At 29.6% G+C, this 288,358-nt stretch overlaps 1 protein-coding gene and 1 pseudogene across 1 annotated transcript; one reads left to right on the forward strand and one right to left on the reverse strand.

The window, feature by feature from the left end:
* Nucleotides 1-1,536: 1,536 nt before the first annotated feature.
* On the reverse strand, nucleotides 1,537-2,313 carry LOC113375867 (annotated as a pseudogene).
* A 36,180-nt stretch (nucleotides 2,314-38,493) lies between these two features.
* Nucleotides 38,494-235,224, forward strand: LOC113375869. Its single transcript, XM_026615817.1, has 4 exons — nucleotides 38,494-38,582; nucleotides 169,097-169,449; nucleotides 234,723-234,753; nucleotides 235,133-235,224. Exons 2-4 carry the CDS (start codon nucleotides 169,201-169,203, stop codon nucleotides 235,222-235,224), a joined length of 372 nt encoding a protein of 123 aa, XP_026471602.1. The 5' UTR covers nucleotides 38,494-38,582; nucleotides 169,097-169,200.
* The last annotated feature ends 53,134 nt before the right edge of the window (nucleotides 235,225-288,358 follow it).

Raw genomic sequence — 288,358 nt, forward strand, 5'->3', positions numbered from 1 at the left:
TATTTTTCCAACAATCGAAAGTTGCAGTTATTGTACGACGGATATTTGTAACGAGGCAATAGCTTTATAAACTGTCGAGAATAATATATTTTTATAAATCATTTTATAAAAGTATAACTGAAATTTCTGTTCAGGTATCATAAATTAATTACAAGAGCTCAAAACCAAAAACAACAAAAGAAAGTGTTATCCTTCAAATTTTCTTACAAGATTGTTTATTGATAGCGACGTCGCTCGATTAAAGGCGATGACTGTGGTTATATATATTTTACCAATGACTTTAAAATAGTGTCTTTAAAATTGATAATTAACTCGTTTTGAAGATAAGCGACTTTAAACTATTGTTCGAGCCTCACAAATTTTATTTATCCATCTCCCTCTACCTATATACTGAACTTCCTCTAATCTGTAATAAAATAATTTTCTACCCTACTCTAGGTACTAAGATAGTTATAAGAAATTATCCATTCTGTACGCATAACTTGAACCGTGAACATCAAACAAATAAATACTATTAATAACTAACTAACTTATTTAACTTACATATTTTTAAAGGTCTGATATAGCCATTCTAATGATAAATTATATCTGGTCCTTCGAGGTAATTAAGTGTCTGTGCGTAGTGATTTTTAATTGACTTTTATAATAAACATTGCGCCGGGCGCTTACAACTATAATTTATATGATGAACATTTTTACTTTGTCAAAACTAATGTCATTGTTGAAAAAGTTTCTTAAATATAATTGTCAATTATTTCGTTATTTCTGTAATATTCAAAATTACAATCAACATACGATCACTATATATAATTAATATTAGTTGTACAGTTCATAAAATTTGCTTATAGATTACTTTTCAAATTTTATGTCACTTCAGTTTACGAATCCAATCTCACTTTCATCTCTATCTGCAACATATGTCCTATATACCATGTCAAATTCCCTAAAACAGTGTAGGTTTACGAAAAGTAGTTTATTTGTAAACTACTATCAAGGTTTGAAATAATAGGATGTGAAAATTGTAAAAGTTGCAAGTTATCAATTTTTATATTGATTAATTAAATTATTTCATATACAAATATCGGGAAACTTTCCTCAAGGCAAAGTGTGACTCGCAACTAGTTTCAATTTCATTTTTCATAATTTTCTTGAAAATCGTGTAAAATTCAACACAGTTGGCACAAATATTAAAAAAAAGTTGGATTGAATTAAAAAAAATTGATATAGTTCTACACAAAATTTAAAGATATAGTTGTAAGGACAACAGCACAAGCCGCCCTTCTCTAATCCGGCCACATTTGTATTTATATTGCCTTTATAATTATTAGTAATTTATAGTTTAGTATTTTTTTTATTATAAATTGACAAATTTTATTGCAACTACTGTCTATGAAATGAATCTAATTTGATAATGAAAAAGTATAAATTAAAATACATAATCTAAATGAGATATACCATTGTATTCAAAGTTATACGTGCACAATTAATTTAAGATGAAGTTCTAAATAAAAACAATACAAAAATAGACAAATACCATTATTTTTTTTTCTTTGATAAGAAACTTTTACGAGGCTTATTGTCTTTCTTCGGCTCTTTTTTTAATTCCTTCTTTGTATCTTTTACTACTTCACTTTTAATAAGAGGTTTTGGGGACTCATCCTCCCCCTCCATCTCCCTCACCCTTTCATTTTTTCGGAAAATTTTCTTGCGCTTATCCTTGGAACCCTTTGCAGTTTCAGGATTATGCGAAGCTTCTTCGTCATCGTCATCGTCATCGTCATCGTCTGTATCCTGAGAGTTATTTGACGTAGAATCTGAAGTTGAATCAGACCGCCTTGGCCATGGCTTCGGTTCATTTTCAATCTTGACAGCAGCCGCCTCATTGGTAGACATGTCATCAAAATTACAAACCAAGTTTGGTAAATCATCGAATTCAGCATTAGCAGCAGCTTCTTTCTCCTCGTTCATACGTTTCAAAAGAAGCAAGCTTTCGGTTCCAAGTTGGTTTATAATATCAGGCACCATGTCAGTTAGCTTCTTATGCTCACCCCGTCCAGTAATGGCAAATGTGTTTGCAGCTAGTGAAGCTTGCACCTTCGGGTTCGTAAAATGGATAACGGACCCATCTTCTCCGATCATGTTAACTTCCTCAATGCCCGGTATTGTGGTCACCGATATCTTCCTCAGACATGATTGAAGTTTCTTATCATCGGCTCCTGTAGTTATATGAACTACCTTCTTCTTCCGCCGTGGAGTACCTTTTCCACCAATACGGACCTCAGCTTGCATTTTTTTAAGCTTCTCAGGATTCATCGTAAAGGTTTGCAATAATTAATTCGATAGTGATGAATTAATGTTTCAAAAAATTGAAATTATGGAAAGATACAAATACTCAAAACCGTATCCGGACAAAATTTGATTTTGCTAGGCAATTGTTTTTGAAATCATGTGACATATAGATGATTTGAGAAATTTTGTTTTGTTTTTGAAAACAGTCAAGTCAAATATTACAAAAATGTTATATTTTTCATATTGTCTTTTACTGTTTAATAATAATAATAATATACACACACAAATATATATATATATATATATATATATATACAGATATTCTGTGTATCTACATTGATTAATAAAATTAATTTCAAAATTAGATTTAAATTTTATCCAATTACTTCAGAATTCATTAAAATTTTAAAATTTTTCGACAAGTTATTATATCAGAAGTAAATAAGGTTATTTCACAAGAATAGAAATGTGATAACATTACACTAAAGATAATTTATAATTAATTTTCATTAGCAAATGTATTGAGCCTTTTATGTTAAATTGATGTTAACAACCATTCCATAATTTTATTTGTGACATTGCGTACTTTATCTACGTTTTGCAAAGAATAATGGTTTTATTTATAACGACTGACTTGCAACAAGAGGTAAGTTATTTATTATGTTTTTTTTATTATATTGAGTATAACGTTTAATGTACTATAATGGGTTTGATGTGTAATGAGCAAGTTTTTCAGTATGTTTATTCCGTTTTCTGAAACGTATCGAACGAATTAGAATAAGTCAAGTAAAACACTTTTAAAAAATGAATACCATAATTACCCTAAATATATGGCAGGTAGTTTGAGTACAGAACAATGTACAAATATTTATGGTAGTTAGTATACATAACAAATGCACAAGTATATCAATTTTAATTTCAAAAATTTTATTTTGTATTAAAAATGTAAATTTGTATTAATAGAAAGTGGAATGGGCCTTGATATAATGATTTTATAATTTTGTATTGGATTTAACAAACAGATATAAATATATACTTATATATATTATATTTCATAAAATATTTGTTTAAAATTTACAAAAATGGTATCAACACATACACTGAATTGAAATGATATTTTACATTAAAGAGCCATTCGAGGCAACTTGGTACACCGATCTGGCGACACTTGTGCTGCAGTGGAAAATTTTAACAGAAAAAGGACCAAGTAACCAACCTCGAAAAACCCGATAAAGTATCTATTTCAAATTAACCAGAATGTTCGCAAAATGGTCACATTTGCAGCAACGTTGCAGTTAAAAGCTTATTTTCAAACAACGCGATTATTTTTATTCATTGTTGTAAATTGAAAATGAATATAAAGGAAAACGAAGAGAATTAAATAAATGAATAAATAATAAGTAAATCATAATAATTATAATTAACTTGTATGAATTTTTTTTCCGTGCTTAACAGAAAAGTTGATGTGAACTGTTGCAGATCACTAGGCCATTTTCTCTTTAGTCGCCTTAAATTTTTGGCTGACTGGACAAATTGTATTTCAGGATTTGCATGTGCATCCAACCAGATGGTCATGATTAACCAGATCTTTTTTCATTTATTCCTCTTCGGGGTAGGGAGCATAAATGCACGCATATAAATAACTGTCCTTATAATAACAGAGAAACTAGTTCACTACTTTTGCTAGTATCTCATTTACAAGCTACTTGTATTTATTTGCTGGTTATATACAAATATACCTCCTACCCAGTTTCTCTGGCTGGCACATCCCCATAGTGACTATCACAAAGGTCCTTATTGGAATTATCATCACTTTGTATAACAGAAGCATATTTTTGGGATTGGAGGAATGGGATTTTGAACGATCTTTCTATGTGCCAGTCCAGTTCCTTCAGTTTTAAATCTATTTGTTTTTTTTTCATTGTTAGGTGCATGTTCGAAATTAGTTCTCTATCATTTTTTTAACAAACATATTATTGATATTGGTATGCCAAGCATGATAAATCGGTTTGTAATAAATTGGAGATAGCACAAGTATCATTTACGTATGTTCGAATTATGAGTGTTTCGACAGAATCAATAATGTATAATAAACCATCTACAGAATTTTAGATATTACCCATGCCAGTACATAAGGCAGGAAGTATCGGGTTCCATTAAACCGTTCAACACACTCAATAATCGATTTGCAAATTCGATTTTCGACTTCATACCAAGTTTCAGAGTACAGTTTCACACATTTCAATTTCAAATAAAAATACTATGCTGGTTGTAGATATATATCTTTAATAAATAGAATATATCAAATCAGTTCAAATACTTCTGAAATTGCTCTGAAAATCTGAAATTTTATAAGTTTATTGTTACCTTCTCATTTTCTCCGAAATCTGGATTAACGTCTTGAATTTACTTAAATTATGCATGACGCTACATAAATATAAAAACAAATTCGCATTATTGCATAAGCTCTTCTATTCATATTATTACATTGTTGAGTAGAATTTTTTGAGATTTTGTGCATTCAAGAAAATCCTATTTCTTTATCGAGCGAGTAAAATAGGTACTTTGCGATAAATTCTATTTTTCATTGCATGACTATAATCTCTTTTGCAAATTAAAAGCTAATTAAATAACAAGTCAGCTTTATAATCCAACTTAATTGTTAACTTTGATGAAAGTTTCAAACTGATTAAATAGTAGTACGATAAAATTTATACTCGTAAGTAAATATTGTTTAAAGCTTTTTCCTATTCCCATAGAGGATGTCCTATGGGAAGTCCTTTAAGTCCCGTTTTAGCAGACTTAGTGCTACAAGATTTAGAGAACAGTGTGTTGAATTCTACAATTTGCAAACCACTACTATATTTTCGATATGTCGATGACACGCTTCTATTAATTAACAAAAATGATATAGAGAACATATTTCAAAAATTTAATAATTATAATTCTCATTTACAATTTACACAAGAATCAGAAAAAGATAACTCTATACATTTTCTTGATGTTCAGCTCATTAACGACGGCGGTATTTGCATTACCAATTGGTTCAGAAAAGATAGCTGGTCAGGCAGGTATATTAATTTTAATTCTTTTACACCTCTCAATATAAAGATATCCACAGTTCTCAGTTTAGTAGACCATGCAATTCTTTTATCTAACCCAAAATTTCATAATCACAATATTAAATTAGTCATTAACACATTACTCATGAATAGTTTCCCTTACAAAATAATCAGTCCAATAATTAAAAATAGAGTTAAATTTTTATTAGACAAACAATCAATAACCACACATTGCTCAAATCACTTGTCTGTATCAGAAAATAAATGTTTTGTGAATTTTCCATATATAGACAAAGATTTACACCTTTTATCTAAAAGGCTTTTTAATAAACATAATATTAACATATCCGTGTCACCCTTACTACAACTGCAAGACATATACACAAACATTAAAGACAATACACCTATTAAAAAAAGAAAAGAGGTGGTATACAAAATAAACTGTTTGAACTGTGAATCATCTTATATTGGGCAAACATGCCAAAATTTAGAAAAAAGATTAAGACAGCACGAATTACAAAGCAAACAAAGTAAGAATAATAACATTCAACAAAAAAGTACACTTGTAGACCACGCTATCTCTAACAGCCATAGTTTCGATTTCAATAATCCGCACATTTTATATTATGAACAAGATTTATTTAAAAGAAGTATTGCAGAATCGATGTTAATAGCCCATACAAGTAACACAGTAAATTTACGGACAGATACCAATATATTACATGATACATACCTGAATCTCATTCATACTTTGTAGCTTATATATAGATGTACATACACTTTTAATTATAACAATGTATAACAAATCTTATAAACAAACCATCTCATCATAGAATATTTTTTCTCCTAACGACATCTATTTTTCAACTGGACCCTAATCCTTTCTTTCCTATCTGATTGAGTGACTTTACAATTTCAAGTGGTTTTCAAGTAGGAGAGAATACGAATACCGAAGACAGTGGTATTAAAAGAGCAGCGTGCAGTGAACGACTTGTAATGAAAAACACAACATGCTAATTTAGATTTCCATATTTTAAAATTTTTTTAATTATAACACACTGATGATGAGACAAACCTAGTCTCGAAACGTTTGTGAAAATTATTATTTAATAAATTAGTGCAAAAAGAGTGTTGTTTGTTCATATTTCCAAATTAATATCTATTATCCACTCAGAATACATTTGTAATATATATATATATATATATATATATATATATATATATATATAGCAGCAATGCTCCAAGAGGCTAGTTACACTTGGAATCATATATTAGATCACAACTGCTTGATATCAAGCTGGCAAAGTGGGTTCTCGACCTGGAGGCTTCTGTTGCTGAACAAGCTCTTAGAACAATGCCACGTCAAGATTCACGATTACAATAATGGTGAGTTTTACAAATGTATATCTCAATTTATATTATATAAACTCATACTTCAACTTGAACTAGCTGTAAGTGGAATTTTGTCTTAAGGCATCGTGCCTTATGGCAAGTTGCTTGAACTTCCCGTACCACAATTCAAAATTCGAGTAATTAAAAATAATGAATAATAATCAATAAGAGTTGATCAATGATTTGAAACTTTTATTAGAATTTCGAACCATATTAAATCATTCTATCTTAAATCATTTATTTTGTAGTATTTTGGAAATTCTGAACTTTTTTTCAAAGCAATGAAAGCTCTGCTCCAACAAACACTAAAATGACAGCGCGACCGCGCTTTGTACCTGTTCTAGAGACAAAATATCAATACGCGATAGCGCGCGTAGCACTAAAATATTATAATATTTGTATTTATTATTAAAATTTATATAAAATATCTGATACTCTGATGTGCATATGTCTAATGTTCATTTTTGACCGCCAAATGGCTCATTTTTTTACATTTTCCTCCATATCTCCAAAGTCGTTGGACCTGCATTTTCAACAGTTCTTCGTTTAGTCAATACAAATAAAATATTTTTTGAATTATTCAAATCGGACGCTCCGTTCTCTTAAAAACGGAGTTACCGTTTTTGGCACTTTTTGCCCCATATTTTCGGAACGGTTAGACCTGCCTTTGCCTAAAGCTAATCAGCACGTCTCCCTATCAATACGAATCGAATGTTTTTTGAGATATTCAAATCGCTTCATCCGTGTTCCCGAAATCGTCGACGAAAATTTGTATCCGTACACACACACACGCACACACACGCGCACACACACACACACATACATCCATTTTTTCTAAGGTATGCCAAAATATTCAGAAACTTCTGAAACGTAAAGATATATACAAATTTTCATTATCTATTTTTTGCGATTATTATAACTTGCCATACGGGAAGTTCAAAATCTAAACTGCACGATGCATAAATTCCCATGGAGCAAACGAAACACCAAATAAAATTGCGTCGTTCTATTTACGAACACTTATACATCGATGAACCGAATCGAAATCGAAACATAATCTGACAAATGGAAAACTCCGTTTTACTATCATCTGCAACATGCCCATCGTCGGGAGGACCTTCAAACAGGGATTGCTATTATCCAAACAGAGGAGCCCCCATATGTACCGTCCAGTTCCATATTCAAACACGATCCTAAAACACAATGGCCATGAATCCAATACAAACGGTCGACTCTGAAAGAATGTTCGGTCGGTCAGGTTGAGCTTTTCCGCTGTCAGACGTAATAAGCGACTGTCCCTTGTACGAAATCATTCTTTGGAAAAGTAAAGAAGAAAGCTCTATGCAGACGAGACGACTCTTCTCTCTGCTCGAATGATACATGGAACCGGAGACATTTTTTTCATGACAAATACATAACGAGAAAAATATCAAGACAAGAAAATAAGAGATGGAAAATGACAACTATGCGAAGATATAAATTTCGCAAATGTCTTGTAATGTACTATACATATAAAGGACTTGAAATAAATAGCAAAAATTTATCTCTAGTTCCCAAAAATGAAACATAGATATACACACATGTATTTATACATAAGCATACACACAGAAATATATATATATACGAGTATATATATATATATATATGTGTGTGTGTGTGTGTGTGTATGTATATATATATATATATATATATATATATATATATATATATATATAAAGTGATCCTTAATATGGATATTTTCGAATTTCTTTGCTCCCAGAAGCTCAAATGACTCCAAGTTTATAAAAATATCCCTGAAATTTTTGACTTGCAATATTAACTTTACGATAGTCCGCACTTCAACCAATGTTTCTTATGGAAATAACATGAGTAAAATTCCATTTGTTTTGAAGTAAAACTTCTTTAGGCGCGACTAGGGTGTAAATCCGTACAAATGCAACGGAAGTGCGATATCAACTAGGAAATCGGCATAGATAAATAAACATTTTAAAGTTACATCGTAGTACAAATGTGCCTGCCTGAATCAGAAGAATATTTTACCCTGTTCCTTAGAAACTATTTCTATATTATTCGTAGTTTCTATAAATCTTTTAAGTTATTGAAATGGAAAATATTTTTAAGCAAAACAGATATTACAGCTGTTCAAATAATGAGTCAATAAATGTATGTTAATTTTAATTACATGAAGTTCTTCAAACACAATTACATGATGAGTGAAGTTGCGAAAACAATATTTGTTCAGGCGTTGTATAACATAATCCACTCTGTGAACGAATATTATAGAAGTAATTAATCAGCAATTACTTCATTTCTCTAATGGAGGTTCATTTCTAAATGCTTATTACAATGACAAACCGATAATTTCATATTTGAAGTATGACTTGAATTACATTTTTGTTTTTAAAAATTATAATTTTTTTAATGATATTATAAATATATAATTTATAATTTATCATTATATAAATGTGTATAATGGTTGACGCTAATAAATATGTGCATCACGAGTGTTACCATATTACTAATAAACATTATTCAAAATTGCTATATGATGTATTTATTTTGACTTAAATGCCATTTTGTACAGTACCAAATAAGTTTTACTTCAATCGCGTGTGAACCTCACACGTACTGTTGTTTAGAATTTTATAATTTGGCGACAAGTGAACCGTTTGATATATCTCATAAAATATATAATATATGTATATGTATTTACATAGGAAGAAGAACAAAGTAACTTTGTTTAGAGTGCGGACTAAGAGCTAAAACTTTCAGAGAATCTTTTTTTTTTATCAATTTGAAAGCAATTGAGCCCTTGGGAGCTAAAAAGATCGAAATATCCATATTAAGGACCACTCTAATATATACGTATATATTAACATATAACAGTCACAATGAAAGAACAGATCCGATCAGATCATATTCTTGATGATTCATATCTAAATCTACTAAATTCAGGGGCTGATTATGCCGTCAAATAGACCAATGTTACGTAATGAGTATGTTGGGTTGTGTTTTTCCTAAAAATAGTACTAAATACTGCCAAAATACCATATATTTGCTGTGCAAACAGATGTTTTAACATAAAATGCAACTTCAATCATGTGTTATTGTACCACATCAAAAAATATGCCATTAAGATAACATTGTTCTTGACATTATGATTTTGCTATTTGTTAGTATTTAGTACCATTCTGTATGAGAAGCGGTACGCAACCTAGCCTCTCTGTAAAATCGGTTTATTTTAGAGAAGAATCGACACCTAAATTAAAAACAATTAAAATGTGAACAATTGACACATACTAATGCAAAAGGCTTTTTATACTCAAACTAAACTAATCTGAAACATCCCTCTTTTTATCCATCCATCATTTTAGTCTCTTTTTGTCCTGTTTTTTCGGAAGAGCTAGACCTGCCTTTATCAAAAACTAATCAGCACGTCTCCTTATCAATACAAATCAAATGATTTTTTGAATCAATAAGATCGATTGAACCGTGTTCCTGAAATCGTCGATGAAAATTTGTATTCGAACACAAACACACACACACATACATCCATTTTTTCTAAGGTATGCCAAAATGTTCAGAGGGTTTTGAAACGTAAAAGTATATGAAAAATTTTATTTTCGATTTTTTTGCGTAAAAATTTATGAAAAATTTTATTTTCGATTTTTTGCAATTATAATAATTTACCCTACGGGAAGTTGATAATATTTCTATGCAATAAATGTCAATAATTAAGGTTTTATTCACAATATCACATAGTGTGTAGACGTCTCACATTATATGGTTACAATGGATCTATTATTGTGGTTTCATTTATTATAAATATAAAAATGTTATATAAAAATACATAATACCACATTTTCTGATGCACATATATGTATTCAACACACGTGCAGAAAATATAATCAAATAATTTGTTTGAGAACGAAAACAGTACAAAATACTGTTGCTCAGTCGAGAGAAAATCATACCGTTGATGAAAGCCACAATGTAAATAAATGCGTTGTGCAATCTGACCGAACAAACGACACATACACACACACGCATATATATATATATATATATATATATATCCAGTTATATATATATATATATATATATATATATATATATATATATATATATATATATATATATATAACCTGAAGCCGCAATCTAACAAAATGTAATAATGATATGAATTAATAGAAATAAATAAAAACTGTTATAATGACTGCGAAATATGTTTGTTGATGAACAGGATAAATAATGTTGCAGAGAAATGTGTAACAAACTGCTCTAACTAATTTCTTTGAAGGTATATCTTGACAGTAAGTATTAATGGTAAAAAGGTTATTATAAGGCAGGATAAATAGTTATGAAAGCAATTTTACATTATATATATATATATATATATATATATATATATGTATATATATATCTATATCTATATATACCACATGATTTCAATCAAAATATTCGAAACCCTGTCCGGGGATATACTATCCCAAACTTTCATGCCGATTTGATATATATAGTTTTTAAATGCATTACAACAATTAGGGTTTATACAAAAACCGACATTTCAGAAAACCGGTTTTCTAATTTTAATTTTACCAGAAAACCGGTTTTAGCCGGTTTTCGAATTTTATATAGAAAATAAATTTTTGCTCGAATATTATGTAATAACAAAACTTTATCCGCAAATTTAACGCGATTTAAATCAGTATTTGACTGAATTTATTCATTGTTCAATTAAATAGATTTGAAACAAAATTATTTTAATTATTTAATTCTAATTAGTAGAACAAAAAAATAATAGTTTACCTGGATTAAATAACTTTGAATATAATTATTCGTTATTCATGCATTATTTTTCTATATAAGAATGATTTTATTTGTCACAGTGAAAGAACAGTTTTCGAATAAATAAAAATAATACATTTTTAAATCAAAAACATTTATTAAATTAAAAAAAGATAAAAAATATTAGGTACATGTTGATACATACTTGTTACTATCAATTTTAGTTGTGAAAACAATTGAGCTAAACTCCGAGTATTTTCTATTTCGAGCAATTTTAATTAATTAATTTAAAAAAAAATAGTTATTTTTTTTTTGGTTAATAAAATATGATTTCTAAAAATTGAGAATGTCTATCGATTTGTGACTTAGACGTGTCCTTGATTACCTACAATATTTCCCAAAATAAAAAATACTCTCTTACTTGCGACCGAACTTAATTGTTTTTAAAGCCTGATATACTAATACTAAGTTTTTTGTTTTTTTATTTGTGGCTCCTGGGGCTTAAAACTCATTTTTTTTTTAAGATTGAGTAGAGGGAGTTACTTCTTCAAGAAGAAGTCACACTGATTTAAATTCATATATACACTGGTATAAAAATCTAAATTAATATATACATTAGACAAAAAAATGACAAAACCCTTCTGGGAACCATAGCAGACTGATAAGATTCAAAATGCTATTGAACCGATATGATTCCAAGAATCAAAACGCTTGCTACTATCTTTTATATTTGGCTATATTCGTCATTTTCTATTTATACAGTGAAAACCGGCTTTTTCTACTGAAAAACCGGTTTTCGAATTCCATAATTTTTGTCAAAAAAAAACGGTTTTTGAAAACCGACAAACCCTAATAACAATTACACACACAGACTTACTTTTATTTTTATATGTATATAGATATACATGTCAATTTGAACAAAGACGATGTTATAATTGTAAAATTACTATAGTCATATTTTCAATTCAAGAATAATTAGTTTAAGAACAAAAACAGCAGAAAATACCTAGCTGTGTCGTGGGAAAATTATACCGTAGATGAAAGCCACATTGTAAATAAACGGGTCGTGTCATCTAGCCGAACACACGACAATTCTAAATAAATTACAACGCGCTTAGTTACAACTATCTGTTAATGCGCCGTTCGTCCTACGAGTATTTCGTAGCGACGAAACGCAAATGTTTAATGTAAATACGCGTACTCATTTCTTTGCATGTTATTTACATTAGCACAACTGCAAAAAACACACTCGACATCAACGGAAAAAATAGAAGACACATAAAGCCATGCACTACCTATTTAGCATTGTGTATTTGCTGAAGTAGAGCTTTTTTTTAACAAAGAGAGCAATTTGATGCTCTCGTGGAGATTATTAAAGTACGGGCGAAAATATTGGAGTGCATTGCAAAATGTGTATGAATTTATAAGTGTATGTTAAATGTTCTTGCTTATCAGCTAATTGCTTTTGTATTCCTAGAACACTTGTATTATATTTAAAATGCTATTGTTTGTGATATATTTATTTGTTTTCCAATGTATATATATTAGAGATGGGGTTATCATATCCGAAGCCGGATCGGTTAGGATTTGACTCCGCTCCAAAGAGGAGCTATATCCACGTAACAACTCCACAACTCCGACAACTTTGAAACATAATACTTGACACATATGTGTTCTCTAATGTGTTAACATATTTAAGGATTTATTAAGACTTTGGAAATAGTTTACAAATAGTAAAAACATTTTTGTTCATTTTATTATAATGATTACTATTTTATGAGTTTCAATATGCATACAAATCTCAAATTGACAGAAAAACTTGGAAAACAAAATCATTTTTGTAATTATTTTTGAAGAGAAAATAAAGAATTATTTGAATATGTTCATTTGTATATAAAAATAACGCAGTGAACCTTATATATGAAATAAAAACAAAGCTCTGTTTATAATATTTTTCACAAAATAATAATACCTCAACAAATAAAACAATATCTTATACAGAATATAGATTACAAAATAGCATTACATTGAGACATTATATACTTGGAAATTATAAAACTGGCTGTGAGACGAGAAAAAGACCACTTTTTTGACCCAAATCTTTGTATTAGTAAAATATCTCAAGCAAATATCTGCACATGTTAACAGATTTAGTACCAGTTAAGGGAAGTCGGATATGACAAATCCTGTGAGACAACTCCACTCGTATTCACTCCGAGTGGAGAGTTGTATCGGAATTATAACTCCGGAGTGAGTTACCCATCTATATATATATATATATATATATATACATATATATATATATATATATATATATATAAATTTCAAATATACTGTACTTCAGAATACAGAAAAAAAGGAGAGTGAACGTCTTAGTTAACGGTTTCATGAAAACAATAAAATAGATTTTTTTATCGTATTTTTAAAAACGACTAAAACGTAGCGTAAGTAAGTAATTTTTTATATAAATTTACACGTTTCAGTACTTTTTGAATATTTTGGCACGCTCATAGATAAACAAGTATAAACCTTTGAAATATTTAAAAAAATACGTATGTGTGTGTGATATAATATTTTGTCCATAATTTTGACAACACAGATCAACCGATTTGAATTATTCAAAAAACATTCGATTGCTATTGATGGAGGGAGTGTAGTGCTGAGTTTTAGCAATGGCAGTTTCAGCCGTTTGAATGATGAGATGAAAAGTTTCAAAAATGGCATTTTTGCAAGATCCACTGACAAAGAAATTAAAAAAATGCCATTTGGCGGTCAAAAATAATCATTAGAGATGTGCTCAATTATCAGATATTAAATAAAGATTTTAAGGATACATAATTAGTTAACATTTCTATGGGTTTCGTATCATGCTTTTGATATTTGGTCTCTAAAACAGCTATGCAGCGCAGCGCAAAAAAAGATCAAACTTTAAAAAACAAATCAAGTATTTAAAAACTTTGATCGCAAAGTTCCAGCGGTTTGCTGCAAGGTACGATGACATTACTAGTTTAGTGTAATATTTTTTTTATTTATATTTTTGAACAGAAATCAGAACCTTACGTCCTATGAGCTGTTGGGCTGAAACTTATCCTTACCTCGTATTTATTTTAGATGGTAACCCAATGGTTAATTCATCCATATTTGATGATTTAGTTATTAGAATTAATCTAATAAGGCTGACTTTTTATTGGTGCAACAATGCCGGGCAAAGGCTATTTTCACTTGGAAACATATTGCTATCTATATTTTCAAGTGAAAATCGTTGTCACTGCTTCCTGACAACAGGCTGCTCGAAGTGGGTATCGAACCCGAGACCTCTGAAACAAGTCCCGTCGCTCTTAACCGCTGACCTACGGGCGGGCCCAGTTTAGTGTAATATAAGATTATTTCAAATACATATGTATTTATGCTTGATTTTGGGTGATAGTCGTAAGTTCATAACAAACTGTGTTTGTTCAATACATTGTAATAATCAGCCACAATAATAATAGTCCTTAGAGAGCGTACAACGCATAATGATTTGTCATAATATTTGCGCACCTCGTAATACTAACTAACTGTTTGCTTTATTCAAATACTTCAGCGCGCCACGCCAAGGACGTACAAACAAAGATATTGCAATTTAGAAGTTTCCCGACAAGAACTGTGCCACATCTGAATTTCCATCCGAATATTATTTGTTCGTAAGTTTATATGTATTTGAACTGCACGGAGATGGAGATGGAGATGGAGAACGCTTTCATTTGCGGCGACTAGAGGGTTGCCAACGCGCCCGGATTATCCCGCCGAAGTGCTTCGCACGTTCCGCGTTCGAGTTCGCGTTCGCATTCAATGTCGTGCCCGGGGTTTACAGCATCCGAGAGATTGTTGCATGTACTACGAACTACGAATATTCGCGCATTTGCATAATATGTAATAGATGAATTAACATCACTTAAATCTTAATGAATACATTATACACCAACACACATCGCACGGAATATATATAAACATATACATATACATATACATACCTCACCAAGAATGTAATGTATTCCTGGTGCGGTATATATCAATTTTTTACAATGTTTATTATATATTTCAATCTATGTTATATTTTGAATTTAATCTTTTTTAAACTTTGTAAAAATTCTTTGATGTACTGTATAAATATTAGAAAAATGGCTGAATGATGACACACAACCGTGTCGAAACGTATAAATAAATAAAACGATTGGCTGTAAAGATAACTTTCAAGAATATATTGACATATGTATTAACAAGGTCTAGTAATCGGGCATAACATCAATAAAAAACGAATTTCTTTCAAATCCATTTTAAATCCATACGTTTCGGCTATAATCCTAGTAAATAGTACTTACAATTAGTTAATCATAGTGTTAAATTGGAAAATTTTAATAATTCATGGTATCAGGATATGGCACAATGCACTATGTAAATTAAATTTACAATTAAACAATATTTTCACAAAATACTATTCACAAAACACAAATAGATAGTGTGTAATATATGTGTTGTTCGCAGGCTGGTTGAAGATATAATGAAAAAAAAACATGTGTAGAATCTTGGTAAAAATATTTTAAAATGTCTTTTCCTAAAAGTGTTACTTATGGTTACGGTTCAAAACTTTAAATGAACAAAATTACTAAAATTTAATCACAATATATCAAAAATGATCATAATTTCAGAAAGCTCTAGGTCGCACTTAAAAGCTCCTAATTTCCAAACAAAGTAAGATAATTTGTGTTTATAATTTATTTTTTCAGGACGGTTAAGGTCAATACTATCACCCCGTTTTGGCTTGACGTCAAGGTCTGAAACGCCATATATATATATATATATATATATATATATATATATATATATATATATATATATATATATATATATATATATATACATATATATATATATACATATATATATATACATATATATACATATATATATACACACACACACATATATATATATATATATATATATATATATATATATACACCCGTTGCTGTGAATATACATTGAAGCATTTTACTAATATTCTGTTACAATCAAGTTAATTTTTTTCTTAAAAATATTTAAATTAAAAAAATAAGTTTTCTAAAAGAATATAATTGAAAATAATTTAGTAAGTTTGATGCTAAACCAACTATTAGGATATTTTTCTATTATTAGGAATTTATAGGAGACATGGAATAACATTTAATTTGCAATAACAAGTATTGAGATCATCAATTAAGACAAATACTTTTCTATCTTCGTTGGACCATATTATGAAGGATTACATACCTACATACGTAACAATCATTTTTAGCTAGAGTTATGTAAACGCTCTTAGTAAAAACCGCCAAAATGCTAGAAAACGCATGAACATCGAAAAAGAATGTTATCGTAACTGCATAACTAAGTTACGTTTCATGTGTGAAACGCTTGATTGCACAGCAAATACAATGCATTTCGACAGTATATATATTGTATCATTTTATATGAAGAAAATTGACCCCTTAACGTGAATAAGATAAAATGCATACATGAGAAATATGTCCAGAAATCGTATTTATTAATTTTTGCTATAATTAAATATATTTAGTTTACAATTATCAAGTGAGCTTTGTTCGAATATATCTATAAATGTAAATATCGATCATATATCTGCCAACTCATGTGCACTAATAGGCGTCACATCAAGTCAATATTTTCGGTTCAGTATTAAACCGCCCTTTCGTCGGAAAACAATGTAAGGGTCAAAGTTTATTTTATTGAATTATTTATAACGATATACTCGTATGTTTATACAGTACACAAACCAAAATTAATTCAGACGCACGCGACCGACCTGTCGAAAAACACGCGTATGGGAAACATTTCATGCAAAGGTAAATGTTTACGGTTGATGGTGTTTTTGAGACTCCATAATTGTCTGTTTGAAAAACTTCACTTTTTAATTCAGTAAAGTGTATCTAGCATTTTTTTCAATTGTCTGAATTAATCGAGTTGATTTACAAGCATTAACTTATATTTGCATTTTGAAATTGACAAATTTATTTTATAACTTTTCATAAAATAATATAAATAATGATCTTAAAATGTTTTTATTAGAAGTAATATCTTTCTACCTAGGAATTATCTGGGAACATGTTCAAACAGAACAAAAAGGATTATTTTTTATGCCATATGAAATATTCTCTTAGGAGAAATAACATGGTGTTTTGTTGTTTAATAATATTTATTCATTTATTGATATTATAATCAGACCCAATAGTTTTTACTTACAATAGATTCATTGACTACCAGTGAGATGGTCATTTATTAAGTAGGAACTATAATAACTTTTTAAGAAAAAATGAACCTATTCTAAAAGCCATGTTGTTCATATAGCCTGGACAAAACGACATATATAGTAGGTAAAGATATTCTGAGATATTATATTTTAAGAAAGCAGTGCGCAAATATTAGGTTGTCAAATATCTCCCTTCCGCTTTTTTGCTCTTGGTTTATAATACAAAAAGGCGGAAGGGAGATATTTGACAACCTTATAAATTGGTTGGATCTATTTGGGACATCATCACATAATGCATGAGCTACAAGGGAACAAATCATACATCGTAACTAGGGAATGCAATATCGATGGAAAATTTCAATACCGGTTTTTCGGTAATTTTTCATTTTAAAAACGGTAAATTACCGGTATTTTTATTATCTTAAATGTAAACAAAATTGAAAGTTACTAGTACAAATATGAAAAAATGTATATACAACTACAACTATATTCAACTAAACAATAAATTAAAACAATAAGTTTATTTTTTTAAATAATAATTTAACAAAAGTATATGCAATTTATTTAATTCATTATCACTATCGAGCATATTGAGTACTTTTCACCAAAAACAAACTTATGAGTAAGAAAGACCAAAAACTCATAAAAGATTATATTAGATTATTATAATAAACTGTATTGTCTGTATCCGATGTGTTAAATTAGCATAATCTCCAATATTTTAAAAAAATAATCTTTTTACACTAATTTAAGATCGGATTCTTTGTCGAGATAAATAATAAGTTACTATAATTGTTGAGTTATGTTATTTAAAACAATGTGACGCTTCAATACCATTTTCAAACTTCGAAACGTTTTCGAAAAATAATATTTTATAATTGTAATAAGAAGCAGAAATATTTAGTAGTTATCATAATTATTATGTATAAAGTTAGAAAAAAAAGATTACGCAGGGGTAATCTGTACGATATAAAATATTTTGGCGCAAATATCAGTTAAAAAACCGTTACATTTTTACAAAAGATGAAACAAACATCATTATCTATCAGTCCAATTCTATTTACTGTAACACGATATGAAGCCCTTTGGAAAGCAATAAATATTCAGTTTAATGACGAGTTGATATAATATTTGACATTTGTTTATTTTATAGAATCACTTGAAGATTAATTTAGAGATAAATTTGTTCCGAGAAATTTAAACTTCAGGGTATGTATCAGATAGCGATATCAGAATGCAAGTTTTTTTTTACTGGTGGACTTTTTGACCTTTTTTCTTGAAGTAGTATGAGTACAAGTTACTTTTGACAGGTTTCAATTTTCTATTTTGGCCTCAAGTGAATCGATGCACCTAAAGCACCTAAAGTGCTTGCAAAATAATACTATGTTTTTGTCCATTGTAAAAGTATGTCATTTTGTCCGTCCGCTAGTGAACAATAATGAACAAATAATCAAGACTTCACCAAAAACCTAATAATTTCAATAAAATCACTAGTACTGACATTAGTTCATTATTTTAATAGAAATAATTACAATTAACTAAAAAACACGAATAAACCACAGTTAAAATAAACTTAATTGCGCGATACGCGTTTAAACTGATAACTGAGAAAAGGCCGTCACAATGACGCTTACTTAACATCTGACAAGATTGTGATTATGGCTTTCTTTACATTATACAGAAGCGAATACGATACTAACGCTAGCCAATTTTTAAAACGACACCACTGTGTCATTTTGTCCATTATACCATTTTTTCTGCATTTTCCGTACATGATAATTACGGAGATAACAGTTTTGCTGATAATCAGATAGGATCGGAAAATTTCAATTTAAACCTACTGAGTGTTTTTATGTTTGATATATTCGTAAATTAATTTCAAAAAACGTGTGACCGACCTTGATCAAAAAATCATCAGCTCGAATTCCAACTAACGTTTTTTGAAGGATTAGAGTTCTTAAAATTATTTCATAAACTTTTGCTAAATATCATCGAATATTTATTTTATTACACTACTCATTACAGAGAAATGATTCCACTGACCATGAAACAAATCCGCCCCTATATTTTATTAATTCATGTTGGACGAAATTACTTAATATACATATTTTATACTGTAGAAATTATGGTAAAAATAAATTTGTTGTTTATAAAGAAACTTAACATGGCTATTGAGTTCATAATCTGATCGAATATTCTAAAATATTTATCCTAAAATATAAATAAATAGAGGCCTACAAAAAGTGGTTGGATTATATAAGTTCATCAGAGTTTATAATAATGGGCTGCGTTTTTAATACATATAATTGCAGATATAAGTATGTTTGAAAAATATCGGTTCAAAATCGCAATAATTAGTTTTAGGTGATAGCAAAAACAATTTTCAAAATAAACTAAACATTTTAAATATTAAAATAATTCTATCGCACTTCTCATTAAGTCGATTATTAACGGGCGTCGGAAAGTTCATGCAACTTGTCCTAAGGTAAACACTTGTAATAGGTGTTCTACAAGTGCATTAATAATGGCTTTTATTCAAGAAATATTTGTATCAAAATCAATCTTATCCAATTACTATGACTACATTGTATCTATATCCTCTAAAGTTGTACAAACTGCGCAGCTCTACCATTTTGTGTAGTATTTCCTATTTTCCAACATACACCATTCGTTCAGTACTAATAACGTAAACGCAATCAGTTCTACCGCGAAACAGTCCGAATTGATACACGGTTCATATTCCAATCCGTTCAATGTCAAAAATAATTGAAACATTTTAATTTCGCGCCAATTGCGGAAACGACGGGCTGCAATTCAAGCAAAATTCTCAATCCAAAGGGATGTGATATTCTATTGAATTCATCGTGTTTTGATGATAACCTATACAATGGAAAGTTGAGAAATAATGATTCTATGAATTTTATGAAAATAATGAGAGTAATAGCATAATTTCATTACATATTTTTTCAATTTTGTAAAAATTATATTCAGTAGCTGTGGCTGCTCTGCATGTTCAGTTTTAACTAATATATTTGTTTTGCTACCCATGGTATGAAATGTTCAATGATGACACTTATTAAGTGTCGAAACGAACCAAAAATAATTTAATTTTTTTTTTAACTTTTATTAGTGGTGACTTTGTATCTACTGTTGAACTAAAACTATTTAAAAATGTTTAATCATTATTAATCATTGTTTTTTATTTATTTTATTTAATTATTATGTTAAATAATTATTATTTTTTGTAATAATAATTAGGCTGTGACTGTGTATACTTTCCAACTAAACTATATAAAAATGTCATAACACAAATAAGCAGATTGAATAAACCATTAAAAATATAACAAAAAGCTTAAAAACATTCTTGAAAATTGAGGATATGTTACTACCAGAAAGCATGTGACCAACTAAGCAACTAGTAAACATAACTTCAATTTTCAAGAATGTTTTTAGGCTTTTTGTTATATAAACAATGTTTTTTTAACTTCTCGTAAATTAAGTTATAGTAATCGCAAAAAACCGAAAATTGAATGCAATTTTTTGTACACGATTTCAATTGTTTAAGAAACAGTCTATTTCTATTAAGAGGAGGCGAGCTGATTAGTTTTTCGAATCTCCATTTCGATGATACGCGGTCAAAAGTGCAAAAGATAGCATTACTGTTTTTGAGGGGGTCCGTTGTATTTTTTTTGAACTCACTCACACAGTAAACATACTCACACACATAAATAATTTGGCTGAATTTTAAAAATTACAATAGGAGCCACTCCATTGAGTGGTCAACTGATCTCACTGAGGTAAATATTAAGAGCCATGTCTAGTCTTTATCGAAATTGTTCAGCCTCCTAGATCGAGGTTCTTGAAGAAGATGTTTAACTATTTCATTGGGGTGGGATTCCAACTTCTCAAAATGGCGATGACTGGTACTGGTAATTACATCTTTCACAAATGGTATGCTCAAGTCATCATGAATAATTTTGTTACTGACACACCATGGAGCGTTTACGATCTGCCTCAGAATTTTTGATTGAGCTCGTTGAATTGAATCAATGTGAGATTTTCTTGCACATCCCCAAAATTCCACACCGTAGGTCCATATCGGCTTTATTATTGTTTTATATATTAGTAGCTTGCTTTCAATAGGTAATTTTGATTTGTTACCTATGAGCCAGTAGACTTTCTTAGCTCTATTTTTTACTAGAGCTATTTTTGAAAGTTAGTGTTGCTTTCAGGTTAGTTTGCTATCTAATATCATCCCGAGATATTTTGTTCAGTATTTAACTGGAATTGTCTTATGAAATTGTTGTAAACAATTGGAAACGTAGGTTCAGCAGTTTGGGATCTATTTAAGATTGTATATGGTCACTTAAATACATCAAACAAGAGATTGTCTATATTATGATATTATATTTAATAAAAAAAATCTAAGCCTTGATTTTTGTGGTATCTATATATTAGAAAGATTATATAGTATATGATTTAAAGGAGATTAAACAATACCTTTATATTAGATTTAGAATTAGTGTAAAATGTAAATTAATTTATATTAGAATTTTTATTATACATATATTAAAATGATTACAATATTTATATTTTGTCCAAACAAATAAACTTTCGCTTAGAGTTCCGCTCCAATATGCACAAAATAAAAATCTACTAAAATCGAATTTAAAACAGAATCAAATTTCTACAAGTTTAAAAGTATTTAAAATTAAAAAAAAAATCTTTTTTAAGATGGTTGTAAAAATATTTTTTTCAAATACACAAGAAAATTGCCATGCCTTCCATTGCCATCCATTCGAAGTTTGATTGAATTGCGCACTATCTAAAAGTTAATATTAAGAGCTAAAACTTTCTGAGAATTGTTTTTTATCAATTTGGAACCATTTGAGCCCTTGGGAGCAAGGAAATTCGAAAATATCCATATTAAGAACCACCCTAATATATATATATATATATATATATATATATATATATACAAAAATATAAATCAAACATTTATTCCGCAACAAAGTTGTGCTGTAACGGGACCAAGAAAATATAAAATTCCTTTGGTATTGAGTAGACATAATCACATCATAAATCTAAGTTATTCGAGAGCAAAAATAGATCAGTATATCAAAGGTGAATGTATATTTTCTCGGCAAGAGAAATAATCAAGTATTAAAAATCTGATGGAATACATATGAGTCGATCGAAAATCTAAAACGAATTGTACGAAATATGAGAGTTTGTTCGAGTTGTTCTGAACACTGTTCCGATTCCGTTTCCGCTCGAATGGTTCACGTGATTGGCTAAATCGTGATAACTTCCTGTTACATACGATTCGACTAAATCTCGGTTACGTCCACGATCGCGCGAAAACGGCTTACGTGTCAAAATGCTATTTTTTCATATAATGATAATATGAATATTATTTTTTAGGTTCATTAAAATATAAATCTAAATAAAATGGAATTTCGCTTAACAATCATAACTTGTTCTGACACAGTTTTTATGCGGACAAACCAATTGTTAAGGATTTTTATTTTTGGAATATTTTTATTATTATTTTTAACTTTACGTGGGGTAATTTACAGAAATCACAAAATAATCGAAAATAAAAAAAATCATATCTTTGCGTTTCAAAGTTTTCTGAACATTGTGGCATACCTTAGAAAAAAATGATGTATGTGTGTGGGTGCGATACAAATTTTTTTCGACGATTTCTAAAACACGGATCAACCGATTTTAATAATTCAGAAAATAATCGATTCGTATTGATAAAGAGACGTGCATAATTTTTGTCAAAGACAGGTTTGGCCATTTCAAAGATACAGAGCAAAATGTTTATTCAGTTTTTGAGGTAACTGAACGCCCGCTTTGAATGATTCAAAAAACAGCTTACTTGTATTGACGACATGAAGAATTTATTTTTTGGGAAGGCAGGTTTAGCGGTTTCGGAGATAAAGAAAGAAATGTAAAACAAAATATAATTCGAGGTATAAAATGATCAACTGACATATGCACATCAAATTAACAGGTATTTTACAGTAATTTTGAACAGGAGTACTAATTTTATTGGGTTTTGTACCAAAATTTTTAATTTTTAAAGATTATTCATACTGTTTAATACAAAGTTTTATACTTTAATTATAAATTGTAAATTTACAGTTCAGTTTAAAAATCTATATATTTCATTTGCGTTATTGTAATTGTAAAAAATATATCCCCAGGTGGATTCTTGCGGCATCCTCTTCTTAATGTAAACATTTTTAAGTGAGTTGAGCAATAAGATCATCACTGTATTTTATATGAACGATCGAATATATAGTAGTTATAATTATCTTTTAGAAAATATTTAAAACAATTGTTATTAATCATTGATTAATATTCATTGATTATTAATTTTTTAATATTTAATTGTGGTACGGAAAGTACCAGCAATTTGCCTGAAGGCACGATTCCATGCACCAGTATAGTTTAGGAATTCGTTTTACGGTTAAGGTTACTAAATCAATTGTAATTTCTTTACTAATAATTTAGAATATAACCGTTATATACATATCACATAAGTGTGTTTTTAAAGCGTAATAAATGTAACGGAAATACAAACTTCGAGGACACAATTAAGGAAATCAACGCCTTAATACTAATAGCGGTTCTTTTTCACTTTTTAGATTCCACATCGCTACTTGGTATGCGCAACCAACACAATAAATTCACAATAAATAAAACTTATTTTTATGATTCATTTTGTTCATTATGCAAAGTGTTTGTTAAGCTATCCTCTGTTTTTCTATTGTTTTAATCACTATTATGCTATATATACAGTTTTAAATGTGGACTGCAAATCATGTTCTTATTTATATTATTTTATATTATTGCTTGAGCTGTTGATATTTATAATATTCATGCTGTCAACTAAGTATCAAAAATTTTCATATAACTCAAAATATTTGCTAAACATTATAATTTTGATTTATTTCGCCTTTAAAATGAACGCCATTGAAAGTAATGAATACATGACAGCAATTAATCCAATTGCCAAAACACCTTTTAAAAGCCCATATAAAATCGTCCTCAGCTCCTTTTTTTCGGTGGCATCTTATCAAATTATAGTTTTAGGAACAGAAGTATATTACAGAAAAATAAATTTGGTAAATACGGTGGTTGTTCCACAATATTTTACGAGTTTTTGGTCAAAAAAGCTTTCACGCGAGATCCATTAGTGTGTTTTCCACAAATTACAACTTTTCCGACCCACAATCTCTGTCAAATGCCGCGTAACTTTGCAATAGTGTCTTTTATTTACCTTGGAGGCTAAATGACGATATACCATATCCTTTTTTTATTTTGGCAACGTTTGCATTTATTAAAGACGCACGATCAGATCTTTTGTGACTTCTCGACCCTCTGCAAACGCCAGAAAAAATACTGTACCGGCATACTTTTTTTTAAAAATTAGCAGTTCCCGGTCATTTGTTGACATTATATAATTCAGAGCTAATTAATATTAACTATGCATTTTTTAATTAATATTAACTATGATTAGTTTTTGGCGAAAGCAGGTCTAGCCGTTCCGAAGATACGGGGCAAAAAATGCCCAAAACGGTAACTCAGTTTTTAAGAGAACGGAACGTCCGATTTGAATAATTCAAAAAACATTTCACTTGTATTGACAAAATGAAGAATCAATAAAATTTTCATGAAAGTAGGTCTAGCGGTTTCGGAGATATGGAGGAAAAAGTAAAAAAATGCGCCATTTGGCGGTCAAAAATGATCATTAGACACATGCACATTAAATTATCAGATATTTTATAGAGATTTTAACAATAAGTATACATTTTGTTAACATTTCAATGGGTTCCGTACCAATGCTTATGCGTTAGACAGCTAAGCGGCGCTTACGCGCTTTATATTTTGTCCCTATGCAGTTAAAGCAGTACGATTGCTTTGAAAAAAAAGTTCAGATATTCCACAATATGTCAAAATAAAGAAAAAAATTTTTTTCAATTGCAAATTACCCGTTTTTCTTTATTGAAGGACATATTTTTCAAATATGGTGAGCTTTAGTCAATTACCTATATTTTTACAGTTTAACATTTTTTATATTTGAGAAAAATCATGGTCTAATGCTTAATAAAAGCATATAGTTTAAGAAAAAATATTCATAAATAGAAATTTTTATGATTATAAAATTTATCAAAATATATTATTTCCAAATTATAAAAATGTCATGACATAATCATTGTTTTTTTATCGACCACTCATGACCTCTTGATTCCCCATATATTTCCTGCCCCGTGTTGACTTCACACTAGTTTAAATTTGCACGTCAACACGTTATATTTATTTGGTGGGAAGGCAGATTGCAGTAGAGGTTTGAATTTAACATCTTACATGACATGAAATTTTTTTCTCAAATTCATGAAGGTATGAACCAATCGTAGTCCACCACACCTGGATGAGAGTCCTCTGGCATAATCATCAAAGTTAGTAAAACATATTACAAACTTTTCGATGGTGTATCTCGGACAGTTGGGTCGACGTTGTCAGTTGATTCAATAGTGCAGGATTGAATTGCCCGAATCTTCATAAGAGCTTACTGTGTGATTGACTGGAGATGAAGTATCTAAATCCAGTTATGAAAACAATATACAATCCAGATCCAGTTTCAAAGCCTTGAGCATGACGACTTGGTGAGTTAACGGACAAGGATAGGTTGAATTGCAATTCCAATAAACTAGTTGGTAAGGAATTCAATTCATGACCTAAAGTCTAGGCTCAGAATTCATTTCTGTGTCAGCAATAACACTGAGATCTGGGTATACAAAATGGATATACCAACGGTAGTCCGGTGTCAGGGCTAGAGTAAATGCTTAACTCGCGATGATCCGAGGACTGGGCGTACCCTTTAAGTAGCCAACGGAAGACCAGTGATTATGGTGCTGCACCAAAGTCACTATTTTTTATTCCCGATTCATGCTCCTTTTCTGGCTTCATCACAAATGCCGTAGGCCACCAGTATGGATGGTATAAATTCATAAATAGAAATTTATATGATTATAAAATTTATTAAAATATGATTTCTAAATTATAAAAATGTCATGACATAATCATTGTTTTTTATCGACCACTCATGGCCTCTTTCGATTCCCCACATACAGTTTCAAATATAATAACATAAACATAGTACTCGTTATAGATTCTGCACAAGCACTTTGGGTACCGAACTTGAAAATCTAATAAGTAGGAGAAGCATACTAATTTATTAAAACAATCTGAATTCTAATTTTTTGTTTTCTCAATGTTGAAGGGAAGTTTTGGTTTTGTAGTTTATGCGATTTTGAAAGGCTATAAAAAGAGCTAACAATATGTTTATTAACAAAAGAGCAAACTATGTTTTTTACAAAATATTAATGTTTTCATAATATAAAAAAAATATAAAAATAGAAAATAGTTAAAGTTAAAATTCTAGAAAGTGATAAGGTGAAGAAGTCAAATAATTGGCAACTGATTATACCCATGATTTTAGCCTTCAAATAATTTGTAAGAAAATAAAGAATAATGTTCTAATGGTATGAAGTATGAACAAGTGAAAATATTTTTATCATAAAATATCAACTGTGTGAAAATTTTGACAAATCCTCTTGTAAACATTCTTGAATAGTAAAACTTTAAAAAAAAAATTCTAAGTCGCAATACACTCTTAAAGTATTTCTGCATCGATTGACATAAACAAACTGAGAAACTTTTCAATCTTATTACTATACTTAAGACTATTTCAAGACCATCAGTTTATTTTTTACAGTTATAATATTGTCAAAATACAAATAAATGTCATCGGATCCAAACTGTGTTTTTAACATAACGCTATATTTAAAACCAGTTGTAACAAGTTAGATATGAGAAGTGTACAGATGCATTTAGAAAATTAAATGTTTATACAATTCAGCATCCGGTACAATGGGTTTGGAATATTCTGTTCAAAGCAAATATAAATCAATATATCCAATATACTATATTTGAGTTTACTTGAGCGAATTGAACAATTTTCTAAAGGTATCAGCGATTCTCCTTACCTAAATGCAATATTTCACTGTTGCAGTTGGATGCATGTTTTATCATTGTCACAGGTCTAATGTCGGCTTGGCGATGTTGGAGAAAATCTCTAGTAGGAAACGTTAATACAATTTGCAAGAAGAAAGCATCACGATTTATTTCGAGGGCATATTCAGTAGCTACCACTTCTACCATGATTATAAGTGGTATTGAGAGAAACTGACTAAGCTTACATTAGATTTGTTTGATTTGGAGCAGTCACAAATCGCATTTGTTATTGCTTTGGTTGATGCACATTTGCGTGTGCATTTTAGAGTTGATTCTGAATAGACTTTGTTAATAATATTTGTAATCATTTCGATTAAAATCAATTAATCGGTGCCAATAATTCTGACTTCAATCAATTTTATTGCAATTATTTGTATTTAATAGAATTTTGATTTTCTATTTTGGTCATGACATACCTATACAATGCACAAAATGACAGTACTATTTTGTGAGCACTATAAGCATAGACATCACACTACATGGACTTGTATATAGTGCTCAAACAAGAAAGACTATCACACATAATATTTGAATTAAGTTAATTAATATGATACATATTATTAAATATATAAAACTATCAGTCATCACGATTTACATTATATTATCAAAACAAAACATATGGAATATGGCATATGACATTCAATCAATCGGGAGAGTTCCGCAATTGTCGGCAAAGTTCGTTCAGCAAATGACATTACAGTCCCTTCCAAGTTAGACGACTTACTTTGCGCTCGACTAGCAGTCCATGTAGTACAAGGTCTAGTCTATGACTACAGGCGATTTAAACCTGTCAAAAGTTATTGGCTTTTATGTTCTAATCTAACTATTTCTTAAAATAAGCCAAAGGATCCATTGGTAAAAAAAGAGACTTGCAATTAATGCAAAAATCTTTCAATGATCAAATAATTCTAATTGTGTAACAATATAAGTTTAATTATGGTATAGTAAAGTATATAATTATGTATAGTATAGTTTAATTATGATATAGTATAGTATATAATTTATAACTAATTTGTATAACTGTATTTGATAAACTGCGTAGAACATTTAGAAAACATGTTGAAAATATTTCCGATGTTGTAAATTGACCCGACATAAATTTTGGTGTAATTTTCAGTTTTGTTTACGAGATAAAACAAAGATAAAACAAAGACAGCCAAAAATAAACTTGAATGGTATTTAAATAACATTTGTTTTTCAGTGTCACGAACTATGCTCATCATCACATCGGCTCAAACAATAAAACAAAATTATTTGAATTAATAATCTCTAAATTACAAAGTTTTATATAGTCCAAAAATGTCTATTTGTTTATAATTATTAACTTTATTATGAAACATGTCTATAATGTTTGAATTTTATCTAGAATTTAACGTATCAAAGGAATTATTAGCAGATAATCAATCGATAGAGGAGGAGGTTGACACTCTGAACGAAAGGATGAAACTGGATAACTACAGGTAAAAATAATTCAAAATTCATAAAAAATATTAAATTGAAACTGACAACTTTAATACGATGTGATGATCAATGATACTTTGAAATAGATTACCGTTCCTTTTGTCATAAACAATTTTTACTGATGTGGAATTTTTCAATAAAATATTTTATATCCACCTAGCTGTGCCTGCAATTTTATTCGCGTAAAATTTAACTAAAAAGTTTAAAGTTTTTACATTTCTATTTCTGTGAATGACAGCGTTTTCTATTAGTTTTACAGATTTTTGTTTAATGTTCAAATGCAATGTTTAGTATTCGATTTTGTTGGGCTTATACAATAACACTTTTCGTTTTTTTTTGTTGCCAAATTCGATCTAGCCATTTCGGAGATTATAAACGGACAGACAGATTTTTTTTAACGATAACTTAGTATTTTTGGAAATACTAACGCCTAAAAAAGCATAGTATTAATAATCAAAATACAAAATATTCAATTAAAATCTTAGTATATTGGCATCTTGCAATTTTCAGTGCTCATTTTCATTTATCGAATGAACTTATAGTTATTTAGATTTTCGGTGCTTTATGTGTTTTTATTTAGTATGATAAAATAGATTTTCCTGAGAAAACGTAGATAAAACAAAAATGTCTTAATTGATATCAGAATGTATTTGAAGTCAAGAAAATATGAAATAATTTTTATTTTCGAACGAAATCAAATCACTTCTGAAATGGCTTTCATGACTAGGACAAGACGTAAGTAGTATTCTGATTTTTACCTAAATCTAATAAGTACAATTCTAAATATATTTCAATTTTCAAAATGTTAAGTTTTTATAGAGATTCGACTTTTTTCGAATACAACTAGTGGGTATAAAAGAGGGTTTGAAGGTTTGCAGGTAATAAGGTCCACCCACCATCATTAACTCAAAAACTAGTGGTGCATGGCATTGAACCATAAGGCAAATTGCTGGAACTTTCCGTACCATAGTTAAGTTTTTAAAGGCTTTACAATTTTTTCGAAACTAAAAAAAATTGAGTTTTGAGATTTTTGAAATTTTTGAAAAAGTTGGATTTTTTGAAAAATCTGTTTTTTTATGTTTTGAAATTATTTGAAAAAAATTGAATTGTTTTTCGAAGATATCGAGCTGCAAAGCCGTTTTAGAGAAAACATATCGAAGCGCGTAAACGCCGCGCTCTAGTTATCGGTTAAACGTTATAAAAGAAATGCAAACAAAATTTGTACTTTTTATTAAAAGCTACATAAAATATCTGAAAATTTGATGAACATATATATAATAATCAATTTTGACAGGCATTTTTTAACTAAATTGAGTTAAATTTCACGCGTACAAAATCTCGGATACAGCTAGATAAGATGAAATAAGATAATTTTTTTAATGAGCGTAGCCTAATAATCAGTTGCGCTTAATTTTATCAGTTATATGTCCAAACTTTAAAGTCAATCAAGACTGCAGTTCAAGAAGAAACCTTGACCAAAATGCCGCTGTCGAAGTGAAAATCTGGAAGATCCAGATCTATATACAAATTTAGATCCAAGTCAAGGCCAAAAAGGAGGTCAATCTTGTGCGAGTAAGGGCTAAGAGCGGATGAAGGAAGGAGAAGGACTATTACCTGATATGACTAACGGTTAGTAATTCTGATGTATATTGTTCGGAATAACTTGAATTTTGGTATTTGTTTTACATACATTTAACAAATTCAATAATTTTGATGTATTTATTTAGACGTTGTATCAATCACTTTTCAAGAAACAATGGTCTTGATATCGCAGGAAAGAAATGCTTGTTAAACTTTTACTAGTAGCCATTTTTATTGTCTTTACAAAATAATTAATATTTTTGCTTAATATGATTGCCTAATAATAAGTTGCCAATAAAAAAATAACAAAGAATATACACTTCATAATGTGCTCGAATAAAAAAACTTAATAATTTTATTGTATATTTTTAATGCAAATTGTTTTTTTAGGAGAATTTTTCTGGTAATAGATAAGTTTTCTTTATTGCCTTCATTTGCTGCAAGAGAACACGCTCATGGTCGTTCATTTTGCCTTGCTTGATCTAGACCACCTTTTTTGGCCTTGATTTGGATCTAGATTTGGAGCTAGATCTGGTTCTTCCAGATTTCACTTCAACAGCGCCTATTTGGGCAAGTCTTCTTCCATGATTTAGATTTAGATTCAAATATTCTTCGAGATAAATTGAATTTTGGTATTTATTTAGCATATGTTTGAATTTATTTAGACATGATATAAATAACTTTTCCTGAAACAATTGTCGTGATGGATGATATGACAGAAAGGAAATGCTGGTGAAATTCATTTAACTAACAAGAACAACTTATAAGAAGGATCAGACCACTATTATTAAATTGGAACATTCAATTCACAATTAAGCAAAAAAATTATCACAATGTAATACTGTGTAATACATATTGGACTAACCCGAATAATGTTTTTAAAAAGACAAGAAGAACGTATTTTTATAAAATTATCATCAAAGAAAATGTTATTTTATTTGAAAAATATTATATTTAGTTATTTATTATTTAGAAAATGTACGAATGTTTAAAATACACATTTAACTTATTCATTTTAGAGTGTTGTTTTTGAGCAGCAATGTTTCACAAAACAAATTTTGCAAATGTATGAATGTAATTTAAATGTACTTTTTGTATATTTTTAGTCTTTTTTTTTCATTTTTATAAAAATGGAATTTAACTTTACAAAATTAAGTTATAAAATTATAATAATTATATTTTTATTCAAACTAGGAAAATATTCATTCTTCAATATAGCAATAAAAAAATTAAGAATGAATATACACTCTATAAATACCTCAATGCGATAAACTGCGATTGACGAATATACTCATTTGCTATTTTAATTGATTTTTCTTTTAAAGCTAAATATATTCTGATGTGTCTAGTTTTATTTTGGTACGATTGTAAAAATCAGACTGTAGTAGTTTTAAGTGACAGTTCGCCACAAGACAAGTTGCAAGAACTTCGCAAAATGAGAAAATAATACCTAATCAAAAACAATTAATTAAGCTCTAAATGAACAGTAGAAAATGTTAATCTACTATTTATTCTGAAAATAGTTTGTTTTTCATCAAAAACTATTCTTACGTTTACACATATAATATTTCACTGAATTTAATCCGTTTTTTGCGTAGAATTAACAACCGCACAAGTTATATATTTGTATAACACTCATAATATATAAAAAACTGTTATATAATATTAATTTTTAAATATAATTATTATAAATATTTATAATAGTTGTGCATGGCACTGTGCTTTAGGGCAATTTGCTGGAACTTCCCGTACATAAACTAAAGATTCGAGAAATAAAAATAAATAATAACTAGTGGTGCAAGCTCATAATAGCTGGAACTTCCCGCACCAACAATTATTATTTTTTAAAAAAAGATTTTGGTGCATGGCATCGTGCCTTAAGGCGTATTTCTGGAACTTCAAACCAAAAAATGAAAATTTTTAAAAATGCTTTAAAACTTTCACAACATTCGAAAAATATTTTTGAAAATTTAGATTTTTTTTTTTCAAAGCAATTGCAATGTCTGACCGTTTTAGAGACGAAATATAAAAGCGCCACACACACACAAACAAATTTTTTCTAATGTGTTCCAAAATGTTCAGGAAACTTCGAAATGTAAAGATTTATAAAAAATTTCATTTTCTATGTTTTGGCGATTACTATTCTTTTTACCTTACAGAAAGTTAATAATAATATTCTATCAAATATAAATATGGATTTGTTACTTAATTTAAAACTATTGATATAGATATAAAGTTATATACTTGCTTATTCGTATTCATAGCTTGTCCAAGATTATAAAAAACTTATTTTCATATACTTTTTTATAAGAAACTCGATCCATTTCCCTTTTGAATATGTTTTGAGCATTAATGACAAATATAAATCATATTACGGTTGATTGCTTATAAAGATGCTCATAATAGCCGTAAGTTTCAAACTTTTTCTCAGATATCCATTAACGAAATGGAACCATTAATCTAATTGGAATGCAAGAAAAGTTTTTTGGTGGTACTTTAAAGGTCTTTCTCCCATCTATTACAACTCATAATTAATTATTATACCTCGTAATCGAGAAATATAATAAATTTTACAATTTCTCACGCACACGTATGCACAACTTTTTATTACATATACATTGTATATCTAATAGGGCATATTCTAACCATACATGCTTTAAATAATTTGTTTTGTTTATTTTTGTTCGGCGTTGAAATGTATTCTTAAAAAATATGAAAAGTTTAATAGAAATTGAATTGTTGATTAGAAAATGTATAGAAATAGAATTGAGAAGAATTAGAAAATAGTTCATTTGAAAAAAAAATAGAAATAAAAAGAAATCGAGAAAATATTAGAATTGGAAAAGATTAGAATTAAGTTGAGTTGAATTTAAATAAAAAATTACAAGTAAGGAGAATTTAAACAAGATTAAATTTCAAGAACATACGATTTAGAAAAAAAAAGAATGGAGAAAACTGTTAGAAAAACATTAAAATAGAATAGGATATAAATAAAAATAGAATCAATAGAAGCAATAAAACAAAAATTGCAAACTTTAAATTGAAATAAAATTATATAATAATGTAAAATAAATAAAATTCAAGTAATTTAATGATTGTTTTTTATATATTTTTAACAGCAATCAGAACCTTACGTTCTATGAGCTGTTGGGCTGAAACTTCTCCTTACTTCGTATTTTTTTAGATGGTAACGCAATGGTTAATCCATCCATATTTGATGATTTTTGCTATTAGAATTAATCTAATAGGGTTGACTTTTTATTGGTGCAGCAATGCCGGGCAAGGGCTATTTTAACTTGGAAACATATTGCTACCTATATTTCCAAGTGAAAATCGTTGTCACTTCTGCCTGACAACAGGCTGCTCGAAGTGGGTATGGAACCCGGGACCTCTGATTCAGGTCCCTTCGCTCTAAACCGCTTACCTACGCGCGAGCCCCTAATGTAAATTTATTAGAGCTTAATTTAAATAAATATAAATGTTGAAAATTAAATGACAAATACAAATATAATAAATAGAATTTAATAATAAGGGCAAGTATTCCTTTCGGCAGGTTACATGAATATATGAACAAGGGCTCGAGACTAAACGCGGAGTAAGTCCTAAGGGCCAGTATGTCCTCCTAATGTTTGCTCAGAAATAAGACTTGTTTTGCCTAATATTATTCTAAATGGCTTTTAAATTTTATACCGTTGCGTAAATTATTCACCCATAATACAAATTGTAATAATATTGTTAACCACTTTTGGAAGCGGGCAAAAATCGGCGCTTTACTAATTGGCATGATTCTCATCTGATATTTATCAAGTAGTGCTTAAATTATTTTTTTGCACTTGTCTGCTTAATTATTAGTTAAAACGGTTAGTCTGATCATCGAGCAAATCACGGTGAGTAAACAATTCAAGATTTAAAAAAAACTTTTACATATATGATATCTTCTTTTACGAAAACACAAAATTAAGGTCAAATTTTGGATTATATATAATCACAAACTTTTTGCTAATTTTGGTGTCAAGCTATTCAGAATAACTTGAAAACACAAAATAAGCAAAATCGACTTTCTTGCGAGAACATATTTCTATATGTTCTATATGGTTTTGGACGACTGTCAGAACTTTAGAATCCTATGACCTGTTGGACTAATTTGATCTAATGCTTGGTTTTACAGATGACGACGCAAACAGTAGCCTCCATTTTATTATTACAATTTCTGTAAAAGGGCGAGTATTTTATTGGTGAAGCAATGTCGGACGAGTGCTGTATACACTTGGAATACACAACAAACATATTGCTATCTATATCCAAGTGAAAATGAATATCACTAATGTTCGACATCAGGCTGCTCGAAACGTGGATCGAACCCGGGACCTCTGACGCAGGTCCAGTCTTTCTAGCCACTTAACTTCAAATAAGCGTTGCGAGAAGCTAAATATTATCTTTGAAAAGTTTCAGATTTAATTTTAACCCCTTAATTTACAATGACGAGCGTAGCCCGCGTATGATGGTTGGGCTAAATGTAAATATTACGGGCATAGACCGCGTACATTGATCGAGCCAGAAGCAAATATTACGCATTACGAAAATGGCCAAGTACGGTGATCGCAATTATTACATAATATTTAATTATACAAAACTGTAAAATATAAAATTATTCTTATTTTTGCGATAAACTGTACACCGTTTGAAAAAATAGTTCGAAAACATTTTCGAATCTCAATCGTAAGTTAAGGCTAAACCGTGAAATATTTATGGTATACCTCATGTTAGTCTAGTATTATTCTACAAAGTCTCAATAGTTCGGCACGATTGATTTGCCTTTGTCCATATTATGTGAACTATTAAACGCAAACAACGCCGACAAGACTGTTTTCAGTACAAATATGTTTTTTTTTGCATCAAAAAATACAATACACCACACAATATATTGCAACAATTATCGAATATAATAATTAACTTACCATTTTATATGAAAATTTTTTCGATAAAATCACACACGAAACACTACCGTCGATTCGGGCCAAATAAACGACGACCGACGACGCGACCCGACCCGATCCGCACATTTCGAGTGCATCCCGATGACTGATTTTGGAATATTTTCAAATAAATGTTGTCCCTATCTAGGTGTTGCCACATTTCATAACAAATCTAATGCGGTCATAGAAGATACAATTTATGGATCAATGCAAACGAGTCAAAAATGCACCGATTTTAGAAATGCTCATGTAAATCATTTGAGAGTTAGAACCTTTTAAGATCCATTTAGAATTTTATAAGATAGGTTATAGAAGTATTTTATAGTTTTACATATCTAAGCAAACATGTTAGCAAATTGCTTTAGGAACGCTGATTAATACTTATGTAAAAGTATAAATGCTGTTTGAACATCTAAAGGCGTTTTTAATTAAAACTGCTTAATACAAATTCACCTAATTAATTTTATAAATAAAAATATTAACTGTTTTTTTATTCCCTTTCTTTAATTAATAACCAATGTTTAAAAACTATCTAAAACCTAGTAAAAATATCGTATAGTGTTTTTTACGAATGCCCTACTTTTTGCCGCTACTTTAATCCCGCAAAAACTTTTTCTAAATTACACGAACGTTTTGCGTTTTCCAAAAGATCTTCATCACATTACGTAAACATTAAACTTTGAATTATATTCCATTCTTTCACACTTTGTCAAACTGAAATTAAATGCATAGCGAGAAAGTTTAAATTGTTTCTTGGCATAATGCATATGAATATGCGCCTCAGAACATTCCAGTCCTGGCACTATATGTCAGCAGATCTTTATTTCAATTTTCCAGGATCAACTTTATTCACATGCTCTAAAACTGGCGCTGAATTTCCATAATTTATTTTCAAATACGATAATTCATGAAACATACCAGAAGGAATAATTAATAGCGCTCGCTCATACGGTTTCAATACGCAAGAACTTGTGCCATTTACTAATTAAATAATTTTACTGCGATAAATAATTTTAATTTACGTTTGAATTCTGCATATATAATACGGTTATAAAATATATTTCAAGTTTTTCCTTGTTCAAGCGCTTTTATACTGTATTCATTAACTGTAATATGAATTTTTCTAACTTGTAAAACTATTTTTGCATATTTATTGTGAGCATGATTAATGACTATCTTAACTTTATTATAATTAAAATAGATTTATGTATTATTTACTTATGAACTTTTGATTATTATCATTTATTGAATCTATAATACAGTAAACAAAAAAATATATAAAGAATCACAAACAAATTTTGCTATCTCTAAACTATAAATTTGGTTAAAAAATGCTACATATTTTTAAATGATAAGTAGATGATTTAAACTACTTGTGCATGACATCGTGCATTAAAGCAAATTGCAGAAATTTCATGTACCGTAATTTCAATTTTTTATAAGTTTAGAAAAGAAAAATTCGATTTTTCGATATAATTCATATAAGGTAAAATAATTTACTAAATATCTGTTTTTCAAATGCCAAATCGTATTTTTTTTTTTTTTTTGATGGATTTCCGAAACTGATGAGCCAGTCTTTGCTAAAAATTAATCAATTCTATATTACGTCAATACAAGTGGTACGTTTTTTAAATCATTCAATCGGATGCCCAAATTTCAATCGGAAACTTAATTGACATTTTCCGTACCGTATGTATGTGTATCCGTATGTACGTAACGGCTAGACCAACTTATGCCGAAAACTAATTAGTATGACTCCTTATCAATAGAAATAGAATGTTTTTTGAATAATTCAAATCGGTTGAGCGGTGCCCAAACAACGCTGGCAAAAAATTGCATCAATACATACATACATACTATATACACACATCCACACATCTATTTTTTCTTCAGCTTCAGAAACTTCTGAAACATAAAGATATGCAAAAATTATTATTTTCGATTTTTAGACGATTACTGTAACTTTGCAAAGACTTTAAAATTTATGTCAAAATAAAATATATTTGTTAATAAATATTAATTATCATAGTATAGAATTTTTTCTTGAAATTCTGTTTTACAATATTTTGTAAATAAAAATATTTACGAACAAATAATTCACAAACTACAAACAAACAGTTTTTATGATGAATGTTAAGATTTATTTAGTATTATTTTTTCCTTGATTTCATTGTTGTATTAATATGTATCACCTTTTTTTTAATTGTGGTTGCAATATCTTAGTATTAAAATAAGTTATAAACCATTTCTCAAAAAATTTACCATGACTGAAATAGTATCTGAAATGATTTCTTACATCATAACTTTCTACAGCAACAAACAACGTTGAAATGTTTGCTTAGATAGGTATAACTATAAGATACTTTACCTTTCTTATAAGATTCTAAATGTATGTTATATGATTCTGACCCTCATACCGTTGCACAAATGATTGACTAGGACTAGAGCATCGTTTGCATTTGATCCATAAATTGTATTTTCTATGACCTCATGCATTGAATTTATTATGAAATGTGGCAACACCTAGATAGGGACAATAGATATTTGAAAATATTGCAAAATCAGTCATCGGGATGCACTCGTTCGGTCGTCGTTCATTTGGCCCGAATCGACGGTAGTGCGTCGTGTGTGAATTTATCGAAAACGTTTGCATATAAAATGGTAAGTTAATTATTATATTCGATAGTTGTTGCAACATATTGTGGTATTGTATTTTGATGCAAAATATCATATTTTCATACCAGTCCTGTCGGCGTTGTTTGATGTTAGTATTTTATCAATACGTACACATATCAATCGTGTTTTTCGAGACTTCTAAATTGTACAAATATAAGGCAAGCCCTAAAAATATTTAAAGTTACACCATTAACTCTCCTAATAAAATATATCAGCTTAAAATATAAATATGTTACGTAGTTTTTTTCATATAAAGTGGTACTAAAAACTGTCAAAATGCTATGTATTTGCTGTTCAGTCACGCGTTTTACACATAGTGTAACTACACTCATATGTTATTATGCCACATCACAAAGATGCACTTATGACAAGATTCTTTTTTTGACGTTTTTGCGTTCATTATCTTATGTTTTCTATCTAAAAAGTCTAACAATTTTATATGAAAAAAGCTGCGTAACATAACCTTTCCATATCATTGGTATATGTTACGGCAGAATCGGCCCATAAGTATGATAGTTTAGAAGGCTTACTTTTGGGTAACATTTCAGAATTTGTTTGATAATTTGTATGCATCTTCTAAATGTCCTCTTTTATGTAAAAATAGTTTTTATTTTAAACCTTTGCCCTCCTAACATAAGTTAGCCTGTGCCCTTATCCGTCTCTTCCGAGGCGCTCGGTTGTATATACAAAAACTCTTTATTGAAGGTCGAATAGAATAAATCAAGGACGAGCAAAACGCGGCCCGCGGGCTTCATGCGGCCCTTCAATTTTATTTATTTAATCAACTATCTTCCAACACTATTTGGTATCTTTTATGTTGCATTATTTTATAAAATATTCATTATTTTAATTATTGAGTATTTTTATATTAAACGCTTTATTTATCAAGCGTTGTAAATCATTGGCCCATGATTTGAAAAATTGCCTATTTTTAAAATAAAAATCTGAGGTGATAAGACAGTGTTCTTTCCAAAACTTACTCTTAGTTGTTTCAAAGTATTTTTTACCCATATTCATTATATTTTATTTCTTAATAAGATGAAACAATTGATCAAATGGTAAAAATTCTATCAATTGCTTTAATTTTTAGCATTCCGCAGAAAATAAATTTTTAAATTTAATGTGAATGTATGTTTTTCAATGTCTATAAATACGTATCCAACAAATTGCATAACAAACACAAAAATGTCAAATTTACAGCAGGTACGTTTTTGTCAGAATGCGATACCGAGTCGCTAGTAAATTGTTTTTAAATCAGCGCTGTATGGTAAGATTTAATGTCATAACAAATATTTTTTTTAAAGCGAAGCTTGCGTCTTTGCAAAAAATTCCTGTCGGCTAATTTTATGTCTTCAAGTTATTCTGTATGCTTTGATATTAATTCTGAATGGTTTTTGCGTATAATTAGCAGATAAGTTCTATTTTTGTATAAAGTTTGGATCGTGAACCGATTTCAATAATTCGTGCAATGTTTGAAAAATATTTTGGAATCATGCTTAGTAATTATTTAGTAAATATTGGTCATGCTATTTTATGACCATTTTCAAAAAATGACCTATATATACACCGTGTAGGTCCTAAGTGCGCGTTTGTATATCATTTGCTGTAGTGTTGCCCATTAATTCGAGTTTAAAATTTAAAAAAAAAAAAAATTTAATCTAGAGCTGCAAATAACTCTTTCAATTTAAACTAGGTATTTTAATTCAAATTATTTTAATAAACTATATCATTTTTTTAATTAACGCAATCGAATCATTCATATGTGTTTTATTTTATCCAAATTATTTTTATTTGATATATTTTATTTTTATGCAATATATTTTAGAATAATCTATTTAATTTTAATTTATTTTGTTTTCATTTAATTTATTTTTAATTTGCATTGATGTATGTCCTGAATTTAATTTTCTACAATATTGTGTACATTATTTAAATTTTATAATAAGCGCTCATAGTATGTTTACTGAGGATTCAGTAAACTAATTTCTACTAGTACACAAAGTAAACTTGCTATTCGCCAGAAGGAATTTAGCCAGTAAAACAACAAAATAGGGCAAGGGTCGAATATTAACATTTCTCGAGTCAATTATGCATAAACTGTATGTAATTAAATAGTTTAGCTTCTGAAATTTATGAAATTGCATTTTAAATATTTTTTTAATAATTTTGCGCTTTTCCATAATTATTTGAAGTTCTATAGAATTGAAAGTAAACATTTCGTCTTCTCTAATTTGCAAAGTAAATAATTCTTTATCATAATGTAAGAAGAGCGTTCGCAATTTGTGTCTGAAATTACATTGAGATATTTTATTTGAATTTCATCAAATTGCTTGTTCAAGGAATGCAGATAAATCTATAATAACAGAACATCTAAATAAATTAAAAAGGTAATAAATGTTTTATGATTAATAAATTAAACTTTCAAATTTTTGCATATACAGGGTGTCCCAGAATTTTTGCCAAAACAAGGCGATAGTGTGGAACTTAACTGACCTGAAAAAATGTAGAAAAAAATTATTTTACGTTGTTTGGAAATTATGAGCTTTTTTAACGCAATTGAGTGCTGTGGTGACAATGCGAACATATTTTGGTTATTGTGATTAATTTTTATTATTATTTATTTGAACTTTGTGCCGTAACCGTGAATGACATTTATAGGACCGCAATAAAAAATAACACAATTACCCCAAGTTTTCAAGAATTCAGACATTTTTTTGAACTGTAAATTGAAATTTTTATAATTGGTCGACTTTAAGAGACCTCTCTTTGAGGCGGATTTGATCAGGATAGTAAAATGCTAAAATATTTGATAATTATTTTATTAAAAAAGAGAAAAAATAAATTTAAATGGTCAACACTATCACCCATAAATGTTTATATATACAAATATTTTAAATTTGTAAAAACATCACGTGGTGCACTAATATTTTTCAACAATTTTTATTATAACTTTATCACTGTAATAATGCTCGTCGGTTTCTTTGTCATAGTGATTGTCCTCTTAACTTATTCAAAAAAAAGTTGTTTTAATAAAGTTATATAAAAAATTTTTGCTATGAAAACTTACTTTAAACTCCACTGTTTTTAATGTAGTAAAAGAGGTTACGTTTTAGCGAGTCAACTATGATTGACAACTATTTTCGTCATAAAGAAGTGGCAGAATTGTGGGTATTGATGAATATGCTCGTCATTAACTAGCTGTAAGTGGAATATTGTCTTAAGGCAATTAAGGCATCGTGCCTTAAGGCAAATTGCTGGAACTTCCCGTACCAAAAATTATTATTTTTTTTAAAACGATTAACATTTTTGAAAAAAAATTATTTCGAAAAAATGAGATTTTTGACAAACAATTAGACAAAAAATTACTTTTTTTTGAAAAAAAAATTTTTTTTTAATTTTTTTTTTGAAAAAAAAAAATGTTTTCTTTATTTTGACATATTTTGAAAGATCTAAACTTTTTTTCAAAGCAAACGTACTGCTTTAACTGCATAAAGACGAAATATCAAACCGCGTAAGCGCCGCGTCGACGTCTAACGCGTAAACATTGGTACGGAACGCATAGGAATGTAAACCAAAATTATACTTATTGTTAAAATCTCTATAAAATATCTGATAATTTGATACTTATGTCTAATGATCATTTTTGACCGCCAAATGGCATTTTTTTTTACTTTTTTTATTAGATCTCCGAAACCGCTAGACCTACCTTCATGAAAATTTGATCGGTTGTCAATACAAGTAAAATGTTTTTTGAATTATTAAAATCGGACGCTCCGTTCTCTTAAAAACTGAGTTACCGTTTTCGGCACTTTTTGCCCCGTATCTTCGGAACGGCTAGACTTGACTTCGCCAAAAACTAATCAGCACGTCTCCTTATCAATACGAATCGAATGTTTTTTGAATTATTCAAATCGGTTGATCGGTGTTCCCGAAATCGTCGACGAAAATTTGTATCCGCGCATACATACACACACGCACACACACACACACACAAACACACACACACACACATACATCCATTTTTTCTAAGGTATGCCAAAATATTCAGAAACTTTTGAAACGTCAAGAAAGGCAAAAATTTTCATTTTCGATTTTTTTGCGATTACTATAACTTGCCCTACGGGAAGTTAATAATTAACTTCCCGTAGGGTAAGTTATAGTAATCGCAAAAAAATCGAAAATGAAAATTTTTGCATTTCTCGACGTTTCAAAACCTTCTGAACATTTTGGCATACCTTAGAAAAAATGGATGTATGTGTGTGTGTGGTGTGTGTGTGTGTGTGTGTGTGTATGTATGTATGTATGTATGTATGTATGTATGTATGTATGTGTGTGTGTATGTATGTGTGTGTATGTATGTGCGGATACAAATTTTCGTCGACGATTTCGGGAACACGGATCAACCGATTTGAATAATTCAAAAAACATTCGATTCGTATTGATAAGGAGACGTGCTGATTAGTTTTTGGCAAAGGCAGGTCTAGCCGTTCCGAAGATACGGGGCAAAAAGTGACAAGAACGGTACCTCCGTTTTTAAGAGAACGGAGCGTCCGATTTGAATAATTCAAAAAACATTTTACTTGTATTGACAAGATGTAGAATTGATCAAATTTTCATGGAGGTAGGTCTAGCGGTTTCGGAGATCTAATGAAAAAAGTAAAAAATAATGCCGTTCGGCGGTTAAAAATTATCATTAGACATATGCACATCAAATTATCAGATATTTTATAGAGATTTTAACAATAAGTATATTTTTTTTACATTTTTATGGGTTCCGTACCAATGCTTATGCGTTAGACGGCGGCGCGGCACATGCGCGCTTTGACATTTCGTCTCTATGCAGTTCAAGCAGTGCGATTGCTTTGAAAAAAAGTTCAGAATTTCCAAAATATGTCAAAATGAAGAAAACATTTTTTTCAAAAAAATTTTTTGTATCAAAAAAAAAAAAATTTTTCAAAAAAAAATATTTTTTTTCATATAATTTTTTTTTTTCAAAAAAAAAGTAATTTTTTGTCAAATTTGTAGTTTCTCAAATCTATTTTTTTTTAATTAAATTTTTTTCAAAAATGTTAATCGTTTTTAAAAAAATAATAATTTTTGGTACGGGAAGTTCCAGCAATTTGCCTTAAGGCACGATGCCCTAATTGCCTTAAGACAGAATTCCACTTACAGCTAGTTAATCATTTTCTGGTAAAATTGCAGTTTTTGATCAGAAAAAAACAGAACATAAGAAAAAAATTAAATGAATATTTAATTAATATTTTTTTCTTTCAAGAAAGTAAATAACCTTTTAAGATGTTATACTTTGATTTTGAGATCGTAAAAAACATAACTAGCTGTAAGTGGAATTCTGTCTTAAGGCAATTAAGGCATCGTGCCTTAAGGCAAATTGCTGGAACTTCCCGTACCAAAAATTATTATTTTTTTAAAAACGATTAATATTTTTGAAAAAAAATTACTTTGAAAAAATAAGATTTTTGAGAAACTATAAATTAGACAAAAAATTACTTTTTAAAAAAAAAAAATTTAATTTTTTTTTTTTCAAAAATTTTTTTTTTTTATTTTGACATATTGTGGAAGATCCGAACTTTTTTTGCAAAGCAATCGTACTGCTTTAACTGCATATGGACAAAATATAAAGCGCGTAAGCGCCACGTCGCTGTCTAACGCATAAGCATTGGTACGGAACCCATAGGAATGTTAACAAAATGTATACTTATTGTTAAAATCTCTATAAAATATCTGATAATTTGATGTGCATATGTCTAATGATCATTTTTGACCGCCAAATGGCTCATTTTTTTACTTTTTCCTCCATATCTCCGAAACCGCTAGACCTACCTTCATGAAAATTTCATCGATTCTTCAAATCGGACGCTCTGTTCTCTTAAAAACTGAGTTACCGTTTTCGGCACTTTTTGCCCCGTATCTTTGGAACGGCTAGACCTGCCTTTGCCAAAAACTAATCAGCACGTCTCCTTATCAATACGAATCGAATGTTTTTTGAATTATTCAAATCGGTTGATCCGTGTTCCCGAAATCGTCGACGAAAGTTTGTATCCGCACATACATACACACACGTACATACATACATACATACATACATACATACATACATACATACATACATACATACATACATACACACACACACACACACACACATACATCCATTTTTTCTAAGCTATGCCAAAATGTTTAGAAACCTCTGAAACGTAAAGATATATAAAAATTTTCATTTTTGATTTTTTTGCGATTACTATAACTTGCCCTACGGGAAGTTAAAAAGGTTTGCGGGATGTTTAATTATAGAGCTCTATTAGTACATTATATCACAATGCACGGCTATTTGTTTCCTAATTTTTTGAAAGTACATACCCAAAATATAAATTACTTAATTTTTTTTATGAACTCATTTTGAATTTGTTTTTTAATAGTTACAAAAGTGTTGTTGCGTTCTAAAATTTTGTCAATATTAAATGCATTAAATAATATTGTTTATAATAAAAAAGTTTTATGTAAATTATGTTATTACTGATACAAAGCTCTTTAAAATCCAGTTTATTATGATATAAAAAGATTTTGAATAAAATTTTAGATACGCATCTAACGTAAGTGCATATATTTGTACTGACGCCTTAAACGCGCGAAAAATATCGTATGGAAATTTATTCACCTGCGAATCGAATTTTTTGCCTGAAGCGTTGATTTCTTGTCAAAGCAAAAAGCTTGTTTTTTATAAAGCTTCTTCCATTGGCGATAATGTAGCAATACGATCGTCTCGGCGTCGGACGGAATGTCACAATGTCGTGGGTGAAAGGAATATGTCAAAAGCATTATAATGGAAGAATGACTTACAGTAATGGAACCCCCAAGGGGGCCAATAATTGATATATAGGCCCGAACACTTGAATACATGATCACTTTAATACTTGAATACTTGAATGCTAACCTAACGTAATCAGACCGAAATTCGAATGATTGCGAATGCGAAAAGCGTGACCATTCAATGAGTTCTCGAAACATTTTATCAATCATTTTATCCGGTATTATACAATGTTATGTCGGCTAGAAAGTTACGCGAAAATATTGAAGTGATTTTGATTGCCATAAAATCCATATGAATTTTGATTACATACATGAGACCAACAAACGGAGAAATACTGCAAATAGTGGAAAAAAAAATTGCTGTATATGATGGTGAAAAAAAACTATCAAATATATATATGGAAGAGAAACTTTCTGTACAATCTCACAAAAAATGGTAGGACTAGTTCGTAGAAAAATGCAAATATTGAAAATCATACGCGAGGGAGGAAAATACGGGAATTTGAAGCCGAGGATACTATGTAATGGAAGCTTAAATGTTTGAAGTGCAAAGTGAAATTTATACAATTTTCTTAAACCATACATTTTCTGTAAACACCAATAATAACTTGCAAAAATATAAAATCACCTCAGCGACTTACGAAAAAACAGTAGTTTGAGTACAGTTGAGTAACTGTGATTCTCGGAGTATATTGCACACGTATTGCTGGTATATTCTCATTATTTCAAAAAATTATATATACAGTAGAACTCCAATTATCCGAATTAATGGGGACCGGGACCGATTCGGATAATCAAATATTTGGATAATCAAATATTCGGAGTTTTTTTTTTTAAAAAATTGGCATTGGAGAGAAAAAAAGTTACGTTTTGATATTGCACTATTTTTTTATTGAATTAAATGAAAGAAACATGGCATTTTCACATGTTTTAAATATAAATAAAATGTACTTATGTGCAAGTTTAGAAATAAAAATCATTGTTTTGTAAACATCTTCGTCAAATCAAAACAATGTGCCTACACTGGCTTTGCTGGCGGAAGAATAATAGCGCACTTAGACTTTTTTTGGACAATCTTTTTTTCTGAAAGTGATTCGGATAATCGGCGATTCGGATAGTCGGAGTTCGGATAATTGGAATTCGGATGATTGGAGTTCGGATGATTGGAGTTCTAATGTAGTACTCGATTTTACGAACACGCTAATATACGAGGAAATAAAATTTGTAAAAAATATAATTGTTACAGAATCAAATTAATATAATTATAACACTGAGTGGCATTTTTGTACAAACTCATTTTTGAGTAAACTAGAGATATTTAGTTCAACTTATTTTATAAATCTGATACGATACCAAGCATATAAAAATTACAAATTATATATAAAAGTTGTTTCCACACTAAATATTGGTATGCCTCACCAATATATTTTGGGTAATATAGTCAAAGACAATATCATATTGACACATTTTGTATAACAAAAACTAAGGATACTATACCAATATAGTTGGCAAGTGATTTTATCAAACTGCTGATCTGATTTTTTATGATATTATGTTATTATACGATTTTACAGGATTTAGTGTTACAAAAATTAATCGAATATAATATATTTTTATTGCTAGAATATGAAAGTGTCATTTTTTTTCTTTTTTTATTGTTTTGAACAGCTATTAGAACTCTTATGTTCTATAATCTGCTTGCGTGACATATTACTTTTACAAATTTACGGCAAAACAGTACCTACTAAACAATTTATTCTGAATATTTTTGTCCTTAAACATTATTGTATTATGCTCTTTCGAAATAATTCACCAATCTACCTCATTTTACTTTACATACAACTAGGTGTTATTTTAATAAAATTTTGATTTTCATTAAAATTATCTGAGCCTTATGCATATTCATACAAAATTATACGACCAAATATAAAATAAAAAACGATAATAATGTTCATTGTTCAAGTTAATCCTGAACAGATCTAGTTCTGAATGTGTATAATTATAATATCACACTATGAATATAATATTATTTTTCATATAATTTTATTTAAAATTTATTGAATTATAGACTATTCATGAAAATGAAACTATCAAACACTTTAGTACGTTTTTTTTTAAAGAACGGCTACTCACAGTCGACTGATTTAAAAAAGAGTGCGTGTAAGTTTCACACGCAATTGAAGTAAAACTTATTTGCTACTGTACAAGATGGCATTTAAGTAAAAATAAATACGTCATGTAACAATTTTAAATAATGTTCATTAGTCATATGGTAACACTAGTGATGCACACATTTATTTAGTGTCAAACATTTATACATACTTATATAATAATAAGTTATGAATTATATATTTATAATGGAATTAAAAATATGTATAATATTTAGAAACAAAAACGTAATTAAAGCCATACTTCAAATATGACATGATCGGTTTGTCATTGTAATTAGCACTTATAAATGAACCTTTGTTAGAGAAATGAAGTAATTGCTGATTAAACTTTTCTATAATATTCGTTCACACAGTGGATTATATTGAACAACGCCTAAACAAACTTCACTCATCATGTACGCATCATGTGCGCAAACAACGACAGATCTCTATTCACATACTCGACGATTAATCACAATCGACCCGTATAGAAATGATATCGTCGAGAGCGAATGACGAATCATTCGCACTCGACTCTTATCTTATCTAATCTGCTGTAACGCACTTCCGTTGCATTTGTACGGATTAACACGCTAGTCGCGTAAAGAAGTTTTACTTTGAAAAAACTACTATAGCTTACCCTACGGAAAGTTAATAATTTGTATTTCAACAAAAAGTCTTAATTTTTGAAAAGTTGGGGCAATTGTGTAATTATTTTTTACTGTGGTTCTGGAAATGTTATTCATGGTTACAATTCCAAAGTTTAAATAAACAAAAGTAATAACATTAACTACAATAACTGAAAAATTTACAAAATTTTACCAAAACTCTTGATTGCACTTAAAATCTCAAAATTTTCAAACAGCGTGATTTTTTTCAGAACAGTTTCGGTCAATACTATCATGGCGTTTCGGCTTGAAGTTTTGGTTCTGCATCACCATCTCAAAAAATCTAATAAAATCAGACTATCATATTTCTTGCTAAAATCTTTACATTCTGCCAATGAATGCTGATGAATAAAATCCTCGTTTCGTAATTTTGCATATTATCAGCCCATCCTTATTATTGTCGAAGACGTCAACTAGAATGTAGGATATTGAAGTTCAATTGTCAGTTTATAGGTAATACAAAGTTAGTACCAGCGCTGCGGGATTAAGGTATAATAGCATCTTATCATTTCATCGTATTACAAGGCTCCAGGAACTAATCCTGTTCAGGTTGTGAAATGGAACCAGCGATCGAGTTATGAGCATGACGGTCTGGTCTCGCTAATGGACGACATAATAGGTCTGATTGAAATATTTGCCCTATCAAATGTAAATTGTAGTTAACGAGTCGAATTAGTGTATCGTGTTTACGCCAAAGCCCATTGTGGACATGGCTGATGAGCTGACCATTATTAATATATTTCGAAACGTGTTTGATGGATATAATAGATCAAAGCAAGTAATGATGTGTTGTATAATAATTATTTACTTCTAGTAAATAAATATTGCACTTATTTATTTTTAATAGCTTTCTCAAGAAAAAGTTTTCTGGAAAATTCAATTTGCTAAGTTAATTTTAAATTCCTGAAGGAGAAGTTCATGTTTTCATCAACAAATCCGATTCGCTAATTTTATGTTTTCTCGACGTTTCGAACCGAATCGAATTTTTGCCGTAAATCGTCGTAGTCTCAAAAACGACTGGACCGATTTCAAACATTTAAAAGCCATTTGATGCATATCGATGAGGACTAGCGTTTATCAATTTTGCGCGACGATCAGCCGAGTCATCTCTTTTTAAATAGCAGAAAAGTGAAAAATTTTTAGTCCACGTTTTAGCCCGCAATTCTGAATTGATTTCGGAAATTCAAAAACTGTTCGAAAGATATTGAATGGAAATTGTGTTGATTAGTTCTTGGTAGAGATCGGCCGGGCCGTTTTCTTGTGATAAAGTGTAAATTTTTCTTCGAGAATTTTTGTTTTTTTTTACGGTAGATACCATAGTCATATAGATCATATTAAAATATTACGGTTATACGACAACTCGTTTAACTCTAAAAGTTCGTCAAAGTTTGCAAAAATTAGTATAGTTTTTTTTTGCATTTGTCAAAATTAGACCTTTCATCGACGTTTTCTCCGAAACGACTGAACCGATTTCAGAAATTTAAATCCATTTGATGCATCACGATAAGGATTATCGTTTCTCAGTTTTGTGCTACGATCTGCCGAACCGTTTCTTTGTAATTTGGAAAAAAAGTGTTGAGTTTTTCGTCCGCATTTAAGCTCATACTACCGAAACGATTTTAAAAAATCAAAAACTGTTTGAAAGATATTAGTTGGGAATGATATTGATTAATTTTAGGTGAAAATCTACCGAGCCGTTTTCTTGTAATTAACTGTTAAAAAAGAAATTTAAGCCGATTTTCATGGAACTTTTTTTTGCGATATATATCATGGTCTTATAGAACTCACTGAAATATTACGGCCATACGGCAAGTAGTTTAATTTTAAAAAATCATCAAAGTTTAAGTAGTGAGTAGATTTCTTGACGTTTGTTAAAATTAAAATTAGACGATTTACTTGGTATAACGATAGGGTACTTGATGTCTTAAAGGACATCTTAAACCATTGAAATCCTACGGAAACGGGTTCAATTCTAAAAATTTATTTTTGAAAATTTTTTTTTAGAAAATACTGCGAGTGTTCATTCATTTTCAATTATGTGTAATAAATCCACTCGGAATACTTCTAATCACTCACAAATTAATTTAGTTTTAATAGGTTAGGTCGATTATTTACACATATCGGGAAGTTCATATAACTTGCCTCAAAACGAAATACAAATACCAAGTCTTACAAGTGTTCTCTTAGAAGGATTAGGTTGTCAAATATCACCCTTCCGCTTTTTTGCTCTTGGTTTATAATACAAAAAGGCGGAAGGGAGATATTTGACAACCTAATTATTTCCATGTCCGTCAATTTTTGGCCCTTCATTAACGTCTCCTCAAAAGCGGCCGATTTCAACATTTTAAAAACTGTTTGATGATTTTCATGTAATACAATGAAGCTTTTCGAGTTATTTGCTCAAGTCGTTTCTTTATAGTTAGCAGATTATTGCTAAATGCACAATAATTCTGAACCGATTTTGAAAATGTCAAAAGTATTTCTGAAGATATCAGTTGTTGGCAAAGATAATTCGGGCCGTTTCTTTGTAATTGAGTGATAAACGCAAATTATTTGACCATTTTAAAATGAAATTGAAAGATAAAACTTAATATTTGGATAAAATGGATTGTCTAATCTAAACCAACGCTTCAAATATTATGAGGCATCAAGAGGAAGTTAACTTAGAAAAATTCAAAAAGTTTGGAATCGCGCTTTGAGAAAATACACTGCGTATGTATTAGACGTGGTTTCGCTCTTGTTTTGTGGAATAGTGTATTTATGTAATTTATAAACTATTTGTCGAAAATAACAAACATGTTTGTCAAATTTGTACCAACTTGAACAACCTGCAATAGTGCCTGATATTGTTCAGCCATTATCCTTACAGCACTTCGGTTACTTAGAAATCATTCCGAGATAAATATAATATACTCTTCATTAGGTAGATGTCGCTATATAAGAACACACACTCACACACACAGATATATATATATATATATATATATATATATATATATATATATATATGTAAACAATCTTCTGCAATTAACAAATAACAATAATACTTCTCTTGTGTATATATTTGATGGATATAAAAATCAAACAGAAGCTAATGAAACTTCGCACCTTCATTAATTATTTGCAAATCAAATATCAAATGTTTTTAATATGTGTGAAGATTGAAAGAATGTGCATAAATGGTAACCAACGTTCGGAAATTTCATTCCAATTATTTGAATTGTTCACCATAATTAGAATAATTTTAATAATTGCAAAATTAATATTTGTTATATATTGTGAATCATATATAACGATGACATCATGTAATCATTAATTATCGTTATCGTAATTAATATAATATTATGTTCGTAGTAATAATTACAAATATGTAGAGTTTTGTTTGATGTAGTTGATATATCGTAAATTAAACGTTATATAAATAGGCTTTGTTTATCAAAGAGTAAAATATTTATATATATATTTACATATATATATATATATATATATATATATATATATATATATATATAATGTGTGTGTGCGGTTTTTACACTGGAGCATTTGCTATAAACATTTTTTCAGTACCTCTAATAATAAAACATATGCTTATCACCTGTATAATATGCGTAAATTTCTAATTTGATTAAGTAAACTGTATTACATTAAATCATGTATGTTGCTGACATTTCTTTGTTAGTCTTTGTTAGAAGAATATTATGATAAAAGTTAATTTGTCGAAAATAAAGAAACAAGTATCAATACATTCGATATACGAACTATAAAAAAACAGGTTTAAGTGCCAATTTGCCTGAAAGCAAATTTGAAGAAATGTCCCAAGTGTAAACAACCGACTTGAACAATAAGAAATCAATATATTAATTTTTGAGTTTTTTAATAGGAGAGCTAAGGACTGGTTGCAATAGTTTTTTTTATAAACCAATATATCTCGAGATCGACTGATTATATTTGTACAAAATAAAAATGGATAGTAGCTGTAAATATTCGCCTACCAAATAGTTAAAATAATTCCACAACTATTGTTCATTATTTTCTAAAAACAATTAAATGAACATCTTACCCCGTGTTTGGGGCTAATTTTAACGACTACTAAGGCAAATAGTAACAACAAAATAATGATAATAATAGCCCTGATAATTTATTAACTTCCCGTAGGGCAAGTTATAGTAATCGCAAAAAAATCGAAAATGAAAATTTTTATATATCTTTACGTTTCAAAGGTTTCTGAACATTTTGGGATACCTTAGAATAAATAGATGTATGTGTGTGTGTGTGTGTGTGTGTATGTGTGTGTATGTATGTACGTGTGTGTATGTATGTGCGGATACAAATTTTCGTCGACGATTTCGGGAACACGGATCAACCGATTTGAATAATTCAAAAAACACTCGATTCGTATTGATAAGGAGACGTGCTGATTAGTTTTTGGCGAAGGCAGGTCTAGCCGTTCCAAAGATACGGGGCAAAAAGTGCCGAAAACGGTAACTCAGTTTTTAAGAGAACGGAGCGTCCGATTTAAATAATTCAAAAAACATTTCACTTGTATTGACAAGATGAATAATCGATACAATTTTCATAAAGGTTGGTCTAGCGGTTTCGGAGATATGGAGAAAAAAGTAAAAAAATTAGCCATTTGGCGGTCAAAAATGATCATTAGACATACGAGGTCTGTTCAAAAAGTACCCGGAATTTTCGTTTTTTCAAAAAAATATTTATTTATTCGTCTACATTAATGTGGTCCCCTTCAAAGTAGTCCCCCCCAGATATAATACACTTATGCCAGCGTTTTTTCCAATTTTCGAAGCACCCTTGATATTCACTTTTTGATATGTCCTTGAGCACTCTCAGCGATTTTCTTCAATCGAGGAAAACCGCCGTCCTTTCATGGGTCTCTTCAACTTTGGGAATAGGAAAAAGTCACACGGAGCCATATCTGGTGAATTTTTGCACTTTGCAACACTTTATTTCATTTTTTACGCAAAATTTAATACAAATTCTTTGACTTTTCAATTCTTCCATTGTAAAAATCGCCGAGCTCAGAAAAACACGTCGAACCTTAGCGACTACCACAGACAAAGTAAACAGTGAATATAGCTGAAAATTTCATCATACTTTAGGGGCATGTATACCAACACAATAAAAAAAAATTTTGACAATCAGACACTCCAGACCCGCGAAATTTAATTATTAGTAATTCCGGGTACTTTTTGAACACACCTCGTATGCACATCAAATTATTAGATATTTTATAGAGATTTTAACAATAAGTATACATTTTGTTAACATTCCTATGGGTTCCGTACCAATGCTTATGCGTTAGACAGCGACGCGGCGCTTACGCGCTTTATATTTTGTCCTTATGCAGTTACATCAGTACGATTGCTTTGAAAAAAAAGTTCAGATCTTCCACAATATGTCAAAATAAAGAAAATTTTTTTTTTGACCGGCTTTTTTTTTACTTTTTTAGTTAGATCTCCGAAACCGCTAGATCAATTGTTTATCTTGTCAATACAAGTAAAATGTTTTTTGAATTATTAAAATGAGACGCTCCGTTCTCTTAAAAACTGAGGTACCGTTTTTGGCACTTTTTGCCCCATATCTTCGGAACGGCTAGACCTACCCTCGCCAAAAACTAATCAGCACGTCTCCTTATCAATATCCCGAAATCGTCGACGAAAATTTGTATTCGCACACACATACATACACGCACACACATACATACACGCACACACACACACACACACATACATCCATTTTTTCTAAGGTATGCCAAAATATTCAGAAACCTCTAAAACGTAAAGATATATAAAAATTTTCATTTTCGATTTTTTTGCGATTACTATAACTTACCCTACGGGAAGTTAAAAAATTGTCAAAGCAAATGTAATTTATTATTTTTAATACTTTAATGTATGGCCTATATTAATTTGCTTTTTGCGATTAATAATTTTTAAAGTACATTTTTAATGCATTTAGGTTTATTTTATTCAGTTATCATTTAAGTTCAAATTTTAAGTGAGTTGACATTTTGACAGTTCTCATAATATTTTATTCAAATCTCCCACTTTTTTCTTCATGATTACTATAATTTTTTTTAGATCACAATCACAATTGCGTATGTGTTGACACACACTAAAATAATTTATCAATTTTCAAATAGCTGTTCAGTAGCAGTTGTGACAACACACGTATGGTAGATTAATATAATTAATATATATATATATATATATATATATATATATATATATATATATATATATATATATATATATATGAGTGAGTTCTTGAGGGCGATACATCAAACAAAGAAAAGCCAAAGATTTATAAAATAATCTTTATTTCCAAACGTTTCGACATTCAATTTAATGTCATCATCAGTGGATCTAAAAACAGTATGAAAATTAGCATATCTAGGTAATTATAATATATGTGGATTGGTAAAGTAACTATACAATAAGAGAAAAATTAACAAACAGCAACACTTAACAACAAACCAAATATAAAAGATAGGAAAGGTAGTAGAGACTAGAATTAAATAAATAATTAAAAAGTATAGGCAAAAATATTTAAGTACACTCATATAAACCTACGCATATATACATATATATACATACACATATACACACATATACATATATATATATACATATATATATGAGTGAGTTCTTGAGGGCGATACATCAAACAAAGAAGAACTCACTCATATATTTCAACATCAAAATTAACTACTAAATCACATATATATATATATATATATATATATATACATGCATATATCCATATACACACACATACAAACATATAATACATATATACATATACAGATACAATATATACCTATATATGTACACATATACATGTAAGACTATACACATATAAATATACGTATATACATACATGCAACGTGCATGCATATTCACAACGACGTACATGTGCATGTATGAACCATACATATACTCATACCTATCTATGTAACTATAGCTATACACGTATACACATACATATACGCATAAACATGTATATACACAAGGAGAAAAATTTTTCTCCTAATTCTAACCATACAAACCTAGCCTAACATTACTAGTTTCAACTTCCGACTATTTTCTACCTACCCGCCCATAACAATCCTTAAAATCCTTATCCTTAAAAATCTCTCAAAACATGTGGTGACTTTCATACATGCCTCGGTACTAGCAAAGTACAGAAGTCGTGGCAGAAATTACATAATTCTACTTACATTTTTGTTCAATAAAACTATCATTTTTCTGTTTACATCATACAAAAAAATTATATAAAAAATGCATAGTGCTGACAAGTTAGTTGTATAAATGTTAGTGCCAAACCTCTAGTGCTGTGTACACTTCTCTATATGTAACTAACCAACGTAATGTAAGTCCATTTGTATTTTATATGTATTATCCATCTTCATAAATAATTTGTTTGCTTTACATATATACGAGTTTACATATATTGTATATATATATATATATATATATATATATGTATTTGTATGTATGTATGTATATATATGTATATTACTTATTTACATGTATGTTTGTATGTATGTGCATATGTATATGTGTATACATATAATTGTATATACGTATATATGCATGTATGTATATGTATGTATGTATATATATATATATATATATATATGTGTATATGTATATATATATATATATATATTTGTGAGCATTTATGTACATATGTATATATATATGCATTGTGTGTATATATATATATGTATGTATGTATTTGTATATATATATGTGTGTATATATATGTGTATATACATGTTTATGCGTATATGTATGTGTATACGTGTATAGCTATAGTTACATAGATAGGTATATGTATGGTTCATACATGCACATGTACGTCGTTGTGAATATGCATGCACGTTGCATGTATGTATATACGTATATTTATATGTGTATAGTCTTACATGTATATGTGTACATATATAGGTATATATTGTTGTATCTGTATATGTATATATGTATCATATGTTTGTATGTGTGTGTATATGGATATATGCATGTATATATATATATATATATATATATATATATATATATATGTGATTTAGTAGTTAATTTTGATGTTGAAATATATGAGTGAGTTCTTCTTTGTTTGATGTATCGCCCTCAAGAACTCACTCATATATATATGTATATATATATGTATATGTGTGTATATGTGTATGTATATATATGTATATATGCGTAGGTTTATATGAGTGTACTTAAATATTTTTGCCTATACTTTTTAATTATTTATTTAATTCTAGTCTCTACTACCTTTCCTATCTTTTATATTTGGTTTGTTGTTAAGTGTTGCTGTTTGTTAATTTTTCTCTTATTGTATAGTTACTTTACCAATCCACATATATTATAATTACCTAGATATGCTAATTTTCATACTGTTTTTAGATCCACTGATGATGACATTAAATTGAATGTCGAAACGTTTGGAAATAAAGATTATTTTATAAATCTTTGGCTTTTCTTTGTTTGATGTATCGCCCTCAATAACTCACTCATATATTTCAACATCAAAATTAACTACTAAATCATATATATATATATATATATATATATATATATATATATATATATATATATGAGTAAGTTCTTCAAGGGCATACATCAAATAAAAGGCAAAGATTTAGAAGTTAATCTTTAATTTTTCCAAACGTTTCGACATAGTATTTTATGTCATCATCAGTGGATCTACAGAATGAATATTGAAAAATTAATATAAACTAGGAAAAAGTGACAGAAATTGGAAAAAGAACTATAGATATAAGTAATATAATTATAACAATAACAATTATACTTAACAGATAGATAAACAAGAGAAATGAAAAGTAAAAAGAAATATATACAAACATACAAAAACGTAATATATATACATAAATATACACACAAACAAACATGTATATATGATATACATGTAAAAACACGTACACATATGCATATATACATGCACATGTGTATGTATACACATATATACATACATACACATACACATATACATATATACATACATACACATATACATATATACATATACATATATGTATACATATATATATATATATATATACATATGCAATACAGACACATACACATATATAGACAATGAAGGTAACTTACATAAATATGGTCTTACATCAGTAGCTAGCGCAAGGAACATAATTTTGCACTATCATATATACATTAACTTGTCTTTTTTATATTATTTTGTTGAACAGAGTATAGCAAAATATTTGTGAAATATATATTTTGCACAGAGAACGTAGTTTATGTGACAGAGCCCGAGGCTGTAGTAACATGTGTTTAAAAATTATTTGAAGAGACCGTTTGAGGGAATAGTTGGCGGGTATATATATATATATATATATATATATATATATATATATATATGCACAAATTTCTAATATAATGGTTACTCATCTCTACAGATTTTTGGTATTCTGTACGTTCTACGTACTACACTATAAGTAGATCGTAGAACAGTGCATACAAGTTCTCAAACAAATATTCTTCACAAAACCTATATTCAATTACTATTCTCGGACGTTTTCGAGAGTGATAGATTGAAATAGGAATCCCCTATTGAATGTAATAAAAGTGATAGTTACCTCAGGCTGCCGAGCGGCGGCGTAGCGTACGGTACGCCGAGATAGGCCTCGACCGGCGGATGTGCGCGCAGCTCAAGGCCGCGCAGGCTACCGTACTTGGATCTTATGACGCGCGTACTGTACTTGTGTTGGGCGTGCGGCTCGCCGGCGAGCTGCTGCTGCTGATGCGTGTCCCCGAAAAGAGCGGCAAACGCGAGTAAGGACAGCAGGACGCCCAGCGGCGTCGCGGTCCGTGCGCCCCTCGAACGGGGCGGCATATTCTGATACCGGGACGCGGGGGGCGCATGCGGTCATCGCTCCGTCGTCACAGACGCCGCGACGCCGCCACTGCTGCTGTTGCTGTTGCCGATGCTGTTGCCGATGCTGTCGCTACTTTTGTTGCAGTTTTTATTGTCACTACTGATGCACGACGGACGACGCGACGCAAAAACGGTCCACTGAACAACGCCCGATTGCATCTCGGCCGGACGCCGAACACTCTGAAAAGTCAAAACATACAGATTAATATTGTACATAATATACTGTGAATTATCTAAATATAAAATATAAAAATTAAAATGCTGTAAATCTTATTTTTTCAAAGTAAATTTTTTTCAAAAATGTTAATCGTTTTTAAAAAAATAATTTTTGGTACGGGAAGTTCCAGCAATTTGCCTTAAGGCACAATGCCCTAATTGCCTTAAGACAGAATTCCACTTACAGCTAGTATTTTTATATCATTAATTAGTAATATTACACATTTTATAAGTTTTAGCATACAGTACAACAAAGTTGGTAACTTTTTACAGTAGAAAATAACCACTACTCTAAAATTATTACGGTAATGATAATAGACTTTCTGCATAAACTTCGATAGGTTATTAGTATAAATAAATTTTAACGTATAATTACTAAGTAATTGCAAAATTTTGTTGAAACATCAGACAATTTTTCGTGATAAATAGCTTTATTTTGTCATGTATTGTCCATTTAAATGAAAGACCTTTTGTCACCTTTCAAGCAGCATCGTCATCTCACTTTCAAAAAACTTAGTTCTTATCAGCAAAAAACTTAATCAGGTGCTATTTAGCACAATCGTAATCATTGAATTGTTTACCATTCAAGATTGTAAAAAGGGCAATCAGAAGATTGAAGGCCAGAATAGTATGGTGTACATGGCAAAACATCCCAAACAAACTCTAATAATTTTGGAGTAGCCAAAGATATGTGATGTCAATAATGGAACAAATTACCATGTTAAATTGCCAATTCAAACTGTTTTGTCACTATGTTATCAGTTGTTTAATATAGACGTTAGAATTGATCATTTGGTTGGTAATAACAGTTAAAGTAGACAATTTCTTTTAGTCAACTTCAGAGGACGACCAGGGCGTTTTTCATCTTAGGGCGAAAAATTATTAGAATGAATTTTTTTTTTGTTTTTTATAATTTTATTTGAACAGCAATCAGAACTAACGGGTTCTATGAGCTGTTGTAATTAATATCTACGTTTGTTTTTATTACAGATGGCAACCCAAACGGTTGTCACATCTCTGTATGATAAATTTTTATTACAATCTCTGTAATAGGGCAAGTATGGTGCAACAATGCCGGGTGAGGGCTATTTTCACTTGGAAACATATTGCTATCTATATTTCCAAGTGAAAATGGTTGTCAATGTTGCCTGACAACAGGCTGCTCGCAGTGGGTATCGAACCCGGAACCTCTAAAACAAGTCCCGTCGCTCTTAACCGCTTATCTACGGGCGAGCAGAATGAAATTTGACACACCAATTTTTATACCGTCTATAAGGCTTTGCAACCATAAACAGCTCATGAATTTTGTGAGCTGTGAGATACCTCTTATGTGCTGTAATAACAACGCAAAATATGATTTTTCATCTTTCAATGAATTCCAACGAAAACTATGCAATGGATAAAAAAAACTCTTGGTGATGGGCATCTAATCTGCCTACTAGCCAGCAAATTATAGGATGAAAACCGCACTTACTTAGTTTCCAACCTTATCTAATGGCTATTTGCTGGCTTATAGTAATCTTACTGTAAATTATAACACCAATATAATTCAATTAGATATCATTTTCTGTCAATATAGAAATGTAGATCTAAAATATATTTCCAAGTGAAAATAGCCCTACACGGGCGTTGCTAAATTAATCTCTAAATAAAATAATCAAATATGAATGCATTAACTGTTGTATTACTATCTAAAAATACGACGTAAGAAGTTCGAGCACATCAGCTCATAAAATAGAAGTTACGGTTGCTGTAAAAATGAGTATATAAAAAAAGTTACATTTGTTTGATGTTCCCTCAGTAATTGTAAGTCAACTAATTCAGATCTATTAATAGTGTTAATCTTGCAAAAAGTATTTATTATCATAAGAATATTTATGATTATAGCAATTGCTTTAATCATAATTGCTGGTTACATCATATTTTCATATAATGATTACACGAATGTTATCCTGTAAAACCTCGAAGATTTTTTTAAACATGTTACATTCACTTTATCCGAGTAAAGAAATAAATAAAAGTACACTCAAGCAAAAGTCTTTTGAAATTAAACGAGATCGCAAACAATTACACAAAAGCCAAACGCAATAAATTGTAAATCACAGAGCAGTGCCCGTTGCAAGAAAACCAAACCGTATGTTATAATTATTTCTGTCGGCGCCGCGCTTCTAATTATAAATAATAGATCATGCAATAAAAGTATATCTAGTGTTCATGAAATTAAATTTGATTAACGATTCAACTAAAATTAATTACTTTATCGTTTTTTTATTAATTAATCATATCACTAGACCGCATATTATGTTAAGAGGCATTAATCATCGGGAGTTGTGCGCAACAATTAGAATTCTCTTTGTTTTAGAAACAATAGCTAAATTAACAACGCGAAATACAAATCATGGCGCCATATAAATCATACAATAAAACTTGACAACAATACTGAAGCAACTAACAAACGAAACGTTGATTGTAATATTAAATAATTAATTTAGTTTTATTCGTTTATTAATATATATGTAGAGACAATATTTAAAATTATGTAATTATACTTCATTTTATTTTATACTGATCTTAAACTTTGTTCGAACCGTACTTATACTAGTATTTTTCTATATTTATGTTCTATAATCATATATTTTACATACTGGGTCTCTGAACTTGACGTCAAACAGAAACGGGGTATTGACCTAACTGTCCTGATGAAAATTAGACAGAAATTATCTCATGTTGTTTGAAAATTATAAGCTTTCAAGTGCAACCTAAGGCTTTGGTGCAATTTAGTTCAAATTTTTCTTTTCGCACGTTGAAGGTTGCGACGTCGAAGATCGACGTCATTTTGCGTATGAAACTAGTAGGGCGCATGGCATCGTGCCTTAAGGCAAATTGCTATTGCTATGAAATTATTATTTTTTTAAAAACGATTAACATTTTTGAAAAAGATTTACTTTATTTTAATTTTAGATTTTTGAGAAACTATAAATTTGACAAAAATTACTTTTTTTTGAAAAAAAAAAATTATCGACAAAAATGTTTTCTTTGTATTGACATATTTTGGAAATTCTGAACTTTTTTTCAAAGCGTACTGCTTTAACTGCACAGAGACGAAATGTCAAAGCGCGTAAGCGCCGCGTCGTCGTCTAACTGATGAACATTGATACGGAACCCATAGAAATGTAAACAAAATTTATACTTATTGTTAAAATCTCTATAAAATATCTGATAATTTAATGTGCATATATTAGGGTTTATACAAAAACCGACATTTCAGAAAACCGGTTTTCGAATTTTAATTTTACTCAAAAACCGGTTTTAACCGGTTTTCGAATTTTATATAGAAAATAAATTTCTGATATAATAATTCTAAGTTTTTTGTTCTTTAATATGTAGCTTCTAGGGTTAAAAACTCTTCTTTTAAGTTTGAATAGAGGAAGTTAGTTCTTCAAGAAGAAGTCACACTGATTTAAATTAATATATACAATGGTATAAAAATCAAAATGAGTATAATATATTCAAAACCTTTCTGGGAACCATTGCAGACTGATAATATATCAAATGCTATTGAAACGATATGATTTTAACAATCAAAACGCTTTCATCTAATTTTCATATTTGGCTATATTTGTCATTTTCCATTTATACAGTGAAAACCGACTTATTTCCACTAAAAAACCGGTTTCGAATTCCATAATTTTCGCTAAAAAACCGGTTTTAAAACCGGTTTTTGAAAACCGACAAACCCTAGCATATATCTAATGATCATTCTTGAGCGCAAAATGGCATTTTTTTTACTAGATCTCCGAAACCGCTAGTCCTGCCTTCATAAAAATTTGATCATTTCTTCATCTTGCCAATACAAGTAGAACGTTTTTTGAATTACTAAAATCGGACGCTCCGTTCTCTAAAAAACTGAGTTACCATTTTTGGCACTTTTTGCCCCGTATCTTTGAAACGGCTAGACCTGCCTTCGCCAAAAACTGATCAGCACGTCTACTTATCAATACTATTCAAATGTTTTTTGAATTATTCAAATCGGTTGATCGTGGTTCCCCAAATCGTCGACGAAAATTTGTATCCGCACACACACGCACATACACTCACACACTCACTCACACACACATACACACACACACATAAATCCATTTTTTCTAAGGTAGGCCAAAATACTCAGAAATCTTTGAAATGTAAAGATATATAAAAATATTCATTTTCGATTTTTTTGCGATTACTATAACTTACCCTACGGGAAGTTAGCAAGCGTTGTGTGTACAGGGCTTTAAATTATTACTTGCTGTGTAGTAAAAATATTATTAATTAAATATTATAATGCTACTTATTAGTATTTTATATATTTAGTTATCATTTAAGTGTGGTTTGATAAAAATTAAGTTGTTAATATTTCAATGAAGAATTCATATTTTAATGATGACTGCCTATAGAGTAAAATTTGATGAAACAATGAAATAGATTTATTGTACGATGGTTTCCGTTCTGTGTCATTTTGCCAATGGGTACGATATGGTAATAGTGTCGATACGCTTTAGAATTTATTTCGTGTTCTTGTCGATTTGTAATAGTATTCAGTATCCCCAAGCTCCTCCGTACGAAGCGACAGTGCTATGCGCGCGTTATATACAAAACGTGAGTGTGCCGCGACGTCCCAGCAGCGCGTTGCGTCTCACGCCAAATTTAATATTCACTAGGATAGCATGTGAACTGAACGGAATACTTGACATTGTGTTACCGCATGCATTACGGTTACTTGTAGATTTTCTAGCGAACATATCGCCTGATACGGTGAGACGACGGGCCTCCAAGACGAAGATTCACCCAGATTATTAAAAAAAGAAGGTTCTCATCTTTTCATGAATTAATTGTATGTCTGGGTTATTATTTGATTTGTATGTATTATTGAAGCAAAACTTCTTTAGGCGCGACTAGGAAGTAACTCAGCAAAAATCGGACGAAAATGCGTTACGCCACAAATACTGATTTGTCATAGGCTATCGATGTGATCATTCCAAGCGAGTGATATCTTCAATTCATTACTCCCGATCACGAGATAAACGACCACATTTTAGTTTTTTTTTTTTTGAAGTATAACTTCTTTAGGCGCGACTAGGATGTAAATCCGTACAAATGCAACGGAAGTGAGTTACGGCAAGGTCGAGTGCCAATGATTCGTCATTCGCTCTCGATGATACATTTCTATACGGGTCTATTCTGATTGGTCGTCGTATTTGTGCGAGGCTCCTTTGTATGCGTGACTTTATACGTGCGTACGTCACCGAAATCGTGAAGCTTATTGTTCAATTTTCGGTGTTTCATGTTATTACATTTTAAGATTGAATATTACTACATATCTTGAGTTAATAAAAAATGTTTGGATCGGAAAAATATTTTATCCCGTCCCTTTAAATACTTATAGTGCAAATAACAAAGCAAATGAAAAATCTGTGCTGTGTAAGAAACGTAAGTTTATTGAAGTAATTTGTATTATTCGTGGTTACTATATATTTTTGAGGTTATTAAAATGAAAATTATTTTTATGTGCAAGACTGATACAACTGTTCAAAGAATGAAACTGTATCGCCAGAAAAAAACCTAAAAAAAAACAAGCAATCAATGATTGTATGTTAATTTTAATTACATGAAGTTCTTCAAACACAATTACATGACAAGTGAAATTGTGTAAACGATATTTATTTTCGCGTTGTTTAATATAATAATTCTCTGCATTTTTATATATATTAAGAATATTAAAGCGGTACAGCTTTTAAGTAGTAGTATTCTAACATGCCGAAGATTTCATATTTGAAGTATGTCTTTAATTACATTATTGTTTCAAATATTATAAATATTTTTACTGCTATTATAAATTTATAATTTATTAGTATATAAATGTAATAGTTGACATTAAAAAATGTGTGCATCACAAGTGTTACCATATTACTGATGAACATTATTCAAAATTGTTATATGATGCATTTATTTTTAACTAAATGCCATCTCGTGCAATAGCAAAAAAGTTTTACTTCAATCGCGTGCGAACCTTACGCGCACTCTTTTTTTTGTTGGTCTTTTTTGTATTCTACTGTGTTGTTTTATATCTCAATATAATTTTTAAGTATACGTTATTTAATTGTTTCATAATATGTATAGTTATTTTTAAGTTTGATTCATCAGTTTTCTATGATTAACTTCTAGAATATCTTACTTTACTCTGGCATAGGTATAAGCAATGAAAAGTAGTAGGTAAATAAAAAAAGTTAATTAAGTGTAAAAAAGCAATTTTACTAAAAGAGCCACCCAAACTTTTATACTGACGAGGAATTTACAATAAGAAACTAATAAATAAATATGTAAAATAACTTTAAAAAAAGCTAGTATATTGGTGGTTTTAAGGAGCGTGATTAAATAATGGAGCTATTAATTCATAAAACCTCTTCAAAATGGAAAATAAAATGAATTGTTTTGACTCCTGGCTGTCCCTTTTTACCCCATGACAATTTCTTAGTGACAGATCATTAGCTGGGAATTTTACTGAACATAGTTAAAAAGTAGTTTGTTTGATATGTGTTATTTGTTATGACGTGGTAGTTTTGGTTTTCACAGTTGAATTGTTGAAATTCAAATTGGATCTTTATTCCCCACCCTACTCTTTACAAAACTTGTATCAACATTTACACAGCATATGCAGTTATGTTCCAAAATATGTGAATAGATCTGTGACACATTTTGTACGAAATGCTCAAAATCGCAAATTCTATGTAACAATGTATTTTACGCCATTATGCTTCAGTTCTGCATTTAGATTTTCTTCACATTTCGCTAGACACAGAAATCATGCTTTATTCTAGTCTGGTATTTGCGTAGTCTAGTTTTGCGTTGCCTTGCAGATTTTAAATTCTTTGTGCATTTTCAAGATATATAGGATTTTGCGTGTTGGAATAAGACGAAATATTCAAAAGAAAAGAACAAAACCAGATTATTGGTACTTTGTCAAACCAAATTATTCTGATTAAGTTATCTTTAAATAATGCTTAATTTTAATAGATCATATTTTTTATTCTAATATTTTAAATCTAACAAAATTCTTTACTATGAGTTAATATTTACATTAAAACAGACTGCTTAAAATTATGTGCTTGAATTAAATCAGATGTTATATATTTTTTTTGTTTTGATGTAAAACTTCTTTAGGCGCGACTAAGGAGCAAATTTGTAAATGCAACAGAAAGCCGTTACGCGCGAACTGTTCGTCGTGGATTATTTCTATATAGGTCGAATGTGATTGGTCGTCGTGTTACGTGCGAGGGATCTTTGATTGTATACGTACAACGGACGTCACCGTAAAGCGTGTTGTTCGGAATATCATTAGATTTCAAGGTTACATCGAAGTACAAATCTTGATTCAATAAAAAATGCCTGGATTAGAAATATTTTACCCCGTCTCCCGTAAATAAATACAGTGAAAATAATTAAATAAATGAAACATTTGTTCTTCAAGTTCTAAATGCTAATTACAATGACAAACCAATCATGTCTGAAGTATGACTTTATTTACATTGTTTTCAAATATTATGAATATTTTTAATGTTATTATGAATATATCATTTATATTTTATCATTATATAAATATGTGTAATGTTTGGCAATAAAAATGTATGCATCACGAATGTTACCATATTACCAAAAAATATTATTCCAAATTGTTATATGATGTATTTATTTTTACTTAAGTGCCAAAAAAATTTTCCTTCAATCGCGTGTGAACCCTACGCTCACTCTTTTTGCAGTATTTATTGCATATTAACAATATTAAAGAAAAATTGGTTTTATTAACTTCCTGAAGGAGTTTATTTTTTTAACAGAAAATTAAATTTGCTACGTTAATATTTTTTTGACGTTTAAAGTCATTCTAAATTATTTGACAGTATGTGAGCCAATATTCAACCTTTCGTCGACTTCTCTTAAAACGGTTGCACCGATTTTAAAAATTCTAAATCGCTTTGATGAAACTCGGTGAATAGCCTCGGTTTTAGCAAAGCCATTTTTTATAATAGACAGAAAAATGCAAAATTGTTCACTCATGTCTTCGCAAAAAATTGCTATTTGAAAATTTGAAAACCTTTAGTAAAATATCATTTGCAAATCGTGCTGATCAATTTTTAGTAAAAAATCGGTTTGACCAATTTGATAATTTTGATATGATGACAAGGTTCATGCTCTTGAAAAACATCCTAATTATTATCGGCCCTCGAAAACTAGTTTTGGCAATATTTCTGTGGTTAAAATTTAAAAAATAGCTAAATCTCAATTCTTTTTGATTGAGTCGGTTATATATATACATATCAAAAAGTTTTTGCAAAATGCCTTTTGCACTTAGTTTTTATACTATTTTCTTCAACATTGAAATAACTATATAATAAAAATTTAATATCAAGCGATATAAAATGCTTTAATTAGAATAATCTTTTGAAAAGCTAATAAGATATTTTATCCAGTATCTCACGTTTCAATTTATCACTCAAAAATAGATAAATCTACAAGTGATATTCTATGTAAATTATACATGTTTTAAATTAATCATTAATAGACTTCTCAGACTTAATTACAAACGTTATTAAAAATTATAAGTTCAAAAAAGCATTCTTCATTCGAAATACTCGGGTTCAGAAGAAAAAGGTGTAAGTGAGATCAAGTGAAAATATTTTGTCGACGAAGTACTCAGCGCATTCTTTAAAAGTGATGAAAAGAATTCCAAACTGGGAAAGAATGATTTAATAAAAACGTAATTTCTTTGTAATGGCAAAGCACAACTCATATTAAAATTGTTGGCAATATAAATTAAAGTATGAGAATACGATGTTGCTACCCAAATATTTTTATTGTTCATATTGTCTATATTCCAGAAATTAATTATAATTTATTGTTAGCTTATGCCCTAAATACTGACATATTTAAATTATACTTTGATTAATCAAGATTTTAAGTGTGGGATATAAAAATTATGTTTTCAATATAGTTTGGATGCATTAATATTTGTTTTAATTATGAGATATTCGAATATTTATTGAATTTTGAAACAGTTCTATCAAGTTTCTGCAAAAAACCTAAAAAAGTATCTAAAACATACACTGGGGGTAATAATTTATATAAAATAAACGTCAAACATGGATTTTTAATTTACCGTAGGGCAAGTTATAGTAATCGCAAAAAAATCGAATAAAAATTTTTTATATATCTTTACGTTTCAAAACCTTCTGAACATTAGTTTGACACCGAAAACTGCATACACATTGAGCAATGGAGGGAACAAATTGTTTTTTTTTTCTATATCAAAATAACATCTGCGTTTTGAAAGCAAACGAATATTAAAAAAATTAGCTGGCTTGAAGATCACTTTCTAGGTTTGTTTTTTTCGGAATTTGATTTTGAAATGACCAGAATTGTAAAATGTCCGCATACCCATGAAGAACCGTCCTAACATATAATATATGAAAAACTGACCACATGAGTGTTGAACTAAACATAAAATAAAACTTAGAAAATGACTACAACGTATGTAAAAAGAGTAATAAAAAGGAATTGCGAAAGTTTCCGAATTTCAATTTCTAAAATGTGATAAAAAGCTTAATTTAGTTTATTCCAGAATAGTTCTATCAGAAATGGAATAGATTAATCTATAATCTGCACAGTGCTAAGTTAAAATTTTTTTGTTCTTTTATATCCAAATATTATTATACGAACTTCTTCACTTCCATGCAATGTTGATAATTTGTACTATATTCTTTCTTCTATTAGACTCTATATAACGCGTTAAAATGATCCGAATTGTATGAACTCTATAGCGCGGTTTCTATATAACACACTCACCACGTTGTAGGAGGTTTTGAAATGTTTGAGGTTGTGTGCTTTTGAATGATAACATTGGTATCATAATCTTATCTTACAATATTGTTACACTGGTGGAATACAGTTTATTTTTTTACATAACCATTTTATCCATATGAAAAGAAATCTAATCCTACAGAAGATACTATGCAAATTTCAACTACTAGACAAATTTAAAATGATCCTTGCAATAACTACATCGGTTACCCTAATTACATAAGTTAGTACACCTAATGTCTTATATCATTACTTAAACACGTTATTATCAGTACACGAAGCCCTTGCCGATAATTTTATACGGCCCCTAATGAGAAAATGATTGCATGCAAAGCTCCGAGGGACTTGAAACTAATACACCAAACTCTAATTAACTGATGTTAAACTACATCTTGCCAATATAGGAATCCTGCCGATAATTTCTGCTAGATTTGTTAATGACATATTGATACCATCAAAGGAGCATCTTGTATGACAATCGACTATGTTAGATGTCATTTCTATGTGGCGCTTAGCAAATATGGATGCTGGGTAATGAGTGATTTGACTGACTTGCTTGAAGGCAGAGTAATTGTTCTGCGTTCTGCGATGAAACATATATTTGATTTGATTTGATGACAAAGTAAGTTACATACAATACAACAAGAAACTAAATTACACCCAACAATACTGAAACAGTTCTGCAAGAAGAATAAATGTCTCAAATAAATATAATAATAAACTAGTTGGTATTGATATTTTGCCTTGAGGCAGGTTACATGAACTTCCCGATATGTGTAAATAATTGATTTAATCAATAAAAAATACATTAATTTGAGTGATTATAAGTATTCCGAGTGGATTTATTACATTATTAAATTTTCAAAAATCAATAATTTTTCAGCTTAAATGTGGACGAAAAGTTTAACTTTTTCTTTTAATTACAAAGAAACGGGTAGGCAGATCATCGAACAAAACTGACAAACGATAGTCCTCATTGAGATACATCAAATGGCTTTTAAATTTCTGAAATCGGTTCTTGAAAAAACGTCGATCAAAGGTTTAATTTTGACAAATGCCAAAAAACGATACTAATTTTTGCGAACTTTGACGAATTTTTAAAGTTGAACGAGTTGTCGTAGGGCCGTAATATTTCAGTATGACCTATAAGACTATAATATCGACCGTCAAAAAAAATTACAAAAACTTGTTGCAAACATTTTTTTAACACTTTATTACAAGAAATAATAATAAAATCGCGCTGCGTAGCTGTTCTAGAGACGAAATATGGAACGCGTAAGCGCCGCGTCGTAGTCTAACGGTTCAACATTTTAAATATAGGTGCGGAATCCATAGAAATGTGTACAAAACTTGTACTTATTATTAAAATCTTTATGACAAATATGATAATTTGGTGCGCATATGGCTAATGGTCATTTTCGACAGCAAAATGGCATTTTTTTAGCTTTTTTATTGGATCTCCAAAACTTGGACTCGCCTTTCCAAAAAATTAACCAGTTCCTCATTTTGTCAATGCAAATAAATTACGGTACGAGAAGTTGCAGAAATTTACCAGTTTTAAAAATTTATTCAAAATTTTTGTACGATTTAATAAATGAAAGCATTGTAATAAATCAGTTCAACGTTTTAAATATAGGTACTAAACTTGTACTTATTATTAAAATCTTAATGAAATATCTGATAATTAGGTGCGCATATGTCTAATGGTCATTTTCGACAGCCAAATGGCATTTCTTTACCTTTTTTGTTGGATTTCTAAAACCTGGACTCGCCTTTCCAAAAAATTAACCAGTTCTTCATTTTGTCAATGCAAATAAATTACGTTACGAGAAGTTCCAGCAATTTACCAGTTTTGAAAATTTATTCAGAATTTTTGTACGACTTAAAAAATGAAAGCATTGTAATAAATCAGTTCAACATTTTAAATATAGGTACGGAATCCATAGAAATGTATACAAAACTTGTACTTATTATTAAAATCTTAATGAAATATCTGATAATTTGGTGCGCATATGTCTAATGGTCATTTTCGACAGCCAAATGGCATTTTTTTAGCTTTTTTATTGGATTTCCAAAACTTGGATTCGCCTTTCCAAAAAATTAACCAGTTCTTCATTTTGTCAATGCAAATAAATTACGATGCGAGAAGTTCCAGCAATTTACCAGTTTTGAAAATTTATTCAGAATTTTTGTACGATTTAAAAAATAAAAGCATTGTAATAAATCTGTATCAATAGTATATTTTTGTGGTTTATACATATATGCATGCTTAATTGAAAACCTTTATATGTAAATCTAATTGTTACAATCGCATGGTTTAAAGTTCTAATATGTGAATTATTCACGAGCTAGCAATTCCACATTTAACTGCAAATGTATTTAACTTTAAATATAGAAGTACGCAAAGCATTATATGCGGACATATTTCTCCACAGACAAATTTTGCATAACACACAAGGAACTTGTAAGTTTTAAACCTCTTGATCCCAGTTAACAAACTACCCTAATGCTAAAGGAACTAACTTTACATCAACAATTTCGTACCACGAACGATGTATCTTATTTACATTCCCGGATCAAATTATAATAAGTTAGCGACCGGCACGAGTTCGGATTCCGGCGCGTTATGTTAGGCGGTCACGGCGACATAAATCGCTCCTACTTGCATTAAATATTAAAGAAAACGGTAAATATATATATACTCCAGCCGCATAAAACTCTAATCTCCTGGCTAACAACTCCTCAGACGGATTTTTGAAATCGTAAACACGTCGTTTATTACTGAAACGGATGCGCCTTCAGGCAAGCAGTTCCACGTGTCAAGATTTATCACGATTCAAGCCTTGGAGATCCTCTGGCAGCCGCCAAGGAGAACGGAGCAACGCGCGACATTTGTACACGTTTCTGCGATTTTTATTTTCGATAAATGAAACTCTGATACGTTCCATTGCAACATTTCAAGTTTTTATGTCAAAACGGACGTTTTATTTCTATGCCATATTTTTATTGGCTAATGAACATATAACATGAGCTTGATATAGTAATCGAAATAATAGACATCGAAGGATTTACGAACTTTTCCAGCACGTCTCTTGTTAAAAAATAATATAATACGTTTTGTATTACACATTTTGTTCTTATTTTTATTTGAATAGCGATCGTTACATAAGGGTCCTGAATGAGCTGTTGTAATGAATTACTCGTACCTACAATCAACGTATGTGTTTTTTTTTTACAGATGCCAAACAGTTGTCCCATTTCTATGTAATAAATTTGATCATCTTATTAATAGTGATGACTTATTATAAGTACAGAAATGCTCGGAGAGGACTATTTTAACTTGGAAATATGCTGATAGCTATATTTCCAATTGTGTTTCAAATGTTATTAATGGCATAACATAAGCGCGCATCTTTGTGTCGATAGATAGACATCGTGCAATAGCGATATTTATTTTCACTTAAAGATGTAGATCAACAATGTTTCCAATTGAAAATAGCCTATTTCAGTCTCTGCGGTGTGAAATGGCAATAAAAAATCTCGCACACCATTCTTCCCTGAATTGAGTTTAACTCAGCTTACTAACCCTGCCCTAGAGCAGTTTCCCTATTGTTTATTTTATTATTATATTTCCAATTGAAAACCAAAATTTTTCAATAATAAAATTATCAAGAATTTTATCATTTTAGAACTGATTAATAAATGGGCCAACTTTTTATGAAACTTTCCAACATACTTCAGTACATTTTCTTAAAGAAAGTCCAATAAAAATCGCCCGAATTTAAGTTTTATATTCATGGATCAAAAAAAAGTCTTAATTCTTGAAAACTTTGAGCAATTGTATTATTATTTTTTACAGTAGTCCTGGAAATATTATTCACGGTTATGATTAGATGGACAAAATTATTAAAAATCCTTGTATCGTTAAAAAATGTCAAAACTACACAGAAGTTTTAGATTGCGCTCAGAGCTCAAAATTTCCAAACAACGTGAGACATTTTTTTTTAATTTTCCGTAGGGTAGTTATAGTAATGGGCCAAAAATCGAAAATGAAAATTTTTGCATTTCTCCACGTTTTGAAGGTTTCTGAACATTTTGGCATACCTCAGAAAAATTGAATGAGTGAGAGAGTGTGAGTGTGTATGTATGTATGTGTGGATACAATTTTTAACTTCCCGAAGGAGAAGTATGTTTTCATAAAAAAATCCGATTCGCTAGTTTTGTTTTCTCGACGTATCAAACCATTCTGAATCGAATGAGGGGAAAAAGTATCTCTCAAAAACGGCTGGACCGATTTCAAAACTTTAAAAGCAATTCGATGTATCTCGATGAGAACTAGCGTTTATCAAGTTTGCGCGACGATCAGCCAAGCCGTTTTTTTGTAAATATCAGAAAAGTGAAATAAATTTCGTCCACGTTTTAGCCCGAAATTCTGAATCCATTTTGAAAATTCAAAAACCGTTTGAAAGATATTAGTTGGAAATCGTGCTGATTAGTTTTTGGTAAAGGTCGGACGGACCGTTTTCTTGTAATAAAGTGCTAAAAAAAATTCGACGATTTTTATGATTTTTTTTTTGACGGTAGATACCATAGTCTTGTAGATCATACTAAAATATTACGGACCTATAAGTCGCTCAATTTAGAAATTTAAAAACATTTAATATTCCTAAAATATTTCATTAAGGTACGAGAAGTTCTTGCAATTTGCCTTAAGGCACGATGCCATACACCACTGGATTTTATCAAAGTGTAAAAGGTTGTTACAATTTGTGAGGTTGAACGTAACAATTGCCATTTACACTTGCAATATAATATTGCATATTTGCCTCTTGCTAATACCTTGATGCTTGATAACATGATGCTTACATCTGAGATCAATGTTGTTATTTTATTTAGGCGACTAATAAAACAAACAAAACTCGGACCATATAGTTTCAACTTTATTGCAATTATGCGTATAGTAGATGTGCTATAATGTATAAATGTATTTAAACGAATGTAGAAACTTACCTTCCTAATACAAGCTTTATAAAACATGAAGAAGCAGTAATTCAGTGGCGTTCTTTATTTTTCGAACCCTTCTTTTATAAGTAGGGATGACAAACTAGTTACTTTTTGTACGCTGATAATGCAGGAATAGATTTATACTCGTCTAATCACAAAATTCTGCCACATTTTCATGACGGCTATATTCCTCAATCACAGATCACTGGTTAACAATTAAATTGCATACTATCTTCAGAATAAAGCGCAAAGTGTTTTAATATACTCGAAACACGATACATGAGTCGCTAAAAAGACAGCAATAAATTTCAATCTCGCATTGTTATCATATTTTCCGACTGAGAGAAACAAAAGTAGAATTCGGGTACACCTTTTGCTACTTTCCAACTTCGGGGTTCCAGATTCCCTTCCTTTTCCTTGTTCGGTACGTTTGTCTATGTTATTTATTTCGTTCACTGTATGATTTATATCGTCGTGGTGATAGCTTTTCTTATCCTAGGCCGATAAACACTCGGAAAATATCACCATTCATGAAAAATTTATGCGATACTTGATTTTTTTTAAAAAAAGCTGCATATGAAAGATATGATTTATAACAGAAGCATATGAATACAACACGGTTGATATATTACACATATGCATTTTGTGTACCATATGTAGGAACTTGTATGTTGTAATAGAAGACAAGAAAATTAAATTTTCAAGCATTATTCAAAATAAAGTTTAAGTATATATTAATTGTTTTTTATGTTGATAGAACTGTAGAACAATTCATTCTTGTCTATGAATATCACATACATTTTCTTTTACTGTGAATTTATAAAGTATTTTACCAATTTACAATCCTGATTAATTGCGCCAAATTTTGATGAAACTTGCCAACAAACTTTAAATGCATTTTTATAAAGAAGGGCTTCTCAGTTGACCAGGTTTAAACATTTTAAATTCATAGTTAACGCTGAAGTTACAGTCTTCATTCTAAAAAGCTTTGGGCTATTTTGTCATAATTTTTTACTCTGGTGCTCCAATTATTATTTATGATAACGGATCCAAAGCTTAAATAAACAAAATTAGTAAAAATTAACCACAATAATCCAAAAATGGTCATAGTTTGACCACAGCTCAGGGTTACACATAAAAGCTCATAATTTTCAAATTGATATTTGTTGGTTATGAATTATTTTACTTTTCAAAGTATATAGATAAACATTGGTACGGAACGTATAGAAAAAAAAACAAAATTTGTTATTATTAAAATATCTATGAAATATGTGAATTTGATGTGTATATGTCTAATGATCAGTTTTGTCCGCCAAATGGCATTTTATTTCACTTTTTTATTGAATCTCCGAAACCGCTAGACTTGCCCAAAAATTTCGTCAGTCCTCCATTTCGTCAATACAAATAAAATGTTACTTAAGTCATACAAATCAAACGCTTCGTTCTCTAAAAATCTATTACCATTTTTGGCACTTTCTGCCCCGTATCATCAAAACGGCTAGACCTGGCTTTGCCAAAAACTAATCAGCACTCAGATCAGATCAATACAAATCGAATGTTTTTTGAAATATCCAAAACGGTTGATCCGTGTTCCCGAAATCGTCGATGAAAATTTGTATCCACACACATACAGTCTAACGCCGGTTTCGTGGGAAGCATCCATACACACATATATACACACATACACACACGTACATACATACATTTTTCCTAAGGTATGCCAAAATGTTCAGAAGACCTTAAAACGTAAAGATATACAATTTTTTTTATTTTAGAATTTTTGCGATTACTATAACTTACCCTACGGGACGTTAAAAATATTATACATTGATTGTACGACATTATTTCAATTTTAGTATATTATGCTCTTGTGTTTCAATTATCGACACTTATCAATTATCACTTTCAATTATCACTGAAAATAATATTCTCTATTCTGTGACAAAAGTATAAACAGAGTGCATTTGAAATCAGCTACAAAAATATCTAAAATATATTCTATATTAGTACCATTGATATCATGTACCGTTAATTTACAAAGTATTTAAATATTACATATTACATTCAATGAAGAATTGTGTACACCAGAGGTCGGCAACGCGGCGCCCGCGGGCGCCATGGCGCCCCCGATCAACTTTAGATGCGCCCTCGGTTAATGTAAATCAAGGATGACAACCCGCGGCCCGCCAAGCATTTCTCAACAACCGATTATTTTCTAGATATTTTATCAAATACGGCCGTAAAAGCTAATTTTGTCGTCAGTCAAATTCTGGTAAAAACTGTTGTTCGAAGAATTTCCTGATAAAATAAATATTAATTTATTTAAATATTGTTTAACAAGCTTCAATATTGCAAAAAAAAAATTGAGAATTTGTCCGAGAACATAGCAATAACGCATTTCTAAATTTAAAATAATTAAATCTTATAATACGCGAGGGTTAAATCATCGTAAATTTAAAGACATCCTGGCAATTAAGTTTGTGAATATGTCGATTTTTAATACTGTGATGCAATGCTTCAAGGAGTAGACGACTCAAATAGCGAATTACAATTGTTTTTGGATATGAAATAATAATTATAGTTCTTTTGTCATTTTGGTAATAAAGAATAATATCTTTTGCAGAATCTTGTGTTTCACTTTTCATATTGAAAAAAAAGAAAATGTGAGCAAATTTTAATTGTGATTCCAAAAGTTCAAAGCTAACAAGACAGCTGTTTTCATGTAAATATTTTCTTCGCCATTTAACATGCAAAATAATACAGATTTAAAAAATGCATTTTTTCAGTAAACATTGAATTTTTTTATAAATCTTATGTAAGCCCTGACAAATTTTCGCTTTTGAAAAAAAAACGCAAATCAAATTTTGATTCATTTTTTTTTTTTGGAATATTGATCAGCTTATATAAAAAATGCAGTGTCCATTTTTTTATTAAAATTTTCAAGCAAAATGGTTTTTCTTTTAAATATTATTTGTTTTCGTTTTATATTAATATTTATAAACACTTATTATATAAAACATATACTTCGTTCAATTTTATATTTTTGTTCTTTTCTTGTGGCAATTTTATAATTTTGTTGCAATTACATTACTCCCGCACTCAGTCAATAAATCTTTTTATTTAATTTTAGATCAGACTTTTATCAGAGTTTATGAAAAAGCTTCAATTTTATTAGAAAAAGCAATTCATTTTCATCATGGCTTGTACAATAACAATTTTTTGAAATTTTGTTTTTTATTTTATTTTTTTTATGCGAAAACAACTCCAAATTTTCATGATTTTATAATAGTCATTTTAGTAGTCCAATCATTTTTATATAGCTCGGTAATCGATCAATTAACTATTATCGCCTTTTTTGTGAACGTTTTTAATTAAAATTCGATCAAGACTTTTCTGAGCTTATAAAAAAGCTTAAATTTATACTAATTATTTTCTAAAAATATTTTTTGTAGCTAAACGTTCGCCGGGTTAGCTAGTATATATATAAATTACGTGCGGCCCGCAATAAAATTTGAAAATTTAAATTGGTCCGTCGGTTAAAAAGGTTGCTCGCTCTTGATGTAAATGTATGATAACCTTAGCATAAATCAATTTCACATTTTCCAAATATAAGGCATATTGTTGAAAGTCTAAAAATAAATATAGAAAATTTTACTACTACATCATATTTAGAAGTTATAGACAAATTGGCAGAAGAGTTTTGTTCAAGATTTCAAGATTTCGCAGCACTAGAACCCGTTCTAGGATCTTTAATTCAAAGTTGCCGAGATGATCTTCTGCAAAGTGTATCAGTGTATTTCGAAATTAGTAATATCGAAGACGTGGAGTTAGAAATAATAAACTTGCAAAATGATATTATTTTAAAAGCACATAGTAATATTAAAATGTTTTGGAATTTAGTCGATGAAAATAAGTATTCTATTTTAAGGAAATGTGCGCTAAAAATTTTCTCATTTTGCGCAACAACATACTATTGCGAGTCTTTGTTTTCAAATATGAAATTATTTTAGATAACTGTTTGCGGACAGGGAACTCTAATTATATTCTCGATTATAAAAAAATAGCTGAAAATAAGGACACACAAGTTTCACACTAAATTATATGTCTATAATTAGGTATTATTAAATCATACTCTTCTTTTATCGATGTCCTGAATGCTCGTAATGTATATGTTATACTATACTATACTAATAGAATAAAGTTATGAAAAATCTTTTTTTTTTCATACCGATGCGCCCTCGGTAATTTTCAGATTTAGTTTTGCGCCCTTAATGGGAATCAGGTTGCCGACCCCTGGTGTACACCGTACAACTTGAAAGAGGAACATTTTATCATTTTCAATTTGAATCGTAAATTAAAGCGTAATTCACGGAAAATGAATTAGCTCTCTTTTTTTCTTTTTACAAATTATGAACGAGCAATGGAAAAAGTGTGAGGTTTTAATACAGTTCAAAATTATACATAAAGCCCCGGAGAATCTCACTTCAAATGAAACTCTTTTGTGTTCGACTTAGTGCTCGGATTTAGTTATTACAACCATTATTTTTCACCATATGTGGAATTCAAATTTAGTATGAATTAGACAAATTATACGTTTTGATTAATGATTGCATTATTTATTACTCCCATATCTATAAAATGTTTCATTAAAATATTTGTGACTAATAAAAATGATTTTTTTTATTATTATTATTTCTTATACCGAAGATGCCATATTATTTATTTTATATTTCTGTGCTAAAAGTTCGACAAAAATTTCTTTATCAAAATAAAAAATATATTTAGCTATAATATAATTGTAAATATTCACTAGAATAATAACACATCTTTTGACAGCGTAAATATTAATTTTCACACTGAATGTCTGATTAAAAAATAAAATAATTCATATTTTACGGCTGTACAAATATTGTAATACTAATATAATTGAACTTTTAATAATATTCAAAATAATATAAATCAAACTTATAATATTATTCAGTAACATTGTTTCATAACCTTATTGTTGTTTGAATTCAGTATAATTCAAATTTGAAAGCCATTCGATGCACCACGATGAGGACTATTGTTTGTCAGTTTTGTGCGACAATCGGCCAAATCGTTTTTTTATAAACAGAATAAAAGTGAAAAAATTGTCTACGTTTTATCCCGCAATTCTGAAACGATTATGAAAATTCAAAATCTGTTCGAAAGATATTGGTTGGGAATCGTGCTGATTAGTTCTTGGTAGAGATTGGCTGGGCCGTTTTCTTGTAAAAACGATAGAGTATCTGACCTTATTGAACATACTAAACCATTAAAGTCTTACGGAAACTGGTTCAATTGTAAAAATGGTTGTTTTTTGAAAATTTGCTTTTAGAAAATACTCCGAGTCAACATGTTCGTTCGTTTTAAATTATGTGTAATAAATCCACTCGGTATACTTTTAATCACTCATAATTTAATTTATTTTTTATTGATTAAGTCGATTATTTACACATATCGGGGAGTTCATGTAACTTTCTTCAAGGCAAAATAGCAGTACCAACTTTATCATTTCATTCACTGAAAACTCAGTTTAAATATGTATATATTTACTAAAATGATTATTTCATTTATAAGGCAATTATATTTTCTACTATTTAGCTATTTGGAATTGTATTATATTATCATTTTTTATTATATATTTTTATTTATTTTTCTGCTTTTTATATTCTCAAAACAGATGCTATGTTGAGTAACACTGAAAATAAAAATAAAAATTGTCACAATAAAATATCCAATTAAATCGTTGAAAACTGAATTGGTGAACTGGAAGTATTATTTACCCAAAAGACTAATTAGTTTCAGAGCGCATCGTTATAAAAACGAAGTTCTTGATAGCGTAATTGAAACCGCCATTTTAAATTGCTAAAAAAATAGAGGTATTTATTTAAGAAATAAATAGTGAAAAATTTCTTTGATAAATGATATTCCATTGACTAATTAATGCTTCTTCGAAAATAGCTTTGTTAAAAATAAATAGCACAAAAAGCTAAGGGGGCGTCCATTAATCACGTGAGGTTTTCAGGGGGAGGGGAGGTTTGACAAAAAATCCAAAAAAAAAATCTTAGTTGCCAAACCTTACCATATGGTTTCAATCAAAATATGCAAAAACCTATCCGGTTTTTTTTTTCAAAAATATTTTATAGAGAGAGAGAGAGAGAGAGAGAGAGAGAGAGAGAGAGAAATTAGATATATAAATATAAAGATTTTGTTCTTATATATGAATTTGATAATTTTCAATGAATGGTATACTTACAATAACGAAACGTTGACTTGTTGAATACTACTATTTTTACATTCATTTTACAATTTAAAATATATATATTTTATTGAAGCTTATATTTAATGGTTTTTGAGTAAGCAATATGATTAATAACAAAAATGTATGAATTGTGTTGAAGATTTTCATATTGATCTATATAATAGGGAAAAATAATTCAAAAGTTACGGCCAACATAAATTGTCGACAGTATCCTTGTCAATAATTTTTATTCAAAAAAACATTTAACACTAGCAAGTTGGATTTGCAAATACCTCGATCAATTCATGCTGATTGGTGTTATCGTTAACTCAATCTGACAGCTGTCAAATTTCTCAACAAATCTGCCCCATATCATACAAACCCTTTTATAGTAAACTTAACAAGTAGTGAAACTTGTTTTACTAAATCGAACAGGGAAGTAATAAGTTTTTGTATGATATATCGACAGGGCGTTTCCGATGACGAGAAATCAATGTGTTGAAGGAATTTAATATTGTTTATTTATATCAGATTTGTTCAAACTGTTTTCAAAGATATCGGTTGGGAATTGTGCTAGTTAATCACTAGAAATAAAAATCGGACAGGCCCATTATGCGTAATCAAGTTTTTTGTAATTTTTTTTTACCATCAGCGTAAAATATTGTCAGTACAGTTGATAGTGTGACGATCCTGAATTATCATAAGCCTTTTACAAAAGGTATAAATAAAAAAATGCATTAATATAGAATAATTAGTCGCAATTTCAGGACACACGATTCTATTGCACCAATACAATGTAGGGGTAAGTCCCCGAGTGCCGGACACCTAAGGTTATTTATAAATAAATCAAAAAATATTTTACGAAATGTTTATTAAATTATGACTTATATTAGATAACAAAGTTAGAAATCAAACTAAATTAACAAAAACGCAATCTTTGCTAAAAAATAATTAATACTATCAATCAAACTTTGGTAACACATATGTAGCTATCTTCACACTCAGGAATGTCTGCACATGTATGTTTGACGAATATTCTTAGATATTGCAAAAAAAAACACTATTTATCCACCCTTTCGGCTGGGCCAAAAGAACACCCATGCTCTCAGCTGAAGCATTCATTGTAAGATTTTCATTCTTTGACTAGGAAATACGAAAAATGGGGGTATGTATTGACTGTTAGCACTCATACAGAACAAAATTAAATAATTAGAATAAATTACGTCAATTCTTACAAAAAGTATTAATATGGTTACTGTCCGGCGCTAAGGGACGACTTAGTACCCGGAGCAAAGGGACAGATATGTTCGTTCACTTGGTGGTACCTACTAAATTTTTTTAAGATATCTAATAATATTCTACAATTTTACGGATGACAATCAAGTACTACTTTTATCTTTGAATGCCACTCAAATGTAAATGCATAAATATGCTAGAATTACTTCAATTGATATTTAGGTGACGCCGTGATTTTGCGTCTAAAACAGCAAAGGATTACTTCCGCCGTGGCCGTGTGCGTCACATGTGATTCTTGGCGCGTGATCCTGCACCTGTGTGCCCCCCGCACCCCTTTCACTTGTATTTTGAAATAAAAAGATTTATATTTGCTTAAATTATACGTGTTAAATAGAGTGTCCGGCGTTAGGTGCCGTCCGGCGTTACGGGACTTTCCCCTATTACATTAAAAATACTTCTACTACAAATAGATTACTTCAAAGTTATCAGTTAAGAATTACATTATTTTTTAATGGAATATTCTTAACTTCCCGTAGGGCAATAATAATTTGAAATACATTCGATTTGTATTGATAAGGAAACGTGCTTATTAGTTTTTGGCATAGACGGCAGGTCTAGCCATTTCTCCAAGATATGGGACAAAAAAAAACAAAAATGGTAATTCAGTTTTTGATAAAGCGAAGCGTCCGATTTGAATAATTCAAAAAACATTTTACTTGTATTGACGAAACTAGTAAAATTTTTTTCAAAGTTTTGCGAAGTTTTTTTTATTAATTTAGTTTTCGGTACGGTAAGACACAGCAATTTGCTTTAAGACACGATTCCATGCACCGCTAGTATGAAATTCACATTTATTCATAGAATGTTACTTAGAACTTTTCTAAAAGCAGGCCAAAAAAATATATTTAGTTTATTATCTACCTCTCCTTGCAGAAATTTGAATAATTTTGTATAAGCTTAGTAGTATTATTTACAATTATACACAAAATTCAGAATTCAATAAGAATCTGAAAAACTTGAAACGTAAACAGTATTCGATTAATTGGAGTTTGTAATGACTATATGAGCCAAAATACCATAAAAGACTTGGATTTAATTATTTGTTTTCCATAGAAAGTGTATAAAACTTCCGGTTTGATTGTATTAACAAAATATGGACAAACAAATATTGTTAATATAAATGATATAATATTGAACCAGTAGACTTTAGGATTTATTGTTTTCATAATACCTATATACAATATAGCATTCAGAAAACACATCCTTACACACTTTAAATGAAGTATTAATTTTTTTGATTTTCTAGAAATTGTTTAAAAATCCTTCACTTAGCAAAACAACATTTGCCGGGTCAGCTCTATTATATAGACACAAAATAGAGAGGCTCTAAATTTTATTTACATTATATATTGACAATATGTTCAATAATTCTACAATTGAATTTTGTAGAATTATTGTTCTATTTTACGGCAGAATCGGTCTAAGTCTTCAACAAACAGCATATAAGGTTAAGTAGTTCTGATTGCAGTTGAAACAATAAATATAAAAAAATTGTAAAACTACTTAAGAATAGTGAAGAGAAACTTCCGCTATAATTAACTTCCCGAAGGAGAAGTTTATGTTTTCATAAAAAAATACGATTCGCTAATTTTATGTTTTCTAGGCGTTTCAAGCCATTCTGAATCGAATGAGCCCAAATTTGGAAAAAGTATGTGTGTTTGTGTGAGCGTGTATGTGAACAGATTTTTAGAAATTTAAAAGCCATTTGATGTATCTCGATGAGGACTAGCGTTTCTGAGTTTTGTGCGACGATCGTTCAAGCCGTTTCATTATTAATAGCAGAAAAGTGAAAAATTTTTCGTCCACGTTTTAGCCCGCAATTCTGAATCGATTCTGAAAATTCAAAAACCGTTCGAAAGATATCGGTTGGGAATCGTGCTGATTAGTTTTTGGTAAAGATCGGCCGGGCCGTTTTCTTGTAATGTAGTTAAAAAAAATTCGATTTTTATGATTTTTTTGGCGGTAGATATCATATTTTATTATTTTATGAAACTTTCTTTGGTAATGTATATCACGGTCTTATAGAACCTACTGAAATATTACGGCCTTCCGACAAGTAGTTTAATTTTAAAAATTCATCAAAGTTTGAGAAAATGAGTAGTTTTGTTGACGTTTGTTGAAATTAAAATTAGATGATTTACTTGGTATAACGATTGATTGCTTGGTCTTAATGAACATATACTGAACCATTAACGTCCTACGAAAACTGGTTCAATTATAAAAAATATTGATTTGTGAAAATTTGCTTTTAGAAAACACTCAGAGTTAACGTGTTTGTTCGTTTTCAATTATGTGTAATAAATTCTTTCGGAATACTTCTAATCACTCATAAATTAATTTGTTTATTATTAATTAAGTCGATTACTTACACATATCGGGAAGTTCATGTAACTTGCCTCAAGGCTAAATACCAATACCAACTAGTTTTGCATTCAACTCTCAGAATTTATAGAGTCTAATTCAAAGCTCTATATACTTTTTTTTATCCAAAATCGAGTACCCTGCACGCGTCATTCGTAAATTCTGTTTCCATTCCCTCAAAGTATTATCACGACGTCCGGTGTGTATAAAGATAACTATAATGTATGCGATCACTATTCCGGAGGTGCGATTTATTTGCTAAGAACAAAGGTGCCCTTATGTTGTGTTGTTTTGATATTTCCCCGCCCTTTTTTTCACGTGGCGACGGAGGTCGAAGGGTTCGGGAGTTTCGGGCGGGAATGACTTGCCACATATCACGCCGAATTGGCTGCCGCTACCTGCGATCCGCGGAACGAAATTTATATCGATGTGCGCGCGTATAGCAGAAAATTTCATTGCGTAGAAGGAATGTTGAATCGTTCGTTTGATTAAAAATCGATACTTCTATGCGGGTGAATGAGGTGATACGTATTATTATTTATGTAATTTATACATCGAGTTTCCCTTAGGTCAAAAGCTAAAAGTTTGGCTAAAAGGATTTTGTGATAGTTACGACAAATCTCCACCATGACTTTTCGTTGAGATAGGGTAAAGCGGGGTTTGTTGAACATAGAGACAAGTTGAGCAATCGAAATATCTCAAATTATTCACCGTCCGTTTAGACATCATATGGCGGAAACATAAAGATTTCTCACGGTTTAATAATTCCCATGGTTTTTATAAACTCACTTTTAGTTTGAAACTTCGAGTTGAGGTTAGTTGAGCGTAGTTGCGAAACTTATTCTGTCATTAAGACAATTACCATTAACGTCCAAAAATCAATTATTTTTAAGATTTACGCTAAGTCTATGAGTAATTATATAAAAAAAAATTACACAAAAAGACCAAATATAATGATAAAATTATTCCAAAGATACGGTATTGTTATGTTGATACTGCTTTTGGTTAATTATTCAAAGAAAATTATTACAAGTTTTGTTTTCTCTCTCAATAAAGACTATAAATATAGAACTGGTTATTAAAAACTTATTTTATTTCATTACTAATCGACATTGAACCTATAGTTTTATTATACTTTCTTAGTGCTCAACTTGCTCCACCTATGGGGGTACATTGAGCATTCTTGACTTTTGTGCATTAAAATAGCTGTATCTTCTAAATTCTACTTGTTGCAAAAATATTACTATTGACACTTTTGTTAAGCGATATACAACAAATCCATCAAGTCGCATAACAATTTATTGAGACTTATCATTGAGGAGCTACCCTATTACAATTGATTATAGGTTTTCATTGTACTTAAATTCTATCTAATGCATTTTTATTTTTTGTAGTTCTATATTATATTTATTATAATATTATAATATTTTTCCAGATTTACCCAGACAAGATGTGCATGGCATCGTACCTTAAGGCAAATTTTTGGAACTTCGCGTATTGTAATTTTAAATTTTATGAAACTTTAAATTTTTCAAAAAAAAAAAAAAATTATTCAAATTGCTCTGTAGCTGTTTTAAAAATATAATATCGAAGCGTGTAAGCGTTGCTTTGCAATTTTTGGTTAAATATTATAAATCTTGGTACTAAACCCATAGAAATGTAAATGAAATCTGTACTTATTATTAGAACCTTTATAAAATACCTGATAATTTGATGGGCATAAGACATGTTGATTTCTGACCGCCAAATAGCTTTTTTTAAAACGTTTTTTTAATGAAACCACTGGTCCTGCGTTCCCAAAAATTATTTTTTCATGTTGTCAATACAAGTGCAGTGTTTTTTGAATCATTCAAATTGGTTGCTCAGTTCTATCAAAAACTTGATTGGCATTTCTGCAATGTTTACCCAGTATCTCCGAAATGCCTGAAACTGCCTTTGCAAAAAACAGTCAGCACGTCTTCCTATCTTTAGGAATCGAACGTTTTTTGAATCATTTAAATAGGTTGATAAGTGCTCCCTAAAATTGTATCCAAAATAATAGGCTGTCAAATATCTCCCTTCCGCTTTTTTGCTCTTGGTTTATAATACAAAAAGGCGGAAGGGAGATATTTGACAACCTAATACATACACACGCATCCATTTTTCTAAAGTATGCCAAAATGTACGCTTCGACAACTTTGAAACATGAAGATATGCAAAAAACTTCATTTTCGATTTTTGAAAGATTACTATAACTTGCCCTATGGTAAGTTATTTATTAATACATATATTTTGCGAACAAAAAATTATATGTTGAAAACTAATCAGTCAATTTACTAATACCTAAAATGTGATGGAATTCATTTTATTTATTACAGTACTTTCATTTTATTTTATTAGAGTAATTTAAGGTACGTATGAATTTTGATTACAATACATTTGTATTCCAATCAAATTAATATTGTCAAAATTCCATATCCTAAAGTTTTGTTTACGGTTCCAAAACAAATATTTGCCTTGTTTTCCAGGTTGAGTAAAGTTCAGTCTCAAACAAAACTTATAAAAGGTAATTTTAAATATGATTGTTGTACAGTTTTCTTTGGAAAGAACTCGAATTCAGCGTCCATATGGTGACGAAAATTCAGTGTAATGCGATTCACTTCAAGGAACTTCATCAATAAAAAGCGAAACGATATTGAAAGTTGTCGAAGCGAAGTGGAACTTGCGTTCGCATACACTGAAATTGTTTCAGACGCGCAACAGAGGAATAGATAACCATTCGAAACTGGAATGGAAAAGAATAAATATAATCTATTGTGTTATTCTGTTTTAGAACAAGAGATGTAAAAACGCATTTACATAAATATAACCGGAAGAAGAAACCATCAGTAATTTAAATCTTCAGATCCAGCACATTTCATAAGTAATTTTTTTTTTTAATTTATTTTCAATAGCAATCAGAATACCTGACAATTCTATGAGTTATTTGGCTTATGTCATCGCACACATACACACACTTTTAAACACACATATAAATTGTGATAAAAATTATATTGTTAGAGAATCACTTCAATAAGTGATTCTACTATTCTGTTCATATAAGGTTGTGGTAGTTCTAAGGTTCCTTCATATTATCTTTGAGCAGCTTCTTCTTCAGTCTTTTTGAAGTTGGTGTCTCAAAAAGCTGAGTGACTATATAATTTGTATGATGTTTTAGTTTTTGAAAATGTTTTATACTGTTGATTTGTATTATTCTGTTTATAAATTCAATATGAAAATCATTGTGCAAGGTTTTATTGCTAACAAACCACGGAGCATCGGTAATCTGCCTCGATATGTTTCATTGGGCACGTTGCATCAGCACTATGTTGGATTTGCTCGCACAGCCCCACAATTCTATGCCATAAGTCCATATTGGTTCTATTACTACCTTGTAAATTAGAAGTTTATTGTCAATAGATAGAATTGACTTGCGTCCCAGTAGCCAGTATAGTTCAGCGGTTCTAATTTTTATAGTATTAATTTGGCGCGAATATGGTATCATGTTTTGTTTCACAATTTAGTTTGGTCAATAGTATAAATATGAATAAATAATCGTTTGCGACTAGAGTAGAGAAGAATAAATATAATTTATCGTTCTTCGCTGTTTCAGCAGAAGTATGAATAATATAATCATCAATACTATCAACTATCCAAATTTTCTAAACCAGGACATTTCATTGGGCAATAGGACAAGATAAGACGATGTAATATATTTTGAAATTCATCTTACATCATTGGCAATAATTTTAAAAATTCACTAAAATTATTATCACGGCCTGAAGGTCCGTGGGTAAAAAGATCAACCACCATTATCTTATAAAGTTTTAACGATGCTATTTTAAAGTAAAGGGCAAAAGATGAGTAACCAGCCAACACTTACATTCCTACAAAGTCGCTATTAGGAGTTAATCGGCCAGGTATCAATATTAACAACAAAAGTAATTTTTTGCGTTGGTATTTTTTACTTTAGGCCTTTATTATTAAGTTCATCATACCTGAAAGCAATGTTTAAATATAACCTATTTAATTGTTTTATAATATGTACTATAACTTTCAAGTTAGACTCGATAGTTTTTTAAATAACATCTGTAAAAATTGACATGTAGTTAGTATAAAAAGGAGCAGCTGAGATGGAAAAGAATAAATAATATATTATGTAATTGAGTTTCAGAACCAGGCGCAAAAACGCATCAGTTTATTTTATGTCAATATTAGGATTAATTAAAATATAGAGTAAACAAATATAATATAATATTTCAGTAAATTGTGGTTCAGAAGTATGGTTATTCATACTTTATTCACATTCGGATCAACACGAATAAATATAATGTATTTTAGAACAAATTATATTTTTTGAAAATATTAGAAAAAAATATATAAAATCAAAAATACATCAACACAAATGTTACCAATGAATTTTAAATTTTTTATACATTGCGTTGTTGTAAAACAACTACAGATTTGTAATTAATATATTCATAATTAGTCCTTCTCCGTTGTAGTATAAATCTCTATATACTTTCTTAAAACCAGCAAAGAGAAAAACAAAATAATAAATATGAAGAGAAAATAATTTTAAAAATTAATTAATGCATTTTTTTACTTGTATCTACTTTTTTATTTCTTTCGGGTTAAAGTAATTCAAGGCAATTCAAAAATTAATAAACAATTGGTTTTTAAATTATAGAAAGATAAATCGATAGCCAATTTAGAATATTAAAATTATTATTAAATTCAATCATCTGTGGGCAGCGAGCAAATGTTTAAACATATGTTACATATGTACAATAAATGTAAAAAATATATTAATTAAAAATAATAATTGAAACAGAGCGTGGTGTGTTTAAATTGGCAAAATTATATATATATATATATATATATATATATATATATATAAATTGAATTCATTCGCGTAGGTGTAAAAGTTCAGGTATATTTGAAGCTGTAAGAAAAACCTTTCAATGGAAAGTAAAAGGTCGTGTTCTCTAATCTTCTACCAAGAATTGAAAACTTTGAACCAAGTTTGACAAAAAGTTTATACAAAACATGGTACGCTCATATGAATATATATATATATATATATATATATATATATATATATATATATATTAGGGTGGTCCTTAAAATGGTCATTTTCGAATTTCCTTGCTCCCAGGGGCTCAAATGGTTTCAAATTGATAAAAAACAATTCTCTGAAAGTTTTAGCTCTTACAATTAATATTAACTTTTAGATAGAGCGCAATTCAATCAAAGTTTTGTATGTAAATAGCATGGAAAAATTTTCAAAAATTTAAAAAATGTTTTTAGATGTAATTTAGCGAACAAATGAATGAATAAAACTTATTCATTTGTCGCTAAGTTATACTTAAAACATTTTTTTTAAATTTTCAAAATTTTTTTCATGCTCTTTACATACAAAGTTTGATTGAATTGCGCTCTATCTAAACGTTAATATTAAGAGCTAAAACTTTCAGAGAATTGTTTTTTATCAATTTAGAACCATTTGAGCCCCTGGGAGCAAGGAAATTCGAAAATGACCATTTTAAGGACCATCCTAATATATATACATATATTTATATAATATTTTTATAAATTGTATACCACAATCCAACTAAAAACACTATTGAAATCATTTTTACAATTTTTGAAAATTTTTCCATGCTATTTCCATACAAAACTTTGATTAAATTGCGCTCTAGCTAAACGTTAATATTAAGAGCTAAAACTTTCAGAGAATTGTTTATCTATTTGGAACCATTTGAGCCCCTGGGAGCGAATTTTACCACCCTATATATATATATATATATATATATATATATATTATTTAAATAAAACAAATTCAATATTTTTATTATATTTGTTACAAGTTAAACCATATCAATATACTATGTATATGGGTTAGATTTATTTTGAATATTAGGATGACAAATTTTAATTTCATTCTTCTTAATGACTTTAATTTATTGTATATTTCAATTTTAAATATTTTTTTATTTAGAATATTGTGTCAAAATTATAATTCTACACAGAACATTAGAGAAAATTTTTTTTAAATTGTTTCACCTTATTTGTTTGTATCAACAATAAAAAAGTTTTCTCGTCAACATTAAGTATTTGGATTTGATTGAAATATGCTTAGCAATTGAATTAAGTTAATACAAAATATGTATGAAAACATAGTTACAATAAAACAAATTAATTTGAGTTTGAATTGATATATTTTGAGCCATTGGTATCAAATAAAATACTGAGAAATATACTTTGATTTTATGTGGTAGTATTAGTAATATTTTATTTCATTATATGTAAATTCATAAAAAAATCTTACAGAAAAAAATATATTCCATGAGTTCAATTTAATTACATACAATGCCTAAAATAAAGTTCTCAATTATGACGCGAACACCATCATGCCACTTTTTTTTCATAAACTAACAAATAAATGTATTTTCAAATACTTTCAATCATAACCATTTAAAAGTTTGCCATGAATATCCACTTAGTATTACATAAGACCAACCAATTTCTGAAAGCGATTTGTTTTTATATTCCGCCACTTTTCTTATTTGCAAAATCATTCTCATCTCGGAACATAATCAAAAGACAATGACAATTCTAAACATATAAAAAGGGATACAAAAAGTTATAATGTTCCCATACATAAAAAAGTCGAAATGAAAGCAACTTTGTCGAAGTAATCTCTCGGATGCTGGTACGTGATCATAATAAAATATACACCGGGTATTATGTCTTTGACAAGTACAAAAAATATATGGGCAAAGTTCATTATTGCGGCGCGGTTTTCTTCTTTTTGAGATTTTTAAATCGCTATACTGGGGAAAACAAAACAAACAGAATTGATTTTTTAATATACAGAGTGCTGTAGAGGACGCCAAAATAAATGTTGATCAATATGTTACAGAGAATAAAATCACGCTTCAACTATCGTATTAGCATTATAGTTTGTTGTTGGTATTTTACAAAATAACTTAATTTGACTTGTATATACCAATTAGATACTTCAAATTTTTTTTTGAATAGTGTAGAGCGTAGTCTGAAGGTTTGCGGGTAAAAAAGTCCACTACCATATCTCAAAAACAAGTTAGGATTTTTTTTACCAATATTTCATATATCAAATAGAGGATAAAATATGTATAAGGAGCCACCGTCTCAAATCAAGCAATGTTGCTATCAGGAGATAAACGGTAATGTTTGAAAATCCGTAACAAAAAGTATTTTTGTTGTTTTTTTTTGGTTGTGAGCACTGTTATCTAGTTTACGAGACCTTAATATAATTTTTAAATATATTTTATTTGTATTATTAGACGTATTGTTATATTTTAGTTAAATTCACAGTTTATGATACAAATTACATACAACCTTCATAAAAGCTTACATGCAAGTTGGGTTAAAAGGACGAACTGAACTTTTACTGTATGCAATTTTGATAAGTCCTATTTCCTGAAATACTTCCTTTTTGATGATCGTAATTATCATGCAATTTATCTAATTGCAGCCATCGTGAAATAAAAATTAATTTAAATTAAGTGGCCAAGATTTTATTGCATCTAGAATTAATGGTGTAAATTCATTAAACTGAACTAATTAAATTAAATATTTACTTAATTGCCTTGAACAAGATTTGTAAAAATAGACGTAAAACTGAAAAATTTTCTGAACTTCTGAGTATAGCACATTAGCATTCTTCATAACGAGTGGTTCATCTAGTGGTCCTAGTGATCTAGAGATCTTACGGTTTAGATATTTCTGTAAAGAAAACATATAAACTATTATACTTTGTTAGAAAGGTCTCAAAATTTTTTGGTTGCTATCGATAAATTCCAATTTTTGAACGGACCAAATGTAATATATATTCATTTATTTGAATAGTCAGTATGTAGCAAATTTATTGTGGCATATGTATTAACAGAGGATAATAATCGTGTATAACATCAATAAAAATTATAATTTTTATTTACCATAAAAACCTTTATTTAAAAATATTTTATTAAATATTTAAACACTTGTAGTGTTCAATAACTTAGCGTCAACAAATAAAAACGAATTTAAATAAGATAAAATAATTTAACCAAATACGATACTTTTTTTACTAATCTAACATAAATAGTATATAACATAGAAATAGAAAGAATTCAAAATACAAAATTTTAAAAACAATAAACTTTAGAAATCCTATTAAGCAATCAATGTCTGAACTTGTTTCTATTCCAATTTTTCAATATTTCAATTTAAAACTTCTCTCTAAATTTGTTGCTTTTTATCAAAAAACTATTCAAAAAATCTTAGGTAGTTACAGGCTATCTCTGTTTTTTCCAGTACTGTACTTAGCAACATCATATATGATTCATGTTAATAATCTATTTTTTAATTACAATTACCTCCGATGAAATTTTTATTATTACATAGTTTTGCATAGTGAAAAATGTAATAATGCAACTCATATCACAATTGGCAAACAAATGTTTTGTTTCAATTCGTGTAAATTCGAACGTTACATTTTTCCAGTAAATACTAATCATCTATTTATTTCGCAAATAGTGGTTTCCGAACATTTACAATGCATTTGATATTTGAATGATTTTACATGCTCTAATAATGCATTAGAGTTTGCAGAAACACAGTTGAAAACAATACGAACTCGTAACCATAAAATAAATTTCCGATAACTTCGACAATTGTGTTATACTCATTGTTGCACACTTAGTCAAATTCGATTCTGCCCAAACAGATTTCCAATTACACGAAACGAGTACACATTATTGTAAATAATTAATTAGATATACTCGTTGTTTAACAAGCGAACAATTGCCTAATAAAATATCGCAAAGTACAGCGATGATGGTTATTCAACAGTTTTACTTTTAATACAGAATGACACCGGGTATAATATCCACAAAGCTAATTTTGTCCTTAACGGACGTTTAAAAGTAAGGACAGCGTAATAAGAATTAAAATTGATGAGACTTGAAATTTAATTAAAGTCATTTTTACGGTTGAATCCTTTGCCGTGGGTGCATTATTATAGCGAGGGTATGGTTAACTTTACCATCTTCGCCGCAGTAAAAGAAAGCAAACTTTACACTTCGAATAAAGTCATTTCGAATCTTTGTCAAAGATGATTTGATTCATTTCAGATTTTTTACTCAAATATAATGTTACGAACGATTTTTATATACACTATCAAAACCAATGGCTCTGCATACACAAATGTCTTTAATATACAAAAAAACTATTCGCCAACTAAATAACTTTCACAAGTAGGTGAAAGTAGTTGCAAATGGCTTCCAGTCATAAATAAATAGTTTTACAAAAACCAGACGAATAAAATTTATTCATTGTAATACGATAAAGTAGAGCGGAGCATAAAAGCCCAGTTTGACTTTAAATGATCATTCTACGAATAATTATCGAACTATGTTTAGTAAAAAGTTTCCAATTAACTTCTAATGATACAAATGTGTTTTTTACTATTTTTATAAATTTGTGTTTCTTTTTACCCCATTATGAGGCAGTTGAAGGGCAAACAGTTCCAATGTCTTATTTTTAATTTCAAAGGGATTTTACGAAATAATAGCTAGGGGGAAGTCCCCGAGTGCCGGACACCTAAGGTTATTTATAAATATATCGAAAAATATTTTACGAAATGTTTATTAAATTATGACTTATGTTAGATAACAAAGTTAGAAATCAAACTAAATTAAGAAAACCGCAACTTTTGCTAACAAATAATTAATACTATCAATCAAACTTTTGTAACAAGAAATATGATTTTACAAAGTGGCACCTAGTACCGGACATTTCAAAATAACCAGTATTTAACTCATAGGTAGCCATATCCACACTCTGGAGCGTCTGCACATGTGTGTTTGACGAATATTCTTAGATATTAGATAGATATTGCAAAAAAATCACTATTTATCCACCCTTATGGCTCGGCCAAACAGATGCTCTCAGCTGGAGCATTCATCATAAGATTTTCATTCTTTGACTAGAAAATACGAAAAATGGGAGTATTTAAACAGTTAGCATTCATACAGAACAAAATTAAATAATTAAAATAAATTACGTCAATTCTCTCAAGAAATACCAATATGTTTACTGTCCGGCGCAAAGGGACGACTTAGTGTCCTGTACTAAGGGATAGGCATATTCGTTCATTTGGTGGTACCTACTAAAATTGTTCAGAATATCTAATAATATTCTACAATTTTACGGATAACAATCAAGTACTTTTTTATCATTAAATGCCACTCAAATGTAAATGCGTAAATATACTAGAATTACTTTCATTGATATTTAGGTGACACCGCTATTTTGCGCCTAAAACAACAAAGAGTTGCTCCCGCCGTAACCGTGTGCGTCACAGATGGGTCTTGGCGCGTGATCCTGCACCTGTGTGTCCCCGCGTCCCTTTCACTTGTATTTTGATATAAAAAGATTTATACTCGCTTAAATAATACGTGTTAAATAGAGTGTTCGGCATTAGGTGCTGTCCGGCGTTACGGGACTTCCCCCTACAATATTCAACAATAGCAAAATATAAATTTTATGTGCTCATTTTTTTACATAGATAAAACTGTATATAACCTTGATCTAGTATTTCGTCAGAAATATTCGCCAGCAGAGTTTGAATAGTTATTAATTTATTTCTTGTAAAATTGCATTTTTAAACTAAATTCACATTTTTATTTACTATTTTTTATTGTTCACGTCTTCGTCAGAGTTCATTGTCAGGGTCAGCTATTATGAAGGTAATATGGAAACATCTGTTGAGTATAACTTCAAATTAACAATACATCTTATAAAACAATTGAATAACGTATACTTAAAAATTATATTAGGGTTTCCTAAACAGTGCTTATAACCAAAAAACTAACGACAAAAGTAAATACTGTTGTTATAGATTCTCAATCATGCCTGTTTAATTTCTAATAGCGACGTTGCTTAATTTCAAGCAATGGCTGATAACACATCTTTTTCCCTCTATTTTTAAATATTGTTGTTGAAAATTTCTAACATTTCTTGTTTTTGAGGTATTGGTTGTAGTGGACCTTAATACCCGCGGGACTTCGTCTGCTCAACGCTATAATTATTATAGTGTGAGAGCACTTGATATAGCTAAGAGTCTTTATTCAATACACTTTGCCATGCGTAAGTCGTCAATCAACTGTAGCCCTTTCAGTCCTTTTATTTTATATTTAACAACATCCAATCTATTTTCTTATACTTCTCGTTTTTTTTTAAATTCTGCATTGTTATCCAGCACCACAACTAGATACTCTACTGTCCATATCGCTAATCCTTAGAGAGCCATACTGCAAATGTAGCATTTTAACCATTTCTTTCCTAAGTAGGAACTTGGTTTTCTCGTCAGTATCGTCCTCATTTTAGTGCGGGTCTCTCGGGTGCAGAAGATTCCCGTCTTGAATTTTCTCTTGCACTACCCGTCTCTGTTTAAGATGCTTTCTAAGTACCTGAAGTGATCCACATCTTCTTGCATTTCCTAATTTCCCACCGATATCCTCAGATTCTCTATGCATCGAATGTTCTTTGAATCGAATCGTATTATTCGTTCTTCTAAAACCACGACAGATCCAAACTTATATACATCTATACGCAAATGCTGCATACATACTTATCCAGACTTTTCTAAGGTTTGCTAAATTGATCAAAGGAATTCGAAATTCTGCAAACTCTCGAGATATTAATTGCATTTTTCTTATATCAGCCACTATATTAATAATACCACCCTGAAGTAGAATATAATCATATAGTTATGTTATATTTTGATTGATATGTGCCAGATTTATTTATGCATTTTAAACAATTGAAAAATTGAAAATCTTTATGGACTATGGAAATTAATTACAATTTAAATATTTTTCCTTCACATATGTTCTTTTTTTTAATTTAAACATAAATCTTATTCATTATGGTATAAAAAAAAATTCTTCACATTACCTATTACGACTATATTTTATCATACATTATGACCAAAATAGTGTTCAAATACATTTATAATTTTTCTAGAAAGTAATTTATAAATAATTAGAAAAACATAAACTACTTGTATTTATTAGAAGTCGTATTTTGTCTTATGGCAAGTTGCATGAACTTCCCGAAATGCGTTATGCCTAATTTTAATTGATTTATAAAATTCAATCAATTTTTGTATGACTGTTTAGTGCCTAAACTTTTATCGCATGCTAAATTTCATAAAAAACATATTTTTAAAGTAAAACTTCTTTAGGCGCGGCTAGGGTGTAAATCCGTACGAATGTAACGGAAGTCTGTTACGCCCGAACCGTTCGTCATTCGCTCTCGATGAGATCATTTCTATACGGGTCGATTGTGATTAGTCGTCGTAGATAAATTAACATTTCAAAGTTACATCGTAGTACAAATCTTAGTACAAAATCTTGATTTAATAAAAAATACCTGAATCAGAAGAATATTTTACCGTGTTTCTTGAAAATATTGATTAATAAGATTAATGATTAGTAAGTTTATTGATTAAAAATTATTTCTATATTATTAGTAGTTTCTATAAATCTTTGAAGCTATTAAAATGGAAAATATTTTTTAGGCATGACATGATATCACAGCTGTTCAAAGAATGAGATTATATCGCCAGCAAAAAAGTGAAAAAATACAAGCGGTCAATGAATGTATATTAATTTTAATTGCATGAAGTTCTTCAAACACAATTACATAAGTGTAGTTGCGAGAACAATATTAGTTTAGGCTTTTTTTTTTTTTTTTTTTTATTCATTTATTATTTTACAGCAATCAGAACAGTACTTATATTCTATGAGCTGCATTGCTTATATATATATAAACTAAAAAGAATAAACTAAATAAGAATAAATAAAAATAATAACATAAAAATAGTAACTAATAATAATAGTAATATATAATAATAGTAAATAATAAAATAATATAATAATACTACAAAAAAAAAAAAAAAAATTAAATTAACTTAACTAACATATTTCGATGATTACTCTAAAAATTATAGAAATTGTTCCATTAAACAATTTGCTAGATTAGGATATTATCCATTGGTGATTTACGCTTGAGCCTCCTGGAATGTGGCATCTCAAGCAGTTGTGCAACTATTTTATTTGGATGGGCTTCTAGTTTTTGAAAGTGGTGGACACTGAAGTTTCTTATTACTTCCTCGATATATAAAATATTCAGATCGTCATGTATGGTCTTGTTACTGACGAACCACGGGGCATCAACTATCTGTCTGAGTATTTTTGATTGGGCACACTGCATTAATGCTATATGAGACTTGCTGGCACATCCCCATAATTCAATACCGTAAGTCCATATAGGTTTTATCACTGTTTTATAAATTAATAATTTATTTTCAAGGGATAATTTTGACTTGCGTCCTAATAGCCAATATATTTCTGCAGTTCTAATTTTATCGCTTTTACTTTTGAGCAAATGTGATCTCTCCAGGTCAGTCTACGATCAAGATGCATACCCAAGTATTTGACACAATTATTACTTGGTATTTTTCGTCCATAAAAGTAAACACTTGGGCATGTTGACTTGTTGAGAGTAAACGAAATATGACTCGATTTACTTTCGTTAATTTTTATTCGCCATTTCCTTGTCCATTCCTCAATAATATTAAGATGGCTTTGCAGATTGCTTGATGCAACAGATGCATCGATGTGTGTTGAAAGTACTGCAATATCATCAGCGAAAGTTGCTGTTATGGTCGATTGTAATGTTGGAAAGTCACTTGTAAATAGAATATACAGTAAAGGGCCCAAAACACTTCCCTGTGGAACACCTGCTTCGATTTGATGAGATGCTGAAGTATTTGAGTTAACGCGGACTCTAAATTTCCTACCATCAAGGTAGGATTCTAGAATATTGTAATACCTACTTGGAAGTAGAGAGCCAATCTTGAATAAAAGGCCTTTATGCCACACCTTGTCAAAAGCTTGGCTCACATCTAGAAAAATCGCGGAGCAGAATTTCTTAGCCTCAAAGGTATTATTGATAACGCTTACAATTCTATGGCACTGTTGAACTGTAGAATGTTGGTTCCGAAAGCCGAATTGATGGTCTGGAAAAATATTTGTATTAGCTAAGATGTTTTGGAGTAGCAGTTTTTCAAGCACTTTCGAGACGATAGGCAAAAGGCTGATCGGTCTATATGAAGAAACCATGTTTGGATCTTTCCCACTTTTATGTATCATTTTTACTATAGTATCTTAAATACAGGATTACAGACGTTCATAATAGAAGAAGAAATAGTGGCAATAATCGGGGAGTGATCTGATGAAAGATCATAGCTTGGATTAACATCAGTATACTTGGAATTTAAACCTTTTATTATAAAAAAATCCAGTAAATCCGGCTTCTTTCTTATGTCAGTAGGCCAGTAGGTTGGAGTTCCTGTGGAAAGAGTAGAATAGCATTGTTGATCAAGAACTTCATAAAGTGTTCTTCCCTTTGGATTGATCAGTCTTGATCCCCAAAACGTGTGCTTGCTATTAAAGTCTCCGCCGACAATAAATTTACTTCCAAGCGACCCAAAAAAATCAGAGAATTGTGAAGCGCTAATCTTATGCCGGGGAGGACAATATACTGCAGAAATAGTTAATGGAAAAGAAGAAAGTTGAACTTGGATTGTTGTTGCTTGAAGGAATTCTTTGTCATACTTTTGGAGTTCATAATGAGAAATGTTGGACTTGATCAATACGCTGAGCCACCGTGTGCTGTACCATCTGGATGACATGTATGATAAATATAGTACTGAGGAATAAATAAGTTGGAGTATTTAGTGAAGAGTGCATACCAAGTAGTTTGACACAATTATTACTTGGTATTTTTCGTCCAAAAGTAAACACTTGGGCATGTTGACTTGTTGAGAGTAAACGAAATATGACTCGATTTACTTTCGTTAATTTTATTCGCCATTTCCTTGTCCATTCCTCAATAATATTAAGATGGCTTTGCAGATTGCTTGATGCAACAGATGCATCGATGTGTGTTGAAAGTACTGCAATATCATCAGCGAAAGTTGTGTTATGGTCGATTGTAATGTTGGAAAGTCCACTTGTAAATAGAATATACAGTAAAGGGCCCAAAACACTTCCCTGTGGAACACCTGCTTCGATTTGATGAGATGCTGAAGTATTTGAGTTAACGCGGACTCTAAATTTCCTACCATCAAGGTAGGATTCTAGAATATTGTAATACCTACTTGGAAGTAGAGAGCCAATCTTGAATAAAAGGCCTTTATGCCACACCTTGTCAAAAGCTTGGCTCACATCTAGAAAATCGCGGAGCAGAATTTCTTAGCCTCAAAGGTATTATTGATAACGCTTACAATTCTATGGCACTGTTGAACTGTAGAATGTTGGTTCCGAAAGCCGAATGTGATGGTCGTGGAAAAATATTTGTATTAGCTAAGATGTTTTGGAGTAGCAGTTTTTCAAGCACTTTCGAGACGATAGGCAAAAGGCTGATCGGTCTATATGAAGAAACCATGTTTGGATCTTTCCCACTTTTATGTATCATTTTTACTATAGTATCTTAAATACAGGATTACAGACGTTCATAATAGAAGAAGAAATAGTGGCAATAATCGGGGAGTGATCTGATGAAAGATCATAGCTTGGATTAACATCAGTATACTTGGAATTTAAACCTTTTATTATAAAAAATCCAGTAAAATCCGGCTTCTTTCTTATGTCAGTAGGCCAGTAGGTTGGAGTTCCTGTGAAAAGAGAGAATAGCATTGTTGATCAAGAACTTCATAAAGTGTTCTTCCCTTTGGATTGATCAGTCTTGATCCCCAAAACGTGTGCTTGTTGCTAAAGTCTCCGCCGACAATAAATTTACTTCCAAGCGACCCAAAAAAATCAGAGAATTGTGAAGCGCTAATCTTATGCCGGGGAGGACAATATACTGCAGAAATAGTTAATGGAAAAGAAGAAAGTTGAACTTGGATTGTGTTGCTTGAAGGAATTCTTTGTCATACTTTTGGAGTTCATAATGAGAAATGTTGGACTTGATCAATACGGCTGAGCCACCGTGTGCTGTACCATCTGGATGACATGTATGATAAATATAGTACTGAGGAATAATAATAGTTGGAGTATTTAGTGAAGTGGGTTTCACTTACTAGTAATATATCAATTTATTTTCATTAAGGAACACTATCAATTCATTTTTATGCTGTAAAAGCCCATTTGCATTCCATAATCCTAATCTTAGAAATTTGAACATTATTTAGGTTTATTTATAAGCGTGGATAACATGTTTATCATCATTGTGTTTTGCTGCATGAGCTGATTGAACATACTTTTGAACTAATTCAAAAAATGGAAGAGACTTGAATTAATACTTTCTGAAATTTCTGATTTACTAGATTTGATTGCTTGAGCATATGACATATGTTCTGAATTAAAAAGATTTTTATTACGATGATTAAAAGTAGAATGCTTTGCATAATTTGGATGATTATTCGAATAATTTTGATTAGTCGCACTATTGCTATTGGTGTTTATTTTAGGTTTACTGTTCAAGAGGTTTTATAAGTTAGGCAACCCTATAATTTGCAGTATGGGACTCTTCACAATTAGTGCAAAATGCAGGTAATTCTTTTGATTTTGTACATTTTTTACTCTCATGTTGATCACCACATTTTACACACCTAAATGGCCGGTTGCAGTAAGATTTTGTATGACCATACATTTGGCATCTACTGCACTGTGCTATTTCTGATGATCTCATTGGAGGTTCAAAATGCACAATTTGATTTAGGATTTTATTTAATTTGAAGATATCGGAGTTATTGCTGCTTGGCTCTAAATCAACATAAAACATGTTGAGTGGTAATTTACTTCTAAAGTGAATAACATTTGTTATATTCCTAACTTTATGCCCAAAAGTTTCAATTGCTGTTTTTAGTTCTGTAATATCGGTTGAGTAATGCATATATTTCATGACCACTCTGTATGCTCTTTCGCTGCTAATCTGATAGGTATGAAAAACTGCTTTACGACCTCGGAGATATTTAACGAGGTTTTTATAATCATCAGCAGAAGAAACAATAAATTTGATTATATCATTAGGAAATGTTTTAGTGGTAAAATTTTTGATATTTAGAATAGTTTTGATTTCATCAACCATACCTCGGAAATCAACCACACCGTAAATAAAAACTGGTGGTGGCAAATTTTTTTTTGATATTTCTGAAACAGCAATAGGCTCTTTGTTTGTTAACACGTTGAATCTATTTGTTAGTTGAATTGGCTGATCTACTTGTCGGTTTGGACGTTTCCTTTTAGGACTATCAACAACTTGCCAAGGAATGGAATTATAATAAGTTGAGGGCTCGTTGCAGGATTCCATTTGTTCTTCATTTATGTTGTTGTTGCATATTGTAGGATTTACGAAATTACTTGCTGGCTGTGACTCATGTAAAAGATGTTCACTTTCGGGACTGCAGTTAAGCACTTTATCAACTTCAACTAACGGAATTGGTGGATTATATGGTTCATTTTGCATAATTATTAATTATGCCTTAATTAACAGTTTTTTAAATTATATATTCAATGAACGAAAATAAATGTACCCTTACGGGTACATTTATTTGATTATTATATAACACTTCACTATTAAATTCAATTTATATTTCACTTTGGATGATAACAATGTTTGTTTACACTAACGTGAGGCACAGTATACCTGGCCGAAGGTTCGAAGCGAACTGAGGTCAACTGATAAGAAATAAATATTGAATATTTATTGATCCGATGCTACCTGTACGGCAGTTGGTTTCGAACTGTTTAGGCTTTGTTTATCATAATCTAATGTGAGAACGAATATTATATAATTTATTAATCAGCAATTTCTACATTTCTCTAATGAAGGTTCATTTCTAAATGCTAATATCAATGATCATGATATATTTGAAGTATGACTTTAATTACATTATTGTTTTTAAATATTATACATATTTTTAATGCTATTATAAATATATAATTCATAACTTATTATTATATAATTATGTATAAATGTTTGACACTAAATAAATGTGTGCATCACAAGTGTTACCATATTACTAATAAACATTATTCAAAATTCTCATATGATGCATTTATTTTTACTTGAATGCCATCTTGTACAGTAGCAAATAAGTTTTACTTCAATCGCCTGTGAACCCTCACGCGCACTCTTTTTTTTAAATTAATTATCTTAATTTGTAAAGATAAAGCGTTATTCCGATTGCTTTTAATTTTGTGAAATTTAAATTGACTCTTCACATCACAAAAGCTTCACTTTTGATACAAATTTTGTCCAACATATTTTTTCAAACTTTGATAAATTTTTAAAATTAAATGATTATTGCTGGTTTTCGGTATATCGGTATACCGAGATTACAATTCCTATTTGCGATTATAATTTCTGTAATACTGATTTTATTGCAGCAATGCTTTGTAAGGGCCGTTTTCACTTGAAATCATATTGATATCTAAAAGATTTTATTATAATAAATTCAAGTAAAATAACATTAAATAAATTAAACAAATATAACAAAGTTTGTTACTAAAATAACAATAACAACAATTGATAGAACTACTATTCTAAATACTAAAATTATCATATTAAATTCAACGTAGTATTTTCGAACTTTTCCAAATTATATAACAAAGTTTTCTCATGAATTAAAAGCATCAACTTACATTTCATATATCAACACTCAGATAACTTTCTAGGTCTTAATACTATTTTAAAGTTGTGAATACTCTAATTAAATGAAACCACACAAAACCTCATCAGTCACTACTTGTTTCAACGTAGAAAGTAACTTTTTTCAGTTTTGAGGGATTTCTACGCGTATATTTATTTTACATATACGCGCGGCAATTCTCTAGATTACATGGTATGAAAGCGTTCAGCTTCAACAACAATCTACAGACTTTGTGCGTATATGCAAAGATACAAATGAGTAAAAATAAATATAAAGCGACATCATATCCCGACGATTTATTCATGAAGGAACACACTGCACACACGCACAAAGGCAGAAGTTTTCTTTGTTAATGGTACCGCTATGAGAAAAAATTCTATTTTGTTAATTTGAAAAATGTGAAAGCTCATCAATGAAGCTAAAATTCAGAATGATGGATCTAGTTTGACTTTTTAACTAGTGGGTCTTTTGCGCTCTTACAGAAGCTCCCAAATTTTTATATTTAGAACAAAAGTCAAAGCAATTGAAAATTGTCATAAATTACTCCGATACTGATTTGTACGCTTTAAATATATAATTATTGGTATGTTCTTGAATATGCTACACAATTTTTAAAAGTATATTATTCTGAACATCTCGAATATACAGTCCTATTTATGTATTTGAATGTTTCAATATATAAGAGTGTTATGAAATGTGGAAGATTAATATAATAATATATGCAGGAATAGAATTATAATTTTTTTAGTATAATTTTATAATTAGTCATATATAAAAATAAAAAAATCCAAATATATTATAGTATATTATAGTGTATTTATATTATCAAGTATTCTAATCCTAATAAAATGCGCCAAGCTTCGATTAAACTTGCCAACACATTGTAGTACTTTTTTAATGATGACCAATCAAAGTTGAGCAATATTTTAAATTTTAATTTCATAGTTTAAAAAAAGTCTGAATTATTGAAAACTTAGATTGCCATTCTAAAGTTTAAATAACTAAAAAAATCTTCACAATTTTACCAAAGCTGTAGGTTGCACATATTGCAAATTTTCTAATGTGAGTATTTTTTTTCCTAATATTTTTTCGGGGCGGCTACTATCAGTACTATTACCCCGTAATTGACAATGAGTTTAAAAGTGAAATAGAATTTTTAATACATTTTCGCTGACAGTAAAAGTTTCAACAAGGTACTTGACAGAGTTTATAAGGATAGTCAGCTTAGACAATATTACATAATATTCTTATCAGATAGTCATATTTTAGTCAGATTATCATATTTCAATCGTTATACACGATGTAAGCAATTAGCATTCACGTCATTTTGGATTACAATGAAAAAGAATGCTATGACATTCACGTCTTAATTATAAATAACTATAAATTGTCAGGTATTCAGCATTCAGCAATTGTAAAATATTGCTGCAAGTATTTTTCATTATTTTTTCTGCGACTTAATTTTTGGCTCCTTTAGTCTTATTATTAGTCTAACTAACTTCTCGTTGGGTAAGCTATAGTAATCTAAGAAAAATTGAAACTGATTTTTTATATATCTTTAAGTTTTAAAGGTTTCTAAACATTATGACATAGCTTGGAAAAAATGCTTGTTTGTATGTGTGTGTGCGTGTGTTTGTATATGTGTGCGGATACAAATTTTCGTCATTGATTTCAGAAACACGGTTCAACCAATTTGAAGGATTTAAAAAAATCAATTCGATTCCTATTGATAAGAAGACGTGCTGATTAGTTTTTGGCCAAGGCAGGTCCAGCTGTTCCGAAAATACGGGGCAAATAAGCCCAAAAATAGTAATTAAGTTTCTGAGATAACGTAACGTCCGACTTCAACAACTCAAAAAAACATTTTACTAAAGTGAAGAGCTGATTAAATTTTTGGTAAGGTATATCTAGGAGATCGATTAAAAATTGTAAAAAAGAATGCCATTTGGTGGTCAAAATTCATGATCATTAGACATATGCATATGTTACGCAGTTCAATATTTTTTCTTTAAAATTCAACATTTTTAAAAAGTTTCAAATTTCTCAAAAATCTCATTTGTTCAAAATTAAAAAAAAATATATTTTTTTAAACTAATATTTTGGACACAAGAAGTTCTAGCAATTTTCTTTAAGGCACGATGCCATGCACCTTTGTTTAATTATTTATATTTCAATAGTGAGATGGATGACCAATGGGTAACCTCAAAAACCTTCAAAACGTCGAGAAATGTAAAAATTTTGATTTCGATTTTTGGACGATTACTATAAATTATAAAAAGAATGCCATTTGGTGGCATATGTTACGCAGTTCAATATTTTTTCTTTAAATTCAACATTTTTAAAAAGTTTCAAATTTCTCAAAAATCTCATTTGTTCAAAATTAAAAAAAAATATATTTTTTTAAACTAATATTTTGGACACAAGAAGTTCTAGCAATTTTCTTTAAGGCACGATGCCATGCACCTTTGTTTAATTATTTATATTTCAATAGTGAGATGGATGACCAATGGGTAACCTTTCAAATTCTTTTTCTTTTTACATGTGTTCCTCAAAATTACTGAATTGTTTTTGATCAATAATGACCGATTTTAATTTGTTGAAAGTAGAAAAAAAAGTATTTATATTAATTTATTAAGCTTATCATTTTCTAGTATACAGATGATTTATAAAATATCGGTTGAATTTATATACAATTTAATTTTAAATTTTCCAATTAATTTTTGTATCCAAACGCCCTGTCTACGAATTTAGCGTTTGAGATGAGAAAATATGATATATTATTCCTCCTCACTCAAGTCTTTGTACTGCGTCGCGTCCCAACATCGTCATTGAGATGGAAAAATGCATGAAGTCTCTTGTATAAATAATTCTCGGCGATGATAACAAATGAGCTTTGTGTTTGTTCTTTCTAATATTTATGAAAATATTCCGGCACGCGTTTCGGCATTTTTGGATTACATCGCCCGATTGTTAAACGTCAGTCTTTGCAGTTCGGTTGTATCGTCCATCACCTTTTGCTATCATTCGTCATCCTAAGTTGTTTCTCCGTCGCGAAGAAAATTAAAATTACATACGTAAACAATATTAGCATAAATCGCTCTCAGAATTACGAAGGCCTTATTCTTGATTTTACAGCCCTGATGAAAATGCGAGACCTAATTAGGGACAATCTCAATATAATTTACATTACATTAATACAGTACATAATTATGCTTATTTTCAGTCAGGGCAAAATTTGATGCAGGGTAAGGTGGGGCACGAAGGTCCACTTTGACTTTAATTATTTTGTCTAAGGTGAATGAACTTCGTCACAACACATAAACGTATTAAACAAAGAACTATCGTACTATTAATGTGAACTTATTTTTTTATATCAAAACCGGGACGATAACTTTGGGGTGGGTATTTTAAAGTGGCAAAAACTGATTTAAGGATAAAGTAACATAACTATTTAACCATACAATAAAAATCATTCCTTTTAAATAATTTTTTAAAATGTAGAATTATAGACTTTCGGTAAGAACTTGATTATTTGATTGTGTTATATAAAACTATTTGCCGATCAATATTTTTCCGCTTTTAAGTCTTGTATAAAATTCTATTTAATTTTTTTCATAATTTACTCAACAAAAATGTGCACTTGTGCCAGACAGTCAAAAAGTTAATTTTCCTAACATACTATATTTAACTTTGATTAAAAAGATTAACATTTTTGAAAAAAAATTACTCTGAAAAAATTAAATTTTTGAAAAGCTATAAATTTTTGACAAAAATTTACTTTTTTGGGAAAAAAACGACTTTTTGAATAAAAATTTATTTTGAAATATTTTGGAAATTCTGAACTTCTTTTTAAAGCAACCGTACTGCTTTAACTGTATAGAGATGAAATATCGAAACGCGTAAGCGCCGCGTCGCAGTCTAACGGATAAACATTGGCACGGAACCCATAGGAATGTAAACAAAATTCATACTTATTATTACGATCTCTATAAAATATCTGATAATTTGATGTGCATATGTCCAATGATCATTGTTGACCGCCAAATGGCTTTTTTTTTACTGTTTTTTTTACTAGATTTCCGAAACCGCTAGACCTGCCTTTATGAAAATTTGATTAGTTCTTCATCTTCTAAATACAAGTTCTTTTAAAAACTGAGTTACTGTTTCTGGCACTTTTTGCCTCATATCTTTGGAACGGCTAGACCTGCCTTCGCCAAAAACTAATCAGCACGTTTCCTTATCAATATGAATCGAATGTTTTTTGAATTATTCAAAGCGCTTCATCTGTGTTACCGAATTCGTCGACAAAAAATTGTATCCGCACACACATACATACACGCAAACACACATACATCCATTCATTCTATGGTATGCAAAAATGTTTAGGTTTTGAAACGTAAAAATATATAAAAATTTTCATTTTCGATTGTTTTGCGATTACTATAACTTGCCCTTCGGGAAGTTAAAAAAAAGTTTGAAATGTGAGAAGATATTTTATAAGGAACGAATCGTCACCTTAGTACCATGTTCAGTAAAATTCCCAATCAATTCATAATTACAGAAATGTGTTTTTACTGTTTTTTTCTAAAACTTGTCATCCGTCTTATCAAATAGACGGGGACCATTAGTGAACAAACAGTTCCAAAGTCTTATTTTCAATTTTAAAGAAATTTTACGGAAACATAGCTACAGTATTCGACTGATGCAGAATATAAACTCCATGGGCCCATTTTTTTTGTAAAGATGCCACTGTATATAACATTGACTTGCTATTTCGTCAGAAATATTTATCAGCAAAATTGGAATAATTATTAATTCCATTTTTTTTTTACAAAAAGGAGATTTTTAGCTAAATTTATTTTAATTTTTATGTACTGTATTTTAATGTTTACACCTTAGCCAGAATATAAAATCAGCTAGTCCATTATATTCCAACTGCATATAAGCTATTATTAAAGTTATACAAAATCATCTTTATAATAAAAATAAAACATAACTTAAAATTAACAATACATCTTATAAAGCAAATGAATAAATTAATCATAAAATTATATTAAGGTCTCATAAACTAATAACAGTGCTTACAAAAAAAAACTAGCAACGAAAGAAAATACTTTTATTAAAGATTTTTAATCATGGTCGTTCACCTCCTGAAAGTGACGTTGCTTCATTTAAGGCGATGGCTTAAACTACCCAGACTATGGATTGAAAACCAAACAGATGACAAATTGAAACAATGTAAGAAAACACTTTTCTATTATTAGGAATTAACTGGGAATATAAAATTTCATACGTGTGTGTTGTAATGTCATTCATTTGGTTTAGACAGTATAATTACTTAGTCACATTAGACCGTTGTGCCCTGCTATACTCTAATAAAATAATTGTTTACACGTGTCAAAATTTCAAATTTCAGTTAATTTACAACATTTACCCTTCCGTTGTAGCTTCAATATCATATAATTGCTTTGAACGCAGATTCTACCCAGCTCCAGCTATAATTGCCTTATACAAATCAGATCAAAGAGCCTGTAATCAAAATCATCTAGTTTGGTCTAAAATTTAAATTATGTATTCTATCGTTCGATTATGTATTGTTTATTAAAGGCCTATTAATAGGCGCATAAACAAACTATCAGTGAGGAACGTGTTCGGTAACTCATAGAATATGAGCCAGTATATTGTTTATTAATTAAACGGAATACTATATATATATATATATATATATATATATATATATATATATATATATATATATATATATATATATATATATATATAAAGATGGACATTAATATGGTTATATTAGAATTTCCTTGTTCCTAGGGGCTCAAATGCTTCCAAATTGATAAAAAACATTTTCTGAAAGTTTATTATTTTCTGAAATAATATCAAAGTTTTGTAGTATTTTTTTTATTTATGATCAAATAAAGCAACTAATATTTCTCAAAATTTTGATTCATTTGTCGCTAAGTTATGAAATCAAATAAACAAATGGAATTTTACACATGTTACATTCATTAGAAACTTTGGTGGGAGTGCTGACTACCTTAAAGTTCATATTAAGACTTAAAGCTTTCAAAGAATTTTTTTTATTAATTTGGGAGCATTTGAGTCCCTGGTAGCAAAGAAATTCTTAAATATCCATATTTAGGAACACCCTTTGATATAAATACAAGAAGGCTGTGCAAGTTTTGGAGAAACATTCAAGTTAGAAAACCTAACTAAAGTACACAATTAAATTAATAATATTTTTCAAATTACAATTTTTGTATACACAGAATCAACCTAAATACAAATAGATAAGATTCGTATTTATGAAAGTTGAATAAAATTCTAGATTTAGCTATGAAGATGTAAAATATATATGCAAAATTTTCTTCTGTAGGTATATTTTGGAAATTATGTTTTTGTTTTAAAAAAATCTAATAAATCCATTTCCATTCATTTGGAACCGTATAAATTCAATTTAATTTATTTGACACATTTCATGTCACTTCGATTTCTAAAAATTTATCTCAATTAATTGACGACGTCAATGGTAATCAATAGACACAAAATACAATACGCACGTAGATTCTGAGCGATAAAAATTTGATAATTTTTCCTATAGTAGGCCTATATAATAATATTTCAGTATGTTGGTTTGCGCTCTCGTGTACTTTAATTAATATAATAACTATTTTAGATATGTTTGAAAGATATAAAATCAAAATCCAAACGATTAGTTTTTAGCAAAACCGAAAAACAATTTGAACTAAACAGTTAAAACATTATTGAATTAGTCAATTCTGACATAAAGTTCAGACTTATTAACTATGTGCTTTCTTTAATAAAATTGGAATACTTGAAATTTAAGTTTCAATGCATGGAATACAGTTTATTTTAAAACTTAACATTTTATAGTATCCCCAAATTTTTTGATTCGGAGTTTCGGAGAATTACTCTGTAGATTATTGGAAAAGCAATTTTTTCTATCGAAGTACATTTTTAATTTTAGGCGCTCTAATGAAGGCCTATTACATAATATACTCAATTTCATTACACAACTAGTGGGACGCATGGCATCGCGCCTTAAGGCATATTGCTGGAACTTCCAGTACCGTAATTAAACATTCGAGGAATGAAAAAATAATCAATAATTGTTTTGAAGATTTTGAAATAGATTATTTATTATAAATACATACTGTAAATTTATAAGTGCGTTTGAAATTGGGTGATCAGCGTATTTCATAAACAACTTATGTGTACGTTTACAAGAGTCCATTTTTTTTAAATCAGATTTTTTTGATAATTTAGATTTTTTTTCGAAACTTTTTTTTGAAGTTTCAATAAACATTTTTGACCGCCAATTTTTCAACTTATTTTTATTGAGAGTCCATAACCGCTAGACCTGCCTTCCCCACAATTTTGCCAGTTGTTCATTTTGTAAATACAGTAGTACCCAGTAAAATGTTTTTTGAATTATTAAAATCGGACGCTCCGTTCTCTTAAAAACTGAGTTACCGTTTTTGGCACTTTTTGCCCTGTATCTTCGGAATGGCTAGATCTGCCTTTGCCAAAAACTCATCAGCACGTCTCCTTATCAGTACGAATCGAATGTTTTTTGAATTATTCAAATCGCTTCATCCGTGTTCCCGAAATCGTCGACGAAAATTTGTATCCGCACACACATGTACACGCACACAAACACACATACACATACACACACATACATCCATTTTTTCTAAGGTATGCCAAAATGTTTAGAAGGTTTTGAAATGTAAATATATAAAAAAAATTTCATTTTCGATTTTTTTGTGATTACTAAAACTTGCCCTACGGGAAGTTAAACATGTGTACAAGAAAAAATGATATAATATAAAAATCGTTTGCCTCTTTGTAGTATGATTAAGTAGTGATGGCTTGTTAAAATAACTAAATCGTGCGTGTAGTCAATCATAGTCAAAACCCGTGGCAATAAACACGTGTCTTACTGTGTAAATAACAGGTATCATTTAGGTGAACCGCGGCATCATACCTCAGTAATAGCAAAAACCTCTAAGAGAGACTTAGAATCACGACGTCCATAGGTTTGGAGACACTATTACCGCCTGTCGTCCGGCGGCGCTCTAAGCAAAAACGGCCCTGGCAAATGAACGTCTTACTCCGGTCGAAAGATCTCGCCTTCATTGTCAGTGAGCGCCCTCAGAACACCCGGACTTATTTCTCATAGCGTGTATTTTCACAACGCATTCTTCCTTTATAACAATGACTTCGTTCTATATTCGTTTTTCATGTTCGAGAGAGAGAAAACTGCGCAAGCAAGAAAACGATGGTTTTAAATTTCACTCGCGTATTTCACATGCGATGGCAAACAGAAAAAGGATGTTGGGGTTTTGAAACTAGAACGCGAAGGTTATTGCTAGGCACTAGATGATATTACGCTAAGTTCTGAAAAAAGCAACTGTGTTCTTGCCATATTTACTGCAGCAAAAATTGAACTGTATTTTATATAGATTTAAAATTTATTAACAGATTGACTATTTTATAAAAACAGGCCAATTGTGTAAAAATAAACTACCTTCGATAATTCATCTCTAAAACCGCCCTTTCCCCTGTCATTTGAGTACAAAAACAACTGGTAGACAATAATTTGGGTATATGGTACTTAAGTCTAGTTTATTAACTTCCCGTAGGGTAAGTTATAGTGTGTATGTGCGTGTGTGTGTGGGTGCGAATACAAATTTTCGTCGACAATCTCGAGAACACCGATCAACTAATTTAAATAAATAAAAAAAAACATTCGATTCGTATTGATAAGTAGAAGTGCTGATTAGTTTTTGGCAAAGGCAAGTCTAGCCGTTTCAAAGATACGGGGCAAAAAGAGCCAAAAATAGTAATTCAGTTTTTGAGAGAACGGGGCGTCCGATTTGAATAATTAAAAAAACATTTTATTCATATTGTCTAAAACGAAGAACTGTTTAAATTTTTGGAAAGACAGATTCTTACAAAAACTTGAGAATATTTCCAGATTTTCAAAAAAAATCCTATATTTTCAAACATTTCCAAGAGCTTCAAAAAATTAAAAAAAAAATTTTCTCAAATTCTAAAAAAATTCGAACTTTCAATTTTTTAAACTTCAAAAAATTTCAAAATTGTCAAAAAAAAATTAACAAATTTCTTATATACACATAAGTTGTTTGTAGAATACGCTTGTCGCCCAATTTAATAAGCACTTATAAATTTACAGTATGTATTTATAATAAATCATTTATTTGAAATTACTTAAAACAATTATTGGTTATTTTCATTCCTCGAATTTTTAATTACGGTACGGAAAGTTTCAGCAATTTGCCTTTAGGCTCGATGCCATGCACCACTAGTTTGTTTTCAAAAGTTGTATGCAATTATTTACAAAATGTTTAAAGGAATATGTAAATCGATGTATTATTACAAAAAACAGTAACACATTTTCCTGCATATTATCTGTTTATTTTGAAATTAAAAATGTATTTTCAGTTTTGGGCTGGACTTATATTCTGCATTGTTATCAAATAGATTTTTTCATAATAAATAAAAACAAAAATCTGAGACTTTTAATCTTGACGCTTTATATTTTACGCCCATTTATCAAGTGTACTATATCGTATTACAATATAATAACTCGAACGACTTGAACATAATTCTTATCCAAAGAACATACTTTTATAACATTTTTCCAATAACTTCGGTAACAATAGTGTATTTAGGAAGCGTACTCAGCCCAACAAGTAACTAATTTTTCAATAATATCTTTATATACGATAGAATTTTACAATTGTATTTTACTTTCATCGGGTTCTAATAAAATGGAACTATGAGCAAGAAACTACATATTATATTTTATATTAAAGAATGTATTTCTTGGTTATAATATTCTTATAGTATTTTCAAAAACTTTATTGGACTATAATAATAAATACTTAAATTCAAAAATCACAAAGTACACGGCGTCTCCACCGTAAATTATAATGTAACACAGATTTTCTAACTCACCAGTGTTCAAACTTATAGAGAGTGAGGATGTGCTTACCTGAAACATAAATAATGTAAATTAATTATGTGTAGTAAAATAATATAATGACATATATGTAAATATATCCACGCCAATGCCTGTTATTTACAATACAATTTGCTACAGCTAACTATACTGTAATGATTCAAATGAACGGATAGTAATATTGCATAAATTATTATAAAATCACTTTCAAAATATATTATTTGCTTATTGCTGAATGTCTGAAGTGCAAGTGGCTTCAGAATGCAATAACAGAAGTAATAAATATGTAAGTGAGGTATTTTCTATATTTATCATAACTATCAATATGATTAAATAACCCGCATAAATATTTTTATCATTATTGAAAATATCAATTTCAAATTCATTTCGTCATTTGAAGAAGTAGATAATAAAATGATAATACAATCATATATAATCATCGTATACAAAAATAATAAATATATTTGCATTACTACTTTCATATATTTGCAAGTTTTCATAAATCGCGGATGAAATTTATTTTTCAATTGTAACACGTCGAGATAAATATCTATCCGATACAATAAAAATTTAAAACTCAGTACGTTAAAATCGCGAAAGAAGTCGCGAAAAGCGGCCGACCCCACAATAATTTAATTTAACTTTTTCTTTATCTCGCTGAACGGGACACGAACACGATTTTGTGGAGCACACAAAGCAAATTCAATTCATTTCGTTCTATCTCGTACAAATTATGTTTTTCTTTGTGTTAGCCAAACAGAAGAACAAGTTTAATATTACAAAAACATGTGGTCGGTAAGTCGAAACACGATTCGCAAAGTTACATCTGATTGCTGAGAGGAATAACAGAGTAACTTAAATAAAAGTCTGTTTACAGTTAAAATGATTATATTTTTTGCGATAAGGATGAAGTTATTGCTTCAAAATTTATTTTAAATTTTGAATTAAATGATTAGACATGATGGTGACTTACTCATCTGTACTAATATTTTAAAATATAATAAATAATTTATGTCACTTGACTGTCAAATTATACAAGAAAGTTTTTAAAGAAAAATTTTTTTCTTCAGAAATATATATATATATATATATATATATATATATATACCAAAGGGCGAGGTATGAAGCACCAATTTGACTTTCAATAATTGTTGTGACCAAACCAAGTAAACTACATCACAACGCATAACACGTGTCAAAAAAACAACTATAGAACAATGTTCAGTAAAAATTTCAGTTAATTTTTAATTATAAAAACATGTTTTTTAAATAAACAATAATTTCTAATATTTGCAATCTGGACTTTTTTGCCCCATAGGTAAAGAAATATTACTAAATAATAGCTTCATTAATGTATTAATGCAAAATACAAATCTGTATATAACTTTGATTCTGTATTTTATCAGAAATATTCATGACCACAGGTGGAATGACTATTTATTTAATTTATATCTCGATAAATTGTTAAATAAGATTTTACTTGTTAAAATTTTTTTTTATTATTTCATTGTTCACTATATGTTTACATTCTAGTATTTACTCATTGTAAAGGTTTGGTTGGTCTTTTTTTACCTCACCTACATGTAAACTTTTAAAGGGGCTATATAAAAAGAAAGTGTTGAACCTAACGTAAAAATAACAATACATGTTATACATATATTAAAAAATTATATTCTGGTGTCATAATAAAAAAAGCTCAAAACCAAAAAACTATCAACGGAAAATATACAATTGTTATGAATATTGATACATTACATAGCCATCATAAGTATTAAGGTGATGGATGGTTAAAAATCTTTTGCCTTCTAGTTTTAAATAGAATAATTAAAAAACACAATATTTTACTTATTTTTGAGATAATGATAGTGGACTTTTAGGCCCCGCTCTTCACTATATATATGTATATTATAATAAGTTTACTTGAAATTGCATTAGTATTAGGAAATTTAAAATAACATTTAAAAATGACAGTTCAAGTAAAAGTACCTTATATGAACCTCGAAACAGCTTATATAAACTAACTGCTTTGAAATAAGATTTTAATTAAGCCTTATCAAAGTAATATGAATGATGTGTACTTGAATAAAAGTGATATATATGAGAAGACATAAAACTTTCATGCATTGTATTCATAAGAATTGGAATTCAAGGAGTATAAAATTACATGTTGACCTAATAACCGAAATGTTATAAAATTATTGCAATGATAGAACAAAAAGTATATAGTTCAGAAAATATTAAAGTAATCGATATACTCCATCAATCGATTTCATCTCCAATTAACTAAACTATTTCGCGTAGTAAGTAAGACTCAATGTATAAAACTGCAAAATTAGACTGAGCGCGAAATCGAGAAAACTAATTAAATGGCGATAAAACTTTTAATAAAAGCTTCTGGTTGTTCTTCAATTAATTCTTTTCAATTGCACTTTCTGTTGTGAATTTCCAACAATTGTTATATTATTAATGCGATTTAAAATTAAAAGTTTTATTCAGTGCGAACTCGTTGTAAGAAACATTATAGTTACTCAAGAACTAAAACCATAATAAAGAATATAATATTGTGCGTGATGTTCTTGAAAAAAATGTATTGAAAAACATTTTTCAAAACTTTTTCAACTATTTGGCTCTAATAAAAAATAGCTCTACAATATACTGCATATTTAAAATTAAATTTAATTGACGATATTATGTACCGTCGATGTTTTTATATTTGTCTACAAAATTCTCTGCTTATTCTCTTTTATATTTTGCAAAAACATAATAAAATTATTAAATATTGTGTTTCATTTCAATTCAAATCATATGAATGAGAATTGTGCATGAATAGTTATATTAATAAATATATTGAGAAAATAACAAATATAATATATATAAAATGCTAAAGTAATAAGTGAACAAATTGAATTATAAGTTAATATCAATAATACTTCAAAAACCGTAGTATCTTATTTCTGTAAAGCAATTTGTCTACATTAATATCTGTTGATTCTATTGGATATGGATTCTATTTTAAAATCTTATTGAATAGATAATGCAGCCTTTCCAAATGAAATCTTATGAATCAAACTTGCATGAAGAGTTTTATTACAAAACATTTTCTGAATAAGCGATCCATACATTGTGAGACGAAATAAATACTGCAGAAATTTTTCTATAATGTCGTTAGCTTTTCATTTCAAAGAATATAAACGATCGTATAGCAATTCCATTATCCTTGATCAAGAACTATAGTTGACATAAACTCCAATACTCGACGTACACATTTAATAAAAGTTCGCGGCCAGACGCGCGGTATTGTTCGGGTCACATCTTAGTTCTGAGATGAACACACGTACGGCAAACAATTTTGCTGCCGATATAATATTATCATTATTAGAAGATAAGAAAACGCGAGGAATAATATGCGCACTAAGGGCACTGAAGCTTCTAACAGTTATTAAACATCGTTTCAAACCGCATGTGTTCAGCCGAAGATAATTCCACCCGAAACACCATTGCGTTAGTGGATAAATATGAGTTTAATATATGTATATATATATATATATATATAAATATATGTATATATATATATATATATATATATATAAAGTTCGTTATAGACGCCTAAACTAATGAACCAGTTTTAAATTCGATTTGTTTACCGTGTGCATTTATATCCAACTTAGCTTATAGGCAATATTAAAAATTACGTTTCTTATTCGAAATATTTAAATTTTAAAAATATTAATTTTAACAGTTTTGAATGAACAAAAAAGACAAAGCACTGAGAAATGACAGTTGTCAATATTTCTAGAAACTTAGAGACATTGATTTATGATTTAGATTTGATTTGCTCATCATGTTAATTCGAATACAACAATGCCATCAAAATATTATAAATCACAATGTAAAAGCAAAATATCATATTATAATAATATGACAATATTATGGCAATCAGAAACTAGAAAAAATACAAAAATAGTGCCAAAAATCAGTCATTTGATATAAATTGGCCCTCAAATTTGAAAAAATTAAAATGAAACTAGTGGTGTATGGCATCGTGCCTTAAGAACAATTGCTGGAACTTTCCGTATCGCAACGAAATGTTCGAGGAATAATAAATGTTTTGAAATAGATTATTATAAATATTGTAACATTGTCTAATATTTATAAGATTTATATAAACTGAATTGTAAAGTTGAAAATATTTGCTTAAAGTATATTAGAACTTAAGTCAGAATTATAATTGAAATCATAAATATTTTCGATATACAAATAAAAATATTTTTCGAAAAAAAAAAATTGAAGCAAAATTTTTTCTCCAAAAGCATTTATTTTGTTCAAACAAGCAAAAAGTTTTTTGAATCATTTAAATCTCACTTAGTTCTCTCAAAAACTGCCATTTTTTGCACATTTAGCTCTGTATCTCCGAAACCGCTGGACCTGCCTTTGCCAAAAACTAATCGCCTCTTCTCCCCGTCATTACGAATTGAATGCTTTTTGGATTATTCAAATCCGATGCTCCGATCTCTCAAAAACTCGTAACGGTTGGACCTGCTTCTGCCAAAAACTAATCATCTCCCTATCAATAGGAATCGAATGTTTTTTGAACCATTCAAATCGGTTGATCCGTGCGCACGAAAACCTGAACGAAAAAATGCGGACAAAAACACACACACACATCCATTTTTTCTGAGATATGCCAAAATGTCCAGAAATCTTCAAAACGTCGAGAAATGCAAAAAAATTTATTTTTGATTTTCGGCCCATTACTATAACTACCCTACGGAAAGTTAAATATTTCGGGGTCTATAAAATAAAAATGGATTTCAAACAGATAACAAAATATGTAAAACCAAATGTGAGATTTTTTATCAAGAGATATTAAAAATCCAGAAATATAATAATTATTTACAGTAAATTCAAAAATTATTGTAAAATATAAACAAAATATGCCATTGTTTAATTAAAAATTTCACATAATTTATATATTGTTCAATATACTTCAGAGAGCCTAAATATAATGAATAAAAGTACGTAAGTAAGTAAAGCAAGTTACAAATAATAAAAGTACACGTTATAAATAATTATTAGCACGTTATTAGCACACGTTATAATTAATTATTAACAATATAAAGAAAATATTCAGAATTTTGCATTGTTTGAATCTTATAGTATGTTTTACATTTATTTCTCTTGTATTGTTCATCAAAACTAACAGTACAAATGCACACAGCATACCGTAATTCGATTGCAGCAAAATTTACTTTATGATCTATATGGAATACATTCTAGAACCGACATAGAAAACCTCGAACTGCGCAGAACCTCCAATTTATTTTATAATATATCTATGTAAATATTGAAAATGTAAAATGCGAATCGATGTCGTAATAACGAATGTAATTTAGATCTGTCTCATAAAAAAGCTGATTTATGCAGCACTTGATTGAAACTGAAATTATATGCATTCGGCTTCTATGCAAATTTGTTTCCGCTATTGCACGTTCGTGAACTGAATCAATTGAGGGATTATTTTGTTACGTTTAAAATTTTAAATTATGGTCGTTCAGAATAGAATGATAAATTTGTCTGTGGCTAGAGCAATGATTTTCAACGCTTGTGTCTACGGTCAATAGATTCCAATGTATTGTGCCAAATTGAGTATTGACAATAATATACTTTTTGGTTTTTTTTACATTTAGCAAAAGTAATTTATAATATAGTTGTATCTACAATCAAAGAACAATTGGCCATTAAGTGATGTTTGATTTTGTTTCATTTTTTATTTTTGTCTCTACAAGTACATATATTGTATATAAAACTAATGCGTTAAATTTTGTTCATAATTTCATTAAACAGCTATTTTATTTGAACATATTTATATAAACATTTAAGTAAAGCTTCTAATCGATAATTAAAAATTGCGCTGTGAAATTGGCCATATCAAACAATCTGAATCTAAACTATCTTTTACAATCATTACAATCTAACTATCTAAACTATCTCAATACGTTCAGTAACAGTCCGACCTAATTTATCTTTTTTTTTTAATTTTAAAAAAGTTTAACGGATAATAGCTACACTATTTAATCCATGCAATCCAGATTATTAGGTTGAAGAACAATATTACATAATTACTACTATTATGAATCTTGCTTTCGTACGTATTTCTGTTCCATTTATTATATTCATATAATCGTTGTTCCTTGAAATACAATTATTATAATTAAGGTAAATACAACTTCTATTTGAAATACATATTTCATGAGCAAATTTTTTATAATGATCATAAACAAACAACACTCCGTACAACCTTCGTATTAAACTTTGTCAGAAGATTTTATTATTAGAGTCGGAATAACTGTAAATAATATTGTATCTATCTCTTGCAATTTTTTTCTAACTTGTTTTTTTTTCATATTTACTTCTTCTCATTATTTACACTTTACTAGTGCAAAAGTTTAGAAGTTCATCCAACTTAAAAATAACAACACTTGTGATAATAGTATTAAACTAGTGGGGTGCATGGCATCGTGCCTTAAGTAAGGGGCACAACTAGTGTAACCGCCTAAAAAAGGGTGATTTTTGGGAATTTATATTAAAAAAACTACTTTATCAATCAATTTCCAAATTTTAGGAATATATTTATACATGTTTTAAGAATACATAATAAAATTTTTTAAGAAAACATTCGATTCTTATTGATAAGGAGACGTGCTGATTAGTTTTTGGCAAAGGCAGGTCTAGCCGTTCCGAAGATATGGGGAAAAAAGTGCCAAAAACGGTTAATTCCGATTTTCAGTCCGATTTCAATAATTCAAAAAACATTTTACTTGTATTAACAAGATGAAGAACTGATCAAATTGTCATGAAAGCAGGTCTAGCAGTTTTGAAGATCTAGCGAAAAAAGTAAAAAAATGCCATCTGGCGGTCAAAAATGATCATTAGACATATGCACATCAAATTATCAGTAATTTTATAGAGATTTTAACAATAAGTATAAACTTTGTTTACATTCCTGTGAGTTCCGTACCAATGCTTATCCGTTAGACGGCGGCGCGGCGCTACGCGCTTCGATATTTCGTCTCTATGTAGTTAAAGCAGTACGATTGTTTTGAAAAAAAAGTTCAGAATTTCTTCTTCAAAAAGTCTTTTTTTCAAAAAAAAGTACATTTTTGTCAAAAATTTATAGTTTCTCAAAAATCCAATTTTTAAGAGTAAATTTTTTTCAAAAATGTTAATCTTTAAAAAAAAAAAATTTTTGGTACGGGAAGTTCCAGCAATTTGCCTTAAGGCACGATGCCATGCGCCCCACTAGTTAACTTATCTCTAATGAGAGTCCATAACCGCTTGACTTGCCTTCCCAAAAATTTGATCAGTTTTTCAATCAATGCGAGTAAAATGTTCTTTGAATTACTAAAATCGGACGCTTCGTTCTCTTAAAACTTAAAACTTTTTGCCCCGTATCTTAAAAACGGCTAGACCGGCTAGACAAGGAAACTACTCATTTTCTTAAACTTCGATGAATTTTTAAAATTAAACTACTTGTCGCAAGGCCGTAATATTTCAGTAAGTTCTATAAGACCATGATATATATCGCCAAAAAAAGTTCCATAAAAATCGGCTTAATTTTTTTTTCAACAGTTAATTACAAGAAAACGATTCGGTAGATTTTCACCTAAAACTAATCAGTATCCTTCCCAATTAATGTTTTTTTCTGAAGTATGCCAAATATTCAGAAACCTCTGAAACGTAAAGAAATGCAAAACTTTTCTTTTTCGATTTTCTTCTTGAATAAAATTATCAAGTATATTGCCATTTTACAATGGCCTAAGCTAACTTCTGGCGAAACTTGCCAATTGACAATTTCAATAATAAACATTACATTTGTCGTACTCCATACATATTAAAATAACAAACAATAAAAACAATGACATATTTTTAATTAATTTATAATTAAAACTGAAAAAATTAAAACGTATCCATCTTGAATTATTTCACAGCAATTCGTCGGTGGAGAGCACAGTGAACAGTGAGAACAAACTGCGTTGATATAAATTTATTGTATCGTCTTTGTCGTTTAATAATGCATTTACGGCATGGCGCAGGACGCAGAATAATTGCTCCAGTTGAATGATATATCGAGGCGTTCCTGCTCCAAACACAACGGCGACGATAACTGCAGTTGCGTGTAAAATATTGCGCCGATGCAAAGCTTCGAAATGTTGTTTATGGCTGCTTGTTATTACGCGAATAACCATAAATGTCCAATATAGATTATTTTATAATATAGAGAATTTATTTCGTGCAGTGAAAAGTTAATCTTTTGATATTCTCTATCAGTAGTTCGTAAATTTATTAAGATGCGGATATAAAAATTTTATTCGGCGATTTATTGGCGTAATGAAATTGACACCCTATAGAGTAGAAATATTTTTGAAGTAAAACTTCTTTAAGCGCGATTAGGGTGCAAATCCGTACAAATGCAACGGAAATGCGTTGTGCCAGAACTGTATGTCATTCGCTTTCGATGAAATCATTTCTATACTGGTCGATTGTGATTAGTCGTCGTGTATGTGAATAGAGATCTGTCGTTGTATGCGTATAGCATCAACGTTATATGCGTAACTATATCAACAAGGATTATTGAAAATTGTTATATAATGTATCTATTTTTACTTAAATGCCATCGCGTACAGTAGCAAATAGGTTTTACTTCGACCACGTGTGAACCTTACGCGCACTCCTTTTTTATAGTAAGGCAGGAGATACATTCAAATGGTATCTATCGGATATTAAGGCGTTCATCATAATAATCGTATAAATAAATTATATACGAATTACTTATGTAATGCAAACTATAAATTGAATCCTAATATTATTATTATCTCAAAAATGATAAAAATTCAAAAACACTATTACTAACTACCCGTATGGTAAGTTATTCTAATCGTCAAAAAATCGAAACTGAAAGTGTTTGCATATCTTTACGTTTCAGCAGTTACTAAGCATTTCGGCATACCAAAAAAAATAGATTTGTGCGTGTATATGTATGTATATATGTGCGGATACAATTTTTTGTCGACGTTTTCAGGACCATCGCTCAGCCTATTTGAATGATTCAAAAAGCATACGATTTTTATTTGCCGATTTACGCTGATAAGTTTTTGGGAAAAAGTGCAGAAAATGAAAATTAGGTTTTTGAGAGAACATAATATTCGATTTGAAGGATTCAAAAATCATTCAATTCTTAATGATGAGAAGACGTCGTGGTTAGTTTTTCGTAAAAGGCAGGCCTGTTCGTTTCAGAGAATAAGCTAAATAATAATAAGAAAAAAAAGTTTTTGAGAAAACAAAACATCCGATTGCAATTATTCAAAAAACATTTTACTTGTGAAGAAACTATTAATTTTTGGGGAAGACATTATTTTTATTTTAATATTTTATTTTATTCTTCCAAAATTATTTTTTCAGTAATCGAATTACTTTATTAAGTTTTGTTTAAGTTTTCATGTAGGCGTATAGAAACGTCGTCGTCGAATTTATAAGCTCCTATATTTTGTCTATAAAATGCCAATAATGAAAGTTACAGTATTTATAATAATTTATTTGAGAACATTTGATATTCGAATATTTTATTATGATCCGGGAAGTTTCAGCAATTTACCTTAAGGCACGATGCCATGCACCACTAGCCTTACGTAAATATAATCATATAGAGAGAATAGAAAAAAATATTATTTGGAATTAAATCTATTCATTTTTATATTTTGTTATTTATCAATTATTAAAATGTAGTATCAATTAATTAATAATAACCAGATTTTTTATTTTTTTCGCCAAATTACCAATATGGACCAGTAATATTTTTTAATATATGTAATATATGTAATATATTTTATATGTAACAAATTTTTGCTATTTCGCCAAATAATAAAGTTTTATAGCACGTCTTCTATACAATAACAACTTTTTTCATAATTATTAATACAGATCAATGTTTTGAAAGCCTAAATTCAAATTAAGCTTAAATACAAATTAATTGCCTTTGGTTCAAGTCCCAAAAGCTTATACGTCGAATTAGACTTTGTAACTGGAACAAATAAATTACCGGTAATGTACTGCATATATACATACATATACACACTCATATATATAAATATATATTATATCATAGTGTATAAATTTTATGTCTGCAAGCGCCCGTCGCAAGCTCTATAAACTAAAGCTCTATAAAATATTATATGAAGTTTAAACTGCAATTGACAAATAATTTATAAATTTAAATCATAATAAAAATGTAGATTATGTGTATTTTAATACATCGTTTTATATTCTTTTAAATCTATTAAAATCAATAATTTTTTTCTGGCTTTGAGTTGAAAGTTAATTTATAACTTTTTTGTATATTGAACATATGTATATTAACTCTTATGCCAACAAAGTTGGTTAATAAAAAGCTGATCATCCTTTTTACATGTAATTAGCAAGCATACCAAACGTAATTTTCTTGGTGTATAAAATTTCATATCAATTTATAAAATTGAATGAAAAACTACAATTTACACCTAACGATCAAATGTCGATCGCAGAATACCAAAAGTTACGCATCAATATTAATTTTTGTTTGATCATAAAAAGTTTTCCCCGTAAAAATCTATCGAACCATAATTCATTATTTCGATAATCAGCTTCGATAATGCAAAAAGATTGATATTAAAACTTTCGTCTCGAACGCGGAACGGTTAAAAAACAACGCCGCGCCATCAAACATAAGTCTATAGCCGTCATAGATAAAGTTTTTCGTTTATTACCCGGAGCGACTCCCGGAAAATTAAAAATTAATGGAGCATATCTATAAGGAAAAGTTTGAAAAACTAGTGATTTCGCAGATACGTAATTATTAGGGTTTTATAGAATCATTATAGGATAAGAAGATCGAGATGCCAACTACTGATTGTTAGAGTCAAGAAATTTTTTTTTTCTAGTTTAACAATCGAATGTAATTCTACGCTCAATTCTATTTATCTCACTCTATATATTTGTTTTTAGATATTTTATTGTTATTTGGCTTGCTTTATAATACTAGATATTTTATTGTTATTTGGCTTGCTTTAGTGCTAAAATAATACGGTCTCAAGTAGAAATTAAATTCCAAATTCATGCATACAATTATTTTTTAGATATTTCCTGGCTAAAATCGATAATCAGTTCAATTATTTCAAGTGTATTAAAAACAAATTTATAATCCTTTATTATAAAACTTATCATAAGATAGTATGCAACTATGATATTTGAAAGAAAAAACATATATAAAAATCATTTTTTTTATATACTTGTTGTAGCAGAGACTGGATTATGCCATTTTTCTTGGATCAGCAATAAGTTTGTTAAATTACTAGTTAGCGGGTAATTTAAACTTTTTTTTATATGGAAATAATGAAATGCTGTCCCTAAATACGATGGTCATACAGAAAAGGGAGAGTGTCATAACCGTCCACACCGAAATCTATTTTTTTCTTATATTGCATTTTTTCTCGTTTTTTTGTTTTTTTCTTAGTTAAGTTAGTTTTTTCTTTCTGTTTAATCTGAGTCTAAACCGTACACAGCGCACACTTTTGAAAACAAATTATCATTATGACAAAACTAAATTATCCAAGTTCTAAAACCAATTACTGGTAATTAACTACTGAAGTTTAACTTAAAGAAAAATTACAAACAATATGATCTATCTGTATTGATAAATAACAGATATTATTGAAAAATCGAACATGAAACCTTACTTTCAATTCTTTAAAAGCAATGCCTTGTAGGGCGCTGACTGAATGTGATAATGGAAACTTGTTCAAACAAACATACCGTATTTTTTTCCCCTTGGACCATATACCGTAATTGGTCTAGATTTGTTTTTATGACGACTGTCACTACCGTACCCACTCTCCCCTACAGTTATTAGTAACTTCAGTTATTGGTGACCACGACTCTGGTTTTTATTTCAGACAGTTCTCGTGATTATTCAAAAATGTAAGCCAAAGTAAAAATATCTCGTATCTTTAAAACGTCTAAAAATATATAATTTTGTTAAATTTCGTACATTGTATTTACATAAATATTTTTAATTTAAGTCTGCGCTATAAAGTTTAATCATTTTTAATCATAAGAAATTACAACTAATATAGTTGAATTATTCATCTGTTTTGAAGTTAATTATAATTATTAAAGAAAATGCGAAGTAATGTTTATAATGGAAAACTAAGTTTTAAAAGAGGTCGATCAAAAATTACCTCATAAATATCATTACCAAACATTATTTGAAGTAGCTGCTTTGAGAGTAAGTCGTGCGATATAAAATAAATTTATAAAAATATTTGAAAAATTATAAATACAAAGTATAGTGTTCAGCTAAGTAATATCTTTATGGAAATATATGCTATATAAATTAATAAATAATAAAGAATATTTTTACATAATTTCCAGAAAATACAAAAATTAATTCATTCAAATGTTTCACTAAAGTAACAGCGCATAATGAAGATATGAAATGAAAACGTTTCAGATTACATCTTGGCTTATGGTTAACTGAGAGATAGTGCCTTTAGTAATATCCACAGACCATACCTCTGCAAGTTTTTATAGAAAAAGTAATTAAGAATATTGCATGTACTATTTAAGTTTGGATTGTGTAATGAGACTTTCTATTTTATTCTTTTGAAAACGTACGCTAATTGCTGTCTCGCTTTTCTTGATATTACAATTTACTCCAGAACCAGTTTAAGGAAATATATAGTAATACATAATCTAAAACAAGTTTCTACGAATTAATGAATCACTCATAATGATTGATATAATGTTGTTGAATGGATTGTTTATTTAAAGCTTCATCTTTGTCTTTACGTTTCTAAAGACAACAGATATTTTAATAAAGGCGTTTTGTGAAACTAAATTTAACATATTTTTAATAAAATCTATTTATTTAAAATATATTAATAAAAAAGTCATTTATAATAGGGTAGAATGGAGCTTGCAGGTCTACTGGTAGAAAAACCCAACACCATTATCTTAAAATTAAGGAAAATATAGAAATTAGTTACTATTCCAAAGTATGTGGTTAAGTAGAAATTTTAATATTAGCAATTAAACCTATCTCAATATCACGAGATGAACATTATCAATATTTGAACGAATTTTATATTTTTTGTTATTGGGTTTTTGGTTTTAAGTACTCGAACTAGAGTCTTATTGTGATAAGTATTTATCAATAAGATTTTAAACTATATTAAAATAATTTTTGAGCCATGTCATTGTTACTGTTCCGCAGACCAATTGATTCATTCATTGCATTAATAAAACTAGTTGTGTATGGCATCGTGCTTTAAGGCAAACTGCTGGAACTTCCCGTACCGTATCGAAGTATGTTCGAGAAATATTTAATGTTTTCATATAGATTTTTATAAATACTGTAACATTGTCTAATATTTATAAGCGTTATATAAACTGAATTACAAAGTTAAAATTATTTATTTAAAGTTGTAAGTGAGTTTTAGAACTTTAGCCAGAATTAAAATTAAAATCTGGATTATTTTCAATATACAAATAAAAAAAAATTGAGAAAAAAAACTTTGAAATTTTTTCTTCCAAAAGCAATTATTTTGTCAAAACCTGTGGAAAGTTTTTTGAATCATTTAAATCAGATGCTTAGTTCTCTTGAAAATTGCCACTTTCTGCACATTAAGTTCTGTATCTTCAAAACCGCTGGACCTGCTTTTGCTAAAAACTAATCACTACTTCTCCCCGTCATTACGAATTGAATATTTTTGGATCATTCAAATCGGATGCTTCGATCTTTCAAAAACTCGATTTCTATTTTCTACACTATTTGCTCTATATCTCCGAAACGGCTGAACATGCCTTCGAAAAAAACTAATCAGCACAACTACCTATCAATAAGAATCGAATGATTATTGAACCACCCACATCGGTTGATCCTGAAAACATGGGCAAAAAATTGTATCCATACATATATACACACACATCAATTTTTTCTGAGATATGCCAAAATGTTCAGAAACCTTCAAAACGTGAAGAAATGTAAAAATTTTCAATTCAATTTTCAATTTCTACGGGAAGTTAATAGGTTCTAAAATACGACTTCCACTCCGCATGTAGGCCGAAAGGATCAAATGACAAATTTTACAGAAATTTGTCTGGGAACTTTATTGGATGTAGTTAAATAGTTAATTGTTTGTTTAATATGTGTTACTTGTAGTGTAATATATTTGGTTTGGTTTTCATAGTACAATTTCTGAAAGTCAAATTGGATCTTAGTGCCCGCCATACCCTATAGAGCAAAATTTTAAAATAAAAATTGAATGTAGAGCTTTCTATAGAAGATACGATAGCAAAAAGAACACAAATGAATTTTCCGTAACGCAATTTCTATTACGGTGAAGGCGCGGAAAACTTTTTTATCTGCACTTTACTTTAAACCCGTACTGTTAAAAACGACGCAGCTTGAAGTATCAATAAAAATTCTGCGTAACATATATACACATATCTACACGCATACACACACACACACACACACACATATATATATATATATATATATATATATATATATAATAGGAGAGACTGGGAAAATGGGTTAAAAACTATAGCTAAAAACACCAAAATGGTTTATAAATCTTATATAATCAGAAAAATGTAACACAACACAACATAATCATTTAAACAAAGTTTATAAATATTACATGGCGGGATTAGCTCGTGTGTAGCGTTTCCGATACACACGCCGGAGGTTCGGAGTTCGAATCCCCGGCATAATATAAAAATACTGTTAAAATACATGTAGTTTGAAATGAAGTTAAAAATAGTTTGAAATAGTATTAAAAATAGTTCAATCGTGTATAAAAAGGTTTGAGAATAAAAATGAAATTGAATAGAAGTGATGAAGAAAGTATTGGAAGTAAGAATAGAAGTATTGAAGACGTAAGAATAAAGAAGATATAATGATAGATAATAAAAAAAGAAGAATTAAGTTACGTTTAAGAGTACATAGAAGTTGATAGAATATATAAAATAGGAATAAGAATAGGATTTATATAAGGAAAATAGTATGAACATGAAGATTGTATTGTAATTGAAATATTGTAATAAAATTAAATTATGTTGTAGGTGGCTAAATGCTCGAGTAAGCGAGGTCAATAAAAATAATAAAAAAAAAAAATCACATGAACAATATCTAACAAAACATATTTTTTTAAAGAAAATTAATAAAGTTTTTTTTTTAAATCTTTTTAACTTTCCGTAGGGCAAGTTATAGTAATCGCAAAATAATCGAAAATGAGAATTTTTATATATCTTTACGTTTCAAAGGTTTTTGAATGTTTTGGCGTACCTTAGAAAAAATGTATGTATGTGTGTGTGTGCGTGTATGTATGTGTGTGCGGATACAAATTATTGTCGACGATTTCGGGAACACCTATCAACCGATTTGAATAATTCAAAAAACATTCGATTCGTATTGATAAGTAGACGTGCTGATTAGTTTTTGGCAAAGGCAGGTCTAGCCGTTCCGAAGATACGGGACAAAAAATGACAAAAATGGTAACTCAGTTTTTAAGAGAACGGAGCGTCCGATTTCAATAATTCAAAAAACATTTTACTTGTAACAAGATACAAAATTGATCAAATTTTCATGAAGGCAGGTCTAGCGGTTTCGGAGATCTAATGAAAAAAGTTTAAAAAAAATGCCATTTGGCGGTCAAAAATGGTCATTAGACATATGCACATCAAATTATCAGATATTTTAGAGATTTTAACAATAAGTATATTTTTTTTTACATTTCTATAGGTTCCGTACCAATGCTTATCCTTTAGACGGCGGCGCGGCACTTACGCGCTTTGACATTTCGTCACTCAGAATTTCCAAAATATGTCAAAATGAAGAAAACATTTTTTTTTTCAAAAAAATTTTTTTTCAAAAAAATATTTTTTTTTCAAAAGAAAGTAATTTTTTGTCAAATTTATAGTTTCTCAAAAATCAAATTTTTTTTCAAAAATGTTAATCGTTTTTAAAAAAATATTAACTTTTGGTACGGAAAGTTCCAGCAATTTGCCTTAAGGCACGATGCCATGCGCCCCACTAGTTTTTTCTTATATCGAATTTTCCTTCACATTTTTCTTACGTATTTTGTCATATGTTAGTTAAATTTTGTTTATCTGTTTAATCTTCACCCGGAAGGACAAGAAATACCTATTCATGTTTAACTTACAGCAAAATAACAAACAGTGATCTATCTATATACAATTACCAGTTATTATTAAAACAATTCGAACAAAAAAACTTACTTTCGGCTCTTTAAAAGTTATGCGCTACAGATATCATGTTAATGGCACGGACCTAATGGAATGAAGGAAACTTGTTCGAACAAACATATTTTATCTTTTCACCTTTGGATCCTATCTCCAAATCAGTATAGTTTTATTGTTATCACGCCTGTTACTACTGTACCCAGTCTTCCCTACTGCAAATATTTAATCTAAATTAATTATGTAATGAGTCAATGAGTTGAAATTATAACTTCGTTATATATATATATATATATATATATATATATATAAATTAGATGAGTGCTTGCTAAACAAATGTATATACATATGTTTAATAACTTAAAATAAATTAACTTCTAGTGTATGGCATTGTGCCTTAAGACAAATTCCTGGAACTTCCCGTAATTGAATATTCGAAGAATACTAAATGTTTTAAATATATATAGAAATAATAATAAAAATAGATATTCTTAAATATTAATGTCACTTGTATATGTTTACAGAAAAGTAAATAAACAAAACCTAATCAATCGGATTGAAAATGAAAGACATTGTCTAATATTTATAAGAACTATATAAATTGAATTGCAAAGTTAGAATTATTTATTTGAAGTATATCAGTGAGCTTTAGAACTGTAGCTAGAAAAAAATTAAAATTCGAATTATTTTCGATTTTCAAAAAAATTTTTTTTTTGGAAATTAAAAAAACAAATCCAAAAGCAATCGTTTTGTCAACACAAGCAGAATCATTCAAATCGGATGCTTAGTTCTTTTAAAAGCTGCCATTTTGTACACATTTAGCTCGGTATCTCCGAAACGGCTGGACCTGCCTTTGCTAAAAATTAATTCTCCGTCACTACGAATTGAATGAAATCGGATGCTCCGTCAATTCAAAAACTCCATTTCTATTTTCTGCACTCTTTGCTTCGTATCTCGGTTGGACCTGCCATTGCCAAAAACTATTCAGCTCATCTCTCCTTTAATAGAAATCGAATGTTTTTTCAACCACTCAAATCGGTTGATCCGCGCGCCCGAAAACTTGGACGAAAAATTGTATTCATACATACATACACACACACATCTATTTTTCTGAGGTATGCCAAAATGTTCAGAAACCTTAAAAACGTGAAGAAATGCAAAAATTTTCAATTTCGATTTTTGGACAATTACAATAACTCACCTTATTAACTTTGTTAATAATAAAGTAACAGCAATTAATTGGGGTTGTAAACTCTCATTTAATAAAATTTAAAAAAAAACAAGGATGTGTAAAAGATTATCACTGATCTTTTCAAATATTTATAAGAGTGAGAGGTCTATAAAAAGTTATGTATAAAACTATCTTGCAACTTCATCCGAGAAAGCATTCATTTTAGAACCACGTAAGGATATAATAACCCAGAATGATATATTATACCATATATAATGCACTTATAACTATACTCATGCTACTGTCACACACACACACATATATATATATATATATATATATATATATATATCTATATCTATCTTACTGTAAGTATTTAGATGATCAATCTTGGAGCTAGACACTTTGAAATCATTATTATAGAAATGCGATACGTTTGGCAGAAAATTAATGTTATATGACAACACTGGTGGTCTCGTGTCAGTTGACATATTAACAAACAGGCTTATATTTCATTGAAAAAGTTCATGAATCATGGAAAATGAAACCTAAAAATACACCATGGATGCGTAAATAACTTCATGTTTACTTCCTCGCTATACACACCAACATATATATATATATATATATATATATATATATATATATACATATACACATATATATATACACACATATATATATATATATATATATATATATATACATATGTAAATATAATATGTATGTATATGTATAAAATGTTTGAAAACTTAAGAAATAAACAGCGTAGAAAAACGTAGGGAATAATTATGGCAAAATGATTTTCTGAAAATATTTTCTTTTTTAATTCGATGTACACTCATAAGTTGATAATTACGACTACTTGTTAGGTTACATTTTTTATAAATGTTATATTACTTATAATATAATATTTATAAAAAATGTAAAAATGTAATATGAAAATGATATAAATTTGAAATTAATGTATCATCTATTATTCTTCATTCCGTGAATTTTCCGCAACCTCTTTCCCTTTCCCTTTCAAAAAAGGAGTGCCAATTTCATCACTTTTTACCCCGTATCTTCGAAATGATTAGACCTGCCATTCGAACAAATCAGCACGTCTCCCCATCAATGAATTTATGAGGATTTGAAACGTGAAGACGTACAAAAACGTACATTAATTAAAAAATAAAAATCTATATTCATCAATCAATAGAAACATTAGATAATTAGAACTAGATTCCGATTTATTACTACGAATTTTTCTTTCATAAAGTAAATTAATATTTAAGCTTGATCGAAATGAATTCTATGTTACAAAAAATGCCTTTGAATTGATTTAAATTCTTAGAATTACCAATATCTTGATTCCTTGCATATTTTATTGCTTAAATTTGTGACAGTTTACCTTATGAAATTTATTTCTAATTCGATTATAAGGACATCAAAACTTCATCGATATGAATATTATCTTTTTTTATTTTGTATAATATTTTTATGATTTCGCATATATATTTTATTTAAATGAGCAATATTTAATTAATATTTAACAACTTATTGATAATACTAATTTGGTATCGAAGCGTATAATAATATAAATTATTATACTATCGCCAAATTGATTGGTTTATGTAAATATATGTGTGTGTACATTTACATAGCTCTGATATTAAATCCATTGCCCATTACCAACTGTTCTTGTTCTTTGATGTTTAATTAATTTATCATTATAACAATCGCGGTATAATTTATTTACAATCTTCTAAATCAAAACCGTTGTCGGGCAGAGCAATTTTAAATGAAATTATTCATGTGTTAATTAGACACGAGCTTCCATAAAGCTTTATAAAAGATATACTGGAGATATTGTTGGGCTTAATTACGTTGTTCATAAAACAAACTTTTATCCTTTGTTCCTTCAGAAGCTCATCTGCTTCGCGTGAGCCATGAATGCCGGCGATCTAAAAACGTCACGAATTGATAATTAAGGGGAAAAATCAAACGGATCATCTCGGAAGCGAATTATGGAATATTTTCGACATAGTATTATACGTAATACAAGGCAATTTAATTCATATTTGATGATCTAGGGCAAGAGAATCCATATAAACCCCGATTCGATTTGTTCATACTTTTATATTTATTTATCTCTCACAGTACAATTAAACAATTAAAGCACTTCTAATAGACCTATAATATTCTGCAATGTTCGGTTTGACTATCAACTCTATCACCATGCGAAGTTTCATCAAAATCCCAGACAAGTAAACCTGAGGGTTCCCTTGTCAGATAACACAGACTTCCTATTACACGGTTTTTGTTCAACAGCCTATAAGTTCTTTGCATAAAATATGAATAACTCTAGTAACTAAATATTAAAAGAATATTAACTTACATTTTGTTTTCAGCCCTTTTATATTTTAAAGTGTGTTTATATACACATATACTAAATAATAACGTGGCTGAGCACGAAATTGGTTTTAATTGTGTCAGAAAACGTTCCACAACTTATTTTGTTCAAGTATTACTAAAAAAAACTAGTGGTGCATTGCTTTGTGCCTTGAAATTGCCGGAACTTTCCGTACCGAAAACTATTTTTTTTTTTAAAAAATTTTAGTCTTTTCAAAACTTTGAACAAAATAGATTTTTGAGAATTTTGAACTTTTCCTCGAAATCGTCGACAAAAAATTGTATCCGCACATACATATACACAAATACATCCATTTTTCCTAAGGTAGGTCAAAATGTTCAGATATCTCTAAAACGTAAAGATATATTGAAAATTTTATTTTCGATTTTTTGCGATTACTATAACTTACCCTAATGGAAGTTAAAACAAAAAATCAATCGTCATCTAATCCTCGATGAAATTGAAAGATAATTATTAATATAAATTATCGTATATTGCAAAATCAATGTATTTTAATAAATCTTCAATTCAAATTCAATTTATTTAATTAAAATAATTACAAAAAACAATGTCATTTCGTATATACATGTCATTTTATCCGTATTACTCTTACCCCTAAGTTGTATTCATCGGTTCTCCATATAATACGAAAAAATTATGCAATTTGTACTAATTCTTAGTTCTTCATACAAAGCGATAACAAAGTTTTCATTAGCCTGGAGTGTACGTTAAGTTTTTTATTAACAACTTAGTATTGTAATATAATTTTAAATTTTCAAATAATCTGCATTTAGTGATATTTTTGAATTTTAATTTTTATAATATTACTAATAATCTTACCACATTGTTAATCTTTATGAATGTTGCTAGTAACTAAATATTAAGAGGGTATTAACGTATTACGAGTTCCTGCATAGATATATTTCTCTCATTCTGATCTATTAATACATATGACTTTTTGTTTCCTAAATTATTTTTTCAAAAGTCTATATCAATGAAAACTTTAACCTTGCAGATAAAATAAACATTTGCTTGGATAACAGAAATTAATGATGTTTTTAACTTCCCGTAGGGCAAGTTATAGTAATCGCAAAAAATCGAAAATGAAAATAATTATATATCTTTACGTTTCAAAGGTTATTTTGGCATACCTTAGAAAAAATGGATGTATGTGTATGTGCGTGTGTGTGTGTGTGCGGATACAAATTTTCGTCGACGATTTCGGGAACATCTATCAACCGATTTGAATAATTCAAAAAACATCCGATTCGTATTGATACGGGCAAAAAGTGGCAAAAACGGTAACTCAGTTTTTAAGAGAACGGAGCGCCCGATTTTAGTAATTCAAAAAACATTTTGCTTGAGTAGATGGTGTGCAAAAAATGCATTCACAGAAAATTTAGTGATTTTGGAAATTAAAAAAGAAATCAAAATTTTCAAAAATAAATCAAAATTTCGAAATTTTTCATCCTTTTCAAAAAAAAAAACTAAATTTCGAAAAATTAAAAAAAAAGATTTCTTACAAAAATCTGAGAATTTATCGTAAATTAAAAAAAAAAATCGAATATTTTCAAAAATTTTCAAATTCTCAAAATATTTAAAAATCGTTTTTTTAGATTCCAGAAAATTTAAAACTTCGAAAAAAATTTCAATAAATCTAAATTATCGCAAAATTTCTAAATTATCATAAAAACCTATTTTAAAAAAATAGACTCTTGTAAAAGTACACATAAGTTGTTTATAAAATACGCTCATCACGCAATTTAAAATACACTTATAAATTTACAGTATGTATTTATAATATATAATTTATTTGAAAATCTTCAAAACAATTATTATTTTTTCATTCCTCGAATGTTTAATTGCGGTACGGGAAGTTACAGCAATTTGCCATAAGGCACGATGCCATATGCCCCACTAGTTTTTACTTTAAACCTTTCCAGAATTCAATCATCTTTGATAATCTGCTAATAAAAATAGCACAAAATAATCTTACTCTGGTTACTGATTACTGATATAAAATTGATTAAAGGAAATATTGATGATTCTGAAATAACGGGAATATTATTGATTACGGTTTTCTTATGAATAAAGAAATAATTCGAGATATTTTTAATATATCGAATATCTGTTACTAATAGTTCAAGAACCCGGAACTTCCTGATAAGTTCCAACCATAGCCAAGACGTTGCGATACGGATCAAATTATTAATTATTCCGCGTGCCTTGGTCCTGTGGCATAAATGGTTTATGCACCTTTGAAGATTTACCGATTCTAAGGAGATCTATAATCAAATTAAAGCTGCTCTTGCGGGGTTCCGTGCACAAATCTTCCCAGGGCGAACTCTAAAGTTTAATGTCTTCAAAGCGATTATTACATTTAGTTTGCGCGGGATTATACTCGTGGTAAGAGGAACGTGATGTACATAATGTGCTACTCTATTTGTCTTGTTTAAAGTTGAAATCAGTGATGGAGGTTGCACCGTGTCTGAAGTGTAGTGCGAGACCAGGGCAATGTTTATATGCAAAAGTGTGAAAGTTTTCAAATCCAGTCAAGCGCGAAGTTGTAATGCCAAACCTAAAAAGTACTCTTATGCTGAAGTACATGCGAAAACTTCTAACGTACAAAAAATTTGATAAGTGTTTCAAGTTTTATGGACAACATACCAGCGAATACAGATTTTGTATTTTGTGTCGGTACACATTATCCAATATGTGTTACTCTGAAATAGTTATTTTTTATAACATTTGTAAATAAAACGATAATAATAATAATAATTCCTAAATTTTCTAATTTTCATAACCTAACCTAACCTTACACTCACAACGGTTTACAATTTTTTAAAATAAACCGTTTCCTATCAAAAAATATTATTTTATCTTCTAGCGACATCTATTTTTCAATTAAGCCCTATTCCTGTTTATTATTTCATGACTCATCAAGTTGACCTTGTACAGAGGTTTCATTCGCCTACAATTCGTTTGGCACGTGCACCAGTAAGCCGAACAAATTGGAAGAGTTAACACATAGTGCTATTTTAGATTTTCATGTTTTAGATCTTAAATTATAATACACTGAGACAAACTTAGTCTTAAAAAGTTTGTAAAATTAATATTATTTAATAATTAGTACAACAATAAAATAAAAATATTATATATTATATATAATATTAAAATAATCTCACCACCTAGGATACATTTTTTATATATATGTATATATATATATATATATATATATATATATATATATATATATATATGTATATGTATGTATGTAGGTGTGTGTATTTATCACTACTTAAACAATTTTTCTATCGAGTTTATTTTTTAGATTTTAGATCAATAAGTTCAAGTAAAAACTGGTATCACTCTGGAAATGTTGGTTGCAAGTTTAGTGCTATATAAAAATGGTTAAACCATCTAAAAAAAAGTTCGTGTAGCTGTAGAGTATAGACAAAAACAATACTATTGAATGTATATTTTATATGACATATTGAACTAAGAAAGTTTCATTCAGTGGTAGTTTTCAGTTTTTATTTATCATTTATTATTGCTAAGATTGCTTCTACATTTGCTACAATATTTTTTGCACTAAACTAGATAAAACATTTAAAATTTCAAAATGTTATATTTTATTTTCAAATGTTAAGTTTTTTTAAATTCAGTTATTGCCAAAATGATCTAACATATAAAATACATTTAGTTTCTTCAATATTTTAAAAATATATTAAATATTTTGAAAAAGATTATTCAACTATAGAATTTAGCAATGATTTTCAATATTTTCTTTTAATTTGTTGTTGTCTTAAAATCATTACATTATTGATTAATGTTTTTTTTTATAAATAAAGTAGGTTAAAATACTTCAATAATACATTTACATTTTTAAAATAATTTAATTTTTCAAAGGCTTAAAGGTGTTAATTAAAAAAAGTAAATAAATTATTAAATTAATAATTATAAAAGTTATAAAAAACAGTTTTATAGATGATCAATTCAATTAAGTTATTCCAACTCTGACAAAAGTTCTATACGAAGGTTGGTATAATTCAAAAAGCATTTGTATTTGCTTTATTTGTAATAATTATATTAAAAAAAAACAGTGTAGTGAGAGTAACAGTGAGTCTGATTATGATGAATTACACAAAAGTTTCTGGCAAATCAAGATTTATGATAGTATTGCAAATTTATAAAGATTTTAGTTTATTATGTTGAATAATTTAAATGTAGATTAAAATTTTTACAGTTTAACCTGATAATAAACTACATAAAATTGATGAAGTTTGACGTTTTTTTCCTGTCTGTCTCTTTTCAACTCGCCTATGTGGTGAAAAAAACAATTAACAAACTTCAGAGAAGTCTTGTAGTTGTATGTTTGATAAGTGTTTTTTTGTGATGTGGTGTATTTCACTCTAAAATTAGTAAAAGTCAAGATGGGTTAATGTTCCCCATCCTGCAATATTTTGAACAAATGCGATTTTGGATTTTTAAAATTCGCAAATATCTGAAATGTTCTAAAATTTTGAAATTTCACACACAATTTGCAATATTAATTTCGAAATGATTTCGAAATGCATCTATTAATATTATTCATGGTTATTAAATCGAAATTTATATCAATTCGCCTAAAGCTTAATACCACATATTGCTAGTTATTGTTCAGTAATGATACTTTAAAGCTTCTACACCTCAAGTATATGCTTCCATAGTACAGTACTTTGGCTATCGTATATTCCCCATCACATACCACAAGCTCGTACATGTATAAATAATAAGTTGAAATGTTCATCCTCGTTAGGTTTGGAAGTAGCACACTATCAGATTTCAAGATGAAATTTAGCTGTATCAAATTTAATGAAAACGTTCACATCGGAGCCAATTAGCAACATTAGCTAGTTAAGAAGTTTGATTATGTTCTCATGCGATTTAGTTTCATATTCGTAGATGATAAGTTCGTTGCACTTTTAGGTCGTAGACACAAGCGCACTTAGCTTATTATGAAAATACATGGATAAATTTTGATAAAACTAGGGGTGCATGGCATCGTGCCGTTTTGAGAATGTACTTATCATTAGAATCTCTATAAAATTTTTGATTACTTGATGTGCATATATGTTTATTGATCATTTTTGACCACCAAATGGCGTTTTATTACTTGTTTTATTGGATTTCCGAAACCGCTGGACTAGCTTTCCCATTTAATTTAACCGGTTATTTGTTTGGCCAATACAAATAAAATCTTTTTTGAATAATTCATATCGGACGCTCCGTTATATCAAAAACTGATTTGCCATTTTTGGCACTTTTTGAAGCAGCTAGACCTGCCAAAAACTAATCAGCACGTCTCCCCAATAATATGACTCAAATACCTTTTGAAATATTCAAATCGGTTGATCGGTGTTCCCGAAATTGTCGACAAAATTTGTATCCACACACACACACACACTTATACATACATACATACATATATAAACATACACATACATTTATTCTAAGGCATGCTAAAGTGTTCGGAAGGTTTTGAAACGTAAAACTATATAACAAAATATTTTTGAAAAAAATACGATATAATTTACTATACATTATTTAAATGTACTTGGCCAATTCTGTAATTAACAAAGTTTACTAAACGATATAATGTTATACAATGGCAAATACTCATGGAAATAAATCTAACTAAGTAAATATATTAGACACTAATATTTTGAAGTAAATTTTATAAAGAAATATATAATTTTTATACAGTATTATAGTGTAATCTTGTAGAACTAACTACTTACCGAAATATACATGTAAAACTATCACTGTCACTAAACTATAATGGGTGTCCATTAGTGGCGTAACGGTTAAGCGCCTTGCTTTGTGTAGGTCGTAAGTTCTGGATAACCTGATATCATGCAGTATTGATCTCAACTTTTATATGAAAATATAAATCAAAAATATGTCACCAATTAAAAACAACCCAGTTCGGGCACTGCGGTGTGAAATGGCAATGAAAAATCGCTCACAGTACTCTTCCGTGAATCGAATTGAAATTCAACTCATGGACCTACTCTAGGGCGCTTCTACGATATCATTAACCTGATAATACAGTCCAAGCAATAATTAATTGAAACATTCGAACTAGAAATGAAAATTACATATATATGTAAATAACATATTAGTTGAACTTGAATATAAAGTAAGAATTATTTGAATAAAAATTTCATGTTATTAAAATTTGGAAATGGAATGAAAAGTTTTTACCAAATGTTAGTAAAAAAAGATGATGGTAACAAAATGAAATTATTCTGCTTTCATTCTGTTTTAATATAACATTTAAAAAAAAAATCTGGAATTATAATTGGAGATTTTTTTATCAATATTTAATTATGTCAAATTCACAATTATGCTTTATACGCTTTCATTATTTTTTTACTTCAATTTGGTTTCGCTAATTATGCGGATTTAATTAAAATCTAAAATTCAACACATCAATAATAATTTCATTAGACATTAGTTTATAACAAAAATTCATTGCACACTTAGCCTATGTTAGAGTTAATTCGCTCCAATAATTATATAAATTTATACTATACATCTACAAAAATTAAATTTGTCAGTGGTTTTCAATTTCAACAGTTTATTGACATCAAAATTATTAAATAAATATAGTCTATTTGTGAGTATACCATAATGTTTGTGATTTTCTGTTCTATTTTTAAAATCCCATACAATGAATTTAATGTGAAACTATAGGTATCACATCTACAGCAAATGCTAGAATTAAAGTAATAATTTATTAAGTTCTGATTAAATTCGAATCAAATATCATCACTTTCTATTTCTCTCGAAATAGTTCAAGCAGCTTTTTGTTCTTGTACCCTCGCCATGGAGTAGTTTTGCGTTGTTTGACACTCAATGCTCATTTAATATTTACTTGATTAAGTGTTTTCCACACGGTTGGTCGTAAAATGTTGATACTAAAACGTTTTGCTATTATTTTACTTTTTGCTTCGTTTGTGATGCTTTTGTCATCAATTGAACTGATACTTAAGAAAATATGATTTTGAGTAAAAATAATTTGTTAGTAATCGAATAACAAATTAAAACTTTTTTACGTTGAAAGTAGATATTACAATACTAAAAATCTAGTTTTGATAAAAAAAGTTGGTATATCTAACTTTATTTTCCTCGTGCATCATAAACTTAAAATAATAGAAAATTATTATAATATATCTTACACATATTTACACACACGTAAACATACATATATACACAGAGATAATATTTATTCACATAAATATATATATATATATATATATATATATATATATATATATATATATAGATATATATCTTTTACTAATCTTTGGTCAATATTTTTAAAACAACAATCTTATATACTACTTACGATATCAATTATTAGAAGTTGAAAATGCAATTTTGAATGATATTTTAAATAATAAAAAAAATTATTTGAATAAACCAACACAAAGTACCATGTTATGTTTATTAATGAAAGACTATAATTTTTTTGCTCTCTATGGTTTGCTCATGGATTAATTAATGTTTCAAAGCCCAAATATTAATATTACACATGCATTAGGAATAATTGAAAATTTAAAAATATTTTTGCAAGAAATAATGAACATACTGAAAATTGTGAATGTTTTAAGCAATTTTTGAATTGAAAATTAGAAAAGTTTGGATAGAGGATACAACAATTTGATTATGAGCCCTCGCCTCAATCTCCTGAATAAATCTAAAATCAATTTAGATAATTTAATCAAAATTTGGGTACTAAATCGAGAATTATTGAAAAGTATTTTAAAAAACTAACGTCAATGTGTTCTAATTTTAATAATAATTAATTTTAATGATAAACTGTTAAAACACTTAAAATAATAGGGGAAGGGGATTGGTTGCTAGAAAAAAATGGCATGCGGGCGCTGAGAACCCGAGGACCTGCCCTGTATATATATAATGGGTGCTACCCTATGGCAAGTCCGTGAGCTGAGTTAAACTCCAATTCGATTCAGGGAAGAATATTGTGCGGGATTTCTCATTGCCATTTCACACCGCAGTACGCGATATAGGCTATTTTTAATTGAATACATATCTTCGATTTATATTTCAAAAGAAAATTGATCGTACTACTGCATGATATTAGATTATTCAAAGTGAGGGTTCTAACTACCGACACTACCCACAATAGGCAGTACGCTTAATGATTTTTAAATCATTGGTTCTCTCAACATTGTTATCTTTGACACTTTTTACCCCGTATTTTTGAAACGGCTGGACCTGTTTTTACCAAAACTAATTAGCATGTCTCCACATCAATAGCAATCAAATGTTTTTTGAATTATTTACGTCGGTTGATCCGTGCTCTCGAAATCGTGGACAAAATATTGTATCCAAATATACACACATACATTTTTTCTGAAGTATTCTAAAATGTTCAGAAGGTCTTGAAACGTAAACAATTATACAAATTTTTATTTTCAATTTTTTTGCCATTGCTATAGCTTACCCTAATGTAACTTAACAAATAAGATGTTTCAATTAATCGCCAGTTAATTTACATGCACCAACTTAATTAGAAAACAATAAATAATTAATAAAATAATATTTTTTTGAACTCTCAACAGAATATTATTAAATTCGAGCTCGCAATTATTATTCGTAAGTGATGACGGCCCGCGGTTATGTGTTCAGTATCGTGCAATGCTTATCTTGGCCCTTTGTTCGGGTGATGTATCTTGTTCGTAGTACATCACATTGTTCTATAGGGTCATTTGTTTAGTGTTAAGTGAGTTCTAACTATCGTTCGTGTAAATATAGTTCAACACAATAGAACGATCAGCCTGAGAACCTGCTGCAGCAGTACTTTGCTTGTTCAGTTCTATTATATATTGTTATGCACAGGTGCATTGTTGTATACTTCTTCGGTAGGAGCAATTACGCAGGTGCCATTTTCTGAAGGAAAACGCGATTTTTGATAATAAGCAAATTATACACCTCTCTGAATTTCTATATTGTAACTTTTTTTTTATCAAAAGTGGCAATATGTTTATAATATATAAGGTAGGGCGGGGCACAAGGGTCCAATTTGACTTTCATTAATTATATTGTCTAAACTAAATGCACTTTATGGCAACAAACATCATCAAACAAACAACTATTTCCCAGTAACTCCTAATTATAACTAGTTGAAATTGGTATTTTGCCTTAAGGCAAGTTACATGAACTCCTCTATATGTATAATTAATAGAACTTGTCAATAACAAATCAATATATTTATTTATGAGTGAATTATAAGTATTTCGAGTTGATTTATTTCACGTTAATGAAAATCGAACACGTGTTTAATACAACTCTAAGTATTTTCTAGGAGCAAATTTTAGAAAATTAGTTTAGCTTTAGTATATTAGACCAGGTACCCTGTCATCATACTCAGGAACACGTCTAATTTTAACAATTTTCTTTTTCAAATTTTCATGATTTTTTTAAATTAAACTACCTGACGTCGGTATATAGGACCTTGATACCTATATTCAAAAACCGTTTCATGACAACGAAATTTTTTTCACAACAGTTAATCATAAGAAAACGGCCCGGTCGATCTTCACCAAAAACTAATGAGCACGATTTCCAACCAATATGTTTTGAATTTTCAAGATAGATTTAAGATCGTGAGTTAAAACGCGCAAAACTGATCAGCGCTTTTCGATTTTTTTTGCGATTAGTATAACTTACCCTACGGAAAGTTAAAAATAAAAATGCTTTGTGACATAAATATTCAGAACAAAGCAAATATTAAATTAAATTAGAAACTTATATATGTAACATATGTTTTACAATATCTTAAAGGTGCAAAAATTGAAATACAGAAAATCTGCATGAATACTATTCAAGTTCTGTTTTTATTTTAATTTTTTGAAAGTTATTTAATCGACGATTGTTAGCCAATGTTTGTTTTCTACTTCATAAATATGCCTACAACGTTTCAAATTCTAGATTTTTTTTTCATTTTTTGTTATATTCTAAATTATAACACACCAAGGTTCGTAAATTTTTTTTAGAACGTTTGAACAAAAGCACGGAACTTATCTCCTAGTCATCGACTATTTTTAAAATGAATTTACAAATATACTTAATCATTTTTGCCAATAATCTTGAACCGATTGGGAATATTCAAAACATGTTAGAAATTAAGAGTTTTTTAAAGATCGACCAGAACGTTTCTTCATGCAAATAAAATTAAATTTTTTGATGATAAAGAATCTTTGGTAGCGTTAATACATGGTCTTAGAAAACAACCTGAAATATTTTTGGCGTACGAATAGCAGTTTAATTTTGAAATTAACTAGTTTCGGAATAATATTATTGCAAATGTGTTATAATGTCGGAAATGCAACCGCAGTATATGTATGGATATATATATATATATATATATATATATATATATATATATATATAGTTGTAATTTATGTACATTAATATTAAATATTATATTCTGCGAGTTGAATATTATCTGACCAAAGCGAAATGTAATAATAATTATTAATAGTACAGAGTTACACTAAAATATTGCCTCATTATACAATTTAAACTAAAACTATCATGCAAAATTCAACTGGGCAAATAAACTGAAATTTAATCAGGTCCAACACAAACAATTGGGTGTGGCATAACATCAATTAGAGAGTTACTACTACTGTGGTTCATTCAAAAATCATTGTTTTCATTAGTATCATCGTGTTTGGTGTTTCACTATTATAACATAGATTAAACAAAACTAAACACCACTTCAACAGTCAACCGAAGAGGATTTTAGCTCTATTCTAATTTCGACACCAGTACAATATGATAATCAGTCTGTTGGCCAGTCACTCGAATTATAATTATATATTAATCCGTGCGATTAAAATTTCGAACGGACTAATTTTAACGTCGTTAGGATACCAAAAGGCAATAAAACAGATATATGGGATATATTCATACAAATAAATTCAAATCACGTAGAATGATATACTATTTAGCAATATATTTCCATTAGTCCCGACCAACTCCAATTTTGCACCTAATCGAAATCGGAATAAATCAAGGTATCGAATCATTCTGCAGGGTAATAAAAATTTTCACGTACTACCGGGATCTTTTTTATGAATTTATTTCGCATAATTTTGTTTTATTGCCGTTGTTTTGCATGGGGTCTTCAGTCTTGATTCGGATATTAAATTTTTGTATATTATTTTTCATAATAAACAATTTATTTTAAACAAACATAAACTTAAATTATTTGAAGGTGTCTTTCTCAAACAAATTTTAGATAAGGTAAGACGGAGTACAAAATTCCAATTTGGCTTTAAGTAATTATACCGTCTAAACCAAATGAACTATATTCAGTAAAATTTGTTATATATCTCTTTTTACCCCAAAGGCGGGGAGGCATTGAAAACTATTGTATCATTTTTAGTTTTAAAGGGATTTTTCGAAACAATAGCTACTTTATTCAACCAATGCAAAATACAATTTTACGGATACATTTTTTACAGAGAGAACACTTTATATAACCTTGATCTGGTATTTCGTCAGGAATATTCATCCGCAGAATGGGAATAATTATTTATTTAATTTATCTCTTGTAAAATAGTTTTTTTAACGTTATTCACTTGGTAAATGACAGTTGGTCTTTTTTCCCTACCCACATGTAAGATTTTATAAGGGTTATGTAAAAGAAAGTATTGTATCTAAGTTAAAATTTACAATATATGTTATAAAACAATTAAATAACGCATACATAAAAATTATATTAAGGTCTCCTAAGGTAAACTAAATAACAGTGCTCAACCAAAAAAGCAAACAAAAAGGCGAGAGAAATTTGTCTTGCTATAGATTTTCAAACTTGACTGTTTATCCCTCGATAGCGACGTTGTAAGAATCAAGGTGATAGCTTCTAATATATCTAGTGACATCAACTTGCAAAAATTGTTAAATAATTCCTAACTCTACTTATTTTTGATTTTGAGATATCGTTAGATCTTTTTACCCGTAGACCTTTAAGTCCCGCTCTACCTAAATATTGGTAGCTTAACAGCAAGAGCTAAAGTAAAACGATTTGTCTAATTAAACATTTACAGCGCTACACAATGCAATAAATAATTGCAAATCAAATATTTGAAAAGTTATTTAAAAAAAGTATTTGCTAAAAAGTCCATATTGAGGAACTTAACGATTTCAAATAAAATATTAGCGCGAATAAAGCAGTGTCGGGCGGTGACGCTCTAATGGCACTCAACCGAGGCGATTGAGAAAGAAAAGTATTGGAAAACTAGCTGTAAGTGGAATTCTGTCTTAAGGCAATTAAGGCATCGTGCCTTAAGGCAAATTGCTGGAACTTCCCGTACCAAAAATTATTATTTTTTTAAAACAATTAACATTTTTGAAAAAAAATTACTTTGAAAGAATAAGATTTTTGAGAAACTATAAATTGGACAAAAAATAACTTTTCTTTGAAAAAAAAAATTTTTTTTTAAAAAAACATTTTTTTTTTTGAAAAAATTTTTTTTTTCTGTATTTTGACATATTGTAGAAGATCTGAAATTTTTTTGAAAGCAATCGTACTGCTTTAACTGCATAGGGACAAAATATAAAGCGCGTAAGCGCCGCGTCGCTGTCTAACGCATAAGCATTGGTACGGAACCCATAGAAATGTTAACAAAATGTATACTTATTGTTAAAATCTCTATAAAATATCTGATAATTTGATGTGCATATGTCTAATGATCATTTTTGACCGCCAAATGGCTCATTTTTTTACTTTTTCCTCCATATCTCCGAAACCGCTAGACCTACCTTCATGAAAATTTTATCGATTCTTCACCTTGTCAATACAAGTGAAATGTTTTTTGAATTATTCAAATCGGACGCTCCGTTCTCTTAAAAACTGAGTTACCGTTTTCGGCACATTTTGCCCCGTATCTTCGGAACGGCTAGACCTGCCTTCGCCAAAAACTAATCAGCACGTCTCCTTATCAATACGAATCGAATGTTTTTTGAATTATTCAAATCGGTTGATCCGTGTTCCCGAAATCGTCGACGAAAATTTGTATCCGCACATACATACACACACGCACATACATACATACATACATACATACATACATACATACATACACACACACACACACACACACACACACATACATCCATTTTTTCTAAGGTATGCCAAAATGTTCAGAAACCTTTGAAACGTAAAGATATATAAAAATTTTCATTTTCGATTTTTTTGCGATTACTATAACTTGCCCTACGGGAAGTTAATAAAGAAAATATAAAGAATGGTTCGATTGGCGTTTCGTGATGGCTCTTCACATCGTATGACATCTTACGTCGATAAATTCTGTATAAATATTAAATGGTCGAGAAAGTACCTCGCATTCGATGCAGAAGAGATATAGAGAGCAGAAAAATCCGGTTAGAAAACTCGATTTTATTACATGTTTGCGAATGTACAGATTTGAAAAAATACACTTGGGTGCCAATTCTTGGATAAAATAATTATGTTATGTTACCGGTCTCTTCTATTGAATTAATAGTCGCAAACTGTTAAACAATCTCTCTGCTGTTTGATCAAGCATTTTACACTTAGCAACTTCTAACCTCTAAAAGCCACAAACGTCAAAATTCGACTTCAGGCCTGTATTATTATAAATGACAAGAATTCGTTAAAAGTGCTTAGAAATTTGTTCTAATTGAAAATATACTAAAACTTTAGCGAACATTACCTAACGTTTTCTGAAGCATAATTGGGGTACGGCGGGGAACAAAGGTCTAATTTGAATTTTGGAAATTATACTGTGAAAATCGAACCAACTATATCAAAACAAATTGCTTATATCGAACAAGCATTTATCTATGTTCAGCAAAATTAAAATTTATCATTGTAGAAATATATTTTTTCCGTATTTTTCAAGAAGTTGTCAATTAGTCCTTTTTTTCTCATAGTCGGGCTAAGATCTTATAGCCAGGGGGCAAAGGTATTATTTTTAATTTTAAAGCTATTTCACGAAATAATAGCTACATTATTTATCATATGCAAAATATAAATTGCATGAGCACATTTTTACAATACTGTATTAGAACCTAATTATGTATTTTGTCAGCAAATACTCATCTTGCAAAATTGCTTTTTTAATTTAATTTACTTCTCTATTTACTATTTTTTATTGTCTTTGCCAGAGTAAAGGTTTAGTTTACCCCTTTGACAGAGTAATGGTTCGGTTGATCCTTCTTACCCCACCCACATGTAAGCTTTTATAAAGGATATATAAAAACATCTGTTGGATCTAACTCAAAAATAAAAATACATGTACAATTAAATTACATATACTTAAAAATTATATTAAGGTTCCTTAAACTAAACAACAGTACGCACAACCAAAGAAACAAACAATGAAATGAAATACCTTCATTATGGCTTTTCAAATATTGCCATTTATCTCTTGATAGCGAAGTTAAGAATCAACGTGATGACTGGCTATACGTCTTTTACCCTCTACTTTCAAATATGTTGTTTAAAAATTCCTAAGCTTTTTGTTTTTGGCATATCGGAGGTGGACTTTTTTATTTGCGAACCTTTAAACCCCGCACTACCCCTACTTATGAATTTAACACAAATGTTTCTGAAATTTTCAATAGTACTAACCAAACATTACTGCATATGGTCAGTGTTTCTCATACACCAATGGTAAATATTTGATTAGGAAACTTAAGTCAAAAGATTTAGTAAGGAATATACAATTAAATTTTCTACGAGAAGAAAGAATATTTCTTTTTCAACTATATTATGTATGTTCGCTTAAATGTTATAATTTTTTTTTACTTATTTTCTTTAGACCGTTAATAAGGTACAAATTAAGGATATTATTTTGGTTCCAAAATCGGATTTGTGCACTGAAATACATACAAATATTTTATGAATTTTACTAAATAACTGAATTTAAAATATTCATAAAGAAACAAATGGTAATAAAATATGTTATCGCCAAAACGATGTATTTGACAAATAATTCAATTAAAAAGTGTTCGCTGTGAAAAACCGCAACATTTTTTTAACAATGAAAGCTTGCTTCATATACATACGAGTATATATATATATATATATATATATATGTATATACAGTCGGTCAAGTAAGAGCGTGGTCGACTTTAACGACAGTTAATGAAAGATTTCGGTCTAATTCTTTCGTGAGCCAATAAAGTGAAGCTTTGTCCTTGATGCATTGTCAAAAAAGGTTTAGTTGCAGTTGATCTTTTGAGAAAAAATTACGTTAAACGCCATGGGTGCTAAGTTACGCGTCGCGCTACGAGGCTGCGCCCTTTTGCATGCACCTAAAAGGTACCCAAATGTAGCAATCAGCTGCTGCTAAATATATGAGAAAGTTGAAGGCATTTGTACAGAATTCGATACACTTATATAAAGTTGCTAAAAAAGTCGATGATTTATCAGAACGTGATTCAAATAAAAAAGAAGAAAAAAGAACAGTGAATGGGTATTTGCGGAATCCTGCTTCAACACTGCAGCAAGGACGAGCAAAATTAATGGCAAAATGTTTAGAAATATCTACAAAACTATCTGAACCTTTCTTCGTATTCATGACCTGAAATGGCGCAACACAACGGGGAAGCCTCTGACGACTGAAAAACATGTGCTTCTTTTCCGCTTGAGCACATGAAAATATTGTTAGAGATTTTGAAAATGTCATTTTCACTGATGAAAGTTCTATATGAGCACGTACTGCCCTCATCGAGCCGTTAAATTAAAATACGAGCCGTCGGACTAAAATAATCCGTTAAATTAGTAAAAAGCAGGCGTCGGAGATGCCAGGCAATTGTCGACTCCGGTGGTGACTGGACACATATTGACTAAAATTGCATCCTTGCTTTTAACGTATACAATGCATATATAAATATTAAAGTTTCATAAAATAATTATTTTAATAAATTAACCCGACCACGCTCTTACTTGACCGACTGTATATATATATATATATATATATATATATATATATATATATATGTATATATATATAAAAAGTTAGTTTTGATGTTGAGAAATATGAGTAAGTTCTTCAAGGGCATACATCAAATAAAAGGCAAAGATTTAGAAGTTAATCTTGAAGAGACCGTTTGAGGAATAGTTGGCGAGTTTTTTACAATTTCTGTCATTTTTTCCTAGTTTATATTAATTTTTCAATGTTCATTCTGTACATCCACTGATGATGACATAAAATCCTATGTCGAAACGTTTGGAAAAATTAAAGATTAATTTCTAAATCTTTGCCTTCTATTTGATGTATGCCCTTGAAGAACTTACTCATATATATATATATTATAGATTTAAAACTACCAATATACAAAACATTTATTTTATCTAGGAAATGTGTTTCGTAGATAACAGAACTCATTTAATAAAAAAAATTAAGCATAGACTTTTATAAGATGGTTTATTAAATCACTTATGATAAATTGATTTATTATCAAAATATATGATTATTATTGATTCTATCATGCAAAAAGTCTTGGCGTATATAGCAACTTAAAATATAATAGATCATACTGCAAATTTTATACGTAATAATGAAATATATATTTAAAAAAGTGCTACGATTGGGATTACCCCATTGCCATCATTGTAACTGACTTCAACTATAACAGAATTATATACTAAAACCAGAACTTGAAATAAATTCTGTTAATAGTAATTTAAAAAATAACGAGTAAGTAGTATAATGTATTGAACAAACATGCAGAGCGTACTCTAAATTCCTAAAGCCTTTTATGTCCCGTTAACATATTAAAAGCTGAGTTATTTGAAACCATTTTTTTTAAATATACAAAAAATATGTGCAGTTCTAGTGTACATTGGGAACGTTTATATATAAATACGTATGCGTTAAATTCTCGGCTAGAATTCCATTTTAACAGCAAAGTATTTAAATTTGAGATTTGTTTTTATTTATGGTATTTGTATAGAGAATTGAAAATACTCGATGAAAAATATAAAAAATACACTTGATATAAAAAATGCATAATCTGAATTGGTTAACGCTGTTGACATTGTTTGTATTTTTGTGTTGCTTCAATGACATTCGAAATATAAAATGACTGTGAGTGGTTACATTTTCAAAAATGCAAATCAATCTGTTCAAAAACTATTCCATTGTTTCGATAAAAGTGAAAAAAAATTTGGAAACCGTTAACCATTTACTTCAGCACATTTGCCACGAATATTATTTCAAAAATAAAAAATCAAATATAAAAAACAATTATCTGATTAACGACTAATTGAAAATTCTGAAATCCATCGAATTGTTAATTTAATCGAATTATTAATTTTTAATTTATATATGAAAGTATTTTTATTTATAGAGATTTTATAAAGTGTACAATCTTCAATATACCTATTCCAACCCGGAACTTGAATATTTAATTCGGGCTGTATTGATCATCAAAATGTAATGTTACACAATTTAGTGACATGCGTAAAATAACTTGAAATTCATCCCGACGGCAGCTGGCGTGAATAGATAATGATGTAATGACATGTGATTAATCAGCACCAAATGCCCAAACAATATATATACATATATATGTATATAATATATATATATATATATATATATATATATGTATATGTATATATATATGTATATATATATATATATATATATATAAATATATATACAATATATTTGTTTGTAAGTATGTATATATTATAGAGAATGGGTTGCGAATTTAATTTGTTGAAGCACAATAAGGATCACATGAATGGACTATTTTCGTTAGAAAACAATTGAAATTTTTTTTATTCTTAACTTAATAAATTATTTTCAATATAATCTTTTTCTCGTGCCTTAAGGCTGAACCTGGCTTTGCCAAAAACTAATCAACACATCTCCCTATAAATAGGAATCGAATGTTTTTTTATTTATTCAAATCAGTTGATCCGTGCGCCCGAAAACGTAGACGAAAAAATGCGGACACACAAAACACACACACATACATTTTTTCTAAGGTATGCCAAAATGTTCAGATATCTTCAAAACGTGAAGATATGCTAAAATTTTTATTTTAGATTTTATAAAGTAACTTCAGTATTTTCGAATTTGAAATCTATGGCGAGACAGTTAATTGTTAGATTTACACTAAACCGAATCCTACAGTATCTATAGTTCCAGTCAAATTGACAGTAATAAACTAGCTAATTGTGCATGGCATAGTGCTTTAAGGCAAATTGCTGAAACTTTCCGTACCAAAAATTATCTTTTTTTTTAAAAAAAGATTCAAACTTTGAGTTTTGGGAATTTTGAAATTTTTGAACAAATTGACTGAAATGAATGTAAATATGTTTTTGTTATTTTATTAATTATTTGAAAAATATTGAACTTTTTAACTTCCCGTATTTTTTAAAGCAATCGCGCTGCTTTTGCTGTGTAGAGAGGACATATCAAAGCGCGTAAGCGCCGCGTTGCAGTGTAACGGATAAACAATGATACGATACTCATAGAAACGTGAACAAAATTTATACTTATTATTAAAATATCTATAAAATATCTGGTAATTTGATGTGCAAATATCTAATGATCATTTTTGACCGACAAATGGCATTTATTTTTAGTTTTTTTCTTTCTAATAGTTCTTCGTTTAGTACAAATAAAATGTTTTTTGAACTTACTACGAGAAGTTAATTACATGTTTCATGGGTTTATTTTTTACGATCATACAACCTTCATGTGGACTTTGTCAGGAGAATGCATCATCAAAGTTGGAATGATTATTAATTTAATTTATTCTCACGTAAAATTGCTTTGTTACCCCAACCACATGTAAGTCATTATAAGGGTTATATAAAAAAACTATTGAATTCACATTGGAAATAACAATGCAACATCAAAACAATTCAATAAAATATATTTAAAAATATATTTGCGTACTAAACAACAGTGCCCAATACCAAAAAAAAACTAATAAAATACTTTCGTGAAAAAATTGACATATCTTGTAGTTTGGACCTTGTTGAAAACCAATCTGTATAATTCCCAACTTACCTTTCAAAATGTTCAGTATATTTGGCAAAAATATTAGCTAAACATTTTGTACTTATCTGCTAATTATAAGGAAATGACGTTGTCCATTGTCACACAAAACTAATTTTTACGAGCCTTAATGGAGTTTGTGGCTTTGAAATTTATAAAATCGGTGCAGCCGTTCCCAAGGAAACATGGAAAAACAGTCAAATTTTGACTCATACGTGTAAATATATACTTTCTACTAATTTTGGTGATAAACAATTCAAAGAATGACTTACAACGTCGAGAAAAAACTAAATTAGAAAATTGGAATTTCTGATAAAAACACAGAATTTCTTCATATTTTTATCTTTTGGTGATTTAAACTGTTTTGAATTAGCTCTGTATTTTGAAATTAAGCGCTCTATATTTATATCGCAAAAAAATAATTTATTAAAAACTCCAAATAAATTTGATATTGGAAAATAAGTATTCATCAGTTATTTGAAATTGCTATTGTAGTAAAATATTAAATATTTGCAAGAATTTCAATTATTGATAAATATAATCAATAATGATTCATCCAAGAAATATTGAACAAAAACAGAAATTTTTGTCGTTGTTTTGTTCATCGGGGAGTTATGATAATAAAGCGTCATTTCATTCAAAAATAATGCAACAAAGTTCAACAAAACACAACTAATCAAACTGGAGTATAAATTAAAAGTAATTAAATGTTTTATGAAAATCCAGTTTGAATATCGATTGTAAACTTGCAAATACATAATAATTAACATATAAATGTATTAATTACTATGACGATTATCATACTAATTATTATTCGAAAATATATCTTTGTACTCATCATCATCGATGCGAAAAATTGAAATAAAATGAAACATAAAATTGAATACCATAACAAACAATTGCAACGGTGGCTGATTCCATAAATTAATTCTCTACACTATATCGTATATTAGTTTTATAAATACATTCGTTTATTTCACATGAGCTCTGTCGCCTTTATTGTTTACAAAAATATATTATGATTGTACAATAGAATTATACGACTATTTTTTTGATTCAACAGCAATTAGAGACACGACCAGCTCACACTAATTTTATATTAATCATTTATAACTTTAGGATTTTATATTAACCATTTATAGTGACTTAATTTCAAATAAAATTTGAAATAAACTGAACAAGCTTGAAAGCGATATAATTCCAAATCAGCATTAAAAATAGTATTTTTTTATTGGCTTACGAATTCATTAGAGCATTAAGGCAATAGGTTTTTCAAACTGCAATCAGATTTTGGCATTCAATAATTAGGTAGAATATAAGCCAACAATTATCCTATTCCATTTTTGATATTTTTTATAAGGCAATCCAATAGTTAATTATCTTGCTTAACAATGCCTAGAATTTTAATAACAATTAAAAACATATTTATGATCTATATTAATTTCAATTAAAAATTTAATATTAGTCAATTTAAAATTTATATTACTACTGCTCGATAAAAGGTTGTTACCGTAAGGCATTTGAGCCTCAAACCTTGTGGTTGCAAGGCCGTGCCTTTATAACTTACGCTACGTACTCCACAAATTTATGTATGTATTTATATACAAATTGCAAAGATTAACATTAAACTCAGATTATTACTTCACTTTTATGTTCTGTAAGATCGTATTGAATTTTATACATATTAGATTATTGGAATAATTGCCGTTGTGTTGTAGAAATGTTAATCTAATTCGTAATTAAAAATTGGCAAACAAATTATAGTTATAAAAGTTATTTAATCGAATAAAATAAAGTCTACACGATTTCGAATCTAATTCAGCACTTACAGGACTTTTAATTAAAATCGGTACATTTAATCAACAATTTTCCAGATGAAGATTGAAATTACTTAGTTATTATTCATAAGAAAATTTTTATTAGATATTATTCATACAAATATTTAAATTTATTTTATTATCATAAAAATATAGTTAATATTATTAACAACTCAATAGTTGTTTTTCCAACATGTCATTATGATATACCTACTGTTCGCGCCAATCAAAGCATGCAGTTATATTGATATAAACAAAAAATCATCAATCGAAAATTATACAAAAATCAATCAATCAATCAACACGTAATCAAAAACATATTAAAATCATTGTAAATACTATTATAACTTATAAAATAAATATATACAGTTATCAATAAAGTATTTTACAATTGGTCCTTCATAAGGCAATCAATTACAACAACCATTGAAAAAACACCTACAATGTCACTATTACAATGACAATTGTAAATTAACAAATTTGCTAAATGTCCTTAATTGGACAGTTGTAAATATATTAGGGAAAAATAAAAAAAATCGATACAAGCGTTTAGAAATACTACAATGAATATTATGCAAATATTTAAACATATATTATATAACAAGAAAATTACGTTAAATATACAAATTCAATATCATACTCAAAGAATTCACAACAGTTAGCGTTACACATGGCTACACCATGTAGTATATGGTAAGTTCTATTATATGGTAAAGGGCTAGAAATCTCTGGTTTTAGATCCGATATCAAGCCTTATATCAAGTAGTAGTGATATAAGAACTTAGAAATTAAATATAATTTTAGATAAAATTAATCTTTTAGTGCATTGAAATTTCAAAACTTGAACTTTCGCATAAAAATTAGGTTAAATAAATTAAATAAACAAAAATACAGTAGGTTAAAGTTACTTTTAAGCTACAACCCAAATATATACAAAGCAAAACCTTATTTTCCCTTTCTAGGTACAGAACCTCGACAAGCTATATTTAAAGTATTTTATCCATCATAACGCAATTTTCGAACCCGATCATGATATCCTTTCTGCTGCCGAGATTCTTTATGCGAGCCTTTGCCAACATTCGTTATTTTTGAATACAGAATTCGAATATTCTTCAACCCTTAATCTAAAGATTTAGTAAGGTTTGGAAAATATATAGAAGGTATATAGCCCTTTGTTGAATATTCATAATACACAGAACAAAAATTTTATTTTTAACGGTTCCCTATAACAGTAATATATATTATAGGTTCTATATTAAAAAACAATCGAGTATAACGGAAGGCTATAATGGTATAAAGATTAAGAAGCAAGTTTTTTAACAATAACACTTACAATTAGTATAATGGCATTGGAAGCAGTTAATATTTTCAATAAATATCTTTTCACATGTTTTTATATGATAATGTTTTTAGTCAATTACTTATTATTGAGAATTATATTCAGAATTTAGAAATAAGTCCCTCTAAAATATAGTTTTATATACTATTATACTACATTATTTTAATATTACAACTAGGTACTACATAGCACTACTTTCTATTTAATACAATAAATTCATGTATTTCATTTAAAATTAATAAGTTGTCACTCAAATATCGTAAACCAGGATATTCATTTTTTAACTTTCGAAGGAGAAGTTTATGTTTTCATAAAAAAATTCGATTCGCTAATTTTGTTTTCTCGACGTTTCAAGCCATTCTGAATGGAATGAGATCAAATTTGGATAAAGTATGTGTGTGTGTGTTTTTAAAAGCCATTTCTTTGTAAATCGCAGAAAAATGATAAATTTTTCGTCCATTTTTTTAGCCCGCAATTCTGAATCGATTTTGAAAATTCAAAAACTATTCGAAAGATATTGGTTGAGAATCGACCTGATCAGTTTTTGGTAAAGATTGTACGAATCGTTTTCTTGTAATAAAGTGTTATGATTTTTTTTTATTATAATTTATAGATCGTACTAAAATATTACGGTCATACAAGTTTAATTTTAAAAATGCTTCAAAGTTTGCTAAAATTAGTATCGTTTCTTTAGCATTGATCAAAATTAGAGCCTTGATCGACGTTTTTTTAAAAACGCCTGAACCGATTTCAAAAATTTAAAAGCTATTTGATGTATCTCAATGAGGACCATCGTTTGCGACGATCTGCCAAACCGTTGTTTTTTTGTAATTTGAAAAAAGTGTTAAGTTTTCGTCCACGTTTAAGCTCATGCTGCCGAATCTATTTTAAAAAATCAAAAACTCTTCAAAAGATATTAGTTGGAAATGATACTGATTAGTTTTAGGCAAAAATTTACCGATCCATTTTCTTGTAATTAACGTTGAAAAAAAGGGTATGGGCGTGTTTCCATACAGAATTGGCCCCGTCCTGGTATTTAAATAATTTTGATGCCATTTTATAGGTATTTTTGAGAAAATCCGATATACCAAATTTCAAATCCGTAGCTCGTCATTTGGCCGAGATATCATTGAAAATGAGTGAAAGTGGCCCCTTTTTTCAAAGTCGTTTTTTGTCGCAACGGTGAAAGATATCAAAAAACAAATAACGGGATTATATTCATAGCGATGTCTACCATATTTTTAATAACAAATATTGTTTAACAATTATTTTTTAGTGCAGGAAAAAGTGAAAAGAATTTTTCGTTTGGAATTTTCGGGTAGTGCGGTTGTTTGGACTAATTTTTAATTAGCATCATTAGAACGGCTATTCAATTTTCTTTTAGTGTGCAAAATTTTGTTTTATTTCATGGGGTAGAACACATTCAAAATTAGAAAAAACCTGAGCAAGTACACGCTCGCGCTCATATAACACCCGTGTATAAGTCGTCCCACATTCGCAACGACTTGCTCGCCGCGCGTCTTGATAAATTAAAACATTTTTAATAAAATACAAGATATATACATTTATATTTTTAATAATTATATATTTATATGTATATGTATAATAATAACTATATTTTTATATAATTAATTATATATTATTTATATATTGCACAAGTATATTATATGATTTAATCATCATTAATAATTTATTAATTAATTATTACTTATTAATTGATTATCAATTATTATTTATTGATATTAATTATTAATACCACTAAATAAATAAAAAATAGATTGATAAAAAATATACATAATAATAGTATATCGGTATATGATTACTATTCATGCTACAGCGCAATGTATACAAATGCAAGTAGGCTAAGTTATAAATATATTAAATAATATCTTGAAGTTTTTTTTAAATTAAATAATATATAAGAATATATTGAATAGAATATCTCAACCTATAAATACTCATAATAATTATTGAACTACTGCACTATTGTGTATCATCCTTAATTAAAATATTTGAAATTTCGCGACATTATAATTATATATTGTATTGTGGTGATAACTAAATTATATAAAATTGAATTGACACTAAAATATAAGAAAAGTGCAAAATCGACTGGTACAAAGGTGTAGAGCACACAAAAATTAAAAAGAGCATTATTTATTTAATAATTATCAAAAACTTCGTGATTAGTTAAATTCCAAAATTATATTAGTTTTATGCTGTCTGTATTTTGTTATCTTATGTGTTGTTTTTGCGGGCAAAATTTCAAATATTTTAATTAAGGATGATACACAATAGTGCAGTAGTTCAATAATTATTATGAGTATTTATAGGTTGAGATATTCTATTCAATATATTCTTATATATTATTTAATTTAAAAAAAAACTTCAAGATATTATTTAATATATTTATAACTTAGCCTACTTGCATTTGTATACATTGCGCTGTAGCATGAATAGTAATCATATACCGATATACTATTATTATGTATATTTTTTATCAACCTATTTTTTATTTATTTAGTGGTATTAATAATTAATATCAATAAATGATAATTAATAATTAATTAATAAGTAATAATTAATAAATTATTAATGATGATTAAATCATATAATATACTTGTGCAATATATAAATAATATATAATTAATTATATAAAAATATAGTTATTATTATACATATACATATAAATATATAATTATTAAAAATATAAATGTATATATCTTGTATTTTATTAAAAATGTTTTAATTTATCAAGACGCGCGGCGAGCAAGTCGTTGCGAATGTGGGATGACTTATACACGGGTGTTATATGAGCGCGAGCGTGTACTTGCTCAGGTTTTTTCTAATTTTGAATGTGTTTTACCACATGAAATAAAACAAAATTTTGCACACTAAAAGAAAATTGAATAGCCGTTCTAATGATGCTAATTAAAAATTAGTCCAGACAACCGCACTACCCGAAAATTCAAAACGAAAAATTCTTTTCACTTTTTCCTGCACTAAAAAATAATTGTTAAACAATATTTGTTATTAAAAATATGGTAGACATCGATATGAATATAATCCCGTTATTTGTTTTTTGATATCTTTCACCTTTGCGACAAAAAACGACTTTGAAAAAAGGGGCCACTTTCACACATTTTCAATGATATCTCGGCCAAATGATGAGCTACGGATTTGAAATTTGGTATATCGGATTTTCTCGAAAATACCTATAACATGGCATCAAAATTATTTAAATACCAGGGTGGGGCCAATTCTGTATGGAAACACGCCCATACCCAAGCCGATTTTTAGGGAACTTTTTTGGCGATATATATCATTAACAACTTATTGAAATATTACGGCCTTACGACAGACCGTAGTTTAATTTTAAAAATTTATCAAAGTTTAAGAAAATGAGTAGATTTCTTTTAATTTTAACTTTTGTTAAAATTAAAATTAGACGATTTACTTGGTATAACGATAGCGTACTCGGTCTTAATGAATATACTAAACCATTAGTTCTGCGAAAACTGATTCAATTATAAAAATTATTGATTTTTGAAAATTTGCTTTTAGAAAGTACTCAATTATGTGTAATAAATCCACTCAAAATACTTTTAATCACTCACAAATTAATTTATTTTTTATTGATTAAGATTATTTACGCATATTGGAAAGTTCATGTAACTTGCCTCAAGGCAAAATACCAATACCAACTAGTTTATTGAAGTTATACTTTATTACATACACTCCATATACACTCATACATATCATATCCAAATTCAGTGTGAAATAATTGAGAATGACTTAACATGCCAACAAAATATTATATAAAATTAGCAAATCGAATTTTTCTGGCAAAAACGTAATTTTGTGTAAACGTTTCCTTTTTGGAAGTTAAAAAGAATAAAATTATGCCAAATTAATTTATTATGTACAGGGAATCTCTATTTATAACGAACTAATTTCTTTAATTTCAACTTTACTTATGGCCCAAACTTTAAAAAAAATTAATATACTTATTCATAATTATAGTAAATAGTAATTAAACACTAATTGTTATAAACTTTAACTAACGGCTAGTTGCATACTATCTACAGAATAGTCAGAATGTCAAGTACAGATTCATTAAATTCTAATCAATAAACGTCTTATAAAACTTGATCAAAATAAATTATTATTTCTCAGATCTAAATAAACATTTCAATATATACCTATAATGAATAGATATATCTGTTAACGCTGCGTAAACTGTTTTGAAAACGCAAAAACTATATTTTCAAAGAACAGTTAAGAGTCCTAATTAATGAAATCGACTCAGCCCGCATAATTGATTTTCATTATCCAATTAAATTATTATTCAATTACAAGCTTTCATTATCCAAAATTATTTGGAAATGCTTGCCCATTATTAATCACAATGCATGCAATTTCAACATGAAAATCGCCTACTTGCATACAACATCCAAACGCCAAACACCAAACCACCAAAACATTCGGAACATTTCATGTAGCTGCAGCAATTACAAATATCCACATGTCATACACCACGGTGATTGGATTACGGAATTTCATTAAAGTTTTCGCGACGCTTTTCCATGAAACTAGATACGAAATAATTGGAATATTCGCGTAAGCAATACTCAAAACAATCTACAAAACACAATGTCATGAGGACAAATATGGAGCCCCTGTCCGGCATAGAATATTATGGAACTGCACGACGAACTATTTGTTTCGAACAAATGCATCGGAATAAATTTCGACGGCACGATTTGCATCTGAATAAGCGAATGGGGTTAGATATGCCATCACTTGATTGTTGAAGTTGAAGAACGGTGATTTGTATGAAACGAATGTATTGAAATAGGTATAAAATGCAGTTAACATAGATTTTCATATTCGAACAATTCACAGTCTGTGGATGCAGAAAATATTATATTGAAAGGCCATACGTTATTTAAAATTATCATTTATTGTAGCAATTGAAAACATGCTAGATTCAAGAGAAATTACGCCTTATGCAAGTTTTATAAACTTTTCGATAAAATATTATAGTCGATTTAATCAATAGTTCTTTATGTTAAATAACTTAAATACAAATCAAAGTACTAAATGCTGTTTAAGGATATATAAAAAAATAAGTATATATATATAAGAATAATATAAGTTTTTTTTAAAGAAATCAATTTTTTGTATCAAACTTTTAGTGAGAATCTTAATATTTGATCATGTTATATAATATCTAAGCTATACTTTGAATTATAATTCTAATAAAAATTCAACATATTGCTCAATATAAGCATATTCGTTGTATACATAAATTATCTTCAGATATTCCATAGGTAATTGTGATTTTGTGATCAAGAAATTACGAAGATTCAATTTGAATCTATACTTTCAAAAACCCGGTACAAAAGTTCTAAATTCAAGATATTTATTGCTCTTAGAAAAACTCGAGACACTAGGTTGAAATTCGGAAAAATCAGGACCTATGGTCACCTTACTAAAAACCTAATTTTTATTCAAAAAAAAGTTATTTGTTTATTTATAATTTTTCTGCGGTTTAGGAACATGGAACGTCTCGTTCTTCAGGAGCTTTAGAAAATTCAAGTTAAAAAAAACTGACAACTACTCTCTAAAAATTAAGTTATACATTACCTAAAAAATATAATGATAATATTTCAAGTTATAGGTATGTATGTTTTTTAATATTGTTCGATATACATGTTTCCACACATACCGACATATATTTATATGAACTTAATTTGTTATGCACTAATTTGTTATAACTATGAATTTTGTAGACGTATGGAAAACTGGGTACGGTTGCCCCTCTATTTTTATCAGCCATGATTTTGTTAATTTACCAGTTAGCAGAAAAAAGGTAAATAAAGTCGTGAATTGAACATTTATCTACGTGAAAATAAGGAAATACTGTTCTCAAATACGATGAATTAGTCATAATATCAAATTATATAAGAAAAAGGCGAGTGTCACAATCGGCTACACCCCACAGAGACGATTGTGATAGGTATAAAGTTAGGTGAAAGCAATAGGTATAAACACCAAAATGGTTTGTAACGACTTTTATTATTGTTAATATATAACAAAAATATTTTTTTATACAAAGTTAACAAGAGGTCCTTGTAAATTTTGAAGTAAAACGTCTTTAGGCGCGACTAGGGTGTAAATCCGTACAAATGCAACGGAAGTGCGTTACTGCAGAGTCGAGTGCCAATGATTCGTCATTTGCTATTTTATTAGTCGTCGCGTATGTGAATACAGGTCTGTCGTTGTATGCGTACCGGCATCAACGTTGTATGCGTACCAGCATCATCGTTGTATTCGTACCGATATCGTAGATAAATAAACATTTTAAAGTTACATCATAGTACAATGATGTTCATTTAATGAAAAATGCTTGAATCAGAAGAATATTCTACGCTGTTCATTGAAGATAATAAAGCAAATTATAAATTTGGGCCGTGTACTAAACGTAAATTTATTGATTAGAAATCTATATTATTCGTAGTTTCTATAAATCTTTGAAGTTATTAAAATAAAAAATATTTTTAGGCAATACAGATATTACGGCTGTTCAAAGAATATGATTATATCGCCAGCGAAAAAGTAAAAAAGATACAAGCAGTCAATGAATGTATGTTAATTTTAATTACATGAAGTTCTTCAAACAAAATTACATGATGAGTGATGTTGCGAAAACAATATTTATTTAGGCGTTGTCTACTGTGTGAACGAATATTATAGAATTTATTAATCAGCAATTACTTCATTTCTCTAATGAATGTTCATTTCTAAACGCTAATTAGAATAACAAACAAATGGAGTAATCTGTATGCAATTTAGTTATTATTAGAATAATTCTAACATAAAAACTTACTTTTGACTGTTTAAAAGCAATGCGGTCTACTGATCATGTTAATGTAAGGCACTGACTAAAAGCAATAATGAAAACTTGTTCAAAAAATCATATTTCATCTTTCTATGAACCATATTTTGAAATCAGTATATTTCAGCTGTTATGACGACTACCATCCACAGTCCACCCATATATGTTAGAATTTATTTTGGAAACAAACATACAAAATAAATGAAACTTGCTGTTAATTTAGTTAGAGTGAGACAAGAAGTTCGTATATCTACATTATGCTAATACCTTAAAGCTCAATACACATTACCGTCGGAGCGTTTCATAATAGTTGAGCCCCCGTGCGGCTTGATAGCCCGTACCGTCCCGTCCCGGCGTACGACCCGGCAACACGTTCGCCGAATTGCCGACAATGTTTCCTTCGCCCGAGACACACGGCAGCGAACAAAACCCTCGGCTACGGCACACACTCGACCGTAACTAACTCGCCGAAAGTAATATAGTAAGGTTATGTACAGTAAATTCACTTTAGTGGTCTCGCAAAAACTACTAGTTCTCATTCGCGTGAGGACGTGTTCTCCAGTTATGAGACGGTGATGCTCGCAAAGATTCGGAGGCGGAGTTGGTGATGTTTGCCACTTTGTTACGTGGAATTGATTAAAGCGTGATGCAGTTAGCGGAATGTATACAACCCCGTTCCTTTCACATTCATGATTGTAGGAGTATAGCATTGTACAAACTAATCTCTTTCTCTATTATACTTTATTTATTTATACTTTACTACTTTAAAGAGTGGTCCTTAATATGAACATTTTCGAATTTTATTGCTCCCTTAGAAGCTTTTAAGCGTCTGGGAGCAAGGAAATTCGAAAATGTCCATATAAAGAACCACCCTATATATATATATATATATATATATATATATATATATATGTCAGTTTTTAAATTTTTCAACTTTTTATAGCGCAAGTTGTCTATTTAAAGCTAGTGGTGTATGACATCATGTCTTAAGGCAAATTGCTGAAACTTTCCGTATCAGAATTAAATATTCGGAAAAAAAATCAGTAATCAATAAATATTGATCAATTATTAATAACAATTAATATAAACACTTTTAAATAGATAATTATAATCCATATACGAATATACTTTAATTTAAAATGTATTGCACGGTAAGTAATTGAAATATTTTTATAATCCAACCAACCAAGTCATTTTATCTACCAAAATGTTTGAAATAAAACTTCTTTAGGCGCGACTAGGATGTGAATCTGTACAAATGCAACAGAAGTCTGTTACGCCCGAAATGTCGCTCTCGATGAAATCATTTCTATACAAGTCGATTGTATTAGTCGTCGTGTATGTAAATAGAATTCTATCGTTGTATGCGTACCGGAATCAACGTTGTATGCGTTCTGATATTAACAAGGAAATCGGCATAGATAAATAAACATTTTAAAGTTACATCGTAGTACAAATCTTGATTTAATGAAAAATGCTTGAATCAGAAGAATATTTTACTCTGTTCCTTGAAAATTATTAAAATGGAAAATATTTTTAGGCAAAACAGATATTACGGCTGTTTAAAGAATGAGATTTTATCGTGAGCAAAAAAGTAAAAAAATAATGTATGTTAATTTTAATTACATGAAGTTCTTCAAACACAATTACAAGATGAGTGAAGTTGCAAAAACAATATATTTGTTTAGGTGTTGTTTAACATAATCCGCTGTGTGAACGAATATTAACGAATTTATTAATCAGCAATTACTTCATTTCTCTAATGAAAGTTCATTTCTAAATGCTAATTACAATGACAAACCGATCATGTCATATTTGAAGTATGACTTTAATTTATTATTATTATTAAGGCATCTAAATGTTATAGAGGATTGGACAAAAAAATGGAGAATAAAAATAAATGAGAGCAAGTCTAATCATATAACATTTACACTGAACAAGACAACATGCCCAGGAGTACATTTTTATGGCCAAGCAATTCCAAGCACCGAATGCGTCAAATACTTAAGTATGCATTTAGATCGCAGGCTCACGTGGAAGGGCCATATTCGCGCCAAATTAAAGACTATAAAAATTAGAACCGCTAAACTATACTGGCTACTGGGACGCAAGTCAATTTTATCGATTGACAATAAACTTCTAATTTACAAGGCAATAATAAAACCCATATGGACTTATGGCATTGAATTGTGGAGCTGTGCAAGCAAATCCAACATAGCGTTAATGCAACGTGCCCAATCGAAAATGTTGAGGCAGATTACTGATGCTCCGTGGTTTGTTAGTAACAAAACTTTACACGACGATCTTCATATTGATTTTATAAACAAAATAATACAAATCAACAGTATAAAACATTTTCAAAAACTACAACATCATTCAAACCATATAGTCTCTCAGCTTCTTGAGACATCAACTTCAAGAAGACTGAAGAAGAAGCTGCCCGAAGATAATATGGAGGAACCTTAGATAATATGAACAGAATAATTGAATCATTTATTGAAGTGATTCTCTAAATATGATTGTAATATTGATCCGATAAATTTATATGTGTGTTTGCAAGTGTGTGTGTATGTGTGTGAGTGAATGACATAAGCCAAATGGCTCATAGAATAGTCATGTATTCTGATTGCTATTGAAAATAAAAATTAAAAAAATATTATACATAATTTTATTGCAATTATAAATATATAATTTATAATTTATTATTATATAAATGTGTATAATGGTTGACACTAATAAATGTGTGCATCACGAGTATTACCATATTACTAATAAACATTATTCAAAATTGTTGTATGATGTATTTATTTTTACTTAAATGCTATCTTGTACGGTAGCAAATAAGTTTTACTTCAATTCCGTGTGAACCTTACGCGCACTCTTTTTTTATTTTTTTTATTCTCTATTTAATTTACAACTATCCAGTTAAGGACATGTAATAAATTTGTGGAATTTACAATTGTCAGCCATAAAGGGACTAACAAAATTTGATAATTATTTTTAACTTCCCGTAGGGTAGGTTATAGTAATCGCAAAAAAATAAAAATTATTTTTGACATATCTTTAAGTTACAGAAACTTCTAAATATTTTGGCATACATTAGGAAAAATTGATGTATTTGTGTTTGTATGTATGTATATGCGGATACACTTTTTTGTCAAAGATTTTGCAAACAAAACAACATTTGATTCCTTTCGAAAGGGAGTCGTGCTGATTAGTTAGGCAAAGGCAGGTTCAGGCTTTTCTAAGATACGGAGCAAAAAGTGCCAAAAATAACTTTTCAGTTTTTGAGCGCAGCGTTTGATTTTAATAGTTCAAAAAACATTCGACATTTTATTAACATAATGTAGAACTTATACAATTTCTGTAAAGACAGGTCTAGCGGTTTCAGTGATCGAGTGCGAAAAAAAAAGCCATTTTGCGGTCTAAAATGATCATTAGACATATGCACATCAAATTATCAGATATTTTATAAAGATTTTAATAATGTAAAAATTTTGTTTACATTTCTATGAGTTCCGTACCAATGTTTTATCCGTTAGAGTACGACACGTCGCTTACGTGCTTCGATATTTAGTCTCTAAAACATCTACGCAGCGCAATTGCTTTGAAAAACATTTTCAAAAAAAGTTGAAATATAAAAAAATCTGTTTTTTGCAAGTCAAATTTCATCAAAAAATTCAAAGTTCTCAAAAATCTAATTTTTTTCAAAGATTTCAAAATATTCTAAAAATTTTTCAAAAAATTTAATTTTTGGTACGGGAAGTTTCAGCCATTTTCCTGAAACAATGCCATACATCACTAGTTTTACTAAGGTATGTATTCACCGACCTTGTTATTATGATTCAAATTATGCATTACCTGCATATATGTTGCGTCCTAATCTTCTATATTTGCTCAACCGAAAACATCTTTTCGGTATATTAAAAACCCTGTGAAAAGCGATAAAGTATCAAAATCTTTAGAATCCGCAATTCGGAACCATTTATATGATGTATCGCGTAACCTGTACGCCTCTCGAACCGATTCGTCACTGTCTGCTCTTCCGTCCAATTGTGATATTAAGCCTATGCGAACACCGCGGTTTACGTGTATTATACGTACTGTGAGCGAGAATTGGGCGTCGTTTGGCCCCCAACTCCGGTCTGTCCATGGGTATTCAGGTACAGATTAAGGTGTTCCATGTGCGACGGATAATGAGGCTCTCCCCTGGTAAAGCTTGCGGTATTGTCGTTCGGCGACGAAAGACAGAGGGCTGGTAAGCCTACTGGTATCTATGAGCTTTTGGAATTTTGAATTTATATGTTTAACACAAACTTTAACAAAACTAGTGGTAAATTGCATCGTGCCTCAAGGCAAATTGCGGGAACATTTTGTACCATAATTTAAAGCCTTACATTTTTTGAAAATTTTGATTTTTTTTTTAAAGCAAACATGCTGCTTAGCTATTTTGGAGACGAAATAACAAACCGCTAAACTCCGCTTTAGGGTCTAACAGCTAATCATTATAAATTTTGATACAGAGTTCATATAAATGTAAATCACATTTGTACTTATTATTAAAATCTCTATAAAATATCTGATAAATTTATGTCCATATGTCTATTGATCATTTTTGACCAGCAGATCGCAATTTTTTTTTATTTTTAAAAGTGCTGGACCTGCCTTTACAAAAAATCAACTAGTTTTTCATTTTGTCAATACAAGTGATCTCTGAAAATCGCTATTCTTGGCACTTTCTACCCCGTATCTCCAAAAAAACTGGACTTGCTTTGCCAAAAACTAATCAGTACGTCTTCCTTCAATAGCAATCGAATGTTTTTTTTTAATTATTCAAATCGGTTGATTGTATCCAAACACACACAAACATACATCAGTTTTGTTTTGGTATGCCAGAATGTTCAGAAACCATTAAAATGTAAAGATACATATATAAAAACTTTTATTTCAGATTTTTTTGTCATCACTATAACTTATTCTTTGGGAAGTTAACAATGGCGTATCGAGATAAACAATGTAATATAAGTAGATAAGTAAATAATAATATCTATTAGTAATGTATTAAACTACAATAAAAAGCTGATATATGGCATCTATAATGGGCAGTATTAACTATCCGTTGGTCTGAAAGGTCTGGCCAGACTTTTTCCGACTTCAATTAAAAAAAATACTTTTAGTAATCCTATCGACTTGAAATTTCTGGACTTTTCCTAAAATTTCATTAGCTGTCGATCAATGAAAAAATCAGGACGAAAAAATGTGTGGTCCAGCCAGACTAATCCGACCGTTTGAAGGTAAATAAATATCCGACCGGCGGAGGGTTAATTATCACTCAAATTGGTTGTCGTTCTAATGCAATATTCGAAAAGCTTCTAATGTGAAAACACATTTTATGGCAATATTTTGTCGGTGTAATTTTTATCAATTTGTTTCTCTCTTATTTAACATATTAGTTAACAATGTTTTAATTAAGCGTCACAACTTTACTATCTGATGCCCAATCAATTTTTACTTCGAATATTAGAAAAACCTTGCCATTTAAAATGAAGTATTACAAAAAGCTCATATAGATTGGCTCAAAATTATATCAACTATCGGATATATTCTTGTTCAAATACAGACATGAACGAAAAGACATGAATTGATGTTGGAAAGAGATTCATACAATATAGACTCGAAGTGCTTTTAGCAATTTCTTTGGAGAAGCGGCTTATTTCAACAATACTATTATTATTTCAAATAAGTGTCTTTAGTGGGGTGTATCACTGATCCCAATGCAGTTTTATTATTAGTACGTTACATAATTATCAGTTGCAAGTAATTACTAGAACTACCAATTATTATGATAAAACTTTAGAATGTTCTTTATTATCAGAAAATTGCCTTTGATTTGATATTTTGACTATATAAGGACCGAATGAAACATATCAAAAATAAGTTACAAACTATTTTTAGGTTTCAATCATTCGATGAATCACTTCAAGAACTAAAAAAAATAGAAAGCATTTTTGAAATATTTATATTAAATATTTCCGAAACTATTATATGTTCAATTTACAGGTGAAAATTTAAAATTAAAATTGATGTAAAGATGTACTATAAATAATAGCATGCATCAATATATTATATATTTTTCATTTTCATTGTTTTTATCTTGAATCTTATCTTTTTATCGAGAAAATCAAATTAATATTAAGACATTTTCAAAACCCTTTGATAAATGTGTTATTTAAATTTCAAACTCTAAATCCCGCAAATAAAATATATTTCAACAAATCGTTCAGTGTTATATTCTAGGTTTTAAATTATGCGAAGTGTGTTTTAAAAATAATGTGGGTTTTCACATATTACATTATATTTCAGATTGTTTTTTATATAATAATAGCTATATTAATTTAATAATTCTTGCGACGTCTTTATCAGAAGATAAATGGACATGTTTGAAAATGGATTTTCAAACAAAAGTCTTTTTCATTGTTAGTTTTTTTTGTGAGCTCTGTTGTTTACTTTGCAAAACCTTAACATTATGTTTAAGTATACCGATTTCAAAAATTTAAAAGGCAATCGATATATTTTGATGTCGATCGATCTTTTCTCGTAGTTTTGTGCAGCTATCGGCCGAACCGTTTCTATGTAATTTTAGAAAAAGTGCTAAACTTTTCGTCCACATTTAAGCTCATATTACCGATTCGATTTTAAAACATTAAAAACTGTTCGAAAAATATTAGTTGGGAATAATACTGATTAGTTTTAGGTGAAAATCTACCGAGCCGTTTTCTTGTAATTAACAGTTGAAAAAAAATTTAAGACGATTGTTATGGAAATTTATTTGGCGATATATATCATGGTCTTATAGAACTTACTGAAATATTACGGCCTTACGACAAGTAGTTTAATTTTAAAAATTCATCAAATTTTGAGAAAATGAGTAGTTTTTTTGACGTTTTTTTAAATTAAAATTAGACGATTTACTTGGTATAACGATGGAGTACTTGATCTTAATGAACATACTAAACCATCAACGCTGGTTTAATTATATAAATTATTGATTTGTGAAAAGTTTTGTTTAGAAAATACTCCGAGTTAATGTGTTCGTTCGTTCAATTAAATTATGTGTAATAAATTAATTTATTTTTCATTGATTAAGTCGATTATTTATCTTGCCTCAAGGCAAAATACCAATAGCAAGTAGTTGAACAGCAATCAGAACTAATGGGTTCTATGAGCTGTTGTGAGTAAGATCTTACAAACTACGTTTGTTTTATTACAGATGGCAACCCAAACAGTTGTCACATCTCTGTATAATAATTTTTTTTATTAAAATATCTGTAATAGGGCAAGTATGGTGCAACAATGCCGGGTGAGGGCTATTTTCACTTGGAAACATATTGCTATCTATATTTCCAAGTAAAAATCGTTGTCAATGTTGCCTGACAACAGGCTGCTCGAGGTGGGTATCGAACCCGGGACCTCTGAAACAAGTCCCGTTATATATCATTTATGAAAGCTTACATGTGGGGTAAAAATCAGCAACTTAACGTCTACTCTGGCAAAGGTGTAAGCAAGGAAATATTACTAAATAAAAAAATAAATTATATTAAAAAATGCAATTTTACTGAAGATAGTTTATGACGATATAGTTATTTTGGTTTAAACAGTATGATTATTTTAAGTCAAATTCGCCTTTGTGACGCGCCTTACCGTAAAAAAAAATTCGTTGCTCGCAAAGGTTGAATTATTTTGTAAACACACATGCTATTATACCTGTTATGAAACAGGTTCGATAACTGTAACATCGCTCAAATTCAAAAATGTCTAATATATTTCAAGCAAATTTGTATTGTAATTTTTGATTGCTAATTTGCAATACTTCATATGAACTAACCACGCATTTCAACGATGTAACTTGATACTCCAGATAGAGACTCGTAATTATTTATTTATTGAGATGCGTAAAATATAAGAGCAAAATAGCTTTTATGCTTGGAATTAATAAATTACATATAAACAGTGTATTAGCAACTACTTTCAACGAAATAATTAATTATCGCATATTTTTTATTGTTTCACAGGTAGATGTTACTTCCAGCTCCCGCCTGACAATGCCAGGCGAACCGGGCGCACCGGGCGAACCTCGTCCCGACTGAGTAAACGATCGCCCCTCGCGCAGGAGCCAATGACGTCCCCGACCTCCGTCAAATATACACGGTCTCTTGTACCGTGCTACTACTATCCGCATTATATCGTTTGCCACCGACGTCGTATACCGAGGTATAAAGCGATCTACGTATTTAATCTCGTGTATGATGTTCCAAAGACGCAACCAGCCTTGATATTCACATCCATGCCGACACCGACACCGCCGCTGCGTTACGTGGAGATCAGAGACGGATGTTTTCACATTGTCCCGCAATGCATCACAAAGGTATTTATATTATATATATTATTATGATTTTTGCACTTTCTTATGCGCAGTACTAAATTTTGCTACAAGTTTATATCTTACTACAAACTTAGTGCTTTTTAGTCTAGTGATGTGCCGACTCGAAAAATTCCCGATATTCGAATCAGAAAAAAACCTGATTCGAATCATGATTCGAATCAACTCGAATCAAGTATATATATGGATGAAAAAAATCATGGATGTATTTATTTAGTAAAAGTGATCCAAATTTATAATCAAAATTGTCAGTTTAACCAATATAACCGACAAAGTAGAAATTGTAAACATAAATCACTATCAAAAAGTATATTCTGAAAATTATTAAAAATGATATAATTTTGAGGACGGCTGAAATATATCTTCAAATTAACTTACAATGATAGATTACCAAACAATTGTGCATCACTAAAGCATATAAAATAATATTTGGAATCATGGGTCGATTGGTTATTTTACTATGTAATCAGTAAAGGATCGCATCTAAACTGAGAGCTGAAAGTTAATTTCATTAATGTAAATTTGCCATTACTTACATAATCAGAAGTTAACATATTATTTACTGACTTTCTGGTGTTTAGTAATTCTTTCAAAAGAGAATTATATTGAAAGATTACCGAAACTCGTTTTATCATTTCGAGTAGTTTATTCTGATAACATTTAAAATCCAAAACACTTAATTATTATCAAAATTGGGTATTGATATTTCACGAACAAAATCGCTCTCAGCGCTTCGTAAAATAAATAAATACGCAAGAACGACGATGCATAGTATCTGTTTCAAAGTCGCTTGATATCGCCCCATATGAAGTCGGAATAACTCATATCGCCGCTTGATTCGGTTCGAGTCATATGAAGTCGGATGATATAGTTAGTCGATGAATGCGGTTAAAGTCATATAAAGACGATTGGAGTCGACTGATACATTTAAGCATATTAAAGTCGGGTGACTCGCATGATTTAATTCATTATTGATTTTTTATATTTATGATATTTATTTTTTATATGATTATAATATTGAATTGAATTAAAACATTTTTTTTATATTTATATTCATGAAGAATGTTATATTTATGAAAAATTTGTGTTAATACATATTTTATCACAGTAAATATTTCGCGTCTTGATACGAGTTGATTCGAATCAAGTAAAATCTGATTCGAATCAAGTCGTTAAAGACTTGATTCGAATGATTCGAATCACTACTTGACATCACTACTTTTTACTATATAATCGTAAATATTGTTTTCTTGTTACAATTTTCGACTTTGTTGCTATTAAGAACATATTGTGCAACATACAATTTGAGGTAGAATAAGGCGGAGCACGAAGCATCAATTTGACATTGAGCAATTATATTGCAAAAACCAAACCTATCATATTACAACAACGTATCAAACAGACAACTATAAGACTATGTTCAATGAAGCTCCTAGATAATTCATCATTATAGACGAATGTTTTTCCCCTGTTTTAAAAAAAACCCTGTTTTTCCTATAGGAAGGACCAATGTCTTATTTCAATACTAATAAAGGTATTTCACAAAATAACAGCTACCTTTTATTTAACCAATACAAAATATCAATCCCACGAGTGCATTTTTTACACTGCAAATAATCTGGATCTGGATCCAGGTGTTTTGCCAGAATAAATTATCAACAGAGTTGCGATAACTATTTATTTAATATTCCTTTTGTAAAATTGTTTTTTTTGCCTTAATTAACTTTAATTTGCTATTTTTTATTTTTTACACCTCTGCAAGAGTAATAGCTTCAGATGGTCCTTTTTTCCCTATTCAATTGTGAACTTCTATAGAGCTTATATAAAAAAATGTTGTCTCTTATTTGAAATTACCATTGCATGTTATAAAACAAAAAAATATACTTAAAAATTCGATTAAGGTCTTATTATAAACTAAGCAACAGTGCTCACAACCAAAACAAATAACAACGAAAATAAATTCTTTTATTATGGATTTGCAAACATTGCCGTTTTTCTCTTGTTCCGTCGAAAGAATAATGATGGAGTTAAAGATTAAGGTAAAAAATCTTAACTTTACAAGTTTTTGAGATCGATGGTGGTCCTTCTTACCCGCGGACCTTTAAGTCTCGCTTTACCCTATATCTACAAATTATTTCATATTAATTCTGAAAAAGTATGATCAATAATTTTCACTACGCCATCACTTAATGCATCAAAATTAGCAAACTATTAACACTAGTGTCATATATATTTTGACATAACTATTTTTATCAACCCCAAATATCCAACTGCCAGTATTTATTTAGAATAAAATGTGTAAATTAAATAAAAGCAAGTATCACAAATCATATCTAAAGACTGATTGAACTTCGAAAATATATGTAAAATTCCAACGTCATTCCAATGTACAACCGCAAATATTGTTTAAACACAACTGTAAACTTTCTATTAGATGTTATTTATGTATATGAATTTTTATAAAGTGTTATTTTTACGTTTTGTATATAAATAACAAATAAAGTAATTCTATTTAAATAATACGTTCATTGCGTTTTAAAATGGCACTGGCATTGTGTAGTATGTAAATATGAAAAACATGGTTTTGTATTATGTTTTAATTTCAAATTTTGGTAAATTAATTAATATTTTAAAAAATTGAGAAATGATTGTAAAATATATTTTAATAGTAGTAGCTGTTGATTATAGGAATTTACTTAAAAAAATAGTAGTGTTTTTACGTATTCCTGAAGTTTTGATGATTTATTGAAAACATAAAATCAGTTATAATATACTTAATTATTATTTGGTTTTTATAATGAGCAGTATCCTAACACAGATAAAATATATGTGGAATAACTTAATTGAATGTCTAATCATTCGAATAATTTATTATGATATTCTCATAATCGGATTATATCATTATATCTATTATCTCATAATGCCAATTAATATTTGTGTCGACTATTCTACAAAATACTACGAATGATTTTGAAATAATATAAAATATATGTTTATTTTTAATATCTTCGGTATTTTAATTTTGTTTAATAAATGTATAAATTATTTAATGTATAATTTTCATATAATAAAATAAAAAGAACAACTAATAAGCACTAATAACCATTTATATCATGCATAAAGCTTTATAGAATAGAGATTTGCAAACTTTCAACAGTTTGTTAGTAAAACAATTTTGTGCGATTACTACAATAAATAGACTAAACATACCTAAGGTTTATTTTAACTAAATACTGCTTGTTGGAAGTTTCTTCCCAAACTGTAAATGCGCAAATAGACCACATAAGTTTGCTTAACGTATATGCTTTTACTTAACTCACACAAATTCATACAAAATAAACACACTAGATACGCAGTTTGAAACACCTATACCATATCCATTGTTGTGTTATTCTTATGATTATTGTTTGTAATTACTTAAGTTAGGAACTTTCGTAAATTATGCAATACAGGTAGTTCTGATTTGAATACTGATATTCGTATAAATTTTAAAAGTTAAGCGTTTAACTACCTAGCTGCGACTTTATGTGTGCATAGCAATTTCTAAGCGAAATAATTTGTATTATTTATATATTATTCATGAGTATTTTGTTTTTTTTTTAAATTTTCTATAGAAATAAAACAATAAAATTGTTTATTTCCTCTAAATTCTTAGTGACCTTTTTTACAGATTAATATATTACGGTGGAGGCGCCGCGTCAATTTTGTGATAAAATTAAAAGAATCATATAGTCATAACGGAGTTTGAAAGACTTGAAAGACGTGGAGAGTACTTATAAATTACTAAAACATCAAAAGTATACAAAATATGATATTCCACTCATTTTGATTCTAAACTATTGGTGCATGGCATAGTGACTTAAGGCAAATTACTGGAACTTCCCGTACCGAAAACTAGAATTTTTAAAAAAACTTAAAAAAAAAAATGGATTTTTTTATATTATATAGCTGTTTTAAAGTCGAAATATCTAAGCGCGTAATACGGTACGGAACCCATATAAATGTACACAAAATTTGTAGTTATTATTATAATCTCTATAAAATATCTGATAATATGATGTGCATATGTCTAATGATCATTTCTGACCGCCAAATGGCATTAGTTTTCCATTTTTCATTGGATCTCTAAAAACGCTGGACCTGCCTTTGCAAAAAGTTCACCAGATGTTCATTTCGTCAATACAAGTAACATGTTTTTTGAATCATTCATATCGGTTGATCCGTGTTCTCGAAATTGTCGACAAAAATTGTATCCGCGCATACACACCCACACAGATACACACATACATCAATTTTTTTTAAGATATGCCAAAATTTTCAGAAACCTAAAACGTAAAGATATATAAAAATCTTATTTTCGATTTTTTTGCGATTACTATTTATTTAATTAATTATATAACTAGTCATTAAGAAACAAATTCCTTTGAATAAGTACGAACTATAATAATAAATTTATTAAGTAAAAATGCAACAAATGATAAAAACTAGGGGTTATACAAAAACCGACATTTCAGAAAACCAGTTTTCGAATTTTAATTTTACTAAAAAAACAGTTTTAACCGGTTTTCGAATTTTATATAGCAAATAAATTTTTGTTCAAATATTATGTAATTTATCCGCAAATTTAGTGTTATTTAGAGCAGAAGTTGACTGAATTTATTTATTGTTCAATTTTATAGATAGTAAACAAAATTATTTTAATTTTAATTAGTAGAACTGAAAATTAATAGTTTATCTTGATTAAATAACTTTGAAAATAATCATTTGTCATTCATGCATCATTTTCACAAATGAGAAAGAAAATATTTTTATGATAGTGAAAGGAAAGTTTTCAAATAAATAAAAATAATACATTTATAAGTAAAAAAAATCATTAAATTAAAAAATAAAAATAAAAAGATATTAGATACATGTTGATACATACTTGTTAATATCTTTTTTTTTAAAATTCAATTTGTCTGTTCCGAGAAGTTTTAATTAATTTATTTTAAACATTCTAATTGTTTTTTGTTTAATAAATATGATTTCAAAAACCTGAGAACGTCTATCAAATTGCTACTTAGACGTGTCCTTTGTTTACTCACAAAATTTCCTGAAATAGAAACTCTCATACTTGCGACCAAATTATACTTAATTATTTTTAAAGCCTGATATAATAATTCTAAGTTTTTGTTCGTGGTAATTCGTGGCTTCTAGAGTTAAACTCATTTTTTTAAGTTTGAGTAGTGGAAGTTACTTCTTTAAGAAGAAGTCACATTGATTTAAATTAATATATATACACTGGTACAAAAATCTAAATTAATATATACAAAACCTTTCTAGGAACCATTGCAGACTTATAAGATATAAAATGCTATTGAACCGATATCATTTCAATAATTATCAATCTTTTATATTTGGCTATATTTGTCATTTTCCATTTATACAGCGAAAACTGACTTTTTTTTACTAAAAAAACGGTTTTCGAATTCTATAATTTTGACAAAAACTGGTTTTTAAAACCGGTTTTTGAAAACCGACAAACCCTAAAAAAAAACATTTTCTCCACATATTACGGACAAAATGACATATAGGGTGAGGACGTAGTAAAATGCTAATTTTTAAGAAGGCAGTTCACAAATAAATTGTTTGATCCTCTTTAGGACACCAGTCTTTATGACACATCATAAAGCAAGAGCCCAAAGGTAACAAATCATACGTCGTAATAAACCCTTCGATGAGCTCAGAACGGGACAAAGAGGTCATTGCAATGAATGCAAGTATCTTCATTTTACTGATAAATCCTTTGACCTCATTTCTGCAATTATTTTTTGCATACTCGGAGTATAAGGTAAGAGCCAATATTCTTTGATAGGTTTTTTATTCTCTGTAATACTTGCAAAATTGTACTATGTCCTTCTGTAGATTGTATAAATATGTGATTTTGTCCAAAACTGGACAAGGTTCCATCAAACATTCCTAAACACATATTGATAATTACAATAAAATTAATCTCAATTTATAATTAACAAATAACGTAGAATTGAATAAGAATATATAATAGCTTAAATATTTTAAATGAAATCATGCAAAAAGTATTGATAACTACGAAAATAGATATCTGTTTGGCGGTTATATGTGCCTGCCCTATCGCAGCCAGATTTATTTTTTATTATTGCCTGCTACAAACTGTATTAAAATTTTGATATTTTTTATTAAAAAAATATTTTTATTTTCTGGCACCTGAAGAAGGTAACGTTTTATAATTCGATATATTGGCGGTTTTGTATTCAATCCATTAAAACCCGCTGATATATTTAATTTAACGTTTTTGCGATAAGATAGAGACTTGGTTTCGGGTATTATAAATTTATTATAAATAACTTATTTATAATAAATAATATTAAAATAACTTACTGGTGTGATTTCAAAAAAATGAAAACATTATCATTTGAACTTCAAACGCAAAACACACAATCTATTCCCTAAGAACTATCACGACCAGCATAGTCGTTTATGACGGTCCCTCGTTTTGAGTTTTCTGTATGGCGGCCACTAGATGTTTGCAGAAAATATTCCTCCATAGAATTACCTTTTGGAAGACCGTACGTTTTTGTCATCAGCGTAGATCTACTTTATCGAGCGGGAAGTGAAGCACTTGTGTGGTATAATCTAGGACTTGGGAGAAACGGTGATCTCTATATTAGAATGTATGTGAATGCAAGCACGCATCTTGCTGAGAAGAAAATTATATACTTGACTACTGTGCTGGAATGCTTATGGCTTAGCCTTACTATCATTTAGCATTGCTTATTAAAAATATGAGTGTATGCGTAAATTTTCTATTAATGAACTAGGAAACAAAATTTGTTATCTATGATACATAACCTGTTTAGATAAATCATTTGCTATCTCGTACCGAAATAGGTACTAAATGTATATGAACTAAACACTTTCAATTCAATTTTTATTCCCTGAAGTGAAGTAATTTAATTGAATATTAGGAACTTATAAACAATTTTATGCTGAATTTCGATGTCACTAGTCAATCGATTCTTATAATTAAAATGTAGCTATTATAATGTTAACCAATATTTTATAAATGAAATATGTTAAAGCCAACAAAAGCTTTATACATCGATAATATGAAGCGATTAGTTTCGTATTATAATAATCAGATTATCCCAGGACCAGAAGCTTAATTATAATCTATATTATATCTATTTATATCAAAGACAGCACCACATGAGTTAAATTATGTGTTTTATAAGCATCATTTACATTTTAATAACTTTTCGGGTAAGTTATAGTGTTCTTCCAATAATCGAAAATGAACATTTTTGTATATCTTTGCATATCCTTACGTTTCACAGGTTTGTGAGCATTTTGGTATAACTTATTGTTAGTAAATGGGGATATATATATATATATATATATATATATATATGTGTGTGTGTGTGTGTAGTATGTGTGTGTTTGGATACAATTAATTGTCAATGTTTTTGCTCATCCGATTAGAATGATTCAAAAAATGTTCGAATCTTATTCATGGGGAGATGTGCTGATTAGTTTTTGGCAAAGACAGTTTCAGCTGTTTTGGAGTTACGGAGCAAAGAGAGCGGAACATGTAAATTAGGTTTTTGAAAGAACGGACCCTCCTATTTGAATGATTCAAAATTTCGTATTAATGGGAAAACGTGGTGATTAGTTTTTGGCAAAGACGGACTCAGCTGTGTCGAGATACGGAGCTAGAATTCTAAAAAATTCGAATGAACATTTTGCTTGTGAAGAAACAATTTTGCGAAAGAACAGTATTTACAATAACCTATTTGAAAACATTTAACAATCCTCGAATATTTCACTACGGTACGGAAGGTTCTAGCAATTTTCCTCCAGACACGATGCCATTGTAGTTAGTAGATCTTTTTTTTTAATCTTACGGTAGAATTTGTTGGAAAACCAACCACTGCTTGAAACTCAGTTTTACATCTAGTTTATTACAGCTTACGAAATATTTCATATTTTCACGCGGTTAATATCAACTAGAATATAAATATGGTCAAATAAAATAGAAATGCAAGAATTAGACACTCCTGCACTATTTGACTTATCCGTCAAATACATTTTTTATTCTCTCAATAATCGCCTCAAAATTCTATAATCATGCACTTTTTGGTGAATATGTTTAATATATTCAGCACATGTAACGGTTTTATACCCTGACTATGTTTTCGTCGCCATTGATGACATTAAACAAATTTCATTGACCGATAGACTAATAGCGTTGTCCCCTAAGAAAGATTTTACTTCGCGGTTACGCAATAAATGTCACTTAATATTTCCTGAAGATTTTGATCAATTTGAAATTGAGTATTTATGGTTATAGGGCACGATGTCAGACATTTATTTATTAAATTATAGACTTCGTGGTTTTATTCACTAAGTATTTTAATTTTTTGTCGAGGTTTACAGGGAAGCTAGGGGCTATAGGTAACGGGGGTAACTAATAACGTAGGTTTTCGAATAGAATCTTACAAATTTTATATATCTTATTTAATTAATTTCTTATCACTATCTTAATTTTAGTAATTGTTAAATTGTTTGAATGGTTATATTAATTCATGTAAAAATCACACCAGGGGTTAGTTGAAACAGAACCTCTGTTGTACCATATAGAAATTATATACAGATTCAAATGAAACGAAATGGGTGGAATTTATTGTCTGTAAGATGTGCACAAATTTAAATGTGTTACAGAAGGAGACACTGTCTTTTGTTTGTATTATGATAATAATTGTAGTTTATGTTGATTTATTATAAAAAATAATATTATAGTTACACTGTATATTTTTTATGTATTAATTATAGTCTACGTTGACTTATGGAAAGAACTACTCAGAAAGAAGTCAATTTTCTCAAAATTAAGTGAATAATAAATGATCACTATAGGTATTATTGTCGTTTTTTTGTCGTTACTACTTGGCTTGGTAGACGTTACTACTAGCTCCAAACATGGAGTTTCTTAGATAATGATTCAGAAATAATAAACAATTATGGAATTATTTTTACTTGATTTGGTAGAAGCATAGTTGCAGCAACTATCCATATCTATTTCGTAAAAATATAATCAGCGGATTTCAAAATATTAGTTAAGAAAAAACTGTTACAACCAGCCCTAGCTCCTCTATATGAGTAGATCAAAAGTAGACTTACTTTTTATATTATTTTATTATAATATATACATTTTTTATACATTGACAATTTCAACAACTGAAATTAAAGTAAATGCTTTTGATGTTCAGTTTAAAAACAATGTGATGATTTTTTAACTAATATGATATTAAAAAACAGCTTGGCGAAAATTATTTTTATTATGAAAATATTAATATACAAAATTATTATTATTAAATTATTAAGCTTTTTTTAAAAATAGTCATTCCAACTATTGAATGATTTGAGTTGTGTTAGTTGATTTTGACCTTAAGTAAAAATTTATTGCAAATATATATTCTTTATTTATTTAATAGGGCATCAATAGTTCACTATGGATGATAAAATAAGTTTATCTCTGCAAGCAACCATTTCATTAAATCAAACAATGTTGAATCAATATTTGAAAGCTTCGCGCTTCGTTGAAACGCGACGTTTCGATGAATCTTTCGCTAGATATTTGTCCAGCAGGCTTTTCCGCGGGCCAAAGTCTTTACAGAGTGCCGGCCGTATTGATTATGCGCGCGGTGCTTTGCGAGGTTGACCTTTTACTTTCCCCGGAAAGTTTTAATCCTCGCATGAATGACAAGGCGAATCCTCCACCCATTCGAGTCCTACCAACAAAAATACTTGTGCTATGTGACTCCTTCAGATTCCCCATGGGGGCCACTGCGGTTACCCGTGTCTCCAATAATTCCACGTAGACCGTGACATCTTTGACATCGAACCCAAAGATCTATAGTCGCAGTTTCAAACGTTTGAAATTTCAACGATATCCAGTAGTTGAACGCCAACTGCCGGATATCACAGCCCACTCCTGCCGATGAAATCCCATTTCCTTGTCACATTTAGTAATATCGCCAGTCCGCCCATAGAACTTAATCATAACCCGTTCGGAACACAACGCCGTACGTGCAAATATCATTTTCACAACTGCTCGCGGCATAGGAGGGAATCGAAAAATTTGTTGATTGAAACCAATCGGGTTTGTAATAGAAAAACGGGGAACGCTTCATATCGACGCGTTTGTATAACTTTTAAAAAGAGACTTTTCAATACACAAGTTTTGGATTTGATTCCAAAGGTGAAAAGTCAAGATTCTAGCTGCTGGGGTCGAGATAGTACTAAAGTTGCTCGGATAAGTGGCTTGTTAGATAAGAGCCTTAGTCGCGGCTTAAACATAATATAGAACAATTTCAAAATATACCCTTGATATAAATTAAAGCCGTATTACAGCGTACATTAAATTAAAACGTTTCGCGTGGCATGCGCGCATCGGGCGGACAACTCGTCGTAAAATTTCGCGAGATAAGCAAATTCAAATGAAACGATGCCCTTAGCAAAGAATAAAAGAGGGTCTAGTGAGGTTTGCGCGCTATGCGAAACTGCTCTGTGATATAGAGCAACGGGAAATCACATAACAATAAAAGGAAACTGTGCCCTCAAAGAAAGAAGGATAAAAGATGCTCGAGAACGACCGTCGGATGCATAATAGAAGATCAATGTTCAGCAGTTATACTAATACAGATACTAATATAACAATACCAGTGCGGATGAGATCCGATCATCGCAGACGAAAAGAAGAAAACTCACGCACTTTCGAAAAACTCCGGAGGATTTGGAAAAGTTCTAATCCGCTATAATTCACGCTCAGTGTAATGAAGTCATAGTCGTCTCAGAAGCGAACAGTGAAAAAAGTCAGCTATTTAAAATGATATTCATAATATTTCTACTGTGCAACATTTCAAATAACAAAATCATTATATATTGCATATACAGTAGCTATATCATTAAATTCTGTACGTTTTTGAGAATCATCAAATGCATAAATAATTCATTTCCAAGATTTAAAAAAAAAGATCTTGGTTAGACATGTAAATCGTTCTGCATTTAGCCTTAAGGCCAGTTGCAGGAACTTCCCGAAATGTTTAAGAATTGACTTAATCAACCTAAATTGATATTTAGATATTTAGATGAAATTTCCAACTGTTTATTTCAAGAATGAATTTATCGCTCCTTCAGGAAGTTAAAAAAACTATTACAATCAGCTCCTAGCTCTTCCATTATATATATATATATATATATATATATATATATATATACATTCCGAATATCTGTAAATAATTTTTCTATGTCACAACAAGCCCCACGGTTTTGTTTCAACTAACCCCAGGTAGTTTTTGTTACACTGATCAAGATAATAGCAGGCAGAAAAATTATTCCATATTTTCATAGGTTAATAAATTTAGAATTACTCGATGTTAATAACGCAAACATTTTATGATAGTACAATTTTATATTACGACGGGCCTGCACAGTTCTGTATACTTATTACTTTTTTCTTAAATCCTTTTATCACTTTTTCTTAGATTTTTACTTATCTACATATTATATATATATATATATATATATATATATATATATATGTGTGTGTGTGTGTGTGTGTGTGTGTGTGTGTGTGCGTGTGTGTGCGTTCCTATATTATAATAATAACGTTTTGTTATGAGTTGATTATCAATTGCGAATGAAAGCCAAAGCAGATGCATAAAAAAGAGAATAAAATAAAGAAGTTAGAATAGCAGCTTCATAAAGGCTCATTTTAATCTTGAACATAAAATGATGAATGAATGAGACTACACAAACAACAAACCCATTGTGACATATTTTACAATGAAATATTTTACATCGTAACAAATAAAATAGTAACCTATATGTTATATTGAAAAATTTTTATACGAGAAAAATAACATGTTTTGAAATTTAATTTTTATTTATATTAAAATCATAGTAAAGTTGCAAATTAAGTAAAATTTATAGAAAATATGCTGATCATACTTTTTTGTAGAATAACACATACCAAAATCATCGCAAAAATTTAACAAATCGTTTGATAATTATGTTTTTAAAATGCTTAAATCATGAAACAATGTATCGCGGATGCAAAATTAAAAAATTTGCGAATCAGCTTTCAGATAAATATTATCAAATATTAATATATATATATATATATATATATATACATATACATTACACTTCATCTATTAACATCTCGCAAACTATACATTCCGAATATCTGTAAATAATTTTTCTATGTCACAACAAGCCCCACGGTTTTGTTTCAACTAACCCCAGGTAGTTTTTGTTACACTGTTCAAGATAATAGCAGGCAGAAAAATTATTCCATATTTTCATAGGTTAATAAATTTAGAATTACTCGATGTTAATAACGCAAACCGACATTTTATGATAGTACAATTTTATATTACGACGGGCCTGCACAGTTCTGTATACTTATTACTTTTCTCTTAAATCCTTTTATCACTTTTTCTTAGATTTTTACTTATCTACATATTACTGTTTCTTACATTTTTACATACTTATTACTTCTTTTTACACATTACTTACATTTTACTTTAAAATTATTTTTTTTGCTTTTCTCATAAACTAATCTTTTTTTCATTTCGCGTTTTTTCCGCAGACAAAATGTTTTTTGAATAATTGTATGCTTTGTTCTCTCGTAAACTGCCATTTTCTACACATTTAACTCCTTATCTCTGAAACGGCTTGGCTTGGCTTAGTCAAAAACTAACCACGATGTCATCCCATTATGAAATTAATGTTAATGAATCACTCAAATCGTATTCGTTGTTATCTCAAAAACTTAATTTCCATTTTCTGCATTCTTTGCTTCGGGACCTACCTGACCCAAAAACTAATCAGCACTAATCCCCGATACGAATATTTTTTGAATCATTCAAATCGGTTGAGCGTTGCTCCCGGAAACGTAGACTAAAAATTGTATTCAAACATACATACATAAATACACAGATACGTTTCTGAGGTATGTCAAAATGCTCAGAAACCTTGCAAATCGTAAAGATATGCAAAAGTTTTCAGTTTAGATTTTTGAACGGTTACAATAACTTATAAATTTTGAACGGTTACAATAATAATATTTTAATATCGTTTAAGATCCCATTGAAAAGTTACCCATGTTATAAAAAGACCTTAGCTTTCCTGAATGCATATGAAATATTATAAATATTTAATAAAAAAATTATATAGTTTGGAATGTAAATGTATATTATGGATTGCCATACCTTATGTGATTGTATTTTGTAAAAACTTTATGAAATAACAAAAAATATTATAATCTGGCATTACAATATTTAAAATAAATCTTTACGATTCATCTTGAATATTTACTCAAACCGCATGCAACAAATGTGTATTCTAATTCCGTAGATCGTCGAGAATAGTCGTCAAAATAGCAATGAAAAAAGTTCTTGTGAGTTATGGACTCAGCTTATGTAGCATATAAATCATGCTGAAACGTTCTCGGACAGAGCACAAGGCGATGGATATGCGTCACATCGACAAATCGATGAAAATGCAAAATATCTTCTCCCTTGGAATTTTCATCATAATATTATTCTATAATATCTGGTGACATTGTGTCGGGATTTCTGGGTCTAGTCCAACCGCACGGATGAGAACCATGTTCGCATTGTCGAGAGTGCGGGTTGCGCGTGTTATGCGAGGGCTTGGATAAAAACGCAGGAATATAAATTTGAGAAAAATTATTCACTTGAAAAAAAAAACAGGACAAACAATAGAGTGGAATATAAAACGGACTCATGCACTAGGTAGCATGTTGTTTATTAAATTAAACTTGTTTGACTGGTACAATATATACTACGTAATTTTTACTCTTTGATCTTTTGTTCAATTATATTTTTCTTTATTATTATTTTTGTACATAATAAAGTTCATATTTCATTGAATTGTATTGCAAATTATGAATAATTTAATTTCCGACTTGCTTCATGGATTGTATATTTAGTTTACAGCTCATCATACATAAGTGCTTCAGTATTAATAAATATTGTATCTTGTACTCTAACCTCTCATATGATAATAAGATGCTTAACAAAGTAGATTTTTTTTTCAATAATACGTTTAAATTTTGTTTACTATTTTAAATTTAGTCTTCTTTATTTCTTCAATAACTTTCAGTTGAAGTTTGTTTTTTTTTACTAGTGGTGTATGGCATCGTGCCTTGAAGCAAATTCCTGGAACTTTCCGTACTGTAATGAAATATTCGAAGAATATTAAATGTTTTTAAATAAGTTATTATAAATACTGTAACTTATATGTTCATAGTGAAGTAAATAGACAAAACTTAATCAATCGATTTTAAAATGAAGGATATTGTCTAATATATATAAAAATTATATAAACTGAATTGTAAAATTAAAATTATTTATTTGAAGAATATAAGTGAGCTTCAGAACTTTAGCTAGAATTAAAATTAAAATCCGAATAATTTTCGATATTTAAAAAATTTTTTTTTGGAAAATTGAAAAAAAAAAATAAAAAAATAATCTCAAAAGCAAAGTCAACACAAGCAGAAAGTTTTTTGAATCATTCACATCGGATGCTTAGTTTTCTCAAAAACTGTTATTTTTTGCACACTTAGCTCCGCATCTTTGAAATGCCTTCGCTAAAAACTGACCACTTCTCCCCAACAAATGTTTTTTGAATCATTTAAATCGGATGCCCCGTTCTCTCAAAAGCTCGATTTCTATTTTTTGCACTCTTTGATTAGTATCTTCAAAATGGCTGGACCTGCCTTTGTCAAAAACTAATTAGCATCTCCCTATCAATAGAAATCAAATGTTTTTTTAACCACTCAATTTGGTGCGCCCGAGAGCGTGAACAAAAAATTGTATCCATATTTACATACACACAATCAGTTTTTTCTGAAATATGCCAAATTGTTCAGAAACCTTCAAAACGTGAATTTATGCAAAAAAAAATTATTTTCGATATTTGGACGATTACAATAACTTAATAGTAAGTGAGTGTGTATGAGCATGTGTGTATTTGAGCCAAAAACTGACCTATTGACGATGTTTTTTCAAAACAGTCCAGAAAGATTAAAAATGTAATTTCAACAATAAAAACGGTAAATTATTTGTTAGGTTTTATAGATGGATGTTATATCTGAACGTAAAAGTTGAAAAAAAAACATATGAAAACTATTAATAGTTTAAGAAAGACGATTAAAATACTCAGTCCAAAAATGCTTTATGTAACTTAAATTAAGTTCCGGATGTAACTTGAATTTCTATGATGTCTTCGACAATTTGAACAAAAGTTTGTCAGTTCTCAGAGACCACTAGATGTGCTCGTTCCAAGTATAGAGGTCGGCATTACATCTGGTGCAATTTCTTCAAGGGCCGCTTCATCCGAACATTACGAGCAGACGGTGCCTTCTCACAAATTCGTCCGACAGATGGACCACATCACGGATATTTGAGTAACAGAGATGTATTATTAGTAATGTATCTCTGTTATGGTAGAATGACGTGATAATTAACGAAATTCCATCGATTTCCTAACTCAATTATTAAATGCCATGATAGCACCGTCTTGTAATAATTTCTCTTATGTCGACGGGTAAGTCACAGTTATAGTCAGTGTAAAACAATGGTTGATAAATGATAGGTTATAGGTTTTATTTAAAAAGAAAAATTTAAATATATTGATTGTTCATTAAGCTTTCTATAGATTCTCGAAAGTTAGTGCAACTTATTGAGACCTTATTTAAACATTACAATTTGCGGGAGTTTGAAAAAAAACATGTTTAATAAATAATGAACATTTTGCAAGAAGTTAAATTTTGTGAAATATAAATTTACATCCGAAAGGCTAAAGCGTCAACTTCAAATATGAGTCAATCAATTATTAATATTGTAAGACCATAGATGAAAATTATGAATCTGGCATACTTAATTCTTACAGAATTTTTAAGATATTATTTCTTCTTACAAAATGCATAGAAACGTACGCAAACAACTATTTTTGTTTTTTTAAATCATTCGATTGAGTATATCCTTTACTGCATATTTTACATCGATAAGGATACTCTTCGTTATAAATCAGCCGGTGTTTTTTTCATATTATCTAATCGTGTGAATGTTTTTTGCATATATATATATATATATATATATATATATATATATGTATATATATATATATATGTGTGTATATATATATATATATATATATATATATATATATATATATATGATGATAGTTTTGTCGACGTTGATACATATTTGTAATATTTTTGCAGCCCAACCGTCGAATTAAAAAAAATTAAATAACAAAATTATTTATTCCATTAAACGTTTCGACACTTGATGTGTGTTATCATTCAGCAATCTAAAAAAGCATTTAACATAAATACACAGAAGATAGTAAATATAAATATATAAAAAGAGGAAATTATACATACCAAACCAGGAAAAACAGGAAACATTAAATATGATGTAAAATTGATTGAACACTAAATTTGTGTAAAATAATAAAATGCTATTATATTAACAAACGAGAAATAGGAGGAGCACATATTGCCCTCCTATATTTAATGTTATTGGTAGCATAGCATTGTGTGCACTGTTCAAGGTTAAAAGTACAGCGTAGTGTAGACACGCACGTGTAATGAAGAGTGGGAGAGAGTTGCGAGAACGAAAGGGGAAAGAAAAACAGAGAAGAAATATAACGAACGAAAGATTCTAAAACTGTATTGAATTACTTTTCATGAAATTAATGACTACTTTGTAACTATCATGTAAGAGGTGAGAGGAATTACGTTTGTTTGCACAAGACGTATTAAGGGATATAGTAAAGACTCAACTATCTTTCTAAGGTCACAGTTTTTTTCAAGGTAAAGGATTGATGGATTTGACATGTTAAAAGTGTGGTTCAGGTTTATCATATGTTCAGAAAGCATCGTTTTGAATTGATTGGGGTTTCTGGAATTATATGTATGTTGATTAACCCTCTAATATATATAATATTGGGAAGTTTCACCAATGTAAAAACTATTGCAATCATTGCAGTCCAACCTGTAAACAGAATCAGTAACCCTATCAGCGGGAGTTTTTGATTTAAGAGGAGAAAAAAGGCAACGGAAAGTGTTGTCAAAACTGAAAACCAAAAGAAAACCTTCAGCGGCAAATAACTTTTTTAAAAAATAAGAAAAACTGCTTAAAAAGGGTAAACAAATAACACCTTTATATTTATCTAAAGAGAAAGAGTTAAATTTTGAAAAAAAAATTGTTAAGATAGGAAGAACTGTTTAAAATGTTTTGTAAAAACTCTAATCTATTTTTTTTTCTAATCTAATCTTTTTTTAATTTGACGGTTGGCCTGCAATAATATTACATATATACATATATATATATATATATATATATATATATAACAAATATATTCTGAGTGGATAATAGATATTAATTTGGAAATATGAACAAACAACACTCTTTTTTGCACTGTTTTATTAAATAATAATTTTCACAAACGTTTCGAGACTAGGTTTATCTCATCATCAGTGTGTTATAATTTAAAATTTAAAATATGGAAACCTAAGTTAGCATTATGTGTTATCCGTTACACGTTGTTCAATATACTGTCTTCTGCCTCACCAACGATCGTCGGTGTCCGAATTCTCCATTCGATTTCTGATGATGGACAAACCTAGTCTCGAAACGTTTGTGAAAATTATTATTTAATAAAATAGTGCAAAGAAGAGTGTTGTTTGTTCATATTTCCAAATTATTATATATTTGCATATTCATAGGAGAGTATTCCACAGTGTGACTTTTTAATTTACTTATTTGTGTAAATGTTTTTTGCATATACAATGACACCCCGCATAAAAATAAAAACAAGCACCAAATGTCAGTAATTTTTTTTATGAAGTAATTAATAAACTAGCTGTAAGTTGAATTCTGTCTTGAGGCAATTATGGCATCGTGCCTTAAGGCAAATTGCTGGAACTTCCCGTACCGTAACGAAATGTTCGAGGAATACTGAATGTTTTCAAATAGATTATTATAAATATTGTAACATTGTCTAATATTTATAAGAATTATATAAACTGAATTGCAAAGTTGAAATTATTTGTAAAGTATATTAGAACTATAGTCAGAATTTAAAAAAAATCTGAATTATTTTCGGTATACAAAAAATTAAAAAAAAAAAAAAAGTTGGAACAAAATTTTTTTTTCCAAAATCAATTATTTTGTTAAGACAAGCAGAAAGTTTTTCGAATCATTTAAATCAGACGCTGAGTTCTCTCAAAAACTGCCATTTTTTACATATTTAGCTCCGTATCTTCGAAATGGCTGGGCCTGCCTTTTCCAAAAACTAATAAACACTTCTCCCAATCATTACTAATTGAATGTTTTTTATATCATTCAAATCAAATACTCCGTTCTCTCAAAAACTCGATTTCTTTTTTCTGCACTCTTTGCTTCGTATCTCCGAAACGGCTGGACTTGCCTTTGCCAAAAACTAATCAGCTTTTCTCCCTATTAATAGGAATCGAAAACGTGACTGGAAATTTGTATCCATACATACATACACACTCGCACACACACACACACATATCAATTTTTTCTGAGGTATGCCAAAATGTTCAGAAACCTTCAAAACGTCGAGAAAATTTCAATTTCGATTTTCGGCCCATTACAATAACTTACCCTACGGGAAGTTAATAAATCATTTTAAAGTTTGAAATATGGTCATGAAAAATAAAATATATTTTACATATATGTAAAAATTAAAATGTAAAATTATATATAATTAAGACATTTAAAAAAAAATTACGAATTTGGGTAATGAGTTACTATCAGAGTGTTACCGCTTCTTTTTTGTGCCCATGTAGCTTCTAAATTTTTGAAGAAACTGTCGATAGTTTTGTCTTTTATTCTTTTCTTTAAGACCTGTCACAAATGATAGGTAAGCTCATCATTGTTCAAATTTGTGATCTTCTTAGCATTATGTTTGAAAGGTTAACATTTACAAATTTTTGCATTTCTTTACATTCCATGAAAAAGTCATTCATGAAGTTTATGCACTAGGAACCTGCTAAACGGTTTTTTGTCCCACTTTCATAATTTTTTCAAGACCTTTGGGGTGGGAATGTAACTTAACCAATAACGAGATGATTTAAATGTGAGTTTTTATTTCTCTTTTATTTTTAAAATATTTTTGCCACATTTCACACATTTGAATTTGATCAAAACTTTTAATTTTCAAGAACTTCACGAAGAAATCCAATTAAGTGAAATAAATAATTCTATTATTATGAAACGGTATTATCTTGAACCGAAGTAACAAAAGCTGCGCTCGGCGCGTAGAACGTGTGCCAGCGTTGAGCTGTTTAAGTTTCCGCCTCCACGCCAACGGAATTCTCAAGTCCAATGAAACGGATTGTCTCGGAACGACGATTCAATAGTTTGCAGTTTTCTCTTTAAGGATTTTACTCCTTTTCAACTGCGAACTTTCTGATCGTTCTTTTTTAACGTTTTGCCACATGAAACGAACGCATGATCGAATCGAAGCAATAAACGGATGAACAAATATAACCTTAACGTCTTTGTACGACGAGAAAAACACCTTGCAATAATAAGCTTTGTGATAGGTAGAGGTAATGATGATAGTTGTAATATATCTTGTTGAATTGGAAAGTAATATTGAGTTACAAATGCGTTAATAATAGTTTAAAAACATTTAATATACTGGTTTAAGTAGCATTTTAGCTTGAGGTAAGTTGCAGTGTAAATAATGGACTCGACCCATAAAATTTGAGATTTTTTTCAAGGTCACGCTTATTAACTTCCCGTAGGGCAAGTTATAGTAATCGCAAAAAAATCGAAAATAATTTTTTTTATATATCTTTACGTTTCAAAGTCTTCTGAACATTTTGGCATACCTTAGAAAAATGGATGTATGTGTGTGTGTGTGTGCGCGGATACAAATTTTCGTCGACGATTTCGGGAACACGGATGAAGCGATTTGTATAATTCAAGAAACATTTGATTCGTATTGATAAGGAGACGTGCTGATTAGTTTTTGGCGAAGGCAGGTCTAGCCGTTCCTAAGATACAAAGAGCATGAAGAACTGATCAAATTTTCATGAAGGCAGGTCTAGCGGTTTCGGAGATCTAGTAAAAAAAGTAAAAAAAGCCATTTGGCGGTCAAAAATGATCATTTATAGAGATTTTAACAATAAGTATAAATTTTGTTTACATTCCTATGGGTTCCGTACCAATGTTTATCCGTTAGACGGCGGCGCGGCGCTTATGCGCTTTGATATTTTGTCTCTATGCAGTTACAGCATTACAATTGCTTTGCAAACTAGCTGTAAGTGGAATTCTGTCTTAAGGCAATTAGGGCATCGTGCCTTAAGGCAAATTGCTGGAACTTCCCGTACCAAAAATTATTATTATTTTTTTAAAACGATTAACATTTTTGAAAAAAAATTACTTTGAAAAAATAAGATTTTTGAGAAACTATAAATTGGACAAAAAATTAGTTTTTTTCGAAAAAAAAAATTTTTTTAAAAAAATTTTTTTTTTTTTAATTTTTTTTTTTTGAAAAAAAATTTTTTTTTACTTTATTTTGACATATTGTGGAAGATCTGAACTTTTTTTTAAAGCAATCGTACTGCTTTAACTACATAAGGACAAAATATAAAGCGCGTAAGCGCCGCGTCGCTGTCTAACGCATAAGCATTGGTACGGAACCGATAGGAATGTTAACAAAATGTATACTTATTGTTAAAATCTCTATAAAATGTCTGATAATTTGATGTGCATATGTCTAATGATCATTTTTGACCGCCAAATGGCTCATTTTTTTACTTTTTCCTCTATATCTCCGAAACCGCTGGACCTACCTTCATGAAAGTTGTATCGATTCTTCATCTTGTCAATACAAATAAAATGTTTTTTGAATTATTAAAATCGGACGCTCCGTTCTCTTAAAAACTGAGTTACCGTTTTCGAAACTTTTTGCCCCGTATCTTCGGAATGGCTTGACCTGCCTTTGCCAAAAACAAATCAGCACGTCTCCTTATCAATACGGATCGAATGTTTTTTGAATTATTCAAATCGGTTAATCCGTGTTCCCGAAATTGTCGACGAAAATTTGTATCCGCACATACATACACACACATACATACATACACACACACACACACACATACATCCATTTTTTCTAAGGTATGCCAAAATGTTCAGAAACCTCTGAAACGTAAAGATATATAAAAATTTTCATTTTCGATTTTTTTGCGATTACTATAACTTGCCCTACGGGAAGTTAAAAAGTTCCAAAGATTTTCCAAAATATTTCTAAATAAATTTTTCTTCAAAAAGTTTTTTTTTTTTCAAAAAAAAGTAAATTTTCATCAAAAATTTACAGTTTATCAAAAATATAATTTTTTCAGAGTAATTTTTTTTTCAAAAATGTTAATCTTTTTAAAAAAATAATTTTAGGTACGGGAAGTTCCAGCAATTTGCCTTAAGGCCCGATGCCATGCGCCCCACTAGTTTCGTTCAAAATGTTGTGAAAACTTCGCAGCAATTCTCGATGTTAAATGTTTCCACTTGCCTCTCATAAAGCATTAGATTCTTCATTAAGAGAAGCTTATTTGACTACTTGCGCTCTCGCCATAGCATGTTTTTCCTTGCCTGGTGAGAGCTTAGGCTAGACCAGAATCAACTGACATTGCACATACATTTTTTAAATTGCTTAGACAAACACGTATATAAATTTTAATCATATAAGACAAAGTTTATTTTAACCCACATACATCTTGCTCATAAAAGTTAACTTGTCGGCTCGTCTGGCAGGTTGAAATCGTCTGGCAATTTGATTTTCGCCTGGGCGTCCATAACGCGCAGGGCTGAACCCTGCCAGACCATGGTTTTCGTACATAGTAGGATAAGAATCACCAGTACAAACATTTTTAGCCTAACAGGAACACCGTTATTCAAAAGGTTCACTAGCTTTTGGTCTAATATGCAAAAAATGGAACTATAGTTAATCTGATATTTGTGCCATTTGGAGGGTTTAGGCGTGAAGAGTATGAAAAATTTAAATAATTCCTCGAATAAACTCCATAGGTACAACTTTATGACATTTTCGAAAATGCAAACACATTGAGAGCCAACATCAAAAAATCATAACAGATTTTCAACATACACTTATTTGTAACATACTATTTTACTATATGAGACTATACGTAACATAGCATATCCAATGTTGTCCCAAAATAGGCTCATTTGTTATCCGGAAATTGTTACGATAATTTCGTGTGGTTGTCTGCTTATTTCAAAAATACAATTGTCGTTTATTATTAAAAACTATTTAATTAACTTCCCGTAGGGTAAGTTATAGTAATCGCAAAAAAATCGAAAATGAAAATTTTTATATATCTTTACGTTTCAGAGGTTTCTGAATATTTTGGCATATCTCAGAAAAAATGGATGTATGTGTGTGTGTGTGTGCGTGTGTGTGTGTGCGTAGTATGTATGTGTGTGCGGATACAAATTTTCGTCGACGATTTCGGGAACACGGATGAAGCAATTTGAATAATTTAAAAAACAATCGATCCGTATTGATAAGGAGACGTGCTGATTAGTTTTTGGCGGAGGTAGGTCTAGCCGTTCCGAAGATATGGGGCAAAAAGTGCCAAAAACGGTACCTCAGTTTTTAATAGAACGGAGCGTCCGATTTTAATAATTCAAAAAACATTTTACTTTTATTGACAAGATGAAGATTTGATCAAATTTTTATTAGGAGCAGGCTTAGCGGTTTCGGAGATCTAACAAAAAAAGTAAAAAAAATGCCATTTGGCGGTCAAAAATGATCATTAGACATATGCACATCAAATTATCAGATATTTTATAGAGATTTTAACAATAAGTATAAATTTTGTTTACATTCCTATGGGTTCCGTACCAATGTTTACCTGTTAGACAGCGACGCTGCGCTTACGCGCTTTATATTTTGTCTCTATGCATTTAAAGCAGTACGATTGCTTTGAAAAACAGTTCAGATCTTCCAACATTTGTCAAATTAAAGAAAACATTTTTTTTTCAAAAAAAAAATTTAAAAAAACAAATTTTAAATAATTTTTTTTTCCATTTATTTGTCAAAAAAAAGTAATTTTTTGTCAAATTTATAGTTTCTCAAAAATCTTATTTTTTTGAAGTAATTTTTTTTTTAAAATGTTAATCGTTTTAAAAAAAAAAAATCCACGGGAAGTTCCAGCAATTTGCCTTAAGGCACGATGCCCTAATTGCCTTAAGACAGAATTCCACTTACAGCTAGTTTAATTTAATTTTAATTTTTTTAAACATGGTATTTGATATTTGTATCATACGCACCAACGTAGCTTGCCTTGGCGGAGCTCTATATAATACTTATTTTGCGAGCACTTGGGAAAGCTAAAAATGCCTTAGGTAGATAATTTGGTATAGGTGGAAATACAAACCCGTTAAATTTACACAAAGTGAGAATTTTACCCAAATTTAATGCCTTTCGACAAGTTTGACATCCAACCTGATTATTTGAATTATTAAGAAAAACAAAAGTCTATTATATCTATAAAAAAACCATTATTAAGAATTTGTTTTTGAGCATCATTTGATATTTTTAAGTCACTTTGAAACCAAAGTCTTCTATCATACACAAAACAGTTTTTTAAACAATTTTCGTGCATTCCTAAACAAATTGAAGTCTTTATGTGGAAGTTCAAATTCTTCATTTGACTCTTGCAAAAGATCAGTTCTTGTCACATTATTAGTCACATTATATGCAGAATCATTAATTTGCAATTGACGTGATGTAGTTGCTGTATCAGCAAAAGTTATAGCAGTACTTTCATATAAAAAGATAACAGAATAGTATGTTTAAATGTGAATAGTTGTAGCGTTTTTCAGGAGTCAAATAGCGAAAAAAGATTCTTACTTATGTCAATGGTGTTGACATTAACATCTAAATTGATACCTGGCTCAAAATTTTCTAATAAATTGGCAGTAACCGATTATTTTCCTGCAGTTGTTTTGTTTGACGATATAATCTTGATTTTTCAGAGTCATTCCGGAATAATTAATAGTAAGAGGCTTTGAACATGCATCAATATTTATAATTACCATTATAATAAATTAAAATTAGTCTTCATGGCCATCAAAAAAGACAAACAAGTAAAATTTCTTCAAATTTCCAATAAATAAATATTGTTTTCACAATTTCACTCATCATGTAATTGTGTTTGTAGCAATTCATGTAATTGAAATTAACATTCGTTTATTGACTGCTTGTTTGTTTTGACTATTTGGCTGGCGATAGAGTTTCATTCTTTGAGCAACTGTAGTAACTGTCTTGCCTTTAAAAATATTTTCTATTTTAGTAATAACAAAGGTATATAGTAACCTCGGAAAACTCGAATAATATAAAATTTCTTCAATAAACTTACATTTTTTACGCAGCGCAGATTTTTTATTTGTTTCATTATTTGCGATTATTTGTTCTACATTTATTTATGGGGGACGGGTTAAAATATTCTTCCGATTCTGACATTTTTATTAACTTACGATTTATACTACTATTTAACCGGAAATTTGAACAATATGCTTTATGCTTTCGGTGACGTATGCACGTATAAAGCACGCTTTCGGTGACGTACGCGCGCATACCAAGAAGTCTTGCACAAATACGACCATTCAGAATCGACCCGTATAGAAATCATATCATCGAGAGCGAATGACTCTCACTTCAGCTTGGCGTAACAATTTCCGTTGCATTTGTACGGATTTACACCCATGTCGCGCCTAAAGAAGTTTTACTTCAAAAATATTTATTCATCATTTATACCTCTCTATTACTTTTCCAATAATTTTGCAAACAGATCTTTAAGTAATCTTTTTGCCTTAATTACATTTATTGAAGTAGCAAATTTACAATCATTGTAGTAAATTTGCATTTATACACTCATTGTAGTAGATTTACTATCACTGGAGCTATTTCCTACTCATTGTAAAAGAATCTGCCCGATTGATCTTTTACAAAAGCTTAAATCCACAATTCCAACGGATATATTACAAATGGTTTTAATTTTTTAGGAATAATTCGAGATGTTTTGTTAAAACTTTGAAACTTGAAACTATTAATTTCGAAGAAATGCGACGAGTTTCATCAAACACCAAATAAACTTTATAAATTGGTTTTGTTCTTTCAAGAAAGTGTAGTTAAATCAAGCAAGTGTGGGGATCAAGCAGGCTAGTCATGACAGAGAAAACAATTGGACTTGTCATATTTTCATAGCATTAATTTTTATAGTCAATAAATTTTATATATTTTTCATACAAGTGGAGTTTATACTATCATATCCATAACTATTCCTACAATACTATTTACAATTTTTGTTTCAACAGATTCAGAATAATTTCATACGTGGTGTAATTATAAAATTATTATAAAATCTAATATAAATAACAAAATTTTGTAAATACAATGTTTTATTTACCAAATTAATGGCTATGAAATAACTTTAATTTCATCTACAAATACTGAAGTTATTTTAGCGATTTGTTTGATAAGCGACTGAACTATTTCTCAGATCACAAAGTCGAGCACAGAATATTACTTCGCAATTTTCTTATTACTGATAGGTAGTTAATTAGCTTATATTTACTGAGATTGCTGTCATTTACAATATCAGTTTGATAAAAACAACTATATAATAATTAAGTTATCATATCAACGTCAATAAATAGATTATTCACAATTTCAATTGAAAATTATGCAGTATCCCAATATATAATAAATATCACAAATGTAAAATTATATTTTCCACTAGAAAATTATCATTCAAAGTAGAAAACGTAAAAGCATTATAAATTCATTGCATAGGTACCCTATTGAAATAAGCACTTCAATTATTTTTAGTATGATAATTTAATTACGTTTATGGCGATATTTGTTTTACTGAGTATATATTAAATTGGAGTACTACACAAAATGCAGATCATGCTTTTCATTATTTAATTATAACATAAAATTTAATCCTAGCATTTTATAATTCACAAGCATTAGATTAAATAAATTAAACAACATTAATAACAGAATTGATGAACAAATTCATATTTGCATTTCAATTAAAATATTCTTGAATGGTATTGATAATTTTAATAAAATTATTTGTTACACTCAAAGTTATTTAGTTTTATTTTCAATTATTATTTATAAATCATTAAATTTAACACTTTTTGGAAGTATATAGTTTATTATTAATATCACGTTTGTTTTTAATATTAACTATAACGTGAAAAAGATTTACATTTTTAAACCCATAAGATAATACTTTATTTAGTTTTGCATTCGGTATGATAATTAATAGTACAATAATACCGGAAACTTATAAATAACATATTTTAATTAGTAGTACTGAATATTAAATAAGACAAATATTTTATCAAAACTCATTTGGAATTATTGTTAATTCCAGAATACAATGATTAAAAAACTATAAAATATTACAAAAATATTATTCTTTATTATTATTCTTTATTAAAAAAGAAAGATTTAAAAACTACTATATTTTTTATTAGTATTATTATAATATTTATATGTCATCATCAGTGTATATAAACAATTTGAAAAACAAGCATTAAGTGCATAAATCGTATTAAATATCAAGTACATTATTGGTACGAGCACGTACTAAAACTTCTAGTAATTGTGGATAGGCTAATGAGTATAGTTGTTATAACTTTTAACAATTTATTTGATAGCACAGATTATTCATCGTTTCCGAGGCAAAGTTAGTATCTGTATCCAATTAAAATGTTTTAAAACCTTTTTCTTTTTCATTCTCTTTTAAAATCTTTTTATTTTTGCTTACAAGATTTTACTCATATTTATTTCAGTTTTCATATTTGCAATAAATTTGATTACATGCAATTATGTTTCCAAATATTTTGAAAATCTTTTTCAAAGTCAATCATATAATTTTTTAAGTTGCTTTTTAAAGACGCATTAATAACACATATCTAATCTTAAATGACTATTCAAGATTATGTTATTAATGCACAGCAGTATTTTGCCAAAACATTTTCAGATTCAAATTGCAAGAATGGTTGCAGATTACCCAAGGGCAATGGGGAGGAAATATGTTTGCAAATTATAATTGAATTATACAAAAAATCTTAATATATCATTTTAATGAAAACTCAATGGTAATTTAAGGCAAAAAGGGTCAGGCAACTATATACTAGGAAAATATACAAGATTTTGATCGTTATGCAGAAGAATTACTGGATCGGAAATTTTGTCGTAATATTTAATTTTAAATTGTTTGCCAGTTGACCCTTTTTTTGACTTTAAATTCGTATTCAATGGTAAAAACTACATTGAAAAACTTGAGCTGCACACCTAATACAGGACCTACGTAATTAATTAATTTCAATCGATTCATTAACTTTATATATTCATTATCAACTTTCCGTAGAGTGAGTTATAGTAATGGGCTGAAAATCGAAAATGAAAATTCTTGTATATCTTCACGTTTTGAAAGTTTTTGAACATTTTAGTATACCTCAGAAAAAATTAATGTGTGTGTGTTTTGTGTGCCCGCATTTTCGTTCACGTTTTCGGGCGCACGGATCAACCGATTTTAATGGTTCAAAACACATTCGATTCCTATTGTAGGGAGATGTGTTGATTAGTTTTTGGCAAAGGCAGGGCCAGCCATTACGGACATACTGATAGAACCGAGTATCCGATTTGAATGATTAATTCAATTTGTAATGATTGGGAGTAGTAGTGATTAGTTTTTGGCAAAGGCAGGTCGAGTCATTTCAAAGATACAGTGTTAAATGTACAAAAAATAGCAGTTTTTGAAAAAACAAAGCATCCGATTTAAATGATTCAAAAAACTTTCTGCGTGTGTTGACAAAACAATTGCTTTTGAAAAAAAATGTATTCAAACTTTTTTTTTTTTGTATATCGAAAATAATTCAGATTTTAATTTTAATTCTAGCTAAATTTCTAAAGCTCGCTTATATACTTTAAATAAATAATTTCAACTTTGTATTTCAGTTTTTATAATTTGTATAAATATTAGACAATGTTACAGTACTTCTAATAATCTATTTGAAAACATTTAATATTCCTTGAACATTTCGTTACGATACGGGAAGTTCCAGCAATTTGGCTCAAGGCACGATGCCATACACTACTAAGTTTGTTATTAAAAACAATATTTTTCAATGTGTCTGTCTTAATGCATATCATAACTAGTTAAGTATTTCTTGTACGCCTAACTTCAGATATGCTAAGAATTTACTAACCATCACCACATTTCACTTTGCGAGTTTATATCTTGAACGATCAATAAAATTCGTACCCCAAACCGACCTCACAAGGTCGTCGTTGAACAATTACAGAGAAACCCGTCAGAATGCGTTTTCCATGGTTCAATTTCCTGGGCATTGTGAAAACTATTTGAATATATAGTTTGCCAGGGTGTCTTCAATGAAAGCCTGCGAGTCTGATATAACTGGGCTACACCCGGCAGCTCATCGCATTATCAAGACATGTGATAAATTGAATAATCTCGTCCCACAAGATTTGCACTTCCTAGTTATATTACGGACATGATTAATTTCACTTATTCACTGTCCAATTAAAATTTCATCTTGATTTACGGGAGATTACAAGACGACGATTACGTTCTCGGAATGTTAGGATCCCTGAGTCAAAAATGAGACGTTAACGAGCGTTCAATCGTTTGGATATAAAACGCTTTGTTATATCATATTATATAACTTTATTCACACAAAATCAATGACTGTTTCAATAGAAATGCATAATAATGGCTTACAAGCATTCTATATTTGTGTAGTGGTGCCCTATTAAGAAGTTTTATGTAGGTGAATAATTTCCCAGGACCCCCAAGTCTCCAATTGTAATTTTTTTTGATGACATTTAAAAAAGTTGAAGATTCGCGGGTAGTTAGGTCCACCCCATGTATCTTAAGAAGAAGTAAAGTGAAAATAATCTTTAACAATAATATTTGAAAGTAGAGGTAAAATATGTGTAATAATCATCCATCAGCCTTAAATCACGAGATAAATGCTGTTAGTTTTTTTTAGTTATGACCACTGTTGTTTAGTTTTCGAGACCTTAATTTTTTATACGTTTTTTTGTAATGTTATTTGTAAGATGTAATGTTAATTAAAAGTTAGATTCAACATATGTTTTTATTTAACCTCTATAATAGCTTACACGTTGGTGAAGTAAAATAAAACCTAATAAGCCTTTTACCTGGCAAAAATGTAAACAGTTGCAAAAACATAACTTTAGTTTAAAAAATTAACAATTAAAACAAATTGTATTAAGGTATCCTAACCTCCTGATAAATATTTTTGTCGAAATACCAGATCACGTTTATATATAGTATTATCTTTGTCAAAAATGTGCCACGAGAGTGTCATTTGGCATTAGTTAAATATTTTAGCTGTTACTTCGTTAAATTTCTGTAAAATTAAAAATAGGACGTTTGATCTGTTTGATCCCTGCCTATCCCATTTTACCCCACCTATGGGTTTAAAAGGGACCGATAACAAATTTTAGAAAAATAGTAACAGAATAAATTTCTATAATTACTTATCGCATATAGTTTTTTTGTATTTATTGTTAATTATTTTAATGATATTGTTTTAAAGTTTGTGTTTTGGTATTTCCTGGTTTGAAATAATTTAAAATTAAATTTTATTCGAAGAAACGGCTGCTAATTATCAAATATTTATAAACACATATCATACATATTATCTTATATATAAAATTCCTCTGTAATAATGAATGAAATGTTACTCCTCCAAACGGTTATTCGGATTTTAATAAATCTTTTGAGAGCTTGTCGAGGAAATTTTTCAAGATGTGAAGAATTATAAAATTATAGTAATATGGTAGAAATAAATTGGAGAAATTTGCAAAAAACATGTTATTGCTTGACATTGAAAACATTTCGGCACATGAGAACGGACATCCGACAGAAATGTCAATTTACTTGAAATTTGAATTTAGTTTAAGCTCTCCTAGATAATATTAGTATATAATATCCATATTCGTGATTATGAATAAGAAAAATTTAATATCTACAATATTATTGCCAAAAACCATCTGAGATGTGCTGAGATGAAATTAAAACAATATAAGATACAATATATGTTTGGCAGTAAAAAATATATAATTTAGAGTTTAATAAATAACACAATACGTCCAAAATTGCATATATGCACATTATTGTTTTGAACTTATGCATGTTGTATTTTACTTAACTTTACTAAATTATTAAAATACAAAAGAATATTTCTACTTATTGAAAAAATGATTGAGAATTTTGTTTCATGTGTCAAAAATACTTTTGTTTGGCATTGCGTATGAAATATTTAATTTATGAGTTTCTTAGATTAATAATAGGGTTCATGATCTTAGATTGAACAGTGCCATATAAACTAGATTTTACAAACTAAGATTTTAAATAAAGTAATAATGTGTATTAAAATATTAGTAAGAAAAATGTAATTTAGAAATTGCCGAAAAAGCAACTAATATAGGGTACGCGATTACAAAAATTATAGACTACTATATATTACATAAATTATTGAAGCAATTAATTATATTGGTTGGAAATAACAAAGGTGATATTGTTCTTCTACCGTAGATACTATATTTATACTTTCTGAATTTCTTATACTGATCAAGAAACTGCAGTTTCCAATACGTATATAGCTCATGCTACGACCATAAATGGAAGGACATCAAATAGGATATTAAAAGTACAGGATAGGATATTAAATAAATTGGAACTTAAATTGTAGGCGTGGGTATGAAGGGTCGTCCAGTATATATATATATATATATATATATATATATATTAAATGTTAAATATAAACAACACAATACTCAGATTTTTAACACACACTTTGTTTGGTAATTACAGACGTTTCGAGACCATGGTATGCCTCATCTTTCTCATATATATATATACATGCGTGAATGTGTGTGTAATATGTAACTTCTTTTAACACAAAGATTTATAAATTAATCTTCATTTTCTTCAAACATTTTGACATAAAATATTGTGCATCATCAATGAATTCACAAAAATTAACATACTTAATATATAATATCAGTGAATGCATTGACATCATCTTCCATTTCTACAGACAACTCAAGATATTATATCCATCATCTTGCTCCAAATAGTATGTAGTTGAAACAATAGGTACGACAGCTTTTTATAATACCACATATTGGTGAACAATGAATTGATTAATAGTCATATATAACTTACATGCAATGTGCTGGAATATTATGTAGCAAAGATGAACATACGGCTTCAAGGATTCAATATAGAAAGTTGTAAAAAGCATTATATTGTGCAGGAAGCAAATTACTGGCACTGAAGTTTTATGAATTTTTCAAGTGGATCTGTCTGCATTTCATTGCACTGTGCAGAGTTTGGTCGAGAAAAATGTAATATTCTTATTCGAAATATACAGGTATAAATATATATAATACAGGTTGCCATAACATATACACAGTGGAAGAAACGTTTGGTAAAGGAATAAAATAAATCAATTATAAATCTAATATAGTTCCGAAGCAAATAAAACGAGGAACTTTTACTTATTTAATTTTAAATATTGTAGAATTATTTTGACTGTAATAAGCGAGGTACAAATCTACATTTAGAGCATGGCTTTGTATCTTATATATGGATTCTAGTTGTAGAGAAAAATGTAAACAATAAAATGAATGAAAGAACATAAACATTCAAAAAATGAAACTTAGATGTTTTTTCTATACAGAAAAAAACAATATGGTGCATGATGACGTCAAATAAAAAGTCCAGAAGATAATTATTTAAGCACTATAATAGCTATAAATATTTAAAGGATAAGCAGCAAAAAATTAAAATATCACTCCACAAACTTGCCTTCAGAGGCAAGTAGTACTAATAGGATATGGGGGGCATATTGTTACTTGAGACACACTATTACAATGCAAATATATATGATTCTATAATTCACATTTATAATGGTGATTCACGATTTTCACAAGATCATAAGCGTCTAATTTTTCACACTTGTCATTACTGAAATTTGTATCACGTTTTAGAAATAACAAGTGTGGGAGAATAAGTTAAATATTTATATTTAAATGAAAATTGGCAAAAATTGTAAAACTAGTTTTAAGAATTCCTTTGAAATCATTCATTATTTATTTGATTAGGAATATCCAAAGTAAATATTCATCCTTAATATTTGTTAATGCCTGAGGCTCGACAATGGTTAATGAAATTATATAAGTATATTTCTATACTTTTTAGAAGAAAAGATGGCAATAATAAAATCTAATTTATTTTAACGCATGTGGTCAGTACTGTTCATAATAATCTTCAAACAGTTAATTTTTTTTTTTAAGAAATTCAAATTCCATGAACTGGGTGTACTTGGGCCTATCCGTATCACAGGTCAATATATGATTGGTCACTAAATGTAATGAGAAGTCGCTTGCACCCAAATGTCAACAAATTCATTTAATAAAATAAAATTATTAGAACCATGTAAATCAGTATATATTTAGTCGCGTAATCCCAAGCGCGTAACAATTACTCAAATCATTTTCATAAATAAGTTTTATATGTCGATCGTCGTTAATAATTTTTAATATTAATTATAACTAGAAAACATTCTGTTTTTATTAATATGCGTATTCATTAGTCAATATTTTGTACAATATTCATTTATGTAAATATATTAATTCAAAAAAAAAGTTAAAAGTTTCGAACTAAATGAATAATAAATGCAAAAGTTGATACAGCACTTTCAATAAAGTAAATTAACCTACACTCTACAGGTGGTAGTTCAAATATATGCAATAGTTGAAATCCTTTAAAGGAAAAAATCAAAGATCAGTGAAACGCCATAGAAATACCGTATTGTGAAAGAACTCCAATCTATTTTGTTTACTGATCTTGTTTAAATATATTGATTCCACTACGTTAAATTTTATTATTTCTCGCTGAATCTTCTAAGATCTGTTAACTATTCTAAATACTTTGCTTATGTGTAAAACTGCTTTTCTACTTGATCTATAACATTGTTTAAGCCAAAAAGTTGTTCTATAAATATTAATTTAAATTAATTGCAAACAATGCATAAGATTCATTATAAATTATTTCAATTTGATTATAATTTAATATAACTTCTGAAAATGTCTAAATTTTGTAACAATATATTTTCTATAAAACATCAAATACGTAAGCAATAAGTAAATTTGATCAGGGTATAAATGACTAAAAACTACATGCATAAGATGAAACAAGTAGTAGATTCAACTGAATAATAACGACGATCATTTATTATTCTAATCAGTAATGAAATATATTGAATAAACTAAACTAATCAATTAAATTTAATTTTAACTATTCTACAAATTTAGTTTTACATAGAAATAAAGAAAATATATTTTAGGTAATTAAGAAATGCATGTACTGAATGTATTAGTACATATTACCATTAATTTGAAATTAAATATTCGTTAATATCAAATTTTTACATACTTTGGCTTCATTCTTTAATAATTTCAGTATGGCTTATGTCAAAAAGAAGTATAATTTTTAGTTGTGATTAAAAATTAACAACAATTATAACTTAAAGAAAATAATCAATGAAAATTTTTGAAATACATATCATTACATTGGTATGTCTTGAGAAAATTTAAACCTAATTATGAAAAGAATACAATATATTTTCATAGAATACATTATAACTCAGTTGCTAGGTTATCGTATATGCTTTTCGCCAAACATTTATTCTTCATTATGAAAAAAACTTGTTACTTTTTGCAAATTAATTTTAACTAACTTGCAAAAATAAAAGATGCACGAATAGTGTAACATACAATAACATTATATTTTGAAAAATTTGAATTATAATGCTTATATTTTTAGTGTTTTCAGTTAATTTGTTTCAGTGGTTGTTCCAGTAACTTGTATAATACGAACAGACTTACAGCATTTACCTTACAAGTCAATTCTAATATATTTAAAATTAATCATTTTTGTTTTAAAATATTGCATTGCATTGAACGTATTCTTTTAAGCTTGTTGCATTTGGGGGATATCAAAGCAATTGTCTAAATTCGTAAATTATGTAATTATTTAGTAATCCCAGAAATTCATTTTAGACTTTTACATTCCCTTGAATGCTATCGCCCACAACTGCCGAACGCGCAATCAAATGTTTTGCATAATTGTATATAAATCTCCTATTTGCATTAAGTAAATATAAAATTGAAATCAGAGGATCATTTGTTGGTCCCCTCAGAGGATGCCGCTAACAAACGACACGAATTATATTCTGTTTTCCGACAGATTATTCAATTAAATATTAGAAATACTCTAGTAATTATGTTTCGGCGATAGCTTAACGAAGATCTGTTGATTATATTGTATTATTCATTTGGGACCGCTCGTTCACCTCCCTCGGTGAAAGTGTGGAGACAAAATGTTTATTCATAAATACGCCCCTAAAATAATAGGATTAATTATACAGAACGAGAACATATTTCAAAGACATAACCACATCAATACAAACACGGAACGAGGCACACATTAAGACGTCCAGACCGATCCTGGTACATAGACCACAGCGCAAATAAGCCTGGGACATTCTAGGGCTGACGATAAAAGTCGACTTTCTAAAAATAGTAATTAATCAAAACTGAAATTTATTTAAAAATGTGAAAAATTCATTTATAAATAACATTTTATTGGAGTTCGTAGCGTTACAGTACATGCTCGTTTCAGTCCGAGTTTAATCACGCGTTACAAGTAACATGCTATCAAATAGTAGTGATATTCGTTTTTACTTGAATATATGAATCTAAAACATACTTACAAGTGAAAATAGCGCTTCCTTAAAATTATTGCATCATTTTGACATTTGCCATTGGATTAGATAAATTATATCAAATATATCAAATACACATGGAGCAACTATTGGGTTACTTTTTAAAGCTGAATGAAATAATGTATATATATATATATATATATATATATATATATATATATTTGAGTATTTTTTCATAAAGTTTATAGGATAAGCAAACCAGCTATTTATTTTTATTAATTAGATTTTCGCTTTTACAGGCAGTCAGAACCGACCATGATATTATATTATATTATTAATAGAGTTTATAAAAATGCATGCAAGATAGTTTTAAATTTAATAGAAAATTTTTACTAAATTAGTGCAATTTTAATAAAATATTATCTTTTATAACCAAAACTTCTTGAACTCTAATGATATTAAGTTCTTTTTGTCAAATGCACCAAACATTGCCCAAACTCAAAATCGATTGATTCGTATGATAGATATGACTTGTTTATGCTTCTTCAATAATATTAGGAAAATCCAATTCAATTTTCGGTGGATGCGTCTCTCCATTTATAAATAAATAACTTTTTTCAACTCACATACTTAAAGTTCTGTACTATTTTTACAAAAAATACAAATTTGAATAAGTTAACTAATAGTATTTACTTTATATTTGTAACATGCAAATGAAATAGTATTAAAAAAAACAGTGAAAACTTAAAACAGATAATTTAAAATTAATCAAGCAATAAGTAAATTTAATCAGGATGTAAATGACTACAAACTACAACAAGATAAAACAAATAGTAAATGAAACTGTATTTTTTTTAATAAAAAACAAGTACGCCAAATCCAAACTATTAGCCGATTTGCTATTTGTATTGAATCTATAACCGCAGGGTAAGTTATAGTTATCGTTAAAAAACGAAAAAAACTAAAATATTGTTTTTTACATTTTTTACGTTTCAAAAGTGTTTGTACATTTTTGGCATTTTTTAGAAAAAAATATGTATGTATAGGTGTGTGTGTGTACAGATACAAATTTTCGATTAGTTCTTGACAAAAGCGGGTCCAGCCGGTTTGAAGATATGTGGCAAAAATGCCAAAGGACATCAAATGGAGCGTTCGATTTGAATGATTCAAATTTCATTTAATTTGTTTTAACAAAATGAAAAGCTGAATAAATTTGTGAAAATGCAGGTCAAGCGGTTTAGGTGATCCAACAAAAAAAGTAAAAAAGTGCCATTTGGCGGTCAGAAATGATCATTAGATATTATGCATATCAAATTATCAGATATTTTATAGAGATTTTAATAATAAGTAAATAAATTTTGTTTACATTTCTATAAGTTCTGTATCAATGTTTAATCAGAAATTTCAAAATACTCAAAAATCTAATTTTTTTTAAGTTTTGAAAAACTCAGAGCTTTTTTAACCATTTTAATTTTCGCTATGGAAAATTCGAGCAATTTGGTTCAAGAACACTTCAAGACTTACTCTTCAAGAACACTAGAGAAACTCAGATTTAATTTTCGAATAAATTCCAGTTGAACAGCCCTAGTGCGTGCGTACACACGTTTAATATACAATTACACTGGGCTTCGAGGCTCGGTCCCTTCGAAAAGGACAATCCCTTTCTGCGGGTTGCATCCTTGTCTTTAACTTCGAAAACGAAATCTTCTCTAAACCCTTTTCATGGGAAATAACAATTACCCCGCTAGAATTAATACCGCTGATTGATACTGAACAATTCCATAATCACTATCGGAATCCAAACTATTTTAATGAAATAGCAAACTTATTAAACTCTGCTTGAGAAATAGTTACAAGGTATATATATAGTATGTTAGATACTATTCTAATATTGTATCTGGTATAATTCCAAATATGCCACATCATGTACGAGTATATACACACTTTATGATTTTACACAACTACATCATATATATACACAACTCGAAAGTAATGAACAATAACAAGTAGTAATAAAAATTATAATTGTAATAAATATAATCATAATTTAGAATACTACTTATTATTGTTCATTACTTTTGAGTTTGACTTTTTAATGATACATTTAATAATTATGTTTGATTTTAAACAATAACAACACAATAAATCACTGGACATACTTTTTAATTGGATTATATATTTTTGTATTCAACCAATATTATATATTCATAATGGCAACAATAGTATCGATAAATAAATTGTTTTTGACACTGCTTTTTTTGATCATATTTTACTTCCTAATCTACAAAAATTAACTAATTATATATAATCTTGTTAACCTTCCGTAGGGTAAGTTATAGCAATCGCAAAAACATCTAAAATGACATTTTGTATATATCATTACGTTTCAGAGGTTTTTGAATATTTTGTCATACCTTAGAAAAAATGTATGTATGTGTGTTTGGATACAAATTTTCGTCAACGATTTCGGAAACACGGTTCAATCGATTTCAATGGGTCAAATAACATTCGATTCTTATTGATAAGGAGACGTGCTGATTAGTTTCTGGCAAAGGCAAATCTACCCGTTTCGAAAATGCGGGACAAAAGTGCCAAAAACGGTAACATAGTTTTTAGGAAAACAGAGTCCGATTTTAATAATTTAAAAAACATACTTGTATTGACAAGATGAAAAACTGATTAAATTTTTTGGGAAGGCAGGACTAGCGGTTTCGGAGATCTAGTAAAAAAAGTAAAAAAAAATACCATTTGGCGGTCAAAAATGATCATTAGACATATGCACATCTAATTATCAGATAATTTATGGAGATATTAATAATACGTAAAAATTTTGTTCACATTTCTATGGGTTCCGTATGAAAATTTTTCCATTAGACTGCAACGCGTTGCTTACGCGCTTCGATATTTCGTCTGTATGCAGCTAAAGCAGTGCGATTGCTTTGAAAGAAAGTTCAAAATTTCTAAAATATTTCAAACTATAAAAAGTCTTTTTTTCAAATTTTTATTATTTTTGAAAAGTTCAAGAAAAAATTTTAATATTTAAAAAAATATATTTTTAGTACGGGGAGTTCCAGCAATTTGCCTCAAGGCACTATGCCATACACCACTACTTTTTTATAATACTTAGAATGAACAGACTCCATGGGGGTAAAAAAAGTCAGGCGACAAAACAATCCTTCGTTTTATTTTAATTTTTAAAATAATTTCTAAAATAATAGCTACATTATGCTTCAATCAATGCGCTGCAGTAAAAAATCATAATTTAAAAATATTTATTTTTAAACATAATAAACACAGCATTTTATCAACCCTTAATTCATCATAATTTTTGCTTTGTTAGTCATTTATGTTTATTATAATCTGGCTCATTGTTTCTTGAAATTCAAAATTAATAAAAATTGCGTTATATGGAGATAAAGACAATAAGAGGAGAGTTTATATAAGGATAAAATAAAAAACAGAAACAAAAACAACTGTTTTTCAACAAAAAACGTGTTGTTGCTTTTGCATATGTATGCATATCTGTATTTATATGTTTTGAGGCAAACCATTAGAAATTGTTTTGTACCGTCAAATATACTTCATATCAAAACATTCAAACTAATTATCAATTCTAAATCCTGTAGGAATTATTTCTCAAGGATGTTATTGGCATGTCGAAACATCTGTTGGAAACAAAGCTCTATTACTGAAAGTTTGATTATTTCTCTGTAACTCTGCGAGGGCCTCGTATCTTCTGTCTCCTATATTATTATTTCTGAATATATATAATATAATATTATATTAATATATATAATATAATATTAATATAATATATAATATAATATGAATATATATATATAATATAATATTATACAAAAGCGCTTCGATGCCGTTATTTTAAGCTACTACCTCGCCGTATTATTTTTTGCATATTTCTCTCGTGACTGGCGCCATAACAGTTACATTATGTCATTCCGCAAATATTACTTCTGCTATAAGCGACAATCTATAAAATATCTATATCGGGCGCATTGGCATTATTAAACTTTGACCCGAAACCATGTTATTTGCATGAAGTGGGATCGAAAGGTATTCGATGTAACTTTATCGCAATCACAAATAAAGAATTCTATCAACTTTCTGAAGGAGGTGTTTGTGCTGGCGCCGAAAAACCCTATTTGCAATTTTTTTCATGTTTCAAATCATTGCGATCAGTTTGTGAAAAAAAAGTTGGATACAATCGTCTATATGTATGAATTTGTGTATGTCTATATGATTTGCACAGTTTATCTCTATTCTACAGATATCTACACTGCACCGATTTAAAAAAAAATCACCAGGTAAGTGATACTTTATCTTGAGCTTCCCGACATCAAAGTATTATTATTGAGCTATTCAGACTTATTATTCTAAATAATAATGGATTTCCATAATTAAACAGCTTTTGCAGGTCTATAATATATAAGGACTGTTCTAGTTATACAATTAACTCATAGTCAAACGTAAATTGTCAAAAGAAGTTAATAATTAAACGAGATACTAATCAGTATAATTTTTAACTGATATGTTTCGAACAGTTCTCAAAATGAGCTCAGGAGTTCTGGCAAATATGTGGAAGAAACGATTTTAGTGTTAACCTATTCAGAACATTTGAATTGTCGAAAAAACATTCGATTTTTGAAGAACTGCCTTTGCCAAAAACTACTCACCACATCTCTCTGTCAATAAAAATCGAATGTTTTTTAAACATTGAAATCGGTTGATCCGTGCGCTTGAAAACGTGGACCAAAAATTGTATCCATACATACATAAACACATACAAACGTTTTTACTAAGTTATGACAAAATGTACAGAAACCTCCAAAACCTGAAGTTGTGCAAAAATGTTTAATTTCGATTTTTGGACGATTACAATAACTTAATCTACGGGAAGTTAAATATATTTTAAAATGTCAACTTGTTCAGAATATTTTGAGGCTATGACTGTATAAAGTAAGTGGTTATAAATGGTATTTTACTTTAAGACACAAGTTTGCAGGAACTAAATCCATCAATATTTAAATTTTGCTATTGAAATAATATTTTCTGCTTATTCATTTTGAGCATAGTTTATGCTTTTCATCAAAAACTATTATTAATTTTATATATTTTCATGTATAACATTTAAATAAATTTGGTTGTTTTTTGGCTTAATGCGTATGTAAATGTACTATTCTTACTTTTATAGATTTACATGTATAATATTTAACTAAATTCAATTCATTTTCGGCTTAACGTGTATGTAAATGTATATATGATGAGGTAGTATTTTTTTTTTTAATTTTTTGAATTGTACCAAAATTATATTATTTAGCAGAACAATTTACTTTATGATTGACGAATATACTCGTCATGAGCTTTATTTAGCTGCCACAAAACTGTGCGCATATAAAAATAATTTGAAGTATATTATTATATTTCTTCTACTAATTATAATTGTAAAACAATATTGTGAAACAAAGCATGCTGTCTGAGAAGCTTATTTTTCGACAAATGGCTTTTCTATCTGCCAACATATTATTTAAATTGTCAAAACAATTTTTATATAAGAATTTGTATTTTCATATATTTACCGAGCAGCAAATTCTCAGCATTATTGACAAACTAAGTTTTAGTATTCTGAAGTCGCGTCATAATTTAAGTCGACGCGTGACCGGCGTTATTCTGAGATATTTATGATCTTAGCTTTATGCTCCAGTTGATGAAAAGCTTTTGAACGTAGAAGTCTTTGTTAATTCCTTTTGCACATGGCTGAAAAATCGTCTTATTTCACTACTTTGCACGACGTATTTCACGTGACTCTTTTAATCGCAGCAGAATTAAAAGTCAAAGCGCGCCTGCAGATATCTTTCTTTTGCGTTTGGCGCAGTCGTCTCTAGGAAAGATAATGTCTCCTAGAAAACAAAGTCTTTTCTAGTCGCTCATAAATCACCATCATCCGAATCAAAAGAATTATGATAAAAGAATAAACCCTTTTTGCCAGTTTTTTACAATCATAAATCTTTCTGATAGGAATATGAAAAAATACTGATAGTAGTTGGAAGAACTATATGATAAGTTGTTTATAAATTGGAGTTGTGTAGATTTTCAGATATGGGTATATTACAGGCATAATTACAGTACACAAGAGCATTTACACTATACTCAAAAGACGGCTCGTAGAAAAGAGCAGCTCGTTGTCAGATCATAAGAAATACAGATAGCAATATGTTTCCATTATTGCATTGCTCGGTAGAAATCAGGTAGAGATCAGACGACTCTGTATGGGTTGCAATTTGTAGAATGAACTAGTGGGGCGCATGGCATCGTGCCTTAAAGCAAATTGCTGGAACTTCCCGTACCAAAAAAAAAATTTTTTTAAATATCAACATTTTTGAAAAAATATTACTCTAAAAAAATTAGATTTTTGAGAAACTATAAATTTTGAACAAAAATTCACTTTTTTGAAAAAAAAGACTTTTTGAGAAAAAATTTATTTTGAAATATTTTGGAATTTCTGAACTTTTTTTCAAAGCAATCGTACTGCTTTAACTGCATAGAGACGAAATATCGAAGCGCGTAAGCGCCGCGTTGCCGTCTAACGGATAAACATTGGTACGGAACCTATAGGAATGTAAATAAAATGTATACATATTGTTAAAATCTCTATAAAATATCTGATAATTTGATGTGCATATGTCTAATGATAATTTTTGACCGCCAAATGGCATTTTTTTTTACTTTTTTACTAAATCTCCGAAACCGCTAGACCTACCTTCATTAAATTTGATCAGTTGTTCATCTTGTTCATGCAAATAAACTGTTTTTTGAATTATTCAAATCGGACGCTCCGTTCTCTTAAAAACTGAGTTACCGTTTTTGGCACTTTTTGCCCCATATCTTTGGAACTGCTATACCTGCCTTTGCCAAAAACTAATCAGCACGTCTCCTTATCAATACGAATCGACTGCTTTTTGAATTATTCAAATCGCTTCATCCGTGTTCCAGAAATCGTCGACGAAAATTTGTATCCGCACACACATACATACACGCACACACACGCACACACACGCACACATACATCTATTTTTTCTAAGGTATGTCAAAATATTCAGAAGGTTTTCAAACGTAAAAATATATAAAAATTTTCATTTTCGATTTTTTTGCAATTACTATAACTAGCTCTACGGGAAGTTAACTAGTGTAAAGTCTAACTAGTGGTGCACAGCATCGTGCCTCAAAGTAAATTGCTAGAACTTCCCGTACCGAAACATTGGCATGAACCTATACAAAATTGGTACTCATTATTAAAATTTCTGATAATTTGATGTGCATATGTCTAATTGTCATTTTTGTTTGCCAAATAGTATTTTTTTACGTTTTTAGTTGGATCATTGAAACCGCTAGACTGGTCTTTTCAAAAATTTAATCATATCTTCATTTTGTTAATACAAATAAAATGTTACTTCAATCATTTAAACCAGATGCTTTGTTATATCAAAAATTCAAATAAAATTTATGCATTATTTGCTGCGTATCTTTGAAACGGTTGGACTTGCTTTCGCCAAAATATAAAATCAGCACGTCTCCCCGTAAATATAAATCAAATGTTTTTTGAACTACTCAAATCGGTTAATTTGTGTTAAAGAAATCACCAACGAAAATTTGTATCCGAACACACATACATCGATTTTAACAAGTGCCAAAATATTCAGAAACCTTTGAAATATAACGATATATATAAAAATTTGCATTTTCGATAGTTTTCAGATTACTATAACTTTATTAAGTTAATTATATAATGCACGCGAAATACTAAATTTTGATCTTTAGGTATAAAAATGCAGCATTTGTAATTATACACTGAATATTATACAGTGCTTCTTGCTGTTTATCATATGATGAATTTATTATTTAATATTAATAAGATGTTACCCGCTAATTATTTGTTCAACTATTTTTAATTACTCTCACTCTTTGTATTATATTTTGATGACAAAAAATAAACATCAGATAATGTTAACAAGTCTAATAATACTAAAGAGGGAACCTAAAAATGGCTTCCGCATAAACAAACAACGCAGATAATTAGTACGCATTGAATAATAAATCAATCAAAGATTGTTTAATTAAACTTTACTGACAACAAAATCGTGTTCCTGCAAGGAGCGTTCTCGTTTCCAGCGACGCTCGCACTCGTATTTCGCAATTTCTTTTCTGTCAAGCGACAACATCGTTATTTAGCGGAATTTAAACCCAATTGAACGAGCTGCTCCCGCCGACGGGTGTTATTTTCAATACCGATAGCGTAGTTTATTTTCAATTAGTGAAACACGAGTAGCCCGAGGGCTACGCCGAGTTAGTCGGTTAGCTCACAACAGGTGCTTGTTCCACGACAGACTTTTAGGATGAGGAGAAAGTAGATAACATGCCTTTCGATTTGCTACGCTCCGGAAGGATCCAGGAAATGAAATCTCCCGAGTCAGTTGCTACGAGCCGGTGCTACGCCCGCAGCCGCCGCAACGCACCGCCGGCGGCCGCGCATAAATTATTTCGGACCGGAGCCGCAGAAAGTGTTCGTCTCTATGGACACGCATGTAACAGAAAAAGATCAACTGGGATGTGATATACATACGTAGCATACATACATATTTTCAGATTGAACAAAGTTAGGGTAGGGCGGGGCTAGTTGAGCAAATTTTTACTTAAACGGATGTAGCCCCTCAATGAAAAATCTCAATGAATTGCTATACGGCTTAATGGATTCGTTGTTTATCGCTTAACAAAAGTGTTAATACTATTTTTTGCTAATAAGTAAAATTTAAAAGCTACAGTTGTTTAAATGCAAAAAGTCAAGTATGCTCAATGTACCCCATAGGTGAGGCAAGTTGAGCACTAAGAAAGTATAATGAAATCATAGGTTCAATGTCCATTAGTGATAAAATAAAATAAGTTTTTATAACCACTTCTATATTTATAGTTTTTTTTGACAGAGAAAACAAAACTTATAGTAATTTTCTTTGAAAAATTAACGAAAAGTAGAATCAACAAAACAATATCGTATCTTAGGAATTATTTTAACACTATATTCAGTATTTTTATTTAAAATCATTATTTCTTTATATTATTATTCATAGACTTAGCTTAAATCTTAAAAATAATAATTAATATCTGGAAGTTAATGGTAATTGTCTTAGTGACAGAACAAGTTTAGCAACTATGCTCAACTAACCCGAACTCAAAATTTCAAAATAAAAGTGAGTTTATAAAAAAGCCGTGAGAATCATACGCACACCTGATTAAAAATAAATAACATTTGACTAAACCAGACGAAAACTCGTGATGAATTACTTTTTTACTTTTTGGTCTTAAAATAAAAAAAAAGCCCGTGAGCCTCACTCATTTGTCCAGCAGCCACTAGCAATCGCGGAATGTTTATTTCTTCCAAACTTCTATCTTTCCGCCATATAATGCATAAACGGACGGGGAATAGTTTTCGAGATATTTCGATTGCTCAACTTGCCCCTATGCTCAACTAGCCCCGCTCTACCCTACTGAAGATCTTTTCCTTAAAATGATAATTCTCTTCGTATTTCCTACGATGCAGTGTTCAAAATTTTAAGCAGCTTACCTGTTAAAACAGCTTGTCTATTTTTCAGATAAATATATTTATGAAATACAAATATTGTTTCCAACTATAAAGAGTGTTGTGCTTGAGCTAGTAATTGTATATGAATTTTTTCCAAAAGTTTATTTGTTGCCATCTTTTTTGTTATTAATTATAAAAAGAAAGAATAACTAGCGGTGTATGGCATCGTGCCTTCAGGCAAATCGCTGAAACTTTCCGTACCGAAAATTACATTTGTCAAAACTTTGAAATATTTAGAAAACTTTGAAAAAAAATAGATTTCTGAGAAATTTGAAATTTATGAAAAAAAAACTTTTTTGAAAAATTTGATTTTTTTTTATATTTTGAAAACGTTTGCAAAATTTTGAACTTTTTTCAAAGCAATCGCGCTGCTTCAACTGCGTAGAGACAAAATATTTAAGCGCGTAAGCGCCGCGTCGAAGTGTTACAAGTGAAAATTTGTACGGATCGCATAGAAATATGAACAATGTTTGTACTGCGATAAATAACTAGTCGCCTAAAGCATTTTTCCTTGAACAAATTGGTATAGTATTACTATAACTAAACTGAACATAATGAAGTATAACTGAAAATAATGAAGTTCATAAAAAAATAAAAAATTTTATATTGTTATAATTGTTATATTTGATTATGAAGTAACAGTCATGTCGTTCTTCTCGACAAATTAATTAGTACGATTTTCAACTGTTATAATTTAATGATGTTTCAAATTTCAATAGCCATTCCTTTTCTTTTTCGAAAGTATTTCTAAGTATTTAATAATTACAAAGAAACAGATCGACCGATCATAATACAAAAGGTATAAAGTCCAGTTAAAATTCTAATTTACACAATGAGTTAATTTCTTATAATACATGCATTTTTGGAGAAAAATCATACACTTATATTTTTCAATTTTTGAGTCAAATTATGAATGACTTGAAACGCGAAATAAGTGCAACCATAAGTTCTCTTCGTGAAGTTGAAAGTAAATTAAATAAAGTTCAATATTTCAACGTTACTTCATCCTCACCCGCAAGAAGTATTTTTTTGTACAAAACGCGAATCCAATAATGATTTTGCTCTAGTCAGCATAGAGATGTAAGAAGACGTGTCAAATTTGCGACAGAAACCGATGATTTGATTCGATTGCATGTAATTCAATATATTATATTATATTATGTCGAGCACGGCTCCTGGTATAGAACTGTTGGGTGTCCATATCCACCAATAATTAAGTGAACGTGCAAGTGGAGCGATGCTGTTCGCGACAGTGTTCAAATGTAGTGCTTGCGCGCCTTACAGACGCAGGCACACGCCTCCGGTGCGTACTGTTAGCTGTATTTAGATTGGTACTGAATAGGGTTAATACAAAAACCGACATTTCAGAAAACCGGTTTTCGAATTTTAACTTTACTAAAAAACCGGTTTCAGCCGGTTTTCGAATTTTATATATAAAAAATTTTTTTTGCTCGAATATTCTGTAATTTATCCGCAAATTTTGTGTGTTTTAGAGCAGTATTTGACTGAATTTATTTATTGTTCAATTTTATAGATATTAAACAAAATTATTTTAATTTTAATTAGTAGAACTAAAAAATAATAGTTTATCTTAATTCAATAACTTTGAAAATAATTATTCGTTATTCATGCATCATTTTCACATATAAGAATGAAAATATTTTTATGATAGTGAAAGGAAAGTTTTCGAATAAATAAAAATAATACATTTTTAAATAAAAAACATTCATTAAATAAAAAAAAATAAAAAAATATTAGATACATGTTGATACATACTTGTTAATATCAATTTTAGTTTTAAAAACAATTAAGCTAAACTCGGGTATTGTCTGTTCCGAGCAATTTTAATTAATTAATTTAAAACATTCTAATTGTTCTTTTTTGTTTAATAAATTATGATTTCAAAAAACTGAGAACGTCTATCGAATTGCTACTTAGACGTGTCCTTTGTTTACTCGCAATATTTCCTGAAATCGAAAATAATCTCATACTTGCGACCAAATTATGCTTAATAGTTTTTAAAGTCTGATATAATAATTCTAAGTTATTTGTTCTTTAATTTGTGACTTCTAGGGTTTAAAACTCTTTTTTTTTCAAGTTTGAGTTGAGGAAGTTACTTCTTCAAGAAGATGTCACACTGATTTAAACTAATATATACAGTCGTATAAAAATCTAAATTAATATATACTAAACCTTTCTGGGAACCATTGCAGACTAATAAGATATCAAATGCTGTTGAACCGATATGATTTCAAGAATCAAAACTCTTTCATCTATATTTTTTATTTGGCTATATTTGTCATTTTCCATTTATACAGTTGAAACCGACTTTTTTTTACTAAAAAACCGGTTTTCAAATTCCATAATTTTCGCAAAAAAACGGTTTTTAAAAACCGAAAATCCCTAGTACTGAAGCATCGCTATAGAGTGCTGAAGGAAGTATTGATACAAAATGACATGAGCAATGTATCGTTTTTGAGTTCAGAAAAATGATCCCTATTAAGTATCGATGCAAGCAAAATAGCGTGACTAATGTATTGTAATCGAGTACTAAACTAGTGGTGCATGGCGTTGCGCCTTAAGGTAATTTGCAGAAACTTCCCGTAGCAAAAATTATTTTTTTAAAATTCTTGAATTTTCTAAAAGCGCGAAAGCGCCGCGTCACGGTCTAACGGTTACATTGGTATGGAACATATAGAAATGTAAATAAAATTTGTACTTCATTAATAAGTATTAATAAATCTCTATAAAATATCTGATAACTTGATGTGCATATGTCTCATGATCATTTTTGACCGCATTTTTATTAGATTTCCTAAACCGCCTAGACCCGCCTTACCAAAAATTTAATTAGTTCTTCATTTCACTTTTTCTCCGTATCTTCGAAACGGCTGCATCTGCCTTTGTCTAATCAAAAACTAATCATCACGTTTCCCCATCAATACGAATCGCATGTTTTTTGAATTGACACACACACACACACATACATCCATCTTTTCTAAGATATGCCAAAATGTTCAAAAACCTTTGAAAAGTAAAATTATGTGAACATTCTCATTTTCTTTTCAGATTTTTTTTATCAATTCGGAACCATTTGAGCCCTTGAGAGCAAGGAAATTCGAAAATGTCTATATTTAGGACCACCATAATATATATATATATATATATATATATATATATATTACATACGTATTATATACATAAATACATCTTAGTCTTACATACTACAACTATATAATTATAGCTACTTCAATGTAATTATTATTGTAGTAGTACACCAACGTCAGTAGATTGCATATGTATATTATTAATTAATTATAATAAAATATTTATATTCAGGCTCTTCGTTACTGTCTCAATAATTATATCAATAAACAAAGAGCTAATTTGCCATATATATAAATATATATATATATATATATATATATATATATATGTGTGTGTCTGTGTGTGTGTAAAACACTAAAATTTGTTTTGAAAATATTTTATGTTTTTTAAGGATCACTTAAAAAAAATTAATTAGAACTAATTGTGTTATTTGCCTTAATGGAAATAATAATGTCTGGACTCCTCAATTCGTGTAAATAATCCAGTTATTGATAAAAATTGCTATTCATCTATATAGCTAAAATTTTAATCATTTCATTTTTATCATCATTTCAATCATTGGTTTTTACTAAAAACTAATCAATGCGGTTGGTAACGTTGAAACAGGCTTGTAATATCTGTGATTATATAAATTTAACTAACTTATTTAATAAATACATTTCATTTTAATTTGTGTTCTAAAGATGCATTCATTCTATTTTAGTTGGGGATCAACGTCGGGAAACATTAATTGTTGTTGATTAAAGCTGAACAACTAGCAAACAACTTAAGTTGAAAAAAGATATTATTTCATTCGCGTAACGTAGGCCTATAATATTTTAGGGTGTTAATTACTTCGAAAAGTTATTCTAAAATGCATAAGTTATAGCTATCCTTGAAAACTAAAATTTGTAACAGTGTTAAAAAATTACAAGTACGTTTACAATTTGCTTATCATTATATTAAAAACATAAAAAATAATAATTAAATCTTCTGTAATATAAACATTAAAACTCCTGTGCTTATGACAATATTTCACAATTTTTCATAACATAGCGGTTTTTACAAAAAAAGGGTGGGCGTGAAATATGTGTGATATTATTTGAAAGATGAACTAAAAGATTATCTTTTGATTTTCCATCAAATTGTCCATTGAATAAAGGGTTTGAGTATAGCCAAAACCAATGTATTTTAGAATAAATTTGTAGAGAAATACATGTTTTCATTGATGTTATGCCCGATCATTAGACTCTGTCAATACATATGTCAACATCAAATTCAGAAGTACATAATATGTTTACATATGTATATTTGAAGTGTATATATTGATTTATATACAGAAACACATTTATTTAGTATATGATTTTGCAATATAAGTTAGTGTAATATGAATTCAGTCATGCTGACGAGCACTTTGTAAAAAATGATCGACAAACGGCTGTGACAAATGTGTCAAATCAATTTCAACTCTTTGCTGCCGTAATCAATCTGAGCATTTCGCACGCATGAACAACTTGAAATGAACGAAACAAAGGCGAACGATGGCTACACTGTTGCAAACATTTTTTCCTATATGATTGATGATATCAATGAAATATTTGTTTGATATTTCACAGCACACGAATAGTCGTAGAAAAAGACAAATTCGTGGAAAATGACGAGGCTGAACGGAAAAACGGAATTTTGGAAATTTTGAATTTGCGTATCATTGCAAAGTGGAATAGTGGCAACAGCAAGACAAGCTTGCCAATTCAAAATTATCAATAACACTTAGACTATTGCAAGTCATATATATTGGAATTGGAAAGAAATATCTATTAAAATATATGGATAAAGTATTGTTTTGTACTGAATAATGATTTTAGTATTACGAGCGTTTGCAACGCCATTTTCATAAACCATTTTCAAGATAAAGAAATGCAAAAATTATTATTCCAAAATATTATTTTTTTTAACAAGATTTAATTGGCAATCAGAAACAGAAAAAAATTCTATAAGCAATTGTGCTGATTTCTAGAACTCCAGTAATATTACTGGAGTTCTTTATACATGATGTGATGGAGGTCACTCCAGTGGATCTCCCTCTATTTTGCTACATTAGTTATATCGATGGATATATTTTTTACGCTATTTTTTAACTTCTGATGAATTATGTTGGAGCAAAGTATGTGGCGCAAGTTTGCAAACTTATAACAAGCCGTAGTAAAAATCATTTTCACTTGAAAATATACATAAAAAATATGTTCCAAAATAAAATTAATAATTTCGAGCAATCACACAAAAAATCACTACAATAGTCATATATCAAAAATAAATTAGTACGAACACGCAAGTAAGTTTATATATTTGCTAGTAGTCTTTTAAGTCGAAAATATAAAACAAATTTTATGTCCACCATGGGCACTGTTTTTTTGCGTAATAATATTTTTCATTCATACTGTACTCGCAATGCTCATATAGCTTTACAAAACTTCAAAGCGCAAAAAACCATCTCAAATGAAAAAATGAATGTTCACTACATTCCAAATTTAATTAATTTATTTTACATTCTGTCTATTATGAGAATATTCAACAATTATTTTATTATGTTATAAGATGACCATTTAAAAATCATCAAATTGTGGTTGCTTTATCTATAGTTCTGACGTACTTTTAACATACTTAAATACATTTTGAGTTCGGATTATTTCTGAGTTATTTTCTAAAAGTGACTTTATTTGAATATTAGCACCATTTTGTTTAGTAAGCCGAATATAGCAAAGCTTGTCCCAAAAAAAATCAATTGATGAGGCAGTGTTTATATGTTGTATATACACCAAGTTCTAAAATGCTGTGTTTTATATTAGAGATGACAGCATTATTTGGTGAATTTGTGTATTTATTTAAACAGCTATCAGAACTTATAGGTCTTATGAGCTGCTGTGATGATTTTCTTACAAACTACGTTTGTTTTTTTATTATAGATGGCAACCCAAACAATTGTCTCATCTTGTTGTGATGAACTTTATTATGTATTACAATTATTGTAATAGTGATGACTTTTTATTGGTGCAGCAATGCCGTATCAGGGCTGTATTCACTTGGAAACATATTGCTATCTATATTTCCAAGTGAAAACCGTTGTCACTACTGCTTGACAACAGGCTCCTCGAAAGGGAATCGAACCCGGGACCCCTTATCCAGGTCCAATCTTTTTAGCCACTTACCTACGAGCGAGCCCTTTTGGTGCATATAAATGCATAAAATTGCACTAGAAGTTAAAATTATCATGTCCGGCAGTTTATAATCAGTTCAATTATTGGGTAACCGATTTATAATTTCAATTGAACTAACGAGCAAAGTTATTTTCCGAACAATGAAATAAAATACTTACCACAGGTACAAAATATTTTTTAAACTACTGAAACGTATGGAAATTAGAAGCTATTACTAATTCAATTATGTCCTGGCTCTTCGCAAAACCTCCAGGGAGAACCGTCTCGATCTGTGTTTTTATCATGTTATACGCCATACTGTACAATGGAGAATCAAAATCGTACAGAGCATTATTAAATTACTTCTAGATTAAAATTTTATTTTATTGTAGATAAAAATTTATTGTCGATCTGCCGTTCGTTGAACGGCGCAGGAAGCCCACAGGTTGGAACTGTATACATTTTATAGAAGCATTGAAACTATTCCGTTCCGTGTGTATATTTTAACTTCATGGAATGCATACACTCGCATGGACGAGCTAGGAAATTTGCATAGTGTAAAAAAACATAGTAGCACAATTTTAAAATAATGGAAATTTAAGCGATGTGGTAATTCTCAGCTTCTCCGAGAACTACCACATTCTCCTTGTGGTATATTATTGCTAATACAAATGTACTCGTATGTACGCATGTATGGACAAGTGTAAAAGTAAAAGTACTTGCTTCGCTATACAAAAACAAAAACAAAGATGAAACTATTCAAAAGAGATTATGTCAATAAAAATTCGGCAATTTTATTTAAGATTCATACAATAAATAAATGGAAAAATTGAAAATTGATTTTAAAGGGTCAAATTTTGAGTGTTATTGTTTGGATCAAAAAAAGTTGCCTAGGCACATATGAACTTCGGATACTAGAGATCAAAATAAGATACTTTAATGAAGAAACCATACCTCGAAAATGAATTTTGATGGCCCGTGCATTGACCCAAAAATAAGGGTTAAAATTTTGAAAAATCGGGCCCAAATGTATGACCGAACCTCACTAAGTTTGGAAAGCCGATCTACTCATACCCATGGTTTGAGGACTCCCTTTGAGGGGTTTTTCAAAATTCAAACCTAATCTTTGGGTCAATGCACTGGAAATCAGAATTCATTTTAGATGTATAGTTTCTTCAGCAAAATATCTTTTTTTGATCCCTAGAATCAGAAATACATATGTGCCTAAGTGACATATATATATATATATATATATATATATATGTATATATATATATATATATAATATATTAGGGTGGTATTTCCATATGGACATTTTTGAATATCCTTATTCCCAAGGGCTCAAATAATTCCAAATTGATAAAAAACAATTCTGTGAAAGTTTTAGCTCTTAATATTAACTTGCGCAATTCAATCACAGTTTTGTATGGAAATAGCATGAAAAAATTTTCAAAATTTTTAAAAATGTTTTGAGATATAATTTAGCAAGCAAATGAATTGGTTTTATTCAAAATTTGCCGCTAAGTTATACCTAAATTTTTTTTTAATTTTCAAAATTTCTTCCGTGCTTTTTCCATATGAAAATTGATTGAATTGCGCACTATCTAGAAGTTAATATTAAGAGCTAAAACTTTCAGAGAATTGTTTTTTATCAATTTGGAATCATTTGAGCCCATGGGAGCAAGGAAATTCTTAAATGTCCTTATTAAAGACCACCCTATATATATATATATATATATATATATATATATATATATATAATAGTTTTATCAAAACTACTTACTGAAAAATCTAAAATTTCATATTGCATCTGCTTTCAACGCTACATTTGTTTCTTATTAAGGACACACCTGAGACAAAATCATTATTTGCTTGAGAATATTTTAGTTAAATTTAGATACCAAACGGAAAATGCAACCTAAAATATCGACTTGCCAAACATTGTCATTACTTCTATGTAATTAGCTAATTACATAAACAAATACCTATCCGAACGTCCTATAATAACAGAGTCATTGTTTGCTCTGGATAGTGTTGAATCTGTTCGTGTAAATATCTTCAACTTTAATTGGAATTCGTATAATGCCATGTCCCGAGGCCAGACTTAGTTGTTTTGAGACCATTTACAGAAATCTCAATTCAACAAACACATTACTTCACGAAAATAGATATCGGATCGTTTTTCGGATAAAAAACATTGCACGTTGCTAAAAGCCTGAAATTGGAAATGTTAATATCAACGCTTAAGTTTGAGAAGTAATTATGAACAATTAAATGAAGTTGGACAATTAAAAATGATTGTCTGAATAATAAATGTGTTGTTTTCAAATATTTATACGTTTTACGGTATTCGTGTATTTTGGAAGATTTTTTGTTCCTATCACAATGCAAAACCAATTTCAATATTTGTTGTTACAGTACTAAAATAATACAAGTATATTTGAATACACATGTTTCGCCACGGATTCGAGAGAACAAAATAACCGATTCAATTTTTTGGAAACTGTTTCATTTATATTAACAATTAGAAGAACTGAAATATAATATAAAATGTTAAACTTAAAATTTTCGTCAAGGCTTGAAAATTTCGATTTATAGAAATATAAGAGTTCGATTATTACATTAGGACTTATATATGTAAATTTATAATTAAATTATTTTTATACTAATACATAATTTTAGCAAACTAATTCTTTAAATCTTTTTCGGGATAATTAGCAGATTTAGTCCTATATAATAAATTCAATAACTATCAACTTTCAATAAGACTTTTTATTATATATGTTTTCAAAATTTTTCTTATTATAATACTATTCTAATGTTTTTATGAATGGGCTTTGCATTTTTTATAAATGAGTGCAATATTACTCATGCATCAAATTTACTAAATAGTTACTTTTCATAATATACTAATTACTTACTTTTCATAATTTAAAGAACTTGCCACTGGGTGGTACTCTAACAACATTATAGATATGTAAATTCTCCGACTTAATGTCTTTTTAATTAAAAGACAGCTTGTAATTTAATAAAAAATACAGAATATTTGAATAAACATGTTTTTATAAAAATTTGAAATTATTACCAAAAACTGTTTTTTTTAATTATGTCGGTTTTGATATAAATCCTGGAGGAAATTCTGTTAGCATCATAAATGTATTTTTTAATTAAAATTATCTCATAATACAAAGTAACAAATCCCTGATTGTTTCCAGACAAATATTATACACAAACAATTACCTCCTAAGTCAAATATTCTGGTTTTGGCCCAACTTCTATAAAATTTCTGATATCTTTTTGTAAACTAAAATAAAAAAGTCATTGTCAATTATGTTACTACATCCTGAAATTCTTTAATAGGTGATAATAAAACAAAATTATAACTAGTAGTGCATGGCATCGTGCCTTAAGGCAAATTGCTTGATTGTAATGAAATATTAGAGGATTATTGAATGATTTGAAGTCGATATTTATAAATGCTGTAACTCTCATTATTTGTATTTTATAGACAAAATGTAAGTGTTTATAACTAAATTGCAAAGTTAAAATTATTTATTTGAAGTATAGATGTGACCTTTAGAATTTTATCTAGAATTAAAATTAAAATCCGAAATATTACGAGTATTCAATAAAATTACTTTCAAGAAATTCAAAAAAGAACACTTTTTGAAATTTTGAAATAAAAGAATTTTTTTGCCTTCCTCAAAAACTCATTGTTTCTTTACATTGTCAACACAATCAAAATGTTCTTTGAATCACTCAAATCGGATGCTTCGTTCTTTCAAAAACTACTATTTTTTGCATAATTTAGTTCCTTATCCCCGAAACGGCTGGACCTGTCTTTGCCAGAAACTAATCACCACTTTTCGCCACTATTATGTATTGAATGTTTTTGGAATCAATCAAATCGGATGGTCTGTTTTTCAAAAACTTATTTATATTTTCTGCGCTCTTTTTATTGATTTTAGCTGTCTTTGCCAAAACCTAATCAACATGACCCCTATCAGTAGAAATGGAATCATATTTACATATTTTAAATCGGTTGATTCGTGCGTCCGAAATTGTGGAAGAAAAATTGTATCTACATAAAACACACAAAGCCATTTTTTTAAGATGCAAACATATGCAAAAATTTCCATTTTAAATTTTTTCAAAAGATAAAAAATATGGTCACCTATTATACATTGAGATAAAAACGCCCTACCGCAATTATCTCCAAGGTCAAATATTCTGATCTATCAAATTCCTGATATTTTCTGGTAGGCGAAAGTGAAAATGTCATTGTCAACTATTATTTTTACAAAATAATAAATCTTCGAAAATTTTATGATAATGACTAGTGGTGCTTCGCATCGTGCCTTAAGCAAATTGCAGAAACTTTCCATAGAAAAAATTAAATTAAAAAAACAAATTCAATTTTTTTATCCAACCTCGGTCGGTTCGGTATCAAAGCAGCTTGATACCAAATTTTCACTTGAAATCATAGATTTCAAATATGATTTCAAGTGAAAATAGCCTTTCGTGGGCATAGCTGTAGTGGCAACATGCCACTTGAAAGTAAAGTCATCACTATTACAACAATTATTAATAATAAAAATTCAGCACATAGAGATGAGACAACTGTTTGGGTTGCCATCTATAATAAAACAAACGTAGTTTGTAAGAGATTCATCACAACAGCTCATAGAACCCATAAGTTCTGATCGCTGTTCAAAATAAATTAAAAAAAAAAAATTTTTTAGAACTTTCAAAAAAAAGATTTTTGAATTTTTTTTTATATTTTGAAAAATATTGAACTTTTTTTTAAAGAAAGCGCGATACATTAGCTGCGTAGAAACGTAATATCAAAGCGCGTGATCGCCGCGTTGCTGCCTAACTGATAAGCATTGGTACGGAACCGATAGAAATGTAAACAAAATTTATTCTTATGATGAAAATATTTATAAAATATGTGATAATTTGATGTGTATATGCCAAATGACCATTTTTGTCCGCCAAATTGCATTTTTTTTTTACTTTTTTTATCAGATCTCTCAAACCGCTGGAACCGCCTTTTCAATTTATCAAATATTATAACTTTCATCAATTCTTTATTTTGTCAATACAAATAAAATGTTTTTGAAGTCATTAAAATCGGACGCTCCGTTATCTCGAAAACTAGAATACCATTTTTGTCTCTTTTTGTCCGTATCTTCTTATCAATAGCAATCGAATGTTTGTTGAATCATTCAAATTGTTTGATCCGTGTTCTCGAAATCGTGGACGAAAATTTGTATCCGCACGTACACACACGCACACACACAGACACACATCCATTTTTTGTAAAGTATGCCAAAATGTTAAGAAACCTTTGAAACGTAAATATATATTTTCATTTTCGATTTTTATGCTATTACTATAACTTAACCTACGAGAAGTTAATAAAAAGAAATTGAGAAAAATAGCGCGACTATACAAAATACGAGAAAATCATAAATGGACAGCATTTTATCAATATCATGAAATCCTTTAATAGGTGTGAATAAAATAAATTTTGAAAAAAACAAATCATTCAATGAATCATCGACAGTTCTCCGACAAATGTTATATACATTGAGACAAAGACCCCGTCCCTCGGACAAGGCGCATATTAGTGAGAACATGCACACGGCAACAAGTGTCGTTATGTCGTTACCGTGTACGGACCAAGGTAAACAATAAACTCGCTGATATATAGTCTACATGAGGAATTTCAGTTTAAGTTATAATGTAATAATATTGTTCATTTGCACACAATGTGAGAACACAGTTAAATACAAGCTGGGCTAAATGAAGAGATCCTCAATTATAATTGATGAGATTCTCATATTTTTTTGTTACAGAATATATACACAGTTGAATTTAGTTGTTTACTTATCCATAAGTTACAACCAATAATAATAAATTTTTCATGCTCATTTTAATTATATTAGAGTACAGAATTAACAGAAATATAAAAATTATAATTAATATTTTATGAGTTATGTTAACACATATTATCATCATCATTATTATTATTGTTGTTATTTTAATATAAGTATTATTATTATAAGCATTATTTTTATATGTATTATTATTATTATTACTATTATTTAATAAATTTTTGCTCAAACCGCTGCACAAAATACAAATAGTTAATTCTCTACGTATTTTTCACATTGTGATAAATGATAAATACAATGCTTAAATATTAATTTAACATAAATTTCTTAAAACAAAAGAGTTTTAAATTTGTGAAAAATATAAAATTGCAAATTTTATATCATTTTATCATTTATGATTATTTTCAAATGTATACAAAGCTTCAACAATCTTGTACTTTTCATACCAGGATAATATTGTATATCAGAACAAAATTGTTTTCTGATTGAAGCAGCACAGTTGAGGTTTTTATATTTGTATTTCACGAATATATATGTATATATATATATATATATATATATATATATATATATATATTTGACTAATTGTATGTTACTAATAGAATTATAAAGCAAAATAAAATATTAAACAAATACGAACGGATAAATATCATAATAAGCATTGAGGTTTGTTTGCAAATATATACGAATAAAATGTAAATACTATGCTTTTATGAAAAATCATAAATAAAAGTATTATTTTTGCATGTACATGTAACCCTAATTTGAATATTTTATGATATAATATTAACTATACCTTCGTTAATCTTAGCTTTATATACGTGGAAGTTTAAAATAATAAGTTTCCAGATATTTTTCGTTTGAAATAATAATCTAAATATGAATATCTACCTTTCGCAAAAATCCAAAAATTCACAGATAATCCATGGGCTTAGAGTGTGTGCGATATCCGACAACTTTTCTTTTTTCCGTATATAGCGTTCACAGAGGGTACATTAAATACTCTTCGAACACATGTCACATACAGTTAGCACACATAATCAAAATTTACTTACAAATCAGCACAAACAGTCGTTCACAAAGTCACGAATATATTAATTTATTTTTAGTTGTATTTGTATTCGCGCGTGTAATCTCGAACACGTTTCGTATTCATCGAATCGTTGAAGTGAAAGTGAAAGCGTTTGATAAAGTAGTTCGGGCGGGCGGGCGGTTTTAGGCAAAACGCGGTCGAATCGCGAGCTTCGAGTGCCGCTTTGACAAAAACGTGGCGGTTGTTCGCGCGTTATTAAAATCGTTAACGGCGGTTAGTCCACCGGTTCAATTCGATGCGTTCCGACTGTTTTGCCCGGGACGCAGACTTCTACTGATTTGTAAACTGCGAAACGGGAATCGTATGCGTGTGATTCCCCTCCCGAGCGAAGACCGGGCGCAAGCGCACCCGGAGCGGCGCCCGCTGCCGGATAGATAGATGGATGGATACGTTGTTTTCTCGGGAGTACGCGGCGACTAATGCGACTCCGGACTCCGGTGTTCTATGTCGATTCCGAACGGAGCTGACGATGACGATACATTTGACCGACACGATGGTTTAATTTAATGACTTTGACACTAGGCGAAGAAACTTTTATTTTCAAGAAATACCAAGTGACTGTCGCGCTTGAAAGCTGCAATATAAGACAGTCATACGTTTTATATAAGTTTAATCATATTTATAATTATGCCGATATAGGCTTGATGCAATAATAAAATTCTACACTGTTTCAAAATGTTGCCGCTCCGGCAAAATACATATAAATTCCGGAATTCGCGAGTGGAAAGGGTTAAAAATACATTACTAACAATTATAGCCTTAAAACTATAACGTGCTGGACGTTATAGTGTCTGTTTATTTTTTGTATATAAAGTAGATTTAAGGCATTATTGTGACTTAAGATAATGATGTATTTCTAGGCCATTAGGCTGATATAAATAAATAATAATACTATAGCTTAAAAACTATTAAGGGTAGGGCGGAGTACAAAGGTTTGACTTTAAGCAATTATAATGTAAAAACCAAACCAATTAAATGACAACAAATAACACATATCAAACAAATAACTATCTACCAATGTTCAGTAAGACTCTTAGCTAATTCATCATTGTAGAAATGTTTTTTCTGTTTTTTAGAAATTTGTTACCCGTTTAAAATAATGTCCTTTTTATTCCATAGACTGGGTATGGGCTGGGTAAAAAAGGACAGCCATCGAGCAAACAGATAGAATGTCCTGTTTAATTCTAAATGGATTTTGCGAAATACTAGCTATATCAATCAACCAATGCAATATATAAATTTTATGGTTACATCTTTTACAGATATAACACTGCATACTACTTTGATCTAGTCAGAAATAATCATCATCATGGTTAAAATAAGTATTTATTTAACTTGTCTCTCGTAAAATGGCCTTTGCTAACTCAATTTACTGTTTTATTTACAATTTTTTATTGTTAACACATTTTCCAGGGTAAAGGTTTAGTTGGTCCTTTTCACACCACTCACCTATAAGCTTTTATAGAGTTATATAAAAACTGTAGAATCTAACCTAAAAATAACAATACATCTTATAAAACAATTAAATAACGTATACCTAGAAGTTACATTAAGATTTCATATTTCATATAAACAACAGTGCTCAACCAAAAGCTCTAACTACCAAAGAAAATTCCTTTGTTATAGGTTTTTAAACAATGCCATTTATTTCTCGATAGCGACATCTTAAGAATGAGGGTTTCCAAATATTGTGGTTAAAAAATCATAACTTTACCTGTGTTTGAGATATCGGTGATAGACCTTTTCACCCGCGGACCTTTAAGCCCCGCTCTACCATATATAAAAATATGTCTACCGGTTCAAGTTTTGTAATATACTATTAGTTCAAGGACATGAATTATAATTAATAAAAAAACTAGATTACAGTACATAAAAAAGTGCTAAAAAGGGTATAAAAAAATAAACTATGTTCTTAACTAAGATGATTTATATATTGAAAATTTAACTATTATTTAGGTAAAAGAAGCAAAAACTGGAAATAACAAGTGATAGAAGTAAGATCTGTCAAATAAAGTCATATCAAATATAGCATAAAAATTGTCGTATAGTAAAACTTTTGTTTGATTTTAAATTAACATATAACGAAATATCTAAGAAACTTTGAGATTTTCAAGATTCACTAAGTTACCATGGACTTTACGATCACTTAATTCTCAAATAGTTAAAGTTAGTAAATTAAAAACTATGCTCCAGAGTCTGTACGTTAAAAGGAGTTTCAAGTTAATAGATGGGTGATTTAATAATAAAATTCTGTTTTTGAACATTAAAGATGGGATATTCGAGATAATTTAAAACTATGGTAAATTGATTAAAAATATTTCACAAGTGGAACTAAAAACAAATATTTTTCTTTTAAAGAAGATGAAAATAATCAAAATTGTTTGTCTCGAGCAAAATGCTAATAAATATTAAAATAGTAAAAATTGTATTGAAATATAAATACAAATAAAGCTCATAAATATTTCAAATGTTTCTTTCAAATTTGTTCATTTATTCTGGAAATTAGTATGAAGAAACTGAAATTTAACTAATTTATATACATGTGAAAATTATAATTTGAAATACATTATAAAACTGAAAATATGCATTACTGATAACCGCTATATTATATAAATTTATTATCATCACTTTAACTAAAATTATACTTTAATGTTAATTTATGAGTACGCTTTTCTATAGTATCTTTTAAATTGAAAATAGCTCTTTCGTGAGTAAAATTATATTATCACTATTAGAATAGAATGCTTTCATCCGATTGATTTTTAAGAATAATAAAAAAATAACAATTTTATATGTCAAATCAGCATGTTTTCAGTTAATTAAAATTAAGGAGACTATATGTCCTGGTACAGCCCCGGATTTCCACCTCGTGTCCCAATACAGACATTATTTATTTTGGACCCAGATCTTTTATTCCAAGTTTTCGAAAAGTATAGGTTTAACTTAAATATTTGCAATTAATTGATAATGAAACTATAACTACCAATCAAATACCAGAAAAAGAACTATACAACGAGTATGTTTATATAAAACAATTTGTTATGCATGAGAAAAAGGACGAATGCAAAATTCGATAACACCGGCGACTTAAAATAGCCTCTCACATTAATTATTTTGAACTTCTGAAATTAATTAAGAAGAAAATTGAACAGAATTTTATATAAGGCTTAAAAGCAGAAAAACATAGAGATCTAAAAATAGTTCTAATATAATTTATAATCGCATAACAAAGTTTAAATTTAAATTAAAAAAAAAATATTTAAAAGAAACTGATTTTCACTATATCCTTATTCAAGAAATGACCTATGAAATGAATATGTAAAAACTATAATTTAGAATATTAGTAGATATATTAAATTAGATTAACTATTTACATATCGTAGATAAAGAAATCAACATGCCTTCGTTTGCTATTTATTCCGGTGTGAAATGTCTACATTAATCTGGTAAGGTATCTGAACAGATATCAAAGTAAACATAAACCTTAAACAAAAACATGAATACAATCTTGTTGCCTTGTCATGTCCCACTTGAAAAGGGTTGTATTTGTGACCCCTTCACTTTTTACATGTGTATAATAATAACAGCATATGTATAGCAAATGTTCAACGAAGGATTTGGTCAAACACAGTAAAGAAATCGATAGAGATTGCCAATTGTGAAGTACTTTTGGAGGAAAATCACAAATACATACAACTTGATGGATAAATACAAGTGCCCTCTTTTAATAAAAGATGCCAACGACGTATCTTTACTAAAAATTTGAACCATTTGGGAAAAAAATAACTATAATTATTCTTTCGTTATTTTATCTCATATCTCATTTTTATGGAGTTTTTGTCTTAAACAAGAATTTAAAAATTAAGTTTTGATTATTTTTCAAATGAAATGAATAGTCGTTAGAGTAATAATACTATATATATATATATATATATATATATATATATATATATATATACTTACAGGATGTCCCAGAACTCAACGTCAAGCCGAAATGAGACGGTATATGGCATCGTGCCTTGAGGCAAATTGCTGGAACTTTCCGTACCGTAACAAAATATTTGAAGAATATTTAATGTTTTCAATTAGATTATTATATTATAAATACTGTAACTTTCATTTTTTTATTTCATAGACAAATTATAAGAGCTTATAAATTGGGCGTCAACGTTTATATATGATTCACAAAAAAGTAAGTACTCACAATTTAAACATTTGAATTTAAAATGAAGGTCATTGTCTAATATTTAGAAGAATTATATAAACTGAATTGCAAAGTTAAACTTATCAATTTAAAGTAAATAAGTGAGCTTTAGAACTTTGGTCAGAAATAAAATTAAAATCCGATTTATTTTCGATAGACAAAACAAAATTTTGGAAAAAAAGTTTTGAATTTTGAAATAAAAAAAATCCAAAAGCAATTGTTTAGTCAACACAAACAGAAAGTTTTTTGAATCATTCAAATCGGATGCTTAGTTCTCTCAAAAACAGTCATTTTTTGCACATTCAGCTCCATATCTCCAAAATGGCTTGACTTGTCTTTGCCAAAACCTCATTCTACCAACCATTACAAATTGAATCTTTTTGAATCATTCCAATCGGATGCCCGGTTCTCGCGAAAATCGAGTTTCTATTTTCTGTACTATTTGCCTCTCGTATTCCAAAAATTAATTCGCACTAATTCCCATTAGTAGGAATCGATTGCCTTTTAACTTCCCGTAGAGCAAGTTATAGTAATCGCAAAAAATCGAAAATGAAATTTTTTATATATCTTTACGTTTCAAAGGTTTCTGAATATTTTGGCACACCTATGGTATGATACCTTATGAAAAAAATTATGTATGTGTGTGTGTGTGCGTGCGGATACAAAATTTATTGACGATTTTGCGAAAACGGATTAATCTATTTGAATATTTAAAAAAAATTCCGATTCCTACTGATAAGCAGACTTGCTGATTAGTTTTTGGCAAAGGCAGGTCTAGCCGTTTCGGAGATACGGGACAAAAAGCCAAAAATTGTTTTTTAGTTTTTGAGATAACGGAGCGCCCGATTTGAATAATTCAAAGCATTTCACTTGTATTTACGAAATGAACAACTGGTGAAATTTTTGAAAAATAATGCTCTTTGGCGGTCAAAAATGAACGTTAGACATATATACATCGTATTATCAGATATTTCATAAAGATTATAATAATAAGTACAGCTTTTGTGTACATTTATATGGGTTCCGTACCAATGTTTGCACGTTAGAGAACTACGCGGCGCTTACGCGCTTCGATATTTGGCTCCGAATCAGCTATGCAGCGATATTGCTTAAAAAATGTTCACAATTTTCAAAAAGAATCAAATTATGAAAAAATCAAATTTTTCAAACTGGTCAATTTTTTCAAAAATATCAATATGTTTCAAAAATCTAATGTTTTCAAATATTTGTAATTTCAACTGTTTTTTTTTTTTTAAATCAGTTTCGGTACGAAAAGTTCCAGCAATTTGCCTTAAAACACGATGCCATGCACCACTAGTTTAATCATTCAAATCGGTTGAGCGGTACTCTCGACAACGTTCACACACACACACTTTAATTTTTTGGGGTATGCCAAAATGTTCGAAACCTCTGAAACGTGAAAATATGCAAAAATTTTCATTTTCGATTTTTGGCCATTACTATAACCTACTCTCCGGAATTTAATTTTAAAAACAATTTATCTCACGTTGTTTGAAAATTATGAGCTTTCAAGTGCGATCTAAAGCTTCGGTAAAATTGTGACAATTTTTTGCTTACTCTAAATTTTATTACTTTCGATCATTTAAACTTTGGAACCAAAGCCGAGAATGATGTTTCTAGGACCGTAATCAAAAACAATTACACGATTGCCCAAACTTTTCAAAAATTAAGGTTTCTTGTTGAACTGTATTTTTTTTTTAATAATTATATATCTGCTTTTCATAATTAGCAGACAGGTGCAAAAATTCGTCTACCCTTTATCAAAAAGGTAAAGAACTATTCGAAGAATATAAATTGGCTATTGTACTGATTAGTTTTGGATAAAGAAACGGGCCGGACCGTTTCTTTGTAATTATTTGATTAAAAAAAATCGATGCAACTTTGCATGTTGATTGACTTTATGATCTTAGCAAGTTTATCGTCTTTTGTACTTAAAGGCAGAAGATCGAAGCGCGTAAACGTATCGTCACACTTATCGGTATAAACATTATAAATCATAGAACAAAACCTATAGTAAATAAAATTTGTACTCATTCAAATCAAAAGCTCCGTTCTCCCAAAAACTTTATTTCAAAAATTGACACTTTTTTCTCGTATCTTCGAAGAGGCTGGACCTGCCTTCGCTAGATTTTTCATCATCATCATTTTTTCCATGGTATGCCAAAGTGTTCAGGAGATCTTGAAACGTAATGATATACAAAAAAAATTATTTCGATTTTTGCGATTACTATAACTTAACCTACTGCAACTTGATAAATATTGAAAAAAATAAAATTTTATTGATTGTGTCAAAGAAAACAAAACATGCTCGTGATATTTGAATTGGGCATGGATTGAAGAGAAATGAATGATCGCTTTCAAGAGCTTCACATACTAAAACGAGGCACCAATAACGATCGATGATATCCAATTAATATCGATTCAATAGAAATTTTCAATTCATCAAGTGATAAATTGGTTCCACTTTGGTTGAACACACAACGTGCAAATCTATTCAATTGCGACTGAAATACAAATTGCCTACCGGCATAGATTATAATATGCATTATAATTTGTGTAAATTCATATTTTTATGCTTTTTTCATATTGTATTTTTAACAAAAAAATTATTCAAAAAGGTGTACGAATACATTAGATATGCAATACTATATAAGTGCTTAGGTGTAACTAAAAAAATAAATAAATATTCAAAGAAAAAGCCAATCAATTTAGAGTGTAATTTACAACATATTATAAAATTGTAAAATTAAATTAAATACTTTGTTATAACTTTAAGGTTTTATTATCAAAGATGTCTTGTTGAAATGTTTCATAATATTTAAATGTTATAATAATTTGGATTCAAATTAAAAAAAATGAAAATAATAAGAATATTATAAAATATTTTCAAAGTGTTTTGCAATATGCTATTAAAGTTAATCAAATACAGTAAAAAGCCCTCAATTTACAAAATACTTTAACAATGTATTAAGTCTAATTATGCAAGTGATTCTTTAACCAAGGGTTTTAAGTAGGGCAATCATTATAATTGAATACAATAATCATTATAATTGAACACTTCATCACATAAGATTTATGTGATGAAGTAATATAGATATTTTAAAATTTTGTTTTATTTTATTTTTTTGCAGATCCACATTTATCAGCGGATCTTACACATGGGTACGGTAAGAAATTTTTGAAATGTTACATATTTGCTACCTCAATGTATATATCATAGTTTATAGTTTATATAGTTTATAGTTTATAGTTTGGTGAAAAGTCTCAGACATAAATAAATTTCACCTCTAAACGCTTTATTGTACGTTACATTATCATGAACATTACCACTCAATTTCTGAGTGACTTTGAACATGGGTAACGCGTATTTACGCTAAAATATGAAAAAACAAAACAAAAAATTAAATATATATATATCGGAGATCATGAAACCGCAAGTGACGCGATCCGAGTTCATCCCAAGTCTGGAATGAAAAGAAAAATTAGATATGTTCAGTTGAGACCAACTGAAACATTTTAGATAATCAATGCATGTTTTCAGAATATGATGCACAATTTAATATCTTCGTTTTGGGCACCGTTAGAAGATCAGGAATAATAAATGCAATGTCGACAGTTGCTGATAGAAAATAGACTTGAATCAATCCTGTCCGTTAATGTGCGTCAAATTCTAATGTGGATCTGCAAAAAGGAAGAAGCGCAGTATCAAAAAGAAATATACTAATAAATGAATTTGAATAAAAGATATTTTATATAGAAAGGGTTAGTAAAATTTATTAAATAATAAAATTTAGGGAAAAGATGACATGAATGAGAGGCAGATGATTACTAAATTATCATTGGTTAGCAAAGTATTGTTTAATATCAAAATTAACAAATTCTGAAATATCATAGAAATATTGAGCTTTTAAGAATTTTACTATAGTATTGTGGAATTTATGATTATTTAGTTTTCGTATGTGAAGTGGTAGTAAGTTAAAAAGTTGAATTCCAAATCCGTCAATTGAGTTAAAAGACGTTGCAAGTTTAAATACTGGTGCTTTAATAGTTAAGTTTCTTGTCTTGTAATGAGAATTCGACATTGAAGACAAATTGAAACGTTCAGGATTATTTTTTATAAACGATAAAGTAATGAGCAAAAATATACTGGGAACGGTAAGAATACTATGTTCACGAAAAATGTTTTTACAAGAAGATGAAGAACTAATAGAAAAATTATTCTCAAAGCTCTTTTTTGAAGTTTGAAAATGCGGTTAAGAGATGGAGAGAACCCCCAAAACTGGATTCCATATGCGATGTGTGAGTAAAAATTGGAATAGTAAATTGAAAGAAGACAATTTAAACTAACCTTAGATTTAAGAACTCTTAACATAAAACACGTTTTCGTTAAATTAGGTGTTAGTGTAGAATCAATGTGATAGTCCCAATTTAAGTTTTTATGCAATTGTATGCCTAAAAACTTTGAGATAGAAGAAAATTTGAAAATAGTATCATTTACGTTCAGCGAGCTTATCTCATTATTAATTTTATTAACGGTACGAAATGACATTATTTGGGTTTTATCATTATTGAGTAAAAGATTATTGGATTTAAACCAATTGGAAATTGAAGCCATTACTAAATTTAATTTGTTACTAATTTCTTCCAAAGAATTTCCCTTAACAATAATACTAGTGTCATCAGCAAAAAGAATAAATTTACAAAGATCTGAACAATTTGGAAGATCATTTATATATATAAGAAATAATAAAGGTCCAAGTATTGAACCTTGAGGGACACCGAGTTTGATATTTAATTTGTCTGATATTATTACCGAACCATCATCATCGCTCAAGTAAACAGACTGAGTCCTGTTTGATAAATAAGACAAAAATAAGTCAAGAGCTAAACCACGTACGCCGTATTTTTCAAGCTTATTACAAAGGATATCATGGGAGATACTATCAAAGGCTTTGGACAAGTCACAAAAAATTGTAATGCAAAAGCTACCATTTTCAAAAGAATAAACAATATCATGTAATAAAGTGTATATAGAATGGGATGTTGAGCATTTTTGTCGAAATCCAAACTGATTTTTAAATAGAATACCATTTTTTGTTAAAAAAAAATAGAATTTATTATACAAAAACCGAAATTTCAGAAAACCGGTTTTCAAATTTTGATTTTACCAGAAAACCGGTTTTAACCGGTTTGCGAATTTTATATAGAAAATATATTTTTGCTAGAATATTGTGTAATAACATAAATTTATCTGAAAATGTAGTGCGATTTAAAGCAGTATTTGACTGAATTTATTTATTGTTCAATTTTATGGATAGTAAACAAAATTATTTTAATTTTAATAAGTATAACAAAAAAATAATAGTTTATCTGGATTTAAAACTTTGAAAATATTTATGCGTTATTCATGCATCATTTTAATATATAAGAATGAAAATATTTTTATGATAGTGAAAGGAAAGTTTTCAAAAAAATAATTATACATTTAAAAAAAACGTTAATTATTTAAAAAAAATTTAGATACTTGTTGATACTTACTTGTTAGTATCAATTTCAGTTTTAAAACAATTAAGCTAAACCCCGAGTATTTTCTATTCAGAGCCATTTTGATTAATTAATTTTAAAAATTCTAATTATATTGTTAAAAACTGAAATCGTCTATTGATTTGTGACTCAGACGTGTCCTTTGTATGCTCACAAATTTTCCCGAAATAGAAAATACTCTCTTACTTGCGACCGAACTAGGCTTAATTGTTTTTAAAGCCTGATATATTAAAAAAAATTCTAAGTTTTTCGTTCTTTTCGTGGCTTCAAGGACCAAAAATTCTCTCTTTTAAGTTTGAGTAGAGGAAGTTACTTCTTCAAGAAGAAGTCATACTGATTTAATTTAATATATATACACTGGCATAAAAATCTAAATTAATATATACATTAGACAAAAAATAACACAAAACCTTTCTAGGAATCATAGCAAACTGATAAGATTCCAAATACTATTGAACCGATATGATTCCAAGAATCAAAACGCTTGCATCTATCTTTTATTTTTTATATGTGGCTATACTTGTCATTTTCCATTTATACAGTGAAAACCGAATTTTATACTAAAAAAACGGTTTTCAAATTTCATAATTTTTGTCAAAAACCGGTTTTTGAAACGAGTTTTTGAAAACCGACAAACCCTAATTAACACATACTATAAATAGTTTAAATATATAGGTACTAATATTCATCAAATTGGTCGAAGAATTATATATATATATATATATATATATATATATATATATAAATATATGCGTTTGGCGAAAACAGTTGCTAAATACATTTCGATTGCCGAGGAACTCAAAGATCGAGCCTTAAGTTAAATTGCTGGCACTTCTAGCAGCGCAATGAAATATTCTACGAATTTTAAATGTTTTTAAATTGATGATTATGAATACTGTAGCTTTTATTATTCGTATATTGTAGACAAAATGTAAATGTTCATAAATTGAATGTTTACATAAAAAGTAAAGTAAACAAAAAAATATAAATATAAATCGTTCAAAAATCGAAAAAAACGAAACCTAATCAAGCGGAGTTAGAATGAAAGATTTATATCATATAAACTAAATTGCAAAGTTAAAATTATTTATTTTAAAGTAATCTTTAAAATTTTAGCTAGAATTGAAATTAAAATCTGAATTATTTTCGATATTTGAAAAAAATATTCTTAAAAATTAAAAAAAAAAAATTGAAATTTTGAAATCAAAAATTTTTTGTCTTCCATAAAAATGAATCGTTTATTCACACTGTCAAAACAAGAAAAATGCATTTTGAATCATTGAAATAGGATTCTCTCAAAAACTGCATTTTTTTACTTTTAGCTCCTTATCTCGACGGTTCGGCCTGTTTTAGCCAAAAAGTAATTAGCATGTCTATAAGCATCATGTTATGATTTAAAAAACATTTGATTTTTATTGATGAGAGAAGGTGCTGAAAAATGGCTAGCGGTTTCGAACTAGAGTTTCGAAAATGCCATTTGGCGGTCAAAAATAAACATTAGACAAATGCACATCAAATTATCAGAAGTTCTAATAATATATAAATACAAATATAATTTTGGTTTCAATTATTTGGTTTTCATACCAAAAGATATGATTTTTACTTATATAGTTCAAAAAAACCTCGACATTTTCGACATCATGGATCAACCAACATATATAAGTATCAAATTTTCAAGAAAATTCAAAATTACGTACAATTACACATATGTTTCGATACAAATTATGATTGTTTTATAATTGACCTATAAACGAGACGTGATTCAATGTTTGCTTCAAAAATGTATTTTTTTCGGATATTTAAGTTAATATTTTGAATTTCATGAAAAAATAAGCAGTACTAGTATTAAGCTATACATATGTATGTAGATTCTTACAATATAACATATCGTAAACCACAGAATACGAAATTAGTGTATTAGTGACATTTATCATTGTAGGACATATTCGTTTCACGCAGTTAACTGGTAAATCAGCTACTAACATTAACACACGTCCCTTATTTATCTATACAGAACGCTATGACTGGCAATACTATAATCGAATTGTTTACTTAATCAATAGCATTTGGTGAGTTTATAACTATCCCATATAAAGTTAATAATCACGTTTGCAGCATTAGCAGAGTAATTATTTCCGATTCAATTCAGTTGCACTCGCTCGAACCGATCACATTGATTCGCTCAATCGAATCCAGTTAGATATTACCCCAAAGGCATCGCCAATGGCGGAGGAAGGAAAGCCTCAGGTTTGAATATGTTTAGTTGACTTTCCGTCTTATGAAAAAACTAGCTGTAAGTTGAATTCTGTCTTAAGGCAATTAAGGCATCGTGCCTTAAGGCAAATTGCTGGAACTTCCCGTACCAAAAATTATTATTTTAAAATATTTAAAACGATCAACATTTTTGAAAAAAATTTACTTCAAAAAAATAAGATTTTTGAGAAATTATAAATTGGACAAAAAATTACTTTTTTTTGAAAAAAAAAAAAAAAAAATTCTTTATTTTGACATATTTTGGAAGATCTGAACTTTTTTTCAAAGCAATCGTACTGCATAGAGACAAAATATAAAGCGCGTAAGCGCCGCGTCGCTGTCTAACGGATAAACATTGGTACGGAACCCATAGAAATGTAAACAAAATTTATACTTATTGTTGAAATCTCTATAAATTATCTGATAATTTGATGTGCATATGTCTAATGATCATTTTTGACCGCCAAATGGCTTTTTTTTTACTTTTTTTGTTAGATCTCCGAAACCGCTAGACCTGCCTTTATTTGTTCAATTCTTTATCTTGTCAATACAAGTAAAATGTTTTTTGAATTATTAAAATCAGACGCTCCGTTCTCTTAAAATCTAAGGTACCGTTTTTGGCACTTTTTGCCCCATATCTTCGGAACGGCTAGACCTGCCTCCGCCAAAAACCATTCAGCACGTCTCCTTATCAATACGAATCGAATGTTTTTTTAATTATTCAAATTGCTTCATCCGTGTTACCGAAATCGTCGACGAAAATTTGTATCCGCACACACATACTACACGCACACGCACACACATACTACACGCACACGCACACACACACACACATACACACACATACATCCATTTTTCTAAGGTATGCAGCAATATTCAGAAACCTTTGAAACGTAAAGATATTTAAAAATTTTCATTTTTGATTTTTTTGCGATTACTATAACTTGCCTTACGGGAAGTTAATTAAGATTAATGATAATATTAAAATTAACCAGTGGTACCTGGCATTGTGCCTTAAGACAACGTTCCGTACCGTAATAAAACATTTGAGGAATAAAGATAATTAATAATCAACAAATTATTCAATGATTAATAACAATTGTTTCAAATAGATTATTATAAATACCGTAAATTTTAAAGTGCTTGTAAAATTGGGCGACGAGCATATTCGACAAACATATAAACAAAACATACAAGATTTGTATCATTATACATACATTCGACAAACATGTATACAAGATTTGTATCATTCATATAAGTTATATTATGTGAAAATTGAAGAATAAAATCACTACCAAATTAATTTAACTATGGTGCCTCTGATGACTTTCAGAATCCCGATTCTTTCGTGCTTAATGCTGATGATTTAAATTCCTTTATTATCTGTCACAATAGTCAAAATTTACCAAATAAATTAAACAAACTTTACATTATTTTGACTAATTACAACTCACACTTTATATGCTTATCTAAACAAAATTAAACTAGTGGTGTATGGCATCGTGCTGGAACTTCCCGTACTGTAAAGAAATGATCGAGGAATATTAAATGTTTTCATATATATTTTTATAAATATTGTAACATTGTCTAATATCTATAAGAATTATATAAACTGAATTGCAAAGTTGAAATTATTTGTTTAAAGTATATTAGAACAGAATTAAAATTAAAACCTAATTTATTTTCAATATACAAAAAAAAATTTTCTTGAAAAAAAAAAAATTTTAAAGTTAAAATTATTTGTTTAAAATATATTAGAACTTTAGTCAGAATTAAAATTAAAATCTGAATTATTTTTTATAAATAACATTTTTTTGTAAAAAAAAATTGAAACAAAAACTTTTTTTCCAAAAGCAATTATTTTATTAAAACAAGCAAGAAGTTCTTTGAGTAATTCAATTCGAACGCTTTTTTCACTCAAAAATTGCTATTTTTTGCACATTTTGGCTCTGTATCTTCGAAATTGCTGGACCTGCCTCTGCTAAAAACTAAGCACCTCTTCTCCCAATCATTACAAATTAAATGTTTTTTAGATCATTGAAATCGGATACTCCGTTCTCTCAAAAACTCGATTTGTATTTTCTGCACTCTTTGCTTCACATCTCCGTAACGGCTTGACCTGCTTTTGCCAAAAACTAATCAGCACATATCCCTATGAATAGGAGTCGATTGTTTTTTGAATCATTTAAATAGGTTGATCCGTGTGCCCGAAAACGTGGACAAAAACATGCGGATATACAAAACACACACACACCTTGAAAATGTTCAAAAACCTTCAAAACGACGAGAAATGCAAAAAATTTCATTTTCGATTTTCGGTCTATTACTATAACTACTCTACGGGAAGTTGATAAATAATTATAATTATACTCCTTTGCCCGAAGTCTTTGAATTTTGTAAAATAAACATATTTTTCTTATAACACGTTTTGTTTTTTTTTTGTATTTTGTTAAGATATCCTGACCAAAACGTTAATAAGTTTATAAGTTTAGTATATAATCTGATGCAAGAACTTTTTATTAAGTATGATTCAATTCCTGTTTCCGGTGACTGCATCATATATTCAAACAAAAAAATGCAGAATCAGTGATAGTTTTAAATTTAATTTACACATTAAAGAACCTAATAAAATAAGTAATTTTTCCTCTTATTGCATTAATAATTATTTTACAAATATCTAATGCAATTGACATAAAAATATATTATTATTCAAGGAACTATTAGAAAATGAGACGTGGAGTATGTTTGATCAATGTTATAAACTTTCGTTTAATACATTTATAATTTTTTTTACATAAATTCAGCATTGCCTTTCCTATGGAATAGTGATGTTTATGATTTTATGGTTTATTTTAAAAATATATATAGACAAATTCTCAATGCTTTATGAGAATTTGCATAAAATTGAATATAATGATATTATTTTAAATCTTCATAATATTCAAAAAGCGACAAAGTCACTTATAAAAAAAAAACGGTAGTCTTGCATGTTTTTATGACTCGTCCAAAGTCTTTGATAGTATCTCTCAAGGTTCAATACTTGGGGATTTATTATTTTTTATCCACATAAATAATCTGCCAAACTGTTCTGCACTTTGTAAATTCACTCTATTTACCGATGACACTAGTGTTATTGTAAAGAAAAGCTATTTATAAGAAATCAGTAACAAATTGAATTTATACATTAACTTTTTACTCAACAATGATAAAACCCAAATAATGTCATTTCGTACTGTTAATAAAATTAACTCTCCGATCATAAATTTATTCGAGATTTATTCTCTCTCGAAATTTTTAGGAATCCAATCACATAAAAACTAAAACCAAATTTAGGAATCCAATTACACTAAAACTGGGACAATTAGATTGATTCTATACATATATGCCTAATTTAACCGAAACTTGTTTTATGTCGAGAGTCCATAAATCTAATGTCAGTTTAAATTGTCTTCTCTCAATTTACAGCTCTAATTTTTATTCCCACCTAGCATGTGGAATTTAATTTTGGTGGTATTCTCCATCATAGGCAGATATTTAAACTTTGAACAAGAGCTCTAATGATTTAATTTGAATTTACAAATTTTCGTTTACGAATTTTTTCCTCTACCTTGAAATAGTATCATTAAAAATGTCATACTTTACTAGTTTTTGAGTTAATGGTGGAGAAGTTCTTTAATCGCGGACCTTCAAGCCCCGCTCTTCCCTATTGATTTTATTCCAAATTATGAAACTATATTAATATTGATTTTGATCCAATCCAAAACTATTTTTTAAAAAAATATTTGTACGAAATGGTTTATTATATGAAAATTATTTTGATTTCACATTGTCATTCTTATAGTTAACAAAAATATGCAAGTATTATCTGAAAGCTTATTTTAAGACTTTTTACACAATCAAAAAAATAGACAAAAAGTTATTGGTATTATTTGGTCAATTTGAGTCAAAACGAAATCTGAAATATATTTGGCCCAATCGATTATGTCGTGAAAAGGGTTGGCTTCGTCACCCTCTTATGTAGCTGCTTATTAACTCTTGACTATTTATAGTCTTGTTTCAAATTAATGTTCTCTTGTTCGTAATATATACATACATTATTGATGTTGCTACATTTATATAAGTCCTCACACACAAACAAATATGTTATAATTCTGAACACTCAGTTAATATCATCGTGGTCCAATTTTCATTAGTAAATAGGGAAGAGGGGATCTTAAAGGTCCGCGGGTAAAAATGGCCACCACTGATATCTCAAAAACCAGTAAAGTTGAGAATTTTTTAGCAACAACATCTGAAAGTAGAGTGATGAAGATATATAATCACGCACCACCTTGATTTTTACGACGTTGCTATCGAGAGAAAAGCGGCAATGTTTGAAAATTATAACATAGTATTTTCTTGCGTTGTTATTATTTGTTTTGATCACAGCTCACCGCAACAGTTGTTAGTTTTCCAGACCTAAATATATATTTTTGCTATACTTATATTTAATTGTTTCATAATATGTTTTGTCAGTTTTATATACAATTCAACAGTTTTTTTTATATAACCTCTATAAGAGATTACACATGGGTGGTGTAAAAGGGACCAGCTAAACATTCATCCTGGCAATAATGATTAGTAAGTAAACTTACCAAAAACAAGTCAGCACGTCTCCTTATCAATACGAATCGAATGTTTTTTTGAATTATTCAAATCGGTTGATCCGTGTTCCCGAAATCGTCGACGAAAATTTGTATCCGAACATACATACACACACGCACACACACACATAAACACACACATACATCCATTTTTTCTAAGGTATGCCAAAATGTTCAGAAGGTTTTGAAACGTAAAAATAAATAAAAAATTTCATTTTCGATTTTTTTGCGATTACTATAACTTGCCCTACGGGAAGTTAAAAAATACCATTTGACGGTCAAAAATGATCATTAAACTTATGCACATCAAATTATCAGATATTTTATAGAGATTTTAACAATAAGTATAAATTTTGTTCATATACCTATGGTTTCCGTACCAATGTGGTGCTCACGCGCTTCGATATTTCATATCTAAAACAGCTAGGCAGCGCGATTGCATTTACACATACCGTGTAAACCTCTGAAACGTAAAGATATGCAAAAATGTTCAGTTAAGAGTTTGGGACGATTACTATAACTGATGTTAAAAATATTACTGTATTCGATCTTGAAATAACTTTTTTTTCAGTTTTCTGACGTATTATTTCCAAAACGAATAGACCTATATGTTACAAAATCAACCGGTTTAGCGCCATTGTGAGTACAAATTGAACGTTATTTGAATTTAAATGCACGTTTATATGTATGTACTACCATATATTGATTGTGGACCTTTTTATCTGCGGACTTTTAAGTTCCGTAATCCCCTAATAATTATTCTTTGACTATACATTAATTTGTCTTCTTACACTAAATTAAGAAATATTATTCAGCCAAAAAACAATAAGATAAACATTCCAAAGTGGCAAATGACTACAATCGTAAATATTTACGTAAAAAAAATTTGTTGAGCAAAATCCAGAAATATATGTTAAAAGATTTCAGACAATTCTAAAATGTCAAGATCTGGTCACTGTGCGGTTTGTAAAAGAATGACCCATATAGATTCAGTATTTCTAAGTTTCTATAACTAAATACATATTTTTTAATTTATGGCAAATAATCAAAAGATATTGAAACATAAGTATATATATATATATATCATCATATTTTGCGATGGAATAGCATGCTCGTTTTCCCAAAATTTTCACTTTTCATCGTTCAGCGTTTGAGGAAACTCAGTGTAAACCTAGTCTAATAACCGTCGCCATCGAGTATTTGTGTGGACCTCGGAGTCGTATTCTGAGTGTTCTGCACGCCTGTGCCAGTCATAAAGTACGAGAACGTATCTTTAAACTGCGCGCTGTAATTACCACCCTTTGCCTACTCAGTGCTGTAGTACTAAATCCGGATATAATCAATTATGGCTTGCCCAGAATCTCGTCAGGGTGGTTTTTAAGGGCGTACTGATTCAAATGAACCGAATGTGGAACATCTAGCGGAATTATGGAATTTGAAATTTCTACCAGAAAAACGTGGTAATTAGTTGATACTTGATATTGTAGGTATTAAAGTAATCGGATACATAATAATAAGTGTTTTTGAAAGTATAGCTTATTGTTAGTAGTTTTATGGAAGGTTACAAAGTCAGATAAAAAACAAACATAAAGTTCTAAGTTATTACTTAAATGTTTATTGTCAGGTAAACTATGTTATCACTTATCACATAATTCGATTGGGTCACATTTTTTTTAAGCAGCAAACAAAACTGAGAGTATATGAGCTATAGTGATACTTCTTCATCATATAGCTTTATAGAATGTATTTATTGTTTTATCTATTTAATTCATTTTATAATAGAAAGCATGATTTTTCATTTCCTAACTGTAATGATATACATAAACTAGTTGGTATTGGTATTTAGCCTTGAGGCAAGTTACATGAACTTTCCGATATGTGTAAACAATCGACTTAATAAGAAATTGATTAATTTATGAGTGATTAAAAGTATTTCGAGTGGATTTATTACACATAATCGAAAATAAACGAACGAATACGTCAACTCGGTGTATTCTCTTAAAGCAAATTTTCACCAATTATTAATTTTTATAATTGAACCAGTTTCCGTAGGACTTTAATGGTTTAGTATGTTCATTAAGATCAAGTACTCTATCGTTATACCAAGTAAATCGTCTTATTTTCATTTTAGCTAAGAAAAACTACTCATTTTCTCAAACTTTGATGCATTTTTAAAATTCAACTACTTGTCGTAAGGCCGTATTATTGCAGTAAGTCCTATAAGACCATGATACATATCGCTAAAAATAGTTCCATAAAAATCGGCTTAAATTTTTTTTCAAGAGTTAATTACAAGAAAACGGCTTTGGTAGATTTTCACCTAAAACTAATCTGCATCGATCCCAACTAATATCTTTCGGACAGTTTTTGATTTTTTAAAATCGTTTCGGTAGTATGAGCTTAAATGTGGACGAAAAGTTTAACACTTTTTTTTAATTATAAAGAAACGGCTTGGCAGATCGTCGCACAAAACTGACAAATGATAGTCCTCATCGAGATACATCAAATGGCATTTAAATTTCTGCAATCGGTTCAGGCGTTTTTGAGAAAATGTCGATGAAAGGTCTGATTTTGACAAATGCCAAAAAAGCGATACCAATTTTTGCAAACTTTGACTAATTTTAAAAGTTAAACTAGTTGTCGTAGGGCCGTAATATTTTAGTATGATCTAGAAGACTATGGTATCTACCGTCAAAAAAAAAACGAAATGGAAATCGTCGAAAAACATTTTTTTATCACTTTATTACAAGAAAACGGCCCGGCCGGTCTTCACCAAAAACTAATCAGCACGATTTCCAACCAATGTCTTTTGAACGGTTTTCATTATTTTGAAAATCGATTCAGAATTGCGGGCTGAAACGTGGACAAAATTTTTTTCATTTTTCTGCTATTTATAAAGAAAGGTCTCGGCTGATCGTCGCACAAAACTAACGAACGATAATCCTCATCGAGATACATCGAATGGTTTTTAAATTTTTGGAATCGGTCCAGCCGTTTTTGAGAAAACGTCGATTTACGGCAAAAAATCTGTTCACATACATGCACACACACACACGCACACACACATACTTTTTCCAAATTTGATCTCATTCGATTCAGAATGGCTTGAAACGTCGAGAAAACGTAAAATTAGCGAATCGGATTTTTTGATGAAAACATAAACTTCTCTTTCTGGAAGTTAATTATTGCATTGCCATAAAGGACTATTTTTACTGAGAAATATTTTTTTAACTATATGTTCAAGTGAATGGATATTACTACTACTTGAAAAGGATATTTACAATCACGAAAAAATTGAGCATTTCCATTGTTTTTGTTTTGTTGTCTGTTATCTAAGTGCTTTCTTTATTCCCGCTCATTTAATTTATCTTGGAAAAAAACTCTAATAACTACCAATTAACAAATGCACGTATCATTTTTACATAAGGCACGTTCCATGAACTTCCCTATACTTGAAAATAATTGACTGGATCAAAAAGGACTGAAATACTTTTAGCATTTTGCTTGCACCAGTTAATTATAAAGAATTGGATTGATTGATTTTTATGCTAAACTACTCGTTATTATTGAGTGCAGGGTGGATAATATTGGTTGTTGGTGAAACACTAACTCAATTTATAATTGTTGATTTTTGATAAACTTGTTAAAATTGTTTAGTTATTAACGTCCTGTAGCATAAGTTATAGTAATCGAAAAAAACGATAATGAAAATTGTTGCATATCTCTACGTTTTAAACCTTAGAAAAAATGGATGTATGTGCTTGAGTATGTGTGTTTGGATACCAATATTCGTCGACGATTTTATGAATAGGAGTCAACCGATTTGAATAATTCTAAAAACATGTGATTTGTATTGGTGGGGAGACGTCCAGCCGTTTCAAAGATACAAAAATCTTCGTATCATCTAAAATAAAAAAATGCTATTTGGCGATCAAAAATGATCATTAGACATATGCACATCAAATTATCAGATATTTTATATACATTTTAAATATAAGTACAAATTTTGTTAACATTTTTATAGATTCCATACCAACGTTTATCCCTTAGACTACCTCGCGGCGCCTACGGGGTACAATAATTCAATTCTACGCAGCCAGCGCAGCGCAATTGTTTTTAAAAAAAAAGTTCAAAAAAAATTTAAACTAGTTTCAAAATATTAAAAAAAAACATTTTTTCAAAAAAGTCATTTCAAAAATATTAAAATGCTCAGAAATCTAGTTTTTTTTAAGTTTTCAAATTAATTGAAAGTTAAAAAAAATTTTGGTACGGGATGTTTTAGCAATTTGCCTTAAGCACAATGCCATTCACGGTTAGTTATATAGATGGCAACCCTAATAGTTCTTCCATCTCTATATAGTGAAATTTATTATTACATGATTAGTTATTATTACAATTTCAGTATACATATTACTATCTATATTTGCAAGTAAAGACCGATGTTACTACTGCCTGCTTGACATGAAGTTGCCCAAAGCGGGTGTCGAACCCGTGACCTCTGATGCAGATCACTGTAGCATTCTACGAAAAAATATTATGTATTAAATTTATATCAAACGCGCCTAAATTTGAGCTTTTTCAAACGAAATATGATTGAATATTTTTATTAATTTTTAAACTCGAAAGTGTTCAGAAGACAGCAACAAAATGCCAGATTTGTTTTCATATACACGCGTAGAAATAGGCACACATAAGTTTGGATAACAACACACGATCAACAGACTTTCCAATTAATTCTCTTTGTCTTTAATCGTAATGAACTAATAAAATTAGATATAACTTCCTCCCTTCGCCAGCTGATAGCGTAGCCTGACCCACATAACACGGTCAAGTCAAATCGCGTGAACATTACGCCGTCGGACGTCCTTTTGCATTCAATCGCCGACTTAATAACGAGTCCCATATGAGACGTCTCATCGATCGATAAGACGAAGGGGCCTCGGTTGTCGGTTTTTCTCTGTTCTCTGGTAGTCGTCTATCGGGCTACGCCACTGGATCTCCCAGTAGGAGATACGACGATAAATAGACCCGCTCTTAAACCGCCTTGGAGTCATCACTACACACTACACACAAGCAATACGTTGATAAAACTCAGTAGGCGAGCGGACTCTGGAATAGGTACAGAATGAATTTGAATTTTGTGTACTTTCACAAACACCAAATGAGAAAACACCAAAAATAGAATAATTTGTATACTAACTAACGGTGCATGGCATTGTGCTTTAAAGCAAATTGCTGGAACTTTCCATTCCGAAAACTAATTTTATTTATAAACGCTTGAATTTTTTTTGAAAACAGAGTAGAATCAATTTTTGAGAATTTTGAAATTAAGAAAAAAAACTTCTGTCACTTGAAAAAAAAAGATTTTTTTATATACTTTCTGAATTTTTTTCTGACTTTTTTAAACTTTTTTTCAAAGTAATTGCGCTTCTTAACTGTTTTCGAGATAAAAAATCGAAGCGCGTTGCAGTCTAACGGATAAACATTGATAAGGAACCCATAGAAATATAAACAATATTTAGACTGTTTATCAAAATCTCTATAAAATATCTGATAATTTGATGTGCATATGCCTAATGATCATTTTTGACCAAATGCTCGTTTTTTGCTTTTTTTGTTGGATCGCCAAAACCGATAAACCTGCGTTTCTAAAAATTCAATTAGTTTTTCATTTCGTGATTTTTGAATCATTCAAATTGAACGTTCCTTTTTCTCAAAAATTAAATTACCATTTTTTCACTTTTTGACACGCATCTTCGAAACAACTGGACCTGCAAAAATTGTATCCGCACACACATACATCTGCAGTATACCTTAACAATATAGCCGCTACCTACATTACAGACAGAATACTAATGTACGATTCACGCGATGGTAGAAAAGAATACAATATAACCGGAAGAGTGCCGCAGGGCCCTGTTCTAGGCCCTTTGCTGTGGAACATTATGCATGATGACCTTTTGGGACTGGATATTCCACCATGCGTCAAACTAGCAGCATATGTAGCCATAGTAGTTGTTTCCAAACAAATTGATGAGATCGTATGTCTATTTGACTTAACCTTGAGAAAATCAATTGCTGGATGAAAACAATGAACCTCCAATTAGCACAACAAACAAGTAAAGAAGAACAAACAAACAAATGAACAAATTGAACATGTTAATGCTAAGGCGTTAGTAGTTAGAACAAGTCTTGCTCGACTAATGCCCAATATTACTTCAGTGCTCACATATGGTATTTTCATATGAGCTGATACTCTCAAAACTCAAAAATGCGGAAAATGGCACGACTTATATATAGTCTGAGTGTCTTAAGAGTTGCTTGAGCATTTCGCACAATAAGAGAGGAAGCAGTGTGCGTCATTTAAGGAACTCTGCCTCTCATAGTCTTGGCAGAGGAAAGACGGTCATAACAGCATTGGCAGATGGCAGCAACTGTGGAATATTGCAGTGAAAGGCAGATGGACACACCGTCTCATTCTAAACACCAAAGTTTGGCTAAATCGCAAACAGGGAGAAGTTAATTATTAATCTACGCAAATGCTATCTGGGCACGGCTCGAGCCTGCCTACACAGCTTAATGCATGATAGGATGGACCACATTGTTTGGGTGAAATCAAAGATGCTCTACACGTGTTCTTCATGTGCTTCCCAATTTAGTGCTCTACCGGTCGATGTGAAAGAGATATTGAACCAAAGGATTACTCCAGACACTGTTGTAGAAGTGATGCTGATAACTGAGGCTGCTCGGAACGCCATAGACAAATTTGCGAAAGAAGTGCTAATTGACCGCTGAGATATATGGAAAGCAAAATAGCAAATGGGACCTAAGAAAAGTATAATTTTAGTGCAAAAGGTGTAACATTTTAGACCTTCCCCCCACGAAGTAATGCCTAACGGCGTATTCCGTGGGGACCACGGGCGAGGTCAAAGCGGAGGTTATAGTCGGTATCATACCCAGGCGGTATGGAGTCCGACATATCCAGACAAAAGACCACCCACACGTACATCAATTTCTTTTAAGTTATGCCGAATTGTTAAGGAACCTTTGGAACGTAAAGATATATACCAATTTTCATTTTTTTCGTTTTGTTTTTCTTTGCGATTACTATATCTTACCCCAGGGAAAGTTAAAAACTGTATTATTTGTAGATTACTAACACTTTTAATTGAGGAAACATATTGCATCGCATGACGAGTATATTCGTCAATCACAGAATAGATACTGCTAAGACATCGCATAAAAATTATGGGTTTAAGTTACATTATTGAGAATTGTTGATCTCTATTTTACTTCTCTGTTAATAAAAGTATATATTCCGTACGCATTAAACTCAAAATGAACTAGTGGTGTATGGCATCATGTCTTAAGGCAAAATACTGGAACTTTTGGTATCGTAATGAAATATTCGAAGAATATTATGTTTTCAAATATATTGTTATAAATACTGTAATTTTTATTATTCGTATATTATAAACAAAATAGAAGAGCTTATAAATAGGATGATGACGTTTATGTAAGTTCACATGCAATGTAAATTAACTAATTGTAATAAAGGAGAGGTAGAATAAAAGATTTTGTCTCATACTATTAATTTCAAGTATATAAGCTTTAGAATTTCAGCTTTAATAGAAATTGAAATAAAAAAATAAATTTGCTTTTTCCAAAAACAATCGCTTTGTCAACACAAGCAAAAGGTTTTTTGAATAATTCGGATCGGATGCTGTGTTCTCTCAAAAACAGCACATTTAGCTCTGTATCTTTGAAGCGGCTGAACCTGTCTCTGCCAAAAGCTAATCAGTGGCAGAAAATGACAAGGTGTGGCGTGAGGGATTGCATTATAAAATCTAGCAATTAGTACCTGAGTATCATATATTTCTTTATTTCTATCTCGAAAAAATGCAGTTTAGAACTAAAGTAGGTACTGATTTGTTTACTTTTTGATATATAAAAGCTGGCGTCCCACAGGGTAGTTGCTTGGGCCCCTTACTATATATATATATATATATCATATACACCCATAATTTACCAATTTCCAAAAAAACAATGATTGGTACATTTGCTCACGACACTGTGATAGTAACATCTCATAACAATTCTAACATTGCCAGTGTAAAGCTCTTGGAACAAAAACAATCAAGTCTTCCAGTAAACATAAATGATAAAGTAATTCCACAATCAGAAGCTGTTAAGTATCTAGGATTGCACTTGGACGTAAAAATTAAATTGAATTCTGCATATCAGCAAGAAATAGAGAAAAAAGTTAAATTCTTTTATTGGTTACTCGGTGCAAAATCCAAATCATCCCTCGAAAACCAGATACTAATATACAAAATGGTAATCAAGCTAATATGGACCTAGGCTTTGAACTCTGGGGATGCGCCAGCAAGACATAAATATCTCACATACAAAGAAAACAGAGTACAATTCTCAGAATATTTACGAACGCACCGTGGTTTGTTTCAAACAAAATTCTACGCAATAATTAAATATAACGGAAACGGAACAAGAAGTTATCAATGCTAGAAATACATCCCATTTTTTCAGACTTTGAAATCACTGAACATAACAATATTGCCACTGCTCCTAAATACAGGCGCCAGAAGACAAAAGAAAAAACAGTCAGTTGATTTAATTGGATTCATGATATTAGATACTCTCGCTAGAGAGTACTCTAAACGAAACTATTTTATTTGTCCTTTTACTGAACTCAAATATAGCATTTGAGTTACGCACATCTCAAGAACACAGAATGTTAGTTGTTCTGATTGCTATTTTAAAAGTTAATAAAAAAAACTGATCAGCACGTCTTCCCATCAGTAGGAATTACTTTTTGGTAAAGGCTAGTCAGGCGTTTCGAAGAAACGCGGCAAAATGTGCAAAAAATGGCAATTATGTTTCTGAGTGAACGGAGCGTCCGATTTGTATATTTAAAAAAACGTTTCACTTGTGCTGACGACTGAAAAATTCGATCAGATTTTTGCGAATATAGATTCAAAGGTTTTGGAGGTTCAATAAAAAAAGTTAAAGAAATGCCATTTGGCGGTCAAAAATGATCATTTGACATATGGACATTAAATAACCAGATACTTTATAAAAAACTTATTAATAAGTACAATTCTTTACATTTCCATGGGTTCTGTACCAAGATTTATAATGTTTAACCGTTCGACTGGGACGCGATGCTTACGTGTATCGATATTTCGTTTCTAAAACCGTTTAGAATTTAGAAAGAAATTTTCGTTTTCAACATTTTCAAAAAAATGTATTTCTTTACAGAATTAAATATACTTTTAAAGCTTTTAAAAATTTTAAATTACTGTACTGGCAATTCCAGCATGTTGCCGTAAGGCGCGATACCATGCACCACTAGTTATTGTTATGGTGATGTTATTCGATTTAGCTGATATAAAAAAGATGTATTATTGGTATTTGTAGTTGAACAATTGTTATTATATTATCTATAAATGTTCTATTATTTAAATATCAATTAAATTGTGTGTATTCAACATAGATATAATTTGGGTATTAACATACAAGCAACACACTTTCCAAATAATTGAGGTTATTATTAATGAACTAATAAATTGAGATATAAGTTTTTTCCGTTGCCAGCAAACTACATTTTTATACTTGATATTATTAGTAATATTTTTTAGAAGCCCTGATTTCCTTGAATTTCGGGAACAGAATAGACTTGTCCATTTGATACCGTCTTGTTAAAACTGTTAATTGCATCAAGGTTATCAAGAGATTGTGAATTAGTTAAATTTTTATATTTCAACCAATTTGCTCTTGATAAATTATGTTTAATCGCTATTTTTGTGTTATTATAATAGGCCTATCATTTGATTTACCCTGAGAAATATCATATGTCGTGGTATTTATGTTTTAATAAAGTTAAATCGGTCAGTCACCGATGCAGGTAAAAGATTGTTGATTGGAGAAATATCTGGTGAGAGATGAACAATTTTAAAGTGCAGTATTATTTAGATTCTTTATATGGAAGTTATATAGTAACCGCCATTTGGGTTGTTATTAGTGCAATACCACTTCTATTGACGCGCATTAAAATCTCCAGCTAATATATTACTTATATTTAACAAAATTAATCCACACGTAGATCAAACACAAGTTGGTATTGGTATTTTGCCTTGAGGCAAGTTACATGAACTTCCCGATATATGTAAATAATCCAATTAATCAATAAAAAATAAATCAATTTATGAGTGATTAAAAGTATTCCGAGTGGATTTATTACACAAAACTCTGGGTATTTTGCAAAAGCAAATTTTCAAAAATCAATACTTTTTATAATTGTACTCTATCGTTATACCAAGTACATCATATAATTTTAATTTTAACACTCGTCAAAAAAACAACTCATTTTCTCAAACTTTGATGAATTTTTAAAACTAAACTTCTTGTCGTAAGGCCGTAATATTACAGTAAGTTGTATAAGACCATGATATATATCGCTAAAAAAATCCATAAAAATCGGCTTAAATTTTTTTTTCAACTGTTTAGGATACCTGTTTAGGATTTGGATTCCGCTCAATATATGAGCTTTATAGACATATATTTCCGGCTGGGGCGGAGTTTTTAAGATCTTGTTGATGCCGCCATTCTGTCTCTAACCTTCGTTGTGAAATAAATCTTTGTTGTGAAAGTTGATTAGTTCCTTTGTGCCAATTTTTAGCTTGTGTTTTTGTTGTTGTGTTTCTTTGAACTGTGCATAAAAATGAGTGATGAAATCGAGTTCGTATACAATACGCGATTACGTGCAAGAACAATAAGTACCGAATTTTATAATCGCATAACAACACATTATTGAACGATATCCAAACTAATAATAACGATATTGAGCGTGAAGATAACGATGCATATGATGACGACGATGATAGAGACGCCGATTATTTGCAGCCAGATGATGCTTTCGATATTGAAAATGAAATGGAAATCGAGCCAAATGAAATTTTGGACAGCGTTGAAGAGGAAATTATCGATGGACAAGAAGAAGATGCATGTGAAATTCTGGTCGCTGATACATCATCATTTTATGGGAAAGACGGTATCGAATGGAAAAAAGAACTCAATGTAGCAATTTGTATGCGTGCACACAACATTATGCATTTTCAGCATAATCATAATTGAAACCAATCGACATGGACGCGATCAATTTATAAAATGGAATGCACAAAACCCAGATTCAAAGCCTAAAGTATGGATTGATTTAACGAGCACAGAACTCGATGCGTTTATTGGCATTCTCATTACTGCTGGTGCGACTCATAATAATATGCAAAGCGTTTCGGTATTATGGCAATCAGATGCACTCCCTATCTTTCGTGCGGCCATGTCATTCAATAGATTTAAACTGTTGTTACGATACATATGCTTCGATGATGGCCGAACAAGAGCATTTCGTGCGCAATTGGATATAGCCGCTCCCATCAGAGGTATTTGGAATTTCCTGAATGAAAATCTTGCCAAGTATTATGAACCACACGAAAATATAACGATCGACGGGCAACTATTTCCGTACAGGGGTAGAACAAAGTCACACAATTTATTCCATCGAAGCCAGCGAAATACTGTGTGAAAGTATTGTGGGCATGTGATGCAAAAACGAAATATCCATTGCAAGGCATTTTGTACACTGGCAAAAAACGAGGGGGCGCAACGAGAAGTAAACCAAGGTGAGAACGTGCTCTTGAAACTGTCGAAGAGATATAAACATAGCGGCAGAACAATAATCGCCGACAATTTTTTCACAACATTGGAGGGTACCAAAAGACTGTCCACGATTGGACTTGCATTCGTTGGTGCCATTCGATCAAATAAAAAATCCGTCTCGCGCTCTTCTATCAACACTATTCGGTTTTCATAACAATGTCGTTTCAATATGCAGTTATGTTCCAAAGAAGAATAAAGCAATGAATTTGATTTCTATGATACATTATACAACAAATTGTGTTGGAGATGCACAAAAACCAGAATCCATTTTATTTTATAATGCGACAAAGGCAGGTGTTGATAGTATGGATCAGATTGTGACGCATTATTCTACAAAACGACCAACGAGAAGATGGACATTCGCTTTTTTTTGCAACATACTGGATGTAATGGGTCTCGCTGCATTTACTGCCTGCAAATAAATTGATAATATTAATAAAAATGATGCACGGCGTATATTTTTATACAAATTATCAAAAAGTTTGGTAATGCCCAACATTGAAAATCGTATGGAAAATCCTATCATCATCAAACACCCATCGTGTCGTCCTGCATTCGAGTGGTTTATAGGCCGTCCACTAAACAATCTAAACCTAATGATAGCATCGACATCAAAAGGACCCGATACCCTCAAAAGAAGAAAAGACTGCCGAATTTGTTCAAAAACAGGCGACAACTTACGCCGTAAAACTAGATTTTTTTGTTCAAAATGTTTTCATCCGGTATGCCAACAACATTCGAAAATTGATTATATGTATTGCAATTGCGTTCCACAATTACAAAAGCAGTAAATTGTTCAAATAACACATATGGTCAAAATAAAGTAAAAAAATACATGAGAAAAATGTGTTTTATTCCAAACTTTGATTTTTTTTTCAGATTGGACTGTTGTTTTTCATGTTTTTCTTGTTTAGGTTGTTAATGGAATGTCATAACCAAATACACAAATCAGAATTATAAAATTTGTATTCCAACGGATTATATACGCGTAAAATAGCATATATGCCCATACAAATAGACGTAAGTATATGAGGGTCTGGCCAGGCACCATCCGCATCAAGTAAGTATAGCAGACCATCCGCCCGAAGGAGGGTTAATTGCAATAAAACGGCTCGGTAGATTTTCACCTAAAATTAATTAGTACCATTCACAACTAATATCTTTTGAACAGTTTTTGATTTTTTAAAATCGGTCCGGTAGGATGAGCTTAAATGTGGACGAAAAGTTTAACATTTTTTTACAAATTACAAAGAAACGGCTTGGCAGATCGTCGCACAAAACTGACAAGCGATAGTCCTCATCGAAACACATCAAATGGTTTTTCTGAAATTTCTGAAATCGGTTTAGGCGTTTTTGAGAAAACGTCGATAAAAAGTCTAATTTTGACAAATGCCAAAAAACGATACTTTGACGAATTTTCAAAGTTAAACCAATTGTCGTAGGGCCGTAATATTTTAGTATGATCTAGAAGACTATAGTATCTACCGTCAAAAAAATACGATCTAGAAGACTATAGTATCTACCGTCAAAAATAATAAAAATCGTCGAAAAATTTTTTTAACACTTTATTACAAGAAAACGGCCCAGCCGATCTTTACCAAAAACTAATCAGCACGATTCCCAATCAATATCTTTCGAACGGTTTTTGAATTTTTCTGCTATTTATAAAGAAACGTCTCGGCCGATCATCCCACAAAACTGACAAGCAATAGTCCTCGTAGAGATACATCGAATGGCTTTTAAATTTTTGAAATCGTCCTAGCCGTTTTCGAGAAAACGTCGATTTACGGCAAAAAATCTGTTCATATATACACACACACACATACTTTTTCCAAATTTGGGCTCATTCGATTCAGAATGGCTTAAAACGTCGAGAAAATATAAAATTAGCGAATCGGATTTTTTTATGAAAACATAAACTTCTCCTTCGGGAAGTTAAAAAAAATATAGCACTGATAGTAGTTTGAATTTGATTAGTAGTTACATATATGCGTGTTAGATTTGATTAATAGTGGCATATATGCACTCTAAGAAAAGCCTACTAAAAACACTATCTGAAAAGTTTTGAAATGGTGGGCTGGAGACAAATGGCGAAGATAAAGTGGACAGACAAGATAACAAATGAAGAAATTTTGAGAAGAGTGTGCGAACAATTAACTCTACTGAGCACGTTCCTGAAAAGAAAAGGAAACTGGATCGGACCTCGTCGTCGAAGATAAAGTAGAGCAACTTAGAGAAATTGGAAGAAGAAGAATGCAGATAATTGATGACTTACACGGTAAGAGAAATACGAAAAACAGAAAAGGAATCATTGATTTGTGGTGGCTCACACACCATGAAAATGGCTTCGGATAGACTACAATTTATTATTAATCACAATATGCATGTTAAATTTATATTTAACTTCCCGTAGGGTAAGTTATAGTAATCGCAAAAAAATCGAAAATGAAAATTTTTATATATCTTTACGTTTCAAATGTTTCTGAATATTTTGGCATACCTTAGAAAAAATAGATGTATGTGTGTGTGTATGTATGTGTGTGTGTATGTATGTGTGTGTATGTGTGTGTATATGTGTGCGTGTGTGTATGTGTGTGCGGATACAAATTTTTGTCGACGATTTCGGGAACACGGATGAAGCGATTTAAATAATTTAAAAAGCATTCGATTTGTACTGATAAGGTGACGTGCTGATTAGTTTTTGGTGGAGGCAGGTCTAGCCGTTCCGAAGATACGGAGCAAAAAGTGCCAAAAACGGTAACACGGTTTTTAAGAGAGTGGAGCGTCCGATTTTAAAAATTCAAAAAACATTTTACTTTTATTAACAAGATGAAGAATTGATCAAATTTTTATGAAGACAGGTCTAGCGATTTCGGAGATCTAATGAAAAAAGTAAAAAAAAAAAATTTGGCGGTCAAAAATGATCATTAGACATATGCACATCAAATTATCAGATATTTTATAGAGATTAACAATAAGTATAAATTTTGTTTACATTCCTATGGGTTCTGTACCATTGTTTATCCGTTAGATGGCGATGCGGCCCTTACGCGCTTCGAAATTTCGTCTCTATGCAGTTAAATCAGTACGATTGCTTTGAAAGAAAGTTCAGAATTTCCAAACTATGCATGCCAAAATAAAAAAAACTTTTTTTTTTCAAAAAAGGTAATTTTTTGTCGAATTTATAGTTTCTCAAAAATCTAATTTTTTTGAAGTAATTTTTTTTCAAAAATGTTAATCGTTTTTGAAAAAATAATAATTTTTGTACGGGAAGTTCCAGCAATTTGCCTTAAGGCACGAAGCCATGCGCCCCACTAGTTTAGAACTATATTCATGAACTAGCAACAAGGTTAAGAAAAATGTAAAAGTGTTGCTCCGTACTTTTGTATTATTGAACATGATAAAATATAGGATATACAATACGTACATACAAATATACCCAATATCCGTACAAACAAACATAAAAAAGGATCTTATAACATTAAAATCTTGAAATTTTTATTATCACAATATCAAATAAATTTAAACCAATAAGGATAAGCTGAATAAGGATAATGCCGTTTGCTCACAAAACTATATTAACTTGGCGGCTGGGGTCGTGCATCACAATTTGCATCTAAATAACTCGAACTAACTCATCAGGCCCGAATGAGCTAGTTGAGTATCCAACTCCCCAGACATCTAATTACAAGCGAAAAACTTTTAACTGCTTTGCAGAGAAATAGAGTAAAAAAATAAGCAAACAAACAAACAAGTGGCGAGATGAAATTGTGAACTCATCCTCAGTAATTCCTTTTTATAAAGACATATTACAGAGAGGAACACTTTCATGAAACCGTGTTGTCATACTTGGAACTTGAAACAAGAATTATTCGGCGCCGGTTGAGATAATTTGTCCAGATAGGAGGTAGCAAAACTTACAACTACATAATACTTAAATGTTTTCATAATATTTTCTTTTGTACGTATTTATTTATTTTTTGATGATAGAATTGTATTCTTTGACTATATCCAGTTTTCAAAAAATTATAATAAATGTGATTTATATTTATATGCTTCCGGATTTTTAATTATATTCAATTTTGGATAATAATTATTACTATTACTATTAATATTACTAAATATTACTAACTATTATAGTTACTGTTTTTGAAATGAAATTTATTATTTACGAATGAGATATCTATTAATTTAATTTAAGAAAATTTAATAGAATAGATTTATTACAGACCCTTAAATTAATACTCGATGATTTCGAGATTCAAATTAAATTAAAGACTTTAATTTAATTTTATTCTTGAAATCATCGACAAAAAATTGTATCCCACACACACATATACATACATCAATTTTTTCAAAATGTCCAAGATCTTGAAACGTTAATAGTTAGATAACGATAAGCAAGTAAACAAGTAGAAGAGTAAAATAAAGAAAAGTAGGTAGATAAGCAATTTTGCAACTATACAGGTAGACAGGTATATGGTAGATAAGTAAACAGGTCAATAGATGAATACTTTGTCTGGTAAACAGGTAAACAGGCATTATGCATCTAAAGTAGTACGATTGCTTTGAAAAAAAGTTCAAAATTTCCAAAATATTTAAAAATAAAGATAATTTTAAATTTTTCAAAAATCTTATTTTTTCAGTAATCTTTTTTTTTAAAAAATAATTTTTAATACGTGAAGTTTTAGCAATGTGCCATGAGGCACGATACCATTCACCACTACTTTAGATTATAAAATTATCCTGTTTAATAACGCTTATTGTGGACAAGTAGACCTATTATTTTATTTTACCAGTGGTTTATGTAATGTAACGTTTTCTTGACTTGTTTTGGCGGTCTTAAATTTATCGAAACAATACTAAGATATCATTACAAGTCACTACTTATAATTTCACATTATAATTTTGCATATACTTTTAAAGCAATTTTTGATAATCTTATAAAATAAATATTAGTGAAGCTGTCAAAGGCAAAATAAGTTTTATGCAAATCAACTTTCTCAACAGATGAGTAAAACAATATTTATTCTTTTAAATATTCTTGAAAATAACTGTTAAACTTGAGAATTTAGGCACTTGAGAATTTAAGCTTGTTGATCTTGAGCGATGTGACGGAAACTTCTTAACTATAAGTAAAGATTGTAAATAGTTGAAGCAAGAACAAGGTGTTTTGTTTTATTTGCATGACTGCAAAGCAATCAACTGTTGAATTAATTACAACAATATTATTACAAATGTAAATTAGTTGTGTACCTACATTACTCTTGAATTATAAACATGAAATACTATAAGCATCTAATTTGATAATGAACCATACGATATTTTGGAAATAACTTGTTTCAAATATATAAGGTTGTTCGTGATGTAATTTCGTTTTTTTTTCTGACAGACGGTTTAATTCTATTTTTTGCACCTAACATTGTAATTAATCCCTAAAACTATTGTTATTTGAAAACTTGTATATTAAGGTTAATGTGTAACAATTTTTACGCAGAATTGTTTGGTTTGTGCCCCTTTAAACATGGAGAGCAATAACTAGCATTTTTGACATATTTTACTATTTTACTACAGAAGGCGTAAAATACTGTTTATGCCAGAATGAAATTGGCCCATGGGTATAAACAAAGTGTGTTGACAGTACGATTAGTGTCAGAACTGGTTCGTTAAATTTCATTACGGATATTTGCAAACCGGTCAATATCAAGCTGATTAAACTAAATTATACTAGTTAATATAATAATATATATTAAGTCTAGAACTGCTAAGAGGAAAGGCAAGAATAATCAACAGCAAAGGTGTAGTATTGCATAGACGACGCGCGATTTTACGTGAGGTTAATCGATCGCCAAAAGCTTTAGACCTTAAATGGGATACAATGCCACATTCATCATATTCTACAATCGTGTAGAATTATCGTGTAACATTCTCGGTTTATTATTATTAACTTCCCGTAGGGCAATTTATAGTAATCACAAAAAATCGAAAATTGCATACCTTAGAAAAAATGGATGTATGTGTGTGTGCGTGTGTGTGTGTGTGTGTGTGTGTGCGGATACAAATTTTCGTCGACGATTTCGGGAACACCCAACAACCGATTTGAATAATTCAAAAAACATACTATTCGTATTGATAAGGAGACGTGCTGATTACTTTTTGGCGAAAGTTAGACCTAGCCGTTCCGAAGATACGGGGCAAAAAGTGCTAAAAATAGTAACTCAGTTTTTAAGAGAACGGAGCGTCCGATTTTAATAATTCAAAAAACTTGTATTGACAAGATGAATAATTGATCAAATTTTTATGAAGGCAGGTCTATCGGTTTCGGAGATCTAGTGAATAAAGTAAAAAAAGTGCCATTTGGCAGGCAAAAATGATCATCAGACTTATGCACATCAAATTATCAGATATTCTATAGAGATTTTAACAATAAGTATAAATTTTGTTTACATTCCTATGGGTTCCGTACCATTGTTCATCTGTTAGACGGCGACGCGGCGCTTACGCGCTTTGACATTTTGTCTCTATGCAGTTAAAGCAGTACGATTGCTTTGAAAAAAAGTTCAGAATTTCCAAAATATGTCAAAATGAAGAAAACATTTTTTTTCAATACAATTTTTTTTTCAAAAAAAGTAATTTTTAGTCAATTAATATTCGCCACAATTAAGGAGGGTAAAAACCACATCGATCAGTTTTTTGCCAACGAAGTTCGAACATTTTATGAGCGTTTGTATAAATTATTTGTTCTTTCTACAAAATTAACTTTTCTATAAGAAACATTTTTTTTGCATAACCCAAAAGTTTATTAAAAAATAATCTGTATTTAAAGTATTTGTTCATGTAGCATTTGTCAAGCAAAAATATATTTGTATTTATATATATTTGTTAATTTCTAGTAAATATAACAAATGTTTAGTTTATTGAATAGAAATTCATTTAATTGGCCTTAAGGCAAAATTCCATTTTTACCAAGATAATTGTTTGAATTTAACTTTAACTATAGCTTAGTGGTATTTTCACAATTCATTTCAGTGAATTGATCTCGATGGGTATATCTGTAATCAATAATTACTTAGTTATTCAATAGTTAATTATAATTAGTATTAGTATTTGGTAACCTGCCTTCGCCAAAAACTAATCAGCACGTCTGTTTATCAATATGAATCGTATGTTTTTCGAATTATTCAAAGTGCTTCATTCGTGTTCCCGAAATCGTCGACAAAAATTTGTATCCGCACACACACACATACATCCATTTTTTCTAAGGTATGCCAAAATGTTCAGAAAGTTTTGAAACGTAAAGATATATAAAAAAGTTCATTTTCGATTTTTTGCGATTACTAAAACTTGCCCTACGGGAAGTTAAAAATTAAAAATATGAAGCATATTTAAATCATTCGCACTCATTTCAGTATGCAAACATACTTTACTATCTGAGAAACGCCTGCAAAATAACTATTGTAGCAAATCAAATAATATTAAAATCAATTTACGCGCAAACATCTGACTATTCATTTCTCAACCTATTTTTTATTTCTATTACAAAAGCCTTCCGCGTTCGGAGTAAAAAGCATTAAGAATGTTTTTAGTGTAATTTCGCTCCGATAAAAGAATCAAAAGCACAATCGAACAAAGAATTGTGCATATTTTAAATTCTACAACTTTCCACAGCGGCAACAGGAGAACAAAGGATGTGCCGATCGCGGCGCCCGCGTTTCCATACATTTGCTTTGAGCGCGTTCGCCTCTTTGAAAACTCACCGATCGACGTCTTACCGCGCCCGCAAATAGCGAACGATTCGGTTTATTTTTATTTTGATATTTCGATATTTCGATACCAGTTAAATAGAATAGCATTCAGAACCAGGTGCTGCAACATGCTACGTTTTGAATTGAATTTTTTTGTATGTAGTATGCCTGGAACTTATTAGCTCTGTAAATAAATATCACGTAAACATTTTTTATAATTATTCGAAAATTAATCAGAACAATCTAAGTGTTTTATGAGCTTTTGTGACAAACTTTCTATTACTTAGCTCAGTTAGAACGCAATCCAGTGGTCGTTTTTTTTTTTTTTTTGAAACTATGGCGTCTCCCTACACCTAGCGGCGAGAGTAACAACCAGAAACGCCAATACCAACTTCATAGACACGTTGCGTGTGAAGAACGTCGCAAACTGTCAAGTTGGCGACGGCGCATCGTGCAACACTTGCGTGGGCTCGAGGGATGCAAAAAAATGCAATCTCATCTTTTTGTGCATCAACCCTTGTAAGAGTGAAAATTTAAACCTAACCTAAATACACTTTATATCAGTGAGATGCTTTATACTTGTTTTGTTATTATAAATTAAACTTATATACACGTTATTCAGTTCTTTTAATTATAAATATAAATTATATATAGACACAACATCTATAAAACTTTTACTTATATTTAACCGTTTCGCTACAAAGGTCGTTCATGGACGATATTCACATGATGTGTTTGTCTTTGCTTCAAGTTTTATTTCTATGAGTTAAACGATCGACAATTCTAGTCCTTTACTGTAATTCCTAGTTTATTAGGAGCATAAATTTTATTCTTTTAACATTTTTATTAGTAACGATAGAAATGTCTTGAAATATATCGTTGTGCCAGTTAAGTAGTTAAGTAGTGCAACTGAACTTCTGCGGAAAACACTCTCATAATAGTGATATGTCACATCTTGTAGCCCTGCTCCAAAAAGATACTTCAACTTTGATACATATTTGGGTCTTCAAGTGGAAACAAATATCACCGCTACTTGATATCAGGTTGAATCTAGCTCGAGGTCTGAACTCGAAACATTGTAGTTGCAAGACCCAGAATTTGTACAATAAAAAAGCCCACGTAATTAAAATAAGTTAGATTAAAAACTTAAGAAATCTTTAAACCAGAACAAATTATACATATAAAGACACTTAATTTTCGAAGTGTTCAATAACTAGCTTTTTCACTAAATTCTTGGCACACACCATAGAGGTAAAAGTAAACTATAAACTAGTTGAAAGTGGCATTTTGCCTCAAGGCAAGTTGCATGAACCTCCAGAAATGTGTAATAATTGACTTAATTAATTGAAATTGAAATTTTGATATTTAGATAAAATTTTCCACTCCCCGATTACATATATCATGTACGTAGAAAATAATAATCTACATATATATAAAAATAAGTTGGGTTTTCCTTCCTGACGATTTAACTCCAGAACACACGAGCCGATTACGACTATTTTGCATTCTTTGGAAAGGTCTCGGGCTCCGCAAGGTTTATAGCTAAAAAAATTAATAGTGCATGGCATCGTGCCCTAATGCAAATTGCTGGAACTTCACGCACCGTAATTAAAAATTCGAGTAATGAAAATAATCAATAATTGTTTTAAATACTTTCAAATAGATTATCTACATATATATAAAAATAAGTCGGGTTTTCCTTCCTGACGATTTAACTCCAGAACGCACGAACCGATTTCGACAATTTTGCATTCTTTGGAAATGTCTCGGGCTCCGCAAGGTTTATAGCTAAGAAAATTAGTGGTGCATGGCCATCGTGCCATTTAGAAAATCATTGTTTTTCACATGGGCAGTTACACGTTGCCTGCTCACGAGTTGGAAAACCGATTTGTTTGTGTTAACGTCGGACCAAAAAACAAAAAATGTGGTTTACCAAAGAGCACTTCAATGAAACGGATAATTTGCACTTTTATTTACTCAGAGAAGTTCAACTAAAAAACACTTCATTTTTGTAATCGAAATAAATTCATTACTGTTGTGCAATAAAATCAATTTTTTCCTTTTCAAACATAAAACAAACAAAAAATTTCTTCATCTTTCTTACGAGAAAAAACAAGTGCATGTCAGATTGAATTTTACGGTTTATTAAAATTGCATGAAAAGCTTACAAAAGTGTACAGATAATTAAATAATTGCTTACAAAAAACCATACATAATCGAGATTCTAATGTGCGTTTGTGGAATCAAAAAAATGTCTTACATTTCAATCAAGATATAGAAGCGAATATGGAATCGGACAGTAAACCATCAGAAATCCCAAAACTACGAAAGACCGTTATTGGATCCAGCAAATACAGCAAGATACCTCGCGAAGAAGGTCGGACCAATATGTTTACATCGGAAAAGGTCTCGCTGCGTTCAACTTCATCAGTTTCTGACTCAAGACAGGAAGTAATATCATCTAGTAATAATGCATCTACAAGCCTCACTCAACCACATTCTGATGTCAAGAAACCTCCTAATTCATGGCAAGTAGTCAATTTCAAAAAAAGAAAAACTTCATTTGAACCATTAGGAATAGATGTCAAAATTCAAAACAAATTTTCGGCCCTTTCAACAATAGACACAGCTAATGATGACAACTTAGTTAAACCGGCCCCAGTCAGTAAGCCCCCTCCAATATTTATTTACGGAGTTGACGATATTAATGATATGTCTAGTCAATTAAATGAAATAATTCCGCATGATCAATATTTCCTGAGAAGTTTAGCTAACAATACATTTAAAATTCTATGTAATTCTGTCGACCATTTTCGAACTTTATCCAGACATCTAAAAGAAACTAATGCCGTATATCATACATATCAATTAAAAGAAGAGAAGGCTTATAGGGTTGTTCTTAGAAATGTACACTTTTCGACAAGCACAGATGCAATTAAATTAGAACTATTAAAACAGGGTCATGTCGTACGTAATATCCTAAATATTAGACATAGAATAACAAAAGAACCTCTTAATATGTTTTTTGTTGATCTGGAACCAAATAGAAATAACAAAAATATTTATAACATTTATAAATTATTCAACTGCATAATACGCGTCGAACCACCGAGAAAGTCCAACAACATTATACAATGCACTCGCTGTCAACTCTTTAATCACACCAAAAAATACTGCAATAGACCATTTGCTTGCCTAAAATGCGGTGACAATCATAATACTAAAGCTTGTACCAAAGATCCGAATGCTCCGGCTTGTTGTTATTTTTGCGACGGTGCTCATCCAGCTAATTATCGCGGTTGCTCATACTTCCAAAAAATTAAAGAACAAAGAAACAAAACTCCAGTAAATCAATCAGTCATAAATCCAAATCCAAATAACCAAAATTTTAATAATTCTAATAATTCTAATTCTAATAATAAAATAAACAACATTTCTCCGGCCTTAAATCCAACAATTCAAAATTCATCCTATGCAGACATTGCAAAAAACAATTACTCTGCTTCTAATCATTCACCTTCAAATCCCGATTCTGATTCTCTAGCAACACTTATTTTAGAATTTAAAAATATCTTCAATCAGCTTTTGCAACAGAACACCATAATAATAAATATGTTATCCACGTTAGTCAACAACAAAAGCAATGGCAAAAATAATTAAAATTGCTGAATGGAATGCCAACGGTTTAATACCTCACAAAAATGAAGTAGAATGTTTTTTAAAGTTAAACTTAATAGATATCTTATTAATCTCAGAAACTCACTTCACTGAAAAAAACTACTTTAAAATTTATAACTACACTACTTATAATTCAAATCACCCAAGTGGCAGGGCTCGCGGCGGTTCGGCTATATTAATCAAAAATAATATAAAGCATTTTGTTCTACCAAATATTTCTGATGATTTTCTACAAGCAACTCAAATTTCTGTTGAAACAAATTTATATAATTTTTGTGTTTCTGCTGTTTATTGTCCACCAAGATTCAAAATTTCTTGTGCTCAGTTTTCTTCATTTTTCTCTCAATTAGGTAATAAATTTATCATTGGTGGTGACTTTAATTGTAAACATATTGCCTGGGGTTCTAGACTGACTACAGCCAAAGGAAAGATTCTTCATGCAGCCATAGGGCAAAATAACCTCTCCTTTATTTCAACTTGCAATCCAACTTATTGGCCTTCTGACCCTACTAAAGTTCCAGACCTTTTAGATTTTTTTATTGTGAAAGGTATTGATCTTTCAAATCTCAATGTTGAATCTAGTTACGATCTCTCTTCAGATCATTCTCCAATACTTGTGACGTTTAGCACATTTCCTACTACAGTTATCAACAATCATATTCTACACAACAATCTTTCTAACTGGATTCAATTCAAATCCATACTTGATTCAAAATTATTTCCAAAATCTAGGCCTACAAGCGTTATTGATATAGAAAATAATATAGATTATTTTTCTGAGATTGTACGTGAAACAACCAAGCAGATCACCCCGAACATTATTCCAAGAAATGATAATCTAATAATTCCGCAAGAGATTAAGAAGCTAATTGCACAGAAACGAAGAGCAAGACGTACCTGGCAACATTCTCATCTACCAACGGATAAGACATCGCTCAATCATCTCAATAACACGTTGAGGAAAAAAATGAAAGAATGGAAGAATTGTACATTCAGGTCGTATATATTGCAGCTAAATAGATACGATAATTCCATATGGAAACCAATCAGAAACAAAAGTAAACCCCTACAACAAAACCCTCCTCTGAAAATAACCAACCAAAACGGATTCATTTGGGCAAAAAGCAACGAAGAAAAAGCGGAGGCATTTGCTGATCATCTAAGTAGCATTTTTAGCGCTCGAAATATTTCCCAGAATAATTTAATTAACAATTTCGTAAATCAACCCATACATTCTACACCGTTGGGACATTTTTCACCAAATGACGTCTTATGTGAAATAAAAAGGATAAAAAATAGATCTTCGCCGGGTATGGATAAAATTACTCCAAAGATGTTAAAAGAATTGCCTACGAAAGGTATTTTATATATAACAAATATTTTCAACGCCATACTTCAATACAATTATTGGCCCACAGCGTGGAAGACTGCAGAAATTATTATGATCGCTAAACCAAACAAAAACCATCACACTGCTAGTTCATACCGTCCTATCAGTCTTTTATCGATATTATCGAAAATTTTAGAGAGGCTTTTGTTGCAGAGATTGTCAGAAGATCATCCGAATGATAGTTGGATTCCTCACCATCAGTTTGGCTTCAGAAAAAATCACTCTACAATTCAACAATGCAACAGAACGGTGTCTCGTATTCTTGAAGCCATGAATAGAAAGGAACACAGCGTAGCCGTATTCTTAGATGTTAGTCAGGCTTTTGATAAGGTTTGGCACTCAGGACTCCTATATAAAATCAAAACAACTTTTCCAAACTACTTCAATATCTTAAGCTCATATTTGCTTAATAGAAAATTTAGAATCAAAATTAAAGATGTGACTTCGAGCATCAGAAATATAGAATGCGGGGTACCACAGGGCATGATCACTAACCATATGCACTTACGCCGATGACATAGCAATTATTTCATGCAATTCCGATATTAGAACAGCAACTTGTCAGTTACAAAATTATTTATCTAGTCTCGAAAAATGGTTTTCAGATTGGAATATCAAAATCAATATCGAAAAATCTCAGCACATAATTGTTTCTCTAAAACATCACAACAGTCCACCTATCATCATGAACAATTCAATAATTCCACTATGCAATTCTGTTAAATATTTAGGCATGCACATTGATTCGAAATTGACATGGAGAACGCACATTGAATATAAAAAGAAACAAATCCAACTAAAAATGAAAGATTTTTACTGGCTTTTTGGGAGGAAATCTGAAATCTCTCTCGATAACAAGGTACTTTTGTATAAAACTATCATAGTGCCCATTTGGACTTATGGAATCGAACTATGGGGTTGCTCATGCAAATCTAACATAAACATCATTCAAAGGTGCCAGAATAAAATTCTGCGTATCCTTACTAATGCGCCTTGGTATATTTCGAATTTTTGCCTACATAAGGATTTGAAAATCTCAACTGTCAACGAAATGATCAAGATTAGAAGTTCATCTTTCAACAACAAATTAATCCAGCATACAAATCCTACAATTCAAGCGATTCAGAGACCGATAAGAAGATTGAGCAAGAAATGGCCTTCCGATCTACCAAACACCTAGCCCAATGTCTGCACGCGCCCTGACGTAGTACGCGGCATACATCATCACGTCATCGTTCATTTATGTTATTATTTTTGTATTACTGTTTTATTTTAATTTTTATTTTAACTTTTTTCATTTTATATTCAATGTATTGCATTTTTTGTTTTTTTTTGTATTTTTTTTTGCTCATATCAATTTTGTAAATAAGACATTAAAGTCTTGATTAACAAAAATAAATTGTAACAAAAAAAAAAAAAAAAAAAAAAATCTTTCTTACGAAACCATCTGGTGGCGAAACGGAGTTCGTCGGGTTTTCTAGTTAATAATATTAATAATAATATATAGTTTTTTTGTCAATCAGAACTTTATTAAAGTTTTATAGAACAAAATTGTTGAGGTTTATAAAAATAAAAAAATAAGCCTAAATACAAAATATAAATGTAAATAATATATAAATTAATGGTAACATTTTTTGGACAACTAGATAAGTTTATTATGGGATGAACATCTATGTTAGATCTATAACAATATTATTTTCCTCGTTAGTTTTTTTTTTTTTGGATTGTTATCATCATTGTTTAATTTACGACTCATTTATATAAGAGTAGTTAATTTTGATTTGATACATCAAATATACGATATATATATATAAACATAACTAAAAATATAACAGCTCTGTAATTATATTTTATGTAAAAAAATAATTCGGGAGGACGGTGTAAAACCACTGATTCGTACTGTTTTTGTTGTATATAAATCACGTGCTCAGCCATCATCTTTCGAACTGCACGAGGGAGGATTCTTGTCATGTCCCCTGCTCAACAATTGAGATCAACTCCTGAATTAATTTATTACCATTGTTAAGCTGAGCAATTACTTTGGTATTTATCCACGCCGATAAATCAGTCTGTTATAGCGTCATAGTATTCCTATTTCTTATCCCAAAATGAACGATTTTAGAACTTGCTTCAATTATTATTTCATTGAAATTACCATTGAAAAACCTTTTTCAAGATAGTTTCATCGTATCGTTCTATTGGAACAATAGGGAAACTATTGGGTTCTATTGGGAAACTATTGAATCTGATGACATTTTGTATTAATTGCAGAACTGTGCAATAATCATAAGAAAGAAATTTTATTAAGCTTTTTGTTGTAATTATGAGCTTTTTCCCATGCGCGTCGGACCAATAGATGCAGAGTTTGAAGTTTGTTATAATCGGTGTATTGTTTTCAAAAAAATCTATATTGAATAAAAAAAGAATTTTGCCCAAAAATTTTGTTTTTCTAAGTTTTGATCATTCACCGATAATTAGTCTCTTATAGCAGAACAACTTTAGGAGATAAAAACAATTTTATAAACAATATTCAACAAACATACAAATTAGTATTGGTATTTTATATATAAAATTCCTATTTTTAAGATTTTATTGAAAAATAATTTTGACTTGGTGACTGGTGTCATTCAGTTGTATGCAGTAGGGTTTATGCAAAAACCGACATTTCAGAAAACCGGTTTTTGAATTTTAATTTTGCTAAAGAACCGGTTTTAACCGGTTTTCAACTTTTATATAGAAAATAAATTTTTGCTCGAATATTCTGTAAATTATCCGCAAATATAGTGTGACTTAAAGCAGTATTTGACTGAATTTATTTATTGTTCAATTTTATGGATAGTAAACAAAATTATTTTAATTTTAATTAGTAGAACTAAAAATAATAGATTATCTTGATTAAATAACTTTGAAAATAATTATTCGTTATTCATGCATCATTTTCACATATAAGAATGAAAATATTTTTATGGAAAAGTAATTTTTAAGGAAAGTTTTCGAATAAATAAAAATTACACATTTTTAAATAAAAAACATGCATTAATAAAAATAAGAAAAAAAATCAGATACATGTTGATACATATTTGTTAATATCAATTTTAGTTTTAAAAACAATTAAGCTAAACTCGGGTATTGCCTGTTCCGAGCAATTCAAGTATTCCAACTGTTTTTCTTTTGTTTAATAATATATGATTTAAAAAACTGAGAACGTCTATCTAATTGCTACTGAAATAGAAAATACTCTCATACTTGCGACCAAATTATGCTTAATTATTTTTAAAGCCTGATACAATAATTCTAAGCTTTTTGTACTTTTATTTGTGGCTACTACACCGATGGACAAATCAAAATTAAACAAAGCTTGCAAAGAGCTCAAAACCTGTCTTCGAGAACACAACAATAAGATCTTTGAAACCAAACTGAAAAATCTATCAGCTACTTCAGACACAAACTACTCACTCTGGAAAGTCACCAAAAATTTTAAACAACCAATTATTCCTGTTCCAGCTATTAAAGAAGAAAACAACACATGGGTCAAAAATGAACAGGATGAAGTCAATTCGTTTGCCAACTTTTTCGAACAATTTTTTCACCCTCTGCCACAGCAATGCAGTACCCAAGAAGAAGAGTTCATTCACAATAATCTAAAAGATTCTTCAACATACGGCGACCATTCAGACACTCGTTTTTCTCTTTCTGAAGTAGCACTTGAAATAACGAAGTCAAAATCAGGCAAAGCCCCTGGGCATGATCAAATCACGACACATATGCTGAAGCAACTCCCACAAAAAGCCTTGAGATTTCTAATCATTCTGTTCAACTCCATTATCAGACTAAAAGTATTTCCGTGTTCCTGGAAAAATGCAAAAATAATTTTAATACCAAAACCTGGCAAAGATCCCAAGCTGATGGAATCCTACAGGCCAATTAGCTTACTACACATCTTGTCTAAAATTTTTGAAAAATTACTGCTTAAGAAGATCCATGCAATTTTGAGTGACAAAAACACAATTCCGCAATATCAATTCGGCTTTAGGAAACTCCACTCAACAATCGAACAAACTCACAGAGTAGTCCAGGAAATCAACTCATCTTTACAAGAAAAAAATATTGCTCAGCCGCATTTCTAGATGTCTCACAGGCTTTTGATAAGGTGTGGCACACCGGTCTTCTCTACAAGATAAAAACAAACCTTCCAGCTAATTTATACCGACTACTTCAATCATACCTGGCAAACCGACAGTTTTTTATTAATATATCACATTGCAACTCTCCTCTGAAGCAAATAAATTCAGGCGTACCACAGGAGCGTTTTGGGACCCACATTATTTTTATTATTTACCTCAGACATGCCTACCACAGCTGACACCAACATCGCCACTTTTGCAGATGATATCTGCATTCTATCGAAACACGAATGCCCTACAGCTGCGTCTAACGCCCTGCAACAGCATTTAAATTTAGTAGAAATGTGGCACAAATTTTGGCGACTTGAAATTAACAGTCGAAAATCATCACACATCACCTTCGCGTTAAGAATGGAAACATGTCCGTCCGTCTCTATCAATGTGGTTCAACTACCTCAGGTTGAACATGTAAAATACCTGGGGATTCACTTGGACAGAAGGCTTACGTGGAAAAATCATATAATGAAAAAACGTTTCCAGCTTGAAGAGAATTTTAAAAAACTCTACTGGCTGTTGGGTCCGAAGTCCAAACTATCCACCTACAACAAGCTTCTTGTATACAAAGTCGTCTTAAAATCAATCTGGACTTTTGGCATTTCACTCTGGAGTAGTGCCAGTCGATCTAATATAAACATCTTACAGAGAGCTCAAAACAAGATCCTTAAAAAAATATTGGAGGCTCCCAGGTATGTACCTAATTGGCTTGTTCATCAGGACTGCAACATACAAACAATAGCGGAAGAAATTAGCAGATTTGCTGCAAAATATAAGACAAGATTGGAGAACCATTCAAATGAACTAGCAAAGGACCTACTTTCTGCGAACACTGTCAAGAGACTAAGAAGATTAGATCCACTAGACTTAGCATAGTTATATATTTAGTATAGTGCTTGTACTTATTCTCACATATTTATATTTATTATCTGCTTGCAACTATTGTCACATATTTATATTTATTATACTAACTTGAAATACTACCAATGGGTAGTATTTTAAAAACTTATTTAATAACTAATCACAACAATTACTGAATGCCTTCTCAGGCAGTTGTAATTTAGATGGAAATAAAAAATAAAAAAAAATTGTGGCTACTAGAGTTCAAAACTCTTTTTTATTAAGTTTGAGTGGAGAAAGTTACTTCTTCAAGAAGAAGTCACACTGATTTAAATTAAAATATACTCTGGTATAAAAACCTAAATTAATATATACAAAACCTTTCTGGGAACCATTGCAGACAGATAAGATATCAAATGCTATTGAACCGATATGATTTCAAAAATCAAATTTCTTTCATCTATCTTTTATATTTGACTACATTTGTCATGTCCCATTTATACAGTGAAAACCGACTTTTTTCTCTAAAAAACTGGTTTTCGAATTCCATAATTTTCGCCAAAAAACGGTTTTTAAAACCGGTTTTTGAAAACCGACAAACCCTAGCATGCAGTTATGTATAAGCAAAGCAGCCAAAAACTCTTTAACAAATTGTCAAGAGAACTTCTTACCACAAAAATTAGTAAGAAAGAGGTGGCAACAAGATTTCCTCAAGACAAATCACAATTTAATAAAATGTAACTATTCCTCCAACTTATAATACTTGGACATAAAGCGATTACAACAGTTTAAAAAAAAATATTTTTGATTTTTTAAAAGAAATCTAAGCCAAAGTATCTTGTCGAGCATTGATAGAATCGGCGCAAAAAATCTTGCCAAAATTAAGCATTTTAACAGACAACTTATATAAAACTTACACGGTTTATATACATATATGTAATGTTATTATTTACCTTTTGGTTCGTTACTAAATACGCCGTGGACCGTCATTTTTATTTCGTGGGCCCCCAAATTTTGCTTTCGCTACCGTGGACCCCTTGAAAGTCGACATGGACCCCTGGGGGTATCTAAATAAATGAATCACTGGTCTAAAAAGGCATTAGTCAATAAAAGGACTACATCTAAACTAATTAACATGAAGTTATTAGGGACTGTGATTTGTTTGAGTTTGTTAGAAAAATCGTAGGAGTTTAAGAAAAATATGGATTGGTTAGTGACAGGAGTTATGGAGTTGTTAACGTATTTAGATAATTTATAAAGTGGTGAGTTGTCTGATACTATGGGACGGAAAGTTAAATCAGGTTTGTCTATTTTAGGTAAGCCGTATAGATTTGGGTGGTAAGGATGTAAGTTTTTCAAATTGGCAGCGATGTCTTTCGGTAACTGTTTTTTAGTAACGAGTTTATCGATAAGCTTCTGGCAACTACAGTTTATGTGTTCTGTAAGATCATTAACAGTAATGTTATAAAATTTACCTGAAAGTAAATTTGAAACTTTTTAGAAATAATCTTTTTTGTTTAAAACTAGGGCTAGGTTTCTTTAGTCTGCTCTTGTGACAACGATTTGTGCGTTATTTTTCAAAAAAAAAATCACACGATTTTAGATTTTTTAGGATATAATTATAGTTGGAGTTTGTGCCCAATGTTTTAGTAAAAGAAATAATTTTCTTGCAGAAAATAGATCTAGTGAGATTCCGATGTTTTGATTCTTTAATTTGATGTTAACTATTTTCTAAAAAACTAATAATCTTTATAAAATTAAAATTGTGAGTGAATCTTTCAGAAATGTATTTATTATGTTATCGTCTAGTACGATTTTCGTTTTTTTTCTAATTTAGTTTGCTATAATTTGTCGTATTTTTTTATAAGAGTTTTTGAATTTTGATGATAGTTTATCGTTTCTGATGTCTTCGAAATATAGAAAGTTATTTGAAATTTTAGTTTCAACAACTTTTGACAGCCAATTCGTTATTCGCTCGACAATTATTTTGAAATTACATTTAATTTTGAATTAACTCCAAAAAATAAATAAATATATATATATATATATATATATATATATATATATATATATCTTGAGGATTTTTTGTTCGACGTTGAAACATATTGAAATGAATAAAACAGCAAATGCGTCGAATGTAAAGATTTATTTTAATTTTTTATACGTTAAAAGAAATTTACATTATAAAGAAAAAGTTTTAAAAAATGAATTTATACATTGGAAAAATTAATTGAAAACAACAATTATACACACCAGATCAGGAAAAACCACACTATACTAACACATTTTACAACACCACAATCACATGATACTACTGTAGGAAAGCAAAAATAATTTAAGAAAAGACCAAAAAAGGTGAAAGTAAAATTGTATGAAACACATATTTTTGTTTTTAACAGAAAGCATAGCAACACGGTTTGACTTATTTGCGTCGGCGACGCGTAGTTCGCTCTGCTGCCAGAACGCGAGCATGGAAAAGAGGGGATATCAGGGGCGTAGTAGAGAGTCAGATTTACAGAAATTAATTATATTTTGATAACTTTCTGAGTTTCTACCACCCCTCTAGCATGAAAATAGGTACTATCATTAATCTTTCTGACAAACAATTTTGGACCTCAAATTTAGATTTAATTTTCAAAACCCTCACACAAAGTTTCTATCCTCCACATCTTTTGAAATCCGTCACAAACAATAGACTCACTATTAAAAAAAAAAAATTAATTAACCCCTAACCCCAACCTGAGTTTAATTTCCACAAAAGATAATAATTTTGAAGGTACCATTTGCCTGCCTTACTATCAATCCGATGTGGAAAAAACTTTTTTATAACACAAATCTCCGTTTAGTATTTCTCAAATTTAAAGCCGCGCACTAGTTTGGAACGAGTATCTAATGTGGTCTATAAAATATTTTGCAATGACTGTGATTCTACCTATATTAGCGAAACAGGACAGATCCTTATCAAACGTTTAAAACAACACGATAATAACTCAAAAACAAAAATCAAGGCAAACAATGATCACAGAACATTCAAAACCAAATAACCATACGTTCAATTTTTATGGCGCAAAGGTTCTTCATCATGAGTCGAAAGTCTCACAAAGACGCTTTTCAGAATCAGCCTATATTTTTTTGAATAAAAATTGTATAAACAAACGATCAGACACTAGCTTCATCTGCGAAAATTACCAATATGTTCTAATTAATGTTTCCCAATTTATATCGAATACCTAACACCACGGTTTGCACAACACTTCACACACACTTGCACAGCGCGTCATACTGATGATCAGTTACGAACACATGTGTTTTTTCTCAAAATTTTGATCTCAGATTTTTACAAAACTTTATTCTTGTTTGGCCTGCCGCGGAACACGAGTACTCACGTATTATATTCTATTTATTAATTATTTCTTATTCTTTATAAAAAAGAAATTACTGACATTTGGTGCTTGTTTCCAATTATTAGTATTTTACAAACTGTATTAATATATGTAAGTGATAATCTAAGAATTTCAAGTAAGTAATGTTTTATGCATTATTTTAATTTAAGGTTTAGATATAATTAGTTTGTCTCTTTAGTTAAATCTCTTTCATTTTATTTTTGCGTATGTATATTTAGTTTTTAACGTTACTTTCTGTTTTTTTTCAAAATTGTAGAACCACTGACGATGACGTAGAATTTTACGTCGAAACATATGGAAAAATAAAGATGTTTTAAAAAATCTTTAACTTATTTATATTTTTTACTTGATGTTACGCCCTCCAAGAAATTAATCATTCATTTGAACATCAAATTTAGAAACTTTCAACATATATATATATATATATATATATATATATATATATGTTTAATATATATATTGATGAGTTATTTAGATCGGGCAATAACACCAAGTAAAAAAAACTAATGTAGTTTTGAAATACTTTATTTATCCATACGTTTCGGTCTTCATCGAGACCGTCATTCAGTGGAAAAAAGAAAATCAAATATACAAAAACACAACACTACACTATTACACTGTGATAAACCAAGCTATTAATAACTGGAACATTCAAACTAATTATTTTTTGACAATTTTTGGTTTTATTCTAGTGTGTACAAGATTAACTAACGTCTAAATACTGAATGAAATTCATTCTGTATTTATATTGTTTAAAGAAGGGCCTATCAAAGTCAACCATTTTTAAAAAAAATAAATTTATAGTTTAACAAAAAGTCTTATTACTTGACAATTGTGGTGTTTATTCTGCATTTCTAGAAATGTTATTTACGGTTACCGTTCCAAAGATAATCATAATAACCAAGAAAAAGACATGATGTTATCAAAGTTTTAGATTGCACTTAAAAACTAATGTTCTCCAAACACCGTGAGATAATTTTTTTTTACTAAATTCTTTCAATATAGTCAAGCTCCAGATTATTGCCACGTTTGGCTTCACGTCATGGTCTATATATGTATAAAAAGTTTTTCCCATTTCCATTTCACACCGCAGTGCCCGAGATGGGCTTATTTTCAATTGGAAACTTATTAACTTACTAGGATAAGTTATAGTAATCTCAAAAAAATCGAAAATGAAAATTTTTATATATCTTTACGTTTCAAAGGTTTTTGAATATTTTCGCATACTTTAGAAAAATGAATGTATGTGTAATATGTGTATGTGTTTCTGTTTGCGTGTATGTGTGTGTGCGGATATATATTTTTGTCAACGATTTTGCGAACACCGATCAACCGACTTGAATAATTCAAAAAACATTTGATTCGTATTGATAAGGAAACGTGCTGATTAGTCTTTGGCGAAGGCAGATCTAGCCGTTTCAAAGGTACGGAGCAAAAAGTGCAAAAAATTGCAGGTTCTGAGAGAACAAATTGGCCGATTTGAATGATTCAAAAAACATTCGATTCGTATTGATGTGGAGACGCACTGATTAGTTTTTGGTACAGGCAGGTCCAGCCGTTTCGAAGATGCAGAGCAAAAAGTGCAGAGATTCTGATTAGATCCGATAGACATCCGCTGATAGTGTTTCGCATTACCATGTTGTTGTAGCTGAGTTGGTTAACGCGTCACCGTTCGCGTTAATAGATAAGAAGGTCAACACTGATCGGGTTCGAATCCCACGACTGTAAATTTTTTTTTAAAAAATTTTGTTAATACTTTTTGTGTTTGTATTGTTAATACTGCATAAACTATTTAAAATTATTAACTGCGTATATAAATTTCGCGAACGAAAAATTGATGCATTTGAAATAAAATAGGTTAATTCTAACAATAGGTCCGTTTAATTAGATTTTGTTTATATATATTTCATTCAAACATATATAAAAAACGTCGTCTAATCTAATAAGTTTTCACATTTTTTGTCATTTTGTTTTATAATATTTATTCATAGACATTTTTGTTGACTGATTATTCTTCGAACGTTTAATTACGGTACGGGAAGTTCCAGCAATTTACCTTAAGGCACGATGCAATGCGCTTCACTAGTTTTGATCTTGAGATTGCCAGAGCAGGGAATCGAACGCGCGACATTATTCCATACGTTTTGTACATTACACGTTTTGCAGTATTACCAAAAAAAAATATTTTGCATTGTTTCACAGTAGAAGTATAAAGTGGGGATCACTTTGATTAATTAATTTAGTGGACCGTAATTTAGAATTATCCCGTCACCATAAGAAAGTGAATAAAAACAACTATTAAGTTTGTGATATATATTGTTCTTAAATTACATGTAATTCCTCTCATTCCTATTGCTTGTTAGAATAATATACAGATATTTATAGGCACAAATAATGTACCCTATCTCGTAGGTTAAATACAAAAAGGCCCGGTCAAATCTTGACCACAGGGATTTAGTATTTTGCGCACATTTTTGACTTTTATGTAGTTTTGTGCACAAGTTTGACTGTCATTTTAAAAATCCACTTCGATGAATAGAAAAACGTTCAGCACTGAAGACAATTGCTACTTTTTAGCAGCTCTTTTTTCAGCTGAAAACTCGTCAATTCAGTATTTTCAATTCTCTCGCCATTATATTGAAAAAGAGCGAGATTTAATGAAATCGACGATGCGCGGATACGATTCTATGCATTATTCTGTTTTCTACAACGTTGCTAAACTATATTCGATTGATTCGTCTACAGCGGGAGGATTCGTAATATTTTACCCATCAACAATTTTGTATTTGTAGAATAAATGATAAATAATAAACATAACTAGTGCATGGCATTGTATTTTAAGGAAAATTAAAATATAACTAGAACTTCTCGTACAGTAATTATATATTCGAAGAATAAAAATAATCAATAAAAAAATATCTATGATTAATAACAAATATTTTCAATTACGTTTATTATAAATACTGTAAATATAAATAAGTACTTATTAATTTGCGCGACAAATTATAAACAAATTTCAAGGGCATTGAAATAAAATAAATTCGAGAGTCTTATCATATAAAAAATGAAAATGATGATATAAGAAATGATGTCAAAAAAAATTTTTTTTTCAAAAATTAAAAAACAAAAAATTGAAAATTGTCTAATTTTTTCAATATATTAACACTTTGCCGTCCGCACGTCTTGTAAAAAATTATTCGCTTGGCGCCGGCAGTGCTAATTCGTTATCACTTTGCTTGTCCCCGCCCATTCTAAATATTATCGAAAAATTACAAATTTTTAGTTCTTACTAATGTTGAGGGGTGTAACTTTTTGTTATCTAAATTAAAATACCAACAGGATGGAAAGATTTTTGCCACTGGCCAAAGGAAGATACTTTGCTCATGACACCACTGTGGTGTCGCCGGCTGTTAAGCGCTAGTTCGCGCTCGACACCACTGTGGTGTCGCCGGACGGCATAGTGTTAAGACAATTAGTTTTAAAAAATATTGAAGAAGATCGTTTTTTAATTTTTGAAAAAAAAATTTTTTTTGTTTTTGAAAATTTCAAACTTTTTTTAGAATTTTTAACAAATATTTGAAAAAATTCAATATATATAAAATCTTTCAGTATTCTGAAAAAATGTGAAAATGTTTTTTTGAATTGCAAAGTTAGTTCCAAATATTTTAGTTATTTCTCTTTTACTTACAAATAGTTTATTTCTCAATTGTTACTTTTTACATTTTTTGTTTCGTATTTTTGAAACGGTTGGTTCTGCCTTTGCTTATCAGCACATCTTCCTCTCAATAGGAATCGAATGTTTTTTTAATCTGTCAAATCGGTTAATCCGTGCGCCCAAAATCGTGTACAAAAATAGTTATAAAATATAAATAAATCTAATTTCACTTGATATTCGTGATACTTTTTTTATTAAAACAATTTAAATTCCACATTCTTGAACAAGCAAAAATGAGAAGTTATGCGATAAGTCAATAAACAGAAAAAGTAAAAAAGGCAACAGTAATACAGTTATTTATGGCTTGAGATTCAAATTATTACATATAACTGATATAAATCAGTAATTTTACCGCATTCGTTTATAATTTTTATGAACCAATACGGTAAAATTACTGATAATTTTAATATAAAATAATATAATTAACAGTAAATAATTTTCAATTTGACTTTAAATAACTTCTTCCTTGTTTCTACTTTAGTTTAGCCAACTTACAACTAGGTTACAATAATTCATAATGGGTTGTAACTTGGTAAAATTGTTTAAAATACAATTATAAAAGAAATCTCAAAAGTCGTCATCGTCATTGGCACAAGGTCAAAGGTCAATAATATTTACAATCACATTTCATATTTTGTTTTTTGTCATTTCGAAAAGTTTATTAGACTTAAATAGTCGATTAATTAACTACCTGTATGAATTTTAAATTAATGGAATCAAGTTTACTAAAAACAAAGAGTAAGAGCAATACATGGTTTTCGGAAGTAAAATCTCAAAAAGGTGACTCAGAATGACTACATGCGTAATATGATTCCCGCCGAAAAAAATAAGCATGTCAAGAATCCTGTTGTTGAAGCATTACGAGTTCTTAATAATGTTGAAACAGACTTTAATAATAGCATTATAAACATGGAAACAGTTAATCAATCAAGTATCAATAATATAGAAACAAATATTAATAATAGCAATCTAAACATGGAAATAGTTAATCAACCAAGTAGCTCGCTAATGAGCTCTAGTGAACAAGGTGAGTGGAAAATCGTATATCATAAAAAACATAAAAACAGTGATTCAACAGGTGACGTAATACCCAAAAAGACAATGCAAATCGAATGCTGGTTAGATCCAATAACAACAAGCAACTATTATTATGTGTTGTAATGTTCTACAAAACAACGTCCAGTAGCCGAGAAACCATCGAGCCCACCACTTATTTTTATACATCGAACAAAAGACATCAAACCGTTAATAGAATTACTTGATAGTAATGTTAAAGATTTAAACACATTGAGAGTAATTTCCAATAAACAGGTAAAAATCAACTAAAAGATGCGCAGACGTACAATACTATAGCAAAACTATTAAAGGAAAGAGGTATTCAGATGCATTCGTATCAAGAACAAAACTAGCTGTAAGTGGAATTCTGTCTTAAGGCAATTAGGGCATCGTGCCTTAAGGCAAATTGCTGGAACTTCCCGTACCAAAAATTATTATTTTTTTAAAAACGATTAACATTTTTGAAAAAATTTTACTTTGCAAAAATAAGATTTTTGAGAAACTATAAATTGGACAAAGAATTACTTTTTCTTGAAAAAAAAAAATTTAAAAAAAAAAAAATCTAAAAAAAATTTATTTAATTTTTTTTTTTTGAAAAAAAAATGTTTTCTTTATTTTGACATATTTTGGAAGATCTGAACTTTTTTTCAAAGCAATCGTACTGCTTTAACTGCATAGAGACAAAATATAAAGCGCGGAAGCGCCGCGTCGCTGTCTAACGGATAAACATTGGTACGGAACCCATAGGAATGTAAACAAAATTTATACTTATTGTTAAAATCTCTATAAAATATCTGATAATTTGATGTGCATATGTCTAATGATCATTTTTGACCGCGAAGTGGCATTTTTTTACTTTTTTCGTTAGATCTCCGAAACCGCTAGACCTGCCCTCATGAAAATTTGATCAATTCTTTATCTTGTCAATGCAAGTAAAATGTTTTTTGAATTATTAAAATCGCACGCTCCGTTCTCTTAAAAACTGAATTACCGTTTTCGGCACTTTTTGCCCCGTATCTTCGGAACGGCTGGACCTGCCTTCGCCAAAAACTAATCAGCACGTTTCCTTATCAATACGAATCGAATGCTTTTTGAATTATTCAAATCGGTTGATCCGTGTTCCCGAAATCGTCGACGAAAATTTGTATCCGCACATACATACACACACGTACATACATACACACACACACACACACACACATACATCCATTTTTTCTAAGGTATGCCAAAATGTTCAGAAACCTTCTGAAACGTAAAAATATATACAAAATTTCAATTTCGATTTTTTTGCGATTACTATAACTTGCCCTACGGGAAGTTAATAAACGCAGCTTCAAAATAGTTTTCAAAAAATTACACCACAGTACAGACGTGGATCTACATAAACAAGAAATAGAATCCCATGGACGTAAAGTGTCAAGAATTGCGAACATCATGAGCAGATTGAAAAGGTATCCGTTAAACCTATTTCTAGTAAAATTGGAACAAAACACAAATAATAAAAAAAATATATAATTTGGAATAATTGTATAGAACTATAGTTGTAATTGAACCTAAAATGCCAACTAGAGAAATAGTACAATGCTTACGTTGTCGACAATACGGGCATACAATACCGCGATATGTTAAATGCACAGGTGAAAATATTACATTTAAGTGTTCTTGGGTTGAAAAATTTAACATAAACGTAAAATGTGTATTATTTTCAGGAAACCATCATGTATATCCAAAACTTGGATATACAAATACAACATAAACATTGTATTTATACTTCACCGCAATAAATAATAGTAGACCATATCAAACAGTTCTTATTCAGCAACTGCTTCATTGGTGACACCCACGTGATCTGATAATGACTACAAATACTGTGAGTGTTCTTTAAGTTTAGTATACAGACCTCTGTTTCGAAGTGTTTTAAGAGTGATTTGCATTTTATATTAGAAGTGTTGCTTTTATTTTGCATTATTAAGTTAATTTACAATGGAAAATCAAGTAGATAATAAAGCCGTGCCAGGCCCTGCCAGTGAGAGTGAAGCGACAGTAACACTAGGTATAGCGAGACAAATTCCGCAATTTTGGTACGACAAACCGCAATTATGATTTGCCTATTTTCATAGAAATCGGATAAAAAGTAAGGAAAGCAAATATGAAGACATATTATCATTTCTGGACAAACGATTAACTATAGAAGTTGAAGACATCATAATCAATCTACCGCCGGTCGACCCATACACAAAGTTAAAAACAGACGTAATTAGACGGCTATCGTTTTCGGAAAACCAAAAAATTAGACGACTCCTGCAACATGAAGAATTGGGAGAACAGAAGCCATCGCGATTCCTAAGCCAATTGATCAAGGATTCCTAAAAACGCTTTAGCTTCAAAGATTGCCTACCTCACCTCACTCAACAGATTTGAAAAAAACATCAATCAATGAGTGTTGAGGATTTAGCCGCTATAGCCGACATCATTGGCAAAGTTACCAGTGCACCTGTGGTAATTGAGATCAAATAGCTTACAAACGACATTGCATTATTGTCACAACGTATTAAAGACTTAACAAAAACTACGGCAATGCTGTTAAGTAAAAGTCGTCGCCGCTTTCGATCAAGAAGCCATTCGCATATTCGTAGTAACAGTCGAGGACACTACAGATTATGCTGGTATCACCACAAGTTTGGAGAAAAGGCAAAGAAATGCTCTCAACCATGTCTCAAAGCGAAATTACCTTTACTACCACAAGAAATTAAGCGCACGACGCTACATTGTATTAAAACAACAACTGGACCACATAAAACAAAGACAGTTTGCAGAGGTACTGTGTAACAGGGACGCATCAAATCGGTCATCGTAACGTGCAGATTTAGAAAAATTCTTTCAGAATTCCTAAATTTGACAAAATTGCCTGTACTACCACAAGAAATTAAGTTAAATTTTTACGACGCTATATTATATCAAAACAACTCCTGGACCGCCTATCAGATTGCGACTTCGTCCGTGGGGCATAAAAATGTTAAAAATAGCTAAGCAGGAATTCCAGGACATGATGCAGCTAGGAATAGCACGACCATTAAATAGCCCTTGGTCTTCACCATTGCATCTCGTCAAGAGGAAAGATGATGCATGGAGACCTTGTGGAGATTTTAGAATGCTGAATAATAGAACCATTCCTTATAGATATTCAATGCGTCACATATCTGATTACTCGCAGAATTTAGCAGACTGCAAAACTTTTTCGATAATTGATTTAAAAAAAACATACCAACAAATACCAGTATACAAAGAAGACATACCGAAAACGGCCATAACAACACCGTTTGGAGCAGCGTTTCATGGATGAAGTGACTCAAGGCTTGGACTACTGTTTTCCGGGTTTCATCTAAAATCCCGGAAGAACACGAGCAACATCTTCGTTGTCGGTTTCAACGACTTACTGATTATGGTGTAGTAGTCAATGCATTCAAATGTGTATAAAAAGTGCCGGAGGTAAAATTTCTTGGTTATCATATTACAGAACATATTACAAACCACCAATCGAGAGAATAAGTACACTACGAGCATTCCCGAAAACACGTACCATCAAATATCTTTGTAGATTTCTGGGTATGATTAATTTTTATCGCAGATTTTGTTCAAACGCTGCACAATACCAAATAGAATTGCAATCTTTGTTATCTGGGCCTGATTCTAAAGGAACAACTGAAATAGAGTGGAACGAAAAATTCTCAGAAGCGTTAGAAAAGTGTAAAGCTAATCTAGAAGCAGCTACTCTATTAGCACATCCAAAGCCACAGGCGCAACTCGCAATATTTACGGATGCTTCAAATATATGCATTGGCGCCGTCTTTCAACAACGGGTAATTAGTAGTTGAGACCACTCGCATAATTTTCCAAGAGGCTGACCGAAAAGCAACAAGAATGGCCTGCATTTTATAGAAAACTAGCTGTAAGTGGAACTCTGTCTTAAAGCAATTAAGGCATCGTGCCTTAAGGCAAATTGCCGGAACTTCCCGTACCAAAAATTATTATTTTTTTAAAAACGATTAACATTTCTGAAAAAAATTTACTTCGAAAAAATAAGATTTTTGACGAACAATTAAACAAAAAATTACTTTTTTTTGAAAAAAAAAAAAATTAATTTTTTTTTTTATTTTTTTTTGAAAAAAAATGTTTTCTTTGGTCGACGTTTAACGCGTAAACATTGGTACGGAACCCATAGGAATGTAAACCAAAATTATACTTATTGTTAAAATCTCTATAAAATATCTGATAATTTGATGTGCATATGTCTAATGATCATTTTTGACCGCCAAATGGCATTTTTTTTACTTTTTTATTAGATCTCCGAAACCGCTAGACCTGCCTTTATGAAAATTTGATTGGTTCTTCACCTTGTCAATACAAGTAAAATGTTTTTTGAATTATTAAAATCGGACGCTCCGTTCTCTTAAAAACTGAGTTACCGCTTTCGGCACTTTTTGCCCCGTATCTTCGGAACGGCTAGACCTGACTTCGCCAAAAACTAATCAGCACGTTTCTTTATCAATACGAATCGAATGTTTTTTGAATTATTCAAATCGGTTGATCGGTGTTCTCGAAATCGTCGACGAAAATTTGTATCCGCACATACATACACACACGCACATACACACACACACACATACATACATCCATTTTTTCTAAGGTATGCCAAAATATTCAGAAACCTTTGAAACGTCGGGAAATGCAAAAATTTTCATTTTCGATTTTTTTGCGATTACTATAACTTGCCCTACGGGAAGTTAATTATTAGGCGGTTATACATCTTTGAAATATTTTAGACACATGTTGGAAGGCCTCAATTTCATCTGGTTTACAGATCACAAACCATTAACCTATATTTTCCAACAAAAACAAGAACGCCTACATCCAATCCAATTGAATCAAGTTACTATTATATCTCAATTCACAACCGATGTTAGGCACATTAGCAATGAACATAACCGCTGAAACATTTTCTAGGATTGAAGCAGTTATCAGTCTTACAAACATAATTGAAATTGCCAAAGCACAAAAAAGATCAGGAAATAAAAAAAATATCTGTCAAAAGAAAGTTCATTGCAGAGCAACAGTCAAAATGGTGACGAAATGCTTTGTATGGCCAAATATACGACGTGACTGCCGGACCTGGGCAAAGAATTGCATACAATGTCAACGCATCAAAATAGGTAGACATACCATTAAACCTTTACATAAATTTGACGTTTTATTTGCAAGATTTCTACACGTACATTTTGATATCGTAGGTCCTCTACCAATTTGCAAAAGTGCGCGATATTTATTAATCTGCATAGATAGATACACCAGATGGATAGCAGTTTATTCACTATCAGACATAACTGCAGAAACTGTAACTTGAGCCGACTTTAACACAACCTTATAAAGGTTTTGAAAAGAAGAGAAAAAAATTTTAAACTGGACGTTTGCCAAAATCTTTTTCTAAAGACAGATTGAAGCTTGCGTACACCGCAGCCGAAGAACGCACAACAGCAGAGCTCATCTCATCTGAGAAATACATAACAAGACGAGGACGGCAGGTACGATGCCAGAATTACAGACAATTTACATGCGTTGTGATGCGCACGCATCAAGACGGCCGTCTCCAATACAAAAGGTCTCTTCTACCATCGGCAGCCAACTTTGATATACAAATACAATATAAACATTGTATCAATATTTTACCGCAATAAATAATAGTAAACCATATCAAATTTTTTTTAATCTAACAACCGCTTCATTTCAACAATAAATAATAGTAAACCATATCAAACAGTTCTTATTCAACAACTGCTTCAAGGTATATCTTCAGGCGCTTGCGAATGTGAATTGACCATTAAAAAAATAATATTATATTTCTGTAACAATATATAATTGTTAATAATCATTGATAAGTTGCTTATCTAAGCATCTTGTGGCAAGTTGCATGATCTTCCCGATATGACAAACACTTATAATCACTTTTCAAATTTGGTCTCATTCGAATCAAACTAGTGGTGAATTGCATCATGCCTTAAACAAATTGCTTTAACTCCTAATTGTTAAGGACGAAACATCGAAGCGCGTAAGCGCCGCTTCGCAACGGAACGGAACCCATAGAAATATAATTTCTATAAAATCTTTATGAAATATATGATAACTCGATGAACATATGTCTAATAATCATTTTTCAGCGCCAAATGGATTTTTTTTAACTTTTTTATTGGATCTCCAAAGCCGCTAGACCTGCCTCCCTAATTTTTTTTTTTTTATTAACTTCCCTTAATATTGTAATCGTCCAAAAATCGAAAGTGAGGATTTTTGCATTTCTCGGCGTTTTGAAGGTTTCTGAACATTTTGGCATACCTCAGAAAAAATTAATGTGTGTGTGTTTTGTGTGCCCGCATTTTTTCCTTCACGTTTTCGGGTGCACGGATCAACCGATTTGAATGGTTAAAAAATCATTCGAAACCTATTGATAGTGAGATGTGCTGATTAGTTTTTGGCAAAGGCACGTCCAGCAGTTACGGAGAAACGGAGCAAAGAGAGCAGAAAAGAGAAATTGAG

The sequence above is a fragment of the Ctenocephalides felis genome, unplaced genomic scaffold (genome assembly GCF_003426905.1).
Source record: "Ctenocephalides felis isolate EL2017-DRISC unplaced genomic scaffold, ASM342690v1 CF-g0.4_SCAFFOLD_01886, whole genome shotgun sequence".
NCBI classification, from domain to species: domain Eukaryota; kingdom Metazoa; phylum Arthropoda; class Insecta; order Siphonaptera; family Pulicidae; genus Ctenocephalides; species Ctenocephalides felis.

What these genes read in the sequence shown, in the direction of transcription:
- LOC113375869 (XM_026615817.1), top strand. Translation starts at nt 169,201, where the DNA reads ATGACGTCCCCGACCTCCGTCAAATATACACGGTCTCTTGTACCGTGC. An exon ending in TCCCGCAATGCATCACAAAG is followed by an intron (nt 169,450 to 234,722) that starts GTATTTATATTA and finishes ATTTTTTTGCAG; the next exon opens with ATCCACATTTATCAGCGGAT. An exon ending in TCAGCGGATCTTACACATGG is followed by an intron (nt 234,754 to 235,132) that starts GTACGGTAAGAA and finishes GCATGTTTTCAG; the next exon opens with AATATGATGCACAATTTAAT.